Here is a 251,823-nt window from a genome sequence, read left to right as displayed (position 1 = left end):
ATTCGATGTGATCGAGAAAAATACTGCATATCAGTTTACGTCTGTACGAGTCCCTCATTGGGTCCCTGCATATCGTTTGTTCTTATTTACAATAACTTGTTTTTGTCGGATAGAAAATGCACAAAATTTCCAGTTAAGGCCAAGATTACGGTCCTGTAACTGTTCAGGTGAAAAACAGTAATGTATCTATAGCTTTTAAATCTATAGCTTTGTGGTGAGAAAAATGTATTAGAATAATTTGGTTAAAATTGTTTTTTTGCTTTGCTGTAATAGATAGTTTCCAAGGATTTAAAATGTGCGCACACAGGGGCAGAAGATGTGACTTAAGGCTGAGAACTTATGAGGTGATTCAATCCTGGAACCTATCAGCTGTTGATTGATGACTATCAAGCCTCTGCACGGGCCAACAGCCAATGTTTCTGGGCTTCATAGTGTAGCCAGCGCCAGTCCGTATATAAAGATGTAAAAACATCCAGACCAAGACAACTCTTGTGCGAGTCTTACATAAGAACTTAAAACACAAAACGAAAATATCTGGAGCTAAAGGTCCAGTTTGTAAGAAAGTTAGTTCTCAGTCTCATTCCCAACTCATCAAACACTGACGCTTTGGGATTGTGGGTCGGGTCGGCTGCCGGCCCGAAGAGTCAGTGTTTGTTGAGGAGTTGGGAATTCTTAATAATTGGACCTTCATGAGGAAACTCTTAATTTAACTGCATATGAAAACAACCATACAGGTCGACTATAACAGGAGCTAATTATGACTCATGATAACGTTCAGTACGCAGCCACGTAAGTCGACTAAGTTCTTTTAACCAGGGTCTGAGTTATAATCTGAGCTTTGTGGAGGTCTCTAAAATAAATTAACCGCAACCAATGTCAGGGCGGAAAAAGATCAACTGGATAATAGCGAATACAACAAATGTGTTCTGTGAGAGAAAGAGAAAGCGTGATGAGTGAACGCTTGTGATCGGATCTCACTTCTCAGCTCTATATGCAAATATAGGCCCACAACTTCATCATGAGAACAAATGGACACAATGTTTTTTACGCAAAGAAATAAATATATTCACGCGTAACATTTGCTGAATGAACAAGTAGGCACACATAGTTAAAAATGTGTAGACACAAAGTTTATAAAGTTTCTCCTGATACAACAAATTTCAAAATTGAGCGTTTTTCAAAGGGAGTCTGGTGACTTTCTCCACTCAGTAACAGACTTTTACAGCGATAGCGGGCCAGATTCACGTAACTCAAACCCTGCTTCTAACTAACTCGTGAAGTTGGGTCACTTAAATAATGTAACTTTCATGATGTAGCTAAAATTACAGAAGAAACAGTAACACAATGTTTCCTAAACCTAACCAAGTAGTTTTTTTTTACCTGTTTAAAGCCAAACAATCTGCAAGTGATCCGGTTCGTATGCCACTGATACGCTGCTATGGCAATGGTCACGTTGTTTCGGGAACATTGATAAATGTTGTTTCAGGAGTCGCCAGCAATCGACCTATACCATGCACACAATGTCTGAATTCATAAGCAGATGTTTGTTTAATAGAGACAAGAGGAGATCAGTTTGAAGAGCAGTTCTTTGTTTTGTCGCACAGTGCACAAACCCTAAAAATGTCAGCATCCAGGTCTTCTGTTCAGAGCACTGGACTGTAACAGGTGGAAGACTGAGCTGCACATAAACTGGCAAACAAGAAACGCTTGTTTCTAGGTCACAGTTGCGAGCCAGAATTTATTATATACATTTTTATCCGTTAACACGGTTGATAGAATTGGTCAAGATAAACAGCTGGAGGCTCTTATTCCCCTAAATTACATGAGGAGAGAGTGTTAGTCGAACCTCGAATGATATATAACTACGTAGAAAATGCAATGGAAATATGGAATTTATGTGTTTATTTCATACTTTTATTTAAGGAATTAAACAGTCTCGTCATCACAGATCTGATGCTTCACGCATGTCATGATTTACTTGCTGAATTTGTTTTGATTCCACTTTCTCATCACCTGCGAGAGCCAGCTTTGTTATTTAGATTTTTATTGTTTCTATGTTATGTTGATAGTCAGGTTACTGGTTTCAATCAACTGGTTTTAAACAATGAAAATATAGCATATATATAAAATAATATTTATACAAAGGCTATCACGACATTGTGGCAAACAGTTTTAAAACCCTTTTGCTGCACAAACATTCTCAAAGTTCTGATTTAAAAATATCAGCAGTCGAGGCTCCGTACATCTCTGCATTAAACATTATAATTTGGTTTCTTCAAGTTTCAGGTTAGCCTTCTAGTTGTAGTAGATTTGGTGTTCTGTAATTGGCGAGCGCAGATACCATCGGAGCGTTTGTGGCCAGGAAATGTTCATCTGGAGAGCCAGAGTGATATGAGGCAGGAGAAACCCGCCAGCAGACATGCACAGATTATACTCGTAAGGCTTGTACAGATAATTTCTTTTCGATATGAGAGCCATTTATTGAATAGCGTCCCTGTTATCTCAACAGCAGCCCCGCAGCATCTTTAATCTGATACGTGAAAATGTTCTTGGCAGCGGCTTCGGCTCGTCTAGACTGCCGGTGCCTCGCTCAGCGGACGGAGAGGGCGAGTAATACTTTTGGCTCGGGCTGCCCTCGGTTAGACTCCATATATCACAGAGTTTGTGAAAATGTCTGGGAGAAAATCGGCGGGAGGGAACAGATGCATTCAGCAGACCACCCCACGCCAGATCTGTTTTCGGCATTTCCGCCTTGAGTGGCGAGCTGTTTAGTGCCTCGGTGTGCACGCGAGGTTTCTGAGGCGACGGCGCGGGGGCAGCTGACGGGTGGACAGGTCAGCGTCTACAGAGCGGCGGCATTTCTCTAATTGGGCCTTGTTATAGAGAGGATGAGTCAGCGCGTGACGTAAATCCATCACAGCATCGGCACCGTCAACCTGAGACCGTTTGAGATTCACACAGTTGTTTCGATGGTGAAATTCCTCCTTCTTAATTCTTAATTTAGTGTAACGATTTGAATCAAGTGGTTGAAAATAAAAATAAATATATATATATATATATATATATATATAAAACCTTTCTGTCTCCTCATGTGCTTTACGATGGTCATATGTTTCTCTGACAGTGTGGTGTGTTCCTTCATAGTTGAGGAGACCTGTTAAATCCATCGCCTCAGTTAACGGACTGTTTCTCTAAGCCCTCCTTTAGCTTTGCCTAATATTGTAAATGTTTCTTGATATGAATCTTGTATCCCTTCCAACTGTTACGATAGCACTGAATTTCCAATTTTCTATTGAGCATTTTTTTGTATTTGTACTAATAGAAAAAAAAAAAAAAAAAACGTTTGAAAAAATTGTTCTGGTGATTGATATCAACAAGTCGTTCAGTTCAGACCAAAAAAGTTGATTACACAAGTTCCTTTTAGATCATTAATGGAGACTCGTGATCACGACTCGACCCAGTGTGTGATAAAAAAAAGTAAACTGAGAATAGATTTACAGTCTTTACACCACAAACTGTCTTTTCTTCTTTTGTTTGATTGAGTCTGAAAATCAACAGCAGAGAAAATAGTTTGTTGTTTTGGTTTTTTTTTCTTCCTCCCATGGGATGTGATGTGTTTATCAGTTTCTGTGACATGATTTTGGTTTTCTTGGATTAAAAGACTTATGCAAAATGCACTCGTCACTGTGTGTGTGTGTTTATTTTTTTTAAACTGGCAGTGACAAACGCAGGCGCTGGCTTAACAAGCAGAGGGAGAGCGAGGCGCAAAAGGAAATTAGATTTCGCTTGAATCAAACGGTCAAATCAAATGAAAGGAGGACACACACACAGACACACCGCATAGACAGCCTCTAATTAACAGAGTGGCATTTTCGTGTGCTTTCTGTTATGTTACACACATGAGATGAGGATGAAATAAGTGACTAACGGTTCAAAAGCCCTTTGATTTCCTTAGAAATGTGTGATGTTACATCTGATCTGTGTTAAATCGACTGCAGGAAAGAATTTGGCGTATCTCGGAACAAATTCGCTGCTCCTATTTTTCATCCTGTGCCTTTTGAAAAACACGACACCGCCGCTCCCCCGCTGTCAGACCAGGAGTTTCCTCTTCATGGTCAGTCTGTAAATGATCTGGTAACCGTCGTCCCAGCCGTAGAGCTGCCTCTCCTCGGGGTTGTATTTCAGACTGGCGTGGGATCCGTACCTCCTGGGAAAGTAGAGCAGCGGGGCCTCCTCGCTGATCACCATGTCGTTGACGTCAAAGATGCACTGGACCCGGGAGCGGCTGGCCAGGCGGGTGTTGTAAACCACGTAGACGGTCCCACAGACGATAAAAGCGGCCTCTGCGTTCTCCCGTGGGCAGCGCGTGTCCCAGATTTGCTCTATATCAAGCGTGGCAGGGTCCATCTTTGCGAGGTAGATGTTTGGCTCGCTGTCGCTGGTGGCGTACAGGAGCCAGAGGCCCTCGTCGTCGGCTGCCAGGTCCGCTACGGTTTCTGGGTTGAGGCCGTACACAGCAGCGTGGCTCTCCACGGGGAACATGGCGACATCCGTCACCGAGCCACTCAGCATGTCGTATTTGACCACCTGCACGTCCGTATCAGCCTCCTGCTGTATGTAGTACAAGTAGCCGTTATAAACCGCGCTGCCGGGACCGATCCAATCGGAGGGAAGCGCGAGTCGCCGGCTGCTGGTGACGCCAGGAGAGCGGGAGAAGTCCCTGACAGAGTCGAACTGGTAGACGACGTCTCCCGACGTCCCGTTAAAGATGTAAACCTTGGACGACCTCGGGTCTCTGGTCCACATGCCTTTGGGGCTCCCCACTCTCTTCAGGATCTTCACTGATCTGATGCCAGAGATGATTTCCACACAGTCTGCAGGGAGAGAGACCACAAAGGAAGGGGATCATGCTTTTGTGCTTAAAGAAATAAACCACGCTCAGGTTTACCTTTCACTGTTCTGTTGTGCTGCTGCTTTGGGATGGCTGCCAGATTTTCATAGTAATCAGCAATCAGCTGACTGAGCCTAAAGAGCAAGACCAATGTCTCAGGATGAGTCAAACACAGGAACAACAGGGTAGATGCTCCTGGTAATTACTTATAACTACTTACGTAAACCCACAAACTAATGCAGTTAGTCATGATGTGCTCCTTGGCCTCAGAAATAAGGTCAGAGTGCTGTTATTAGGTTGTGAGCTGGTTAGCTGGACATGCAGCCGGTGCAGAGAGACACACAGCGGTAAACACTCCTCTCATGCAGGCGAAGCTCTTGTGCTTTTCGCTTTTGGAAAGACTAATAAAACAGACATCCTCACGACCTCAGATCTGTATTAAAGCAAAACAAAAGGTCAATTCTTGTAGATATCTAGAGATTATATGCTGTGGTGCACATGAGGAGACACATTTCTTTCTTCAACCGGGTTACAGAAATACCTTCCCTGTGGGAGAAACGTACGGGAAAAAAACATACCAAGACGACAATAGTTGTGTCATACATGGCGACAATGCTGACATTTCCCATCGCTGACTTTCATAATCAGGACACTGAGGGGATGGAGGTGGAATTAAAGCGAGACAACCAGACTGGGAAGCCTGCGACCACAGAGCCAGACTGTGTTTCTACATTTGTAAAAGGCCGAAACCACTGGATATTTTCAGGGGAGACCTCACAACAATTTCCAGCTCAAGTCAAAACATGATCTCTCCCTCACCCTCGCCGAGTGGTTGTTGTGCCGAACTCTCACCAGATCACGATGACACTGCGGTATCTGCGGTTTGTCCACTGCCAAACATTTGTTCTGGCGATCGAGTTGCAGCTGAGTGATCGTTGAAACATCAATCCGCACCCCCCTGAATTACACGTCATTGCACCATATTTTACATTATCGCTCTCTACAATCACATATTTCACAGGTGTGTTAACATAATTACATCATCTGGATTCTGATCCTCAGCTGCATCAATTTGTTTCCATTAACATGTTTCGGCGAAGTGCTCTCCCTCAGATGAAATCTGTATTTGCAACCCAACGTTGAGAAATCAGGCCGCCTGCAGCAGCGAGTATCTGGCTCACCATGAAAAAGGTAAATTCAAAGCAGTCATGGGGAAATTGGACACAGCCTCATTATGAGAGGATGTATTAGTGCAGCACAGACAACATGAGGATGCTTTTTGTAAAAAGAAGTAAGATTAATAATACAGAGCTTTCATGCATGTACACGAACAAAGGACGTTCCCCCGGTGTGTCCGGGGGGCGAAATTAGCATTATGCTCCCAAATCTGGAAAAAAAGGTCCGTTACAATGCGGTAAAGTTCGTTTTAGGTCAGTTCACAGACGTTCACAATGGCTCACTGTGTGCACAGCTCAGTCCTGCGAACATGAGCTTGGAGAATAACGCTGCAGCTTCGGGGCAGCTTCCTGTCCCTCCTCTCTGCAGAGACACAGCTCCAGATGGAACAGGAGATTTGACAAACAGTAACAGAGAGAGCCCACTCACGCTGCATTGTGCTATCATCCAATATGTGTTTGAAATGAGAGAAAAATCCCCCTGATTATACGGAGCATGAGCAGCATTGTGATTCTGAGCTTTTAAGTTATTACAGCATAATTCTTGAATTAATGTGTTATCGATCGTCTTGTTAAGTCAGCGAGAATAATACAGAAATCAATATTTTCCCTCATTCGCTTTGTGTGAGGAGTCTTTTTTTTTTTTTTTTAATGTTCCCAGTGGGATTTAGTTCATGCAGATCTTTTGCTTAATGTGCACATTTGGTGGAATCTGCCAATATAAAGTCTGACGCGTCCCGTGGAATAAAAATGTGTTTTTTGTTTTACAACTTCTCAATGTGAAGCTTTTTTTTTTTTTTTAAATAAGTCCCTGTGTATCCAGAGTAAACCACTCAGTGCAGCAGTCACTTCTCTGCGTTGTTTATCGCGGCGCTCTATGGGGATCTGAAGATCATCATGACAAATGTCGTGCTCGGGCAGCACAAACAGACGAGCGGCGCTGCTGAAATAAATGAGTTGAACGAGGCCACATTTCTCCTGGAAAACATGACTGCCCACTGACTCAAAGCACTCCGTTAAATGACTTGTAACAGCGCCGTGTTTGTTTCCCATTTTCCAGTGGCATGGCTTTTCCAAGACAGCGAGTCTGCAAAAAGTGTGGGGTGGGTGTAATTCTTGGAGTGATGTGAATTTCTAAATTTAACCTCAAGCAGAACATACAACCTATATATCCTATACAGGCTCTGACGGGGCTGTCGTGAATGGAAATGACAGATCAAAGATCCTGCGGAGGACGTTTCCCTGCAGCTCACCAGACACTCTGGAGTGCAGCTCCTCCCAGTCTTCGTCCTCCTCCTCTTCCTCCCCTCTGCTCTCCTGCAGCCCCCAGGCTCCCTGCTCCACCACCTTGTCCGCCTTGTTCGCGCAGGCCCGAGGGGAAGTCTGGGTCTCCACATAGTCCATCTCTCGCTCGACCCGGTCCACCCGCAGCGCAGCTCCTTCGAGGTCCTTGAACAGCAGGCCGTGCTCGTTCTTTATTCCCTCCATGGCCTCGACGGTTAGCTTCTTGAAATCCAGCAGCTCTGTGTGGTAGCGGTGGGACTGATCGTGCCATAACTGCATTCGGTCCTATCAGCAGAGCAAAAAACAAGCGCTTAAGTTATTTTGCACAAGCCGCCAGCAACAAGACTCAGGGGTTAAAGGTCATGCTGGCCCCTCTGTGAGGCTGTGTAGCGTAGCTTGGACTTAAATGCAACGGTCAGCGTGCTAACATAATCACAATAACAATGCTAACATGCTAACATTTGGCAGGTTTTATTTTTCCATGTTACCATTATAGTTCTGGTGTGTTGGCATGCTTACTTCGACATTTTAGCCTAGCCTAGGATGATGGAAACGCCACTTCTCATAAATACCTAAACATATGTATCTAAAGTTTCAAAAGGTGTCATTTGTAGAATATGACTAGTAGATTAAAAAACATACAAGGCAGCGTACAATATCCAGTATTCGACAACTTCTTTCCTTGTTTTTCTTGGCTGTGGCTAGCTTACGGTTAGCTAATTAGCTCATGGCTCAGACAGTGGACCGTCACCACAAGCATGGCCCGACTCTACTGGATCTGGCATCCTGACATGAGAGTGGACAAGAACGATGGAGGTCATTCTGATGACAGGATACAGTGCGGTGGTGGTTTACAGTGGTTCTGACCAAGACTATGGCTTCAGGGACCAGAAGACCTGGCAGAGGGCAAGTGTGGGATGAGGACTGAGGGGGATGTGGACATCTGTGAGTGAAAAAAAAGTGAGTACAGCCAAAATATTTTCACATCTTACTCTCCAAACGTGAGGTGATTGTGAAAAGACAAAGCGAGACTGTTTTGATCTCTATTCTTAGCTCGGTAACGAACGGTGTACTGTTGTGTTTTTTCTGTTTAGCAAGAGAAATCGATGTTAAAATACATCCCTCTCTACATTTTGTGAGTTTATTATGTCGACTTATTTGACCAGGAAGCAAATGTGCTTCTTTTACATCTCCCAGCTGAAACTACGAGGGCTTTTTAGACTATCACCTCTTACGGTGCGGTCTCACTGGCCGGATGCTAGCTGGTTAGCGTGCTAACTTCAGAAATGTCAAACTTAAATATTCTGGCCATATCTTACTCAGTAGGTTTATGATCAACTGAGTTTGAAACTGTTCCGCCACAGCCATTCATTGCTTTTGGACACCAAGACACTAAACCAACATGAACAAAGCAGCATGTTGGCATTCGTATTGCTAGCATGTTAGCATAAAGCTGTTTGCAGCCTCAGAGAGCCGGCAGCACGGCTCTGGAGTCGTGTAGCCGGCCATAATGAATCTCAAACAGCCGTATGACCCTTTTCAATCAAAGCATTACAACCGTGACCAGATAGAATACAGCACAGTTTCCCGATGTAGTGATTGACACAGTCGGGGTGACAGGTAAATTATTCAGAGCCAGATGTAATAACCGACGCATCCTCCACCGTCTCATCCTGTCTCGGTTTTCATTTTCTCGGCGTGCGTCGCGGTGGGCCTGTGGTCAAATGGAAATGAAAGTCCAATGAAAAACTTGCTGATGAATTGCCGCGCGCACGTCAAGGCAGAAGTTGAGCCAGCATATTGGAATCGAGACCGGAGGGAAGCCACAGGGGGCGAGGACGGCAGGATTTAGCTGTAAATAGACAATTCATTTCATGTGGATTACAGTTATAAGACGGTCTCTTTTCTTTTTCTTTTTTTTCTTTTTTGGAGCGCAGCCACAAGGCTGATGAAAAAGGAAACGATCCAAGCCTTGGAGAAACGTGCTCCGAAAGAAAGCATTAAAAGAATTATTTAAATAGAGAGTTTGTTGGAATGACTCCCTTCAGGTAACCAGACTTGTAATCCTCCATTTTATACCACACACATTTACCTGCAGCCAACAAAAGTCCTCCCCTCACACAAACCTTCCTGTCTTACATGCTTCCTTCAGCACACAGTACTGAACTCTCAGTATTTCGCTGCTTCCCTCAGGCACTTTGCTGTAACGCAGCTTAATTCTACCTCTGCTGAACACGTCTTTTCTATTAGGCTGCTCTGATGTTCGATGCCATGGCAGCAAAGGGTTCAGCTTGTACTCATTATTGATGTGTCATTGTCTTAAAGGCTGAAGGAAACAGTAATGTTGCCGGGCAGAAGCCGCGCATCGCGTGCATCAACTGATATTTCCCCCCAGAGGCCCCTGTGTGGTTGATGAGCTGGGCAGACATCGCATTAATTGGATTGCGTTAGCTCAAATTCACATAAGAGGACGAGGAGGACTCGCAAATATCAACTGCTATTTATCATTTTCAGAAAAAACTCCAGAGAGGATTGTACTCAAACTTTATAGAGCATATTGATGAATGATCAGTCATTAAAAGGGGCATTTCTTCTTACCTCGATAGCCAACAACCTGTTCTCCAGATAATCCATCAGGCCCTGGTAGTAATACTGGGCTCCAGTGAAGGTCCAGGCAGTGGAAACAAGGAGGACCAACACCAGCTTCATTGTGAGCCGATCAACAGGACACCAGAGTTTCTGTGTCCGTCCGGGTTTTGTCGAGGACTCTTCAGGTTTCCCCTCCTTGGGCTGTTCCCCCTGCAGACCTGTCCTGAGAGATTCACACACCGTGCGACTACATGTGCCGAGAGGTGAGGAGGATAGAGAGAGCAGGAGGCCGCTCTGAGAGTTTCCAATTCTTTGACTGCCCTCACTTTGCTGGAATGTTTTCACAAACTCTCAGGGAGGAGCCTTGTGCCTCTTACCCCTCTCTGTCCTCCGAAAAGTGAGTGTGCTGCACTCACTGTGTGTGTGTGTTTGTTGCACATGTCGTACACAATGTCTCCGACAGGTCGGCCGGGATTATAGACACAACGCTGCTGAACGGATCCGATGAGCAGAGCTGGACTAACAGTATTAATACCACACTGTGAGAATACGCCATTACAAGTTAGAATCCGTCATTTAAAGTGTTACTTAAAGCAACGATTTGCAAGTTGTTTTGGAGGCATTTTTTTGTTGTACTTTGAAGAAAATCTCTTAAAATTGACTGACTGAAGTTTGATTTAAATTTTTATTTCGAACATGCACATTTGTCTTTTTCTTTGTTGTTTTGTTTTTATAAAGCAAACACACCAGCAAAAGAAAAAGTGCACAAGTCAATTCTGATTACATGTTTGAGCAGCAGTGGGAAGCAGTGTGTATTTATCTAATCCCAGTCAGCAATCAAGAAAACAAATGCTCTGACAAATGAAAGACAAAAAAACTGGACCGGCTACCTTTCCTGTCCGCCTGCATGCAGCCTGCTAGCTAACACCTCATTAGCACAAAGCACACAGCCACTGTGGCACCAACAGTTTTGCTAACATTAGCACAAAGCACACATACTGTATATCGAAGTGAGGCATGAGTGTTGTGCGGTGAAGTCTTTTTGGACCAAGGTACGTGTCGGCTGTTATTTATTTAGACAATAAAAGCAAAAAAGAGCTTGTGAAAGTTAGCAGACTAGCTCCTTTCACACACACACACACACACACACACACACCTCCCTGCTGGCCAGCTGGAGGTCAAGCCGGTGCACATCCATGCATTTCGGAGTAGCGGCTGCGGAGCGAGGCCTGAATGAGTTGCTGGAATTTTTCTGTTGGGAAGCTTTTAAAAAATGTAACTTTTGCTCTTGCTGGTTTCTGCAATCTTCTGCGAGCCCAGCTGAAAGTAAAAGATTTATCAGGAAAATGTTCCTGCGACGAGGAACTTTAAATTTGTTTTGACACCTTTGCACAAAAAGATGATGAGGGAAAAACAAAGTCAAGGTCGTTTTGTTTCTGTACTGCACCTCCAGACAACAAAGCAGCTGCTTTCTTCAGGCTGTGAGAGCCCTCGGCTCATCCTCAGCTCTGTGCTGTGAAAAAGTAATTGTTTATTAAAAAAAAATACATGCTTCACTTTGGCTTTTAAAACAAATGCACTTGCTGTCCAGTTAAAGGTGTTTGGACCTTTTTATCCACAGGGGTGCCAGAATCAACAGTTCCTTGTAGCGGCTTTAATCTAGTGTACATTATTAATAAAACATCAGGCCGTACTGAGGGATAGGCGCGAACATGTACAGCTGTACGACGATGATAAAATACTGCGCAACAATGATGAAGCTATTGGGGGCCAATGTGGAATAATTACAGTACAGTTTGCGTCCTGTCATTTGGAGAATATACTTTCAACTAAACAATGTTGTTTTGGATAATAAACAGTATAAAGTTTTACATCCTGATGATATTTGTGGCGTATTTGTTTGCAAATTTGTGTATTTTTATGTGTCTCTCTGGTGAAGGTGCTGTGGTGGCTGCAGGTGAGCCTCTCTGATTGGACCAGGCTATAATCAAGTTAATTAGGGGATTCCAGGAAGCTGATTGGTGCTGGCCTGACAGCTGCAGGTTTAAAGGCCGCCTTCCCCTCCGGCTCTGGCAGGCTTGTTCTCCGCTTCCACCATAATACAAGTACTTAGCTCTGATCTTTGATAATTGCGAGAGATTGTCACAGTTGCAGGTCAATGGGAAAACAAATGATTGGAACCACATTTAAAGAGCAGAAAAGAGAAAATCCAAAAGGTTTAAAAACCATATAAAGGGAATGAATAGAGGAGAAATCTTGACACATAATACAAAGACAAGGCAGCGCTGGAAAAGTGTAATACACACGTTAAATACACCAGACAGGGGAGGATAACGAGGTGACAGGTGAATCCTATCAGGGAGTGTGGCAGACAGTCAGGCACAGGAAACACCTAACATGACACACAGGGAGGAAAAACACATTAAACCCTCAGTCGCTGTGTCTCAATTCAGGTTCTGCATCCTTCGGAGGAGCATTTGAAGGCCAATTACATCACAATGCCGCTCCTTCAAATGCAGCCCACAAACAAGACCTTCTTTTCCCTGTTTTTGAAGGATGCACCGCTACTATCCTTCGCGGCCTCACGTATCACAAGATTCTTAGCACGCCCGTAAAAGAAGAAAGAAAGAGAGAAAATGGCGACATCGCGTGGCGTAGAGCGCCACTTTCACGGGCCTGGGTGGCGGAAATCCTGACGTAAGGGTAAAACATCTGGTGAAACAACCAGGAAATGCTCCAGAGGCTAGACCGTCCCATTTAACAACAGTTGACGTGGTTAATAAGGTTGCAAAGGCTGCGTCCTTCGAAGGATGCAGACCCTGAATCAAGACACGGCAACTAATGTGTCCTCCGTGCATGAGGAAGTGAAAGGAAGGAGCGAAAAGGACACATGAGGTAACAGACGCCAGTTTGCATTTTGATTAACTGCACTTTTATGAGTGGAAATGAAGCTGAATCCGTAGTCTGAAATGTTCGAGTTCCCAGTCGTCTAGAAAGCAGCGTATGACCTCCTTGTTGCCGGGGGTTACTCTCCGTGTCCTGTGTACGATGAAAGTCAAGATATCACATCTTATTTTCATACCAAGTTAAAGGTCACACGTGTAGTTTTATCTCCAGGCTTCTCTGAAAGGACAAACTTCTGGCAGATGCATCTTTGTTGTCCTCCGGCGTGTTTTTCTTTTTCCCTCCCAGAACTTTGTTTAGAAAGACGTAAACAAGTTGGTTTTGTTTATGTGCTTCATGTTCAGCGACGTAGTTGGCAGTGAGAGATTAGAGCCGTGCAGTCACTTGGAGAACTGCGTTCATACGGCCAAATATATCAAAGTGCTGCTTCTGAATAAAAAGAGGAGAGAAGAAGATCTTTGGAGGGAAAAAGTCCAGAAAAGCAGGAAGGAGTGAGACGGACGGAACCAGCAGAATTAGTATGAAGATGATAAATAAATCTTAAGAAAACTGGCGAGCTTGCACCAAAGTTTTTATCAAATTATTCAAAAAAACTAAAAAAAAACCATTTGGGCTTCATTAGACCAGAGTCGAGCGTCATGCCGTCTTCTCCACGGTTGATCTGCTCGATCGGGTCGGACTCGCGGCTCCACTCTCACATCGACAGCTGGAATTAGTCAATAGCACTTCATCGCTACTTGGAAGGAGTTTGCTGTGATTTGAGCGAATACTGTAGATTACCTTCTCTGCAGGGGCAGCAGAGCGCGAGGGTTTGATTTCACAGACGATCACACTGACTGACACCGTGTGACCTTTCACCCCCCGTGGGGTGATGTGGGGGGGCCGGACTGCAGCCCTGGTTCTTGGCAACAAAAGACTGTATGTTATCAATAAGTTGTATGATTCATTCAGTGTGATTAATATGTGTCAAATAAACTTTAAACTTTAGGGCCACACCTGTTTAACATGCAGAAAGAGACACAACATGAAGGATGTAGCTACATTTGGCATCTTTTTTTAGGTTGTTTTAAGTTTCTTTGTGTTCATTTTGAGTCGTTTTTGAGTAATTTTGAGTCTCTTTGTGGACATTTTCTATCTTTGTGCTCATTTTGAAGTTCTTTTAAGTCATTTGATGTTTCTCTTTTTGGTTGCTTTGCAGGTCTTTATCAACTCTGTTGACATTTTTAGTCTTTGTGGTCATTTTGAGTCTTTTTGTGAGTAATTTTACATCTCTTTTTGGACATTTTGTGTCTCTTTGGGGCCATTTTGTGTCTTTGTGCTCATTTTGCAGCTCCTTTTAGTTCTTTTAAATCTCTTTGTGGATGTTTTGTGTCTTTTTTTAGTCATTATACGTCTCTTGGTGGTAGTTTACTTCTCTTTGTGGTCCTGTTGGGGCTGTTTGTGGTTATTTTGCATCTCTTTTTAATCGTTTTATGTGGTTGTGGTTGTGTGCAGTCCTTTTTAAGTTGTTTTATGTCTCTTTGTGGTCGTTTTAGTGTCTTTGTGGTTATTTTACAACCCTTTGTTAGTTGTTTATCTTCTCCTTGTGGTTGTTTCATGTCAGGTTTTGGTCCTTGAGAGACTCTGGTCCTGGCTCCTCTGGCCCTCACATCTCATCGCCCTGTTCAATAATCCATCCATGATATGAAGGAGTTATGTAACTACCACCTGTGAACTCAGGTGAGAGGGGAGGTCAGGGGGTCCAATCAGCTCTGCCCGTGTTCCTCACCTGTCGCAGCAGATCGATCTGAGAACCTGGAGGTCTGTGGATACAAACCAGCGAGAGAAGTCCAGGTTCGAAGGCTGCCGAGTGTTTTTTGTATCATCATCTCTGATTAAGAGCCTGAGCCAGATACTCCAGCAGCCTAATGAGTGTGGTCCAATCATGCACTCTTTTTTTTTTTTTTTTGATTGTCTGCTGCTCACTATCATCTCAGCAAAGTCCTGGACTGAACCACAACCCCATCTCCCCACCACCACCACCACCACCATCTATTTTTATAGACCAGACCAGACTGTGAGTGTTGTCATGGTAACGCAGTGTCGTACAGGGGCAACCTGGAGTTTGATCTAATCTGGAACACATTGCCTGTCTGGAGCTGGCAGGCGAGGGCACTGACAGGCCAACGGCTGTAACATTGTGTGTGTGTGTGTGTGTGTGTGTGTGTGTGTGTGTGTGTGTGTGTATTGTTATGCTCCAAGGTTTTGCTCAATCACATTTTTTTTTTTTGACTGATGTGAGTAATTACAGTTTTTACCCCCCCCTTTTTTTTTCTCTCTCCTATTTTTCCAGATCGATTTGGAAGCATGCGTCTCATGCTGTCTCCCATTCACTGTGGATTTTTAATCTATTATTAATTACAGGCCTAATTGCACCATTGAGTAGTGTGATGTGATCAAAAAAGGGCAAGGCACCCTTCAGGATCCATTATGTTTGACTAAACATCGCTGTATTGCAGGCTCATAACCTTTTCAGCTCGGCGATGAAACGCTGCGACTGTTGCTGTGATATTTGTGCGAGGGCGGGTCTCATTGATTCAATTTATTCAGGGGGAAAGAAAGACAGAAACAGACTGTAGGGAGCTTTACTAACAAGCCACTGTGCACCGAGTCCTATGCAAAGTTATCCACAAGATGGCAGCATCTCTCTGTAGGTGAAAAATTCATAGAGCGCAGGAGAGGAAGAGGAGCTCAGACCTTCACTTGCAAGTAAGAATACAAATACAAACAGTGTTAGAATACTGTTCAAAACAAGAACATTGCATTGAAAAAAAAAAAAAGATCATGAACAAAATGAACTTAAAGTGTATAAAATAGAAGTACTGGTTGACTGGCAGTTTATTATATTGTACAAAACAGTTTTTTGATGAGGATTCATCGATGTGTACGCAGCTTTTTGCAGTTGTAGCTCATCGGGGTGGAGCTTGTTCTGACAACTACAGATGTAGTTTGGTTCAAATTTACTCCACCTGTTCCCAAATTATGGGTCAGGCTTCCCTAAAGGGTCACTGAATAAATCTGAGGGGTCATGAGATGATTAATCTGGAGGGATTTTGCTGTAACTTTTGAGACTTTTCTGTTATCAGTTTTGTGTGCGTGTGTGTGTTTGTGTGAAATATCATAATTTTGCCTCTTTACAGTTATTTAAATCAAACTGTTGAATAAGTTTAGAGGAGAAATGTCTCTTTGGTCAAACTACAAACAACTCATAAACAACTGCAACATAACAAGTTCCCCCCTGGAGTTATTTACATGTCATGTCAGTTATTTTGCATGTTTGTACGTCTCTAGTAACTGTGAAGCAAAAGTGAAGGAGTTAAAAGTACAGTATCTTCCTCTGAACTGTAGTTGAGTAAATGTTCTCTTCCTCCTCCTCTGACAGACGGTGTGTTTTGGCTTCGTTGTGGTTTGGATCAGAACGTCGTCCCCTGAGGTACAGTAGATAGTATCGCTTCTGTTTTGTTGAAACTGGCCTTAACGTCCTCATAGTTTGAGGTCAAACGGATCCCAGAGCTTCAATGTGTAAAAATGATAACAATAACAACAAAATCAATCAACTTCTCTCTTTAAATTCCTGTTTTTTTTTCTCTCCTCCCTATTGGACGTAATTAAAATGTGGTTTGTAGGAGTGATAATGCTGACACATATTTTACAAACTGGGCTGCCAGAAACTATTTTTTTTTTTAATATTTTTTTTTAAGTTGTAATTCAAGGAGTTTCCTCACACAGCTGGAATCACAGCTCTTATTGGTGATATTTAAACCAACTGCAGGCCGTCTTCATCAGATGAGGAACTGATACAGCAGGATTTAAAAAGATGTCAAGTCCTGCACAATCTTTGGATCAATAGGCCACAAAATATACATTGATAATAATAATATCAAACGTATTATTTCAAAGACACAAGGGCTCAATAAGACGTACTTTATATTGTGTTGAGCTTTTCTGGAAATCATAATGGACTTTTTGGAGTTTGTTTGTACATGTTTTACAGCTGACCCCCCCAAAATAGTTACGTTTGTGAACAATTCTAATAAAACCTGTAAAAGTCGTGTGGCATTGAAGAGATAAAACAATGTTTAGAATGTGTTTCTAGTTGCTTAAAGTGGATCTGGAGTTGTTACAGAGAAAATGTCTACTTGAGTAATAAAATAATATTATAATGTTCTCAAAGAAAACAACTGATTTTTCTTGAAAATAATCACTCACTTGTGGTTTAACACCACCCATCATTAAGATAAATGGTTTATTACTCACTATGATGTAGTTGCTCACAGTTGTAGAGACATTTAAGTGTTGCGAATACATATTTTTTATTATTACAGCTGTTTTTCACAATATTCTTGATCATTATCTGTTTGTACACCAGCCTCACTGTGCAGGTGCTTACATAAGAAGTTATAGATGTTGACAAATACAACAAGAAACACATAAAAATGTAAATTTATCTGCTTAGAAATTATATTAGAGCGTTTAAAACCACACTGAATAAATGTTTATACTGCTTAGAAATAGGAAAATGTTACCCGACATGCTCTACCTCAGGTGTGACACCTTTTTAACATTGACTATGATTCTGAATGTGTCTGCATCGGCTTGTATGTGTCAATGTTGTGTGTGTGTGTGTGTCTGACACAGTGCAGAGGATCTCATATAATCTCATGTGTTTGCCTTCACACCAGGCGTCAGGAGCCACCCATAAAAAACCTCCTTTCCTCTGCAACTAAACAAAAAAGCCAAACACCCGTAAAGGCGACGTTCTTTATTACCCCTTTCGTATTGATTGAGAGAAAACTGAGCAGCCCGGTGCCAGGTCGTATAAAAGCACAGACCGAATGGGTGAAGCAACGTAAATCCTTTAGTCCCTTGTAAATAGCTTTAATACACCCGAGGCGCCAAATCACTTGACCTGCGTTAGCCCTGCCGTTTGTGGGCTTTCTGGCTGACTGAGCAGTGTGGAGCCAGCCCTTCTCCTCCCATTCTCTGGCTGTCAGTCCAGGTAATAGTCAAGGCCTTATTAGTGACACACTGGCTCTGCCAGGCTTCAAACCCTCATGGCATCTCTCGTATTTAATCTACCACTGAGAGGCACCATTTTCCTCATGGCAAAATATTGGGTTCCGGTCATGTTTAGGCAAAAAGAAGTCTTGGTTAGGGTCAGGGAAACATCATGTTATGACTGAAAATATGTGATTGGAAATGTCCTGAAATATCCGTGTTCCTTCGCCACAACCACAGCTGGAAATGTCCCAACTGTCCCAAGTCTTTGTTGCCATTAACACAGCTGGAAATTGTATTGAATGGAAAGTTTCCCATCAAAAATATCAGATTTTCATCACCACAAACATGGCTGGAAACTGTCCTGACCTCCCATCAAAGAAATCTGTTCTTAGTTGCCACAGATGTGACTGGAAATGTCCTGACTTCCCATCAAAAATGTAAAGACTTCATCGCCATTAACACAGCTCGAAATTGTCTCAACTTCCCATCAAAAATATCAGATTTTCATCACCACAAGCATGACTGAAAATGTTCCAAATTCCTGTCAGAAATATTTAGTTTTGTCAAGGTAAACAAGGATCAAAATTGTCCTGACTTCTCATCAAAATAATCTGTTTTTTGTCATCACAGACATGTCTGGAAATGTCCCGACTTCCCATCAAAAAATCAGGTTCATCCTTAAAAAACACAGCTGGAAACTGTCCTGGCCTCACAGCAAAAATATCCAGTGTTTGTTGCCACAATCACCACTTGACATGTCCTGACTTTCCATCATCAGTATCCACAAACATTACAGGAAATTGTCCAAACTTTGTATCAAAAATATTCAGTTTTTGTCGCACTTGCAAATGTTGAAACGTAGTCTAAAACTCGAACACCTCCTGCTCTCACAGTCAGGTCATAAGCATGTAGACACGTCGTGTATGGTAAGTAACCTATGATGCATTCATAGGTGAGCGTTGGTTAGTTGTTTGGTTGGTTTGCAGAAACGTGAGGTGCCATCATTTCTATCCTGGCGACTGCGCCGGGGATCTCTGTGTTTGTGTTGTTGGCCCCATAATCTTGGAAAGTTAACAGCTTAGTGTGACTACAAACCAACTTTTGGGAACATCCGCAGAGCATCAGTGAGTCATATAACTACCGGGAATTGTGAAATGTTTTGAGGTGTTAGGTGTATCCAAGCCAGATTTCAGCGAGGTATGCATTATGTACACACATCAAGTACGCACAGTTCACAGGTGTGTCTTGTTTTAATTTGTCACGTACAGGGGCTTCTTCAGATACATTTTTTTTTTTTTCAACGTGATATCTAAAGTTGGCCGTGCCTCTGTAATGAAAAACTGTCTCTCATCCTGAATGCTCATTTCTCGCTGCCCTGACAGCCGACATGCACTTGCCCGGGCAGAAGAGTGCCTGAGGGGCTGTGGACAGCTGCTCAGAGGAGTGAAAACACTTGACAAAAGCAGCATTTATCCATGGTGGGCGCTGCATGGGAGCTTGACCGCTGGAAATAAAGACACAGTATGTGAGAGAATATCCAAGGAAATGCCGTCACAGCCAGTTGTCCCTGGACAGGAGCACACAGCTGTTAGCCATACAGCTCCTGGGTCGACACGCTGCTCTGTGCTGCCAAAAGGTTTCCAGCACTGAATTATATCGAGGAGTTTAAAGTACAGGTTTGTGTAAGTGTGTCTTAAAACAGTAATCATAAGCCAATCACTGGACATTTAAAGATTGCTTCTGACAGAAAAAAAAAAATGAGGGACGAAATCCACAGTCCTCATTCAAAAATGTATTTAAAGGTTTTATAGTTTGAGACATTGGCAGTCTGAGATACGGAAATCAACGAGTATCTTTCAAAGTTGCAGCCTTTTCATTACCATATTCTCTCAAAATCCATTTTCAGCAGAAAAAGGTGTATTAAAGGTTCTATGTGTAAGAAAAGCTGATTTTACAGGTTGTAGAACGGATCAGTCCACCATCCGGAAACATCAGTTTTTGGCAATTTGAGAATGAATCAACTTTTTTTTTTGTTTGGCTACCAGCAAGCCGCGGAACAAAGTTGTGAACACAACGCTAGCTGTGGTTACATGGACACTATTTCCTCAACCTGCCGGACATCATTCTAATTAGAGATTCCAGCTTGACCTGTTACATGGGCGCCAGATATAGTGATGGGATACGTTGTGTGTTTACAGGAATCAGTTCTAAGTCTCAAATTTCCGGAGAAAATTCATGTAATTCATTGCGTCTTTAATTCAGTTTTCAAGATGGACCCACGTCGTGTCCAGAGAACAATATCTGTTATCATTGTTCTGATCCCTTCGACCATCGAGGTGTTAATCTTTTGTATCGCCCGCGGACCTGTTTTGCTTTTGTTTCTGTCCCTCCTGGATCTGATGTTAGCCCCGACTTTACATGTCTTCAGGTTCAAATTTGAGTTTTATCCTGTGACAGCACTGTGCTTATGCTCTGGTCCGGTTGAGGCACATAAAAACATGTTGTGAGGGTTAGAAAAAAGATTGTGTTTTCCAAGCAATACCTGCTTCAGTCGCCACAAACATGTTCCAACTTCTCATCAAAATTATCATCCTTTGGTCACCACAAACACAGATGGAAATTGTCCTGAGGTTTCACACTTACAAACGTTGAAACGCAGCCCTCTTGCTTAACTCCACCGCCCCAGCCAGGTCATAAACATGTAATGTGAACAAGGTATGACATGTTTGTATGTTAAGTAGCCTGTGACAGGTACAACGTTAACTGCCAACATTTTATCCGGGCTGACTTGGCTGATTACAGCGAGAAGAAACTGTTTTAATGTGCAGATGTGCTGCACTGATAGACTTGGAAATGTGTAAGCCGATCCTTTAAAATATGAATGAGATACGAGTGGGTAAACTTGGACTGCAGGAGTCTATTTTCCATCAGGTGTCACCGAGCTCGGCAGCTGTCAAGGAGTGCTCGGAGAGATTTATTCAATGCAACACAGCCCCAGATAATCGCCTGCCATGTAAGAATCAGATTATATTGCCTGCACACTTTGCCAGCCACACCTCAAGCGCCACATGTGTGTGCGTCCCGGGCTCGTCTACATGACATGTTCCGGCATTGTTCTTGTTGCTGTTTCTGCCTCTGGAGCCGAGTGAGGAAACATAGCGGGAGGCGGGCTCGTGCATACCATTATCTGACAAAGCACTCATTACAGGAGTATCTCCCATATCCTCTATACCAGCCGAACATGTCACCTCACGCTCTCCGACTCATTCTGAACACCGCAGCGCTCAAAAACCCAACACCTCTTTGGCACGGGGCTCCACTCGAATCCATGACTCACTTGAGTGAAATGCGTTGAACATTACAGTTGCCAAATTGTGAGGCGAACAGAAATGTATGCACGCGGCCTCCTCGTCCTGTAAGCAGAGACCCACCTGCCTCGTCAAAACAAACCCGTCATGTTTCGCCGGCATACATCACGGGTGCATATATTATTTTATTTACTGTCAACACCAGAGCAATAAAAATGAGGTCATAGTCTGCAGAGAGAACATTAAATTACGGTTATAATTGCTTGAGTTCATTATGTCGGTGCTGCGCAACGTTCTCCAGCACTGATTAGTGCATAAACACACAGATCCCGCTAGTTATCCGACTGAAAATCACCACATTATCTGCACTCACATTTTGTTGAATGATCGGCGTGCATGTAAATGGCGCATACTTCTTTTATAAGGTAATTACATGTTTAGCGGCTCCATGTCTGGATTAGTGAAAGTATGAATGCATCCTACCCCAAGATTTATCCATAGCTGCTCTATAATTACCACGTGCCTCATATGGAAACCCCTCCGAAACATGGGCCGTGACATCCATTGCATCACGTTAAGGTTCAAAACCTGTGATCAGACTGATACGCAGCTACAATTATCCGCAGCACGGTGCTGCAAGATGGAAACAATTTAGAAGTTCCTGGACTCGAGGTTAAATCAAATCAAGCGTTGCAGGAAGAACCATTAGGTATTTTGTTTATCAGGCCGTCATCTTGAGGTATGTCCTGAGAGTACTTTATCCCCCAAAAACCGGTGTCACAATCGGAGCATCGCGGCAGACTGGAGCAGGGCTCGGGAGAGATGGGCCTGTCAGCAGCTGTTTCAGTCTGTTGCATGGTGTGGAAAAGCTCTGTCATGGCCTACCTAATGGTAATTGTTTGGAGCGGTGAGAGCCTTGTCTTGTCTGCATGCTGGTATCTGGGGGGTTTGGAGTGGAGGCGACAGCAGCAGCAGCAGCAGTAGTGGAGGGGAAGGTGGGGGGGCGGGTGGACGATGCTGAGGTTTTACTCATGTTTTCCAGATTTCCTCAGCTTATAAAACAAGTTCATACAGTGTTACAAGACCTTAGGTGAATGTCAGGAGAATAAATTCGACAGGTGGCCATATTTTTTTACATCGATACCGCACCGCTCGACAGGCAAGTTGAGTCCAGGGGTGGCAGGCGTCAAGCCAACGACCATGTCCGAGTCTGTGTTATAGTATTTTAACAAGCGTTAACCCCCAAGTGAATTCAGGACATCTCCAGCCTGGTTTGTGGTAACCAAACAACACCTAAACCAGATCAGAAGTACAGCGTTAAAGTAAAAAACTGAACGTAAACAAAGTTGCTTCATAAAGAAATATCACATTTCAACATATCTGTGGTTTGCAGAGATGTACCTTGCCTTTTCAGATCAGTGAAACACACCCCAACAACTTTCCTGCAGCCCCTAAGTCAGCCAGAAAGGTGAGGAAAGAGGAAAAAGTGGGAGACGGGGAGAAAGAGAGGGAAGAAAAGTGTCAGTAAGAGAGAGAGAGAGAGAGATGGCGTCTCAGACAGACTGTCTGGCTGCACCGGGATCTCCAGCACTCAGCGTCATATGATTCTGGGGTCAGAGGTTATCCCCACTGATGAATATCGGGGCCGAGTCTCGTCTCCCTTCACAAAAGAAAGGGAGTTGTTTTCACTCCCCTGGTCTGGAAAGTTTATTTCAGGAATCCATCCTGCCAGCACGAGACTGTAAACCTGTCTCGAGGCAGAAGAGTTACGTCCACAAATATTACACTTTTTTTTTCTTCTTCTTCTTCTTCTTCTTCTTCTTCTTCTTCTTCTTCTTCTTCTTCTTCTTCTTCTTCACAGTTTTATAGGCCTGCCAAAACATCTAGAGATGCTCTTTCTCATTCAGATGCATCTAAGGGTGTAATCACACAGCAGTGAAGGATAGGAGGTACATACAGTCGGTGTGTATATTTCCTAGTGAAACATACATCCCTGGGATTTTGACAGGATTTGGAAGATTATAGTTTGCAGGCTGCGAACTGTGTGAAAGAACACTGGTGTTTTGTGTTTATCCTCTTCATACCGAACAGCTCATCCCACAAGCCGTCTCATTATATCCCCGCGTATTAAGCTGGTAATACACCAGCTTTATAAGCAATGCCGTGGAGGAACCGTCCCTGCAAGGAGCAAAGTTATTGTTATTTCCTTAAAATAACTTTACAGGCTATTTCCCTCACAGTTACTCTACGTCTCTTCACCTTAGGAGATCTTCCTATATATATAAACTCTATAGTGAATAATCACAGGCCACTTCAAATAACACTGTCAGCGGGATTTCTACTAAAAGCTTCTGGGAGATTATAGCTGCCCAGGAGTGACAAGTGTGATATATGAGATCACACGTGAACAAATGGATGGCAGAAGCCCGGGCATTTTATGAGCCTACTGGATCAGTCTCTGCCAGGATATACACAGTCTTGACGGTCTTGATCTGAGTGATGAAACACCACAAAGGCTCTCCCTGCAGGGCGAGAATGGGCCGGTCTGACACTGACTGAGGGTCAAGCTGCAGAGGGAGGTGTGGGCACAAGTTCGTGGGGTTCGGCTGAAACCTTTTCTCTCCAACAAGGATGGATTACCCAGAAAGTTAAGGCGAACGGATGACGCTGCAGTGGATGTGAGTGTGCCAAGGTTTGAGGTTTACACTTCACCGACACTTCGACAACAAGAGGAGTGAACGCTGACCTTTGATGGTTGAAAAGTGTTATGAAAAGATGACATGATCGTCCTCGAAAAAGGTTGTTTTGTTCTCATGCTGCTTCCCGTTTAGTGCACGTTATTAAATATTTTTGCTTCTTTCATACACTTTTGAGTTCTTAAAGTTTTTTTTCCCTCTCCAAGTTTATATCAAATCACTCATTTAACCAATTACTTATGTAGACTTGTAGGCTTGCTCAAGGGTTTTTCACCAAAACATCACCATGGACACCATCCTAATATTAAACAAGGATGAAACCTCTTGAGATGAATCATCTCCACAAAAATGTCCTGACAGGGTCATTACATTTGACCACCTAGTAGGTGGTGCACACAGAAAAACAAGGACAGAAACACAGTACTGAAAACGTGATAAATAGCTAATTAAAGCAATAACAAAACTGTTATCATCACAAGTCAACATTGAAAGCAAAAGCAATATAGCAGCGGCGAAAGGCTGACTGTGACCAAGCCAAAAGCTGTACTTGAACACACCGCAAAGACAGTCATCATCAAAAAAAGGAAACCAGAAGACTCAGGATAAGCAGTAAAAGTACGAGTACCACTAATATAACTGATTTTAATTTTACATGTCTGATTAAAAGTTGCAAAAAGCACTGACAAAGCAAAAAAAGAGGAGAAACTGCACTCAGTGGGTGAAATCATGGAGACTACTGTGACAGCCTCAGGGTGCTTTCCCTTTCTTTTTCCATTTCTCTTTTCGTGCACTGATTCACTGCTGAAGCTGAACAGCCAAATAAAGTAATTTCTCTCACTGATGGACATCGCCACCAATTCAGCTTTCTCGGTAGGCTTAAAAAGCCACCGACAATGGCAGACTAGCTCCAACAGTACCACAAAAACCATGGCCACAGAAGCTAACTGATGGTCCAAAGGCTGATGTTCGATCTGGTGTCCTAAATTAATGAATTACCATTATTAAATTGTAACATATACCATCATTGAAATGTATATTGCCCCATGAGTCTTTCCTCTAGCACCTAAAGACAGACTATAAAGGGTGTAACACATGTAACAATGATGTATATGAAATGAACATTTCAAAATAAATCTGCATAAAAGAAGTGTAAACAGCACTATGGTGCGACTTAGTTGGATAGCACAATATAATCACCATGAGCTGAAACAGGTTGCAACCGTTGAGTTGACAAGTTTCAAGACAAACCTCGGCTGATGTTTCTCTAAAACAGCACCTACATGGATGTTGACAAAAAGGCTTTGAACCCACCATTTAGTGCCAAAAAGGGTTAGGGTTAGATACTGTGAACAGTATCAGATTCATACCCAGTGAGCTGAGACTTTTTAATATATAAGTAACTGTGTAATTTTCTTGTAGATGAGTACCACGTCAGAGCAGACTGAAGATCTTTTAATATAATGGAAATAAATAAATAAATAGTGGTCCTGTGGTTGATCCCTGGGGGACGCCTCTCTCTGTTTTAACTAGGTGGATTATTTGACGCTAAAAGAAGACACTGTTTTCTGAAATTGAAATTGAAAATGAACACGAAAAATTGATTTTTGATTTGACTGGATGAAGTGCTTTTTTTGGATGGAGAAATATAGCACCTGTAAACTTCCTTTTTAGTGGGTAGTCGTCGCTCTAAACCCAAGTTTTTCTGCCAGATATATGTGACTCCAATCATGAACCACCTGCCTCATCACTCAGGGGCCCCTCCTCCATCCCTGGACTCACTCTGATTACTACACGGCCTTATCTTATCCACAGCATCGACCTCAGACTCGTTCCACCCTCAGACATGAGCTCCCAGCCCTGGACCAGACCAGGTCTGCTGTTTTTATTCCCAGGAGACCCATGTCTGAGTCGCCTCACCTGCACCCCCTCCTCCTGCTCCGTCCTCTGCTATCACTGGGGGAAAAGATAATGAGGGATATTTGCCCTTATTAGTGTCAATACTGCTATTTAAGGTCCAATCATCTGTCCTAAGGAGAGGCATGTATTACAGTGGATGTCTGAGATTTTTCATAACAACTTAGCTTTGGGCTGTTGTTGCATAAGGAGGCCTGGGAACATGCTGCTGTTTCTGGACACTTGAGAATCTGTAAACAGTTTTAAAGGAATAGATCCATTTTTTTTTCTAGCTTGTTTTCTTGCTGACAGACCAAAAGATTGATATCACTCTTGTGTCCAGTTGATGAATAGGAATTAGATGGTTTACTGTCAAGTGAGGGTTAGCTTAACTTAGCATGGCACTTTGGTAAGAGGTGTACTCGACCTCCGATTGGTTGCCTTATTTGGATTTGTTGCTCTAACTGTGGGTTAACAGTTTGAGTCAAACACAGGGGCTGTGTTGTGTGAAGTTCTTGTTGTGTCAGGGTGTCGATATGGCAGTTTATAATCTGTAGTTTCCCTGGTAAACACACCAACCTTCTGCCCGGCCTGCAGCTCCTCCTCCCGGGGTCACTCATGCTCCTGAGCTAATTTCTGTCACATTTTTGGTTGTGATTAAACAGTAAAGTCACTGTGTCCGACTGTCCTCCTTCCCAATGATATACAAAATCTGACACAGCCGCAAAGCATTTTGGGAGCTGTTGTTCTAAAATTAAGAGCATGATAATCCCCCAGATAGAGGTTTGATGGCAGGAGGTGTTGGGGTGGGAGGTACAGTTTTATTCTAATCAATTCATTAATTTGTCTCGACTGTTTTTCAATTTTTGGCAAAGTATCAAACTTTGAATATCTCTCAATCCACGCCAAAATCATGGAGTTAGACGGAGCCAAGCTAGGCGTTTCCCAGTTTTCAGCCTTTCATCTCAGCTAAGCTAACTGTCGCCTGGCTGTAGACTCATATTAAACACGCAGACACGAAGGAGGTATCAATCTGCTCATCTGACTGATGTCAAAAAGGCAAGTACAACACATTCCCCGAAATGTCAAACTCTGCCTTTAACACACACGTAAACACCCAGACATAAGCTGCGTGGAGACGTCAGACAAAACTGGTTCCAAATGAGCACAATAGGTCTTGGGTCTGCTGTGTGTGCAATTGTCCCTAATTATGACAATGATTCAAGGGAGCTCCACATTCCAGTGCCTCTTATGGTTTTGCTGCTATGTATCTTGGAGCCTGTGGAGCTATTAACACGATACCAATCTCACCATTGGCTCCAGTTCGGGCCTCCCGTGGGCTCCTGAATGCAACCTGTCCAGCTCGAGGGGATCCAAACATCCAGCCCCCTCTTTCGCCTCTACACTCACACACTTTTCTCCTCAAGGAGGTGGGCATCAGGACAAACAATCAATGCCAATGACAGATCCATGTCAGACAGAGCGTAATTATGGGAACAGCGTTCTGAGAGATACTGTGTCATTAAAACCCACCGTCTCCACTCCAACTACACCAGACTCTTTCCTGCTGTCTGTCCATGCTGTGAGATGTGTATATGTGTATGTGTGTGTGTGTGTGTGTTTTATGGGGTTGCGTTGTGTTGTTGGTGCATGAATGTCAAGCTGGACAAGTGTTTCTAATGTGTCCCCGTATAACTTTTTGTGTAACTGTAGCAGAGGTTGCTGACTGAACCTCTGAAGGTGCAGAAATGTAGACATGACAGATACATGAGACAATGTTTGCAGGGCCCATGCATGACTGAGGGAAGCCTCAAATAGTGTTGACAGCCGCAATTTGAGAACTAAATTGCTGAAAATACTTACATAGCTGCTGTCTGATTTTTGAAACCATTCCCGCCCAGACGCCATTAGTGCAAGATTACACAGGAGAGGACGATATGACACATTCAGTCTTTAATGGGCTGCAGAAAAGTGGTCATGACACCCAGTTTGCACAGGTATATCAGGATAATGTTCTGCAGACGATGCAGAAAGACGTGATCTGCGTTTTTGTCTTCTTCTCTGCAATGATGAAGTTGCTCTGCCGAACAGTATGTTAAGTAGCCAAAAAATGAAGAAACAATGTAATTTAAAATCTGTCTCATTCAATTCAAAGCTTGACAAATCATGAGGTGGCAGCTGAGCAATGAAATACAGACACCAACACTTTCTCTACCTGAGTTATTACTCCTATTAGCATGAACGCTAGACTCTGTTCAGCCCAACAAAGCCGAAATACAGTCACTGCAAAACACTATATATTTGCAGTCGTAATGGGTCATTAACAAAAGGTCAATGCTGGCAACCTGGGAGCAGTTAGAACAAGCAAAACAACATGGCCGCAGTGTATGACTGGCAAACTCTCATCATACAGTCGCAGTTTGATTAGGTTAAGGCACAAAGCTGTTGGTTGGGTTGAGGAAAACATTGTGATCTGGGTTAAAACAGCTGCTTTTATCGTCGTAAATTTAGTTGTGACGTACGTTGGATAACAGTCCTGTGTGGGTTTATCCCAACAGTCTACCGTGAGCTCCTCCTAATGCAGACTCTTTTACCCTTTAAACTACTTCACAACAAATTAATCATTATAAACCACTTTCACAGTCGACCTATTCTGCCGTTTTCCTGATGGGGACACGCTAGAATTTGCAACCTGGAAACCCCAAAGTTGTTCTTAATAATGTCTGCGAAAAAAAAAATCAGTAAATGCTTTATGTAACATTAATATAACCATGAATTGTGCCCTTCATGAAAGGTTGCTTATTAGAAAGTGGTACCAGGATATAATATGAAAACCAGCTGGTAATGAGCTCCACTGCACTGCATTAATCTTTCATCTTCCTCTCCGCTTGGGGAACACAGGGGGACGGTATCACAGCAACAGGTTTGTTTAGGGCCGCCTCGGTATCAGCAGGACTCGGACTGCTCGCCTCTGTTTGGAGTAACTTAGGCTGCTGTGAAAAAATCCGTGGCATGCTAAAAACATAATATACAGGAGCCTGGCATCCCTAAGAGAGAGTCTGACTGTCTGTTCCTCTCTGCAGGTAGCCATGTTAGGAAGTGCTGACAAACAGAGAAGAAAGACAGAAAGCACGGGGTCCGGGCCGGTGGCTGGATACTCGCCAAAATGTCACATCTTCTTCATTTTTGGACTCCAACTATGGTCACCTTTCATAACCGTGCCTGATTATTAGTGTTTGGAGTAAACTTCAGCAGTTTTTATAAAAAAATAGACATGGTTTGGATTCACTTTCCTGCTTAAACCGAATTTTAAGTCGTCAGACGGAGTATAAGGTATTAACAATGCCACATTTAGTTTAGTCTCTCTTTGTCTTACGGACGCCTGCACACGGGGGGATTTGCTTTAAAGCCGTCACCCAATGAGTCAGTCACTAAGGTAGAGGAATCTCATAATTAAGGCCTCATTAAAGCTACACAGCCCAACTATGTTGGTTTACAGGGCAGACAGAAACCTCACAGATTCACAATGGGGCCATTCATGATACCTCACTTCTCTGAAGGAAAAGAGAAAAAGCAGTTGCTCTTAGCATTTGGGCAGATGTAATTGCAATCACTCAGCTTGTCTGATGCTGATAATGGGGCGATGGGAAATTCCTGTCAGAGTCGTGGCGCAGGGTGGTTTCGCAACCCCTTTGGCAGGCTCCGTGTTCCACTGCAGGGCAGCGAATGCGTTACGGCATGCTCACATAGCTGTCATTAAACACATTTTGGAGAAAAAAAACACAAGACAATCAAAACTCACAAGTGTGTGCCATTCTCTTGCTTCTTGAGAAATGAAAAGACAAATATTATGTAAACGTATATCGTCTGTCATCCCCGCGCCGTTAAACACGTTGAAAGACTTCAGCTCATGGAGAAAAAAAAAGAAAAGGAAAGTGAACGTGCTTCGGCAGTCACCTTATACATGCTATAAATCCAGGCCGAGCTATTTTTCAGCATCTTTATTTTCATTTGTCATGTCCCAAACGTTTCTCCTGACTGGTAGTTTATGTGAAAATGAAGCTGTGGGGAAATAAGAAACACACATTACCCAGTGCCTAAAAATGTTGTGCAGTAGTAATGTTTGTTTTCCAAATTTTGGGTATGTTTTTTTTCAGCGAGCGGCCCACTCCTGCCTGAAATGTGTGCTATGGTAGGTGGTTGAAATAGCACGTGGGTGCAACGTTCTTGTGGTCGGTCCTTGGGTACAGTATGTGACAGTTGGCATCTCAGCAATGCTTCCATGAGAAGCCTCTATTATAAAGCATTCATGCAATGATGCTAACAAGATTATTTTACTGGCTGGACGAGCATTTGTGCAATAAAGTCCGAGACCTTCTTATTAGAGCCTCGTGGGACCACCCAAGAAACGATATAGCGATATTTAAGATAAGTCTAATAATCTCCAAATAGAAGTAATGAAGTCCAATTTGCTGGACTGCTGTGTGTTGTGATGGACAACAGTTGTTCAGTTTTAATTAAACTGGAAACTTGAGAAATATGAAATCGGACGAAAGGTAATGGCCGTTAGATTTAGACATGCAGAGTGTCTCATTTCAAACAACAAGTCGTATTTTACAGGCAGGTAACTGCAGTCATGAGTTTACTGGGCCGTCTGCCAGTGTTTGCAAAGGTATTTGAAGTATTTTGGGGTGTTTTACAATTCGAATGATGCCACAGAGAAATGTTAAGATTTGATCAACTCCAGAGGATGTTTTCATGAAGACGATCTGGAATATTTAAAATTGATGAGATTTATGAGCATCTTACATAATAATGTGCAGAGAACAAGTAATAGAGTTTTTAAAAAGTTTAATTTCGAATTACAGCATAGTATGGGTAATAAAAAAATAACAAAAAGATATAATTTTATTCTTGCAACAATCCGTGCTTTAAAAAAACAGTCCACAAGTGTGAATCAACACGTGATTCCTGCAATTCCTCAAACATAAATATCAAATTTCAAATGCTTTCCCAAGTTTCTGGCTTATCACGTATGATAAATAACAAACATCTAAATGCCAAGAAAAGAATAAAATACAATAAAAACAAAACAGATGATAAATGATGCCACAAAGAAATAATCTTGAGCCTACCCTGAAGTAGTTCTCTTAACAGCTCTTTTACGGTCAAAATGTGTTCCTCGATTTATCTCCCACAGTTCAACAGGACTTAATACGTATTTACATTATTACAGAACTCATTTTCGTCATTGTGTATGTGGTGTTGACCCAAGCTGTGCAGACCTTTTGCAGACAATCGCTGTTGACCACTATCTGAACTGAAAGATGAGAAGCATCTCCAATCTAACAGGACGAGCGCCAGGCTTTAAAGCCAAATTGGTGTAGTGGACAAAAAGTGTAATTACAACTTCATTCCAGAGTCCTGGAGTGGTAAATACTCTAGAAGGTGCAGTACACCCTTGTTTTTCCGTTATAATGTGAATATGCCATGAGAATCTAGAAGCTATGCTAGCAGCTCTGTGGGGCTGCTGCTGCTGTGCGCGGTGTCGCAGTTTTAGCTAACTTCCTGTCCATTTTCGCAGTTACCAGTCGCCTCCTTCCTCTCTACACCAACCACATGACCACACAACAGTGATCACCACAAATAGCAGCTAACAGGAGAATCCTGCAGACAGGACTGTCTTTTTAAAAGGTTCTCTTTTCTGATTGGATAAATTTGGCAGGAATACCAGAAAAAGAAGGATTTTCAGGGGGAGGAGGCTCTTGGCTTAGAGACCAAACACTCTATAGCAGTGATAACTGTTTGGATATAGAGCTGTTTAACACTTATTGTAATAAATAAACATCGCTCGTAGCAGCCTTAAGCACAAAGGTTCTTTGAGCTGAACATGCAGATGTTATCATGTTATCGTAGTTTAGCATGTTAGCATTTTAATACCAGTTACAGTTTTTCCTACGGGGGATATGAATCTGTTCGCCAAAGAGCTGTTGCAATATTTCGCTCGGAAACTGCAAATGCCGACCTCATTGTGAGGCGTACACAGAGAGATTAAAAGTCCGTCGATCACCAAAGTCAGTAATATTCATTCTCTCGGGACCATGAATGTCTGTGCAAAATGTCATGATAATCATACAGTTGTTCGGATATTTCGGTCACAAAATGCAGTAATATTTATCTCACAGAACATGTAATTAAATACGTTGGACATCACTTTTCTAAGGTGTTTTTGAGGCTGTATTCTGTTTATTGAGCATGTCTCAATTGTCCAGTGTACTCAGTCTATGTACCATATAACATATATAAATGTGAGATTTAATCCATGATAAAAAACAAAACAAAAACAACTATAGTTCATTAGAGTGTACATAAAAGATCAGGTAGACAAAAATATAAACAAAGTCAGCATACAGAAACACACACGTGTACTTTCTCATGTTCGTCCCCCCCCAAACATCTCTCCAGAGAACATTACAGACATTGATATTTGGTTTAACCGAAAAGGTCTTCAACATCCACGATAAACATACTGAAACAGACATATTCACTGCTTTATTTTCAGGTTATTTTATTGGTGAAGCGACAAGCGTCCAAGTTCATCGGGGAGGTGGGGGGGAGTGGCAGCGCACTGTGAAAAACAAACTCGGTCCTTGAGTTCTTCACACTGTCCTTTCACCGTCTGACAAGCGGTCAAGTCAATGTCAGCCTCGCTTCCTTCCTTCAAACCCCCCCCCCCCCTTGTGGTTTGCTACCATGTGGTGGTGCTCATAAGCAGTCCATTGGAAAAAAAATTTAAAAAAATAAAAAGATGAAAGCGGCGGCAGTGGACAGCTTGGATGATGACCCTGCTCGTGTGTGAGGCTATACGCCGAGCAGCATGCCCATAAAATCTGAACCGTTCTGTATTGTAATGGAGGCTCCTGCTGCGTTATCCACGAATATGGAAGTGTACTGTCCGGCCTGCAGAAAGAGAGAGAAAAAATAAAACAGTGATGAAGAAAATATTAAACAGATACAGATTCTTTATGTTTGTTCCACTTGGTGTGCTGCTCACCTGTAGCTCCAGCAGCCCCTGCACGCTGACGGTGAATATCTTGCTGTTACTTTCTAATCCAACAATCATCTCCAGTGAGCTGCAGCCAGAACAATACATGGGATAAGTCATGCGGTTTACAACAATGCATGATTCAAGATCTTATATAAAGGACGCATATTGTTTTCAGGTTTGTAATTTTATTTTGAGCTACTCCTACGATGCTTTAGAGCTCAAAATACCATCATATATATACGTATGTATTTGGCTTTTTTATATGGCTTTTCTTCATAGAACCAGCTCAAGAGATGACAGGAAACAGAGTGAGGTGCAGCAAAGGGCCCCAGGTCGGGACTTGAACCCAGGGCTGCTGTAGTGAGGACAAAGCCGCTCGACCAACTGAGCTAAACGGCGTATGAAAGTATTCCCCTAAATGTTGCATCGAAGTGAGAAAAACACCCGTATCGTCCCTCTTAACTCTCAACAGAATAAGACAACAAGAATACTCATAATAATAAAAGTGACAAACTTTTTCTTTCACTGCTCGGTTCTTTCCAAGTCTGCAGAGATGGTTGTAACATCGCTGCGGGCTAACCACACAGCGAGAGCACTGGCTCCTGTTAAGTGGAAAATGCTACATTTTTATGGCAAATCAATCATGTTTGTCTTCACTCCAACTGCCATCACAATGAGCCTCATTTCACATTCTCTGCATTTTCATGTGTGGGAGGGCGAGACTGGCTGGGGCTTTGGCTCAGAAAAACACAAGAGCCAAGGACTCTTTTGGGTTAGGTAACCCATCATAATGATATTATTTATACGTTCCCCTCATTGTACCAAGCTCGAAGAGGGAGGCTGCGGAGCGCTACACAAGTCCAGGAGAGACTTGAGGGAGCAATCCGTTTCATTCTTTATGTAAATAGAAATTTTGAAATATTGGAAAGAGCCGTTCCCAACTGGATGTGTGATTTTTCGACCATGTGGAACGGCCGTATTACTCTATTATCTGTTCTCACACATCCCAAACAAGGGCATTTTTCACTGCCGCGCTGCAGAATATAACAGGCAGCCCGAAGTGTCAAAGGTGAGTCTATAAAGATTAGTCAGGCGACAGGGACGAGGGCTCTAAGTGAGAGGACATTTCCCTTTTAAAGACTGCTCTGCTTTTTATACAGGAAATGCCACACTGGTTCCACACAAAGTGTAACAGACAAAACCTTTAACAGCTCATAAATTCTGGTGAACGTCGAGGTAGCATTAAACACCAGTAAAATATCCCTGTTACACGGGGAAAGTAAACAAATTTATCAAAACGAAAATGTGGAGAATGCACGGTGCGGTTTTGCAGTCGGATTAATTACTTCCCACGATCAATTTTATTTACTTTTATTGGCGATAGGTGGTGTAACTGAACAGCATGTGTCAGGGCCATAACAAATGAAAACCACATGGATACAACTGAAGTAGAAACAGGAGTGTTAAGAAGAGTATGTTTGATTTGGATTCAGGGAAAGAGTTCTCCAGCACATTTGACAATGAGTGTGTTTACATGTGAACTTGTATTCTGGTTATTATCAGGTTTATTAAGTGTCCCGGTTATGTGTTTTGCTCGTAGGAACCTGAATAAATCCTGGAGTACAACTTGTAACCTTAACCAGGCTTCTGAATGAACTATAGTGGTGCAGAACATCAAGACAAAAATGTACTTTATCAGAATCGTGGATACTGTTGGATTCATATATACGTCGATATAAAAGGCTCATGTAAACGTACTCAGTGGTTAAGAATACCTACGTGTATCTGTGGCAGAGTGACTCAATGCAGATCAGCACCCGGACGTTATCCCTGGCCTTGAGCTGACTTTTGCTCCTCTTTACCTCATTGTGGTCTGTAAAGAAAGAAGAAGAATGTCCACAATCACATGAAGATACTTGTTCACGCTAGCTTAGCATTTGTAGGCTAACTAAATATGGCAGGCCTGCTTGCTAACTTACAGTTAGCAAACGGTTATTAACACCTAGCCTACAAGGATGTTAAGGACTGTATCTTGACACCCAAGCCCTTAGAATATGTACTTTAATACCCTATATAAGAGGGTAAATTAGCCTACCAATGTGGACATTAGCAGAGAACTGGTAGATCCCAGTGATTGGAGCTGTGAACCTCCCAGTAGACTGGTCCATTCCAGTCCCTCTGAGGAAGGCTCCTTTAGCTGGTGGCTGTGAGGAAAAAAAAAAAGAAGGAAAAAACGTAATTATTATGTTCACAATATGCATCAGCTCCCTCCTCTATGGAAGCTCAAAGCTACAGCTCAGCTGCAGAACGGTGTGCAGATGTTCAGTATGTTGCTCAAGGGAACGCAAGCTTAAAATACACCAACATTTAAAATAATGAAATACATAATTAATTTATGTTTCCTGGCGAGTTTTGCTTTGTAAAACTTTGTGCCCCCATCTGAAATGTAGTTCTGTTGATCAACTGTTAAGGGCACACTGAGCCAAAATGGAGGAAGCTATCTACATAGCTAGCTTAGCTGTGTGACATCATCCACTTTAACCTAAAGTTCTTCATGGAAAAAAAAGAATAACACTTATTTTTAGTCACCGTACAAAAACATCTTAGCGACTGATACAGCTTAACTTGTCCGCTATGTGACAATTAGGGGGATAAGTTTGCTAGCTGAAAGCACTTTTCACCTTAAGAACTTCTGTAGGCTACGAAAATGAAAGCGATGTGCAATCCTGCGAACAAAATGTCGAAAAAGTCAGTACCGAAAAAGTAGAGAGAACCTCTAAGATTTGTAACTGATTAGCGCAAGCTGGGCGAGCTAGCATGTTACCTGTTACCTCGCCAGCTACTCCTGAGAGTTGTCACCGTGTCACAAAGCTTATTCTATTAAATTCTTCATGAAGACAAAACTCTCTTGCTTTAAGGCCCCTAAAGACCTGGATTCTGCATAAACGTGTAAAACATCCAGGGTAACATGCCCATTCTAACATAGTGCTGTGTTAGCACGTTAAACAGCGAAGCTTAATCCTCTCTCCTGCAGCCTTGTCAGCCCATCCCAACAGGGCATAGTTCTTCCACTACAGCATGCCGTTTCAAACAGTGTCTATTTCTGTCCTCTCCACACTTTATTCCAAGTCAGAGACAGAGTGCCTTTTGTATGCCGCCCAGAGAGTGATGTGTAGAATTGAAAAAGTCGATATTTTTTGACCAGCGAGCCAGTCTGAGTCTCAGAGTGGCACTGCATGCTTTTCCCAGTGCCAGTTACCAGCGAGGGGATGATCCTCTCATAATTCCCCCACATGCAAACTAAGCAATGATTACCAAACACTCGCTCTTTCAAACACGGTTAAGACAGAGAAGCAAATGGGTCAGAATAGAGCGTGTAACCATGCAGAGGAGGATTAGCCAAAACTGGTCTTTTTCAGCCATGCACAGGGAGCGTAGCTGAACCAGTCCATAAACATTTACTCGGTTTCAAACAAACATACCGTCTGAAAGTTCTGGAGCTCCACCAGCGTCTTCTTGTCGACCACCACGGGTCCCTTGAGCTTGCAGTGGAAAGCCTCCTCTATTCGTCGGTAGGAGGTCATCCCCTCCAGGGTGAGGAGAGCCGTCGGTAGCTGGCTGGGGCTGGTTTGTCTGTCCAGTGCTGCTGATCTCCTCTCTGTAGCCTCTGACGGAAAAACACCTCCAGGTCAGAACAGTGCGGAACATTCAGACTAGTCCTCCATGGTGATATGACGAAACACCAGAAATGTGGTGGACATAAAAATTGCGCAAACGCTCATCTGGTTTTAGTCTGCAAGTTTTCTGAAACAACAACCTTGTAGCCCGAAGAGAAGCTGAAATGTATCTGGGGTGAAAAAATGAACACTGTCCCACCTTTAATCATCTCTTTGAACTCCTGGAGAAGAACTTCCTGGGTCACTTCAGCTCCTGGAGAGCCAGGAGGTCCCTGTGGGCCAGGAGGACCTGGAGGACCGGGTGGGCCCGGCTGGTGGGAGGAAAGAAGTACATAGTATTGTCATGCTTCAAATTGGATGAAAAAAGTAATTGTTTGGAAAACTGCGAGTCAATCTACTGGGTTTACCAAGGGTCGCTTGCGCTTGCGACACTTCCCAGGGAAGTTCCCGACAGGTCTTTTGACGAAGTCCATCCATGATCCCAGCGGATCCACTCTCTGGTTCTCAGAAATCTGCAGAGACACAGAAAAAGAACATTTTCCCACATTAGTTATTCGGCTAATTCGACTATAAATCAATAGAAAAAAAAGTGGACTTCAAGACATTCAAATCAATGATGTGGTGAGGTGATGGCGAGCTGTAAGACAACTCAATAAAGATCACATTTCATACACAGCGGGGTCCAAAGCTCTCTCGTTTACTAAAATAAATGAGGACAAAATGCACGTAAACATCCACGAAAAACCGGGTTCATAACACAGGACAGATGAAGACTTTTCCCCTGAAGCCACCACACGCTCAATAATAACAGCCTTTTAGAAAAGTGCTATTAGCCAGATTAATCATATATTTTATTCTTTAAATATTTCCCCCGCAAATTGGGCATAATGCAAAGGAAGCTAAATCCAATGAGTCATTATTTTTTCCTTTAAAACCTTCACTGGAAAATCTTGCCCTAAGATACAATTAAATGGTGCCAGACACCAAGGAAGGTCACACGGGGAAACCTCTCTTCTGTCTGTCTGTCTCTCGCTTTTACTCGCCATCCTCCTCCGAAAAAAAAAGGCTTCACCTTTAATGCTTATTTGTTCATGCTGTGTAATTCACTCAGGTGCCACGTCGGGTCTTATTTGCCCAATAAGCTCAGATGAATGTAAACAAACTCTCGTCGAGTGATTTTTTTTCTTCTTTTTTTTTTTTTCTTGCACATGAAAAATTTCCATGAGCAGTCTGGTGAAAAATGAGTCTGCCTGTGTATGTGTGATGTAGATTCTGTGGATTGCAGACCTCAATTACTGCCGTTCATAACAACATGTCAAAATGGCCGACACTTTCTCCCCCCCCACACCCAAAAGGCAAACCAGTGTTGTTTTTTTTTATTAATGCCACTTGTTTGAGGGAACGTAATGACGGAAAGTGTCATAAACAAGATAACAAATGTATATACAGTGTGTACGCCAGGGGTTGAGTTATGATTTAAGGTAGTTAGTTAGTTTCCTAACTGTGTGTATACACTCGATGGGCTTATCTGAAATAACTCCTTCGTAATAAATAACATGTATAGGAGACTGGGATCTGCTCGGGAGATAAGAAACCACACTTCCAAGAAGTTTCTCTGGAAGCAACATATTTATGATACAACTGACGTGTTTTTCATTCTCGTACGAAGGCCGAATGAATTCCAATTACAGAAAAAGCTTGAATCTTACACTCGAAAACCCCTCGCCAAATGTCACGCGCCTTCAGTCGAGATAGAAGAGGAGATAAAGACGAGCCGCGGAGGTGAGCTGCCTGAAATGGAATTTGTTTAGGTTTGGCAGCGAGACACGGATCACTTATCTGCAAAACCAACATGCCCCCTTTCTTCACTGTCAAAAGACCTGTCTCTGGTTTCAACGCAACAAAGTGAGTCCTTGTTTGTCTTTTAGATATAGAGGAATAAAAAATTGTTTTTCATACGTGGGATTTGCAACAGTCTTCCCCCTCTCTCCTCTCTCTCTCTCGCTCTCTGTGACTTTCTCTTCCCTGTGACAGCAGACAAAATAAACAACTTAACAGGCGCTGCGCCGGCTGCATGTTGAATCGCTCTGTGTTTTTGTTGTGATTCTGAGGTTTGGAGGGAGATAAAAGACGGGCTGATCTGGTCAAGACAGGAACACTTTTTCACTGCTCGATACTGTTTCCATAAGTCTTGAGAGCCTGTTGGGTAAACTGCTTTTTCCACTGCCGTGTACATTTTTCATTGACATCCTAATTATGTCAGAGTTATGGGAATAGTTTGAGCGTTTTGGGGAAATACTTTGGTGAACACAACACTGACACATCACCATCTTTTAAAGTGTGTTATTTGAAGAAATGGACAAAAATCCAAAGTAGCTCCGAACCTCTAGGGGGCAGCACAGCCGCTAACCTCAGCTCAGTATACTCTTGGTGTAGCTGTCTTTGGCTGTAGCAACTAGCTGTGTCAGTAAGTTAGCTGCAGTGCTAAGTGACCCAATTAGCTGACGAGAGTTTGCAGTGGGGTTCAGGACAGGTGACACAGTACAGAGACTGTGCCTCATGAGTGTTGGACAAGAAGACACACAATTCAGCAAAAGGAAATGGAGAGGCATGAAACGACCGAGGACCAAGAGAAAGTCGGTGTCAGCAGAGGATGAAAACAACGTGCATCTCACTCTTTAAATTGAGGATTTATTTCGACCAAACCAGAGGTGACTGACAAACCAAGACTGTTTTGTTGAGCTTTATATTGTTTTATTTTGAGTTCAGACAGTGCAGTGTTTTGTTTTGTATTTCTGTTAAGAAAAGAAAATCGGTGTAAAAATACTTAATTTCTTGACATTTTGTGATACAAAGTTACAAGACAGGATGGGCCAGGGCTAGCTAGTTAGCACTGACATCTCTGCAACACAGTGCATAGATTTTTTTTAGATCTGTTCTGTTGTTTCTTCTGTTGCTAATGTTATTTGAATTTTTGAAAGTTTTAAACTAAAATTCTTGCCATTTCTTACAAATTGCCCCTTTAAGGTAGGATATGGCACACTGAGTGGCAGTTTCTTTTCACACATCCTGCAGTTACAGAGCTACATTATTGTTCAGTCCATTATTCACTCCATTTTAGCTCTGTTTTTGGTCTCCACCACCTGAGGACGGAAATATCTGACTCTTTAGTTGCTAATTGGTGTTAAAAGCATCGTTTAAGATTATTTGCTTTCTTGCCAATAGATTGAATAGAACATTGATGCCACTTATTTCTGTCCATTTAATACGTAGCTACAGCTAGTTAACGCCGTTGGCTTGGCAAATTTGGCTAGCTTTTTCCAGTTTCTATGCAACACAAAGCTATTTGCCTGCAGCTGTTTGAGTGTAATTTCCACAGGAATTAATTGTAAAACTTTGAATCATCACCTCACCAGAAGACACACACCCACTTATGAGAGCCAGTGGACACTAAGTCAAGAAAAAGGTCACAGTTTCACATTTTCTTTCTGTGCTCATATCAGTGTCGTAGATCACTGTCTTAGTGTTCCAGAGATATGAAGCAGTGTGAGTTGGCCCACACATGTGACTTATAATTATACATCTTAGCCATTCCCTACATAATAATAAAAAAGACTGCATATCATTGCCAGGAAATCAGTCGTACTTTTTATCCTCTTTAACACACGTCATTGTAATTAAGCCATTAAAACCTGCCCTCGAGGATTTTCTGTGCTCAAGGAAGAAAGGCTGTGACCAAGGTAATTATTACCTTCATTTCTGAACTGAAAAAAATGACAGCAGATCATTGTATAAATAATTTAATGATCAGTTTACCTAATGCTCAAATCTTTCCATCGAACAGAGTTTTTTTTTTTATTTTATTTTGGGCATCTGCATGGACAGAACATCAGGTAACACTGGAGTGACAGACCTTGCCAATAAAAAAAAATCTGATTCATTGTGTGCAGGTGAGTCTGCGTCTCGACCCTGAACATCAAAGACTGCACACATGCAGACGTGAAAACCATATTGCTTGATGACACAGAAAAACCTGTCAGGGGCGTTCAGCCTCTCGCTCGCTGCTGCTATTGACTGCGGCGTAAAGTAAACTATGGATTCCTTGGCGCGGCTCTGTATCAGCACGTACAACTTGTGAACAAAGTGGGGAGGGAGCGGATCCAGGTATCAGTCTGAGAGCTGATGAAGAACACCCGGGCTCTGGCTTTGATCAGTGCTGATGTGTGAGTGGCCTCGTCTGTCAGCAGGTGTGAGCGCACGCCTTAACCAGCACGGAGAGAATGTGTCAGGTATTCTGTCTGAAGGTAAGAAACTTTAAATCTTCTAGACAATGTTTATCCTCACTGATGGGGCTTTAAATCATGACACTCTCAGGCGGGGGTCTATAAAAAAGGGATGCATTGTGTCCACGTATTCAAGTCCAAGGAAGCACAAGTGGAAACGCAACGATGTTTAGCGTGCTTAAAGTAGAAAAAGTAGTAAAGTAGTAAAAGTGTACATTGTTGTGAGATTGTTTACTGTTGTAGGTGTAAACGATTAGGTCAAGACAGTACAAATTAGTTGTTGTTAACTTCAGCTTATCTTAGTTAAGCATAAGGACTCGAAACAGGTGGGAAACAGCTAGCTCGGCTTTGTCAAACGGTTCCTCAGTCCTCTAAACTGTTGCCAGGCAACCAGCAAAGACTCCAGGAAGTTGCTGCATGCTGCCAAGAAATATTCCCCCTTAACGCTGTGATAGTAACACTTTAGATTCTGTGCAAGTTAAAGGTCCGGTGTGTAGGATTTACTGGTCTCTAGCACAACCAACTAAATACCCCTCGTCTCAGCCTCCTCTACGATGGCAGCCAAAAACGAGAGAGGCCCTCTCTAGAGTCAGAGATTGGTTTGTCCATTCTGGGCTACTGTAGAGACATAGTGGTGCAACATGGTGGATTTCGCAATGGGAGAAGACCTGTGTAGATAAAAAAAAAAGTTGGTTTGTCAGCAGGATTGCACAAAAACTACTGGATGGATTCCTATGAAACTTGAATGGAAGATGAGTCTCAGCCCAGAATGGACCTCATTAAGTTTCGGAGCAGATCCTGGATTTTTTTCCCTCTTTACCTTGACATTGTTTTTTGCAAGTATATCTCAATGATCTTAGTGATCAGCATAATTAGGTGGCTGGTATCTTTGAATGAGTCAATGTGATGCAAATCTAGTGGATTTGAATATGCTTTATTTGAGATCAGATTAGGCTTGATTTGAATTCAAAGGGATTGTTGGGACTCGGCGGAGGTTTACACTCTACTGAGTGATAATACTAGTTATGAACATTATATTACATTTCTGCTCCAAAATCCTACAAACTGAGCCCTAAGGCAAACCAGACATAAAACATTAATCAGCTAGCTTTAAAGGTGCTGCCATTAGACAGAGCCAGACAAACTATATCCCCATTTTCAGGCTTAGAGCTAAGCTAAGCTAACAGGCTGCTAGCCGTAGCCTTAAATTAAACAGACAGATATGAGAGTGGTGTCAGTATTCTCATTAAACTCTCTGTAACAAAGCCAGTAAGAATGTTTTTCCAAAATGTCCCAAAAACTTCTTTATATGCTGTGAGATAGGTTTCCAAGCTGGGGGTCTGGCCCGGCTAAAGGGTCACAAGATAAATTTGAGGGGTCATGAGATGATTAATGGGGTAGAGAAAAGAAAAAACAAAGCTCTGCAGCAGAAATGTGTTTTAATGCTCTGGACCTCTCTCTTATATTGCTTTGTTATGAAATAGTTTTACCTCTTTTGGCCTTGAATGGTTATTAAAATCAAACCCTGGACCTGCTAACGACTCATGGACATCTGAAACACGCCAAGGCACCCGATTACTTTTTTTTATTGGGGGTCACGAGCCAAAGGTTGTGAACACTGCTTAACAATGTACTGTAATTTAGATACTTATTACATGTATTTTATGTAAAATGCTAATCTGAAAACCAAGTGTACCTGCCAGTAAGGTGAAAAGAACTGCCTTTGACATGTAGAGGAGTTAAAGTACACAGTCGCATGAAGTAATGTACAAATGCCTCAAACCTGGACTTAAAAACAGCATTTGAGTAAATATACTTAGTTACGCTCCATCATGGATCGTGCCTAGTACCCATGGCACACAATGAAAGTGTTTCTATTATGAGTTCTGAGCTTTTGGATCAATAAGTGAATCAGTTGTAATCATTGTTGATCCTTCACAGAAGCTTCGGGAGATTTTATTACCTAAAAAAGAAAGTTGGGTTTGGGTCTGGATGAATAATGCTTCTATGTGCTCTGCTCTAAGTGTGTTTGTCATGTAGTTTTGGGAAAATTAGGTTGAATTTATTTGAAGCAATAAAACGGGAAAATATTTCCCCGGGGCAGCGTGCCACCAAAAACACAAACACAACTGTTAAAACATGTCTCTGGGGCCGCAACCAGATCCTGAAACTCTACTCCATCGGCAGGCAGCTCCTGAATTCTTCCACCAGTTGAACTTATCTTGTTTTCTTTTGTTGCGCTATCTGCTCCTCTACCTGTTCGCACACACGAGACGACATGAAACTTTTAGCTGCTGAAAAAAAAAAAAAAAAAATGTTGCACAGGCAGGTTTAAGGTTCGACAGGATGATGGAGAGCTTTCTATAATCCCTTGTTTTCACATCTCCGTACTGCTCCCTGTGCAGTCATCCATGCATGGGTGGACGGGCCCGACGCTGGGCCGATCCCTCCCCGGGAGGCAGGGATCCCCGGGCTGTGTGGGACGAAGGGGATCCTGGTAACCTGCGTGCGTCCTAGTCGTCATGCATCCACCCCCGTGTTCCTCGCCGCTGCACTTCACAGACACAGATTGCCTTGAGGATTTATCGCCGACGAGCTAAATACAGTTAGGCATGCAATGTTGACTTTGTTCTCTGCTGACTGTGTTATTACTCAATTGGCAACCACACCGTGTGCAAAACACAATTACTCTATCACACCATGAGGATGCTGCTATTAGTTCAACAACACCGTTTGGAAGTGTAAATGAAACACGGTTATTATATAATGATACAGTCGAACATGCTTCTTATAATGTGGCCTGATTTTTAACGCCGCTGTTGTCCCAACAAAGGTGTGTATGCACTTATTATGTGTGAGAGAAAGTGAATAAATTTATGTTTATGCTTGAGAAATCATCTCGACTTCCTCTAGCTGCATGAAAGGCAGTTCGAGTCGAAAGAAAACCCTGAGCGATGTGTCACATCTGTTTTGTGGAGGAATTATAGCTTTGAAATTGGAGTGAGTGCTCATTTTCCCTGTGGTAGGTAAAACGAGCTGTTGAAAAGCAGCAGTGATCCCGATCCATCTCAGGTAAACAGGTTCGCCCCGTGGTGTGACTGCAGGCACCTCATTTCAGGTAAGGAGTCATTAGATCCTCCTCCTTTTTATACGACTAATTTGTGGCTCTCCGATGTGTTACATAACTGCACAGTGAAATGGGTTCATTTTGCAGTTGTTTGTCCCAGCCCTGAAAACTGCAAACTCTGGTACATCGTGCACATTTTGATAAATGACGGATGCCAAAAAGATGAAGTTATTTTGAAATTAACGGTTTGACATTTTGGGAAAAAATGCTCATTCGCTTCCTTTGCCAAGAGTTGGAGGAGAACTCCACAACATGACTCTGGTGTCTGTGCTGCAACTATGATGATGCTAGCAGCAGACAGTTAGCTTAGCTTAGCATAAAAAAAAGGAAGGAAACAGCTGGCCAGACTGTGTCTAAAGGTAACAAATCCACCTACCAGCACCTCTAAAGCTCACGTAAACTAAAGATGCATCATTCTTTTCTACAAAATAGAAAATACATATGTGAAGCTTGTTAGCATAGCTTAGCATAAAGACAAGCAACAGGGTGGAAAGAGCTACCCTGGCTCTATCCCAAATAAAAGAAGCGTTATATAAAGTTAACTTATGCACCAGAAAGACGGCTTAAGCAAACAATAACTGTTGACAAACAAAAAAATGCTTTATAAAGCATTTACTAAGCAGGTGTGATGTTTTATAAACATCACATGCAACTTCATAATCTTCATGACTGCATATTATAAAGCGCATCACATGTGCAGATCAGAAAACTGTTTCAAAAACAAAATGAAATGTGTTATTTTGACTCGTCAGCACTCGTCAGCTGTTTCACAGACCAATAAACTGTTGAGTGCAGCAATAATTCTGATATCGTGGTTTCGGGAACATGACCAGCACGTGATGAGAATCAGTCAAGATTAAGGGATTTTCTATAAATCTGGCATCAATCTGAAGCTATTGTAAGTGAAACAAATCCAAATAAAACAGCTCCCTCCGTGTGTGTGCGGTGAAAACTCATCGCTGAGCCGTTTATTTTACGCTCAGATTTAAAGATGTAATGACAAGACTGTTTATGATTTGTCTCTTTCTCGCTTTCTTTTAGATGAAACGTTCTTGGATGTCCGGCGTGTTGGAGGCAGAGTTACACAGACGATGGCTCATTCACACCTCCAGCAGCGTATGAAAGGTGTGAGCTCTCACAGGGGAGCGCTGCTTCCTGTGGGACTCGATCTCGTCTCTTACACATAGGTCGATCCAAACGGTCCCACACACTGCCGCATTAATCATCACTGGGGATGAGAGAGAGGAAACAAAAAACCCTCGCCTCGGGCTAAACCCAGCCATTACTCAACACGCCAGGCGTGATGTTTGACTTGACTCCCTCAATTACAGCCATCACAGATCCCTCGCTGCTCTCATCGTGACAGATTCCTCTCATCTTCAGAGTGGAGGGCAATAAGACTTTACACACATGCACCCTCGACGCTTTCCCTCTAAAAAAAAAAAAAAAAAAGCGTGATGATTCAAACAGATCGCAGTCGTTTGAAATGCACTCGGTCTCATTAAAAAAATTCCACTCGCAGCACAACTCCACACCTCACTATTGTGATCACTTTCAAAATGGAAAATCTCCCGAGGAATGCAGTGTACAACTGCACGCTGCCAACAGCCCACACACGGGATTGGTCAGATAGAAAAAGCGAATGCCATCACAAGAACTGTTTCCACTGTTTCCACTGGGCACAAGGGAAAAACATGTAAATGTGGAGTGTAAATGTTTGGCTTGTTAGAGAACACAGATTTCTTGCCAAGGCGTCTCCAATGGACATGTTGTTTTTCTCTTGGACCTAACAGATGCGTAATAGGATAAACTTACAAACTACCAAGAAAAAAAGAAAAATGAAACCACTTTTCAGCGTGTGTGGCATTTTCTTCTTCTTCTTCTTCCTCTCTTGAGCAGAAAACCTGGATTGGGTGGCACCAAACAAATGCGACCTTGAGTACAACCACTTCCACGGATGTCAAGCTTAAAGCTCAGGTTCTCGTCAGAGGTGACAATGTTTGGCAAAGACGCTATCTGGCATAACACTGCGTCTTAAGAGTGATTATGTCATTACCCTCTGATTGTGGGAGATGAGATGAAAAGAATGTTAGAGAGGGAGGCACAGGGGGCTAATCCTCACCGAGGTGTTCTCTTTCAGGACCCTTTCTATGGGGCTTTGTGAGGGGCTTACACGGCATGCTGCCCCAGTTTTCGGGGCCGCACCGCCCCTATCGGATGTCCCAGACACAGCGGAGTCAGACTAGGCCTGTGAATGACAGAATCAATGGGCTGGGAACAACATCGCCATAGGTCTTTAAATATCTGCCCACCTAACTTTCCCAGGAGTTACATCATGGCAGCGGGCCTGTGAGGGACCTCGGGGAGAAACAGTGTTTGTGAAGACACCCGGCTCCCTGTGGGCCCCCGGCGGAGGAGTGAAAACCCAGCGGGGTGCAATCTGCAGCGGACCTGAGGGTTGACACAAGGTCATCCTTCATAGCCTCTGCTTTTACAGGGCAAACCAAGTCAAATAAACACAACCGCCAGGCCGCAACCACCTACAATGTGTTCTTAAAGATACAAAGGAGACCTCACTGCTTGGTGGCGGTGGAAAAGGCGGTGAAGGTTGGGATTCCAGAGGCCGGGTTGCTGGTTTTGAGCTGGAGGCTGGTATATAGGGCAGTGAGAGTTATATGAGAATGCCAACATAATGGGTGGGCTGAAAGCAAAACAAATAGCCTGTTGGAAAACCCTCGCAAATATGCAACACCAGCAATAAACCAATAAATAACAGAGTCAAGGGCCAACCGTTGCTCCTGAAGATGGAATTGCACCACTGTAATGCAGTTTTCATGGAGGAGCTTTCAGTCACAGATGACTGTTTTTTTGTTTTTCTGCTTTCTGCACAAAATTCTCTCAAGCTGAATTATTTTTAAGACCTTGTGTTCATCACTTAACATCCTGCTGCAGGGATGAACCTGACATATTAAACTCCTCTGCTTGGGATGGGCAGTAAAAACACTTTACAGTAAGTTGATCCTGCGTTCATTATCGGGATAGTCGTGAACATCCTCCCATGAATCACTGGTGTACGGTCCTGATTTATTTATAGTTGCCTAAGGCTGCTCAATTAGATGTGTGTAAATATGATGGATTCCAGACCAAAATTCAACAGAGAGATGGAGTTACCACAATCTTAATGATTTATGGTTACAAACTCAAGATTCTTTGACTGTGATTTCTTTCTGTGAGGCCATAAAAATGTGTTTCCTCACTAAATATAAGCTAAAAGTGACTTTTAGTGCAATTTTAGTTCATATTTTAAAGTTTTTTTGTTCTTTTTTTACAAATACTTTAACAGGATAATGCTGTGAAACGTGACACGACCGCTTCACACTATCCTCACGCCTGTTCTCTCTGCATGCCGATTCGTTCTCATAGGCTGGAAAATTGGTGGCAGACACCCGCAGCGTGCACTAATTGATGCATTGATCAGCCTTTAGATGTCCGCATTCCTCGCATACCTCCGAAGTCATCCATTTAGGGTTTCACACATTTCGGTCTGTCTCCCTGTCTGAGGCTTGACCTGGAGGGGCACACCTGTCCTGTCTTAGCTTTTACCTTCACTCGTCCCGTATATATTGTCTTACACATCTGCAGGTTGACCTCAAACTTTAAACTGCACGATTGTTTTTCTACATGCAATATCGTCACAAATATAACAAACTTCAGGAGAGATTTTGTCACTACCTTGATGCTTCCACCGACCTCTTCGCTGTTGGAGAGCGTGGTGTTGAAGGTCTCTGTGTGTTGTGGTGGGATGGCCTCCTTTGGCCTCTTTCTCTCCTTCTTGGCTTCCACCCCGTCCAGGAGGACACACTGAGTCCAAAACACTGCAGCCACCACCGCCAGAGGCCCGGCCCCACACCACATCTTCACACTATTTGACAATCAGAACCCAAGAGTCCCTGAGGGAAAAAAAACAAACAACAAAAAAAAAACAAAAAAACGCCTAGGACAGAAAGCTTGAGGATGCCCACGAGGCTCACAAAAACACAAAAGTCCCAACGGGGGGCAGAAGGAGACCAGAGGAATGCAGCTTCAGGGACTCCCCGTCCAAGAAGAGACTGTCAGACTGACTGCTGCCGCCGTTGCTCCCCTTCTTGATGAGCTCTCAGCCAGCACAACGTTGCAGGGGCACTGTTAACTCTAGCCAGAGAAGCCAGGAGGCTTACTCAACTATGAAATGTGTCAAGCAGAATGGTCCAAGGGAATGACAGATCGGCGCAGATCTGACAGCAAATAAACCCATTAGTGAGATTTTTCACGCTTTCTGCTCTGTTGGGGGGTGAGGTGTGGAGGAGGAGGAGGAGGAGGAGGAGGAGGAGGAGGAGGGGGTGTACAGGGGGCAAAAGAAGAGGCAGAGAGGAGGGGCGTCAGAAGATGAGGGTGGGCTGCCGGGGAGGGGGGCTGAGAGATGGAGGGCAATATTCTCCTTTTCCCCCCTCAGCTCTCTCCTGCTGCTTCTCACACTGAGCAGTGGATCCAGTCTCCAGCAGGGATGTCGCTGGTGTGAGAGCGCTGCAGGATCCAAAGTCTGGATCAAAAGAAGCAGTTCAGTGTTCAAAACCAGGAGATGGATGAGGTCCGGCTTCTGATCCTTCTTGTCTCCTTACAGCATAAGTTTCTTCCTCAGCACTTATTCACGAAATGTAAAACTCTGCAGTTGGCAGTGTCAGCCCAGGTGCTTCCCCCGCAAGTCCGAGGCCACGTGCGAGTCTCACGTCAGAGAGCGTTGATTTGTCTGGCGGCAGCTTCCCTCTTCTGTCGGCTCTCCGTTGTCCCTCTGGTCTCAGTTGCTCCTTTTGCTCTGACTGAGCTTACAGGAGGGCTCACAGTGGAGTTTTATCATCACCCTTTTTTCTCCCTCCCGCTTTCTCTTCACTCCCCCCTCCTCCCTGTCTGTCTGTGTGTGTCTCTCTCTCTCTCTCTCTCTCACTGTTTCTCCTCTCCCCTTGCCTCTATTGGCAACCCAACCAGCTTATTTCAGCTCTGTTTTATCTCATAGATGAAATGCTCGGGCTGAAGAGGTTCTTTGGCAGACGACTTGCGTTGTTTGTGTGCGCGATGTGTGCAACTGTCTGAGAGTGTCTGTCATTTTGGCTCGGGATTAGCCTCCACTACCCAAAGCCTCGTGTTTAGATCCAAAGAAGTATAAAAATGTGCTTTTATTATTTTTTTTTAAAAGGCATTATCTTGTGTAATCTGTTGCTTGAAAACCAGCCAAAGAATCCTGTCTGCGTCGCACACTGCAGCACAAGTCCTGTTTGTTTTATCAAGTGTTGATGTTCAGCAAAATGTCCAACTTATCCTGAAGCTCTATTAGAAACAGATTTAAAAGTAATGCATATATTTCAAGTAGTGTAAATTGCAGGTTTCAGAAGGCTAAATAACACACAGCTGTTGTCCAGAATGACTTCAGTCCTCTCATGCTCTTATTAGGATAAATAACATGTTAGCTCTTGAGTGCCCACAAGATTTTTTTTTTTTTCAACTTCACAAACTTTTCTGCTCCACTTGGTGTTATTAGATTTTAACACATTGCCACCCAGAGGCAGCAGCCTGCAGTGCAAAACAGCTGACAGTTCCCTCTCCAACATGGCTCCGTGCTGCTGCCGTCCCAGTTCCTGTATCTGCTGACAGCAGCCGGCAGCGTCAAGTTCTGCTGAGGGAACCAGAACCAAAAAGGGGAAGTCGGGCCATCGCCTGCAAAATAAAAGAGAGAAAGTCAAACTCACTGTGTTGAATGAAAACATGAAAAACATTGAAGGTCATTCTACAATGTGTCTTATCTCATGGATGCTTCTATAGCTTATGTGTGTTTTGTAACATTAGCTAACTTTTAGCTTATCCTATTCGCCTAATTCACCATTATCCATTACTAAGGCTGCTATTTGCCATTTCACTATGTATCCATTTTGTGTCGCTGCCCTATTTAAACCAGGTAACTGTTAATTCATTACTTTAACCTGTGTCACCTGTAAATCCATTATTTTTAGCAAGGTTAACAGCTTCAACTAGCCTCCATTCACAACTTGTTTTGAACCATTTATCAGCTACTTTTAGCTGTTTCACCCATTTACTATCTATCTGTTACTTTAACAATCTGTTGACCATTTATCCAGTACTTATTAGCTATATTTTGAACATTTAATCATTACTTTCAGTCGTTTTTAGACCATTTAAACATTGCTTTTAGAGCTAACTGTCACAACTACTCTAACTACTTTTTTACAACATTTTAACCATTTATCCCGTTTATCTTCTTTTAGCTAACTTTCTAGACCACTTATCCTACTTTAACCCAGGCTAACTGTTCCACCTACATTTATGTCTTTTCCCAGTCTTAAATCGTCACATCCCTGATCTAGTGCATTTAATTCTGATAAATTGTGAACACAGAGCTGGATTAACTGGACTGATTGTCTTGGGTAGACTAAAACACATTTTGATTTCTATTTAACAAACCAAATTGCTTTCAGTGGCACTTGATTATTATTTATAAACACTGAGCGTATCTCCTTATATTTTGGTATTTTATGCAATTGATTCGTCATGTACTTTCAAGATAAGTATATCTTACATTGAATGTGTTTGTGATTTATTTTATTTCTATTTTAAACAGTAATTAAAGTCGGCAGCTCTTTGCTCCCCTCACTGTGACAGAAATTTGAATAAGGTTTATTTCTTGCTTCGGTTATGCCCCTTGTGATGACATACATATCTTCTTTACCACCTTATTATTATTATTATTATTATTATTATTATTTACAGCCGGCTGCAGAGGTGTCAGCATCTCAGAGGCTGAGCATGGATCTAAAGATCCAGTTTAATTAATGCATACTTAAATAATCGCCCAATAAAACAACATGTCAACCTATAGAAACACAACACTGGTTATATCTTGTAGGATCCTCCATAAAAAAACAAACTATTCTCTTCAAGTTCAACTTTTGTTATTGTTCCGTCTATCTCAGCTCATGCAACATTCCGTGTTTACCTTTAAAATTAAGGCTGATATTGGAACACTTGCTGCTGCTTTTTTAAAATTCATACGCTTCCGTTTGACATCAAAGGAAGTTTTAGAATTGCTGCACCACACGGTTTAAAGTAGATCTGGGAGACGTTTCCTGCGAGTAGTTGGACAAGTCACATCCTTCAAGTTAGCGGATAATTTCAACCATCGATCCAAAGAAGACGACTGTCGATCTAGAACCGTGATACCGGTAAGTTACTGCTTCTCACTCTGTCAGAGCTCCTGTTATCCTGTCATTTACAACCAGAGTTGGAAAGAAGAGAGAAATTACCAACATTAAGATCTTTTAGTCAGTTACTGAAGCCACCGACTGTTTCTAGTATATTTTTCTGCATTCAAAGCTCAAAAAGAGGATCAAGTGTTAATATAAAGTTCACCAAATCGCTGCTTAGATTTAACAACTTGATGCTGAACATTAACAGTCACAGTTTTGATAAGAGCTCAACAAGACAGTCAGGTAAACACTGAATTGTGGAACATGACATAGATACACGATCGTCGATGTAACCATCCAATTTAGTGTTTTTTTCATGCTATGTGTGTGACCGGATGGAAAATATAGCAGATCTGAAAACGCTGTCATGATCCTTTAAAGGATACAAGCATTTAATTTCTGCCTTGTCTTGTTTTCACCCGTTTTGTTTCAGCTTTGTGAGAAGAAAAATGGGTCAGGGAAGCTCCTCTCCTGACACGAGCGTAGACAAACACTCATACTGGTCACATCTCCCCAAGAAATATAAATTTGTGGACATTCTGGGAGAAGGCAGCTATGGAAAGGTCCTGAGATGCCAGTTGAAGGAATCTAAATGTTTGGTGGCTGTAAAGATCCCCAAACAGTTCCAAAATGACCAGGAGGTTAGTCAGTTTGTTACAGTTTGATGTTTCTTTTCACAGCTGTAAAAAAGATTGTATCGTCCGCGGTGTAGTCAGTGCCTAGAACTCGCAGTCAGTTATACATATTGTGTAATCATAAGTGCAAAAAAGTGCAATTCCCTTTTTGTCAGTGCTGTTGATAAGTTGATAAGTTACAAGATACAGCTATTGACAAATGTTTAACACTACTATCTGTTGTGAAGTTGAAGTGTCACAGGCATCATTATTTCCCACCATCTTTCTCTAAACAACCAATCTTATAACAAACTTGTCGTGTGTCCTCAGGCCTCCATGCTGAAAAAGTTGATGAAGCACAAGTTCGACCAACACAATATCGTCAAGTTTCACGATTCATTCAACACCGTGTTTGGAAAGGCGATGGTGTTTGAGACTCTGGATATGAACTTACTTCAGTACATTTCAAGTTTCAGGCGTCTCCCTATGAAGCTGAGTGAAGTCAGAACCATAGTCAGACAGGTACGTATACAGTGACCTCAGCCATATAGAAAGCAAAACAATGATCGGTTTAAATAGTGGCAGTTCTCTGAATTGTATTACTTGCCTTGTACTTGCAGGTAGCCACAGCATTGAATGCACTGAAGAGCATCGGGATAATCCACGGTGATTTAAAACTAAACAACATAATGCTGGTGGATCACGTTCGAAAACCCCTAGAACTCAAGGTGATAGACTTCGGACTGGCCATGAAAACATCAAAAGTGAAGCAGGGCAAGCAAGTGCAGATTCTCTCCTATAGGTAAGGTCTCGAGCTACAGTGGTACTGGAGTGAGGTAGTAGTTTACCATCTTTTCCTATGAATAAAAGCAGCTGTGTGCTTCATATTAATTTGTTTCTTGCATGTGTTGACTTGCATTCTTTTTCCACTTTCAGGGCCCCAGAAGTTATTTTGGGCCTACCACTGTCTGAGGCCATTGACATGTGGGCACTGGGCAATATGATGTTCAGTCTAGTCACTGGAGGGATGTTTCACGCCCCAAACTGTGAATATGATGCTGTAAGTCATGTACTATAGTGACTATCTAAGCTTGCTGCCGCCCCTGCTACTAAGAGATTGAGTTGGCTATGTCCTCTACCTTCAAATCCAGCCTCAGTTCTTGACGTGAGGGGTTTAGCTGGCAGCTTTCTTGTCTTTTTTCGCTTGCACTTTTTGTTTTAATTTGTTCTTCGTTTATAGCCTACAAACACGGAATCATTTAAACCTAACTAAGTAACCGGAAGTCATCAAATAAATGTGGTTAAATGTACATGATAGCAGAAAAAGGAAATTCTCATTTATAATACCTCAAAATTGTACTTAAGTATAGTGCTTCATTAAATTGTACTTAGTCACATCACTGGTTATTCTAAATCTGGACATTTAGACTTCATTTTTAATGCAAATGTATACCCCTTTTAAATATTGTTCATCAGTCTCCACGATTACCAATAATCAGTAATCAGCCCCGAAAACACACATCAGTTGATCCTGTTACCATCAGTTTTATTGCCACCCCAAGGAATTCAGAATTAACAGAAAACTAAATTAGGACAGATAAAATAGGGATGGAAATAAATTATGCACCCATTGTGTTAGGGTTAGGGTAGTCCTTTGTTCAAACTGATTAAAAACTGTATTTTATCTCCAGATCAACGTCATTGTTAAATCTATTGGTCAGCCGGCGGACCATCTTCTTGAAAATGGGATATACACAGCGCAGTATTTCACCAAAACTGTCAGCAACACCTGGAGGATCAAGGTACCCCCCAAAAAAACCCTCTGTTACTTTTTCAAAAGTTATTTCATCTTAGCTAGGCATTCCTCTAATTATGATAACGTGTTAACATTTCATGACATTTAACAGTTATTCAGTTAGATTTATTAAGAATACATGCATGATGTAATATCGACCTTTCTTTTAGACCCAGGAGGAGTATTTTGGACCAAAACAAAAGTACCACCATGTGAATATCAGGACTCTGGATGATTGGAAATCAGTAAGTACTAAGTAACATATATTCTGACTTGAGTGTATTTTCATGTAACACAATGATGACTTGACTAGTCATGGATTTGACCATTGTTTCCATAACTAGATGGGGAACAATACTGACTCTGTAGAGCGAGACCAATGTTTTGAGCTACTGGAAGCCATGCTGAAACCGGATCCGAATGAGAGGATCACTCCTAGTGAAGTCCTCAAACATCCATTCATTACCAGTAGCTTCAACAGCAATGATGCTTCAGGATCTGCACAAAAGAAGCCATCCATCTGTCCTCAGCGGGAAGAAAAGGAAAAAGTAGTCCCAACTGATACATTCCACAGAACTTGTGCTTCAGGATATGTTCAAAAGAGGCAATCCGTCCATCTTCCGTTACCTCAGTGGAGCACACCATCAGACACTGACTCTTGGTAAGATGACTTCCTCTGGTCCTAAAGCTTCTCCCTCAGGTTCTAGGGAGTCATTTCTTTGAAAATGTCAAAACAAAAACTGATATATTAACCTCATTCTTTGTGTGTGTGTGTTTAGTATGATATTTAATTTTGGGACCAACTCGCCCAAACCCTTGCCTCAACCATCACCTTCTATATGTGAGTCCTTGAACTGTGAGCCTCCTGACACTGCTGTGATGGCAGATGCCATCAACAACATTCAACCAGACCACCAAAGTCCACCTCCTACAGTCCACCCGTCAGATGTGATAACGGTTCATCCTGCAGCAGGCCTGGGCAGCCAGGATCACCACAGGTTACTTTGCAAAATCAAGGTTGGACCTGCGTCACCTGAGAACACAACGGAACTGGAAGATGAGGAGAATTCAGTTAGGTAAGATGTCTTCTTCTGGTCCTAAAACTTCTCCCTCAGGTTCAAGGGAGTCATATCTTTTAAGATGTCAAGACAAAAATTGGTATGTTGACCCCATTATTTGTGTGTGTGTACGGTTTCTAGAAGGATTTTTTATATCGGGAACATCTCACCCAGAAGTCAACCATCACCTTCTATATGTGAGTCCTTCAACTGTGAGCCTCTTGACACTGCTGTGATGGCAGATGCCAACAGCAACATTCAACCAGACCACCAAAGTCCACCTCCTACAGTCCACCCGTCAGATGTGATAACGGTTCATCCTGCAGCAGGCCTGGGCAGCCAGGATCACCACAGGTTACTTTGCAAAATCAAGGTTGGACCTGCGTCACCTGAGAACACAACGGAACTGGAAGATGAGGAGAATTCAGTTAGGTAAGATGTCTTCTTCTGGTCCTAAATCTTCTCCCTCAGGTTCAAAGGAGTCATATCTTTTAAGATGTCAAGACAAAAATTGGTATGTTGACCCCATTATTTGTGTGTGTGTACGGTTTCTAGAAGGATTTTTTATATCGGGAACATCTCACCCAGAAGTCAACCATCACCTTCTATATGTGAGTCCTTCAACTGTGAGCCTCTTGACACTGCTGTGATGGCAGATGCCAACAGCAACATTCAACCAGACCACCAAAGTCCACCTCCTACAGTCCACCCGTCAGATGTGATAACGGTTCATCCTGCAGCAGGCCTGGGCAGCCAGGATCACCACAGGTTACTTTGCAAAATCAAGGTTGGACCTGCGTCACCTGAGAACACAACGGAACTGGAAGATGAGGAGAATTCAGTTAGGTAAGATGTCTTCTTCTGGTCCTAAATCTTCTCCCTCAGGTTCAAGGGAGTCATATCTTTTAAGATGTCAAGACAAAAATTGGTATGTTGACCCCATTATTTGTGTGTGTGTACGGTTTCTAGAAGGATTTTTTATATCGGGAACATCTCACCAAGAAGTCAACCATCACCTTCTATATGTGAGTCCTTCAACTGTGAGCCTCTTGACACTGCTGTGATGGCAGATGCGAACAGCAACATTCAACCAAACCAACAAAGTCCAGATCCTACAGTCCAACCATCAAGTGTGATAATGGTTCATCCTGCAGCAGGCCTGGGCAGCCAGGATCACCACAGGTTACTTTGCAAAATCAAGGTTGGACCTGCGTCACCTGAGAACACAACGGAACTGGAAGATGAGGAGGGTCCAGTTAGGTAAGATGTCTTCTTCTGATCCTAAAACTTCTCCCTCAGGTTCAAGGGAGTCATATTTTTTAAGATGTCATGGAAATACAGGTACATTAACTTGACTGTGTGTTTGTGTTTAGTTTGGAGACTCAGAAGGACAAGATGGCAAGAACTCAACCCTCAACTTCTACAAAGGAGTTCTTTAACTCTGAGCTTCCTGCCACTGCCCTGAACACTGCCAACATCCAGCCAGACTGCCAAGGGTCACTTCGCAAGATCAAGGTTTTACCTGCGGCACCTGAGAACACATCGGAATTGGAAGATGAGGAGGGTCCAGTTAGGTAAGATGACATGAAACTGATTTTCTTAGACACAGTAGGAAATGGTTCAGTTTGTCAAGGTTGGGAGCAGATTTGAGAGTCTGTTTATCGCTGTGTGAAGTTTACACTATGTGGTTGTGTGTTTAGTTTGCAGGCTGGGCTTGACCCGATATCAGAGTCCACAGTGAAAGTTAAAGAGAGTGATGAGATGGAGACCAAGGAGAAGAAGAAGAAGAGGAAGAAGAACCGAGTCCAACGCGTCTTTGCTTGGATGAGGAAGACCTTCTCCTGTCTCTCGTGCAATAGGAACGTGATGGGGTGAAGCTCTGGGGAGGGTTTTTTGAGCATCTGGAGATGTGGACACCACATCTCCAGATGTGTGACCACAAGAGGAGCAGCAGCATACTGGGAGAAAGGCAGAGAGGCTGGTGTGTTTACCCGCAAAACTACAGCTCTAATACAGTTTGAGTCAATCATAGAAAACACAACCAACGTCCATGTGGAGTTTGCATGTTCTCCACGTGACTCAGTGGGTTTCCTCCGGGTGCTCCGGTTTCTTCCCACATTCCAAAGACATGCCGCTCGGGTAAATTTGGACACTCTAAATTGTAAAATGAAAGTCCAAAAAAAATATATATATTGGTTGTGTTCTCTACTGCATATCACCACTGACTGTATCAATGGCCATATTATGGGTGCACCCACGGTGGCTCGGTGGTTAGCACTGTGGCCTCTCAGCAGAAGGTCCTGTCTTTGAATCAGGGCCCTCTTCCTGTCTGTGTAGAGTTCACATTCGTGACTCAGTGGGTTTCCTCCGGGTGCTCCGGTTTCTTCCCACATTCCAAAGACATGCAGCTCTGATAATTCTGTTTCTCGGTGTATTTGAGCTGTAGTTTTGTGGGTTAACACACCATCCTCTTCAGCCTCTCTCCCAGTATTAGACAGCTGATAACAGGCACGTGGCCATGGGTCCTATTGATATCCCTTTCTCTTGTTGTCCAGCAGTCTGTGATCCTGGTAGACTGCTGGACAACAAGAGAAAAGGGAGATGTGCCTGTTCTCAGCTGTCTTCCTGTGTCTGCTGTCCCCGATCTGTGGACAGCCGGCCGGTCTGCCCTTACAAGCCCGGAGACACTCCTGCAGTGAAGAGCGTCTCTGGGCTTCAGGATCTCCAGATGTGTGACCCCAAGAGGTGCAGCAGCATACCAGGAGAAAGGCCAATGGCCAAATCATGTGTGCACGGTGGCTCCGTGGTTAGCACTGTGGCCTCGCAGCAGAAGGTCCTGGCTTTGAATCCGGTCACTCTTCCTGTCTGTGTGGAGTTTGCATGTTCTCTCCGTGACTCAGTGGGTTTCCTCCGGGCACTCCGGTTTCTTCCCACATTCCAAAAACATGCCGCTTGGGTAAATTGGAAAAAATGAGATGTAATCAGGAAATAAAAAAAATTAATTGAAAACTGTCTCATGAGATGTATTAAGCAATATGTTAATTTAAATACCCACAAATCAATTTAAATATGTTAACTGTTTATAATTGCAAAGTAAGGATACCACTTTTTTATTCCATAACAGCTTCAAAATATAATATTGATGGTTCAGTGTCTTGTAATAAGGTGAATGGTGTCTCAGCGCCCCATCACTTGTTTCCTCACTATGTAACTTCAGTGAGAGGGCAGGATCACAGTATTTCATAAAAGTTTACATACAACATAACACATAACACTGTTCTGACGTAATGAGTTTTGTTTGTTGTTAGTCCTTACATCACATCCTTCAAATTGTAACAGACCTGGAATTTGTATTTATGACAGTGGTGTTGCACTCAGAAACTGTGGCAGGCAAAAAATCACACAAAATGCCAATTATTACACAATGTTGCTGTAAAGATAATAAGAAATAAGAAATAAAAAAATATGGGCACTGTAAGTGTAACTTCACACATTATTGCAGATAAAGCATCTTCTAACTAGCTTAGCAGGAATGTGATAAGTGTCTTGAGCATAACACTGCCAGAGCCAGCGTCTTGTTATCGGGCGGTCGCTGGTTAGATTCCCCTGGCTGGCATTTCAAAGTGTCCTTGGGCAACAGACTGAACCCCAGACTGCTCCTGATGTGCTGGTTGGCACTTCGCATGGCAGCGTATGAATGTATGTATGAATTACTGTAAGTCACTTTGGACAAAAGCATCGGCTAAATGCCCCAAATATATTTTAGATATACAAATGCCCAAATGTATGTTAGATATACAAATTCCCACAGACACCTGCAATGATGCTATAATGACATTTCACCCAACACAATTACCTGCACTGATTAAATGTAAGTTAGAAAGGAGTGAAATGTAACTTACTTCACTGTGGACATCATGATAACAGGTTTATTTTGAAAACAAATAAATTGAAAAAAAAATGTAATCTATCATTGTCATTATTATTTATTTATTTGTTTATTTATTTATTTTGTAACTATGTATCTGTACTTCACACTTCGGTTGAGAATCACGTCCTTACAAATTCAATACGAGTTTTACTTTGAAAGTGCAAACCGGAACTTGTAGCGGTGCATCTTTGCTAGCTTAACAGAGGAGGCTAACTCAGCCAGCGACCGGTCCAACTGACAGCTTGAGTGAATTAACGCGAACTGGCAATCATCGGCGAGTGCTTCTCAGCCGGGCTGTGTTTCCTCGGTGGTGTTGTGGACTGAGCCCGGCCCACACTCACGGAGAAAGGGGGAGTGTTGTTGGAGAGCCACGTGTACAGGAACTGGAGTGTGACAGCTCTCCTGGCTGGATCCACCGCAGGTCCGCTTCGATAGGAAGTCAAGCTAGCCAGCTGGTAGCGTTACTCTCACCGCAGCAGCAGCAGCAGCAGCAGCTAGCCAGCTCTCACTCACCCGAACTTCCCCACACAAGGTTGGTCGTTCTCTCTGCGAGCTCTTGTCCTCCTTCACAGCTAACATTGTCGGCTATTCTCTCTCACCAGACAACGCTCAACCCGCTGTGTTGTGTTTATTAGCCTGCTCGTGTTAGCCGCTTAGCTAGCACAGTCAACGGCAGGTTCCGTTAATACGAGTGACGTGACGAGGCTAAATTCACGAGCTAACCGTTTTGTTTTAGGTGAAGACGCAGAGTCAGTTTTTTTTTCTCATTAGCAACTAAACATCCGCTGCTAAATTACTATAACGTTGATAATTTGCGCTTAAATAACACAAGTAATGCGACATAACGATGATTGACAGCTAAGTCATCGTTATAACCTTGTGGGGCATTCAGGTTACATTAACGCCAGCTACAAAACGTTAGATGAGTTCACGTCTGTAATAACCAAACTTTGGTTTATTTATTAATATTAAATGGCAAATGAATCAACACTAAAAGATGTAAAGCGAGTTTTTACGTAAACTATTTTGCGTTTGGCTGTATGTTTGTATTTCTTGGATGTGGAAGACTTTCTTTGACTCTAGCTGTTTCGATCCAACATATTTCCTCATCCTCTTGAGTCCTTTACTGAAGTATGCAATCGATGAGATGGACAGGAATGGGATTTTCCAGTGGGCGTGTTGCAATCGTGGAAAATCCCGTTCGCCGTGAACGTAGCATTACAGCTCAGACAGGAGTGCAAAAACCTGCAATTGACAGTGTTGATGCTCCACATAACTTGAATTTTCAGCTTACATAGCTAATCCTCTACTTTTCTATTCACTGTTCTTCAGGTAATCATGGCTGCTGGGGGAAAACTGTGGTGCGCCAACCTCCTGTCCGTGTCTCTGCTCATCTGCATCCTCCTCCAAACCTTGGATGTGCTTGCACGGCCAGCCAACATGTCAGCCGTTAAAGAAAAGCAAGCGCCCGTCAAGGACGAGAACGAGATTCTCCCCCCGGACCACCTGAACGGGGTGAAGATGGAGATGGACGGCCACCTCAACAAGGACTTCCATCAGGAGGTGTTCCTGGGCAAAGAGATGGAGGAGTTCGACGAGGACTCGGAGCCGAGGAGGAACAGAAAGAAGCTGATTGACATTTTCACCAAGTACGTTGTGACCTTCATTCTTTTTATTATCAGTTCGGAGTTCCAGCATTCCTGAGCTGCATACTTGAGCTGCCGGTCCGGTTCTTCAGAGGTCACCGGCATGACGTCGGGATGCAGACGCAGGACTTTGAATGCCAAACACTGAAACGCTAGACTAGATGCTGTGGTGATATCTATAGTCATCACTGTCACGAGAAGTTAAAGTAGTGCTGGCGTTAGATATGCTTTGTGTGTGTGTGTGTCCCAACATCACGGTATTGCAAAACACACAGAATGAGAAAGTGAGCTGAGTGTTTTGTAACTTCAGTATTATTTACTTTAGAAGGCAGCATCCAGATATAGATAACAATATCAGTTAGAGAACAAATGTGAGGCAATACTTAACAGAACCTGTTATTTTTATTTCATTTTATTCTTAATTCAAAAGATGGAAAGAATGCTGGTTTTGTACCACCTCCAGTCGTGGTGCTTAGAGGAATCACTCTCCCTCTTTGTCTTCTTTGCCTCCTGTCAGCAGGGTTCGTTATCTTCTGCAGTGTTTCCACAGTTATTCCAGTTGTTGTTACCTCAGGCTACTGACTCGGGGAAACAATGCCTCTTGCTATTTCCATTGCACAATTGCAGACGCGCCTCTTTTGTAATTCAACCTCAATTTGTCTGGAAAAAGTCCAGCCTTGTGGCAAACTGATTAGCATAGTGAAATCCAGGCTTACAGGGAACCAATCCAGATGTGGATGGTGTTATTTTTTAACAGCTGTTACACTTTGTATTTACTTCAGAACGATGATAAGTAGAAGCAAAACAAGTTGGTTATGGCCAGTTCAAGTGAAAGTACTCGACCCACAATGTGAAAATGTTCAAGCAGCAGTTAGTTGGTTGAGATGAATCTCATTTTAAATTCTCTCTAATAGGTCTGCAACTAATTACTGTTTTCCTTCTGGATGTTTTCTTGACCAATCCATTTAATCCATATTTCAGTCACAATTAAACCAAACTTAAAATGATCCCGTCACATCATCATATTTTATCGGACCAGCAGCCCTTAGGATTACTGTGTCGCCTCACCAATCGTCCACATTAAAGGGTGTTCACAGGTCTTGACGAGTACTTCTGCATACGAGGTGAAAGTAATATAAAGCCTTTTGTTGCTCAGAGGAAGCTGCATGTAATCTGATAGATTGCCTCCGATGATGTCACTCAGCGGTTAAGTTACATCTTTGGTAATGGAGGCAGCAGGTTTTAAAAAGAAGTACACGTGGAATAACGGAGACGGCTCTGCTGTCCAACAGTGTTGTGCAAAGGTAGACAAGTGGACTGCTTTTCAAAACCTGACCTACTTTTTACACGAATGCAGTCGTGATATATCCCAGTCTGTTTGGTTACTAGTAACTACAGCGTTCAGATAATTGGAGTGGAATAAAACTTACAATATCCTCTGAAATGTGGAATCATAGATGGAAATACTTGAAGTAAAGAGAGACACATTTAAGTGCAGTATTTGAAAATGTAGTAATGTGTATAGCATATATGTGCCATTGTTAAAGCAGAGAGTAATAAGAAAGGGCCACTGTGTATTGTTAAACTTATCCTCCTCCCTGATCTGACAAATATCCTCTCTATTCTTCCCTTATTTTACCTTAAATGGAAATGAATGTTCAGTGTTAAAGCTATTAGGTCTTGGCAGGTTTAAACAAATGCACCGGACTGGACACTAGCCAGACAGATGATAAATCACATGGGTTGTTACAGCTGATAATATACAGTATATGAGCAGTTTAATGTAGCAGTGACAGCGCTAATGTTCAGTAACTCAAACTAAATTGGCAGCTAATTTCGTCTTTAAATTCTCTCCTGACAGAGTCGATTTCAACAAGGACAGGAGCGTGAGCGCCAAAGAGATGCAGCGCTGGATCATGGAGAAGACGGAGGAGCACTTTCAGGAGGCCATGATGGAGAACAAAAACAGTTTCCGCGCTGTGGATCCAGACGGCGACGGTGAGAGAGAGAGAAAAATTACAGTTCAAAGCACACCAGCCGGTCTGTTCTCAAATCCGGTTGGACTTGTGGCCTCTGCGAGCAACACTGTGTCCTAAACTAATAAATGTTTACTGTGTTGTCAAATTATAAACCCATGTGTCGTCCACAGGCCATGTGACGTGGGACGAATACAGAGTCAAATTTCTGGCCAGCAAAGGGTTCAATGAGAAAGAGATTGCTGAGAAAATAAAGAATAATGAGGACCTGAAGCTGGATGAGGAGAGTAAGTATGGAGCTATATGGGATTATATCATGATCTTATCAACAGTGTTATGTGCTGCAGATTGGATCAACAAGATAATTGATTTGGATTTTCTTCTCTTCACGTTACAGCTCAGGAGGTTTTGGAAAGCCTGAAGGACCGCTGGTTTCAGGCCGACAACACCCCGGCCGACCAGCTGCTGAACGAGCAGGAGTTCCTGTCCTTCCTTCACCCCGAGCACAGCAGAGGGATGCTCAAGTACATGGTCAAGGAGATTGTGCGCGACTTAGGTACATCTTTACTCACCCAACACATGAATCCTAGCCGCCTTGTATAGTTAAAACCCATCCTGAAAGAACAAGACCGACAAATGTGTTGGCAAACATCAGCTTATTTACACATCCAGTAGATGGAAAGCAACGTTAGCATTAAGAGTCATGTTCTTGGCTGTGTGATGAAGGTAATTCAAATATTTACTCTGCTGTTACCTTTTTATTGGATCTCAAAAAGCCCCGAGAGAAATATCAGTCTGCTCAGCTGCTGAACTCTCCACTATGTTTATCGTCTCTTTGTCACCTTGGCTGTGATGTTTGTTGCCCGGCAATATGTGTACAGTCAGTTTTTTTTTATTTTTATAGCTGTCTGTTGCTATTGGACGTGTTGATAAGACTGTGAGAGTGAACAAACACTGCACAGTTGCAGGCTGTAAAATCAAAATACATAAAGTCAGTTATTCCTTCCAATGTCAGTACAACACTTTTGATTTTAGCTGCCTTAATGTACATACATCAAGATATTTAAGATGGCAGTGAATGTTTTGCATTTTTACTCTGTGTTTACATGCAGATTGTTTTATTATTAACCTCTTGATGTTGTGTCTTCTTGGTGTCAGTGAATGTAAATGATGCAGATTCTGGCTCAGCAGGTGTTAAACAGGTTCCATGGTTAAATAAATGTTCCTATTTCCTCTTTGCTTCCTGTTGGCATTTTGCCTCAAGGAGTAATAAAGTATGCCTAAGGGCCGCAACTAACACATTTTAATTCGTTAATAAAGTAACTTCTTTAAGATATTGTAATGATGGATTTATATAAAGAACATTGTGACATGATAAAAAGTTCCTGTAGTTCAATGGGACATCTTTTAAATCACTTGTTCACAGATTTAAACCCAAATCTTCACATTTTAGAGGCTGAAGTCAGCAAATTCATTACACAGTTATTATAATTCACGATAGATTTCATTTTTGATCAATTGATTCATTATTATTGGAACTTAGTGACAAGAAGAATCTGATCTCCTTCTGCAAATATCTGCCATTACATTTGCACATTTGATTTTAAAATGCTACATGTTTAACTCGTACACTTGGCCTCTGTGTTAAGGCCCATAATTAACATATATTTAACAGTTACAGGATAAAAGTCTGATGCTGACTGTGCTTTTCCTTGTAGATCAGGATGGTGACAAGAAGCTGACACTGTCAGAGTTCATCTCTCTACCTGTGGGCACCGTGGAGAACCAGCAGGCTCAGGACATCGATGACGACTGGGTCAGAGAGAGGAAGAAGGAGTTCGAGGAAGTCATAGATGCAGATCGTAATGGCATCGTCACCATGGAGGAACTGGAGGTGAGAGTTTGTGTTCGATCAGTCCCTTCTTTGATATCAGACAGTTATTTTTTGTGTTACGTTTTCCAGCATTCTGAATTCTTTTGTATCCAGTCTGCTAAAATGTCGCCATCTTTCCTTTCCTGATGTCTCTCCTGTGCGACACTCAGGAGTACATGGACCCGATGAACGAGCACAACGCTTTGAACGAGGCCAGGCAGATGATCGCCGTCGCGGATGAAAACCAGAATCATAACTTGGAGCTGGACGAGATTCTTAAGTACAGCGAATACTTCACGGGCAGCAAGCTCATGGATTACGCCAGAAATGTTCACGAGGAGTTCTGAAGAACGAAAGCACCCTCGCCCCTCACCTCTGCTCCACGGACAAGCTTAAAGAGGAAGGAGCAACGTCACGATGATCTTGTGTGCAATTGTGTGTTTTAAAAAGCCTCACTGGCCTCTCACTGCTGCCTAAAAACCAATACATCCCTCCCTCAGCCCTGGACTGTCTGCCAGCCGTCAAAGTTGACATGGTCCGCCTTCTGTGTGCCATTAGACTTTTAAATGTTGGGCTTTTGTGGCACTGCAGCAACTTCAAATTGATGTCGGTAATATTGTGAAATGTGTGTATATGAGGAATTTTTCACCCTCCCCGAGTAGATTTTTTGTTTCCCGGTGCAGCGGTGAGAGCGTCTGCGCAGCAAGGCGAGCTGTTTGTTCTGCAGGATCCGTTGTTTTTTTGGTTTTTTTTAAGCCAGTGAGTCTGTATACAGTGTAAATATTCATTGTCACGTACCGATGCCTCTGTAGGAGAGAAGAACCTGCGAAAAAATAAATATAATGCTGCTGAGATGAACAGAGATTTCACTATAGAAAGAGATTTATTGGTGACGCACAAAAAAAAAAACCTTAATTCTCCTAAATTCTAACGGGGATTTTTAGAAAAAGGTGATTAGTGGTGAACAATTCCACTAGTTTCTATGATAGATAGTTATCCGTCCTTCTGCTTATAAAACAGGGTATTGATTAAAAACATAGAGGTAGAACTTTTAAAAACTGCTTCGATACAGTACAGTAATCCTACTTTAGCACAAACGTTCACTAATAATTTATTGTCAGAGAAAAGGAAATTGTAAGCAAAGACTTTAATATGTGAGAACAACGTGGCTTCTTCACGGCGGCCATTTTGAGTTATTGAAGGAAAACGCACGGATGTCACTGATTTCTACGTCGTGGGTTTCACCTGTGCGTGTCAGGACGAACTGTCTCCTGTGTGAAGGACTGTTGTTTTGATCTCGACTCTAAAAACTAATTCATCCTCTTGTTGTGGAAACAGATGAATTTTATTTATTGGATCGGCTGCATCATTGAACATCACAGGAAATGATTCTTTACTGTCTTGGCGACTGGCTCACTCTTCGTCATGTTTTCCTGTTAAAACTTTGAATGACCTTCCTTACTTTACTTCACTTACCTGTACCTTGTTTTTACTTGCATGGACAAACAGTTGAACTACATTCATCCATTTTTGTTGAGATTTTCGATGACCTGTGGCGTATTTGGATCCTGCTGCAGGCGTCTCTGTCCTCAGATGTGTTCCGATTGTAAGATAAGATTTATGATAACAGAATGTGACACAGCTTTATAAAATGTAATGCAAATATACTGGTAAACAATAAATATTTCTTATCAATTACAAAGTTCTTCAGCGGTGAGCTGTTTTTGAGTTGCTTTTATGAGCCATACAAACAATCTAAAACTCAAAGATAGTTATATTTTCTATCATACAGACCTAGAAACTCCTAAGTGCATTTTTGTTTGTTTGCTGTCATGCTAGCAAGCAGCTGTCATTTGTGCTTTTAGCTAAGTGGTAACTTTAGTACGTTAACATGTTTAGCACACATTTGGAGAACCTGTATTCACCATCAAAGTTTAGTGTCAGCATGCTAACATTTGATAATTAGCACCAAAACTATAAACCAAACCAAAATGTTGTGCAAAATGTAACAGTTGAACTAACAAGAGCTGCAACGTTGCAACGTCACCTTGAACTCTGAAAGTGAACAAATAATTGCTAAGTCAGTCAGTTGTTAAGAAAAATAATGGGGCTGGAGGCAGCATGAGAACCAACGATCATCATGTGAAACCAAAGAGTCCCGAATTCTGTTTTGTGAAGATTTTATTGCGTATATACGGGTTAAGGTTCATCGTGTGTCCTATGTAACGTAGCACTTCACAACACAGCAGGATCGTAGGAACAACCATCATTTCACCAAACCAATGATTTAGTTTTAGAAGCGGTTACATACAGAACATCAATTAATATTCTTATAAATCATCGTTGTCGGATTTGATCATTCACAATTGGAAAAAAAAAACAAAAAAAAAACGCATTTACTGTGAATTTTTAACAGTTGCAATCTAAATGGCTTTGACTCTTACATGATGGCGTGAAAACCCCCCGATCGGATTGAATGTGCACGCTTTTACTTCACAAACATCACTTCACAAGACAAGAGCTTTTACATTTTTTTTTCCCCTCCCTCTGATATCGTTAACGCGTTTGTTGTACAAATTAAACAGAACAGTAATAATCCTTCCTGCGAGCGACGCCGGGAAATCGGCGGAAATCTGCAAGTTTACAAACTCATCCTGAATGCTACTTCATGTCAGACACATGCAACCTTAAGATTAACTCCTAAACCTGTAAAAAAAAAACTAAAAAAACACATGAGAACCCCCTCTAAACACCGAGCCTACGTCTACACGGAGTCATACTGCATCTCAACAGATAAATATAATCAAGTCAAAGGCCAGTTCTAAAACAGAATGGAGAACACAGTGACACATCATTGTACAGTACATAGCTTACTCACCTCCATCTTTTTTTTTTTTCATAATACAGATAAAACACACATACACACAGTACATTCATTAATGAAACATACAACACATAAATCTAACTTATCGCGACCTGCCGACGTATTAAAGTTAAAATAAAAGACCTAAATAAGTAAGGCGGTTGTGGATACGTTGATGCGACTTTTAAAACAATTAGTTGACGATTCTGGCGATAATAATCAACAAAGAGCAGCAAGTTCCAGTTTACGTCTCAACGCACATTTCTCACATGAATTTTTTTTTTTAAAAAAGGCTTAACATTTAAAAACAAGAATCAACTTAACATTTCCATCTGCGAGTTTTCAGGGCTGCGATTCTCACGCGTTCTGTCTGACGTGGTTGTAATCGCCCTTAAATCTCAGGAGTCGAGAGCAAACATGACGAGAAAACGCGTCACCGTTCGGATACAAATTGCACAGTTCAGTCATCGTTAACATGCTGTTGCAACATAAAGAAAAACTCCAAAGCTGGAATAGATTAAAAAAAAAAAAAAAAAAAGGTGACCATGATTAAAACATAAATACTTCCTGTGATTATTTGATCCGGACTGGACGGTAAAAAGGAAAGTTTTAAAGTCGGGTTGAAAACGATCACAGTCAGCCGTGATGAGCTTTGTGCTCCTCTCTGGTCGCGGTCTCCATTTTGGTCTTCTTGCTTCAGTTCTCTACAGGTAGGGGTACTGGTTGAGTTTTCGCTGGTAAGGAGCACTGGAGTGGTGGAAAGGCTGCCCTCCCAGCTGCTGCTGCTGCGGCTGCTGCTGCTGCTGCTGCTGCTGCTGTTGGTGGTGTTGGTTGCCGTACTGTCCTGGAGCAGACACTCCGAGGGCCAGGCTGCTGCTCTTCTGCAGCAGAGCCAGGGAGGAGTAAGCCCCGGTCGCCCTGCCATGGCGGGACGAGCCACCTTGCATCTGGTCCACAGCTTGGGACACGGAGGCCAGGGCGGCGGAGGCCGGGTAGGCGTACAGGTTTGGGGTGGAGCTGAAGAGGGTGTTGAAGGATGAGTGGGAGGAGACAGGAGGGGGGTATGTGGGCTGACGCCTCAGGGAACTGCTGCTTCCTGTTTGGTCGTGGGTTGATGACATCACAGCCTGCTGTACCTGGAAACGACGGAGAATATTGACGTTTACAAACCGAGAGTCTGTCTCAGTAACCACACCCGCTGGATTGGTGTGAAGTCAGCAACAATCGAAAGCTGTTACCTGACTCAGGTTCAGAGGCTGAGATCTGCTGGAGGCGGCTCGTGGGTGGCGATCAGCGTTGGAGTCTCCCGGCCGACCGGACTGCTGAGCCGACCCCTTCTTGGTCTTTCCAGAGACACTTGTAGCTTGATCTACCAGTGAGAGGCAGACAGAATACGCTGAGCAGTGAGTACAACTGATCCACTAAGGTCACATGATAGAACCACATCTAGTTTATTATAGTAAAGTTAATATACTGAAGACTAGAGGATTAGGTCAATGTCTTAGAGCACCTGGAGCTGCCGGAGCTTTGTGGGTTGTGCTCTCCCCCGGCTGGCTCTTCACTGAGGGCATGATGATGGCCAGAGACTTGGCGGGCGGCTGGGAGTTGGTTTTGGGGCTCAGCGGGCTGCTGGTAGAAGAGTCGGAGTCGTGGGAGTCGTGCACCGTCACACAGCTGATCACGTTCGTCCTCTGACTCGTACCAGAGCTGCAGGACAGAATAAGAGAGGAGTAAAGGACTATTTCAGATGATTTTTATTCAATTTCAGAGCTCACAGTCAGGAAATGAGCTCACCAGGCAGCAGGGAACTTCCTGTCGTCCTCGTCCTCTGAGTCGCTGTGGATGGTGATGATGCTGACGGCAGGACTGGGAGTGTCAGAGATGATGATGGGCTGAGACTGGTCACCCGCAAAAGCAGAAGTGTTGTGGACCACAGTGGTGGTCGAATGGACTGAAGACACGGGCCTGGAGGGGACAAAGTTCACTGTCACTACCGGATCAGATTCTGAATCTGTTGGGTCGTTCCAGTTCAACCTTTTCTCACTGCATTTCATGAAGTACTGTAAATTAGTCTTTCAATTGTTTTACAGGCGATTCTTTTTTAATGTCAGAAACCAAGTGACATATTTTGGGGGTTGGAGAATTTTTTTTTTTTTTTTTTTACACATCTGATAATTTTTGTTTTTGTATGTGGAAACAGTGAAAACATTTTTTTTCTGGAAATTTTTCACGCTTGAAATCAAGTGGGGGGGGTTTCAGTGGGAAAACATTTTTTTTGACAAATTGAAGAATTTTTGTCGTGTAAAACTGAGTTTGAGAAAGTCTGGCTTGAGAAAAACCATAAACGGAGTTAACAAAAAAAAAAAAAAAAAAAAACATTTTTCAGGAAAAAAATATATATGTAACAAAATAATTAAACACATATGAGTGTGAAAATAAGTGAAAACATTTTTTGTCTACAGAATATTTTTTCTTTTACAAATCTGAGCAAATAGAAAACGTTTATTTTCTCTAGAGAAAAAATCTGAGCATTATTTGTTGTCTTTCAACTGTTAAACTGAAACCCCCCCATTTTTCAGGAGATCTTTTATTTTTCAGGACACAAAAAGAGGAAGAAAACCTGGAGAATTTTGAACACATCTGAGGATTTTTTTCTTCATATTTTAAGTTGAATGAAAAAAATATATGTATTTATGGAGGATTTTTTTCTCCCCTTCGTGCCTTAAACTGAAACTTCATGTTTGAGATGACACATGGAAAAAAAAAAAATCTCTGTCTGACTGTCTACCTGGCTCTGCTCTCGGCGTGTCGACCCTTTGGCCTCTTGCCCTGTTGGGCTCTTGAGTGAGCGGCCCCTGAGTTGTGGCTTTGGGACGCGGCGTGACGGCCGGCTCCAGAGTCCTGCTGGCCGACGCCATCGTACTGGCTTCCATGCCGACCCCTGAGAAAAGAAGAAAAATATTAACTCACACATTATAAACACTCCTGTATGCATCTTTTTGTATGAGAGTGACCTGAAGCTGTCTTTAAACGCACCATGAAGACACAGAGTCCCGTCAGACTAAACTCACCTCCAGCCTGAAGCCTGCTGATTGTCGGGGACGGGGGCTCCCATGGGTGAGTCGGGCACCACGGCCTGCCCGGGGTTGTGGATGGCCATGCCGGGCATCTGCTGCCATGTGGAAGGGATGAGGATCTGCTGTGTGCCTGCTGGCCAGCCCTGCTGTACACACACACACACACACACACATATAAACACATGTTTGAACACCACATTCCAAGTCAAACAACCTTCTGGAGTAAGACTTCAACAGTGTCGACCAGTGTGGAATCAAAGCCGGAGCTGTTTTCTGAGAGAATCAGTCTGAGATAAAAGACATGATGAGCACAGTTTGCTGACTAACACCAATGTTCCCATCGCTTTCCAACACCAAGACATCCAGCAGATGTCTCTCACACACACACACACACACACAGACACACACACTGACAGCTAAACAGAACATAAGAGATGTGGCAGCAGGACCACAATCTGTATCCTGCCTCCAGACTTAATCCTGCGCAGAGAGAGCTGCACTTGTTAGAATGTGATTTCAGAAGCAGTGAACAGCAAACCAAGCTTAAAGGAAAGGAAGAAAAAAAACATTCCTGTCAGGTTCTGATGCCAAGCAATGCATGTCATAGAGAGCCAGCACCGTGAAAACATAGAGCGGGTCCAGAAACCAGACAGCCCACCTGAAAGTGATGAAAATGTGTTAGTGTGAGATAAGAAGAGGAAGAAATAAAGAAGCCATTCCTGTTTTCACCGTGATCATGAACGCTGAAACACTGGTGAGACAGCATCAACGCCGGCATGGAGCTTCAAATGTGTCAACGTCCAGACAATTTTTTGAACTGTCTGGAAATTTCTCTAAACTTTTGTGATGAATTAAAAGGATTTGGACTGATGTGTTGTTTTTGCGGTCTTCTACTCGATGAAGGCACAGGTATCAATATTCAAACATGTGTTTAAAGTCGTCCATTTCTGACTAACTGCGGGAGTGAAATGAGGATTTTCTATGTGCATCCAGTTCAACTGAACCAGGAGTGTGTGTGGTTTTATAAATATGCGTGTATGTTTCTTATTCTGTACGTACACAAAGTTGTTGCTGTGATTCTACAACAGTTTTATGGATTAAGCCCCTGAAGCTTCAAGCAAAAGCACAAACCAGAACAACGAGCTGCACATGCGTCCCACGCTCCGCTTACACGTCAGCTGATGGGGAAGGAAGAAGAGATTTCTTGTGATGATGGTGTTTGTTGTTTTTACCATCATGGAGGAATTGTGATCCAGCAGGCCGCCGAGGCTTTCACCCCTGCAGCCAACCGGCAGCCGGACCGAGTCTAAACGCGGCATTCCCGCCACTGAGGCGTACAGGCTGCTTACCAGCAGGGGGTCGAGGGAGGCCTGGGAGGAGGTGTGAGGGGGGGAGGAGGGTGACAGGAGTGGAGGTGTGAAATCATCCAAACAGACTGACGGCAGAAAGATACGCTTCATATTCTACAGAATCATGTAAGGAAGAGAAAATCTGTGCTTTGGATGAAGAATTTTCAGTCAGTGACACCAGAACATGAATATTGTTTTATGACGACAGCACAGAACATGTAGACAAACCACATGTACAAAGATGTTGACATCAGACCCGGTTTTAAGGGTCACAAGTCAAAAAAAGGTTGAAACAACTGGTTAAGGAACATAAAATGGAAACACACACGTCAGGTACACGTACCTCAAAACTGTACTTGTGTAAATTTACTCACAAACATTCAACTGACCCTTTTGATGAGTGGATTAAAAACTGGAATAAATGAAACAATAAAAGTCTTGATCTTCAGGGTCCTACCTGTGCCAGCATGCCAGGCTGGATGTGCAGCGACTGGGAGGACTGGTTCTGAGGAACTAAAGGTACCGAGTTGTCCATCCTCACTGGATAACCAGACGGCTTATTGGATGTTTGAAGACCTATCAGGACAAGCACAGATAAACACAAAATAAATACATTTAGAACGGCACAAAGGTAAAAATCAATGAAATGTTTATTTTTCTTGTCGCTGGCTGGTCAAATTATTTTAATCAGTTTCTTCTTATAAAAACAATATGACACTAACATCTTGCATTCTCACCCTGGATGGTCGGGGGGCAAACGATGAGCGTCTGCTGGAAGGGCTCAGTCTGGGTGCAGAGCTGGGTGGGTCTGGTCTGCAGGGGGACGCCCTGCTGGGTCAGACCGGGGATGTTTATGGTGGCCTGTTGGTAGAGACCGGGTTGGTAGTTCAGCAGAGGGACGTTGCTGCTGAGGGACAGGGACTGGCCTCCTGTAGAGGCCATCTGTAGGAAAACACAGTGCTGTAATTATGACTTCAGTGCAATTATATATTGGTTTTAATTCACTTTTTAATTGTTGCACGTAACAGTTCTATCAATTGGGCAAGTGAGTGATTACGGTGCTCCATTTTCCTAGTTTTTTAATGTGTGTAACTGCATCCATGTCCCTCCAGGGGAGAAAAGAAGAGTAAAGAAATATTTTTACTTTTTTTTCACTAAGCTTGACACAGTAAAAAAAAAAATGTATTCATGTGGTTTTTTTCCATGTGTCTAGAGCAACTGAAAATATTTCACAACTCTTGTTTGCTTTCCTGGAGGAACATGAATGCTGTTCATCTTATGTAGGACATCTTCTCCTGAAAGAAATCATGAAAAATAAAGTCTGTTCAGAGGGAAATTAAGACTATTTGTGTTCTCCCTCTGCTTTTCATGTGTGAAATAGTGCGAAAGAAATGTTTTCATGAGAAAGTGTGTCAAGACAAGTATATTTTTTTCAGGAGAACATCATTTTTCATGTGTCGAGCTGAATAATATAAAAAAAAACAAAAAAACAGGAGAAACATTTTTTTGTGCGTATGAAACCCAGCTGAAAAAAAATCAGGGGACATGAGGCAATTTTTTAAAGTGTAATACTCAATTTGACCACAAGAGGCCGAAATGCAGCGTTACTCGTGTACTGAATAAGGTAAACAGCATCTACGTTCCTCCAGGGGAGCAAAGACGAGTAAAGAAATATTTTCTTGTGAATTAATTTTTTTTTACTGAGCTTGACACATGAAAAAACACTCTTTTTTCACTGGGTTTCACAGAAAATAAAAAATGTTCTAGGAAAAAATGTTTCGACACATTTTTGATTTTGTGCCAAACATATTTTTTATACTGGGTTTCATAGTAACATGAACATAATAACAAAAACTGTTCCTGTAAAAATGTATTTTCCCATTTTGCTTGACACACACATCTCACAGTTTTCAAAAAATTTCTATTTTTAGAACTTAGAAAAATTGAGCACCAAAAAAAAAAAGTGCCCCTTAGGTCTACCGTATGAAACAGATTTTGAAAGAAATCATTCCTTGGCTTTCCAAATAGACACTGTAAATGGAAATCTTCAGGAAATCATTTTCTTTAGCACAAGAAGAAACCTATGAATCACATTCTGCACAAAATGAGGACATGCAGGGCTGATGAATGAGGCTCCAGACCCATCACTGTTACAAGTGAACGATATAACCTGGAACAAGGATTGGGAAGGATATTGCTAAGAAGAGAAAAGAAAATGACCCTGTGGCAGGTCACAGATAATGTTCTCACCTGATTGTGCTGGTTGAGCTGGCTACTGAAGGTGACAGTGAGGTTGGTGGCTGCACTTGGTGTGTTGTTGCTGGCAAACATGTTCTTGCCGTTCTCGAAGGCGCTGCATCTGCGTTTGCATATATCCATGTTTTGGAAACAGGACTTCACACTGTAAAACATGAAACACGGTCAGCAACACAGGCGCAAGCTTCAGCAACACAGTCAGACTCTTCATCACGACTGAACGAAAACACAGATCAATACCTCGACTGATCATCTACAGCTGAATGTGTTGTCTTACTGTGAGCTGTGAGGGAAGTGCAGCAGGTGTGTCATGGTAACGAATGGATGGTTCAGCGTCTTCATGGGCGTGATCCGTTTGTCTGCGTCGAGCGTCAGCATCTTCTTCAGCAGGTCGATGAACTCCCGTCTGTCGGCCTTCTCTGCCAGGATGTCAGTCCCCTCCAGGTTAGTCATGTTCACCTGCAGAGAGACAGGAAGTTTGTCACAGTTCCTGGTGCACCTGATGTCATCACTTTCATTCAGTTAAAGTGCTGCGCATACAGCTGGAGGGGGGATTTAAAATAACAAGCTCTAGCTTCAATATCACTCCGAACTGCAGGAGGTGACCTAGAATGAATCCGCTCCTTCCTCACCTGCATCATATCATCCAGACAGTTGAAGATGTACTTTCTTGCCTCCTTCGACTTGATGCCCATCTCGGCCTCGTGCTCCGCAGGTGTCTGCAGAAAAAAGAGCCGCAGCGAGACTTCAGTACATGTGCCGTAAATACACCTGTGATACAATCTCTCAGACATTTTTGAGTGTCACTCACTTTGAGTCTCCACAGGGGGTAGCTCGAGTCAGGGCCTCTGTTGAAAAAGCGGCTGGTTTTGGTTCCTGCGCTCAGCAGGTACTCGGCTGGAAGGCCCTGTGTCTGCGAGATGTAACGAATCTGAGAGATGCAAACAAAAAAGGGGGAAAGAATGTCAAGTAACAAGCAGGAGACAAATGTCAAAACTACACGACCTACATTTCTGATGAATAGCAGTTTATGAAGCCGATACCACCTGAGGGCCGGGTGTGTCTGTCTCTGTATGTCATCTTGCTGGTTCACACAAGAGATTCACATGAAAAACTGAAGTGGGATCAGGTCACTGTTTTAGTTAAACTGTCACATGTCCTGAAACATTATTTGTACTTAATGCAAAAGACACACTTCCCTCTCATGTCTGACACTCTGACAGCGCTGCTAAGTGAACTGCCAAATACAGTCATCTTTTTCACACTTAATACACATTCAGTTACGGCGCTTCTAAGAGAGGCAGTAACAGACAGGATGGTGTGGGGACGCTTCTACAAACTGACGCTTTTTACGAGGAAAGAAACCGCTTAAACTTACATACAAGAAGGCACGAATGATTAAAACATTTTCTGAGCTGCAGAATTTTCTTTAGGGAGTCAGGGAAAATTGCAGTTAAAAGATTTAGAGAAGATACATGCATGAGAGTGCTGCAGCTGACCTGATCGTACTCTGAGGCACCGGGATAAAGAGGCCATCCCAGGAACAGCTCAGCGATGACGCACCCCAAAGACCACATGTCGATGGCTTCACAGAAAGGAAGGCCCAGAATGATCTCCGGAGCTCTGCGAGCACATCCAAATGGACGAATGACTAGATGACAGCAAGTAATTTACGTAACCAAAATTTGAATTTCAGGCTTAAATACCCACCTGTAGTATCGTGACTGCAAGTAGGTGGAGCAAACCGCTTTGGACACGTGGCTGGCCGAGCCGAAGTCGATGACCTTCACTCTGTACGGCTGCCGCAGAGGGTCCACTAACATGATGTTCTCGGGCTTCAGGTCGGCGTGGATCAGACCCAGGCTCTTCAGCTTCATCAGAGCCGTGGCGACCTGCTGCAGGATGGGCCGGATGCACTTGAGCAGCAGAGGGCTGAACTTGCTGTGCTTCAGGAAGTCGTAAAGGTTCTGCTCCAGCATCTCAAACACAAGGCACGTGTGGTTCTTGTGCTGGAAACACTCGTACGAGCGGACGAAGTTGAACTCGTCGGCGTTCTCCGTGCTCAGTCTGCTCAGGATGCTCACCTACAGGGACGACAGAGAGGGATAAGTGGGTTCATTAATGGATGAGGGATGAAGAAAACACCAAGACACCTTTTGTACTTTTAGACCTGGGTTTCACTACTTTTAATTGTCGTCTTTTAGCAGAATAGGCACACATCCTAAAAGTGAGAAAATAAATAAATATCTGTATACAAATGGACAGGAAGGAAGGAAAGTGCCAGAGCTGCTTCCCAGAGCTGGGGAAAAAAAACATGTTGACATGGGGCTGCACAAAGCATCAGAATATTAGAAGAAATGTATTTTCTTTTAAATCCTATTCCATCCGTGTAAGAATTCATGCTTTTTTGGTCACATTTTACACAACATACTCGCCTCAATTTGACCTTGCCGAGCATAAGAAGGATGATTCTTCAAGATTTTGATCGCCACTATCTCGTTTGTGCCTCGCTTCCAGCATTTAGCCACCTGGCCGAAGGTGCCACGTCCCAGGAACTCCAGCACCTCGTAGCTGTTGGACATGGAGCACAGGATCTCGTGCTGGACCAGCTGGTAGTCGCCCTCGCTGTGGGAGTTGCTGCTCTTCGTGGTAGAAGTGGAATGTGCTATGGACTGAGCGGTGGTGGTCCCCCCTCCACCACCGGTGCGGTTTGAGACCACGGGGGCTGAGAGCTCCTCCAGGATCTGGACGCTGTCGCTGCTGTCCACCTCCTCGCTCTTCCTCTTCAGGCTGTACTGCTTGTGGTAGAGGTCACACGGCTGGGAGGACGACTCGGCATCCTTGACGCGGCGGCTGGAGGACGACGACGAGGAAGAGGAGGAGGGAGGTCCGCGGAGGCTGCCTGTGCTGTCTGCTGCCCGCACCACCGTCTGCTCCCGGGAACCGGCCGCCGGCGGGTGCGCCTGGTGGGAGTTGTACACCGGGTTGAAGTTTGAGCCAGAAGTGGAGGGTGCAGCTCCCTGGGTGGGGCTCTGCTGGTAGTAACCATTATCTCCCAGCTGGTTGGACACATCCCAGGCAGGGTTCTCCACTTTGAGCCTCTTGGAACGGGAGTAGGCACTGGAGGACACAGAGGGGGAGGAGAACACCTGGAGCTGGGACGCCATGTCTGTGGACAGGATGATGACAAAGAGTTAAGAGCCTGTTATTACTGATGCAGACAAGTTGTGACAATTTCATATGTCTAGATTCATTATACATAAAGTGACATATTTCCAACCTTTTTTATTTCTTATTTGGATGATTACAGCTCATGAAAATCAACACTGCAGTATCTCAAACTACTAGAGTATTACACAAGACCAATCAAATAAAAAGATTTATAATGCAAAAAATATGGACCTTCTGAAAAGCATATTAATTTATGCATTCAACGCTTGGTCGGCGCTCCTTTTGCAGAATTAATGCATCAGTGCGGTGTGTCCTGGAGGAAATCAGCCGATCCGAACCCCATAGATTCTCTGTGGTCGGCTGGCCAGTCAAGCACAGTAACAGCACGGTCAGCAAACCCGTTACTAGTAGTTCTGGCACAGCGGGCAGCTGCTGAGTCCAGCTGGAGAAAAGAAATCAGCGTCTCCAGACTGTGTGGAGACGCTGGTTTTACTTTTCCAGCAAGAAAATTATTAGTAATATTCTAAATATTTCGATTTTCATGAGTTATACACCATAATCATCCAAATTACAACAAAAAATGACTTGAATACATTTGTATTACAAGAAACAAATGAACTTTTCCATGATATTCTAATTCTTTTAGATGCTCATGTAGCTAATTTTTGAGTTTCCAGATCTACATAGTGCTCCTTTAATATTAACCCACTCAAACACTGCAGCACTGTTTACATCTGTTTAAAGTGCAGCTGGATGAGCAACCAGCAGTTTTTCAAGTTTTAGTTACTTTACACTTTCTACTTCATCACCAGAGAGAAATACTGTACTTTTACTACCACTACATTGATTTCCCAGGTGTGATTGGGCTACTTTCTTTGTTTTTCCTTTTCTTCTCTTACATAGTTTTTTTTTCATTTTTGGAAAATTTACATAAAACGGTCATGCAAAAATGCCAATAATTAGGTTCCCTCTTTAAGAAAAAAAAAAAAAAATACTGAATGTGTGGTCCCTCCAGCTCTACCTGTTACCCCCCTGCAGGGTCACACAGTGGGGTCAGGGCTGTGGTTTGTGCGCCCCCCCCCCCACCTTCAGGTGTCTATGCACGCCACTGCTAATAAAGCTAACTGCTGCCTGACAGTCTCACCTCTTCATGACATACATTACCTGTAACTGATGCCCGAACACACCGTCGCTGATCTGACATTTAAGGCCTCTTCATCATCATCATCATCATCATCATCATCATCATCATCATCTTCTCGCCGGGCTGTGTGTGGTGCTGCAGCGGATCAGCTGAGCTGCTAGCTGCCTGCTGCTGCTGCTGGAGCTCTCTCACTCTACCGGGATGGATGACGGCTAAGCTAACAGCTAGCTAGCCAGCTGCAACCATCCGAGTCACATCTGACTCGAATCCGCAGTCACATCGCGTGTCAAGCGAGCAGAACGTGCATAATGTCAGCGGAGGGTGTCAGACAGCCTCATAATGAGCGCTGCCGCCCGGACACAGCTCCATCATCACGGACCGTCCGCTCGCCGTACTTCCTCCCTGACCGCCGACGTCACGGAGAGACGTGACGGACGTCAACGGCTCTGACAGACAGCCGAAGATCGTCTATGTTTTCAGTTTTTTTTTTTTCTTCTTCTTCTTAAAGACTTTACCACCGTTTAAATCTGTAATTAATGAATCTTAATCTGTTAAAGAGCAGTTGGATGAGTGACCAGCAGTGGTGGAATGTAATCAAGTACATTTACTAGAAGAAGAAGTACTAGACCCATTACTGCGTTACTGTTTTCCTCTACAGAGATAAACACTGTACTGTTTCACTGGTTTCATTGATGTTGAATGGCTCCTAATTATTTATTGTTTATAACTGTGTGTAGTGACAAAATGAACAAATGCATAACAGTGTGGAAATCTTCAATTATTACACCTTATAATACTTCCTTTTTAACTTTGAACTCACATAATCATGGTTGGTCAAAAAGTAATTGCCTTACTTGTATAACTAACATGATGTACTTTTACTGTCAAAATCCTCAACAGAGAACAAGAGTAATTATTTTTTCCCAACTTTGATGTGGAATAAAAAACGTATTTTCCATAAGTAGACCGAGATTCATACACTACTGAACAAAGTACTTCCTAGACTACTTGCATGCATAATATGAAGTTCTTTTACTGTGTACTTTTAGAGTAATCCTGTGTCAAAATCCTCAACAGAGAACAAGACTAATTATTTTTGCTGAACTTTGATGTGGAATAAAAAACTTATTTTACATAAGTAGTCCAGGATTCATACACTACTGAACTTAGTACTTCCTAGACTACTTGCATGAATAATATGAAGTAACTTTTACTGTGTACTTTTTGAGTAATCCTGTGTCTAAATCCTTAACAGAGAACAAGTCTTTTCGCCCAAATTTGATGCAGAAATGTACTTGTAACAGAGTATTTCCTCCAACACGCTGACTGTGGTTGACTAGGAGCAGAAAGGACAGTTGAGATAGACGTGCCACTCCTCGCTGACAGTGACATCAGGAAGACGGGGCAGAAAAAGTTGTGGTTCTGTTGTGGTTTTAATCCTGCTCATCCCTGATTTTTAAAGAACCTGTTGAGTCTTTTGGTGGAGTCCAGTGTCTCCGCTTGGTGAGACAAGCAGAGTTGCTAGACATTTAAAAGTCCACTTGATTATCTTTACAGCCGTTCATCTGAATTTAAAAGTCAATATTTAAAACTATGTTTATTCTCTCCTGGTTTCCTCTGTCTTCCAACCTCACAGAAACTTTTATGTCTGATGATAAAAGACAGGAAGTCACTGGTCTCACATTTGGACACAAGAGGGCGCTGTTGTATCAGCTCCATGTTGTGATGTAGGTTAACAGGTTGGTCAGGCTGCACAGAGGTGTGTAAACACAGACAATGTTTATTTTCATCCATCTTTCAACAGTTTTCCTGTTCATTCTGATATATTAGCATTTTTTTTTGCCTCTACAGCATGTTTACAGTAACGGAAGCACTGCATTTCATAGTAGTGGTGCTGCAAAGTACATTTAAAACACAAACATCACGGCGACTACACCAGCATAGTCGATACAACAACAAAACATAACAAAAATGCATTTCATAACAAGATAAACAAGAGCAATAACACTGCGAGTTCAAGATGGTGGATTGTTGATAGTGATGATATGACACATAGCTGAGTTCAAGTTTAAGTATGAGATATAATGAGAGTAACATGCATGCAAAACACAGAAACATGTATTTATGTAGAGTACTGATGAAAGTCCTTCAACAAAATTTTGACCAGAATAATGAAACACATCACAGGAAGTAAACAAAACAAGTGCTTGGCATTTTATTAAAAGTCTCATCTATAACGCTGTACAAAAGCAAAAATGCTGCATTTTTATTTTAACAAAATGTATTTAAGAGGATGTGACCCGCAGATCCTCCATTTTTAACAGCACAAGACTCATGCAGCTGTTCTACACACTGAGTGATAACGAACACGACAGCATCACAAAATCAGGATTTCTTCACTTTGATCCCCTTAAAAAAAACACTTTTAAAAAACAGGCATGTCATGAATAAATGATCAGCTTTCTCCAAGTTGGTCAAATTTCAGCCCCCTCACACACTGTGACTATATGGAAAGTGGTTGCTGCACTTTTCAAGTAAACGTCTCTGTTCCTCTGCAGGCGGTGGAACGGTGGAACTACCTGAAGGAGTGTCGGAAGTGCACACTCCTTCGCTTCAGCTTCTCCGGGTTGTGGGACGCCATGTGGGAGAACTCTCTGAAGATGTCGAGGTACGTGGCGTCTCCTGGTGAGGAAGAAGAAAAACAAAACAAAACACAGAATGTAAAATGATGGAAAATGATTCGACTGAGAGATCTGATTCGTCACAGAAAAGAAAGAAAAAAAAGTCTGACTTGGTTTTTCTGAGCAGTCAAAACATCTTTTATATGAAACCTTTGAGCAGAGGAGCTGTGGGTAAGAAAAAGGCGGAGGCACCGTGAAGCTTCGCTCTTTCAACTCTCCGGATTCTGGGCCTTTACTTTTCTCGTGGCCATGGTAACCGCTGAATCCACCGACACGACAAAAGCAGTTGAAGTCTTTTGTGTCCCATGAGAGCTCCCAGGCCCGGCTAATTAAAAAGGGGAATGAACATTCCTGGCTTTCCCTGTTTTTTTGTTTTTTTTTCTTCTTTTTTTGCTTGTGTGAGTGTGAGAACGAGACGGAGGCTGAGAGATCACTGAGAGCAAGACGCACAGCAAATATTCTGGCTTCCTGGTAACAACTTATTTCACATAGATATTGTCCTCCTACTATATTTACCCAAGTTTTTATGGACCTTTTGTCACAAATTCTTATATATTATTAATTTTTTTAATTTTATTTTTAGAATTTTGTACCTTTGTTTGGATAAAACAAGCTTCCAACACTGTTTCTAACACACTATATTACATATAATATAGTTGTAAGCAGATAAAAGGGCATTTATGAATGAACCATAACTGTGTAACCTATATATATATATATATATATATATATATATATATATATATATATATATATATATATATATATATATATATATATATATATATATATATATGTGTGTGTGTGTGTATGTGTGTGTGTGTGTGTGTGTGTGTTTTACATTTCCTGTTAGTATATTTACTCGTTTACTCAGTATTTTCATGTACTTCTACTTCACATTTCATGAGGGAAATACTATACTTTTTATTTTCTATTATTAATGTTATTTTCATGACAAATCATTTTGTCTGAAAGTAGTGAAAAATGTTTTAATTTTCCACATGGGAGGTGACAGCATCAAATGTCTTATCTTTATCTTGTCTACATTCCAAAACCACCAAAATATTCTGACTACTATCAGGTATGACAAAGAAAAACATACAATCTTCACATATTAGTGTCAGGAATAAGCAAATGTCTGCCGCTTTATTTGTTTGTTTGTTTGCCAGTTAATTTTCTGACGATCAGCGATTACCCTCACACATGTGAACGAATTATTTTGTAGATTTAACCTACAAAATATTTAATCAACTTATAAAGTATAACTGATCCGAACAGATTTTGATACTTCAGGTATTTTTTTTTTATTTCTGGGAAACACTTCGTAATAATCATCATTAATAAATGTGAAGTTTATAGTAAATTATGAAATGCTTTATAAACCATTTATTAATCAGTTGGTTATTATAAAGTGTTTTTGTACTGCAGCTGTTTCCACTTAAGTGAAATATTTGAGTTCTTTTAAACCGACTCCATCAGCTGATGACGGCCACGAGATGGCGCTGAAACATCTCGGAGAAATCTAACAAGTTGAGTCCGTCGCTAAGAAAAAACCTCCAAGACTCCAACGTCTTTGTGAGTTTTACGTAAATCATATCTCTGTGTATAAACAGTTAATACATGTTTGAAAGACACTGGATCTGTTTGTGTGTAATCATATATATATATATATATATATATATATATATACTGTACTGCTCATATAGGCCAAGTGGGGGGTTGGATAATTCTGAGTCTTCTGCTTCAGTGGAAAAATATTCATATATTCATTTAAACTTGAATATTAAACTCTCCCCATATATATTCAAGCATGTTATTCATATTCTAGTTTACATGGTGAATATTTTATATGTCATGCTGTGAAAATCAGAGACATTCCATCCATATATTAGTGGCGCCGGCAGCGCGTGAAGTTAGAAGTTTGTTAGTGCTGTTAGAGGCTGTCAGAGAAAGTCAGAGAAGACATTGAAATGAAAGGAAAGAAGCGAAGGGAGAGGTTAGCGTTCAGTCACATCTGTCATTTATTGTCAGTACCATAGAAGAAGACACTGGGAGGAGTTATTGAACAAAAGAAACAAACAAAGGTAGCAGTGGTAATATGCAGGTACTGTATATTCAGAGACAGTTTTTTATACAGATAACAGTCAGAGACAGAAAAAATATACAAGAGAGTTAAAAATTGCATGTTAGAAGCAGGCAGTTAAAGTGTTAATATTTAGTTTATATACACAACAGTCAACATGTTAGACCCACTGACTGACACACTGCAGACACGTCGCACTGTACAACACATAATCCTTCATTGGCTTGATGCAGATCGTTGTTAGTAATGACGCCGTTCGTCTAGTAACATCTGCTTCCGGTTGACTTGTGTAAAAAGTCGGCGTGTAGCTTCAACGGCTATCACGCAAAAGTACTGCACAACATAAGAAAAGGCTGGATGTAGTGGTTTTCAAAGTGCTTTGAATCGATCACAGACAAGAGGGAAGGGGGAAAAAAACATGAGCTTCTCTCTCTGTCGCTGCTACGTCTAAAAACTCACTTTGGAGGGGACGAGATCTTTTGACGACCCCCAGCTTCACTGATGGGTGTGGCCTGTTGCACCTTTAACCACACCCAACAGTGATGTCACAGGGTAGTGGAGTAAACACCTGTACATCCCTGCGGCCAGTGAAGGTCAACAAAAAACAACATTTTCAAAGACTGCTGAGTTACTCTTTTGGTCCACACGTGTTCACGGGTATTTCTGGAAACAAGGTTTTAAAACAGAAACGATCTGCGATATTGTCCCACATGTGAAAACACACATCACATGACCATTGTGTACTCTGTGGCCGTTTTTTTTAAAACACTGACAGCAGCCGTTTTTGTCTGTTTGCATCTTTCTGTATAGAAAATACATTATCAAGTCACCAATGTACAAACTTGATACATACCCTCGAGTTTATATTTGCAGACGATGCTACAAACACTGATGAGGCCAAATTTGGAAACAAATGAGGGTCATCTCTTTTATAAAACTCAGATTCAGATGTAAACACAAATAACTGAGTTCATGAATATCTTCACCCTGGATGGAGTTTTCCAAAAGGTCAGTTTTCTTGCTGTTTATTTGTGTAAAATGGCTAAAATGCAAAGAAGAAGCCTCATTTTGAGAAATACCCATGTGAAGTGTGGACAGAGCCTCAGTCCTGAAATCAGGGTCGAGTTGAGAAATTAGCAGGTTGAGCATCTCAGACAGTAACAGCCCTGATTATATTCATACAGTCTAATATAATTTAAAACATCCTTTTGGATTTGTGGCCTACCACAAGAAAGGAAGTGGTAAAAAAAAAACAACTACCATCTGTGGTCTTTGGTTCGACTAAACCGCAACAGTCTACAGCGTCTGTCAAAGACGAGAAACATCTTCGGGGAAATACTTTTCGTCTGGAGGCAGATTTAGCCTCAGATAAAACATGAGCCTCATACGAGATTATAACCAACAGTGCTGAGCACGTTCTGGATTTACTGTGAGTCATCCAGGGGGTCAAACTAAAAGCACTGATCAGGCTTTAAAAATCACAGTAGAGCTGAAATTAGATCATTAAATTAAAGTTTTGGCAGCGGCCGCGCTGCCGTTTTCATTGTCATCAAGCTTTTATTTTGCACTAATGTCGTCCAGCTGATGGAAGACAGCGAGAGAGAAGGAGGGGGGGGGTGTTCAGTCTGTTTTGTATTTCTTCCCATGCACGGTTTGTCATGATTTGGCAGTTTATAATATGGATATTAACATTATTCAACAATAGTAAATGCCAAATATTCACATACACGGGGCACAGAAGTCAACAAAACCAACAAGGAATCAGAAAGACCTGGGCAACATCCACCCATGCACTATAAACAAAGAACAGATCTAATAGAGGTGTAGCCGTGAGACATTAGATTACTATAAACAGACGTATAAATACTGTATATACAGTAATACATGTTAGTTAGTGAGATTTATCAAAAAAATGTCCATCTTCCACTGCAGAGTGATTAAATATGATGAAACTGTGGCGATTTCTTTCCTCAGAATGAGAATATAATACTGGCGCTGTGTTTGTTTGTTTGTGTGTGTGTGTGTGTGAGTGCTCGGCAAAATAATATCTAACAAAATATATCCAGCTTAAAAAAATACCATCTGCATTGTTGTTCAAAGTAATACAAAAAATACTGATTATCTGTACGGAGAGAATCATTGCACTGTTGCTCTGGAAGTTTCCTTGTGAATAAAAACAAACAAAAGAAACTTATTCAAATTAAAACGACGGTACGACGACGCGAGAGCATAAAAAGAAAAACCTGTTACTGTTGGTTAAGAAAAAAGTGCATAATTTTCGCTTTTGATTCAACTTAAAAGCTTTTCTTCATCAATCGCTCGATCGATACGGAGAAATGATTCCGCTGGGATCATTTCTGCTCAGTCACAGTTATCGCAGCCTCACAGTGAACCTCCATCACGACTCGTCACGCTAAACCAGCTTTCTGACACGTGTGTTTTGACATCAGATGCTCGGGCTGATTCGTTTGGCTGCACCACCACAACAACACGATACTGCATCGTTCTCAGACTCATCTGTGCTACTATAAAACTTTGTTTTGAAGTGAGAGGAGCTGCTGGTTCCAGAAGTGCTTTCTCCGGTTCTTCATCCCCATTTCAAAATGTTATTTAAATTATATCATCACCAATGTTATCGCAGTACTCTCCTGGTAAATGAAACAGCCCTTTAGATATATGGTATGACCTCCAGTTTTACTCATTTATATTTAGTTTCTGAATGGCTCTAAACACTGTGATACTCATTACAGTATGAATACCCGACCAAAAAATCATCAGGACAATCATGTCTTAGTTCAGCTCGGGCTCATTCACAAAGTTAAGGTCAGGACTTCTAGGACTCTGATACAAATGATCGACCACCTAGGGGTCAAAACACAGAGCGGGAGTGAATTCAGAATCCTCTGTTGTTGCAACTGGGAGCAAAAATCGACACCAGAGTTGCTGATTTCACCTAAAAATTACCCAGAAATTAAAAGTGAACTTGTTCAAAGCTGCATCTGTAAAATCTGTTTTCTCGACAGTAAAATCTTTGGCTCCTTCTTGCTGTCAAACACTGCGGATTGGATGTTTCATTCAGAACTGAACCTCGGGATCTGTTTTTAATTTACCTTCTTTCAGCGCAGCTTTTAATCTTTGGCACTGATGATTTAACCAGGAGAGTTTCTTGAAGATCCAGCCTGTACGAGAGCTCCTGCTATGAGCGATGCAAAATGATGGGACTTTGACTTCTGGAACCTTGAGCGCCTCACACTTAGCGTAACAACTCAGTCATGTGATCAAATTAAACATATAACTGTTGTGTTGAATGAGTTGTGGCAGGTCTTTGGTTCAGAGCACCCTGTTCCCTCTATTACCTCCAAAAAAACCACACTGCTGATGACTATCTGCGGTCGACTCTATTGATCGCCTGACGACAGTACTGCTGGATAATCTTTTTTTTTTTAAAAAAAAGTGGCTAACCATTCCCTGGCAGTGATTTCCTCGACTCTGCTGTGATCGGACCGGCGAGCACCTGGACGAGGCTCATCTAATTTTTATTTTTTTTTCTTTTGGCAACCGGTCCGTGAAAAAGTCCCCGTCGGTTTAAATCTGACATCGTTAGAGGAGGTTAATACTGTGTGATGTGATCCTGAGCGGGGAGCTGGCTGCTGTGGTCTACAAGTCAGGAGGCGGTGCTGTGGGGGGGAAGAGGAGCGCTCGAATCATTCTGATAATATCTGATGTAGAGAAGAAGTTAATCTGGTGGTGAAAAGCCCCTCTGAGAGGAAACAAGCTGAGGATCACCGACACGTCTCTCTCTCTCGTTCTCTCAGTCAGTCATGTGTCTACTGTCACCCCCTGCACTGTCTGAACCTGACTGGACTTGAGTCTAGCACTCGGCTATGTTGAGACAGATGAACTCCTGAATGCATCTCTTATACTGCTGCTCAGTGGGGCTGCTGGCCGGGTATTGACCTGGTTGTCCAAACGGTCCCTCCGACTCCCGCATCTCCTCGTTCATCCTCGCCAGACGCAGCCTAAAGGGAACAAGAGACACAGGATGTTAGGAATGCATAAAAGCTGCAGAGGAAAGTCTTCATGGAGGATGTTTTTAATGAATAAACATACAGCGTGACTATATCTGCGTTGGCTTGCTGCACGGCTATACTCAGAGGGTCCTGGCCGTCCTCGTCCTCGTCGTTCTGTGTAGCTCCTCGTTTTAGGAATAAGCAGACCTGCCTGAAAGTACCACAGAAGAAGAGTTTAATCACAGTACATCCAATCAAATGTCCAAAACACAGACATAAAACTAATAAAACAATTACCAAGATTTAAATAAGTGCTTGCAGACAAACAAACTTATTTAAAAATGATTAAAAAACTCTATGGAATATTTGAGTCTTTAGTATTTGAATATTAGAAACTGCTGCAGTAAAACAGTTGGAGCTTCTTTGGGAGCTGTTGTACAAAAATATGGTTGAGTTTGCTGAATTTCATATGATTTTTGGAGAGAATTGTTCAAATCTGCTTACGAAGAAATTAAATTGATGCTCTTTTGATTTTAGGATCTTATAATTAAAAACTGATGAAGAATAGCTTCTACTGGTGTAGTGGCTCATGGGAATCCAAATAAATAATCAAATACATAAAAATAAAAGTAGGTCTATGGTTTTCGACAGCGGGAAAAGAGAAAATAATACAACTTTTATGGCCATTGAAGTGTAGATTTCTGAGTTTATGAGGTGCAATTGAACGCACCATAAAGTCCCTGTTGGCCTACATGTGCTTTGCTGCACAAAGCGATGTGAATTTCAGAGTTTATGAGAGTAAGAGGAAGAATTTCACACTGCAACACTTCTGGTTGTGCGGATTTGGATCAGCTAGTAAAATAGAACTAATTTAAGAAGAGTCACAAGTTGTATTTATGTAATAATTCAAATGAAATGTGCGCTACAGCTACGACACGTTTCATCACATCAGCGTGGCGCCGTGTGAGACATGAAGATGGAATCATTTCACATGAAGACAAATCCCCCCAAAAATCTGTGTACGAGTGGAGAAACTATGAGAGACAAATGGGACAAATGCATCCTGGAGTACAAAAAACAAAAAACAAAAACCCCTCTCTCTCTCTGCCTCATGACTCACCCTGTGTGTCCCAGATATGTGGCGTGATGCAGCGGGCCCCTCCCTCTCGTGTCTCTTTGGTTGACGTCAGCAGCGTTCTGGAGCAGGAACTCGCAGGCGATTAATGAACCCTGAAATAAATGAACGAACACCAGATTATAATTCAACACCGGCAATAAAAATAATGCTCTCAGATTTTGGGAGCAAAAAAAGGGTATTTTTAAAATGTAGATTATCTCCACACACACACACACACACACACACACACACACACACACACACACACACACACAGTTGCCGATGTAATTCATTTTCACTGCAGTTCCAGCTGATCATCAACTCACAGTGTGTCATTCGGGGTCACTCTCTGTAATATTCCTCTGTTTTGTTTATCATATTCAGAATCATTTGGTTATTAAGATCTCTGTATGATTCCTCTCAGTTGACCGACTCACCCCGATCACAGCCTGTATGAGCGGCGTCTTTCCTTCGTCCTCATCGTTGACCGAGTTGACGTCGGCCCCGTGGGCCAGCGCCTCGGCCATGACGGGCAGGTTTCTGGCTTTTGAGGCTTTGTAGAGCAGCGCTCCGGGATGCAGGTCCCTTATATCCTCCGGGTCTGACGTCTCCGGCTCGGCCTCCAGCTCGGCTTCACCGCTCGAGTCCTCCGACACTTCACACTCTGAGGACAAGAGGCACCATTTATATAAAAGACTGTGGCTGTACATCCTGTACATAACATCTAAAAAAGGGACCATCTGTCACACATTCCTCCACTGGACTCACCCTCTGTGACGCTGTCCACCACCGAACCAAACACCAGGATGTCTGTGCTGCCATCTGTGCTGCCTCCCAACCCGCTGTCGCTGCTCAGGCCTGCCGGACCAGGAGATGCCAGAACATGGACACGTTAGTTACGGCCGTCTCTTTCTGCCGGCTCAGCTTTGTTTAGCAGGAACAGAGTCACGCCAACAAACAAGAGTCTTGTACAAAAACACAAGACTCTGACATCTGATCAACAATCTGTGAAAGGCTCGCCGTTGCCTGTGAACACTGAATAAATTGACAGTTCTTGGGAAACAGATGGTCAGAATAGAGAGTGGCTTACTTCGAGGCCCAGATCCAGTGTCGAAGTAGGAGAAGAGTGAGTCCAACTCGTCAGGACAGAACAGGGATTCTCGTCTGAACTTAGCAGCTGCTGTGAGACAAACATGAGGGAAAATAACCAGTGAGAACAAAACGTATTCAGTTTACCTTAAAATAATCTCTAGCAGGAAAAGTCCTTTCTCCTAAACATCTGGATGAAGAGATATGGTCTGACAAAGTTATCAGCCAGAGAAGAATTAGCCTCCATGAGCCAGACATCAAGATATCGAGTACAACTGAAGTACCTGCGGAGAGGGTGGAGGGGGAGGTGCTTCCGGGCTCTTGTCGGTATCTTCTCCGTGTTTTAGGTACTGTGGTGGCACTGTTGTGTCTCCGGCACTTCTTCACGCTCCACCGCCGCTCCGACTTCCTCTCGCCGTTGATGAGAATCTCCGTGGAGCCGAGCTTCTTCAGGAATTTCTTCTCTACGTATTTCGCTTTAATCCAGGCCTCCTTCTCCTGCCTGTAAAGGAGATCATAAAGACTCCATAAAATAATGGATACGATAATGTTTTTATTGGCTTGAGTTCTATTTGTTTTTAAATTCCTACCTTGAACTGGACGGTAACGGTTTCTTCAGACCTTGTTCTTGGTACGAGCCTTCGTAGATGTGGTTGATGACACTGTTACCAAGCTCACACATCAACTGCCAAGACAAGAGACATTCATAATCTCCAGAGTGAGACCAGACGATTTTGACATTTAAACAGGAAGTTAAGGCAACAGGCCCATTAGCTTGGCTTAGCTTAGCTTAGCATAAAGACTGGAAACAGGTAAAAACTGCCAGCCTGGCTAGCTTGGGATCTACAGGCTTTATGTTTGCTGTTTGTGTTAAAGTTTTGTTTTAATTTATGTTTTAAAACATTTCCTCATCTACATCAACTGTTCAGAAGAACGCTGCAACTCTGTTTTTACTGTGAAGCTCCAGAAATATTTTGTGGACTACATAATGACTGAATAGTTCCTTTAATCAGGACAGAACGTCCTTGCAGTCTGTAAGCTAAGCTAAGCTAAGCTAAGCTAAGCTAAGCTAAGCTAAGCTAAGCTAACTGTCTCCTGGCTGTAGCTTTATTCTCGTCATATTCTCCAGGAGACCAAATTGTACCTTTAGTAACTCCGGTTCCCATGAGTCCAGCGTGAGCGAGCGAACCTTCGAACAGTGAACTCCCAGACTCCTGCAACAAAAACAACAGATTCTAAGTATTAAAAAATACGCTGTTTATTTTCTTAAGTCGAACAGTTCAGAGGTGAAAGTGAAGGAATTCCACTTTGTTATGACTATGAGGCAACAGATGGCGGCCAACACGAGGACACCAGAGCAGTTCATGTTCTTTTAATAGATGCCGTTGCGCGGTGACCTCGTCTGAATAGCTGCAACCGATCTAAAAAATCAGGAGTGTTATCCAGAAGAGGAACGAGAGGAGCCGCTCCTAATGTCATGCAAAATAGCCAAGTTCCACGGATGAAGCTGTCTGGTATCCAGGCAACAGTGATACTGTGTTTCTCCCCTCCGTCGCCCTGCATTGTATCAACAAGAGGCCACGACTGATCTCACTGCCCCCCAAAAGAGAGCATGAATATTCAGCGGGTACAGACACACACACAGAGGATGAGGTTTGTCATTACGTAAGCTGTGATAATTGCAACTTAAAAATAACACTCACATCTCCTCAGGGAATATTTTTCCCCCCCAGCGGGACGGAGCGCGAATACTAACATCAGTGATGCAACAGTGTGATGTAACACAACGAGTGGTGCATTGATCTGAATAATGAGAGGATGTGTTGATCTGGAGCATTACATCACATTCACAGACACCGTATTCGCTCTATTCTGTGGCTTCTTTCACTGTTGGTCTCTCGGCTACTGCGGGTCGTCTTCATCTTCTCACTTCCCTCCCTCAATGAAACTCTCAATCAAATCCAATAAGCGGCGTACTGAGCTTTAATCGCCTCAGCGGCGTGTGTGGCAGACCGTGCTCGCTGCCTTTTTTTTACCAGCACATGGTAAGGTCAAAGTGACAGACAGCTGGCACCGCTTCCTGTTTCCAGCGCCAGTACCCACGAGGCACATGGCAGCGGTGGAGGAGCTAAACAGAGTTAATCCTCCTCCACTCAGAATGTGCTCACGGTTATTGCTACTGTGATGTTTAAGCCGCACTGCTGCTGGAGTTTGTTGCTAGAAGATCTTAAATCTGATTTTAACACGTGATCTTACGACACAACTCATTGTCCGGTAGATGAAGGTTCTCAGTCATCAAGGTCACGGTAAATCTAAGTGCTGTATCGTTGACAACTGGACGTGATTCAGATTCTAGAAGACGCCTCACCTCGCGGCCAAGTGGAGGAAAGCTGCAGGCGTTTAAACCATGTGTGGGAGTGTCCTCACAGAGTCGTTAGGGACACGTGTTGTGGTCGAAATAAGATTATATGGACTCAAGTAGAATTATTAGACAAAAATGAGCTGATGAGATGATTTTTTGGGGGGTTGTGCTGTATGTAAAATGTTTATCTCCAGCAGTCAGATCAATTTGTGGGATGTTCTTTGTTAAATTCCAGCACTAACATGTCTGATTCCTCTTGGTTTTCTTTTTAGATGAATCCACAACGACACAAAATGTCTCTCTACCTGTGGATGCCGGAGCACTCGATGCACAGCAGGATGCCCAGGTTGATGGAGGCCCAGCGAGGGTCGGCCTGGCCGCAGTCGCAGCACTGCTCGTTGCCCGGCAGACACTGGATCCTCTGCAGGATGGTCTCCCCTCGGATGCTGCGCTCCCGCGGCTCGCTGGCCGAGTCGATGCTGCTGGTGGACGGAGAAGCCGTTCGGTCCAGACGCTAAATACGAACGACATGCAACAAAGCCACTCATTAAGTTTCTATGTTTTGTACCGCACTGCTTATGTCCGTTTTCTAATAAAATAAGGTTGGTAGGCTCTGATCCTTTGTCTCACCTCGATGTAGTAGGTGTCTGGACTCTCTCTGTAGGCCGAGGCGATGCTCGCTTGAACCGCCTGAATCCAGGCTTGTCTCAGCTTCTCAGACTCAGCCTGAAGCATACAGCTCCTGTAAGACAATCAGAGTAGTGTCAACACTTATAATCTTTCTCTTGTGTAGATCTGCATAATCGCACAAACACGTAAAAATAACACTGAATGTAAACAGGAATGTTTTCTTCTTCTTTATTCGGTGACAAACACACTAAAAGTGAAGGCATGACCGAATATGTCATCATTCGCCCTTTTGAGAACGTGAATATCTGAGCCAAAACACACGGCGATCCTTCCTAGTTAAGTCTTACTTGGAGGGGGAGACGACCTCGAAGCAGAACCTCCTCTCGATGTCCTCACACGGTTTAACGGAGCACAGCCGGAGGTCCTCCACCACCACCGTCAGAGAATCCTGCGAACACACACAAACAACGTCTCAATTCTCTGTTTATCCACAAACACACGCATAAAAAAACAGCTGTTCCTGGTTGATAAACACATTTTTCCTCTGCCTGCTGGAGGCTTTCTACCCATTAGATATTCACACACACTGATGTCAAGCAGAGAATTGAAAACGACCTGGAAACCACCACCGTCAGCTCCCAGATTGAGCACAGCGGTGAGGGATGATGGACCTCAGAAAGAAATATTCATCACCCCCACCTTTAAAGTGCACTTAACCTTAGAGCCCGGTTTACCCAGGGGGGCTCTGATAGCTCGGAGATATATGGACTTGCCTTGAGCTTCTTCTGATAGACCAGCTGACTGTTCTGTATGGAGAACCACCGCCTGGAGAGACAGAGAGAGAGAAATAAATACATTTATTAGACTATAGATGGATATCCTTCTGATGTTAAAGGGTCACTGAGCAAAAGGTGAACCGCTGTGGGTAGTGGAAGTGATCAAAGACGGGTAAAAGCACTGAGTCAAATGGGTTTATAGCTGCTGGCAACACAACATCGTGACCATGTGAGATGAATTTATGATGACGACCTCGTCCTTTTCAAGAGGAAGTATGACGCTGCCATGGTGTCAGTGAGCTAGCTGTGTGCTACAACTACAGCTCTGTGTTTTCAGCCTAAACACAGTTACAGTTTGGAAAATTGTCATTTCCAAAGTAAGCCGAATTAGCTGTTGGCAGTTCCTGTTTGCAGCAGAGTCATGAATGTAAAGACAACTGTCACTTGCTTTGTTTGACGCTGAAGAAAACTTAAAAATGTGATGATTCTTTGGCAAGTTCTGTTCCAAGAGGGAGTGTCTGTTTTTCTATGATTTTCTAAGCAGATTTATGGATGTGATAGTTGCATAAATCAGAAATCAACACATCCTAGGAAAGTGTACGCCACCCTGAATAAGAAAATATGTGAATCATGTCTGAGTTCAGATATCAAAGTTCTGATGCACAAACTGACCACTGAAACTACTTCCTGTTGTTTTTAGAAAGCAAAAAGCAAACTAGAATGGCAGTCCAGTAGAGTGCATACCTCTGCCAAGGCACAGCCTTCTCATTTAATTCAATCAAAACAAGTCTGATTTTTTTTTTCGTTCATTTATCTGGACCCCCACAAGAATTTAACAGGGTCTATTCTGGACTGAGACCCATCCTCCATCCAAGTTTCGTGAAAATCCTTTGAACAGTTTTTGTGTAATCCAGGTAACAAACCAACAAACGGACACAAGCGAAAACATAAACTCAGTGTAAACAAACAGCATATAAACCAACCACTGCTAGAGTTGCACTGCAGGATTTCTTTTACACAAATAGGATTTCTTTTACACGTATTTTGTCAAGCAACATACAGTGTTTTACCATCAATATACTAATGATATGATATATTACATTAAATAGAGATTTGTGCTGTCTTAGATACCTGTTCCAGGTCTTAAAGGCGTTGCTGGCCCTCTTGAACAAGTAGCCCTCCATCACCACGCCGTTGGGAGCGTCCACGTTGTACTCCACCTTAGAGTCGTCATATGAAAAGTCCTGTAGGAGAAGCAGAGAGACAGATTAACCCTGGCTGTAATACAGAAGGTTAACAGACTGTCTGCAGGATGTCGCTCTAACCTTATAATCGCCAAACAGGAAACAAAACACTCGTCCTTTTCACTGTAGAGGTTGCATGTGTGCTGTTCCTGGACTACCAGCAGCATTGGCTGTGCGCTGCGCTGTACATGCAGCCGAATCATCACACACTGTGCGATCATGTAGAAACGCTCACGTGTTCGTCCATGTATGTATGTATGGATGTATGTATAGGAGGACTTGCATGCCATCTTCCTGTGTGGCACGCTGAGGCATTTCATAACTCAACAGATGTGAGAATGACGCAGATTATTACATAAACAGTCGTATGATTCATGTGAAATTAGCCTCTGACCTTTTTATGACATTATTATACTTAAATGCTTGCCAGCAGGCAGTGGTGCGCAGGTATTCAGGGCGCAGGGTCGAGTGAATTGACTCTGAGTTGCACAAAAACAGGTCAGTGCAAATCAGAGGTTTGATGTTTCACGTTGAGACTCAGCCTGTTCTGGGACTGCTAACGAGCTGCATGTTAGCAGTAATGTAATATGCGGTCGGTACAGAAAATTAACTTATCCAAAATGTAATTTCAACTTTGCGTGCATGCAGCCTTCAGAGAAGTCCAGACCCAGCCTGCCCTCCAGATTCAATTAAGAGCTGCAGGCTTCAAATGCAGAGAGATGTATCAGAGAGTAGGGGGGGAAAAAAAGTATCCAAGAAGATATGAAAGAGTCTGCCGGAGTGACCTGAATAAAAACTGATCCTCATTCACTCTGCTGTTTCATAACAGGGTGTGTGTAACATGCGGCAGCTCCGAGCACGACCATTAACTTCTTACTGCACGTTTGAATAATAGAACGACTTTCTGCTCGACGCATTTTATCGTGTACACACATGAAAAAAACAAAAAAAAAACAACAGAAAGACGTCAGAGACACAAAATAATTTAGTCATGGACCTTTTTGAACATCAATAATTAATAACAATGACAAATCTCAGAAATATTACAACGAAATGTATCTTTTACTAACAAAGCAAAAGCAACAGACTGTATAAAATAAGCAGATGCAGCCTCTGAGTCTGAAAAGTAAAGCCAATGTAAAAGTGCATTCTTCTTTCCAATGGCCAGCAGAGAAGCAACTCCACTGGTTGCAAAAATATGTGATTGTATGTAAGCTTATGAGAAAATTACCCTAGTTTTCATCTTATTTATAACCTCAGCAATCTGTTTTTCCTTACGAGTTTGTGGTGTCAGACGCTAATTTAAAGTCTTCTTCAACACTGCATGATTTTTATTTAGCAAATTATGTTTCCATTCAGAGTAAAATAGATGCAAAATCAGGGTAAAGGCATCAGCTTTACCTTAAAGAAGATTTGCACTAAATATACCTCTAAGTCCCAGTTTGTCGCATCAATAATTCATAGAAAACATCCCAAAAATGGGACAAACAACAAACTGCAGGACAGCAGTAAAAAGGTAAAGGCAAAGTAAGCAAGTACGTTTCTTTCAGCCAGAAGATTCTCCTCTCCAAAAAAAGGAGAAAGTAAACTGCAAATATCTTCATGATCAATTAACAATGAAAATGACATCAGAATCAAATGTCAAAACATCCCAAGATCTTTACGAGAGAGACTGTGCTGAGTGAAAGCAACTGTAGAGACTCACAGAGAGAAGATGAAGAGAGTCAGTGAGAGCTCTAACAGTGTTATTCTAAAAATAACAAAACATTGTCACTATTGCTTCGGTAAAAAGGGACAGAGCTTTCTAAAGTCTGACAAAAACAATCACAGAATCAAGAGTCAAGTCCAAGTTGATCACTACAGGATACTAAAATAACAAACAGCCACTGAAATGCAGAATCAACCCACCAGACTGTGGTCCCAGCGGCAAAAGATCTTCATTTTCAAGCGTTTGGTGTGCTCCAGCAACATCGGAAAAAACGGCGATAATATCACAAGTGGGGCTCCTGAAGCCTCTCAGAGTGAAAGCATCCCTCTCGCTCTCTCAGGGCTCTGCCTCACTCAGCCGAGGCTAACACATTGTGCCGCGGCAGCTCGCTGTGCGTAATTCCGACACTGACATGTGTGCCCTCCACTACAGCCACCTGCCTGCTGCCCTGTGAGCCTCACCGGATTAAAACTAATTACCATACAGCTGCCAGTGTATCCGTGGCTGTGGGAGAGTAGTGACACTACACTACGCAGTACTGTAGCTGCTCTTGACCCAAAGACAAGCAGGCTGCTTTGACATTTCTGTGTCTGGGTCTGTTTCTAGTTTTACAAACTCCCTGCACACACACCTCCCCTGCTGAGGGAGGTGGGAGTCTCCTGTTGACCCAGAGGGAATCAATCTGGCAGGCTGCCCGGACCACCAGACAAACATTACCGAGCGCTGATTTGCCGTCCCGCACACTTGACAGCGGCTCTGCTCACAGCTGCACAGAAACACACACCGAAATCTGCAAGAAGTGGATGCAGCCTTACCTTCCAGACGAAGATTCATTTTCGAGTACGACATCAGAAAACAAGCGGGGCGACGCCGAACAAGATGTGCACTGGGTGGTACTCTGCAATCTCTCAACAAAGACCATCTATTTTTAATGATGCAACGTCACACAGACAGAAACTGAACATCGGTGAATTATTGAACGAGCAGGGACACAGAGACTTCTAAATGTTTGGAGCAAATACGGGAACCGTTGAGGAGCAGCAGGGGAAAAAACACGAGTGTGAATTTCGCCACCGCTGCGACCAGGTGTGCACATGGATCAGATGGACACGACCTTGGTCATGTGTAGTGAATCTGTTCATAAAGTTAAGAGCCTTTTACTCTCAATACCACACCCCCCTTTTAGCCAGTTGACCCCTCGCAAGTCCCGCCCGTTTTAAATCTGTGCTCCAATAACAGGTGAGCTGGGGAGTCGAATGAACCTCTGCCAACTTTCCTTGTCCGACGTCAAAAGCGAAGTAGGCCAGGCAGTAACTGAACTTCAACATCATCACCAAAGACCCCTACGTTTGTTCAAATCATACTGATTTGATGATCTTCAAGACACAAAATTCAGGATTTAAGATACGGTTAGCCAGCATTTGGAACAGCTTGGTGCCATCGTACATTGTGACTGATGCCAGAGATGTTACCACAGCAGCACATGCAGATAGATTGGTGATGTCTGGACACAAAAATCTAATCTGACCACTTGTGCTGACAGTCTGTCTCCAAGACTGAATGAGAAACCGATCTGATTTGCCTGCTGTCTCAGCGTAGGCTCGGCCAGCTGTCCCTCGGCTCATGACTGCAGCAACTCCAGCCATGAATGGGATCGGGAAAATCTGGTGGAAAGTTGGACAGGCTGACGGAGCTGACGGAGCTGACGGAGCTGACGGAGCTGACGGAGCGGCCTACAGAGCTGCTGCTCACACCGACTTCAACAGTGGATGATGCAGACAACATGTCTTCATGCTTCATCCACCGTCTGCTACTGTGCGTAGGTCCGCCTACGGGCCATTCTGCCAAGTCTCAAACCAAATGGTGAGTCCATTTGGTGGCACTGATTGTTGGTCCTTCTGTGTGTCACTGTGACTTAAGTCGACAAGCTTTCATCTGTTACAAACTGGCTTTATGCCTACATCACATCCTGCCGTACGTACCTGCTTAACACCTGCTCTCACTAATCCTCAACAGACCTGATCGACTTCACTACAGACTGACGAAAGCCTGACATCTCAGACACGTTTTCAAATACCACCCGGCCATGAAATACAGAGGAGACGATAAAAATGTCACTGTGTCTCCTGCGATAGATTCATGTGCCACAGTGAGGTGACTCACAGGATCAGACAGACTCAAGTTAAGGCTTTAATTAAAAAACGAGACTGCACAACAGTTGTCGGGAGCAAAGGTTAACGCAGATCAGCGGCTCTGAGTTCCTGACAGCTCCACTGAGAGAAAACTTTCCTCTGAACACGCTGAAATAAAACTTGTCGGGAACACGACTTTCTCTGACTCCTCTAATGAGCTGAAGTGCTGGAACACAAAAGGGGTATTGAGGATTAGGGGGGTACAGAAAATATCCCTGAAGACAAGGAAATAATGTGCGATGTGACGTCTGAGTCTTCTGATGATCTCATCTAATGGAGGCCAGGGGCTGAAACGTCATGTGTTAATGAATACATGTGTTATAGATATATTTGTCTACTGTACATCGCACCTCTGATCAGTTTTAAACAGAGTGGACAAACAACTGTTGGGGCAGATTTTGCTTGGACAATAAAAATCAAATTGTAGACATTTCTACACTGATGACACTCAGCTATACATACATAAACGTCTGAGGTGATTCTGTTGGGCCCCCCATCGTTCCACCAGGCTTATTGGTGCCCAGCTTGGCAGACTTTCAAATAACACCTAATCGGCTGCAAGGAATCTCAGAGCATTTGTTGTAAACCTCAAAAAGTACTGTTCATCTTCTGTCCTCCAGCTAAAGACGATCTCAAAAAATAGGTCATTCTAACATTTGCAAATTTGCAGGAAGCTGCGCCGGCTTTTATCTATTCTCGGCTCGTTATCAGCGACGGCTCCCTTCAAACGGGCTGCACAGCTGTCCGACTGTGCTGGAATCTTTCCACCGGCTCCCTGTCAGATTTAGAATCGATTAAAACATTTGATTGCCCACTTTGAGGGCCTTAAATAGCTTCGTCCTTACATGCATTTTGGACTTATTGACCTGCTGATTACGCCCAGGTCACAGTTAGTGATGGAGGAGGGGTCGGGCTTTTGCTATTAAAGCCTCAAAACTATAAAAACCTCCCAAGTCTCTTTTAAATCTCTCATTAAAACCTTTTTATAGTACAAGCTTTTTGAAATGTTTAATATATGCTTATATTCACAATGTAATGCTTTGTTGCTTGATGTATGCATCATTAAAAGCAGCACACAAACAAGAACATCTAATCGTTTTCTCACCACAACATCCACGTGGAGTAAAAATAAACCCGCTGACGCACTGTGGCGGCGTGCAGCGGCGCTCTGGAGACGTAAACGCGGAAATATAGAACGGCAGGTGGAGCCGGCTGCCTCGGACAGGACTTCTCCATTAAACGTGTGGTTAAAAATGGATGCCTCTGGCATTTAGATGCTTCACTCTCTGTTCACTGTGTGCCCAGCCAGCTGTAGTGACGGTTCAGTCGGAGCACTTTAACTCTCTTTCTGCTCTCTTGTGCTTGTACCGACCGACTGAGGGCTGCTGCCCTCCTTTGTCCTGTGTAAGTTTACACAAGGGTTATTGGACATGCTGGATGTGATGAGGAAGAAAAGGAAACAAGGGGGGGAAAAAATCTCTTGAACAAAGTGGGCCGCACTGTTCTGAAAGCAGCAGAGAACAAAGACGAGCCAAATACAAAACACAATGATTTTATACAGATCTGTGCACGAATAACTCTAAAGCTTCTGTTGTTTCACGCAGGAAAATCACCTGCAATGGTCAACAATCACACTGTTATCTGTGTATTTACAAAAACTGGAATTATCCCTTTGCGAGAGGCCACTCCAACTAAGCTCAGCGTCTCTAATTGTTCAATATAAATGATTCAGGATTCACTTCAGCTTGCCCTCGAGGCTTCGGGAGTCTGGACCCAGCTCGGAGAAAACTTCAAAGGGGTTTGTTCAGCCCACAGTGTTTGCAAGGAGCATGACCAAAAGATGTGTTTCAAGTTCAGCTCTGGAAAAACAAATGGAGGAGGACTCACCTGCAAGAGGGTCTGAGAGGAGATGGCAGCATCCGGATCATAGAGGCAAGAGAGAGAAGAGGAGAGCAGAGCGTTAGAACAGGCAGACAGGTCGAGGTGGAGATAATACAATAATCACACCTCTGATTATCCTCCTTACATCGCCCACCGACTGTCACGCCACAATATTTGAATGTGGCTTCAACTTCGTGACCTCAGTTCATGAACCACTACAGTCCATGTCCGCTGGTGTGGCGAATGGTGCGTGAAGCTTAAGTGTCTTAACAGCTCCGACATGAAAAAAAACAGATCAATAACTGGCTCCACATGTGATCCGGCCCTTCCCCGTGGCTCTATCCACAACACAGACCAACAGCGCCTGGAGGGAGCGCACGACTGACCGGAGCGGCCTGACAGATGGTCGCTGATCCCGGGATACAGGGGAGCCAGACGCTGGCCCGCTGAAAAGACGGCTTCCTGAATTATTAAATGGCAGGACGGTGGACAAGGAGTGCACCCCGCATTTGTGGATCCCAGTTATTTGAACACCAGGGAACAATGTATTCATATTTGAGCTGAAACGATAAGTTGATTGATCGATTTTAAACCCTCGGGGACTAAGGTTTTGGTCGTTCCTGTTTCGTAAAATTGAGGATTTTTAGCGTTCATCCATCCATGTGCTGTCAAATTGAATATCCCTGAGTTTCAGATTGTTTGTCGGACAAAAGAGGACAATTCAAGATGTTGGATCTTGGACTCGGGGAAACCGTGATGTGCATTTTCTGAAGTGATTTCATCGACCAAGCCACTAATCAAGAAAGTACTCAGGAGATTTACTAACAAAACCTACGTTTATTCAATCATTTCATCCATAATGCAGAGAGAAAAGACACCCGGCTGCCACTCAGCCTTCGTTTTCCTGAGAGATTTTGTGCCTGATGACAGATAAAAAACAAAATTCAACCAATTCCAACGCAAATTAGTGTAATTATCCGCAAGTCGTTAAACTGTGCAGTCAACATTTACTTCACAGCAGATACTTTTAGTAAAAATCTGCACTATCGCTCGCTTAACGAATGACTCAAATCTGCAGCCATGTGCTCTGTGAGGCTGCAGGACTCCCTGTAAACATGTTTTCCGCCCAGAGGCAATGTGTTTTGTGACTGAGGCGCGTGACAGTGGTCGTTTTTTTTGGAACATGAAAACAACACATTTACAAAATCTGGTCAACAAACTCCATTCGCTCATATGTAGGTCAAGTGCAAGATTAACCCTCACATGGTCCTTCCACTGTCTACAAACTATATCACATAACTGCCTTTATGGTAGAAAAGTTGTCTCATATGGTCTCACAAGTCTCACTTCCCATGCACATAGATGTCAGATCAAATACACAAGTTACAGAGAAACATGTGCACCCGAATCTCACTGAAGCGTGCACTGCCATGTCCTGCAAAACCAACACTGATCTGGATGAAATACTAAGTTTTTGATGAGACTGTAGTCAGGCACAGTGATGCTATGGGCTAAATGCTAATGTCAGCATGCTAATATGCTCACAATAGTTACTATATTTCCCTCCAATATTTAGACAAAGAGTCAGAGTATCCAAGATATTTCTCTCTGTACCAAAGTGGTGGACGGACATCCAACGGCCTCGCGGCACAAAAAGCATCCGATCAGCACTTTACCAGTCTGAGTCCACACTGATCTTCCTTCTTACACATCAGCACATTCTGCAGTTAGTGTACCGACTGTCTACAGCAGACAACAGTGGGATTAATGGCTCTTAAAAAAAACATTACTTCCACCTGATTTAATGCTTAAATCAATGCCTGGACTTTGTTAGAGGGGATTAATCAAACACCTCCCAGCTGCCCAGGTCTAATCCCACCCCCAGTCACAACAGATGCACTGGGCCGAGTGGCAGACTGGGATCCTGGAGGTGAGATGTGAGCACGTTCACACCCGGGCTGACTGACAAGAGGGAGATTCTTGATGAGTCCCTTTCTATCACGGGGAAATATCAACGAAAGACAGGCATGAAGGGGCTCTCAGATTCAGGGTTTTTTCAGGTGTGTGTGTGAAGGTAAACAGGAGAAGACGGTCTGCACACTGACAGAAACGTCTAAGAGGCTCCTCAGAAGCAGAAGCTGAGATTGATCCAGTGACGCCAACATTATGAACTTTTTTGCAACCTTTTCGTTCAGTTTTCTGCATCCAGTGTTCAGAACAAAATCAATACTTGCTTCAAGCCTGAAAGTATGATTAAAACCATTCAGGGCGATTTGGCCTCAAAAGTATCCCTCTATAACATTTGATCCTGTAATTCCTGATGAAATATAACAATAAGTCTGTATGATTTTATTTAAATTGATGCAACATGGATGAATTAACCAATTATTTGACTTTTTTGCTATTAAATCGACACACACAGTCAGAATGTTTGTACATCTGATGCTGCATTCTGCTCTGATTGTTACTGTATTTGCATCGTTCTCGATCAGATGAATATCAGGGCACTGCAGTAAAACAGCTCGATGCTCGGTCAAATGTTCCCAAGATAATCAATATTTACACTTTTTATTTGGTCAATCTGAGAAAAACAAATATCAGAACTCACCCTCTGCTGAATAGTTGCATGTTTGTGCTCCATCTCCCTCTTCTCCATGGCTGAATCAATCACCAGCTGATCCAGCTGAAAGCCAGAAAACAAAAGATGTTCTGATAAAAAATGATGCATCCCGTGTAACGTAACATGCAGTATATAGTAAAGTAAAGACTGTCTGAGTGATTCACAGAGGCTGAGTGTGACATGTTCCACTCGCAAACACAAAGCTAAGCCTCCAATGACACGATGGGTCAGTGTTTCATAACAACACATCGATTCCTGCAGCAGTCAGCCGGCTGTGACAAACTATTTAAACCACAGTAACAGATGTGGGTGAAATAATGGTTTGAACTGCAATCAAGCTTTTTTTATTGGGTGCAGCGAGGAAGCTTGTTAGGTACAACACACCCAAAGTCAAATCGAAAATACAACAGAAAGCAGAATTTCACATGACACGTTACGCAGCTGCCTCTTGTCGATAGTTCAAATGAGGATAAACCTGATCCCAGTGCAGACAGAGCGCCTGAGGGGGAAATGACGCATGTGACTGATGACTGATGGAGCAACACGCCGAGCGGCGACGGAGACGCTTCGCTCACCTCAGCCGCCAGCTTCTTCATGTACGGGTCGATCTCATCCAGCAGGTTGTAGCCCTGCTGGAACAGCGAGTACTGGGCGTGCATGAAGGACAGCATCTGGATGGGACAGGAGCATTTGTCTTTTAAACGTGCAGATGTTTGTATGTGGAATATATATTACAAAGATGACACAGAGGACGGTGCGTGTGTTTGTGTGTCTGCAGGCACTCACAGCGTCGAGAATCTCAAATTTCTTCTTGGCCTGGAGGACGTTGATCTGCAGAGAAAAAAGACAGACACATTTATCACACAAAGCATTCACTTTTACCATTTATAATTATACGCATGAACAACACAGGAGCAGGAAGACATGAACATTAGAGTGTCGAGAGCAGGGCCAGTGTCAGAGTTTGACACTCGTGATGCATTCAGGTGCATGTTGTAAAATCCATGAGCGTCAACACTGACATCCTGGTGCATTGAAGAGCACTCAGGACTCTTTACTCACATGGCCACAGAGGTTGTTTAAACTTTTGATAATCAGACTGATAATATATTGACAGTGTCCCATTAATTTCTACACAGAAAGATTTTAAAATATTCCTGAAACCTGATCTCATCAAACTGCTGTCAGCAAATTTTATCAACAATCTTCTGGACCCCTGACCAAATGCAGCAATATATATATAGTTTATATAACTTTTTTTTAAAGCCCTAAATTTGGAAATAATGTAAGTCTGTAGTTTTAAGCGTTTTGCCCTTTGAATCGGCTGTTTTTCCACATAAAGACTTGACTGTCAGTATTTGATATGCATAAAATAACTGTCAAAAAAGAGTTTTCCCCCAACACAGGTGTTAAGTGTTGTTTTTCAGTGATATTGTTATTGAATTAGAACTTGTCAAGCCATCTGATGTGGACCTGTTAACTTTAACCCATAGTTACAGTGTAGTCACCGCCAGGCTTATTTTGAGGCTTAAGGAAAAATAAATAATTCAGTGTGTCCAGACTTGAAAAGATTATTGCCAGAAGCACTCGGATATTCTGCTTATAATCTTCAAAAAGAGCCACAAACCCCCCCAAAACACAAAGTCTGTTCTCCAAATGGTTCAACAACAGCACTGAATTGACTGGTGGTTGATTGGGGGAGACTTGGTGAGGCCTTTTTAAGATTATTTCACATAAATGTCCAGGAATAAGAAGAGGATATCACCTACAGGCAGTCGAGATAACTCCCTCTTGTGGACGATATTTATCTGTTTCTGACATAATAAACCAGTCACAGAAACTTAACACGCTGCCATACGAGAACACATTCCCTGCAGCGTTTCCTGGATCGGAGCCTTTACATTGTACATCGCAGCCCATGCAAAACCTTAATGACATTTATGTGCTACATTTAAGAGGTCATTTATACATACAGCGCATCTCCCTCCAGCTCTTGACCTCCTCTGCCTTTCAACACTTTCAATTAAGACTCAAAGAGGGTAAGACGTCTGAGAGCAGTGAAACAAGGCACCCGGCAGACGGGGAGGGGGGGGGGGATGGAATAAAGAGGGCACGGCCATCACAGCGGTCACACTGAATCAGTCTCTTTGTGCCTGCCGAGGGTAGGAGGGCACGACTTGTGGGCAAAATAAACGCATGCTGCTTCACAAACAGAGAGGAGAACGTGTCACAAGGGAAGGAGGGCGGACAAGGACACCGCTGCAGGGTAACAGCGCTGCGTCACCGTCGTCATACAGAAGAGATGAGTCTATTAGAACATCATCTAAATATTTTTACATTATCATTCATCCCTCCTCCTCCATCAGTTAGTCACGACTCTAACCTGCAGCACGTAGTCCAGAGCGAGGTGTCTGAAGCACTTGCGCGTGATGCTGAGCGTGCCGGCGGCCTCCTCCACCTCGTGAGGCTTGTTCCTCGGCGCCTGGGCGTTCTTCACCTGCGCTATTTCCATGTCCTCGCGCACCCGGTCGAAGTTCTTCTTGGTGTCCTTGAACTTGCGAACATCCCTGATGGACACACACACACACATGAGATCAGTAAAACAGCTTCACGACTGGATCATAACCAATCAGAATCACAAACTTTGGATATGTAGACTGAACGCGGGGGTCAGCGTGAGGTCGCCGTTCACGATATGTCTGTGACGGCGTATTTGGGCTGCAGAAGCTTGCACTCTGTTTAATATTTAAAATTGCCAAAAAGGTTTTTTGGGGGGGCAACAAGGGCACATCTAGGCTTTAAGGTTCTGGACTTTCTTCTACCTGTGTTGAATAATTTAAAGTTCTGCAGGGAAAACCTGACTGAAGCATCATGAGCGAGAGGTTTACTCACTCCTTCACGAAGTTGTGCAACTGCTGCTTCACAGAGCGCTGAGCCTGATCGAACAGGATCTGAAACAGAAGGAGAGAAGATACAGCATTACTTGATTGCGTTTTTAAAACACATAAAGACTTCATAAGTCTGGAGGTGAAGAGAATTACCAGCTGTGATTATCATGTTAGCAGACCTGAGGAGAAATGGTTTATATGGATGAACAAATCAGAACTCGAGCTGAGACGATCGATCATTTAATCAGTGAGATAATAAATGTTTTAATGCTTCTAGCTTATTGAGGTCAAAGGAAACATTTAACAGAATCAATCAAGAAATGCATTTCAGACTCACCAATACTACAAATATTTCATATAAAATCAAATAAAAGCACATTACACTTTGTGTTTACACATAAAAGATTAACATAAAATGTCTTGTCAGGTATTCTCATCATGTTTCAGATGTAAATTGATTATTTCCTTCTTTAAATCAATCAGATTGCCTCTTTTAAATTAAGGCATGATGGGAAACAAAAGGGTCTGACAGCAGAACCCACTGGTTCTCGTTAACTGTTCGGTCAAATTAATGACTTTTAGCGGGACAGATAAAGATGTAGCTTGCTTTGTTTATCTGCTTATCAGCCTTTAAACCAGCACGGCAGAAGATAATGCAAACTGTCTGCACAACCTCGAGCATTTAAGCTTTTCTCATTCAAAGACTTTTGGAGGGAAAAGAACAGCCACCCACAACATATTTCTAACCAACAGAGGGCGATAAAACACAGCTTTTTCAAAATCACAAATGCAAATCAGCCCTTGATGCCTGCTGGGCTGAAAAGGTGGAGGAGAGTCACTCCGGCTCTAACTACACCTGCTCTCACACAATAACATGCTGCCTTTGGTCAGGTGTTTTACAGTCAGGACCCTTCCTCCTCCTCCTCCTCCTCCTCCTCCATCAGCCTCTCAGTACATCCTCTGTGATTCCTCCTGCCATGCTGCTGCTGCTGCTGCTGCTGCTGCTGCTGCTGCTGCTAAATAGGTCACTCGGGCAGAGAGGGAGGGAGGGAGGAAGTACGAGGGAGGAGAGGAGGTTTTCGGTACAATGTGACACTGCAGAGTCCGCATCCAGCGCGGGATGCAAACCCACTCTGCGATCATGTGGCATCGCCGCAACTGAGCAGCTGGATCGGTTAAAAAGGAGTCTGACTCCTCATCCGGTCTGAATAATTGTAACAACAACTGTGTGTGTGGATTACAAGATTTGAGTTTGCACGGCGTTATAAAAGTAAGGCTTACGGGTGTTTCTGTCATCGAGCGGCGCTGCAATTCCTCAGTGTCACTCACAAAGGGTCAAAAGTACAATGAAAACAATATCAGTCAACCGATGATTATAATAATCTTGATCATTTTCTGACAGTTCTGTCCTCTGCGTGCTCAGGGAATCTATGTAAAGTGTGTGGTCTCACACAGGAGTGCTGTTCATGAAGTAAAGGTTTGTTTAAGACTGTCAGAGTGTCTGAGAGCTGCACAGGCTCATCCTGATTTTCTAGACGTTGCTGTCAAAAGTAACGCTGTGTCGAAAGCTTGCTTTCAAATGGCCCCGTGGCGGTAACGGCAACTCGTCCACCTCCGCTGTTGGTGGTGTGCAGACGGAGCCAGTAACGTGTTAAAAAATACATTTAAGTGACACATTTGGATTTGACGGGACGTAAAAATAAAAATGTGGCGGAGATGGAAGCGGTCAGTTTCATGGTTTTCCCGGCACCACCTCTTGAGAGAGACGTGTTTGTTCTGATGGTGGGTTGAGGCTTCGTTTTAACTGCTCTATAAACTCACTGGGTCCAAATGAGTGTGAGAGCGAAAACAACGAAGCCGCCCTCCCGCCCTGTTCATCAGAAACCCACTGTGAGCCAGCGACACACACGAACAGGTGAGCCAAACCCTCTCCAGACAAGATAATGAAGTGTTTATTAATGGCTTCCTGTCGTGTTCAAAGGCCGCTCTGTGACTGCACATCGCCCGGAGGTTTGATCGAGCACGTGTGGTCTGGTTTTTTTTTGTTTTTTCTTCCTGGCTGCAGTTTAACGAGCTCCTCCAAAAGCACGAGTGAGAAGTGGAGTGTTGTGCTATCGAGAGCTCCTTCAAACACACAAACAGAGGCGGCAGGTCAGCGGTGTGCTGCGGCCATAAAACACCCGGGTGTAAGATGACGTCGGGGCGGCTTGTGGACGAGGACTGAGGCGGCTCAATGTAAACCGCGATCTTTAAACGCAGTCGAGTCAACAAGCGCAGGTCGATGTTTGCGTGTGTGTGGCAACAGAGCTGCTGTCAGACTTCCTGGCTCTGGGGGAAGTGCTGCCGGGAACATTCCTGAGCTGCTTTGTGGCAAGTTGACACCCTACTTTTCTTTGTGCGAGGTGCCACCGGTCGCCTCAGAGAGACGAGAACCAGCCCGACAGAAAGAGATGAGGACGGGATCGACAACCTGCCGCAGAGAGGGTTCAAAATATGTACGACAGTAATATCTGAGATATCTCAGCAAATGTAAGATGCACTGCATCATGTTCAGACATTCATGGTCCCCAGAGGTTTAATCCCTAATTTAGATGAACCCCCAGACTCGCCATCAACAGTTGCAGCATCAACAAGTCAAAATCTTTCCCTGCTGTTACTGGATTTGACTGGATACATCCAGAACCGATGCAATAAGGTGTATCTTGACCGAACAGAAACCTTACAGAGAACGGGCTCCAGGCACACAATGATGAGACACAAGTTCTTGTGGTTGTTTTTACGTTAGCACTTGGCGTTGGGCAACAACTGACGGCAGTAAAATGCCTTCAAAACTCAGAACTGCACCAGCAAAGGCAGGAAAGAAGTAATATTCTAAAACTTCCCATGTTTTAGGGAGGGAAAATCATAAAACATGTTTGTTCAGTGGATTTAGCATTGAAAGCTAACTCGTTACGATCACAGTGAAATAGCGGTTAGCTTGTTCTAAGCTCCTGTTAAGTGAAATGGAGCGCTAACATGCTAATGAAGAGACGAAGGGAAAGTGAGGAAAAATGTATGAATCAAACCTCAACAATATATATATATATATATATATATATATATATATATATATATATATATATATATATATATATATATATATTTATTTTTTTTTTTATCAATGAAACACGCCTTTCTATCTCTGCTAGCTACTCGCTATGACCCACAAGCTAACGATCAAGGCCAGTTAAATCTGATTGGATAAATATTCTGATGTTTTATAACAGAAGGGAAGTGTGGGATTATGTATTTTATGAAAATAAGACAGGACTAGGACTTGAAATAAAGGTCTTACTTCACTGTGTCGGAGGATCTAAGCTAACTTAAATGCTAAACATTAGCATGCTACTGTGCTAACTGTGTCTAGTCATGCTAACATCCTGAGGTGACTAAGCTCAAAGCTTTTGACTTTATGAATGAGATCCGTCTTTGTTTGGATTTGAAATCTTCTCAGGAATTAATGACAATCATAACATTTAATTCTCGTATTTGACAGACAGATCAACACACACAAAAGAGTTTGAATGCCGAACAAAGAAAACACTGTCAAACATGTTTTCAGTAGGTAAGCGAGGAGTATCTGGCACATCTTCCCGGACCTGATATCAGAGCCGAGGAATGAGACGCACACCGTCGCATCACAATGGACCTCTGTACTGTCTGAGAGTCGGCTCATTCGCTCTCATTCCACCAGCGTGTCGGGACACGGACGGATCTAATGAGGTCAGTCGAGCAATTATCTTCCGACCGAGGTGCCGATACAAACACAAAAGCAAACACGCAGCTGAGACAGAAAAAAGTCAAAGTGTGACGGGATAAACTGTTGGTTTAAGACCCGATCCGCTTCATGATCTCAATGTTTCTGCTTGTGTAATGTTCAGGTTTTCTTGACACTGCCTGCCCCTGCATGCAAGTTAATAGGAAATATACATTATGATGTAGACCAGTAAGACACCACCTTTTAATATAACTTTAAGAATAAGAACCAGAATAAAAATTACCTAATGTAACCACCTTAGTTGGAAAAGAAACATCTTACCCGACCCGATCAGATGGAATTTTCGGGTTTAATCGGGCGGTGAAAAGATTTCAAATATGTTTAACAGCAAAATATCAGTGCCTAATGTTGAGGAAGGTGCTGTCTCGCAGGCAACTGGACTTACTGGAATAAATATATCCTTTCTACACATTTGATCTAAGTGGGGTAAAACTTTGGTGCCGAAAACAAGTTTCCTGGATGGACAGAAGCAGAAACCAAAACTGGTTCTGATACAATACTTCTGGACACAATGTGGGTCCACTCTGAAAACTGTATGAACAGGCAGGACCTCTTCTTCTTCTTCTTCTTCTTCTTCTTCTTCTTCTTCAGCAAAAACACACAGATTGGATCTTTTTTATTGAGTGACACTGTGGTCCGCGTACTTGGCAGCCAACGGATTTTCATTTTGAAATGAGACTTCCTTACAACTTCTGCGTCACAACCAAAAAGCTTCATCAAACAATATCAGAAAACAAGTCTTTTTTTTCTTTTCCAAAATAAAAAGACTGTTTCCTGATTTTGGTTTTTGTCATTTCAAAACGAAAATCCATTGGCTGCCAAGTACACGGACCCAATTAATCATAATATTCAGAGGACGGGTGCTGCCGTCCATGTGAAGTATTTTAAGAAACACGAGAACAACAAAGTCTTACGGGGCCACAAATAAGAGTGTTAATTAAGCATCAGTCTCTCCATCGGGGCCCTTCTCTCCCTTTGAAGACACATTTTTCAGGCGTCTTCACCGTCTGAACAAAAGGATGCAGTTACAGTCTGCAGGGAACGATCAGGACCGCAGCAGCAGACAGAAACGGCTTCCTGCTGCACGTCTTGCTTTTGTTTTCCAGATTCCAAATATAAACCGAGAGAGACACCAGCGCTGGCGTCCCACGTGGGAATTCACTCCTTCAGCCTGTGTGTGTGTGCACACTTCATCTTACTCCATCCAAACGAGTTCAATCAGGAAAATCAAAACCGTCTGAATGTAAATATACGCGACTACAACCTATAACTCCTCCGTTTTTTTAAAGACTTGGCAGCTGGAGATGTTCGCCTCCGTCTCTCCTCCTCATCTCTAATGGATGCTCAGAGAGTCAAACGTAAGTCAATAATTTATGGAGTGTTCATATGGAGTTTCACGCTTGAATTAAAAAGAGACAGAAACGCTGGCCTGATTTCTGTTGATGCTTTTTCTTGCCGCCCGTCGGCAAACAAAACAACTCTTGTGAACTCTCAGGAAGGGAGCCGCTCCACTCGGCCCGCGTTCAGACTTTCATGCAAACAGAGGCTGTTTGTTCTGTTGTGCCGTACGAGACGGGCAGGAGAGCCAAGACACGAAGGAAATGGAGGGCAGCGAGGGCCCGAGACTCTTTTATACTCTGCTCGTCTGGGTTTCCCGTACGCGTATACGCTCAAACGTACGAGCCACCCGTGTTTATTTTAAGGGCATCCGAGCGTGGCCGCAACAAGGGCGGCTGGCACTCAGCGGCTCCCCCTTCGTACGATGCCTTTTTTTTTCCTCCCCGTATTCTCGAGCTTGCAGGCTGCGGTGGCGGCTGCATGCACGCCGAGGGACGTCCGTCACAAGGAGCAGATAGAAACCATCATCATCTCTTATTCATCGGAGCACCGCTGGAGTTCTTTTCTGCTACGCCAGGCGCCACACACACTTAAATGCACGCAGTGTCTTTCCTGATTAAAATCTGAATGTGTAAGAAAGATGTCGACTCCCCCTCGCTGTGTTTAGGTCACATCGTTGCAAATGTTATCATTCGGTGTAATCTTTTTACTCTGGGGAATCCCCTCTTATCGCTTCAGTCTCGCACACCCCCATCACCATCACCACCACCACCACCACCACCGCCGCCTTGTTCTGCTTTTACATCAAAGTACAAGGAAAACCTTTGAGAGCCAATCATATTAATGTCCAGTCAGACTCTTGGCTCTAATGGACTGGAGGGGGAGGGAGGGAAGAAGAGGAGGGAAACAGGAGGCTGAAAACCCAGCTGAGCTTACAGTGGAGGAGGCCAGCTGGTCGCGGGCCAGACCGCGCTCTCTTATGGTCTCTAAAGTGTGACACATTGAACCCGACGAGCAGGGAATCTGTCAGTCGGACAGAAACACTTCCAGACTGACTGGGAATGGAAAGAAGCAGCACTGGAAACACACAGAAACGTGCGATCCGAAAACCTGCCGGAGGTTTAACATGAAATAATTTGAACAAAGGAGCAGCAACACAAAAGGAACGCCTCGCTGTTTAACGCTCTTCAATAAAACATCACAATCTACAGCCTCCATCATGGAGACGGCTTTTTGTAACTGTCGACAGGGTTAAACTGAATGCAGAATGATGATAACTGTCACTGTATTGCCAGTTTTTCAGGTAGACTTTGCTAAAATAAATGCAGTGTACAGGTTTTCATCACCGGTGTCACGTTGCACCACGCTGGGATTTTTGTAAAACCATAATTGCCGTCATACGTGCTTCACTGTGGCTGACACGTACTTATAGAACTTAAGTTACATCCAGTAACCAACATAAACATTTTTTCATCCCATCACATTATTAAAGACACCAAGTGAAAAAATACCTTGTTTTTGATGGAAATGTCCCCACATCAACTGGAAAAGTCTGAGTGAAGTACGCACTAACAATTTCTCAACGAGGGCCAGTGACCTAACAAGCAGGACGCTCACGAACGGATTGTCAGCAAGTTCAAACTTGGAACCTGTAAGTTTTTGCCTTTATTTCTTCTATTGCAGCTCGCTGGAATAATGTTTGGAGTATTTAGTATTATGAGACAGTCAAGAGAAACTGTGTGAATTTGGTTTGCACTGTAATATAGTTTTAAAGAGAGACTGAAGCAAAAGATATTTTTAATAAAAAGCAACATAACATTGTGTCTGACCTCCACATGGTACTGCACATGTGCAGCTCTCAACAGAGATGGGAAAGAAGCGAGATGGCTCACTCTGTTGCTATTTCCATCACCAGCTCCATAAAAACAAGCGTCTAACTCAGAATGTTATTAAGATGAAATCTGATGAAATACACACTTCAGCTGTTCATGACGTCAAACATGAAACACCAGAATAAAACAGAAAGGCAAACTCGTCCACTAGCAAAGGGAAAGGAGTCACTCGCGTTTAAAAAACCTGCAAATATCTGCTAATTCTGGCATAAACGGTAAATCATTGAGAGTGAAATGAATGACGCAGAATAGGGCTTTCACCAAACTCAATCAGTTTGTCGTCATTTCTCCCAGCATGCTCTGCAACCATTAACCTCTGACACTGCGCAGGTCACCGGGCCTCTACAAACACTCGAACTTATTGTCCTGTAATCTTCACTCCCGCTCGTCTGTCAAACCTTTTTTCTCTTCTGGCATTGCAGTGCATATATAATGTACGTCTACATGCAATTGACAGTCACGCACATGTATGTACACACGCCCGGCCATATGTAGCGCGTAGAGTGACATGTCAAGGTTACGTCGGGTTACTACAGTCCACTAGCTGGAGCTGATCCACGCCTGGCTGCTCCATTAACCCTCCATTTGTAAAACTGACCTCTCTCTCTCTGCAGCAGTCGACAGGGGAGGGGTGGAGGGAGTGGCTGATTTGCGATGACACATCTTTGAAAGGAATGTGATCCCCACACACACACACTCTCTCCCAGACTTTACAGCATCGTCCAGCACGCAATGAGCTGAAGCGAACGGGCTTCAAAGGGGGCTCAGAGGGGGCAGGGTGTCAGGAGCCTCGAAGGCAAGGAAGGAGGGCAAACGAGCCAGCAGTAAAGCAGAAGCTGTGGTTAAAGTCGGGGCGGGGGGAGATGTAGATCCATGAAAATACAGTCAGAAAGCTGGCAAATCTATATTACATCAGTGTTACTGTTATTCAGGGTTGTGACTCTCAGGAATGTTATCAGGGGAGCCTTCTCGCTGAAATACCTGCGGATTACTGGCTGGAAAAACAGAGAAATTCCTCAAATGGCCTTCAAAGTTCCCGTGTCTGTTCATACCTCACAACAGTGCATTAAAAACACTGTGATTAGAAAGCAACACGATGGTTTTGTCTTTCTTGTGGTCACCATCTTCTCACCCTCATGCCGATGGAGCATTTCTTTACCTTCAATTCCATAATCTAGTGTTGTCAGAGGGAAAATTCTGCAGCTCCTGCAAGTTCACCGGCATCAGACGCTCACCTGCTGTATGTACGGCTCTATATTTCATATCCACTGGTGAAGTTTTCATGAATAAACTTCAAAACATTAAGAGCCGGTGAGATTATTGCCGTGGTTGGACGGTTCACCGGCTAACACCGTGAGGGGAGAATAGCTTTTCTTTGTGCATTAGAAATGACGGCGGAGATAAATAATGTATCACCGTCCACGTGGTGTATATTTCCTCATCAGGGGGGTTTACACACCAGCTCTGTCCAGGAACATCAAAACAGACTTTTATAGAGAAGCTGTGTGAAGACGTGTGCCTCCCTAACAATTCAGGTTTAAAATGATGTAGAGGACAATCAAATGTGCAACTATTCGTGGAGGGGGACTGGTCACAGTTTGACATCGAGCCCCGTAGGAACGTCATTGTGACTTTTACGTCACAAAAAATAAGAAGGACAAAAACAGGGTTCTTATTCGGACACGTGAAACTTTCATCAGCCTCAGAGTTAAGTGACGCAGGTCTGGAGGAGCGTTGGAAAGACGGCGTCAGAGTCTTTCTTGTCCTCTGTGGTTTGAGATGTGATCACCGCTCTGACTGACAGTCACACAGACAGATTTAATGATGTGTGAGAGAAGAAATCCACATGGAATCAGAGCTCAGTTCTGACCCTCAGTGTTGTTCTGGAGGGAATATTGGACCCTCGTGAGGATTTAAAATGTCAATGTCAGCTGCTCCGTCTCAATCGAGCTGTATGTGGAGGCGTGCAGGCCGGCTTACCATGTGGTAGTTGATGATTTCCTGGAGGCTTTCACTGCACTTTTCCAGGCACTCCTGCAAAGAAAAAGAAAAAAGTATATCATAAAACAAATTCTTTAATGAGAAATATTCCAGGAACTGCTGCTGTGTTTGGATTTGACGGTTGAAATAGAAAAGAGGAGCAATAAAAACTGTCCGAAAACTGAAACCGAAATTTATTTGAATTCTAAATTGAGGAAAATGAAAAGATCCGCAAAATGCTAAAATTAAGTCGAAGCTGGTTAATGTCACCGATGGTGCACTGAGGACTTTTTTTTTCCCCTTGAACCCTGTACGGGGAAAAAAGGAAGGGCTGATTCACTTCTTTCTTTCTTTTTTTTCTTCTCTTTACAATGGAAACTACAAATATGAACACGACTTTAATAAGAAACTCACAATTAGTCATACAGTCGAAGCCAAGGCGGCTTTTAATAGCACTTAATGTCAACAGCGCTGAGACGCTGGTGCCGCTGCGAGCCGAGCCAGAAGTGAGTTTCCAGATCCTCACTTACTAATCTGTTAGTAATCAGGTTTACTCACACACTCACACACACACACACACACACACACACACACAGAGAGCTGTAAGGCCAAAAACACACAAAGAGGCGGAAAGTCCCGATCCCAGGCGACATAAACTATAAAAACTCCTATCCAAAAAACATAAATACATTAAAACCGCAATAAAGGCTCAAACAGAGGCCGTGTTTTCTTGATCAGAACCTCACCGAGATCATCTCGTCCTTCTTGCACTGCTGAGACAGATCCCGGATGCCGTTGACGAAGAGCTTGTTGGCGCTGACGTACGCCTTCCCCGCTTCGATCATCCCGCTGCATAGCTTCACCAGCTGCGGAGAGAAAAAGAGACAGATTTTGGAGGGGATGAATGAAAAAAAGCATCACATTCACCACATATACATCATTTTAATGTTAAACAGGCTGTAAGTGCTGTAAAAGGACGCAGAGGACTCGTCTTCTGTTTAGTTTTTATGTTTACATTTTATAGTTGGAAACAAACTACAAGCTTTTATTTTCCTTTTTATGTTTCTGAGTTCAATTAGAGGTGATATATGACCTCGATCTGAGCTTTTCTTAGGCCCAAACCGTCTAAATAAAAGGGAACTGTCTTTGAAATAGCGTGTAAAACTTTATGCAAAGAGAAAATATTGACAGAAAACATATTTAAATAGTTAAACACATAGAAACAAACAGATATATCATGAAAATATTGATCTGCAGGAGGGAATTCGGAATCACACCTGGCTAAAATTAAATCTGTGTTGCAATGCACGCTGGGTAATTATCAGGAATATCACAGTAAGTTGCTGTGAATGTGAATTTAACCCTCCTGTTGTCTTCACATTCTGTACACGCCCCTCAAAACTGACCCACCCTCACTGGACATCTAAAATAAAGCAATTTCATTTTATTTTAAACGCCAAATCTATTTTCTCCTTCATCAGAATCTGTGTGAATATCAGAGTTTTCCCTTTTTTACGGTGCAGACAGACATTCTGCATTCATTCTGTGGACGCCACTTTGTTTTTATTTCAACACAGCTGTCGTACATGTTTTCTGCAGGTTTGTCTCCTCCGTGCTTTTCCAGCTGTCTCCATATTTATCATCTCCAGGATGGGAAACAGCATATCTTGCGGCGACCTGGAGTCATCTTTTTGAAACTTTGTGCTGCCATCCTGTCGTGGTTGTCACATAGTGATGACGACCACGTTTTCTTCAGATACTTCATCGATCTTCCAAATCAAATCCACCTCTGCTGGAGATCTGAAATAAATCAGCTCTGCGGTCTGTTCAGCGGTGAAACGTGACCTGCAGCACGCTCACACTCTGAATGTAGAAGTGTTAGCAAACAACACTTTGATGGTTGCGAGTGAAATTGTTTGAACTTTGATCTCTGAAAGTCGTGTATGGGGTCGAGGAAAGGTGATGGTACACCTGCATGATAAAGTTGTAGTTCTGCCTGAGATCGATCAGCACTGTGTGTGTTTGTGTATCTTTGCATGTTTTTTGTAGTCCGTTACTGACTGAAGACTTCTTTAATCTTTGTACCCAAGTGATGCACAGCTTCCGTAGAAATATGAATAAAGGCAATGTATTCCACATTAAAACGCTGTATTTTTCATATTATTTGCGTGATTGACGATAAATCACTGTGGTTTTCATCTATAATACTGTTAAGTAACTACAGTATATCACCGTGAATCAGTGCAAGTGTCAGCCAATAATTTTACTGTAAAATCACAGAAAACATGTTGCGGTGCAGCTGAGATCGTCTCGTCTCTTTGTGTGTGAACCGGAGGCTCCACGTGACGATCACAGAGAGGATTCTGCAGCTTTCATGGCTTCAACGCCGGACGCTGAGATCAAAAAACCTGCAGAATCTCTCCAGGCTTTCATCACTTCACCACTCGTGGACCACAGTCAGGGTCACACAGCTGGCCGTTTGTTGTCTAGTGATCATTCTGCGGTAACATACAGTAGTGTTGCTCGCTCACATGGGGTCCACGTGTCGTCAGCACGCCGACCAGAAACAGACGGAGCCCTAATGTAATCCAGCACCAGAGAATCACTGAATCCACCGCGATGTACATGTCAGCAGAACGTACCATGTTTGCGGTGAAGCCTGTTTAGCTTCTTCTCTCGTGACAGGAAAATTAAGCTCTTATTATTCTTCGGTCTGTGTTCTACTGCCAGGTTTTTTTGGGGGGGTTTTCAGCACTTCACTTCCACTTCCTCCCAGCTGCTAACCAGACATTAGACTGAGGACCTTCACTCCCCCCCCCACCCCCACCCCCATTATGCTTAAAGGAGTAGTTCAACATTTTCAGACAATGCATTTACATCCTGAAATTAGAAGAGCAGGGGAATCAAGGTGTGACTGTCTTGTCTTTTCGTCTGTTGATTAAAATAAAAGCCACTGCAATAGAGGAGAGTCGTGGCAATCGGATCATCTCAAGTTGCACCGATCATGAAGGAAAAACTTGTGTCTCATACACAAGATGTATTTGCAGGGTATGAAAGTCAGTATTTGCCTCATATTGTCTTGAACTTTAATGTCTTTAAATTCAAATCTGTCTAGTTTTGATGACCAATCTGTTGTCTGACTTGTGATGTCCAACCTTTAAACTTTCACCTTATACTTGCAATGGTCATGCATCCAGTTCAGAGCCTGATTGTGAGCAGCATTGCTAAAAATTATCCTGAAAAAAAAGCCGTAAATAATCAGAGAAACAAATGATGTTCACAAAAATGTTTATTTAGTTTGCATCGGGCTCGTCTTCCTCTGCTGCTGTCCTTCCCAGCTGCCCTCCAGCACACCAGGGGAGGAATTATCTTTACCCAACAGAGCGCTCGCAATCAGGATGAGAAAAAAAATCAACTGAAACATGGATCACTGAATAGTTCCTTTATTGGATTTCCCTCTTTTTTGAGATCTAATGTTGAACTGTAACTGGATTAAATTAGAATCACTCAAGCACAGGGAAACAAAAAAAAGTATTAATCAATCCCAGAACTGCAGATGTTTCCAATTCAAATGTGAGTAAGTGAGCGAGGTAAGAACGAGTCCAAGAGTTTCACTTCTACTCTCTCCGCTTCAGACAACACACGACCACGAAGGGAGCTGGAAGACGAACGGTTTGATTGTGGAATAAGAAACATTCCAGCAGCAATTCCCAGCACTGCTGGCAGGAAAAAGAAGAAGAATTTACTAATCCTGGCTCGCACATATACAGTACATACCGTGATTCGATGTCAGAAGGAGCAGATGGACCGGTGACACGAGCATTACGGGGGAAAAGAGCATCTGGCAGCCTCGTTACAAGGAAACTGGATGCTTTGAAAGCCGCTGTGATGCAGTCTAATGTTTTCAGTGAGTCGCGGCGCTGGCAGCGATGCCACGTCACGTTTTCAGTCATCCTCACGTGAACTGTTCAACAGGGCTGACTGACATTAGCCGAGGCTAGCGATGTTTAGGGATTATGCACTGCAGGGTATTTATAATGCCGTAAGTGTGCAGCTGTATAAAGGGCAAAGCTGTGTTTGATGTCAGCTGCAACGCAAAAGACTCTTAAAGACACATGCTGTGTCTCAGTTCGGGCTCTGCAATCCATCGGAGGAACATTTGAAGGCCAATCACAACAATGCGGCCCACAAATGCTTCTTTTCCCTCTTTTTGGAGGATGCACCGCTACTATCTGTCGTGGCCTCACATATCCCAAAGTCCTTTGTGCACCCAAAGAAGAGGAAAGAGAGAGAGAAAATGGCGACATCACGTGGTTAGATCGTCACTTTCGCGGGCCTGCGCGGCAGAAATCGTGACGTGAGGGTAAAACATCTGGTGACGCAACCAGGAAATGCTCCAAAGGTTAGACCGTCCCATTTAACAACGGCTGACGCGGTTAACATGGTCTTTCCGAAGGACTCGCCTTCGAAGACCTCAGAGGCCGGGTCCTTCAGAGGATGCACAACCTGAATTGAGACAAAGCCACAGTCTGTTTAACCTGCTGCAATCTGGCAAGAGATACAGAAGTACTCGCTGCCACTCCACTGGACTACAGAGCAGCTTCTATATCAGGCTGTGAGACACTTTCCAGCATGTTGGCCACACCTCAGTCAGTGATGTCACCGCAGGCATTTCTGTCTTCAGGTAGACACAGTAGGAGCAGAGCTGTGGCTGACGGGCTTGGATGGTTTCCTGGACTGATCTCAACCGACTTGTAAAGCAAGAAAACCGACATGAACCAACATTGTCAGCTGGCACCACTGAAGATATTAAGATGCCTTTAATTTAACATTTCTGTCTGATGTTTGGCGTATAATCAACTAAGAACCAAAGATGCTCCTCAATACGTGCTCTGATTTGAGGCCGTTTCATTCCAAACTGACCTCCACTTTATCGATTTTCACTTCTTCATGCCCTGCAGCCTCGAAGAGATGTTATAAACACCAGCTATGATATCAGTGAAGTGAGAAGAGGAGTGTAATATTCATTTCCTGCCTCTGAAAACAGGACCAGATGGACCGACAGATAAAGTGCATGTGCAGAGGAAGCATCAAGTGTCTTACCTTGTCTAGCTTTGCCTCGATCTCCACGACCTCCGTCTCCACCTCATCGATATTCGCCCTGAAAAACAAAAAAGTGAGGGGAAGCTGTGAGTGTGCACATGTTGTGATAAGTAATTTTAAAAAAATTCCATCAAGGTCGTTCATCAGGTTTGGAAAAAACAGCCGTTGTACAATCTGCTTGTGGTTTCCCACGCTCTCAGAAAAAAAAGAAAAAAAAAAAGAGCGAGGACTCCCCCGTAAATCTGCGAGTGACAGATGGAGTTTTGCCGAAGCCAAACTGAGACGTGTCTGAGCGGCGGCGGGCGAGACTCTGGTCGCGAGACGGCGTCCTGGGAGCGGTCCGGCTCTGTCAAAACAAAGTGACGGACGACCTCTCTGGACAGGCGAGGGGAACATGACGGCCTGGCTCGACACATAAACCCCCCCAGATCCACCTCCCCACTGTCAACACCACCACCACCACTAACGCCACACCCAGCTGCACCGCTGCGAGGTGTGATTTACACCCGGAGGCTCACAGCTGCATGATGTAACCTCTGACTGCACCACCACCACCCTCAGCTTCTCACATATCCAAATAAAAAGTGAGCATATCATAAAGACATTCACCACCTCGATATGTTCGTATCTATCTGCTGCTCCTCCTGACGTTATCTGACCTTGTGGTTCCACTGGAGTGTGAATACGATCTTCATATATGATCACAGCTGTGCATCCCTCAGCCAGGCTTCCCGGTAACTGACACATGAGCGTTACGGCCTCGAGGGATAAAATGTCAGTCAGTGAACCGCTCTGATCCAAGACAACATTCACGGTCCCCAGAGGATCCACACTGCCGACTTCGATGATCCAGTTTCTCATGTTTGCCTCCTTCCTTTCATCGCAGTGTTTATTGACAAAAGCACTGCTGGAGTCAAGTGCTTATTGACTGCTCGGCTGTCTGGCTGACTATCAGATCCCATATTCAGCATTTTAAGATTATCAGATTATCTGATAGAATAAATGTCACAGACACAGACACATACTGCCAATGAAGTCATGATCGACATTACAATTCTCGAAACCGTGACAGACGTCCTGCTACCAACAATCAGTATCAGACTCTTCTTCATACTGGCTGCTGTTGTCTTTCTTTTCTCTGACACACACTTCAGACCAGTTTTCTGTCTGATATCGAGGAGAAAGTGTAACGAATCCCAGCTGCACACACGCGGCAGCGTCTGTGGCATATATCAGCCAAGGCTGGCGGGATATAAAACTTGTATCTCTATCTCATCTCTTCCCTCTCTGGCCTTGGGTGGATTAGCCTGCCTGGCCGGGCTGCAGAGAGCTCAGGGGACGAAAGATGGCACGTGCTCCCATCCTCCTCCTCCTCCTCCTCCTCCTCCTCTCCACCACCACGGCTTTTTACTCTCACCATCTCCTTTTATAAGGATCTGGAGGGAGTACTGGGCTGGAGGAGGGGGCGGGGGGGGGAGATCCTCCGGAGAGGAAATATCTGTCAAAAGCTTGGACTCATGCAGAATGGAAAACACACATTACCTAAATAATCAATTCCATATTATCCCACATGTGGTCGTGTGTTATTGTAACCTCAGCTGATCTCCAGCTGAACGGCCTTCAGCCAGCCACACCCAGGGATAATCTCGCTGTGAGCAAAGCTGTTTTCTTTGCTGCTGATGTCATTTTTCAAAACTGCCCCGTGATATCGCAGAGCTTAGCGGGCTCTCGCTTTCCAGGAGGCTCGATCCTCCTCGCGCCTTCCAGCAGCCGCCAGACTGAGCTTAAAATGTTATTTTGGTATTTTCCTTTTTTTTTTTAATATCAACGGTTAATACACGAGCTTTAGACTGTTAGAAGCATTGAGTGTTATCTGCAATTCTACTGAACAATCTATGTTTATTTGAAATCAAATGGACCGATAACTTTAATGTCACTTTCCCTTTATTCTACTTAAAAACAAACTTGTTTTTAAAAAGAGTATCATATAGAGTTCATCAATAATTTAATACATGTTCAACACAGCACAACCTGTTCTGCCAGTGGGTGAGGCGTTTTTTTCAAACTCAAGGGGAGGATCCCCAAAAAAAAAAAAAAAAAAAAAAAAATCCTGGATCCATCCACTTTAGCTGGATCAGCACCAAAAGTCCATGGGGGCTGTTCTGGGCTGAGACTCATCCTCCATCCACGTTTCAGGGAAATCTGTTCACTAGTATTTGTGTAATCCTGCTGACAAACCAACCAACCAACCAGCAAACGGACACGGGTGAAGAAGATAACCTCGTTGGTCGGGGTAAAATGCTGTGGGAACCTTTGTTTTTTTTTATTAAAAACAGCAAACGACTACAATAATCCTTTTCATTTTAAGTCTCAGAACTCAACTTTTTAGTTGAGTGGTTCCCAACCTGGAGACCTCCCGCTTAGCCACAGGACACATGTGAGGGGTCAACAGATGGTTAACAAGATGGTGAAGAAGAGCATAAAACATGATAACGATCAAAACTCTTCTTAATCGTTTCTGGCCTTTTCTCCGCTCAAATAACGTAAGACAAGATGAAACATTGTGGTTAAACTGCTCACAGTAACAGACAACCTGCTACGAGGGGTCACCGTTAGTTTAAAATACACAGCGGTCTCAGCGCGGGGGGGGGAACGCCACCCCGACTTCCAGCTGTGCTTCCGCTGCTCCAGTGAGGCTCCACACAGTGACAGCCCAGCCAGCTGCTCCAGATGTTTCGGCCTCTGTCTTGAGGGACAGCTGCTGCCGCTGGAAACCCCTGAAGGCTGTAACCCCCCCCCATCCTCCACCACACATGCCTCCCATAATGGTTGCACACGGCGCCCCGGGCCTGTAGTCACGGCAACCATCTCCTAAGTGGGCCGCAGAGGTGCCTGATGAGTTGACCCTCATTCACACCACAGAGGAGGGGGGGGGAGAAGCTAAGTACATAATAACACCACTCACAACAGCCACCGCGACAGGAGATGACCATTAAAACCTCGTCGGGAGTCTATTAAACTCACATCCAGTCACCGGTTGACTCAGCGAGACTTGTTGAGGCGGACTGAAGTCACACGCCCTCTGTTAGCGTAGCAGGGTTAGTCTGGGATCATTTACGTGGTAAAAAACATAATAAACACCCAGATTGTGCTGAGCGAGCTGCAGCGCCGGTGGTTTTCTGGCCGGTGTCGTGCTGACGAGGCGTCCAGCAGAGCGGCGGAGGAGGAGGTGCTGCTGCTTGCTGGCACAAAGTGGCAGAACACCTCTGGTTTCTCTTTAATTCAGGAGCCAACCGCAAAGTCTGAACAGTTTCACACGGTGCCATGTTGAAGAGTTTGGAAACGTTGCAGAGTTCGGTTTCATTTTCGTCCCTGCTGGCACTTTTCTGTGATGTTTAACTGTGACTTGTCTCATGTTTTTGCTTCTCATTTCCTCCCTTTGTCCTTCTCCTGCCTTTCTTTTCTTCTTCACCTCTGTTTCATTTGATAACTAGTCCTCCATATTTAAGCCTGTGTTTTCCAGTTAGTCTGTCAGTTCGTCAATGTCTGTGTCATGCCTCTCCTCTTCCTCATCCTCTTCCTGTCTGCATCCCTGCGTCATCCGGCTCCTCATCTTCCCAGCTCTTCACTGGTTTGTGCCCCTGCCTGCTTCCTCTGGTTTGTTTAACTCCTTTTGTCTCTTGCACTTTTGGATTTTGGATTGTGTGAGTTTGGACTTAAAGCTTGCTTTTTTGTTTTCTACCTGCCTGCCTCCTTATGTCTTGCGTTTGTGTCCCTTTTTTGTTTGTACCTGAACACTAATTTGTTCTGAAAATGTTCTGAAACTTTTACTAAGAACTGTGAGCCGACACATGAAAACAGGTGACTAACAAGTACTGGCGCCTTCTATAGTGGGTGTGATATTGACATAGCTGTATTGACACGCGGTCGAAGTTGTTGATTTGATGCCATATTGATGATTGTAACTTGGTCAGTCACACGTTTGTGTGTTTTATGCTGAATATATTCATGTTGTACACTCTGCAGTGGCCTCATCCTCACCCCTCATCTATGACCTGACATCACATACGTTGAAACCTGTTTAATAAAACGCCACTTCATCTGAGCCCTCATGTCCTGACTGCTTTTCAACATGCAGTAACTCCCTAATAAATTAATCCAGTCCGATGTTTTACTCGGCTTACTTACAGGTGAAGACATGCATTCAAAACAAGCCAGTCTGCACAATGAGCACTATGACTTCTTATTTATTCGGTAAAAGGAGGCATTGCAAAATGTCTTTAATGTGTCAAAAGTGAGAACGGCCCCTGTGAGTTTTTTACTGCAATGATGCATGAATGTGTTTATAACAAGTTACTGTTTTCTTTAACTATTTCAGACGCTGATGAGGAGTTTTATAGGTAACAGTGCATCATATTTTCTGTTTTGTGTGTAATATCTTAAAGTACAGTAAAGTAACTGTAGATTAACCTGTAACTAAAGCCGTCAAATAAATAAGTGGAGTAAAAAGCGCATTTATTTTTCAGTAAAAAATATAAAGTAGCATGAAATAGAAATATTCAAGTGGGGCAGCTTTTATGACAGATATTGTTATTGTGATAGGAATCATCGTATCAGGAGGAATGTTTAATTTTTACTGAAAAGTAAAGTAAATGGTGATGATGTGATTACTTCAAATTTGTGCCTGACTGCAGTACTTAAAGAGTCAATAACGGTTCGGCTGCTGCGTGTGAACCGGATGGCTGCTGGAGATGCAGCTGGGCCCCGACGCCCGGAGGAGTTGTGTTTTGGGAGGGTGAATCCGCCTGGTGGTCTGGCTGGGGAAGGAGCAGGTGGGATGCTGAGGAGAGAGCCAACACAGGGCTCCAGGTAGTGACCCCTAAAACACAGTCGTCACCTCTCCACCCCCCCCCCCAAAAACCAAACCGCCAGCTGAGGCACACCGACTGAACCTACAAACCCGCTGGGGAGAGCGAATCAGCCGAGTGAGTGATGCAGGCGCGAGCTCGTCTCTACCGCCAGCGTACAAACGAGAACAGCTGTAGCGCAGACAGCACGCAAGCTTCAAGTGATCCTCAGCAATCATCAGACCGTTTGACATCTTTAATCTCTTTCATCTCTCCTTTGAATCATAATTTAAAAAACCCCAACCACACAAGGTTTCATCAAGTGTGGAGGAGGATGGAGACGGGGGTGGGGAGGGGCGACAGGGAGCCGGAGACGGGGCGGACCGGTCTGTCTGAGGCCCCCATTGTGACAAAGCCACTTCCTGTCTGGAGAAATTGGCAGCGTTTTTGTTAGAATATTGATCGCTTCAGTGTCCTAATTGAGGCCGTATTGCGGGGTTGAATGGCTGATCGGAGGGGGGTGGGCTCCCGGAGAGTATTCCCTTCAGCTACACTGAGCAGAAGCTGAGGTTATTCTTAGCTGTGTGGCTCCTAATGCCTCCTGCCCCCCCCTCCCCTCCCCTCCTGCACCTCCTCCACCTCCTCGTCCTCCCAGGCCGCAACATGAACTATGCAGGGTCAAAGAGGCACCCCTGGCTATGCAATGCCAGGCACTTCAAAACAACCCTACCCCAGTTCATTTTCAAGGCACTGGCCACTGAGAGATATCTAAGCTCCTCACACACTTCTGGCTCCAGACCCTCCAGAGCTGTGCAGTGATGTGGGCTTATCTAAAACTCTGCAGAACAAAACAACAGCAACAAAAAAAGAACATAAACATAAAGACATGATTAAATACTGTGTTTGGCTGCAATATTTAGCGTATCCGGCCAACTAGCTTACTTCCAACATTTTATATAATTTTATGTCCAAGGTCATAACGCACAACTTTGTTAGTTTGTGCGATTTAAAGAAAAGTGTTCAAAGATTAGCACTTCCAGTGTTTGCATGTACCCTCTTTCTGGACACCAGTCTTGGATGCTAAGTAAGAGTTTAAGCTAATATTAGCAGCTCTGTCCTGCTCTTTACTGAATTTGTAGGAGCCAGTGTTATCCAAAAATTATTACATTTTCCCCAAAAACTGTTTGGTCTTCATCCTCAAAACCTTTGCTCTTACGATAAATTGACAATTTAGTCGACTGCTGGAAAATATGACCATGTAAGCTAAGCTAAGATAAGATAAGCAGGCAAACAAGTGCAACAGTCTGTTTTCACACTTTCCAAATCGTGCATAAGTCTTAATAGCCACTCCACAACAAAACAAGAACATTATTATTATTATTATTATTATTATTATTATTATTATTATTATTATTATTATTATTATTTCAAATGGATCATTAGCCTGTTAGCTTTAGCCTCAGTCTTTTAGCGTTGACATCATGTTTGTAGCCATCATGTGCAGACAGTGTTCATGATGTCTTTTAAGGGATTCTCGTTTTAATACAAATCAGCAGGAAACGCTAAAATGTCAGCTGCATACTGCAATTTTCAAGTAACTCATGGTGCTAATTTTAGCTTAATTTGATAGCTAGTTGTAGCTGCTCCACTCTGCTAGCGACAGTCATCATCTCAGCTGCCAAAATCAGGGGTTGCTAACATATCATATCTGCATATCTGCATGCAATCCAAGACCACTTCTTTCAAGAACTACTATGAATTTCAGGTGGTGAATCTGCCACTGTTGATGTAAAGAACAAAAAGAATGACACACAATAACTAAGGCAGCCAGTCGATAACAGCTAATTTTTCCATCCTTTCGATCATTTGACCTCCAGAGAAATTCCTGCTCTCCTCCCGTTGGCTTCACATTGACATCATCGTCCAAGTAATTTAAGAATCACAGTGCCTCTGTAATCTTTTGTAACCGAATCCTAATGCATTTAAGGTGCGGAGGGAGTTCAGATGTCTCCAGTAATACCCTCCCCGACATGTGCTCAAAGCCCTGACTATTGTTTCATAAGCCGGGGCTTTCGTTTCCACTTGAAAGCTTAGATGTGCTCCTCATACTTAAACAGGCCTGCGTTCTGTTCTGAGAGCGCTCAGCCGCTCTGTAAACACGCTTCACATTTCTGCACTATGTCGAAGAGAGCTGCTGCCGCCGCCGTCACCGCCGCTGCATTAACCCTGAAACCTTCTTCGACGACACACATCTGCACTAATGGCTTCCCAGAAGTGACGTGTCTGCTGCAGCAATAATTACTCATTTATGCTCCGATGGCAACATGCATTAACCCATCGGCGGATGCATGGATTTATCTGCGTGGTATCCATCACAGGGTTACCCGTGTATGCTTCAGGACAGGTGCTCACATCAGTAATGTCAGTATGTATATATTAAGGCCTGGTTGCTCTTCTACAAGTGGATGTAAATGCTCACCATCCCCCTCCTATAACTGCCTGCTATGCTAAATGTGTGTGTGTTTGTAGCCAAACAGCTGAGTGGCAGCCATTCATTGACCCCCCCCCCCTCATTTCTACAGCGACATTCATCTAGACGACCCTCCCCGGCCCACCCACCCATTCACTGGACTCAATACAAGGAGACCACCAACAATCCCACCAAACTGTTTCCTGTGTCTGATCTCTCTTAAGACCCCGTCTGCATTCAGGGAGTTCAGGGGAGGACGTCCGGGTCGCACTGCGCTGCATCAAACTGATCTGCTGTAATCTGATCTGCAGGATCCTAAATATTTGATTACAATGTCCCTGAAGGATAAAATCATCGGGAGGCAAACATTTATTGGTTCTGGCTTCTCATTTATAAAGCAGAAAAATGTCGAACTCCAGAAACAAAAAGGCTTTTTAACTACATTCTGATGGGTTTTTTTTTTTTTTATGTGTTATTGCAAAAACTGCTAAATTGAAAAAGCTAATAATCAATTGCAGCAGAAGATACTTTTGCACGACAAAACATTTTAAGCCAATATTTCTCCATGATGCAAATCAACCTTGAGTTATTGTTGTTACCGCGGCTGTGCATCAAATTTTGAAACATTTATTGCACAGACCAGTTGCCTCTCGTACTGAAAAATGTCTTGTTATTCCAGAACCAAAAGTTCAAGGAGTTCTTCTCATCAATATTAGTGAGGTGATGAATATACAGCGCGCTTGTTGTGCCAAAATCTAATAGTGCCGGCGATCGGCATGCAGACATGTCTCGAGGAGTCAAAGTGACTCAGTCTATAAAACTTCTTACTGACAGTCGGTATTTTAGAGTTGCAACAATTTGTTCATCGATCAATAGATAGAAAATAAACGACAACTGCACAATTTGTTTAAGTTTTCAAGCAAGCATTTGGGAATTCTGTGTTTTAAATGTGGAAATTTGCAACATTTCTCAATCTTCAGTTAAAGGAAAGTAATTACTGAAGGGTTTGAGGCATTTACAGGTAGAAACAGGTTGAAAGGTAGAGTTAAAATAAATGTTTTTCACATTCCTGTAATGTTTTAAAGACCAAAAAACATTCATCAGTAAACAGCTGCAGCCACACAATGTTTGTTGTCAAGCATTTCCTAATGAGAAAGAAGCAGGCAAGCTCGATTTAATCATCAGTAATAATGAGTACAGATGAAAATAATGATGTTTGGTAATTATCGTCTCTATCGGTTGTTTGATCTATAAAATGTCAGATAAGATTTATTTATCAAATATAATCACTTTACTGTCACATGAGACAAAGAAAAGCAGCAATCATCACAATCAGGAAGCAGGAACAAGAACAAGGGACTGATGTATGTTGACCCATAACTTTGATTATTAATAATTTATCAAAAAAGATGCTATTGGCTTTTATGGCGATGGACCATTGAATTATTAATGATATGTCTTTTTGTTTTGTCTGATCAACATGAGTTCACTATCAGAAAAGAGGAAGAAATATTCCTTTGAGAAGCCTGAACCACTGACTTTTCACGCTTTTTGCATTTATTTATAGATAAAAAGTTCAGTCGCTCAAACTGATTCATCAAATAATTGAACTGTTGTGGGTTTTTTTCCTGCACAGCGGAGGACAGATCTGCTGCTTCTGTCATCAGAAGTTATAAAGATGTTTTATCCGAGGACGTCATAAATTAAACTGCAGAAAAAGAGCCCACAATCAAATCTGAGGAGATAAGAAAGCAGAATTCTTTCACCACTTTCAACCAGACAAAAATAAAAGTCTGCTTTACTTCACTTGTTCTGGAGCGCGCGGCCCGACGTCTAAAATCTGACGGGATAAAAGCCAAACCTCACATCGCCCCGAGGGCTCTTAGTGAGGCAGTGACTACAATCGACAGTGACATGCTGTAACTGCCACCTGACCGAGCGAGTCCTCATGGAAAAGAGACCCAAAAAAGAAAACTGGCTCTATTTTAGAAGAACGGCATATGTGAACCCTCCCCTCCAAACAATGATAGCCCTCGTAAATCACTGACGAGGACGATCCCCGGCACCCAGCAGAAGTACATCTGAAGGAGACACAGACACGGCTGGATCTGCTGTCGACCACAGGAGGCTAAAATAGAATAATGCAGCTATTAAACCAATTCTGCACAGTTTTGTTTATGCCTGTGGTGAGGAGCCTCTGAAATGCAAATTAGATTAGACAAGGACTCTCGAAATAGATTCAATATGTGTGCATGCTTCGTATTTTCAGCAACAATCTTTCAGGGTTTTGGTCAAATCTTGTATTTCGCTGGTTCAGATTAGAGCTTCCCATGTTTTATAACATGCGATCTGTGTGATCGTCTTCTTTGTCAGGAGGCTGAACATTAAAGCTCCGAACTAAGACGCACACAACATGAGATTAGACAGTAAGTCAGGTCTCTTTGGGAATAATTAAAGATTTTGCTCAACGGAAGGTTAACCTCACGAGATCAGATCAAGCAACCCCGACCAAAGGCCTTTTCAGACAAGTCTTGCCACTCAGCAGCCATCTTGGCAACACCGCCAGGCGCTTATTTCAAGCTCGCAAGACTACGACTTGATGCAAGTAAGTGGGGAGCGAGAAATCTTTTTTGGTTTTCCTGATGCTGTTTGGTACAAAGAACCACGTGGGAAGTTGCTCTCAGAATCTGTTTTTGATTGGACCAGTCATCTGTATATCATCGCCTATCACAAGCCAACATCATCCAATCAGATTGACAGTAGGACAGCGTTGGGAGATCCGGTTGTTGAATCAAACTCTTATTGAAGCCGGTTGAGAACGACTACAGCAGCTGACCTAATATCTTGAGGAGCCGCCATCGTTGTTCTGAAAGGCTGATGTGCCGATCATCCATCATCCTGTTCGCATCATCTCAGTGAGTGAAAGTAGGTGTGACATCACATCCATCAAACCAGGTGAGCCAGGTGTACCCTAACATCATCTGTATCAGTATCAGGATCACATTTCACCCAACGACAGGCTGAAATGTGTCCGTCCACCAAAAAGCTGAAAGCACAAGTCTGAATCTTTCTGCATGTGGAGCCCAGCTGAGCCTCCATCGGACCATCTCTCGTCCACGGAGTCGTCTGGACTGGAGGGAACGGGAAGGGTGAAATATAAAAAAGGTGACTGAAAGACTGAGGGGGGAAACAGGAAAATCAGGAACTTGAGTCGGTCTGACAATACAAATTCATCTCTCTCCTGACTGCACACGGCTGCTCCAAGATCAACACTCCTGATGTTTTTCAAACTGGAGGAGATATCTAGTCTGGCGGCGGGTTGAGCGCTCCACCTTAGATGACCAGTCTGCCTGCTGTGGGTGAACTTTTGCCTGTCTGCACACCTCCTCCTCCTCTTCCTCCTCCTCCTCCTCGACACAACACTGCCAACTCTCCCTCCTACACACTCTTGTGTCGGCTGCGGTGTTTCTCTGCACGCCGCAGACCGCAGCACATAAATCCTGCGGGAATCAGCACTGAGACCAGCTCCAAAAAAAAGAAAAGACGAAGACACATTTGGTGTTTGTTTTATCCAACAAAGCCACAAACAGAAGCTGGATATGAAACACATACTCCAAGTGTTTAAACTGAAAGGTTTTACTAATGAGTTTTTAAATGCAAAGAGTTATACCGAGAGGATCGACTGATTAATGTAAGTGTCAAATGTTTTTATATAAATGACCGATCCCGTGCCAAAAATGACAAACGCTTAAAGCCTCCTCCATAATTTTCTGCTTTGACTTGATATTCTGGATCTTCAACAGACACTTTCAAACTGCCCAGAGAAACCGAGAGCAATTAAAAACCAAGCAAAGTAAAGAATTAAAAGGAGAGATGATAAATCTCATCGCTGGTTTTTACTGACAGATTTTATGTAGCTGCGGTCAAAGAAGACTCTCAATCATATCGGAAGAGAAACCGCGCGGCTTGACATCAACCATGTTTAATAAAATTTGAAATATTGGCAAACTAATATAAACTCTGGTTAAAGTAACATTTTTAGTATTTATTGGAAGGAAATGTAAAAAAAAAAAAATATAGTAAAATACAAGCCTGGGAATCAGTTACATCAGTTTTATTGATTTCTAATTATTTTAATGTCACGTGACAGTTTTAAAAATAGGCACTCGTGCAATTTAGTGTTGGAGTTTGATAAAGTTGAGTGTCTCTTACTTCCCATTGCACCTTAAAGCTGGTTGCTAGCCACCAGCCGTGATAATTGTGGAGTGAAAATCTTATATCTCGACAGTAGTATCGACCCAAAAACTGGCTCCTACACTTCCCACGATGCAACTTGATCATTAGACTCCCATTCAAGGCAAAATGTGCAAGTTCCCATACTTTCCCGTACCAAATTGTGCTACAGGCGTCCAAATCCTCAGTGGACATTATGCAGCTGTTTTCACAACGAGTAAACTGATCTTCATGCCTAAAATTGGTGGAATTCTCCTTTAAGAAACGCCTGAAAGAACACACAGTTTGATATTCTGGTAGATCAACACGTGTTTCAGACTGTTGCCCATTAAAGTAGATGGAGAGAAACTTTCAAATATGATCAGATGTTGCCTCTGCTGTGATATTTTCCCTGCTGTATCAGGCTGTTGGTGTCTTGTTGGACCTTGAACAACATGTGTGCATATTTTCGGAGCCTCCCTTGGCGGGAGACATTAGTTCTGGCGCTGTCCAACGACCAACGGTTCACAGGCAGTAAAGGCGGCCAGGCAGGCAGGCAGGCAGTCCCTGAGCTGGGGATAACATTCCCACTTAATCTGAGCAGATGAATCCCATCTTCTAAATGTGCACATGAGGAGAACAGGGAGACATTCTTCAGCAGAAACATTCGTATGAAACAGGACGTCTGCCGCCAAGCTTATTCCTGCAAAAACTCCCGCCAGGGCTGTTCGCTGACAGGTCCAAGGAAAAAACTCTCAGCTTTAGGTTTTCATTTAAACACGAAGCTTCATGTCAAAATAAAAAGTAGCAAATGCAGACTGAGGATGAATTATTTGACAAAATCCTTTCTTACTCAGAGTTAGAGGAGTAGATTAATACAACTCTCATGGCTGTCCATTTAATATCAGGCTGCAGCCAGCAGCTCATTAGCTTAGCTTAGCACTGAAACTTCAAACAGAGGGAAAAAGCAAAAGCATTTTTATTAGATTAAACATGGGTGATCGTGTAAATCAATGAGATTTACGTAGGCAGATTTGGTGACCTTTAAACAGAGCTAGGCTAGCGGTTTCCCTCTGTTTCAAGACATAATGTTAAGCTAAGCTAACCAGCTATTGGCTGGGGCTTCTTACTTAACATACGGGTGTGGTCATCAATCCCCCGTCTAACTTTTGTTAAGAATGCCAAAAAAAATTACCAAAAAGCTGAACTACTTAAATCATTAAATGACACAATGAATAAGAGTCTAACAGCCATGCTAGCAGCTCCATGAGTCCTTAAATAGCTAAAATTGGGTGTCAAGCAAAAAGCTAAAATCCATGTATTATTCCCTGAGAAATTAGCGAAAAATGTTGAAAAACGCCCAATTTCGCAATCAAGTCCTGGATTTGTCTCTTAATCCAAGTCCTCACCAAAAGTTTATGTTGTCTGTTACGGGTTGGAAAGCATCCTGCATCCAAGTTTCGAGGAAATCTCTTCAGTCATTTTTGTGTAATCTTGCCGACAATCCAACCAACAAACAAACAGACACGGGTCAGGAAGTCGCCAAATTTGTCACAACTGATCTTAAAGGGAAGATTAATAACCCTTCCATTGTTGTTGAGACGTTACCCTCAAAAACAAAGAAGTCAACCCTACGGTGGCGCTAGAGAGAAAATCAAGGGATCGTCAAAGTCAGCAGGATTCATCTCCCGAGCACGGCCAACGTTTGTTCAACATTTCACGACAATCCCTCCAATATTTGTCGTGGTTATTTCAGTCTTGACCAACTGACGACCGCTGACGTGGCTCGGAAATATTCAAATGATGCAATCGCTCACAATCCACCGCTCCTTACTCCTCGCCAAACGTTTATGTACTAGCAGCTCCTTCACACCTCACTCACTCATTCATGCACACATTCAGTAAACACTGCCCGCCAACTCTTGACCCCGCGGCGACCCGGTGTGAGGGACTGGCCTCTGGGGAGCGAAGCAGCTGTCGCCCCCCCCCCCTTCCAGTCTGATCACACTCAGGCAGCAAGGAGGTACGCACAAGACAAGAAGTGTGTTAGCCTGCCAAAACGAAAAGAAAATAACTATCTCTCCCCCTCGTTTGCTTTATCACCAGAGAGAGAAAGAAATAGAGAGACAGGCTGCAGCTGAACAACAGCTGAAGCCGCCTTTTCGCGCTCTTTTTGAAACCCCTGCCTGTTCAAAATTCAAACAGATCCACCGAGACGGATCCATCCACATGACTCGGACTTGAGGAAACAAACATCCTTAACGAGAGATAAATATATCACTTGATGATAAAAGGGCCCTTTCATGTACGAAAACAAGCTGTGCAGCTTCTCTTCTTCTTGAAGTCATCCGCTGAGATTTTCTTTAATGTCTTCAATAACAGAAATGACATTGTTTCCGTTTATAACTCGTCTGGCTCGTGGGGTTTTTTTTTTGCGCAGCAGACGAACGGCAAAACATCTGGATTATCTAATTTTAGCTCCTACGCGGACAGATTGATTGGTGGGTACGCGACCCAAAGTAAAGCCAGAGTCATTAGATGGATTTTTGTTAAAGCAGCATTACTTCTGCTTGCGTCAAGAGAAGAGATGAGACAAAAAAATAAGGCAGATGTCTGAAAAACTCCACAATTAGAATCCCGAATGCGACGAAATGTGGCAGAAAAGTTTCTCTCCTGCTGCATCGGAGTTTGGATCTGCGAGGGTTTTTCTTTCCTGTGTCAGCCTTTCCACTAATATTTCAAAGCTTTAACTACAGGTCAGCTGTGGAACAGACGTCTCCTGCACAATATCGCCTTTCATTCTGTAGTCAGACAGCTGGATGGGTTTCAATACCGAAGACAAGTCGTATGAGAGACTCAAAGTGTCTCAAAGCAACTGCACATCTTATTTATTCCCCCCAACACACACACACAACTGGATCTCCCTCCTGTTAGATTCAGAAGAAACATCGTCTCAGGACATCTGTGTAGACGGGCTGTTAATCTGTTTGTCCTAACCTGGATGTCACTCAAGTTTGGAAGACTAAACACTGAGAGTCGTATGACCAAGATCCGAGACAATACACCTCTAGACATGTTCCTGCCCACAGGGGTCGGATTCCTGTTGGGATGGAGGGTTCAGGACAGAGAGTTCAGGCTGTATAAAACTGCAAATGGAGGTTTTTTCAGAGGGACAATTCAAATATTAATGTCCTTTTCAATCGCTACTGGTCTGCTGTTGTCCCGGTAGCTAAACAGCTAGCTCACAAACATTACATTGCTATTGATTTAAGCCTGACAGTCCCACATTTTGATGTATTTCAGCGTTGTGTTCCCCCATTTTGATGGCATACGACGCCCAAACTTTAACTTTGACTTTAACTACACTTATCTACAACAGCGCCAGAGCATGTGTTGCTGATTTTAGCCCATAAAGCACCGCTATTGGCCAGATAATGAGGCAGTGCTCTGTTTTATTTGATGACTTGATAAATACTGAAAAGTTGCGAACGAATTGCGACCGTGCTTTTCTATCAGCATTGCGATTAAACAAAGTATTTCATAATGATTCAAATCAATGCCATCCCTCCAAGGATGGAGAGGTTTGATTTTGAAAATGGTGTTGAAATGATTAATACAATAGTTTATTGACACTTTTTTAATGTTAGTCACTATAAAATTGCCAGTTTTTCTTTGGCTGCAGCTTCTCAAATGTAAGTATTTGCTGAATTTCTCTGGGCAGGAGAACATTCTCTTGTTTTGGACTGAAGACAACTCAAGATGTCACCTTTGGTTTAGTGAAATTGTGACATTCTGACAAAAATCATCACATCAAATCATTAACGACCACATTTTCCAGCCCTATTCAAAGAAAAAAAACTCTACCGGGAGTTCAAACTTCATTTGGAGACGTTCAGTTATTCCCTAAGGAGGATTTTCCAACCGTCATCACGGACACTAACCAATATCGAACTCTTAACAACATCTGGCGTCTGGCAGCACACTTACTATAAACGCTCTCTATTAAAACCGTGAACTCACTTCGGTCCTGAATGACAGATCGAGTTTGTTCCTTTCGCAGTTTTCCGCGCACCATTCATGTCACTAAAAGCCTCTGGAGCTTTGTGGTCGGAGCTCTATTAGCTTGTATTACATCCTCCGACTGTGCTGAACACTACAACCACACGGCACAGGAGATTATAGGGATCAGCTAGCAAACGACTGACGATGCTCGGTCCAGACAAAGAGCTCAATCTACTGTGAATAATGCAACAGTAAACTGAGAGGGAGGTTTCTATAAATGCAACCACCGTATTTACAGTCGTCACAATGTGTTTGGAAGCAGCTGCGTGTTGAACTTCCTGCCGAATGCAACTGGTTCTTGGAAGCTTAACTGGAAAGCAGCTGTTTAAAAAAGGACACACAATGACCAGGAACGTGGCCAGAAGAGGTCCTGTGTGACCCGAGGTGTTCTGGGTCAGTGGTGAAGTCATACTGGAAGTCCCATAAAACAACAAAGTCCCACTTTGAAATCAACAACAGGACGGAACGACGATCCTGCTTTCACTCTCGAGTCTGTGAACAAAAAAAAAAAAAAAAAAAAACCCACACTGCTGGTGTGATGCAACAGTCTGTAACGAGACTCGACCAAACACCACATTCAAATTACTGCTTTTTTAAAAACATACCACAGTGTCTGTCTGCTCGTCTTGAGCAATAAGCGGGTCACAGTGAAATGTAAATAACTAAAAGAAATGGTTTATCATTTAAACAACTGAAGCAATCTGTTCAATTACTCATAAACCAAAGGACTGACTGGATGAAGTAGTAAGATAAGGAATAAGGATGCAACAATCCATCTATCTGGATCAGAACATCAATTTATTTTCAAATGCCGATGGTGCGTTCAGTGTCACGTTGTCCTTCCAAGTGCACGGTGTCTTCGCCCGCAACATTCAAAGGCAGCCAACAAAAAGACGATGAGGACATTTAATCCCCTGTCAGGAATAAATCATTACTGCGGAAATATTTTGGATTTTGGAGAAAAAATAAGAGTCCACTAACTTGTTGCCCTTGCTGCAGCAAAATGAGCTCCTCTCTTTCAACGTCAGACTGTCTGCAAGCTGCTGGGCTGATTCATGTTAAAATCTAATAATGGTTCTCGTTGTTAAGCCTCGTTTTATGTGCGTTAGTGGAGTCAGTTTAGAATAACCTTCCACGCTGAAGGTCTTTATTATCGGCTGCAAATTAGGCCTTTTAGCGAACCAGCCTGGTCGGTGTAGTCGCACATGCATAATACAATGCAAGCGCCATCCAACCCTCCATTAGCTTCGGCGGTGATGGTGTTGGTGAGAGGGGAGGTCTCACAATTAGGCCACCGCAGCCCAGGGGGGAAATGGCACTTCAGACAGGGAGCCAACAAAGCCGGTCGTATAGAGGAAATGTGACACAGATTAACACATTACAGCGTTTCTCTGCTAAAAGGAAAAAGTTCACCCAAATATTGGAAAGTCACACATTATCCTCAAAAACAACTGCTCTCTAGCAGCAGTCTCTTCTCAAACCAGTTTGTGATCTTGGAGCCTCCTGAGACGCCGGATGAGCTGAGCATTTTCACTTTTTACGTGAACTTTTCCTTTAAGAAACTGAATGAGTGTGGGGTCTTGCGAGCGCTTCCTGTGCATCATAACAAGGGAGGGAAACCGGACTAGAGTGGACAGTCTCAAGTCGTGTGTGTTTATTATCACATGGGATGCACCGAGGAGGAGGAGAGGATGTGCTGGACGTCACAACAGTATTGTAGGGAGCAGGGTGGCGGGGGGGGGGGGCGGCGCTGTTGATCGTTGGAGGGGTAAACGGGAGAGGAAAAAGTCAGGATGTGAGAGGTCTCGGCTGGCGGGCGCAGGTTTACGTTAGCTCGGGGTGGTCTGGAGATTACGGCAACACACAAAAATGTCAATGAAGATATTCGGGATGAGGGAGACGTAAGAGGGAACACACACACACACACACACACGCAGAGGATCCAGAGGAGGTCCGGGCTGTGAGAACCGGCCTGGACAATGTTCCATTGAAGGGAGGAAGACAATAAAGCCTACAGACGCGCTGCTCCTCGCTGCCTTTTTCTAGGCTGCCTCAGAATAGAGCGCCAATCCTACAGTGCAACACGCTGACATTTGGGTGAAATAGCTGAATTCCCTCAGTGAAAATCCCCACGCCGTTGTGATGTGTCCGGCGGTGGTGGTGGTGGCGGCGGCGGTGGGGCTGAGCTGGGAGTCTTCCCGGCATTTTTGTGGGCTAAACATGCAGCTTGGCTTGCACTAGAAAGGCATACCAGACGTGTGAAGCATTCAGCTTCTTTCCTGTCTGAAAGCCTGAGAGATGGTGCTCGCAGGAACAACAACTCAGACGACGGACAGCCTCCACATGAATTATACTGAACTCCCTCTTGTTCCCCCGAACACAAAACATGAAAACTTCAACTGGAAGTTTTTTGCTGTTTTTTTTTTTTTTACATTCCTCAATTTCCATATGCATGTGAGGATTGTTCATACATCATGTGAGCGTCGCGGTGTTGAAGAGGAGAGGTGATGAGTCCCGTCACTTCCTTCAGGTGTTTCCTCCGGCCAGCAGTCAGCAGCACGCCCCTGACATCACCCCTTGGCTCTCCTCCATGACCTGTGACCCTGTTCCATCAGTCCATGAACCTGGATGTTGATCTGACTCCTGAGTCAGCCGGCAGAGAGCCAACCGGACCCTGACGCTATCAGCAAAAGGAAGTACAACGAAGGGACACGGCCAGAGAGGATGCTGGGAATTCAAGAGATCCAAAAGCCAGGAGTTTGTATTGCTCAACCTGAGAGCTCAGCTCTTTAAATGCGGCTAGAAGCAAAACAAACTATAATCATCTGTTAATTTTCCTTTTGTGAAACCCGCAAAACAGTGTGAGAGTAAAAACCAAATAATGGCAGAAGAATTAACACTGACAGCCGACGTGCAGAGAACAATAGCAGAGTGAAGCGGAGCATGGGATAAGCTGCCCCGTCCTCGGTTAACAACGCTGAAACACGGCACTGAAGAATGACTCTCTGGAGATTTACAGCTACGGCGGCTCTGCCAGAATCAGAGCGAGGAAAAGAAAAACAGCAGAATTACACAGTTTTGTGAGAGAAGTCGAGTCACAGCTCATTGGTCTGCTCAACCAAACCGCACTCTCCAAGGAGCGCCGCAACAAACATCAACAGCGGCCAGAGAACAATGAGAAATGAGTTAAGTGGAATGCAAGAAATCTGGACGATCTGTGTGTTTATAAAAACGCAGACGAGGACCAAAGAAATTTCAGCCCGAATGTGGCTGCAGCCGACAGTTGTTGCTGTCCTACTCAATTAAAGGTGCAATACGTAAAAGACTGGTAACCTGTTGAATTCTTACTCCAAACACACAGGAGGCAGTAAATCACCAGAGGAATGCTAACGGCTGCCAACAGTGGCTCCCAGTAGTTAGTTAGCTCAGCTAGCAGTGCAGCTAGCGGACATGTTAGCTGACTCTGTCTGGACAAGCGAGTGGCTAACGGGCTAGCATGCTAAATCCAACAACATATCTCTCCAACACAGCACGCAGATGTCTTTGACAGAACTTCAAGACTTTTTCAATGTTTTAAACAGATTCAAGATGACAGATCAGTCATCATTAATTTAACATTTCCAGTGAAATGAGGTCCATCAGCTCCTGTCAGCCACAACAACAACCAACAACCACAGATTGCTGATAGGTTCGTTCAGCCGACCAAAAAATAAAGTTTAAAAAATCGCAACGGACATTCGAGTCGACCAATAACAACATATCCATCCCTAGCCTGCAAATATCAGAGGAAGTTGTGCCCAAGATGATGTTGTCAGATCATCCAAAGATCCAAATATATTCAGTTTATGACGATATAACAGAGAAGTGCAGAAAATGATCTCATTGGAGAAGGTGGTGCCAGCAAAATGTTGCATTTATCCTTGAAAATTGACTTTTAGAGTACAAGAACAATCAAAGTTAGAGTCCGACTGATCTGAAGGTTGGTCGGTATTATCGGTCGCTATTGGCCTCTCACAGATATATCAGTATTGGAGTAAATGGTGTCCAATATGCACCTTTATGGAAACTTTTTTCATGGTAATAATGCAGAAAAAGATCCCAAAGATCAAGTCTTAGTCAACCTGCTGCTGTTTTTTAACCTCTGAACATCAGAAAAAAGGTAGAAAAACAACAACAATGAGCAGAATTCATTAATTTTGCCTTTTATCTTACATCCTGGGACTTATTCACACTGTTATTCATAAGATGAGAGCTTATTTTGTCCAACCAACCATCCAAAACTTAAAAAGATTGATTATGGATGATTTTTTTATCGTAATCAGTTAACAGTTTGGTCCATAAAACATCAGACAACAGCAGAAAATAAGTTCACACCATCGATGTCTTTCTTGAAACCCCCAAAATATTTCTGGAGTAAAGAAAAGCAGCAAATTCTCACATTTGAGAAACTACAACCACCAAAAAAAAAATCACCTTTTTTTTCAGGTCATTCGAGGTCGTTTCAGCACTAAGAATAATTCTTTATCCACTAACTGAAAAAACAGTAAACAACATGTTTCTCCACTTACACAGCATTGTTTTAAAATTGATGGATTAAAGAAATGTCAGAGCAAATAATCAGCCCCTGTTCTCGTGAGCGCTGCTGGGCCGTCGTTTAAGTTTTATTAACGCCATTAAAGCTGTTTAAGGGATTTGCGCTGTGATTCGGTGGGCTGGGCGTCATAACGGGAGAGTCAGCATCCTCCTCACACCCATCGTCTCCCCGGGGATTTGCCCTTTCACTCCGAACCCCTGCTTTCAATATTTTTTGCGCGGACTGACGCATTTCCTGGCCCGTCCCTAGACCCGGTTCTGGCCCAGCCACACAACCAGGAGTCTGCCCCCGCACACACACACACACACACACACACAGAGGAAAAGGCGAGGGGAGGACGGAAAAGGGAGAAGAGAATGGGAGAGTATGAGGCTGCGAGTGAGAGGGATGGAACAAATCAAAAACAGATGCTTGTACACGTGTGATTCAGCATTTCGAAAACGGAGCGAGGCGCCCGAGGAGCCTAATGATTTCTTCTCTTTATCTCCTCTTTCACGCTTCTTATCGGACGTACGGTCATTTCAAATTCCCCCCGGGTGACCACAAATACGCCGCTTCTATCTAATAACTCTGTCCCCTTTCCTGACCCGTGGAGTGATAAACATGTAGGACTGGCAGATGTTGACACACCTGGAAACTACCCAGCCACTTCCCCCTCCCCGCCTCCGCCTCCGGCGCGATCACGGCGTTTCCAAGCAGCCTGGTCATCAGGGGAGACGTTTCATTGACATGACATTAAACAGTGAAATCTGTTAGTCATAACTCTTTCTGTTTATCCCGTCAAACGCAGGTTCAACTACGCGTAAAAGCTTTTTTTTTTTTTTCAAGAATGCAGTGGTAAAACCAAACGCAGGTCATTGCGTCTGCTGACGGATGACGCACAGCCACGACTAAAAAGAGCCGAGCCCAGTCAGCGTCTGACCGAGCGGGGCAGTTCCCTCCTCACATGAAGCCTTTTGACTGGAGGGCGAGCTTTTTTAAAAACACAGCTGAGCCTGATGGGCCACGAGACAGGAGGGATGCAGCTGTTATACGAGGAGGAAATTGGGTATTTCTTCCAATTAGTCGTTTTATCTTTGACTGTGAAAGAGGTCTGTGAAAAACCCGTCAGGGCTGAACGCGAGGCGACCACTAATGAGAAAACCTGATACACGTTTATCTGATTTCTAGAAGCTCTGTGTCGTGTTTCTAGGTCACGCACTCTCGAGCGAGGACGCACTCTAAAACAAAGCACGCTCTCCAAGCTCTTTGGAAATACAACTCATTCGCTCTCTGGCACTGAGTTACAGGAGAGTTCACTAAAATATAAAGTTGTGTTCAGGCAAATGTTCACCGTGTGCCAGGTGCATAAAATTTGACCATTAGACTTTTAGTGCTAGTGGTCCTTGAAGATCTAGAAGAGTTAGTTGAACTCATGCCGGCACGTCTTTGTATCTAACCGAGTCTTTCCACTGACTTTGTATGCAGTCGTGTCTTCTTGATGGACTCTTACACTCGGCCGTCTGTCACCGTCTGTCACCGTCTGTCACCAGAAAGTGTCCTTCCCTATTTGTGCTTTACGTACTAAGGCCTCAAGAGCCCTTCTGCTGCCGGCAGACACTTGGAAACCCCTCCCCTCCCCACGACACACTTTGCAAATATACAAAAAACAACTTTGTCTGACACCTCCGCTGCTACGGCTCTGTTCTAGGGGGAAAACACTGCAGTCGGCCCGTGACGGCAGCTCTTCAGCCGACTGAGCGCGCTGAATGCATCTCCAGCAGAGAACCGTTGGTGAGAAAAATCACTCCGATCAGCTGATCAGCTGAGCAAATCGGTGCACAGCAAGAGAAACGGAGAAAGAAAGAGGAAAGCCCCTCGACTTCTATCTTTTCACCAGTTTTATCAGATGTATTGTTGGTTAGAAAAGGCTGTATTAGCAAGTGTGGTGTGAATAAAGCGGCTCAATCATAACTTCATGTCCTCGTCCGGTGTTTCCCACACATATGTTTTAATAGGGCGGGTATATTAACAGCTGTCGAAGTGCTTTTATTGTTTTCTTTGATGGTGGTTTTCTGTGTCTGACCCTAAATTTCATTTTGCGTTCCATCTCAGCACACAGCAAGTTAGCTTAGCCTAGCGTAAAGACTCAAAGATGGATTTCGTTACATTTCCTCCAGTCTCCATCCTTTTGTGCTAAGCTAAGCTAACCACCTGCAGCCTGATACTTAACAGACAGGAGGTAAGAGCAGATCGAACTCTCCACCAGAGAGCGAATGAGTCTGAATAGATGTGAGGGCAACAAATAATCACCGATCAGAGCCGAGAGGAGAAGAACTCTGCTGCTGTCCTCTCGTGTTATTAAAGCCCTTTTTTCCTGCAGTGCATCCGACAGCTCTGCTTTACAGTACGGATAATCCAGCAGGAACATTAGTCTGACTATTTATATTAACTCAGAATCATAGTCCATTTCACAAGGCATAACTGGGCCGTCCTCCACAGAGTCACGTTGCAGCTGAAGGCTTAACTCCCTCCGTGCAGGGTCAGGAAGGGTTGAAGGTGCACAGATGATACTAATACAGATACGAAGGGATTCCTGCACATTTTCATTAGCAATGCTCCGCTGCACAAACTTCCTTCACATCTCTCGTGTTTCTAGTCGGGGCAGAACACATGATCGAGCCTCGTCTCGGGGCAAATTGGAGCCCTTCTCCTGCGTATCAGCGGGAGAAGTGGCTTTTCTCTCCCAAGCTGTTGGGAGACATTTGATATTTACAGGCTTTCGGAATTGGGATCAGATGTTCGTTCTCCGTTTGCCATAATCCAATCTGCTCGGGAAAACAAATGCCGGTTTTGTTCACCCAAACTGTGAAGTGAGACCAAAGGTTTTTTGGATTATCAGCGTCAGAAATCTGCTCCGTATGTTCCAGCCTGTGTGATTCTGCGCTCGCTTGGCCCCGGCTCTTGTTTTTCTGACTCCCCTGCCTGCATTAGTCATCGCTGGTCTCCTTCGCCATGGGTTGTGATAGGAATACTAATGCCAATTTACTACAACTCATCCATCATTGAAGGATCTGGATGTTGCCATAGTGCTGATTCAATGTCTGCGGCGCGGCAAGGCGCAACCTGTGGCAACACCGGATGGCTGCTTTGAAAGAGTAAAAGAAGAGGAACTGAGCGGAGCCGCAGCCGCGAGCTTTCGTCTCACTTTATAAACTGTTCACACTCGGCCGGCCGATCGGGGTCTTTGTCATCTCTCAGGATGTCCGTCAGGAGCAGATTAGCACAGTGTTCAGCATGCAGCACCCTGCTTTTCAAAAGCTCTTTGTGCACACAGTGTGTGAAACGTCTTGCAATTCATTAAAATGAAATGAGAGAGGCAGCCGGGGCTCATGTGGAGAGCTAACCCCCCCCGACGTCAACACAAAGGGGCTCAGAGATGACATCACTGCTGCGTCCTGCAGCATTCAGCAGGGATTAACCTCCATTTACACAAATCATCAATTAACTTCCTGGGACATATAAACAGACACAGTATAATACCTGCAGCAGCACTGTCTGAAATTATTCACATGTATTGTGACCTCACAGGTGACAACCAAAGAAACATCATTTTGAAATGAACAACATGTCGTTTCTGACAGTCCACCAGCAGAAAGTGTCCTCGGAGTCGTGCGTCACTGGTTGGCGGCACCAGTCTGTCCCTGAACAGACTGATTGTCTCCGTCCAAAATCACAACTCGATTCACAGTAACAATTTAATTTCCCTCCGTCTGATTTAATGGGAGAGTCCCGAGTCTGAGTCTCGAAAATTTCCAACAATTCTCAGAGAAAATAATTCGAACTCAAGAGACGTCCTCGAGCATCGTGATTTCGTGCCATAGAAAATATTTTATTTCCCGAGCCCTCAGTTGCATATTTGAGTGAGAATGCTTCGCTCTGAACATGTGAGCAGTGTCGAGTCACACTGCTGCTTTTAATAGTCGGCGTGTCAGGTATGAGTCACACAGACTTTGAGCCATCCGTGGGAAGAACACACGAGAGTCCGTTCTTGATTAAAAACTACATTTTTGCTGTCTGTTTCCTCCGATTGCTGTGTCTCTTCTGTGCCCGACTGAAATCACGACTCATAAGGAAACACTCAGATACTATTGACTGAATAGCAACATGCAAGTGATTTACAATGCATGCAATTATTGTCAACGATTAAAATCAAAACGCTCTGTCAAAATGTTGAAGTCAAAAGAGGAGGACAGTGCTGCACATATCCGTGATGCCTTTTTTATTTGAGGTTTATCTACTGTGATGCTGTCATGGTACTGGATTTTCCAACTGCGATACAATACTGTAAGAAAATATTGAGTATTGAAACCATTTACAGCTTTCAGTATCGATATGTGACAAAGTTTGGATTCTTTTGACACGTATATTTGTTGAACGTTGCTCTTTGAAATTGAAATTTGTGTTGACTTAGACAACTGTGGCAGCATCTTTCAAAAACCACGGACGATCACAGCTTTCACAATGGGAGGATTTATCGCAGCACTGTTGCATCGGACCGCACTGGTTGTATCTGGGTGGATGTTCCTCCAACATGTAACGTCTATACCTCTGTGCAGCGACCCGGCTGCCCTACTCGCTCTGGATCCTGGTGCGCTCCGAGGCCCTTCATCTGGTCTCATTTAAAAAGAAAAAGAGAGAGAGAAGCCTTTTCCAGCTAATGGTGCTGAGCCTTCTCAGTGGGAGGGCAACAACGCTGTGATTAAGAAATCATATTGCCGCACGTATTATTAGATCTGTTTGCAGTCCGTCACGTCGGGATGACACCAATTGAACGCTAAGCCTCCAGGTGTGACACCTTTTTACCGCCCAGGGGATTTTGAGCAGGCGAATGTGGGCCAATCCCTGATTAAGACACGCGGGCTCATCAACCTACACACTGCTGCTTTAATCCCCGTCACTTTCATTACCTGGAGTTGTTAGCGGCTGGCGCTCGGGGCTTGCTAACGGGCCGGCGGAAATACCAGCAGACATCGTGCCACTGAGCTTTTCTCGGTCATTAAATCACCAACATGGATGAAAATTAAAATAGTAGAATAAACTCACATGGGCTGGAGGGTGGGAGGGGAGGGGTTTGGCGGTGGAGCATGATTTTAATGTGTCTAACGCGAAAAAAAATCACAAGCAGAGGTCATTAAATTGATGCCAAACAGGGCGCGGGCTTTACGAGTTACATTTTTTTGTGGTTCAGGCCTGAAATATGCAGCAGAAAACATCTATAAATGATATCAGCTGCAGTTGCTGCCGCCTGACTGGATGCAAAAGAGATGGAGACCAGCTTGATATCAACAAAGTGTTTTTCTCAGTCACAATAACGGTGCGTTCCCCCCCCCCCCACCTTCCCCACCATAACTGGCGTGAAGTCACTGTCTTGGGGTGGAGCGCTCTTGGCTGAACAGAAGGGCCACTGACACAGATTCAAGATGGAAGGAGGTCAGTCGGAAATAGAGCAGAAGCAACAAGAGCGCGCAGTCGGTAGAAATCCCTTCCAGCTCCGTGCAGCTGGAGATGCAGATCCTCCAGAAGAAAAAAAAAACATGAGGAGAAAACATCCTCCGACCTCCATTAAGAGACGAACCCAGATGAACCGGGTGAGTTCAACGTGACTCCGTGCGTTAAAAGATGTTCTTCGCCACATTAAAAGTCGATCTTTTTAGTTCTTTACGCACGAGCGGGAACAGACCCCAACATGAAGTCCTGGGCCTGCTTGGCAACAAGCTCCTCGCAGCAAATGTGTATTAAATATGAAGTCAGCTAATGTAAACCCACTATAAATTCCTTCCCCACAGAGAAGGAAACAGACGGAGTGGAGTACATCTTGAAATATTAAAAAAAAAAAAAAAAAAATCCAGAGGCTAAATGGGCCTGGTACTTTCCAGCCCACTCAAAAATGCACAATATGCAAAAAAAAAAACAAACAAAAAAAACGAAGCTGGAATCCTAATTTGGAGCGAGTCTGGCTGTAAACACTGTGTAGATACTCTGAGGAAACATGAACAGAACAACAGCGGCGTGTGAAGAGCTCAGCGTTGTTCATCATTTACTGACTTTCGCTGGAACTGAAGGTCAGTTTAGAGCCTTTTCCAGTTTATCTGCTAATGTTTCCGGCTTCCAAGATGTGAGGATTCGCTGCATTTATTTGACTTAAGTGACGATAAACAGAATATTTTTTTTTTATCTTTTAAGGAGGAAGGTCGGACGAAATGAGACATCCAAACATTCTCAATAATTTGAGGGGCCAATGCCAAAAACAATATCAGGAAGTAAAACTATTAGAGATATCAACACATTTTCTTGCAGTGATCCCTCAGTTGTCTTCATAAAACACTTTGACAAAGATATATAACAGAAGCAGAAGTTTTTACACTTTACACATAATAATTTAATAGTTATAAAGGATCCAAAGCGTGTTTTCTGGCATCGTAATTACAGAAAAAAGGTTTCATATCTTCACATATCATGAAGCTCGTACCAATAAATCTGTGACAGACCAACTGATTTATCCGTCTGGCTCTAGTGAAGCCCATCTTTCACTGTTTTCTCACACTTTATAGTGAGTCTTATGTCTTTGTTACATCTTAGGGGTCAAGTTCAAATAGTAGTCAACAAAAATAAAAGATTCCAGAGTTAATCAGAAAATACCAGCGCTCAGCGATTCAACGATTTACAACAAAAGACAGAAAATCAGGTTGTTATGAAAGTTTGGTTCCCTGAATCTGTTCCGAGTGAACCCTCTTCTCAAACAAATCAATATAGGATCTCTGGAAAAACTAAAGAAAACAAACCCAACAATCTCTGACGCTGTCGGGGTGACCTTTGCACCGAGCACACAGATAGATCTCCGGGAGAGGAATCATTGATCCTGCTTCTCCTCCCGCTGACCTCAGATCGATTATTGGACTAATTGTTCAATCACATAAAAGTGGATCATAACTCCATGTTCTTTGTGATTTTGCCTACATTTACCATATTCTACATCAGAAACACCGCTGCTTGTATTCTCCCTCCACTTTTTCACTTCACAAACAACCCCCTAACTTAATTTCTTATCATTTCCTCAAACTTCCACCGAACAGCTGTAGTTAATTCATTACACAGATTCTCTGCATTCCTCCGTATCAGCCCCCCCCCCCCCCCGGTCCCCCGGTCATCTGACTGTGTGTCACAAGTCCGTCCGTCCAGTCGTTCTCTCACAGTCGCTGCAGACTCTCTGGCAGCGAGCGCCACAGGTCACTGGCCTCGGAGTCCCCCGGCCCGTCGGGGGGCTCGCTGCACCGCTCAGTGACAAACACATCAGCATGAAGGCCGCCTCGCCTCGCCTCGCCCCCAGCTGTTCACATGGGAAGGGAGTAGAGGGCTCATCGTGGCTCTCTGCCTCCAGGCCATTCAGACGCAGAGGAAAAAAAAAAGAGTCTGTCTTTCAGCGGAAGCAAGAAGCTCTCTGGTCACAATAGTCACATTCTGCTGATGGACTGTTGGGACTCGGGGAACGGTCCAAGTGAGGACGCTGAGAATTCCCCCCGAAACTGTCCTCAGAGGATCTGCATAAATACAAGAGACCGTCACAGCCGAGGAGTCGCTCCTATGTGGAAACTCTGACATTTAAACAATGCATGAGTCCTAACTTTGAGATGTTTCCAAATGTTTCTGGCCTCGTAGATGTTCACAAAACCTTTTGGGCACGAAGAGCTGCTTGAAGTCAGTAATATGCTGCAGGTGCAGAAGAAAAAACACAACTATTACATATTTTAAAAGTATATATTGATGGCAGGCTGATACCCAACGATGAAACATGCAGCTTGAAGTGTTGATGAACTTTGCAGACACCAGCCGTGTTTTGAGCGTGGAATAATGACGTGAAGCATCGTGTCGTCAGAGGATGTAGACTATGTGGCTACGTCAGGCGTGGATGTGGAAGTAAACAGAGGGGAAAACAAACCAGGAGGACAAACTGCAGAGAGGCTCTTCAGGAAATACTTGTGTTGCGTGTCAGCAACGAAGAAATGCAACAAATTATGATGCAGACAGTGGAAACAGCTGGTCGGTCACGTGAGATGGATGTTCGCTGCGTCAGAGTTTATTCAGCAAATCTCTAATTCGCAAAAAGACAAAAACCACCTCAAGCAAGCACACAGATGTTTTTGCGAATTGGAGAAGACGTTTTTTACCGTGTTTCATGTAAAACACAGCTCCTGTTACCAAACTGCTTTAAAACAAAAGGGGTAAAAGTTCAAGTCTTAACATGCCCACTTCTGATGAACGACAACAGAACAGTCTGGTCCCCAACACGTCCCTCGTCATTCTCCTCCAACAGCAAGTGTGACCTCGAGTTAACTCGTCAGTGGGAGAGAAAAAAAAAAAACTGCTCAAATGTTTTCCTGCAAACGTTGTGCAGGAGCAAACACAAACACACGGGTTCCTGCGGCCGCGTAATCATCACACGCCACTTTCTCAGAGCAGATGTTGGAGAGCGTCGCTGGCTGCAAGTCTCACATCTGTGCGAGTCGGCGTCTCCGTGGAGACCAAAACACAGAACGCACACAGTTTGTTCGAGGGATGTTTTTTTTTGTTTTTTTTTTTTCTCGAGGGCTCTGAGCCGGACCGGTGATTCATCGTGTTGTTGGGAAAGCGCTTAAACAGCACATTTTCGAGGGCAGAAGAAGAACCCGACCGTCCGCCGTGTCCCGTCTACGGTTCAAGCTGCAGCGAACAGATAAGAGGAGGCCTGAAACACGTGAGCGATAAAGCGCCCGCGTCTGATTTCCCGCGTGATCAAACACGTGTAGAAAAGCGGAGCATCGATGCCAATCCTAACAGCGAGAAGTCTTGATTTTCCAGCGTTCTGGCCTTGTTGCTTCCTTCCCGTCATCCACCTCCAGGGCTGTTACGTAACCCCGCCGCCGCGCCGCTTTTAGCCCCACAAAGGAGCCGTTTGAACACTCTCTGAAAAACACTGTTACAGGCTTCAGTGGCCGCAGGAACATGCGTTTACCTCGCCTCTTTCAAGCGTCTCTTCCAGTCATTTAAGCATCCCGGGCGGCGGATAAAAGAGTCTTAACATAAACCGGAGGAGAGCTCACAATAACGGAAAGTGGAGCACGTAAGAGAGGGTGAGAAAAAAAAAAAAAAGATCTGTACAGTGTGTGGAGGAGGAGGAGGAGGAGGAATATTTTCATTCCACATCCACAAGAGATAACTTCCAACTATTTGAGAAAAAAAAAATTTAAAAAGAAACAAGAGAGGCGCCTCAGAGCTCCAAATAAAAGAGGCGGGTGAGTGTTTAGCATGCAGCCTGTCTCGCTGCTTAGCATATGAAACGAGGACGGAGACGGTTCGTGCAAATAACCTTCAGTCAGCGCTTCCTGAGATGTGACTCCCTCCGTCCCAGATGGCAGTCATTAAAAGGTGCCGCTGCCAAGTGTGGAAGTCTTTGATTTTGGGAGCAGAGATTTTTATCTCCGGGAGCCAACACAAGTGCACTGTTGGAAAGTCACCGAGTGGATTCATTCTCTTTTTTGTTTTTTGTTTTTTTCAGGGAAGTTTACTTGAGGATTTTCCTCTTTTTTTTTTTGCTACGTTATACTTCAACACCACAGTACTTTTAACCTCGCTGCACCGAACTGACAGCTGCAGATACTTTTCAGATGAAGATTTTTACATAAATACACATGATTTTATTAAAACACAGAGCTCTGTTTCAGATGTCGGAGTTGTTAGAAGGTTTTTTCCAAAGCAAAGATGAGAGAAAAATCCAAAATATGAATTTAAATTTTGGCTTCCTTCCTTCATTAATCATCTCATGACCCCCTCAAATTTATCTTGTGGCCCTTCGGAGGGTCTGGAACCAGATGTTGGGAACCTCTGGAATTAACCTAACTGAGGATAAAGTAGCTCAAACTCACTCAACATGATAAAGATATTTTCTCTGCATCCTTACACCACATGCACACTTTCCTTTAGCTATTTAGTTAGATATTGTGTCAGTTCATCAAAGAATAAAAACTGCCAAGAGCACAAAATGTGACAAAACGACGACACAAACCAAACTTCAGCAGAAAAACATTAAGAAATAGGAAAATAATAGAGTCTACAGTTTACAGAGATCCTCATTTTTCTGCCTCTTTCATTCAAAGTCTTGAATAAAACATTAAATGCTGAACTTTTACTTGTGCTGGACAAACTTTACAGAGTTGTTTTTATACTTTTAGCTGCATAAAGAATCCTGCACAACTCAGCAAGTGTAAAACACCTCCTCCTCCTCCTCCTCCTCCTCCTCCTCCTCCTCCTCCTCCTCACAGCCGGAGGAGCCTCTGGACTCTCCGGGAGCAGAGAGACCAGGTTCAGATGTGGGTGTAGAAAAATTCCTGCCTTTATTTATGTAACCTCTGGTGAACGGTGGTCAGGAGCTTTGGCACAGGCTGTGTGGGGAAACCTTCAGTTTCCTCCGATCCAACGATCAGTTTCACTGTTTGAACCAGAACTGACACACGAATCGATGAACCATCAGTCAGCTGACAGAAAACGGATCAGCAGCTGTTTTCAGGCAAAAAAAAGCCACAAATCATTTAGTTTAAGCTTCTCAATACTGTGTTTCTTTGTCTTAACTCATCTTAATGTTCAAAGGTGAAGAAGTCAACTTTGCATTTAGCAAATTCTGACGGACGTTTTCACTATTTTCTCACATTTAATCGACTGAAAATGATTAAATGAGAAAGAAACAAACAGATGATAACGAGTAATCTTAAAATTCAAGGCTGAGCTTTATCATTAATGGACTTTCAGATGAATCATCTTCAACAAATAATTAACATTTGCTTGACTGAACCTTCAATCAGTGTGGTGCTTAAAGTCTGATGTCAACAAAGTTAACTAGTTTTCTTGAGCCTGAACAAAATATCGCAGGTTTGATCTCAGATTTCTCAGTACTGACGTATGTTTTGGCCGATATGCACCAATAAGAGACTGTTTTTAATGAGCTAATAATGCAGAAAATTGATGATTGGAGTGATTTATAGTAATTTAATCCCCAGTTAAGTTGACTGTTTCAGTGTAGTGATGTCACTTTAGACAATAAAGGTTTTTATCCGTTACAGGTCTTTGTCATAAGTGTCCGATCCGAGGGATCATAATCGAAAATGTGAGTTGTTATATCGGATATTTTTACTCCCTAATATCAGTGCAGCCCACAAAAATCAAGCGGCACAACAGAAAACTTCACAATAAAACTCCACTTCCTGTACAGCACCACATGGGAGGACATGGATCCCTGCAATCATCCATATGAGTCAAACCACACAGGAATTATTCCATCATATTTTTAAAAAATGTGATGAAATAAACTTCACAAATGGCACTTAAACGATTAATCTGACAGATACCGGATGTCTAGGGCTGATGTTGACACCGATATTAGGGGTGAAAACATTCAGATATCAACTCGTAACAGCTGATATTCTTAGATACAAAGAATTTATATGAATGAACATTTTTTGAAAGTTTCCCTTGGACCACATGTGGTAATCAAAGGCTTCACTGGGAAATTAATAATCATAAAGAGTCTGTAAAGACAAAAAACAATGTCACATATCAGCACATATCAGACAACACACGCCCAATATCATAGTCCAGTATTGACCCGTATTATCAGTTGACCGGTATATCATTCTGGATCACTTTCATGACTAATCGATTGATCATTCGGTCAATTTTTCAGATGAAACAAGACGCTTGAAGGCATCAGCTTGTTCTTTAAGATCCTGGAGGGGGATTCCTCACGTCTCCTGACATTTTACAGCCGAGATGGTGAACCGATTGATTAATCCAGTCGATGCAGTGTAGTGAGGAGTTAAATCATGACTGGTGTCTCAGTGTGATCAGCTCCTAATCAATAGATACTGATGTGATCAGATCTGTATCAGCTGCTGAGAGGAAACATAACGTGAGGACCAACCAAGATAAGACTTTGATCTGAGCACGTGACAGCTCATCATCAGGCCAACTGTAAGATCCAGACACACACTGATCTGATCAGGGTATCGATCCCAGCAGAGATTTTGGTTGTTTTGTTGTTTGTTTGTTTTTCAAAGTGCAACGTGTCGCGGTTCGGGTCCAACACGCTGCATCACAACACAGCAGGACACGTTCGCATAATGTGTCCCCCCCCACCACCACCACCACCACCACCACCACCACCGCCTCTTCAGGCTTTGAACGCAACTCAAATCTGATGTGAGACGTGACGCGTTCACCAGCAGGACATGAGTTCCATGTTCTTCTTACCTGAAGCGGGGCGAATCTTTGATACATTCTTCAAAATCCACCGTCATCTTGGGCCGGAGTCAAGTTTTAGTTTTTTTCTGATTAAAACACGGATTTCATGTCCCGGGTTTAAAAAAAAAAAAAAAAAAAGGAGAGAAAGAAAGAAAAAGAGAAGCGAGATGGAAGTATCCGACTCAGAGATCCTCGTCCCTCCGGCTCCGGCTCCTCCTGCAGCAGCAGCGGCTCGCTCCCTCACTCAGCTCCGCTCTGACGCTCCGGAGCCGCCGCACTCTGTACTGGAGCCCCCGTGCTGCCTTCAGGTGCCTCCCGCCATGCTCGGAATTTTAAGCTGCCACGTCTGACATGTAGCTTGTGACGCACCATATTGAATTTCTTCGCATAAGAGGGGCTGCAACTCACAATTGTATACATTATCATCATATTTTTAGGATTGATCACCTCTTGTTTGGTCTTATGACATTTTTTTTATGAAAGAAAAAAGTTGATGCAATTTTTTAGAGCCCAAAGTGACGTCGTTAAAGCTGCTATTTGTAAGAAAAGTTGATTTTTGAGTCAGTATTTGTTGGGAGTGAGACTCAAAAATCAACTTTTCTTACAAATAGCACCTTTAAATAGCTCGTTTTGTTTAAATCATTAATTTAATATCCCAAATAGCTACAAATCTTCACATTTAAGAAAAGACAAAACCAGCAAATGTTTGACATTCTTGCTTGATAAATGACTGAAACTATTCATCAGTCATCAAAAAATATTTTATTTAACATAGTAATCAATAAAATGGTCAATGGTGAAAAGAGGAGAATAAAAACATTTTCTAAAGAAGTACTTTACTCAAATGCAGTTAGGTACCGGTACGACTGCAATTCAGAAGGAAGTCGTATTAGTTTTTACTTTACTACATTTATTTGACTATGAAGATTAAGATTTTTACATCCACAACATAACTTGAATGTTCACAACATGCCGCATTTGATCAATGGATCTGCAAAGGTTTAATTTAATTTTACAGCCAGTGGTGATAATCACATACTTCAGCCAACATGAAGTAGAATAATCACGATGTAAAAATACTCTGTTACAAGCAAAAGCAATGCACTAAATATTTTAGTTGTGTCAAAGTACAAACGTCAGTTCGGTCCAATTTGAATCCATGTTTTACTTGAAATGGAAAATTTGGAGATTAACTGTTTTCAAGCTGTCAAAATCACAGTCATCTTAGATTTCTATGAACTTGTAGAAGACTTGTTGTATTTTGTAAGAAGCTATTCATCTTTACAGGACGTCTGTACAGCCGGCACACTTCATCCGAGCTCGAATACAACGAATACATCAAGTATTTGAATGTTAAACCATTATCTAAACTGCAGATGTCAAATAAATGTATCTCAGGATTGTAAATGTACACCTACTTGATTTATTTCCACTGTAGCGGTCACAGCAAACTCCACGTGTAAATTTTTTGGCACACGACTAACATTTCCGACGGCGCTTGAATGCAACACACGCTCAGCCCTCTGCATGAGAACGCGTAGAGCGCTGACGTCACGCTGCAACTCATTTGAATGAATACAACCTGATTCTCCGGTACAGTAACGTCACACAGGTTTGTTGGCCCACATGGACAAACAGACATTTATCACTGATTTCTGTTGAAACAGCAACAAATAAAACATTTATGTGAAAAATAAAATGTGCTGATGATCACAATCACTCCTCAGAGACTAAAGAGACATTTTTTCTTAATTGTGCCTGATGATTAACAGCTTTACATTCATCAGATCAGTGTAAAGAAGGTCTTTTATGAGCTCAATGAATAAGCAAACGCCCCCAGTAGCGTCAGTCGCTGCTCTCAGGTCAGTGATGCTCCCTGCAGCCTCTCATCTGTTTCACACCTCTGGTACAGTTTGTTCTCCGTGTCAGATCAGCATGTTTGTACCGCTGTGAAATCTATTCAGTGTACAAGCGTGACTCTGTGAGACTAATTGCTCGATACTGAGCCGCTCTCCGTGCACCTTCAACACATTTCCCGGGTCGCCGTATCTGCCTTTGCTTTCCCATGCAGCTGTTTAAACGAGGGTATCTTAAGTGAATCCATTTTCTCCCGGCAAGGCTATTATTAATTCACAGGAAATGGGGGAAAGCTTGGAAGGAAAGAGCGCCTGCTTGGGGATTTCACTGCAGGTTTTTCATAGAGAGCCATTGTTCCCTCTCCTGTCCCGGCTTTTAAAAAAAAAAAAGACTGTGGCTCGGGCCATGAATGGAGATGATCTCATCCATTCTCTTGGCTTGAATATCACCATCAGCGACTGAATCTCAGAGGAAAGTTTCAGACCGTGTCCGATCTGATGCAGTCATGGCGATGTCGGTCAGGTGGTCCTCCTCTTTGGATCCAGACTTCATTGGATGGATTGCCATGAAGTGATGTACAAATATTCATGTCTCCCAGGTGAATCCAGATGTTTCCAGCTGTCTGAGGTGATCCCAGTATTCTTCCTCCTCCAGCACAAACATGAGGTTGACATTTGTAGCTCTGAGTGAAACATCTGCTAGTTCATAGGCTGCCATGAAATTTGGACCAGACATTCGTGCTCCTCTCTGAATGAATTGCGCTCACTCTGCTGAGCCGGTGCTATTCATCTGTTGCCGTGAGGAGTCTGCATGTTCTCCGGGAACTCTGACCAAAAACACGCACAAAGTTAGTTATTCTAAACTGTGCATAGGTGTGAATGTGAGCGTGGAAGGTTGCTCGTCCGCTATTTGTCAGCCCTGTAATGAACTGGTGACTTATCCAGGGCGTACCCCGCCATTCAATCCCACACAGCCCTCCCCCGACCCTGAAAAGGATAAGCTGTCACCGACAATGGATGGATAGCAAGTGGTTTTCTCAGTGGATAAGAACTTGTTGCTCTTCTCTTAAGTAAAGCCACAGCGAGTTTGATTTCCCAGCTGGCTCTCCTACTGTTGATCTGATTGGTTTGGAGGAATCACCTCACCACACAAGTACCTGCTCCTTTTCCAAAAGCTGTATTAATTAGCTGTACTAATTAGCACCAGCTATCGGTTGTTAGCATACTGACTGAACACCATCGTGCCAGGATTGTCAGTGTGAACATGCTAAGATTAGCATTTAGCTCAAAGCGCTGCTGTGTGGTTGTGCAGCCTCACAGAGCTGCTAGCGTGGATGTAGACCAGGGTTTGTATTTTTCAGCCACATTTAAATATTTGAAATAATAAATAAACTATCACCGCGACCTGGAGGTGATCAAACGACGCTTAACCCGGGTGCTCCAACAGTACGGCAGCTCTGTTTTATCTTCCTCTCGCGAAAAATGTCCTTCACTGCTGTGGGGGCTAAAATAACAGTTCCTCAGTCTTTTGATGCCCACCATCATCCCACCGTCCCCCCTCCTCGCTCCCTCTTCGCCTCGTCCCCAGCTCCTTTTACTAATCTGAGATCAAAGCAGCCACTGCTTCTTTATGAAACTGTCGAGTCAGCAGTCGGCTGATCTGAAAGTGCACACTGCTGGAGAAAGTTAGGAGCCGACTTGACTTCATCGCAGCATGATCACATGTACAGACATCTATCTCGTCCTTTAGCATGAAATGTAGATATACTCCTCTAATGCCATCATCAATGATCAGTTCAGTTTTTTTTTTTTTTGATCCAGTACTTTGTGGACTAACTGCAGGCTCAGGTGTGTTAATAATTGCAGGTTTGTGCTAATAAGCAAATGTTGACTAAGATGGTGAACATGGCAGATATTACATGTGCTAAACATCGGCAATCACTGCGCCGAAAGGAATCGTCCCTGCATTACAACAACACTAACCTCCACACAGAGCCTGGCTAGCTGTGTGCCCCCTGTGTCCAGTCTTTATGCTAAGCTAAGCTAGCCTGCTGCTGGCTCTTGCTTCATACTCAGCAGATGGATATTACACTGGTCTCTCTCTACTCGTTTAAATGTCAGCGAGAAAGCAAATTCATGTCTTCCCCAAGATGTCAAACACTTCCTTTGAGATTTGCGAGTGCCTCTGGGGCAGGTTGTGGGTCACACGCCGGACAGAATTGGGTCCTTGTCGGCAAGATGATTTACAGTGAATAGCTATGATATCACTTAATGGACTGCCTGTGATCCATCTCCCGCTGGTGTTGTTTCCAATGTGGCATCTGACAGCAGCGGCGATGAGGCTTTTCTGCCTTTGTGCAGGGGAAAAAAGAACGGACTGGAAGAGGGAGCTGTCGACTCCCATTTTTTTGCTCCCATCAGAGGCCCTGGCACGGCAGACACAAGCACCACTGCAGCGTGGAATCACTGGGAGAGATGTGTGGGTCTCTGGGAGGGTGACCTACTTTTTTTCTGCTCCCCTCTTTGGTCTGCTGGAGAGAGCTGCGAGTTGCGCTGCTGAGCACGCGGCTCGTAACGTTATCCCTCCTGACTGCAGGTGCAGGGCTCCTACAAGTCACCGCCAAATGAAGCATGTGTGCAGGATGCTGCGAGAATGTTCTCTATTATGCATGCATGTGTCTTCTCAGCACCGACGCACTCCAAAAATGTGTTCTGGAGTCGATGTTAAATTCATTTAGTCTCACCCGTAGGACTGCTGCGCTCACTCTGGTGGTAATGTGTATGTGGGGGAGATGTATAGAGACAAACTGGCATTATCGTTGTAAATGTTGGATTTCATTTTACAGGCAGTTATGTGCCATGAGCCAGCCCTGGCAAAGAAATATTTTGGCTCTTAGGTCCCCAAAACTCTATACATTTTCATCTGTACAGTTTGGTTAATGCTGGGACTAGACAAAACAGATATAATGCATTAATTAGAGGAGTCAAATTCTAATAATTGGAGTAGAAGTAAGTTCCCAACCTCGGACCACCACAAAGAGTCACGAGAGAAATCTGAGTGGTTGTTAAAGTAAAATAGAACAAAATAAAATTCTGCTACACCAAACAGTTTACATTTTTGGACTTTGCTCTAATCCTCTCCTGTTTGAACACCTCTAAAACATTAAAATAAAACAAAGTCCCACTCAGAACCTTTGGGAACCACCAAACTAAAGGACGCCGCATGTTGTGAGAATAATTCTCCTCTTAAATAAATCATATTCTCGTTCTGTGTACTGGGTCACGACCAGAAGCCCTTGACACATGACCTCACTGAGTTTAAAACTCCCCATTAATGAAAGCTGTTTATAGTCGTGCTGTGCAGTCACTGCTGACTTATTTAGCAGCCCTGGAAACGCACATTAGCCTGTGAAGCTAATGTCTCAACCAGAGAGCCTCTCTGCCTCAGCAGGTCTGAGCGACACGACCTGCAGCATCAGCACTGTGTTGCTGCCGCTGCAGAGAAATAACTTACCTACAACTAACCAGAGAAAGATGTCTTTCTTTCTGAGCGATGAGATCATAAACACTCCAGTATGATCTGATATGAGCTGGAGCCAGTAGGCAGTCAGGTTAGTTTGACATATTGACGAGAAACAAGAGGAAGCAGGTGGTCAGTTTTTTTTTAATTTCGGGTTATTTTGGTCATCATTTGTAATTCTATATTTTAGTGGGCTATACATCAAAAAATCCCAACAGAAGCAATTGTTAGCTACGCTAATCGTGTCCCGTCTCTACTGACGTTCATTGCATGACAGAAGTTGTCATTTTCAAGTCAGAATTCCTGACTTCCAATCGAAATGAGTTACGCTGTGTCCACTCAAGGAAACGTGGATGCCTGCAGCAAAATGTGTGTTTGTATGGTGCGTCACAAAGAACTGCAGCCGCTTAATTAACATTAGGGAACTTAAAATCAGATGGGAGGAGTCGGATCGTTTCTCATGCTCGCAAAGACTTTTATCGTGCATCGATTAAACAAATCGAAATGAAAACAAAAACTATAAAATTGTTGTTACAGCATGTTTCGCATCACAAACATGACATGAAGTCAAAAGTGATGAAAAGGTCATTTTTCGTGTGCTGCTGTACTGATGTCATGTATGTTTATATCAGTGATGTCAGGCTTTTGCAGATCTTGCCAAGTTTCTGACTTGGATTTCCAACTTGGATGACAGATGTAGCTTCATGACAGACAGCATAGCTTCATATTTAGTGTACAGCTGTGAAAGTGGTATTAAAGACTAAGTATATCATTCCTAAAGTGTCAAACTATTCCTTGTAAGTCTTATTTTAAACAGTCTTTTCATCGGGTGAGGAAAACACATACAGGTCCTTCAGGCATGGAAGAAGAAATGCCCCACAAGTTCAGTATTTATGAATGAAACCTGGTTTCAGTCACTCATTAGCGCATCACTTAGCCTGTCAATCTTCAAGAACGCTCCTTACTACTAAACAGACTTTCTCTGGAGCTGCGAGTCATTAGAAGTTTTGACCTTGGCTCCATTGTGTGTTAATCGTGTTAGCGTAAGCCTAATTGCTTAAGGAGTCACAGACCTCACAGCCTAAAGCTCCTTCGGCGCTGGCCCGGCTCCTGATCCACTGGAAGGCTCATCAAACGGCGGCAGTATGTTCTTCCCGTCAACTGATTCCTACGAGAGAGAACGTGACAGGATCCCATAAAGAGTTGATAGGGTGAGTACCGGGTCAGAGTCTGAGCCGCTGGAAGAGACACAAAGAAAAGTACTTTTCAGGAAGCCTGTTCCACCACGTCAGCTTAAATAGTATCAAATATTCAGATGCCAAAAAGCACTCCAGATCCTTCCTCCCAAGTGTGGAGGATGGCAGAGTTCAATGAATGAAACAAAGGGTCATGTGGGGTCGCAGGGTCGACGGGGAAAAAGTAAAGTTTATCTCGTCGCAGTAGTAAAGCAGCTGAGCTCTTCAGAAAAATAAATTATTCGGCTGAAGCTGTATCAACAAAAGAGACTCCTTCCCAGCTCGTCAAACACCGACGCTTCGGGATCGTTGGCCGGGTCGACTGCCAGTCCAAAGAAACTGACGAGTTGGGAATGAGACTCAAAAATAATTTTTCTTTTGAAGAAACTGTCTGAGATTTTGGCGTATTTATCGTCATGTCTCGATTTGGACATGACTACTGATGCCAGTCTCATGTCTGTTCATTAGATTTGAAACTGAAGCCAGGAAACAATTAGCTTAGCTTAGCATAAAGACTGGAAGTAGGAGGAAACAGAACCGACCAGCACCTGGTACTTTTTTTGTACGTTTTGAGCACTGCTGTAATGGCGTTTTTTTAGATCACACTACCTTGCTCAGCATGGACCCGCCCTACTCTGCTTCTGATTGGTTACATCCAGCCTGTTAAGTTATGCTCAGGTGCAACTCTCACCAAAGATTGAACAGAAGCATTAGTTAACCTCTTTAATGAAGAAAAACACCTTCTGTCCTCCAATAAGCAATTTAGAGTCTCCTAATTTAAATGCAACAGGCTGAAAAATTCCTTTATACATCAGTGTATCCTGTTGATAAACCAAAAACTGGTGTGCTGCTAACTAATATCTACAATCTGAGAATATAATGTGATATATTTTATCACCACGATTGTCTGATGTGCTTTGAAAGTCTTTAAATACGTGTACATGTGTAACTATTTCTGTGCGAACCCTAATTAAAATGTAGAACTGCTAATAATTAAAAAGACAGTTGGGATTATTAACAATGCATGTAGCCGCTCCCCAGTGACTGATTGTGTAAGTCTAGATAAACCAACAATAAGGTGCTGCTAGTGCTTCTCTAGCGTACGCCGGGTTTTTAAACACCTCGCAGTGTCTCCGTTTGGACATTTTGTTCATCTCAACAGTTCTGCTCAGCAAACATGTCGGGCCAATGAAGGTGAACGTTTGTTTTTTTTCTGCGCTCATTGTTTTGGGGGGAAAGTAGGGCAAGATGAGCTGCAGGCTTGTTAAGTGCCCGCCCACCGAATCACACACACACACACACACACACACACACACACACACACACACACACAGATGAATCAACATGGTTACATATGAGCTCTAATAATTTTACAGTAATGTCACAGGGATCACATCAAGCAGATGTGAGGTCGCAGCCGAGCACGCTATTTTAACGATGTCCTGACCTCATGTTAGTCTTTTTTTTCCCTCTCATCTCTCAGAAACTGATTTAAACTGAGCGTCTGCTCCAACGCGCCATGCCTCTTGACATCAAAGGATGTGCTTAATATCATGAGGACCAGAAGCAACAGATCAGAGCGTGTCTGACTGAGGCAGCCTCCTCTCGGGGAACGGCTGGACCGGATACTCTGGAGCCGCTGAGGCTGGTGTTGCTAGGCGATGGGGCTCAGGGATGCTGAGGGAGGCGGGGATGAGGGGATCCTGCAGACAAGCCAATCTCACACACCCTGTTTGCCTTGCATACTTGTTTTTGGAGGAGGGTCTGCCTCCTGCATCTCCCTACATCATCGTACCTGAACTAAATTAACTGTGATCCATGCTGATGTTACAGGATACTTTGGATTAAGACAAAAGACACATGATCGTCTACAATCTAATTTTTAGTCATGCTAGCGGCTGGATGGCAGTGTCGGTCTGACAGTTCACCACTTTGGTCCAGACTTGAATACCTCCCCAACTTTTTGATGAACTGCCATGAAATCTAGTACAGATATTCATAATCCCCAGAAGATGAATCCTACTGACTTTGGCGTCTCTCTGACTTTTCCTTATACATCACCATGAGGTTGACGTCTTTGTTTTTTTATGAAATATCTCTACAACTAAGGGATGGAATTTAACTCAGATATTCAGGGTACCCAGAGGATGAACCACTCAAACTTTGCTCCTGAATTACCCCCAATCTTTATAGTGCCACTATGAGGTTGATGTTTGTAGCTTTAAGTAAAACATCTCTACTGGGGTTGACTGGATTGCCATGAAGTTTTGTACAGATATTCATGATCCCCAGAGGATGACTTTTAAGAACTTTGGCAATTTCTAAACTTTCTTGTCGCGTCATCGTCAGAACAAACTTCACTGGTTTTATTGTTTGAGCCTGACATTTGCAATAATTGTGTGAGTGAACAGTCTTTACTATTGGATGGCAAAGAAATTTGGTACCGACATTCATGGTCCTCCAGGATGAACTGCTGTAATTAGCTGTAATTTTCACCTTTAGCTCAAAGCATCACTGCCCCTCAGTATACAGCTGTAGACTCTTTCTCAGAAATGATGAAACACATGGCAGACTGGAGGTGGATTACTTTGAGAAAACTCATCTTGCGCAACAGCTTATTGAGTTTACGTCAAAATGTGAAAAATTGAATCTACTTTTAAAGGCCAATTGAACAATAAGTGGCTGAGGAGGTGCAGCAGGTCATCCATTACTCATAGTCATTGGCCGTGGTGAGCCACAATGTTCCTTCATTTACATGAAGATACACACACACACACAGTCACACACACAGTCACACACACACACACACATACATACAGGCTCAATCACACCTACAACATTCCTGAGCTGTGAATTACTCACTACAGCTCTAAATGTGTTAATATGACACTGACAATCCAAAATACCTGCGTAACTCACTCCAGTTAGAGAAGCGTTTACTAAAAATAAGAGTGAACTCTTGACCACTTGAAAGATTTGTGTCTGCAGTGGAAGCTTATGGTCTAAATAATATAGAAAGTGTTAGAAAGTCATACAGAGAGACAGACTAAGATGTGTTTTCATGGGAATTATTGAAATTAAGTAAAGTATAGAACAATGTCGACCATAAAACATTCAACAACAGTTTTTACAAAGGACAAAGAACAACATCAGTGTAAAAACAAACAATAAAACAGCAGCAGACAGACTGTTCCCTTACATGCGTTCATGGCTGGAGAGCAACACGATGCTGCCACCATGTGGTCGTTTCTGACACATGCACCTTCATTTCCGGAGGGCCAGATGAGAACATGTGTCTACCTCTCTGCCAGGAGATGGCACTGTTGTTTGTAAAAAGGTTTCAGAGGACACTTAGGTGTACAGATATAGGTTCTTATTTCCTGTCACAACAAGACCTGAGACTGATGAGACTCAGCTGCTACAGTGGAGCCGACATCATTAACAAGGAGAGAAAGAAAAACACTCTCAACGAGTTTATGCTCATTAACTGCTGGATGGATGAAACACGCAGACGCAGCTTCACTGTCAGATCCTTGTCACGTATTCACTAATGATCACTTACATCAGTTATGTATAAAGTCCCTGTGATGTTTTCCAGTCAAACATGCTCTGTCACTTTGCTCAGTGAATTATATAAATGTTGATGAATTGCAGATAAACTGGACTTTGGTCCAGATAGTCTGCCTGAAGTGAAGTTCAGTGTCAACAGCCAAAGAGGTTTAATGAGGACTTATAAAGCATTTGTTTATAACATTGATGAAATAATAAATTATAATTTTTCCTAAAGTGTCGAGATTGTGCTTAAATTGTGGATGTGGACAAGAAATTACCAATATTGTTAAGGTATTTACCACAAGGAAGTGTCCAGACGTCCAATTTTAAATTGAGGATATGTGTCAGAGAAGTTGTTTTTGCACGTCCTGCAGCTGTAAGGCCGAATGTTTACAGGGAACCAAATACTTCAAGTACAAAGACGATCACTGACCATCACAACCTTTTAATGCATGTTGTGGAAGCTGTCTGCTGTGACATTTATTAGACAGTAACTATACGTCTACTTCTTGTCGTCAGGAACTTAAGTTGCACGTTTTCTTCTTTTTCTTGTCTTCAACCCTGTGAATGACACATAAATGTATAATGTCAAATATCAGAGAATGACTCTTAAAGCTTCAGGGACATGATGTGACAGCTGGTAACTTACTGACTGAAGCACTGCTGGTGTCACTGTGATGAGGATGTGCAGCTGCTTCACCTGATGCGACTGCGGGCTTCGATGCCCTTAACAGGTACTTAGGTACATGCTGAGAAAGTAGAGCAAAGATTGTGTCAGTGATCGGTGGCTTGATAACCTTCAGTCAGTACTGTAAGTACTGTATGTGCCTCAACGCCTACTCCGGTCAACAGCATTAGTCACTGTGAGCCATTTAAAGCCGCAACTCTACCACCTGCAAAGAAGTACTTAGAGCCCAGAGGAGGCTTGGTACAACATTCGGCAAAGATAAACAGGAAAGCAAAGGCTTGAGCCACAGAGCAGGTCGTCCAGTTTGAATCCCCAGCTCCCCCAGCTGCATGTCAACGTGTCCTTGAGCAAGATACCGAACCCCAAACTGCTCCTGATGAGGTCTGAATAAAACAAATCTTCAGCAGCAGCAGCAGAAACCCACTAAGACAAAACCCAAAAGGGGGCCAAGATGCTTGTTTCAGACTGTAACCACTAACACGAGCAGCTGCCCCAGTATTTTTGCATCAGCGCCAACAGTGCACATTCAAGAAAAGCAAAGCAGGAAATGTGGTTCAATGCCACAGCAACACCCTGACAGTGATAAGTTGGTGTGGCACATAACCTGTGGAACAAATGAAACCAGTCTCTGATAATTTTCTCTCGCTCCACTTACTTTTTTGCATTTTTCACGTTATCTAAATGAATAATGTTCATGGGGAAAGTTAACGTTAAGCATACATTAAATCTTTACGCCTCACGTTTTCCGTATTTAGCTTTTTGATAAGACACACAGAGTTCACATACTTTCTCATATTTCAAACTGTTCAGTGTAAAATTAGGAATTGCGATTACTGCTTTGGCTTTATCTCAGTGTACACATGGCATATTTGATCTATTTTAGGGGATTATAATGAAGAAACCTGAGTAAAGTTACTGGTTGCTGCTATTTGTAAAAGTGCACAGAGTCTGTTTTTTGTTTTTTTGTGATACAGTGATATCTGTTCATCTCTGGTAGCCCAGGGGACAGTTCAGTAGCTCTTGCATCTGTTTCTGAAGATCTCAAGTCCTCAAAGAATGAAACCATTTTGCTGAATAACATATTGTACTCATCTGTCTGTGTGTGACGTTGAACGTACCCAGGAGGTCGGGGGCCGAGGATCAGGATCGCCGCTGGCTCGGCTCTGGATCCTCTGGCTGTGGCGTCGTTCAGTGGAGCGGCCGGGGCGACTCATGGTGGAGGGTCGGAGGCGACTGCTGGTAGATGCAGTTTCATCCACCTCAGCGAGGAGGTCTGTTAGTTCTCCATCACTGATCTCCTCCTCCAGCACGAAGCTGTCTTCACAGGGACGATTTGACATAATGAAAACCACATTTTCTAACAGTAATCTATCAAAATCTCATTATTTACATCCAAAAATGTGTTTTAATGTTTAATCGTCATTGAGCTATTAGAGCCTCATTTAGTGTGAGAATGTAGTTAACTACGCAGCTTTACCTGTTTGTTGAGGTATGATCGCACACTCAGGACAAACCCAGTCACCTTCAGGGCCTGTGTTTAATGGTGGTGTCAAGCAGTCCATGTGATGCCTGGAACATAAAACACAACCCCAGTTCTGTGATTGAATCCCTTTTAAGACCCAATTAAGACCACGTGAAGTTATAGTCATGACAAATTACGCTGAAACAACACCACCAGATAAAAACCTGAGAGTGTATTGTCGTGCCGTACCCTGAATCACACCGTGTACACACTAGCAGCCGGTGCCTTCGGTCGCTGCGCCCACATTCCTCACAGATAACAGCACTGCTGCCCTCCTCCTCCTCCTCTTCATCGTCATCCTTTTTCGGCGTCTTCACTCTGATCTGCAGCACCACAAACAGTTTAGCCTCAAACAGGGACGTGTTTCCACATAATGTCACAGCAGATTAAGATGCATCACGCTTCCTTCAGCACACTGCAAATAGTCACCGTTTTTTGAATGTCCCCTCCGGGACACCATCTCTGATGGATGAAGGCAAAACTGATCCGATCCACTGGGCAGGTGTTGGCTGTCTGAAATGAGTGTTGTGCAATTTGATTCACATTTACTTCATATACAATAACAGGCCCTGTAATGTACTACAAGGTTATATTCTTCAGATTACTTATGTTAAACTTCTTAAGACAAACTAAAGCCACATAAACAGGTAATTCTTAGCAGGAAGGTTGTTTTGGCCTTCTGTATGCACGTGAATGGTGTTTCAGGTAACTGAAAACAGAGCTTTTGGAAAACCCCTGTCAGAGTGAAGATATGCAGAAGTGCCATTTTCAGTGTTTATGTGCAGACATGAAAACTGTGGGTTTTTTGGCTTGTCTCCTTTGTTTCGCAGGCTTCTGATTGGCCAACATGGCCGGCCGGTAGCGGTTATATCACCACCTGTTGCCTTGGCATGTGCTCGACAGCCTGCGTTGATGCCAAATATATATATATATTTTTTAAACCAGCGGAGAAAAAAAAAACGCGCATTTTACAAATACCCATGAATGTGTAGACTAGGCCTTAAACCAACAAAATATTCTATTTCTAATTATATAAATCAACCGCAGCGATCTTCACATTTGGGTTGCTGCTGCAATTTTATTGATATAGCTCATAATCACAGTCACATTGCCGCAGTGGGCTTTATAATTTGTACAGTGAACATTCTCTGTCCTTAGACCCTAAACCCATGTAAGGAAAATCTTCCTGATAGAAAAAAAACTCTTAATAGCATTTTTGCTGGATGAAAAAAAAACCTTGAGAATAATTTAGTTAACTGGTTTATCATTCAGCTCTTATCACTTATGCATTTTAAAATACATATGATAAAGTTCACATGCCACTATGTTTTCCTTAAAACTGCGAGCCATTAAAGTGGCGTTTTACAACATAAACTAACTAGATAATGATGCATGTCAACATATACACTAATTTTTGTGTTTATTGTAATTACTTTTCATTCATTGCATTGTTGTTTATTCTTTATTTTGAATTATTTTAATATACCCATTTTAATAAATCCATTTTTGTCATTAATATCATGTTTTTCTTATCAATCACTTATAAAACACTTTGAGATGCATTTTGTCTTGTTTGAAAGGTGAAAAATGAAAGGGGTCAATAAAGTTTGATTGATCTTGCAAACATCTGACTACCAAAGTGGGATTTTCAGACCTTTTTAACAGCAATTTAAATAAGTATGTGGCTTTAACTATCTCTTGCTAACTGGATTGACATATATTGAGTGGCAGGTGAGGTGTGTGTTTACCTGGGACCACTGAAGAATACATTCAAGACAAAAGACGTGCTGACAGTTCTCCACAGAGGCCACTGCTTGTTTCTCAAAGGGACTCAGGCAGATGTAGCATTTATCTAAATCTGACATTAAATCTGCCACAGTGGGCTTATCCATATTTTAATATTCCTGTTTGTTCGGATCCGATTATTTAAAAAACCTGACCTAAAGCTAACATACGTAACTCAGTGTTGATATGTCGGAGCTTCCTGTGAGCTGTAAACTTACGCGCTGATATTGACGACAGTTAGCCTAGCTAGCTAGCTTAGCGTTAGCTAGTCGGTAACTACTTAAGCTAACTGTCATGAAGCCGAGAAAACGGTCTTGAATTACTCAATACAGTCAAACGGTACTAAGCTGAATACGTATCAGCACAACCTTAAAGTTATCGAGTGTAAAAGCGTGTATCACATTAAACACTTATAATCCCCACGTTAGCTAAAACTTGTAAATAGCTAACTAACTATGCTAGCTACTACTTTCGTGTTCCGCGCTATACGGAAAACTTCCGGTCGGATCCTGTCAGAACAAAAGCATCAATTCAAAACATCAAATTACACTATTAAAAATAAATCAGAGATATTGTGATGTTGAACATATATTCACCCAAACCTCAACCCGAACTTAATTTGCGTGGTGTAAAGTGAGTCATATTCAAATCAACAAAACTTTACTTTATTTGAATTTATGCACAACTACAATATCATCTGACATGATGAAGTCTTGCTTCACTCCCTAATTGTGAGGTCCTGTCTTGGGTTAGGGTCCAGTAACAAGATACGAATTGTATAGTCTTTAGTGAATAGTTTCAGCCCATACATGGTGCACATCCCAAAATATTTCAATTACCACAGCAAACCTGGTGTCATGAATTATTCCACCTTATACCGTTCATAATGCACAGAGAATATAAAGGCTGAGGAGGCAACAGGGGCCCAGCAGCTGATCTCAAAGAGTTTAATGTGGCTTTGAACAGTGTAGACAGGAGTCTGCCTTCACACAGAGAGGAGCTCATGTCGCTATATTATCCTTTCAACAAGGGTTAAGACAGCCAGGAGATAAAGATCTTATGTGCACAAGTTAAAACCCCGTCTGCACAAGATATGGCTCCAAAAAAACAAAACAAAAATAAAAAACCTTGCATGAAAATGTGCTAAAAACCAGACACTCCTTAAACTTTTCATTTAGCTCTGCATACCCATGAAAACTGGGTAATCATGCAAAAGTCACAAGAGTCACAAGACGCATGTTTGACCTGCTCGAGCAAACATACAGAAAATTAAATCCACTCCTCATAAAGATTATGTAACCTGCTGGAGATGTAGAGAAGATGAGTGTTAGCTGGTGGCCATTTGGCCCAAATACATTACAATTCTCTAAAAAAAAAAAAAATCCCTTTAAATTTACTGTTCATATTAAACTTGAGCACCTCTTTTTCAGGACAGACACATTTATGACATTGACTTCCTTGTTTGCACACTTCTTAGAGAAACATTTTGTAATTTGGTTTCTGTTTTTGTGTGACTGTTTCTTCTGAAGTAAAAATAAATACATAAAAATGAATACGTTCATCATAGATTTTATTATACTGCAGTGGCTGGGTGATAAACCTAGACATTATGCATCGTCTCATGCACGGTTTCCTGACACCCCCCCACCCCATCTCTACACCTACAGTACACTGAAACAGGAAATTAAGAGTCTTGAACAAAGAGCAGCGTATATATACACACTCACTGTAGTCTGAGAGGAGCTGCACCACGAGGAGCCTCAACACAACACAGCTTTCATCTGATGCGCTCTCAGCATGCGGTGTAGTTTTTACATGTGGAGATCAGACAGAAGAGTCTCTAATTAACTTGGTGAGTGTGCTTTTTTCTTTACAAAATGGATTCATTAATTTTAACATTAGACAAATATAAATACAATGTGTTTGAAAGGTTGTAATTCCCCTAAAATGCGGTGAGAACCTCTTGATATTATACAACTGATTTAATGCTCAGGATTTAAATCTTTTAGCTCAAGTAAACAGGAAGTAAATTAAATAAACAGAAATGTTTAATGTCTCACGAAAGCTACCAGAAGTTTAACTTTCTTTGTTACTGTTGCAGTTTAGTGGTTTGGTGTTTTTCCGCCTTTTGTGTTTCACTTCACCCTCTTTCAGAATAATGTAGTCAGCTCCTAGAACAAAAACAATCTGTTAAAAAAAAAGCGAAATAAAAACAGTTTTTAAAGTCAGTACAACGTTAGTTTCCAGCGCTGTGTGAAACTGGAGGTGGAAAAACTCTGAGTGGAAACATGTTTTTGTTGCTACAGAGGAACCTGAAGCCTGCCATGCAGCAGCGCTTATGAGAATCAGCCTACGCCGCGGGACTTTCACTCAACTACACCGACAACACTTCAATCTGCAATGATGAACACGATAAACTGCACCATCCCTTCTGAAGAGTATCAGTTCTACCTTTTCCCGGCAGTCTACATCTTTGCTTTAGTTGTGGGTCTGCCATTAAACCTGGCTGCCCTCTTCGCCTTCACATTCAGGGCCACCACACGCACGGCCTTCAGTGTCTACATCAGCAACCTGGCTCTGGCGGACATTGTCATCCTCTGCACTTTACCCTTTAAGATCCACTACCACCTCCACGCAAACAACTGGATATTTGGGGACGTTGCCTGCCGTGTCACTGGGATCCTCTTCTTCTCCAACATCTACATGAGCATCTGTTTCATGACTTGTATCTGTGTGGACCGCTACATGGCCACCGTACACCCGCACACCTATCTGAGGATGCGCAGCCCCTGGTGCTCCTTCATCGTATGTGCGCTGCTCTGGGTTGCAGTTGGAGTGGCTATACTGGTCTTCATCCTCATGGGACCTCTGGAGACAAACGAAGACAAACCAGGAAGCCACAGATGCTTTGAGAACTTCGCCAAGAACGAGTGGAGCTCGCGCTTGGCGGCTTACAGCTTCATCTGCCTGACCTTCGGCTCCCTGCTGCCCTCCCTGATCATCCTGGTGTGTTACCCTGTGGCTGCACGGCGAATTTCCAAGATACAGACAAAAATGGCCAGAAAAGCTGTGAGGGTCATCTGCACCATCCTGGCGATAACGCTGCTCTGCTTCCTGCCCAACCATGTCGTCTATCTGCTCCACCTCCTTTGCCGCATGGACATCATCCAGAGCTGCTCCGCTGCCAACGCCATCTACCACGCCAGGCGGGTCACGATGGCACTCGTCATCCTCAACACATGCCTGGACCCGGTGCTTTACTACATTACCACCAGCCACTTTAACTGGAAGAGCTTGAGGATGACATGGCTGTGGGGAAGGATCAGGAGGACCAGGGGGATTTATACCATCACAGTGACATGAGTGAACAGCACGTCTACTTGTAAATACAGCTCTGTGTGTACGCTTCACTGTTTTTGTTAAGCCAGTACTGCAAAAATTAAACTTTTCTACAAATGTGTTTATTCAAATGGAATTTGTACATGAAAATAAAGGGAGAAATCAGAATTTGAACAACTTGTTTTTGTTGTGCAGTTCAGTCTATAAATGAACAGCAATGTCACCAAAGTACATTTAGAAAAAGGGGCAGTTAAAGGATCGATATCCCAGCAGTTCATGAAGCAAAAATGTTGACGTTGACAGGTAATTATTTGGAATTATTTGCAGTGGGCAGCGGTTATCAGCCTCCACAGATCCAGGTTGAAAAAATGAGTCCTGTTTTTCAAGTGTTCATTTTGGGGACAAAAGACATTTCAGCAAAGTCCAGACGGAAGCCCCTTTTTCAGCAGATTTGAAAGGAAGCTCCCCAGGTCCTCGTCCTGACAAAGAAAACCAAAACAAAATTTTTAAAAAGAGGCACTGATAGAAACTACAAAGCATCATATTTTCTCTTGAACACAGGTTAACACAAACACAAAAGTGGCATCAGCACAAAGAAGAACTGGAGAGGACTGAGGCAGTATCTATTAGTTACTGAATATCACGTCTCAGTTCCCCAATTGTCTAAACAATGAGGCAGCTGTTACTTTCGGCCCCGTTGCTTTTGCATTTCTGAGGGAATAACTGATTCACTTGAACAATTTTCACCCCACTGAAGAAAAAAAAATATCTGATGATTCAAATATCATTGAAAAATGCCATTGTGGTGAGGTTTTTCTTTGAATCATCAGTTTTTTATCACTATTACTCATTTTCATCAACCTGTGACCCCTCGAACCCAGGCTGGTAACCACAGATATTTACCATGTCACAGCTGTTAACATCTGATCATGTTCAATTTGTCCGAAGATTGTAAAGGTTTCTCAATCCAAAGGCAACTTCTTCTGACTGCATGTTTTGTTTTAGTAACATTTCACAACATCAAATCCCTTAAAATGTTCATTCTATAATGACATAAAATACACAAGAAATCGTGAATGTTTCTACAAAAAAAATACAGCAAACAATCAATTTACACTTGTGACATTAATGTTTTCGTATTTTACATATACATGGTTTTTTCTGTATTTTTGTTCTATAATCCGTACAGTATTTTGCATTGTGTTTCACCGTGAATATGACTTGTATATTACAAATAAACCTTTGATTCCTTGACAATCATCTCACAGAATCTGCGTCTTCCTTCAACAGCTATTAAACATATAAAGACAAACAGGTTTTTGTTTTTTTTTTCTAGAATTTCGGATAGAAAAGTCATTAAACAATAAATGATTACATGTTCTGTCTTTTGTTGTCTCTCCCCTTTGTGCACAGAGCACATGTAGCCACATTAACCACTCTCTTTCCATTACGCAGTGACCAAGTTCAACAGTCAGGTTTCCCCACCTTCTACTTTCACCCGTATTTTCTCTTTCAAAGGCCCCACTATCACACTGTCCACCCACAAAAGATATTTTCACTTCATATGGCTGAGCAAACATCTCCCCAGGGCTTTGTGGGCATGTAAAAAGTTTCTCTAAAATCCCTCGAGTGGTGCGGTCTGACTGGATTTCACCAAACAGTGAGATGAGGGCACTCAGTAGAGTGCAGGGCATGTCTGGGGGCATGAGGGTGGAGAACACAGAGTGCAGGGCAGGCTGTGTATACATGAGAGTGGTAGAATGAAGGGGGAGTTATGCCAAAAACCTGATGGCCACGTGCGTTTACTGAAACACAAGATTCCAAACTGAAGCAGTTGTTAATCACTTGCAATCCCGACCAGATGGTTAAGAAGTGTCGGCAGTCAACAGGTTATCAAACAGAGCAGTCTATAAAAAAAGCCATGAGAGGTCCTCGAGCATACAGTCATATACGTGCAGGGTTAATTCTAGTGGTGTGCAAGATTAGCTGCAGACAGATACCTACAAACATGACCAAACGCACCATTGTCTGGGTGAGATACCGATGTGCTCGCGTGCTGTGGTGAGAAGTATCTGGGACAGCTTGGGCAGGACTTCCACAAGTAAATGATACATAAAACAGCTTCTTACCAAATACTTTATCATCGTGCATCTATACACCATTATTGTGGCCGAGATGCAGCCCTCTTTCGGTGACACTTGATCTATTCAATAGTGCAGTTTCGACAAATGAAATCAAGATGTTGTCAACTTCACTGTTTTTTTTTTCCAAACAGTACATTAATACGTTCTCTACCTGTTGGGGACTTGAAGTAAATATTGTGCTCTTCGTGGAGGTTCGACCACAGCCCACAGAGGGTTTTCCACATTACAGCTACATGCGCGATACTGCAAAATACATGCAGGATGTGCCGTGTTTTCATGTATTGTAAAAGAATGTAAACCGAACCCAGTAGGGAGCCGACAGAATTGCGTTTCTTCTTCCAGCCATGCAAGTAGCTTGCCATTGCATTCTGTGACATATTTTTGCATATAATATTTGTGACTATAATACCTAAATTCTTTCCTAAACAAATATCATTCATATTGTCCCAAGAAAAAGAAGTACAATTTGCCTACAGAGGGGCGGATTATACAGCTACTTTGCTTGACTATCTCAAAAAGCACCTTGAGGGCAAATAAACTCTTACTCACATAAACCTGAAAACAGAAGTTGGTGCAATTTGCAGATGAAGCAGAAGATTGTCAGCTTCATGGAAATTAGACCAAACACTGCGCTTATGGACATTTTTAAAACTGAAGATAAACTTCTTGACCTCGGAAGAACCTCACAGCTCCCTTTTCATATAATTGTTAAATGGCCTGTGGAAACTGTGGAGAGCTGTTAAGTATCTTGGTGGTTTTCTATGATCATATCTATAATTATCTAACAACTTTCTGGGCTCAGACCTCACCCACAGCACCAAAGTCGCTCTTGACAGAGTTTACAGTCATCTGGAAAAACACAAATATAAAAACAGACAAGGGGTCCGTTCTCATGCTTCTGCACCTCAGTACTGCATTTAACACATTTTACAGACGAAGGACGGAGTGGGACTGTCTGACAAAGTGTTGTATCAGTTTGAGTCACACCTGCACGACAGGAGTTTGACTCCAAAACAGTCACAACATTATATGGAGTTTCACAGGGGTCAATTCAAGGCCCGCTTTAGTTTGCATTTTATATTTTACACTTGGGAGACAAAATACAAAAACTTGATGTTTATTAAAATATTGTGTTGATAAACAACGATTGAACATGGCTGATCTCAGGCTTCTTACCAAGCTTAATCAACACCAGCAGATGAGTAGAAGAGAAGGGCAAAAGCGAAGTGACGCTTATCTTAAGTTCATAACTTTGCCTACGTTACATGGTGTTGCTTTAAGTTTCGACCTTCATGCACACACACTGCTGACTTTCTTCGTCAGCAGTATGTTTTATAAAATCACCTAAAAAAACCCCACATCTTCTCGACTTTTTTTCCCAACCGATTCAGCTTCCAGCTGCTCTTGGAGGAGGTTTATTGTTACTTATTGTAGCCAAGTGAAACGTGGTACCAAACATCACAGTGTCCACTAGTGACTTGAGGGCGCCTTTCTCTTGGACGGATAAAAAGATCAACGTAAAAAAAAAAAAAAAAGCTAAATTGTGCCACCAAATTGAATACTTCTTCTTCTATCAAAACAAAAGTGAGGAACCTTAGTGTCGACCTTAGCTGCTACAAACAAATAAACCGCTTTAAAATTTGCCTTGTATCACCTAAGAAATATATCAAAAATAAGAAGTTGCAAGAACTGGAGAGACCATACACTCTTTCATAAACTGTAAAATTGTTACGGTGCACTCTCTGGCCTTCCACAGAAAACTGTGTGACTGTTCAGTTATCTTAAAGAGTTGTTATTGTGTTTGTGTCTTGCTGCTAAAAAGAATTCCCTCCTGTGCAACAATAAAAGACCCGATTTGAAGTCAGAAACGGTGGAACGTGCGAGGCATTTTAAACAACCTGTTAGACGCCCGTTACGATTGAATCAGTGGAGCAGAGACACTGAAAATGTTTTTTGTTTTTTGTACCTGATAACTCCAGGAAAGCAGTAAGACCTTGGTGTTGGCGTCTTCAGCAGAGGAGGAGACTTTGATGACGATAGATTCCACCATGACTGTGCCATCGGGGAGGTGTTGGATGGTGTAACCTTTTAAAACGCTGAATCAAAGAAATGCAAAAGCAAGCGGTTACAAATTATGTAATCTCGGACGTCACAAAATGCACAGGAAATTAGTTTCAGTGCACAGAGGTGCTGAAGAAATGTGATACATGAGTTTCATCCAAAGATAAGGGAGAAAAAAAATGTAATTTTAATTCTCAAACAGAAATGACACAATGAAACAGTACACTGTATAGTATGTTACAAATAAACAAAACAGTGATGTGGTTTTAAAGGAAGAAGGATGAGTAGGTGGGTGATGCAGGTGAATTGTGAAATAATGCAGATTCCTAAGTAGATAAAGGAGATCCAGTAACTCTCGTCTCACCTCTTGAGGTGTGTGTAGATTCTGTGAAGTGTGTCGTTGTCGCTGTGAGGGTCCTGGAGCTGCACGCGGCAGGTGAAGCGTAACTGATGTTCGTTGAGGCCCAGCTCCTTCAGGGCCTGCTCCGACGACACCAGCTTCAGACTCTGTGCTCAGGAAAAAAGACAAAAAGGGGGCAAATCAACGACTGTCCATCTGTTGATAACTGAGCAAATCCATCTTTTGTGTGTGAACTTACGTTTTCTTTCATGATCAGAGTTCCATGCATGGCGCGAGGCTTTTTAGGATCAGGAAGAGGACCTTAAACACAACAAGGTATATAAATAAACATGAAAATAATTTAAAACACAAGTGAAGACATCAAACAAACAGTCTTATTCTAACTCCACAAAGCCTTATGGTCCAGATAGGGTTGCCAGATTTGTGTAAATGAGTCTCTAGTTAATGCAATTTAAAGCCCAAGTCAAGTCACTCCAACTCCTAGCAGATAAAGTATTAAAATATTATCTAATAATGATATTATTGGCAGTATAATAATGACTACTATATATAATTATATATATCTAGTATAATTATTGATTTTCAGTGAAATAAATGTGATCAAACAAAAATACCATTTAAACATTATTATTTTATGAATTTCATCTTCTAAAATTAACACAGATAAATCATTGAACTGATCAGGTCTCAAGGCTCATTAGTCTTCAACTAGCTGCGGCCCAAGTCATTCATTTTCTGTCAAGTCAGATTCTAGTCATCAAAAAAGTGACTTTAAGACAATTTAAGTCCGAATCACAATGACTCAGGTCCACATCTCTGTCTGGACGTGGTGGCAGCAATTTGTATGATACAATAGAAATGTAAAATATTCCAGGAGCAAAAATATTTTGCTGGATTCAACTAACATCAATCAACAGACATTACATCAAAACATTAAGCATACAGTGTTGGCTAACTTGTCATCATTGCTCAGACACGCCAACTTGGTTTCTTGGTAAAACTGCCCCCCCAAAATTCCCCCAAAATACAAATCAAGACGACAGGTTAATTTTTGAGAAAAACTAAAGCATAGCTGCGCAGTAATCTGACCAAACACTATGAACACTAGCTAAAACAACATCTCCAGTCCTCCAGCTTTTCTCGAGTCAATAAGGAGCTGCGCTCGTCGGGGTCATTATGTTATGGACATGATATATACAGTAAAGTACAATGCATGACATTTGTCATTGTGACAACTAATTCGGGTCGTGACATTTAGGTGGCACGGGGGAAGATTCCTGAAGCACGGTACAGAACAAACTTCAATCAAAAATCAGATGTCAAAATGTCACAACCAACAATATACTGGAAGTGAAAGTGTGTAGGCACCCCATACTTTACCAACAAGACATTTGGGCCCCTTCATTACGCCTTAGGGTGTGAACTAAACAGCAAATTCCCAAAGTTTCAAAACCGTCAGCAAAAAACCTACCTCCGAGCGCCATCTCCCTCTTGAGCAGGTTGAGTGAGATGTCCACCGGCACACTGGGGTTGGTTGTTACCGTCGCTGTCTCTCCGTTGGCTGGCATGTAGCAGTCGATGCCTGCCGTTAAAAAACAGAAACGTTCACTAGACTGCGAAGACCTTCTCCTCCTGTTGTTAACATACATTCACAGAACACTTACTCTTAATAAGTCTAACATTTCGGGATGAACAGTATGGATTTTTTCAGCCTATACAATACTGATATACTGATAATTAACTGACTCTCATGGTCAATACTGATAAAATAACTGATAACATGTGATAATTTATCTGTTCAATATATATCTTGCATCCCAACTTACATTAGTAGTGTGTGTTATACCATGTGTCTGTGCTGCTGATGTACTTACTGAACTCCTGTTCGATTTTGCCCTTGAGGAACTCCATTTTCACAGCCTCTCCGTGTACCAGCAGCATGTTTCGAGGCTCTGCCATCCGAATGAGCTGCATGATGCCCTTGGCATCTGCATGAGCACTGAAGGACATGTACTCCACCTGTAGCTTCACATCCAACTGTAAGAATCACAGAAATATGAGTCGATCGTTACACCAGCGTTGTTTTTGGGGGGGTTGATTTGTAAAGGCATAGATTGATAATTGAATAAATAAGTAATCGTATTGCTGCTGAGTCAGACGAAATGATGAATACCACTGTAAAATCTGGCAAGAATTAGCCATTCGAGAGCTGGCATGGGCCTGTCTAAACCTCTCTAATGGACATGTTATCACTTGTTTCTTTATCACAGTTTTAGAGACATGTGGATTACGTAACACTGCCTAGAAAATAAATAGTGCCATCTGGACAGTATATCAGTTATTGAACTTAAGGTGACAGTGAAGACGGTCTTACTGTTGCTCTCCCTTCCATCTCCAGTTTCCTCTGCCCGTTTAGAATCTTGTGACCGATTGTTCCTTGTACACAATACCCAGGCATGATCACCTGGAAAAGGCAGAACTAGCTGTTTAACAAGTATAGTCACTTTAAAAAAAAACAAACAAAACATCTTCCATTTCCTTCCATCTTCCACACTCACCATGTTCTTCTCGTTACCAGCCCACTTCTTGAAGATCTGCAAAGACTGACCAGCGTGCAGCATACCTGGTGTGGCAAACACCACCTGAACAAAAGTACATTGTTGTGGATCACTTACATTTTTTATGACACTTTTTATACACTTATGATGAAAAACTTAACTCACCATAGGACCAGGGTTGTCAGCGTAGGAGCGATCAAAGGGCTTGATGTGCTTGAATTCAAACATGTTTCTCTGTACAAAGGTTTTTCGAATCTTCTGGTTGGTCCATGTTATGAAAAGCTTGTAATAATGGTTTGCTTTCTCCGTCAGTCCCGTGGAGAAGTAGATGGGGGCCTTTAGGTTCATTCTCTCCCTGGGTGTGGAGAAGAGGTAATTAGTGCGTCTGTCCAGTGAGGCGCCACTTAATATGACAAAGTTCACACACCACCATTATTCTTTCAAAACGAAAATACAGCTATTTTAAGGAGCTAATTGTTGCCTTTTTGTATTATAATAATGTGCAATTACACCACATTATCATAATTATTATTATGTCACACTATTATATTTAACTGAAATGCAAAAAGTTATGAACCAGAAAAAACTGGCCTTTATTTAACATCACTTAGCTCAGGACTGATGATTATCTCCATGCATCACTGTCTTGGCCCTTTTATTTCTATTCTTTTACAGAGACCTGACCTTGTTCCCATGAATACAGATTCTTTTCAAAACAAACACTCTCCTCTGTGTTCTGGCCTCTTGTTCGCACACAAAAGGCATTTAAGCTCACTAGAACAGAGATTTTCTTCTGTGTATCATGAGGACATGTAGAATGGACTATTTTGGGAAATGATGACGGTCACCACCTCGTGTTTGCACATCTCGTTGTTTCTCATGTTTTATAAGGACCAATGTAAGTTTTTTGTAAGCAATGCTAGGACTTAATTTAAGTTTACAACATCTTCACTTTGGATAATTTCTTAAAATGTTCATTGGTGGTATCAATGTATTGTCAGCATACACTTTATCGCCACCTAGAGGCCCAACAAATCAAATTAAATAAGTCTTTTCTATAACGCAAAATCCCAGTCACATCGCCTCAGTGGGTTTTACAATGTGACGAGCCAGCGACATTCTGTCCTTAACACTTTGACTCGATTGAGGAAAAATTTCCCTGTACTCATGTATACAGAGAAAGTAAAAGAAGTAAAACAAAGATCCTGTGGAAAGATATCTGTTTAGAAAACATCTTTTACATGTAGACAAGGCCTCAATTACATTCACAAACCCACACTAAGAACAAAAAAGGCTTATATGCATTTTCTTCCAAAGGGTTTGTATGAAAAACTGAATAACAACTGTACCAAAATGTTTCCAGCAGGATGCAGAGCTCTTGTGCTCTTCCGAGGGCGAAAACAGGAATGAGAACCTAAAAAGGTGAAAGGAAATCATTCATCTTTAAAAAGGATACATTTCCTCTCCATGGCACTAAATTAAAAAGGGGAGAAGACAAAAACTTCCATCACAAAACATATTCGACTAACTTTAACTCTTACCTTTCCTCCTCTTTCTATGCTTTCATGCACTTTCTTCAGAAAGTCCCTCTCTCTGCATCTCTTTGAGTCACGGATGGTGGTGGCATATGTAGATTCTGAGATGAGGATGTCTGGGCGGCACTTATCGATCCATGCAGCACTGCAAATAACCAACACAAAGATAAGGATAAAGAGAGTGTTGTGCATGTGCATAAAAGTCAACACGATATGAATAAATACAGTAAAAGCCACTCACCCTAAATGTCTGTCAGGTGTCATGTTGTAGTCTCCCTGTATATGAAAAATACATTATTCTGAGATCTTGGCTATTGAAGTCAAACTCTGAGTCTGATACAGTGCAGACTTGTTATACTCACAGTGTAGACTACAGACTCTGATCCCACTTTGATGTGCACCATGGCAGCTCCCAGGACATGGCCTGCATAGTACGCCTTGATCTCCAGCTCATCATCCACCTGCAGGCAGCACAACAGAAACAGCTTGATTTGCCATCAAAAGAGACGAGCAGCTGCTGCAGAAATGATTAATATCTTGGCACATCAAAATTGATTTCAGCGTTGCACCTGGACAGTTTGGTGGAGGTTCAAAGGGACCACTTTCTTCATGCAGTCCTTGATCATCTGCGAGGTGAAGAAGTTGGTTTCTCCCTTTTTGTCAACGGTGATCTTCCGGAAGTCTTCCAGCAAAATGGGACAGATAGCCTTGGTGGGATGGGTCATGTAGATGGGGCCATCATAGCCCACCATCTCACTCATGAAGGGCAGAGCGCCACAGTGGTCCAAGTGGAAATGGCTGAAAGAGAAATAGCCGAGATAAAACGCAGGATTGTTGTATCTATTCTATATAGATATATATAAGTGAGAGGGAGATGACACTGTGTAAATACTAATAAACAAACCTGATGATCACACAGTCCAAAAACTCTGTCAGGCGACCATTTTGGGTTATGTAAGAAAAGTCTGGGAAACGTCTCTGCAAAGACAGTACATGATTTATACTGTAGATGATAAAAAACATATCAAACACACGATATGAGGTTTTCAAAAACAGGTTTTGAGTGCAACATAGTTTGATTGAAAATAAACCCCCATCTTCTAACAAAACTGCTGCAGGCACTTAGCTAAAGCCACTGGTGATGTAGTTAAAGGTGCAATTTGTAGGAACTGACCAGCTGGTGAATTTATACTCCAAACAAATAGGGACACAGCATAACACCAGAGAAACTGCTAACTGCTGCTGTTAGCTACTTAGTTCAGTTAGCTGTGCAGCTAGTAGCCCAGACTAGGAGGTCAGATCACCATGGAAGTGTTGGTCTTGTTTTTACTGCTAGCAAACAAGCTGTGGCAGGGGCTTACTGGTGACTGTGCCTACTTCAGTATATATCTGTGCAACACAACAAAAAGATGTATTTAACAAAACATCAAAACTGTCACTGTGATGTCATATTCTGATATTTTTAATGTTTTAAGCTGAATTTCTTAACTATTGCACCTTGAAAGACCATATAGGAGAGATTACACCTTGAAATGCAAGGACTGACTGACTTGATCATTGATTACTCTGTGTGACGTCCCTGAAATGTGGCAAAACATCACATTTTACTGTAACATGAAGCAGCAAATCTAGCAAACTAGAGAACATTTTTTATTTTTTTCGCAACTTAAAAACTTAACTTGAGTGATTGAATGGTGATAAAACAGTTGCTACTGTTTTCTATAGATTGACTAATTGATAGGTCCAGGCAATATGTTGATATTGTGTTGTTATCGTGACACATAGGACCACATTGTCTTATGCAACATCTACACACAGCTGGTGGTGGGATGCACCTTTAAAATTGTTTTGTGGACAGCCAATAAATACCCAGCCAAAACCATTTTTGCTCACTAAGTCTTATCTTAGCTCACACTCAGGTGTGCATAAAAATGATGGCTTCTGTTATCTGTTATTTTATCGGTATCAGCCACATCAGTCAGGTAATTATTGGTTATCGTATCGGCTGACATGAATCCATATCGTGCAACTCATCAACTTGTTGTTTTTTTCTGTTTAATGATAGATAAACTACTTTACTCACATCATCGTTATATCCCATGTGCATCCCACAGTCCAGCATTATGTTTTTGCCTCCGATAGAGACAAGGATGCAGCTGCGGCCGACATCCTGTCCAGCACCTTGGAGAGGGAAAAGTTGAGAGAAGGCTTAAAAAAAAACAGACAGTAAATGCATCTTAAGTTAGCTTCACCAGCTAACAACAGCTACTAACAGTAAAGGGTGATAGTTACAAACACATTCAGACCACCATGACAGATAATACACAAACTGTTGCTGTTAAAATAGAGTCAGACATATAGCGAGTAGTTAACGTAAAGTTACAGACGCATATATTTGTTGACGGAACTAGCATAACTGCTGCTAGCTAGCCGCTGTAACGGTACTCACCCAGTGGTGTTACTTTTATTTCAGGCATGTTTTCTCATCGGAACATCCGAGTTTTGAAGATAGCTGAAAACCAAGACGTCAGACGAGAAGGTCTGACTGCTCCCGGTGAATAACAGCTTGTTTACAGAGTAATGTCTATTGTTTAACTTGTGTACATGTGGGTCATAACAAGCAAACTACCGGCGGGTTTTCACTGTCAACACACCCGCCGGTAAACGTTAGAACTTCCTGTCCGCGTCTTCAAAATAAAACCACGTTGCAAGATTTTGGGGAAGTTGGGTGTTAAGAGATCATGGGAGAGTTTGTGTGAAGTTGTGCTTTTATATACACAGAGTAAGTATTTTACAGGTTGACTCAAGTGTTTTCAACATCAATATTTATTACCTTATTTAGTAGGTACTAGGACATCACACAGGGGTTTCTTTTCTTTTCTGTTTTTTTTTTTCATTTGAATGTTATTAAGAAAATCCAGCATGTTTTTTCTACCAGTTGCATTCATTCAGACATGGCATGCCACTTTGCTGTTGATTTGACAAGTCAGAATTGGTAAAGGAAAAAGAGAAAAAGAGTGTTTTTCAACTCATTACATTGAAATTTGAACTGCACATATATTCACAATTTCTTTCACTAATCTAATTGCATCCCTTGTAATGTCGAGAAGGCGTTGAAACATAATTTAGACCTTAATTTGAGGACATCATGAAGCAGAAATATAATGTTTTAAACTTTATTTTTGGAGTTTGGCAGAAAATTTTAGGGGGGAGGTTTCATTGAAGGGATTCTGGGGACTAAGGCCAAGTATTATTTCAAAAATAAATCTGCTTTGACTAATCAAAATAGTGGTTGCCCTGATTCAGTCAAACTAGCTACTGAACTCAGTATTCTTGACAAAACACTCATCTTCTTTTATTTTGAAGGCAACGTCACCAACTTCCTGTATGTACCGGTTCGAGTCTGCGCAGTAGAGGCGGATTAGACCAGGAAAGACCTGTCGATCTTTTGACACGAAGAGAGATGCTGGATTTTCTTTTCACGTCTAAGTTTTCTCGCAGGTAATGCGTCCTGTCTTTCATTCTTTACCTCCATACTTAAATCTGTCACCTCCTCCACTTTGCTGTTAGCCGTTAGCTACGTTTGTTCATTCATAATTGCCTTTTCTCGACAGCGCTACCTCATAGAAACAACCATGGCTGCCCCCGTGGCTTCAGAAGAGCAGAAATTCAGTTTACAGGAGGTGCTCGACACCTTCAAGTTGTGTTTGTCGGAGAATAAAGAAGTCTACCTTGAACACTACGTGGCAGGGTGGCGTGGCCTCGTAAAGTAAGTGATGTAAAGTCCAAATCTTGTGTGTGGCCTCTTCTGTGTGAACTTCCAGCAGGGTTGTAAATGTAAACACTACACCCAGATTCAACAGTGTTCAGAGTATAAGTTTAGTGCTAACAGATTGTTTTGTTTCCATATTTTCTAGGTTCCTGAACTGCTTGGGGAGTGTCTTTGGCTTCATTTCCAAGGATGCTGTCAACAAGATCAAGATCCTGGTCACCCACATGGAGGGTGAGAATGGGTCCCAGTATGTCACAGTCCAGTCAATGGTCAAATATGAACTGGACAACGAACTAGTGGACCTGACCAAGAGAGGCAACCACCCAGAGTCAGGCTGCCGTACTCTGCTGAGGCTCCACCGTGCTCTGAGGTGGCTGGAGCTCTTTCTGGAGCGCCTCCGTACCAGCAACGAGGACGGCAAGACCTCTGTCATGTGCTCAGAGTCTTACAACGAGTCTCTTGCCCAGTACCACCCCTGGATGGTCCGCAAGGCAGCAGGCATGGCTTTCTGCGTGCTCCCGGGGCGTCCAGCTTTCTTTGAAGTGATGAACGTAGGCCCTCCGGAGCAGGTCGTGGCCATGCTGGGGGAGGCACTGCCACTAATCTCTGATGTGTACCAGATCACAGAGGAACTTTATGCCCACCATAACATGCTCGACCTACCGTAGAGAGCGACAAGTGTTATTATTTGCTACTTTGTACACTGTATGAGTAAATATCTACGTGTTGTGCATTCACTGTGTTGTGTCAGCATCAAAACACTGAACTTAAACTTAAGTTACATTAACAGTGTTATATATGAGATTATATTGATGCATGATCATCTTAACTCTTTGTAGTGCATCTCCGAATGACCTTTTAAGTTCCGTTTTTGGTTTGTAGATTTACAAATTTATTTGTTGTTGATTTAAATCAGTGATGGGAATTACAGTACAGTGGGGCCCAGAAGTCTTTGCTTACTGCTGACAGCTGTTTGTTTTCAAACTACCAAATATTTGATGGTTTCGTGGTCACAAATGTCAGAAACTTGGTAATTTCTTAGTCTTACGTCAATGTAAATGGAATTGTTTGGGGGGTTGTGACTGTTGTGATCATTTACAACTTAGTCAATACTGAAAATATACTGATACTAATCATAATTTTATGTATGAAAGATATACAGCAGTTCCCAAAACACTTGGGATTAAAGAATTTCAACAATAAGATACAGAATCGTTTGTTGTTCAATGATCAGACCAAATACTTCATGTATTTGCTCAAGGCATGTTTTCTTTTTTGCTAACTTATGAAACAGAAAGCCTTTAGAAGTGGACTCAGGGTTGTTAACCCCACTGTATATGATCATTTAATTTATAAATGATGACGTATGCTGTGTAAGTCTTTATTCCAAGTGATTTGTGTATTGTTTTACAGGAATGTACTGTATGTACTATATATATCTTTTTATATATATATATATATTGCCATTAATTTAACTGAATTTATAAGCAGTGTAGCTTAATAAAACAAATGGGTGATGATTGTACATTTGTGTTTTCTTAGAGTTGACACCTGATTATTGATCTAAACATTTTGTCAAATGGCATTTAACCTGAGTTGATGAAGGGAACTTCTGATCCTGGTACCATTTTCAATTTTATGACCCACTGTTAGAGCTCAGTTTTGGCCAAATAATTGATATATCAATTCACCCATATTACTCTGCATAATAAGTACCTTTGGTGCTTTTTTACTTAAAAGTTATATATGAAATTAAATGAGTGTAAGTATTCAGTGACAATACTATATTTTTAGTATAAGTATAAGAGCTGAGTATTTCTTCCTGGGGTCTTTAAAATATCCCAAACAAAACAAATGTGTCATTTTCTACTGCAGACTTTGGTATAAAGTTATGTTTATGAGTGAATTCTCACAAATATATGTCTTAATATGAGACATGAAGCATAAGGTGTGAAGTATCAAGGTGATATAACAGTGTTAAATGTGCACTAGGTCATTCTGCTGGAGAAATATGAATCAGAAGAGAACAATCATTTTTTTAAGCTTAAATTAAATAAACAAACTGACTGAAATAACAACACAATTTTATACTGTTTAATTTGTTTATATTTGGCGGACCCTGCCACCCTTCTACTTTCTGATAGTGTCCTGGACTTAATTTACCTCTGAGAGCAGTTTGTTTATTCAGTCAAGGGGAAAAGTAAATATCTTAGATTTTATTTGCCTCATTAATGAAAATATTACAATTCTGGGTTTACGTTTCCTCTCTTAAATGAAATAGTGCCCCTTTAAATGTGTTTCTGGATCTGTTACAGAGGCCAGAACATCCCAGAACTAGTGTTAAATCTGATGAATCGAGCTGTAGTTGCGGACTCCACCCACCAGGGGTCGCCCCGCCCTCCATCCGCATGTCGTCATCAAGGCAACTGGACTGTCATGGCAACCACGGTGACGCTTTAAAGAGGCACTTCCTGCTGGAGCTGGTTGAAAACTTGCACAACGGCTCAAAAGTAATGTGAACAAACGGCTTTTTTTTAACGTTTTAAAGTGACATTTATCTTCCGTTGAACGAATCTCTTCTTCCATGTCGTGAAACAGCTTCTAGGAGGAGCAGTTTACACTCACATCACTTCTTCTTTCACTCTTTTTTTGTTTTTGTTTTTTTAAATTTGGGAAGATCAGACGCCAAGAAGCAACCGGGAGTCTTAACAGCTGCTCATCGATGCATTTAACAAGGCCGAAGTCCTCCAAGGGTCGAAGCAGACCCGCCCTGAACTCTGCAGGCGACGCAGGCGGCATCCAGAGGACACCCGTGTCTCCGGAGTCTCCTGTGCACCGCCGCAGGCCGGAAGGAGCCCTGCGCTCCCAGTCCCAGCCCATAATGTGGCAGACCGGCCAGCTGAGCCAGGATGAGGTCCTGCAGATGCTGCATCACACCCCTGCTGCTCCTCCACAGTCCCTGAACAAGTACAAGGTTCTTCCCTCCATAGAGAGGAGGCAGTCCGAGGTGAGGAGCCTGGACCATCAGATGTCTCAGCTCAGCCTGTCTCACGGGGCCATCCTGCAGCAGGGCTACAGGCACGACGAGCCAGATCTCCCCAGCAGCTCTGAGGAGGTGGACAGCAGACCCAAGACCCCTGGTCCAGCACCAGTGATGACCAAAGGTGCCACTGGGAGTTTGCTCCTTGCTATCCGGGCTCCATGTGGTGGGAGGTTCCAGCAGCACTTTGACCCCACAGACACTCTGCTGACAGTGAGGGCCAGTGCAGAGGTCAAGTTTGGAGCCAGGTATGGAGACGCTTGCATTGAGACCATGGATGTGCCACGCAGGACCTTCACAGACATGGATGTGACTTTGGCCCAGTGTGGCGTCGTGAACAGATCGGTGCTGTGCATCTCTCACAGTGACAGTGTGGTGGAGCACCAGTGAGCACACGTTTGTTTTCAGGTGAAGTCTGGCTTCAGGATGGGATATAAAGTCTCCCTGCATCCACAAATGTCTTAATGAGATTCTACACTCTGATGTTTTGCTTCACTGGGTAGAAAGATGATTATAAGGGGGTCACAATAAATCAAAAAGTGCAATATTCAAATTATAAGAAGTTATAATTTTTCTGTTAGAGGTAAAATGAGTCACAAACCAGCATGATAACAAGTGAATGTGGTGCTCTAGAGATGCCTGACTACAACACTTGTTCTTAAGATGTAGGTAAACATGGAGGTTTGGTGCAGATGGAAAGTCAGCTGAAGTTTCCTGCACAGCAAAACAGCGCTGCAACAGTCTCCTAAACGGCTGAAGTAGATGTCGACTTGCTTTAAAAGTCTCCAGAGACCCTGAGATGCCAAATGGATCTGAAAAAGACGTTGTTTACACCATTTTATAAAGCTGCTAAGCTAAAAGCATTTGTGCTCAGCCAGTCTGAAGGGCGTGCACAACCTCAAATGTGTATCGAGGATACTAATACCATCCATTTAAATCAAACAGATCTCGGGGGCTTTCAGAGATTATCGTTGTTGTTTTTTTTTTTGTAAAACAAGTCTCCATCTGCCTCAGTTGTTTAGGAGAATGCTGCACTGCTGTTTTGATGTGGAACTTAAGAAATGTTTTTGTGGACTAAGAAACTGAATTTCCATTTTTGGGTGAAGTTATCCTTCAAATCTAAAGCTCAAGTTTGTGCACATAAGACCTTAAAAAGTCATAAACACTTCAAACATCTCCAGGACATACACAGAGAATGTAGAGGAACTTTTGTATATATTAGATTTTTCAATAAAGGAGGAATTACAGAGCCCCTGAAGTTTTTGTGTGTTGTGCACACAATCAAAAGAATCTCTCAGGACTGTAAATCCTCAATAAGGAGCAGATATATCATATTTTTAAGAGTTTATTACTAATTAAACTGGTTGGAGAGTCATAATAGTCTCAAATAATTGTATTATTGATCTTTAGGTGTATTAACCTTTTTTGGGCAAGTTTTCAAGCGATAACTTGTTTTGTTGTACAACTCCACGGGTTCATTCAAATGTTTCCTTTCCTTTCTGGCTTCATGTAACCTCATTTAGTTTCTAAGCTTAGACTACACAACATTTTATTTAAAACAGCAGGTAATTAGCAAGTTAAGAGCTTTCATCGGCTGTTGCGTGAAGAAAAATCTGGTCGGGTTGCAGTCGTTAAAGAGTTTACTATCAGAGCATCATCAGATGCTGCTGACGAAAAACTGTTTCTAGTTCGTTTGTTGCCATTTTCAACATGTTCCTTTTTTTGGTTGATTTTTCTTGGATGCCATATTGAGTCTTTTTCAGAATGCTGACGTATATCACCAGGTTGTCAATAAAAAAGGTGAATTCATCACGCTGTACTTTTATGACTGCTTTCAAAACATGTTAACACAAGTACAGGCTTCTTTTTCCTCTTATTTTTTTTAATCATGTCTCAGGAAGTGAAGCTTAGGTGTATATCATAAAACCAAACTGGCCATCATCTTTGTTATTGGAAACACCTGTGCTTTTCCTTTCCATGTCTGAACACTTGCTGTGAAAAAGGCCCATTTAAAACACTTCACTCTGCTCTGGTTAAGTACTCCTTTTATATTTTCTCCAGCTGAATGCAGCCGGAAAATTACTGCTGGATGGTTGAGAGCCAAGTGTTCGTGATGAAAGCTCCAAGTGTGAATCTTACAACAGAAATCTAAAAAAACTGAAGTGCAGACGATTAAAAGCTTAAATGCACCCTGTCTTTCATACATATTGTATGTTCACTCAAATATATCATAATTGTGTTTAATAAATAGCTCTGAGGAACTAATGCATTCTTTTATATCACCTGATATAAAAATGGTCTAACATGAAAAGACGACCAAGAAGCTGTCGCACACAAAAAACAAACATTTCAACGGACATGCAACAGTATATTTTTTTTTTTTTATCCACACAAACACTGGGTAACACCTCCAGATTCACAGTCTGATAGAACAATCAAATTAAGTTATGAGGAAACTAATTGGCAGCTTCCACTCGGCTGAAACAGGCATTTATTCCTTAAAATGCTTCAAGTCACTCAAGGATATTATATCGGCACTCAAACTTGATCACGCCATGCAAACGTCTATAGATGAGACCTGATATCCCACCAAACCTACAATCCACTTCAGATAATCAAAAAAAATTAAATAACACACAACACCGCACACAATGTATAATTATCACCACCCATCTTAAATGCTGTTTTAACAGTCAGTGGTTGCTTTATAGTCTGCGAGACTGCTTTAAGGCTTAAGGTGACTTCAGTGACTAGTCAAATTAAATCTAAGTGTAAACTTTGGCACAAATCGCTGCCTTGAAATAACCTTGCATAGTTAACATCAGCATGCATCTCTCTTCTGTAAACAATAAAATGCAAACAATGAATGCTTGAAAGAACTCAAGTCACATTTGAGGTAACGTCTAACTGATTCGGTATCGATGTTGAGCATGTCGCAAAGCGTTCAGCTCTGCAGGAACTCAATTTCGTCAAGATTGCTCAGGTCGAGTTTCTTGATTCTCCTGTCTGTAAGACAAAGATAAAAAGTCATGTTAGGATCTTTAGATTTTCTATTTCACTTGAATAAAGTCATAGAAAATGAACCTACTGAAGTGCATCTCGATTTGGTTGATTATATCCATGCTGTGCTTGCTGTCGACCATGTTGACAGCAAATCCTCTTTTGCCAAAACGTCCTGTGCGGCCGATCCGGTGAAGGTATGTCTCATTGTCGGCATTCCCGTCCATGTCCATCGGGAGGTCAAAGTTGACCACCAGTGACACCTGTTCTACATCAATACCTGTAAACACCAGAACCACAAGTGGGTTAAGATGTTACTTTTTCACTCACCACCCAAAAAGTTGTTTCAATGTTTAAATCGGACTCAATCTTAAACCATTAAAATCTATGGTAGGGTGCTCTACACTTTAAGTCACATTTTTTATTCTAAGAAAAACCTATTGCTCAAATTTTGTTTTGTTGTGGACAAGCAACACTCACTCGAAGTATCGTGCCACCATAAATCAGGCTTTAATCTCTCACCTCTAGAGCACACATTCGTGGTCACGAGCACCTTCTCCTTGCCATTCCTGTAGCGTTCGATGACTGCCGCTCTCTGCTCCACCGTCATTTCCCCACTCAGCAAAGCCACCTGGTGGCCCTCTTTAATCAGGTTTGTGGTCAGCCAAGAAGCCATCTTGCGAGTCTAAAGAGGAAGTCTGACCTGAACTGAATTGCTCATTTACATAATTTTCCTGGAATGTAAAAATTCTTTATAAGATTTTTTTAAACAGCCTAAAAGGACATGACAACATTCTTTTGGTTTGACTTATAGGATGTGGTATTCTGGTAGTACTTCTCAACAAAATTCAAGACAAATTAACCACCACATTGAGCTTTAATCGAAAAACACTACTCAAATTTTAATCCAGTTGACCAAGAGCTACACAATTATTCTAGAAATATCTGATGTTGTAAAATCAAGCATCACCACTTCAGAACAAAGGAGAAAGTATCCACAACAAAGACTTGGCTTAGTGACCAAACAGGACTAAAAGGTACACTCTCTTCAAAAGGTTCACATATGGTCAGGGGCACTGACAGGACAATTAATCTATGATACTTATTTTTGATTGTGGTGGAAACTGAAGCACCTGGCAAGAAACCAGAGTAAACATGGAGAGCTCTCCAAACAGAAAGGTCCTGCCTTTGACCATCTTGCTGTGTGGCATCTGACAGATTACCAATAGGTGACTCACATGGCAGAAGATCATGGCCTGTGCGATGGTAAGGCAGCCATACAGGTCACAGAGTGCTGTGAACTTGTCCTCCTTCTCCTTACAGAGCACATAGAACTGCTTGATGGTGTCAAGCGTCTCCTCTTCGCGCTTCAGTCTGATGATGTTGGGATCAGGGACCACCTGCTCTGCAAACCTCCACACCGAGTCCTCGAAGGTCGCAGAGAACAGGAGCATCTGACAGTCCTTTGTGAGCATTCTGCGTTGGTGCAGAGAAAAGGAAGAGAAAGAAGTTGACTGACATGACAAAGAAAAATCCTTTTATTGTCATCATCATCACTGGGAGGTTTCTCTGACAGGAACTGAGGAAGAAAATACCCATCTGGAGTGATGTCTAGGAAGAGCCATTTTGTTATCCGCATATAAAAAGCGATTCCTGTCTGTCTCCTAAACCAGATACACATTTGCGTAACACCACTCACCAGCTCAGATCCTATCCGTGCCTGTTGGTTCACCAATTAACCTGTATACTCTGATTAAACACATCCATCAGTAAACTATTAAACAGGACTTGAATGATTTCTTCAACAGAACCCACCTATGGATACGTATGCTCTGGTCCCGATGACCTTGTGTGGCGATCATCACATCAGCCTCATCCAGCACAAACATACTAATCTTCTTGGGGTCGATGTGCCTGTACTTGGTGCACCAGTCGAGGACTGTGCCTGGTGTTCCAATGACAATCTGCTCCTGCAGCTTGGTGCCTCGTTCCACTAAACAGAACGAACATGAAATTCAGACAGAAATTCATGCAGTGACATAATCAACACCTGCTTCGTTATTACTTTAAATATCACTTTGCTATTAATTACATCAGATGTAATTACAATCTTACTTCTGTTGCCCCGAATTTGCCATTAATTCCATCAGATATAATTACAATCTTACTTCTGTTGCCCCGAATGGCGTAGGCCATTTTCACATCAGGACAAAATTTCCCCATTTGCTCGATGACTTGACCGATCTGCAGAGCGAGCTCATACGTTGGCACGATGCAAAGGCACTGAGAAGGCAAACAGTTTTTAATGGGGGAGTATATTTCAGCTTCTACAACTGCATGTGGACACCGGCTGGCCCGGCAGGTTACATGTCGTGCTTACCTGAGTCCACTTATTGGCTGTGTTTACATGGCTGAGCATGGCCAGAGAAAAAGCAGCAGTCTTACCGGTTCCAGACTGTGACTGGGCGATCAGATTCTGAGGTCTGGAGCCAGAGAAACACACACACACACACACACACACACACACACACACACACACACACACACACACACACACACAAACATAAAGTAAAACTACTGCAATGAGTTTTGGCATTAAATCAAAAATCAACACTTAAAAGTCCATTTTAGAGCTGAAATAATTGTCTTTCAGCAGAAGTTTGATCAGAAAATAAAACAGTTTTTCAAGTAAAACTGCTACCACTTTTTTTTTAAAAAGTGTTCCAACTACTCAGTTCACTGAATATTTTTTCTTTTTGGACTGTTGGTTGGGTCCTTTGCCCATTTATTTGATTCCAAATTAGATTTTGTATTTGTGCTTATTTTCTCATTATTGCCATCTCCAGACAAGTAAAATCATGAATATAATAACTATCATTATATTTACTACTACTAGTTACAGTCGTTTTACAAAGAATACCAAAATATTTTATGGTTCCAACGTCTCATGTGATTTACTGCTTGTCAGTTTTATCCTCCAGTTTTGGAATATTGATTAAACAAAGCAGGCAATTCGAAGAAATCTGAGGAAGTCAGATTTTGAAATTATTTTCTGACTTCTAATAGAATTTAACAGCTTACATGATTAATTTCATACTTCACATCATAATTTTACAACTGAATAATCCTTAAATAATTAGGTGCTGTTAATTCATATAATTCATGTTAAAAAAGAAAAAAGTTTCCGTCAAAATAGTGGCCCAACTAATTATTATTTTCATAATGCACTATTAAGGGGAATTTCCTTCTGATTAACTGAATAATCATTTAGTTTACAAATGTAGAAACACACAACCCTGTGGAAATAAATTCATTCTGTATCTCCTTGTCCTCTGTAGGATCAGAAATTAATCAGCCAGACTTTGTGCTCTGATGTATATTTTTTGTGTCTCATTACCTTGTAAAATGGAAATGTATGTTTATAGTCCTGTACAGTGGAACTGTGGTAATAACTGCATTGAGGAACGTGCCCATGCTTGATTCTCGGCTAATCAGCAGCTGATTATGGAAAAAAACACCTGTTGGCAATCAAGCACAGAGCGAATCTGATGAAGCAGCACGTGAAACACGTAGTTTGCTCCTTGTTGTTTATATTGTCAATTGTATCGTGCTGTGCAATTGAATATTGATGTTTTTGTCTCACTGTGGTTTTTCCTGAACCAGCTGCACCCAGGGGAGAAGCAACACTGTAACTTCAGTTTTTTTTTGAAGAAAAACACTTTCAATTTCAATGCATTTGATTGGAATTTGATTATTTTATTTTGCATTATTTAATTTGTGCAAAATTAAACTTGCCAGACATAGCAAGACGAAACGATGGAAACAGATGGAGAAGGGGATGCGAATTTGGAGAAAAGGCGCGTTAGTGTCTCGAATCTGAAGACACCCTGCAGCCCTCGTTCTGGATTATTTTGTTTTCTCAATTTCTTGCTCAGCTTGGAGCACAACCCAAATTATGGTATCTGAAGTCTTGGGAATGAGTCTCAACAATCAGCTATGTATTGTGGTGCGTTTATGACCAGCTCGGACAAATTCCACTAATCCTACCTTTAGGTTTAATAGTCTCTGATTTTTATAAATATGATTCCAGTCCAGTTAGCTTTGAACAGAAAGGTCTGGTGGAAATGTCTTTCAGAGGGTTTTTTTCCCCTCTGTGTACATTTTAGAGCCTGCACTTTATCACTTTTACTTGAGTAAAGAAGTTAAATTAGTACTTCCACTTTTACCAGAGCCACGTTAACATACAAGTATCTGTAATTCTGCTTGAGTAATGAATGTGTAAACTTTTGCAACCTTGGTTTATGAACCATATTGCCCACTCCTTGTCTGAGGTGATACTGACAAGTTGGTATGAATACTGCAAAATGCAAAAAAACATGAAATTTTAATGACATAAAAGCAGAAAAAGACCAACAAATCCATACCTTTGAGGAGCCCGAACTAGCAAATTGCTTGGTGTTTTTCTTTGATACATGATTTAGCTTTCAAATAGTAGATTAATTGATGATTTGACTTAACTTGTGTCATCTCTACTCTAAAAGAATAAACTTGCACTCACGGCTGTGCCAACATCATTGGCAAGGCATTCTCCTGGATTCTGGATGGTCTGTTGAAACCCATGTTGTACACACCCTTCAGCAGCTCAGGTTTCCTATTGATCATCATGTCAAAATAACAAGAATAGAGTGCATGAGGAGGATGAAGAAAAAAAACAAAAAAACACAGACATGTGCTCATCTGTCTGAGAAATCCCTGTCCAGACTCACAGCCTGAGCTCCTCGAAGGTCTTCACAGAATACAGGGGAGAGCTGGGGTCCCGCTGCAGGACCTCCACCTGGTTTCTGTTCCGCACCAGAGAGCGGCGAATGATTTTATTAAGCAGCGACTGCTCTGCGAGGTCCACCTTGTCGCCATCTTTTCTCCAGACTTCATTTTCACTGGTGTCCGGCGCTTGGTTCCCTGCATTTGAGGGACAAACCACACGCTCGTCAAAACTACACCATGACAGCTGAGCGGCAAAATCAGGAGAGCAGATGTGTTAATTAAACGAAAAGAAAAAAAAATACATGAGATTACCATTAACGTCTGACAGTTGGCTGCGCAGACCTCGAACTTTTTTGCTGTCGAACTAGTTAGAGAGAAACAAAGTTCATCAAATCATCAGCTGAAATAAACTGCGTGTGTGAAGTTAGCAAAGCCATATTGGAGGCACTGACGAGCAGGGCAGCTAGGTAGCATCGTCAGCTAACCTGCTAACGAACGATGAGTAAGATAGTTTGATGTAACTGTCGGGGCCGGTTGGTCCTTTTTATTAAAAAAAACAAAAAAACAACCCACCTGTGAAGATGAACTCGCTTCTTGGACATCCACGGCAACTGCCCACGAGTCCTTCGACATATTTACACATTAACTGGACTCTTTTTTTTGTTAGCGAGCCGAACAGCACTTTCATAAAAAAAAAGTTTGATGTCAGCGTGAACGATGTGCGTGAGAGCGCGAGGTGACGACGTGCCGTTGTCCTGACCTGGAACCAACGGCTACCCGCCGGACCACACCACCGATGCTGCTTTCACGAGCATCGGAATACAGCGCAACTTAAACACCGGTCTACCAAACAAAGTGGGATTGGAACCTACAAAAGGACTTTAACACTGCTACAACATAATCACAGCATGAGTTAGTGTAATATAAGCGTATCTTGCGTGACAAAACTGAAGGAAAAGTTCGAGGACATCCAGATTTACAGCGGATTAAACCGTTTTATAACTATTACATAGCTGCTATAATGTGTATGTCTTGTCTTTGTATGATGTGAGCTGTAATATCTTTTTTCTGCTCTTGTTATGTCTGTTTGGTGGTTTACACAACGATATATCAACCACCTAATGACAAGCAATCCTTTATTTTCGCGGTTTACGAGGAACACGTGAAAGCACCGACTATTCCCACCCTGTTTGTAGCAGTGAACCTGCTGACACACCCATCACACAGGACAGCTGCATGTTGACGAGGTATTTTACCAAGTATAACATTGTTTTTTTCTGAATTTGCTTTAGTATTACATACATCTTACTATATTTATATCATCTGATGGGTTTGTTTATCTAGTTTCCTCACAATAACTACTGTTTTAGCCTTGATGTGGCTCCATTTGCATGAGTTAAAAGTATTTTCAAGTTCATATTTGAGTTGATTTGTTGGTCTTTTTTTTCAAGTGTACCGGAAATTACTATGAATATATAGTGTATCATTAGCTTTATTTCACAGTGGAGCTGCAACTAATAATTATTCTTATTATCTATTATTACACTTATCGAAATGTTAATGTTTATGTTAGATGGTGGCCTAAGGCTGTTGATTAAACATTTAATTGTTTTGTCCATAATATATCAAAAGTAATAATGAAAAATGTCAACCAGAGCCTAAGGTGACATGTTCACATTGCGTGATTTGTTGACAAATGCTCCAAAACCTAAATATGTTTAATTTACTAAAATTAATTCATTACATTTTAAGATTTGAGGGTCTGAAATGGGGTTTCTGTATTGAGTCAATGACAATCCTTTTCAGCTCTTACACCCAGAGGATACATTTAGTGCCTGGCAATTGGAACAGAAATGTTTAATACTTCCAATTAGATGACTAATTGAGGTGTCAATCAAGTAAATAAAACACTGAATATTCTCTAGTTCCAGCTGTGCAAGGATTATAGTCTTATATTATTAATAACTGACTTTATTAGGGTTTTGGACTGTATGTTGTACAAAGCAAGCGACGTGATGATGATCATATATATTAATAAAGAAAATATATGATATATTTTAAAGAAAACAAATCTGCACATGAAAAATCTTTGGTCTCAGCCCTCCTTCGAGCCCTCCTAATTAAAGCCACTCAAGTGGAAATTAATATGTATTTGATTGTTGTGAGAGGGAAAGCGAGTGTGTTTGTGTGTGTGTGTGTGTGTGTGTGTGTCGTGCCGGTGTGTGACCATGTCTGAGAGGTTGGGAAACAGATAGCGAGGGGGAAGAAGGGAGAGAGAGAGGAGGGGGGTGCACAGAGTTTTATTGGCTGCGCGTTGATTCAATTTGTAGGCGGATGTCGAGTTTCAGCCAACCCCTCCACACACACATACACACACACACACACACACACACACACACACACACACACACACACACACACACACACACACACACACACACACACCATGTTCATTTTCGTGACAACCAAAATGACTTGACTATTAAGCAACACACATTAATTGTCATGGTAACCTTGCAAGAAAACAGATGGATCAAACCGAGTGATCACAAAGATGGAGACGGCCAAACACCCACGTTGGATTTAAAACATTAAGAGCTGGCCAGTCACACCCGAGGGAGGGGATGGGGGAGAGATTATAAGGTGGTGTGGTGTGGGGCATGCAGTATGCAGTGCTCCCTCACCTCCCCATCTGTTCATTCAAGCCTTTTCTATTTCTTTTCTTTTCTTTTCTTTTTTTTTTGCTGCTCTTGGTGTCACAGTACATGTCATTAACTCTGATCCCTTGATATTAAAAAAGGATACCTGGATGACTCCTCTTGTCATCGGTGTCAGGGAGGGTTGGACTGAGTGGGTGGTGCTGATGCCCTGATGCCGCATCTGATGCAAAGGGGGGATGTTTATTGGAAAGACTGGACCCTCTGTCTCAGCCTCTCTCTCCCTCTATCTCAAAACCCTCCAACTCCAGCATCCACAGGGAGGAGGAGGAGGAGGAGGAGGAGGAGGAAGAGGGGGAGGAGAATATATGAAACAGTTTTTGCAACCACATGTTGCTGAGCCTGATTGAACTGCTGCTGCTGCTGCTGCTGCTGCTGCCGTTCCAACCCACCTTTCTCTTTCTTTGCATTTGTACGTTTACCTAATGATGTGGCCGCTTCATCTGTAGCTCCTGCCACCTGTGGCAGCACTCGTATTCCCTCTACGCCACGGAGAGAGAACAATAAAAGGGGGAACTGAGAGAGGTCGGAGAGGAGGAGGAGGAGGAGGAGGATATCTTTCATGATAAGTGGACTTCTGACAGAGAGCGATCCCTGCTGCACACCCAGCTTACACAAATGAGAGGTAAGATAATCCGGCTGATACTGTGATCGCATCAGGTGCTTTTTTAATGCTGCAGCGTGTCTTTTCAGATGATGCATAAATTAACCATCCCTGTCACTTGTTCTGACAGGATGAAAAAGGTCGAGCAGTGATGCATCTTGATTTGACTGTAAACAGAAATCTAGACGCTGCGTCCCAACAGGTGGTTAGGGGAGCATCTGCTCCCTCGTTTGACACTAATGAGTGCAGAGGAGTGTGGCGGCGCCGGGAGAAAATGTTGAGTGTTGATGGTTTTGGTGGTCTTTTTTAAAAAACCCTGGAGGGAAGTGGGGTGACTCATGTGACTGAGCCAAATCAGAGAGAGAAGCATCATGGGACTCCCACTTTTGACACTAATTACTGTACGCTAAAAGGCTGTGAAGAAGGGGGACCACACTGGAAAAACAACTGAATGCAATTGAAATGTAGTTTTTTTTCCCTTTTACCTTTTGCACCAGGTAGATCTTTGTAGTCTTGCATACATTTGTAATTATGTGTTGATGTTCGGAGTCTGTTTCTCATCACTTCTGTTGGGAGCGTTGGGAGTTTAGACTCCAGCTGTGCTTGAATTTTTCTTTTATGAAGTCCTTCGTCTTTGTAGAGAGATAAGAGGCTGTTTTCCCATCTGCTTCTCGAGCTGGCTGGACACATGATGGCACTGTTGAGACAGACAAACTAAATAGTCTGTAATTACATCTGTATGACCTTTTCCTTGCCGTAGATAACCATATGTGTCGACAGTGACTATTACAACGGCTGATTGAATTTGTTATTGATTCTTAAGCACTTCTTATGTAGCCAGGGGTGTTGGGAAGTTGTCTTCGGCCAATCGAACCTGTTTTGAATTTCTCTAAGTGGCAGAATGATTTTGTGGTTTGTCTGATTGAAAGAGATTGCCTGGTGCTTTAATTGAAATCAGTCAGGGTATCAAAAATAAAGACATGCTTGAGTAATGTCACTGGTCAGTCAGCAAGCAAGCCAGCAAGCAAGCCAGCAAGCAGAGCTGTCTCTATGGAAATTGCTTTCGTCATAACGCTTCCTATCAAGCCTGTGCTGCTGGCTCTGGTCGTGCAGCAGACACAGACCCTTGACGGTGCATAACCAAGATTGCTGGTGGAGGAGACGACATTAAGAATGAAACACAGCCCCGAAGCACCAGATAATCTCATTGTATAATTTACACAATTAACGACGCTGCATTCCTCGCTGAGCATTTATCTTAATATATCTTAATTTTTATGTTTTTCACCTCACATGGCACTGGAGACTGCTCACCTGCTCCTGCACATTGTTGGTTTACAGCTGTGTTTCTGTAGCTGTGACCTTTATCTCGAATGCCTGTATCACCCACTATGCTCCTTTGTTTGTCTTTTTTACATCATTTTGCTGAAGATTATTGAGGTCCCAATAAACCTTATGCACTGAGCTGACATCTAAATGGCTGCTTTCATTCCGTTTAAGAGAACTGAATGGGATCACACTGTGTGTTATATATCACTGCTGGGTAACAAAAGTGGTCTAAAAGCAGGGAAAAGATAAAGACTATTGGCTGCTACTGAGTGGGTAAATTGTATAAATTGAATGAAACATCATTGATGAATAATTTCAGAAACAATGTACTGTAACTGGGATACATTTTGAAGCATATTTCACACAGTTTTAAAAATGTAAAAATGTCTGTTTTAATTTAATTTTGGCATTTTTCCAGGTAACAATTAATTTGATTTTTTATTTTCATTCCTTAATATCACTTTTCATGACAGCTAAATGGCTAAATCTTGCTGAAGCAAGCAGGCTCAACAACTGCTATCTGATTTAGCAATTTAGCATCTGCTAGCTAAAACAACAATCATGCTAAATTGATTGTAATTATCAATTTGGAGTAACCTTGAGCCTAAAATCACCTTTTAATAATTTAATGTTAGTTTAACAAGGTTATTATAGGTCTACCTAGCTGGCTAGCCAATTAGCTAGGTGAGGCTGTTTTTGTTTGGTTAATTGCTAACATTAGCTAGTAAATTCAAGTTGCCTCTGCCGTGTTTTGTTTCTAAATAAAAAGATCTTACGAAGAGAAAGACAGGTACAGACAAAGTAAGAGACTAATCAAAGCTCAAAAGCCAAATTATTTTACAAATTGTTTCAATTATAGCTGATATTTTATACAATTCATATGTTTGTCCTATTCATATGTATTTAATATCAACCGCTACTGGTGACAGCTTTTGTTTCTGACAAGTACAATTATATGATGAGTCTCTTTTTATCCTTTTTTTCCTTTTGACATGTGGCAACTAACCAGAATCCTAAAACCAGCACCATGCCTGGACTCATTAACAAGGAGAACCGGTGCGCTCTGCCCCTCAGCGTCTCTGACATCACTTCCTGTGTCAGGGGTTACACTCTGGCCATGACAGCCTCTATGACCTATGAAAATATTGAGGATCATGCCATTGAGGGTGAGTAAGTACACTACAGGAGATGAATCTGTTTGCTTCGGTCGATGTGAACGCCAACTCGACTAATTTAAACCCACCTTATGCTCTGAAACACTATTATTGACTGAGTATGCTTGTTTACTGCCCTTAATTCTGTTTATTCCTCCTCCTGCCTGCCTGCCAGGGATCTTCATCTATCCGCTGGAGGAAAACTCCATCGTCGCGGGGTTTGAGTCCATGATATCCAGTCAGATCATAACACTGCAAATCAAAGACAAGGCAAAGATTGAAGACTGTTATCTGGATTGCTACAGCACGTCTAACGGGGCCCTCCAGAGTGGCAGCGGTAAGGTTAAAGCTGCTCAAATCAATTTTTTCTTATTTAATCAATGAATTAAATTACCATATGAAATGTGAAAGACTTGTAGTGATGTGGCCGCAGAGAGTTATAACCTTCAAGTCTGTGCGTCAACGTCCTCTTAGACAACAATGAACTTAAAAAAGAAGGGAGGAGGTTTAAAGTTACCGAATCTCGCTTTTGATGCCAGATTGTGGTGCCAGCTGTATTGAAGTCAATGAAAGGTGCATGGAGAAACACACTAAAACCCAACATATCTACATGTATGAAATTTTTATGAAGAAATGCCTCCAGAAAGTGAAAGAACACACATAAGAGCAGGCTAAAGACTGATTTTTTGTGTGCTTTTTGGTTCCTTGTCAATTAAAGACATAATTACGGGTTAGGTTTACGGTACAGTAGGCAAATTCAAGCGAAGTGACACAGTACAATAGTTGAAGAGGTATAATAATAACATCATAGTATTGTACTTCCCTCAGAGACGTAGAAACGCCTCCTGTATAATTAACTCTGAGGACAATCCTGTGAAAGACAGCACCATCGATGTGAGCCAAAGGTCTTTCTTAAGACACAGCTGTGTTTTGTGCTAAGCTCCCAATCACAGCAGCAGGAGTGACATTTACTTTAGATCAGATCAAGGAGGGAATCAAAGAAGAAATTCATCAGGACTTACCAAGATTAAACGGTGGTTGTTGTTGTTGTCCTTTACTAATCCAGTCTGGTGTTGCAGGACACATAGTGCTGGACGAGGACCTGGAGAGGACGGTGTTGGTGGTTAACCTCGGGGTTATCCCTCCTATGGAGACGGTCCATGTTCTGGTCAGCACCTCCTCTGAGCTCTCCACCCTTCCCAGCGGAGGCATCCGGGTCTCTTCTCCACCGGTGTGTACGCCTCGGGTACAGAGGACCATCAACGAGGAGCAGGGACTCTCCCCGAACTTCTCCAGGACGTGAGAAAATACATAAATTCATGATATGAAAGCCCCTCTTGTTTATTTTACATTAATATTTCATGGCTCCATTTTGATGTTGTTACGCTCTGCTGCATTTAGGCGGGACAGACACACGGGTGCCTCGAGTCCTCATGATCAAACTCCCAGCTCCCCTCAGCTGTGGCTGGCTTCACTGCTACAGGAGGAGGTTATCAACTCCATGGACTACGAGTTTAACTTCCAGCTGGAGATTCGGGCTCCCTATCTCCTCGCAGGTCAGAGAATTCACGCTTGGTAGATGTTTTTCTCTTCGGGGGGCAAATCCACCTTTCAAGTGTGGTGGAGTTTGCACCGGCGAGCAATTGAGAAATGAAACTGTTTTTTTTTTTTCTGTCAGGGTGTGTAACGACATAACAGGCCTGGTATCACTTCAGACATCCTGTTATCATGAAGTGCCTTTCAGTGCTCTCTGAAAGTTGTGATTGTGACACATCCTTGAGTGAACAAGTGCAGGAAACAGAAAAAAAAACACACTCTTTTCTTGTGTGTGTTTATACTTACATGTGTGTGTTTTACTCTGGGAATGTTGTCTCATCTGCTTCAAACGAGAAGACTTGAAGACACTCTAATATTCATTGATCTGATATGACAGGAGGTGTTAGCTGAGCTCAACTTAAAAGACGGGAAACAGGCAGAAACAGTGAATCTGCCTCCGTCCAGAAGTGCCACCACCTCTAAACTTACACATTTTATATCTGATGTGTTTTTATCTGCACAAAATTCAAAGGGTACAAAACAACAAGCCGTGGTTTTAATAAGGTTATGGGCTGGACCCAGGGCACGCAAAAAGGGCAAGCCTGAATCTCAAGGCACACCTGTATTCACATCAGTGCAAAATGGCATCTTAATCTTCATCTACTAATGTCAGATAAGATTCAAGAATCCATTGAAAGGTCACAGAATTTAAAATGAAGTGAGGATCCATTTTTCCCTCCCAGGTTATCCTCCTTCACGCCGGCAGTGAATCACGACCTTTAATGTGTCACGCTCAGATAATTCCCACCGCCTGGCACCTGAATCGTGTGAACAGTGAAATACCGGGGTTCCCTGCCTGGATTTCTTTTTGGGTTTTATAATTTGCCTCAGCACACCGTGTGGGAAACACTCTGCTGGACCACTTCTTTGGTTGAGAGCAGAGATTTAGGTCCTGTCAGGAAATCATCTGAAACAGTCCATCCAGCCCTTCATATTTGTTAATGAGCTTCAGAGGTGTTGGCAGGTGGATTTTCTCACCTTTAGACGGAGCCAGGCTAGCTGTTTCCACTTGTTTGCAGCGTTAAAGCTAAGCTAAGCTACGTAGCTTCATATTTATCTCCCGGATAAGAGAGTCGCCGTGATGTTCTCATCAAATGTGATCATGTGATTTGCACATCGTGAAAGATTCTCGCATTATATCCTGAAATCTTTTGGAAATTCGTGCTCTTGTAATCGTGAGTCATCCCAGTGAGAAATGTCGCTCTGTTCTCCTTGTTATTACTGGAAATGGAGCCGCTGGTTATTTGATCTGCTGTGGTCGTCCTGCTCTGTGTAGGTGTGGAGAGCCCGTCTCACGCCATCCGAGCCGACGCGGACCCTCTGGCCCGCTCTGCCACCAGTGTCGTCATCACTCTGGCCGACAAGTACACTTATGACTGTCCTGTTGAAATCCTCATCTACCCCAGCGGTAGGTCAACAGCCTTTCCTCCCTTCTCTAGTGCAATCTTTGAAATGAGTTCATTTCAGCTCTGTCAGGCTTCTTTACAGCATTTTTTTTTTTTTTCGCGTTAAGCTTGTAATGAGATCGGATTCGAGGTGATTCACTGCCTCACTTTGTGTGCGCACTCAAGGTCCTACTCCTGTTGTTAATGCATGACATGCCAGCAGAGTCAAACTCCATTGTGTGGGAGTGCAGTGTCAGTTCTGTCTTTTTTTCCCCCTCCCCCTGCTCTCATCTCTCCCCCCTCTCCCTGCTGTCTTGACCTATAGTATGTGTGGGCCAGTTGTCTCCCAGAGGCAGGAATGAGCCATGGCCTCGCTGATCCAATAGGCTTCTTATGAAGGCTTTGTTCACAAACAGACCGGCTGCCTGCACTCGGCAATTTAATTCAGCTCAGGCCGGTGCTGCAGGTTCAATCACAACATGGATGCTCAGCTGGAGAGGAGAAGAGATGGAGGGAAACTGGAAGGCATTACAGATTATATATCATCAGCTTTGTTGATTAATGACCAGAAACACAGGCTGTGTGTCATTTAATTACTACAGGTTCCAAGGACGGCTCGCCTAATTACATTTTAGACATTTAAAGACATTTTTCAATAGCTGTTTTTATACTGGGCAGCAAGCCATCAATTTTCTGTCTTTTTTGCAGCTAGGTCTGCAGATTTAGACAGCAGGCAGTATATTGGGGGTCTGTTTTGGTCCGCCAATTTGCCGCCTTCTGGGAGTGTACATTTTTTTCCACCTCCATTGCTCTGTAAATCCGAGCCGTCGATGTGCCTGCAATTGCGTTAGATGGGCGGAGGTGGTGATGACGTGCGCTGCTGTGCGACCCACAGCCGGGAGTTTTAAACCCAGGAAACAGCTGAGCACAGCAGTCAGTCCATCACTTCATCTGCGGACGTCAAGATGAGCAACTGGACAGCCGCTGAGATCCAGGATATGCAGCGTCTCCTCGGTCTCTGTAGCTGTCTTCATTGTCCGCTTGTTGTTGTAGCAGCAAGCTACAAACGGTCGCTACTTTCAAATTAAAAGCCCCCCGCTAAGAACCCAGTTCTAAACTCCAATGGAGTGCAATGTAATGCTCTTATTTTGAAGACAAATTCGACCTGCTTCACTGTTCACGCCCAACTTTGTGCTTCACGTCACGTTTACGCCTACCCCAGTGGCGGCCAAGCGGTGGCTTTTTGGGAAAGAAGGAATATCACACCTCCCATTTACATAGACAAGGCGGCACATTGCAGCCTTTACTTTCCTGCAAATGTGCCACCTTTTCTATCTAAAAGGGGCTAACATCTCAAAGAAGACAGTTTCAGACCAGTTTCATTGTCTCCATGGCAAAAATAAGAGAGATGTCAATGAAAACCAGTAGTTTTATCAGCAAGTGCATGAATTTATTTGCATTTATAACACACTTTGATGGTATTTTTCCTGCAGTAGAGCGAGTACAATAGAATCAATAATTAATCAGTACACAGTATACAGGAGCTGGACCTGGAAAATCATCAGAAAACTGGATGGGTGAATGGATTAAGCAATTAAAAAGCAATTAATCAATCCAAGCCAGGTTTTTGCTAAAAAAAATCACATATAAAAACATTTTTTTATGCCTAAAGTCTATTGTAAACAAAATATAAACCCTTTTTAAACTGAAGCCTTTTTTATAAGCTTGAAACGGTGCTTTTCAGAACCCAGCAGTATGGAGAAACAACAGTCCAAATCCCCAGGATTCACTCAACCCTCTGAGCTAATTTTGTTGTCTTGAGGCCCAGCTGTGGTGCAGCATCTTTATTTGCAATCATCTCTTGATTCCTTCATCAATATGGGGATAATTCAGCACCACAGATTTCCACTCTCCCTCCACCATGAGCTGCTAGTGCCGCAGCACTTGGTGTCACTTTGGGCCATTGTCCATCTGCTATTTAATCTGCCCTTAATATTTATAGCCATGTCTATGTCCTGACCGACTGTGTCACTGCAGAGCCTCATCTGCCGCATGTGCTCATCGAGAACGGAGACATGACGCTGGAGGAGTACGATGAGTATCTTCACGGCCGGAGCGATTTCATCAAGGCCACCAAGAAGGACTCCAGCAACGAGAGGAAAGTGAGTATGACAGCGACATCAGCACCGTGAACCTGAACTGATGGCAACACAATCATGCCGATATCATTACGGGGAGCATGGTAGAGACTATAGTACATTTATATAAAAAGGCATGCAACACATGCTTTTTATATACAAGGCCTCAGAGGTTATGTCTCATTATTCTGTGATATCTAACAATATAATGCGGGAGTTCATGACCTGTGTTCACCCTCTGTAGGTGCATAAATAAGCAACTAGTCTACAGAACCAGCTGATTTAAGAAAAGGAGTTTTAAATTATGCCTTAAGTATCATTTTACCTATATATTCTTTCTATTTCAGTCAAATTGTACCCACAATTGCAAATACTGCACTTGCTATATTGTATATGAAATCATCAGCTATTTATAAGCCATAATTCAAGAATTTAACATATGTTTCTCACTTTTGCAAGCGGTCAGTTTTATTTATATTGTGTCAAATCAGAACAGAACTAAGCTCATGACCATACTCTTTACCCTTCTTTCTTTATTAAGACATATATTGAACATTTTATATTGAAATAATAAAATGAATATGTTTACAAGTCAGTACATTTAGACATGTGATCTACAGATAGTTTGACCTCAGAAAAATTACATGAAATCTATTTATCATAAGCTCACGTTGCCGTTAGCCGACTGCTGCTTAGCTTCCTCAACTGCTTAGCATTAGCGTTAGCAGGAGTTTAACTCACCATGTTTTTGTTCTACATCAGGGTTAGACTTAGCTACTTAAATAACTTTTGTGGAATAACAAACTACCAATATATGTGTGTCAGGAAAAAAATCAAATCCTTTCAATTTCAGTTAACGGCTGGACAAATATCAGTAAATCCGCTAATCCTTTTTCACCAGCTAACTAGCCAACAAGTTATGGCAAATTTAACGTGTTGTCTTCACGGAGATTATACATATTGAACAGCTTAGTTTCAGTACAGTTGCTGTGTTTTTGCCTTGTAGAGTGTAAGTTAATATTTAGCTTATTCCCATTCAACATTATACTTTTTAATCTGCTTTGTTTGTTCACCTTTGGAGGTCCTGTGTGTGTCCTTTCACGTCTCCTCCATGATGAGGCTGTTAAGTGACCAGCAGACCGAAACAGGAGAAGAGAGACAGAGAGCCATAAAAATGTGTTTCTATGGAAACACTCCAGAGGCTTACCTCATTCAGCCTGGAGTTTCCGGCACATCTACAATAATTGATGAGCTCTATCTATTGACCTGATCGCTTGTCTCTTTGTGCCTTCTTTAAAGTGTTAAATTAAAGTCCACTTATCTCTGAATCCTCCATTACTGATGCTTTTGATTTTTTTTTGTTTTGTTATTTTTTAAAATTCTCCTGCCTTTTCCAGGTAGATATCATTCACAGGCGGCTCCATAAGGACATCCTCCACAATCCTGTGGTCATGTTGAACTTCTGCCCTGACCTCAAGTCCATCAGCTCTGACCTGAGGAAGGTTCACGGCGAGTTTATCTTCCTCATTGACCGCAGCGGCAGCATGAGTGGCGTTAACATCAACCGTGTGAAGGTATTTCGATCTCAGTTCGACGTGCGGCGTTACATTGTTTGAATATACATTCAGACAGATGCTTATTTACATATAAATTGAAATATGTCCCACATCACCGCCAGTTTGAAGATAAATTCTCTAAAAGATGTTTGCAGATTACAGGAAATTTGTTCAAGCCTATAACAGTCGACATCAGACATGCACGTTTCTTAAGAGATCAAATTAAAAGCCAGTGTATCAGACACATCGTAAACATGATGTGTCATCAGCGGCTACGAGCCGTCCTGATTCCGCAGTCTTTGGAGATTATAGATGGGGTTAGCCAACTGTGTGAAGGGCATGTACACAAGGATATTGATCAGACAAATCATTCATTATTCAGCGAATGTCTCCCAGTCGCTGGGTTTTAGACAGCAGCAGTCTTTGAGGCCTTATCAGACTCCATGTGTCGTTATTTCAACACCTACAGTGACAGGATTGTCTTATTTAAGTTTTATTTGGCAGCTTGTGCACTGATGCTGCTTAACGATGTGATGCTGACTGGTGTTGACTTGTGACTTGCAGGGTGAGTCTGGGCTGAACTGTTCATCACTGATATTTTAAGAAATCCTGCAGAATACCATGTAAAAAATATCTCTTTAAACAGTATTACATTGAACAGACTTATCTGGCCAATGTGGTCTCTGTGCACTTCACACGAATGAAGGTTGAGTGCTTTTCATCCAGTTCACCTGCCCTTGTGCTGCAGAAGAGGCAGTGATGGATGAAACGACACTGCGTGACGCCGCTCTCTCCTCTCCTTGACAAAGTCTGCCATGCAGCGATGACAGCTGTGCAGAGCGCTATGCTGCCATTCAGCCAGACATTCAGCAGATGTAGCTGTATTACACTTGAAACCATCGAACAGTTCAACAGGACACTAAGCACCTAATGAGCAGAAGAGTTTTTTGCCTTTTTTTTTTGTATTCTTCACAGTCTTTGCTTTGTTCTATTTTCTGGACATGAATTTAATCTGCTCTCCGTCTCTCTCTCTCTCCCTCAGGACGCCATGGTGGTGATTCTCAAGAGTCTGGTGCCCGGCTGCCTTTTTAACATCATAGGCTTTGGCTCTACATTCAAATCGCTGTTCACAAGCAGCCAGAACTATGACGAGGTAAAGAAGCTCTGCAATATGTCACTGCATGATAAATTACCTCATATGATGCAGACATGATGTTCATGTTCAGCATGTACGTAGAGAATTTGTGTTAACTATACAGTATAATACTGAATAATAATGATAACATATAGTACCATTCAAAATTTAAGGTCAACAGGTAGTAAAAACTATATAGTAATTTCCCTTAAACATTAAGACTTTAGATATTTCTTTCACGTCGAGTCGATGCAAATGAATTAAAAAACGTAATCTGCTTAAATTGAGTACATGCACTTTTTCAATTGTTATAAATAAAAGTAATACAGATGGATAATGTTTACATATAATACTTTAAAAATTGCGATAACATTATTTTTTTTATTTATTCTCATCAACTCAACATGATTAAATAATATACTTTTTGTAGAACTATTGTGATTGAATAACACAGAAGTTTTATATGTAATTGAAACACTTCAACAATCAAAGTTTTAGTTGAAATAGTGTTTATGAGAACACAGCAAATGATCAAACGATCACTATGAGAGGGTTTTTACATAAAAAAACACACTGAGTTTTGAGGATCACCAGTTACGTACAGGCTCAGAAGGGGAAGAGTAAATCAGAAGTGTAGCTGGGAACCAGACACTGCTCAATGAGGCTGCAGATCATTTCTAAATTCGACAGGCAACCAGTGAAGAGAAGCAAGAACGGGAGTTTCTTTCTTTTTTTTTCATGAATTAGCTAAAATGCTTCTCACTTTGAACAAGCTGGAGGCTTTCTGACTGAGACCAGAGTGAAGGCCAGAGTAGCACTGAGCATGAATGAGCCTTTCACGTTCCACTCAAGTGAATTTATATGAATGATTTCAGTTCAGTTTTTGAAAAAGTATGTCACGGCAGCAGATTCTCATTCGATGTCAGGCTGCCAAGATGTGACTAAATATCAGGGGTGATGCTGACGGGGGTCGACGACAGGATTTCTAAGTTTGAATTATTTAGTTGTGGAAGTTTTCAGACTGCAGCGATCTCCAGGTTGTCTGAATCATCGGCTCCATGGGGGACGTAAAGCTGAGCATCGGCCTTAATGTTACCCATAAACCATTTTGATCTCTTCTCCTCCTTATTTCCGCAACCCAGGATGCCCTGGCTCTGGCTTGTGAGTATATTAGAAAGATCAGAGCTGACATGGGAGGCACCAACATCCTGGATCCGCTCAACTGGATCCTGAGGCAGCCGATGTTCAGCGGACACCCCCGGCTGCTCTTCTTGCTCACCGACGGGGCCGTCAGCAACACGGGCAAAGTTATCGAGCTGGTCCGCAGCCATGCGCGTCACATCAGGCGAGTATCACTTCCATGCTCTGAGCTTCACTCTGAATGTTAGAATGAGGCAAAGAAATCAATACTGAGTGACATTTTAGGGATGTTGTCTAAGTGGTGCCTTTGTTGTCTAAGCTGTCGTGGCCCTCTGAACGCATTACAGAATTACTTGGTTTCTAAACTGTGATTGCAGACATTGTGTTTGGTTGCTGCTTGTTTTTTTTTTCTTCTTTTTTTTAAGAAAGCACATTAGAAACCATTGTGGTATTACCAGCTCTGGCAGAGAAGCTACCGCATGTCGTGTCGAAGCTAGGCAAACATAAAATAACACCCAGGGATTTAAGACTAACATGGAAACACCTGGCGATGGAGCTGTAATCCCCTCGAAATGAAATCTCGGAATATGTGAATTGCATTGTGTCAGGGTCGACCGTGAGATCCCGACAAAGAGGGCTCGTGAAGCCGTGTTTTTTAGATCCAAAGAATAAAAATGTTTAAAAGCTGCATCTAGAGGAAGGAAATAATAATTCTCCCCCTGAAGGCTGCGAACACCAACTGAGAGCGAGCGTCGGTGGCACCCGCAGCACGCGGGGAAATCACTTCAATTTGCAGCGTGCATCTACGTCTCACACTGTGAATCCCTCTCCTGAGTCACTCTGGGAAAAATAATTGACTTTTGTTGTCCCCCCCTTTTAATGGATGACTGCCCCCAGATGATTGCGTTAGGTGCACGGAGCTCGGCCAGCTCATCGGCACTTCCGGCGTCATTATCGCACTTTATGTTTACAAATCAGCAGCCACTCAGAGGCCAGATCAAACATCGCTGTTCCGTTAAAATCCACGTCAGCTGTTTCCACTGTACGGGAGAGGGTGACATTTCTGTTTTAATGTGCAGTCTGTGATCTCATTGAGAATGCAGAGGGACGTAGCTAGTGTGATGAAATTAGCCAGCTCGTCCCTCAGTGAAACATCAGGAAAAGAGAAACAGAATAGAAAGAAACATGGTAAAAACAAAGCAGGAGAACTGTAGAAGCAGCAGGACGCCTCATACCATTTTCTAATTTTTGAATTCAAATCTGTGTTTGACAAATTTGATTGTTTACAGTTAATCTATCGCTTTTGATCTCTGTGAAGACGCCTGTTGTCATGCACACACGAAGGTCGATCTGTCCGTTGAGCTACAGTGTTTAATGTGTTCCTGCAGATGTTTCACGTTCGGCATTGGACAGACTGCTTGCAGGAGGCTGGTGCAGGGTCTGGCGACAGTTTCCAGAGGAACAGCGGAGTTCCTGACCGATGGCGAGAGGCTGCAGCCCAAGGTACTCATTTCCAGCTTTATGTTTCACTCCGAATGACAGCCAGCCATTCTTCAGACCGCTCGAGAGCCATTATTCTGTGCTTTCTAAGCACCAAGTGTCTGCCAATTAGGAAATCATATCTCAGAGATGCTTTCAGCTGATGTACTAGTCGTCCAGAAGCTATGATTTATATCTTAAAGCCTATTTTATTTGGCTTTTTCTTTCCCACACAGATGATAAAGTCCCTGAAGAAAACCATGTCTCCGGTACTCAGTGACATTTCTATCGAATGGCTGTTTCCTGAGACTAAAGAAGTCCTGCTGTCTCCTGTGGGCAACACCTTCCTGTTTCCAGGGGATAGTCTGATTGGCTACAGCGTGGTTTGCGACACCACCCGCTACCACGCCAACCCCAAATCTGTAAGTGCCAGACGGAGACAAACAACCACATGCAAGAACTTTAAAATCCACCATGAGTTTGTTTCTGTGATCGTTAAATCATTTGTTTCATTAAATCTAATTATCTGAAAGGTGTTCCTAGGGAGATACAAGGAAAAGGCCAGGGCTAATTATGGAGAAGCTTTTTAATCAAGCCTTGTGAACGGGTCTTTGTGGGAGCACTTGTTTTGGATGTGTCACCGACTCAATCACCTCAACAGGATAAAAGGAGGCGATACAGCATGATGCGCTCCGTTGAGTCCGCCAGCTCTGTGTTTTACCACTCCCAAGAAGAGGACCTGGTGAGGACAGGTGTGGACCCACTGTCTGGACTGCTGTATGACTCCTACCAGGACTCCACGACAGACAGCAGCCCCGCCACCACAGAGCAAGACGCCATGGGTACGAAACTATGTGCATGTACATTTGTGTGCTCTGATAAGATAAACCTTGATGGTCGATGAACTACTGATGGCATTCTGATGAAACTACCTGTTAAGCTGTTGATGTATGTAATCGCAGTGGATGTAGATATTAACGCTAGATCAGAAAAATGGAAAAAGAAAAAAAAAAGCCCCGTAAACCTTAAAATCTGTAAAAGTACAGCACGTCAAGTAAATGTACTTAATTAAGTTCCATCACTCAGTGTTTATGTCTCTCTAAAAAAAAATGGCAGGACAGAAATGGCAAAGTACATTTGAGGGTGTCACCGTTACATAGTTCATTCACAGAGAGCGCTGACAAGTCGATTTCTTTAACTGCAAAATCTCTCTACTTACTTCCTGTCTCATGAAATGCATTATTAGTGAGGCTACTGAAGATATATCTATAATAGATCTGCTCTTTGGTTTAAGTGGAGGCGCTACAGATGGCAGCGTTTTATCACTTTGTGATAGATGCAGATACTCAAGGATCAAAGTCAATGCATCACACGGATTGTCACAAACTTTTAGTGCAGATATTCATGTCTCCCTCAGGATTTACCTGTAATAAATGTGGTGATCACTAAAGTTTCATCTATCATCAGGTCAAGAGTTTATCTTAACGAGTGTTTGGTAATGATCAGCTAACGTGCTAAACTAAGATGGTGAGCATGTAAAACATCCTCATGTTAGTATCAGTAGGTGAGCATGTTGCTCGTCACAGTACTGTACAGACTCACAGAGCTGCTAACGTGGCTGTCGACTCCATCTTTGGCAGTGAATTTCATTGCACATGTGTCATTTTGTGTAATGTTTAGTGTAAAGATGAAGAAACGCTGTGGTTTTAACTACTATTTCATAACAAAACATCAGGGTTTGATTCGAAGACATCTCCGAGACGGCGAGCGTACAGCACCAACCAGATAACAGACTACAACCCGGCGAAGAAAGTGTACACTCCCAGTGATCCCAGCTCTGTGGCGGCAAAGAATCCACTGAGGAGAGCCAAAGTCCAGGAGCTGATCGGCCAGATGAGCCCCGAGCACGAGACGCAGTGGAGGAACGACTACCAGGTGTGGTCCCACGCTGTGACGACAAGTAACAGTGATTGTTTTCAAAAAATAACCTGCTGGGGGTCAGTTTGGAGAAAATGGGGTCAGCGGTTATTTCTGATTCAGTTTGTGATGTAGTTGTAACTCACAGAACTCCAAACTGAGCTTTACTTTAATAATAACAATAATACACATTTTAAATCAGTATGCAGACTATGTTGACAAATTAAACAGCTATGATCCACGTCTGGACTGGGGTATAATAAAGATCGGACTAATATGCTCTCTTCAGTAATTAAGAGGTAAAATGTATGAGTGGTAATTACTTTTCAATATTCCTCAGAGGGCATCTTAGTAACACTAGAATGAGTTCATCAAGCTCTGAAGAAAATGACTTCGTCTCTCCACTGTGTTCACACCATGACTGAGCTAGATCTAATGACGAAACAGCAACATACTGACTTCCTATTTATTTGTTTGTTATTGCCACATGAATGAAATTGATATAAATTAAGGTGTTAATTTAACCTGTGCAAGTGGGGTGAGATCTCAGAATAGAATAAAAACAATCCCCTCTGTTATACACGTTGAAAACATATCGCAGAAGTTAAATTTAATTTAGCAGTGAGAGCTGAAAGGATTATATGAGCAGAAGATGAGTTTTATTAATTTTATAGTCGTTTGATTGCCTAGGTTGTCCTTTTTTAGGCAAAATGTCAGTGAAACTTTAGATCATAGTCAGAGAATTACAGTAATATTTTGTAAATATGGGGTTAAACGCTAATCTACCCTCCTACAGTGTCTTTATGTTTGTGGTAGCACACTCACAAGTCATTACCTCGGATGGCGACGATATGATTGGACATGGAGGTTGTTGTATGTTCTTTATTCCTTCTCCCGGGATTTTAATCATGGTTTTGTGAACATGCACATATTTTAGTGTCATAGCTACAGAAGGTCACCCTTAGCTGGGTCTGATATTTTGTTGCTCGGCAACCATTATAACATACACGACACTGATAATGAAAAGTGTTCCATATTTATCCATTTTTACTGCCATGTTACGGCGTTATAACATTACCACGTGATAACTGCATCTTTACGGAGTAATTTCAATTTAAATTATTTCCAAGTTCCTCCTAAACACTCTTTCTGTACAATTTCCCATCATTTTATAAACCAAGCCAGGGTTAAAAGTGAGACAATCATCACATTCATCAGGAATATAAATAATTCTTAGTTGCAGCCCTGTTGCATAAGTAACGTCAAACAACAGATGTATTTTCCTCTTTTAGAGTAGAGTAGAGTTTTTGCCACCAGTCGAAATTATGCTCCAAACAAAGCAGCATATCACCAGAAAAACAGCTTACCATTCCTAATTGAAGCTACTGTTAGCTCAGTCAGCGTGCAGCTCTAGGGGGTGAACTAGGGACATGTTGGTTAACAACTGTAGGACTGGAGCTTTGGACTGGTAAGAGTAGGGGCTAGCCAGTTAGCATGCTAACCTCAGTTGATATCTCTGCAACACAATACATAGACATCATGATGTCAAAACTGTTACTACTTCGAATTTTATTGATAATTCAAGTACATTTTTGTCTGCTTTTTACTAAAATTTTACGTAGTGCACCTTTAAAAGCACCGTGAAATGAAAGCCTTGAGCGAACAAAACTGCAGTGCCCAGAAATACAATTTGCAGATGAAAACCTGATTGCATCAGGGTGTTTAAAACCAAAAACAACTTTTTGTTTCCAGCCACAGCTGGCAAGCCTGTGTGCCACATCTTCCAGAGGGCGCTCTGCCAGCTGTCACCGTCCGCTCCCTCAGCAGGAGCCGATTCTGCCGCAGGAAGCCGACCCGGAGCTTCATTTCCACCCTCAGCCGGAGGACAATCCTCAGCTCGGCAGCAGCGGCACGCCGCCAGCATCTCGCAACGCCGCTGGGGACGGTGGATCCAAATCATCCACTGACAGCCCATCTGTAGGCAGCGTCGGAGATACAGGTGAGACCACAAACACAAGCAATCTGTTCCACGGAAATGTGCAGGATTTATTGATTTACTGAATATGTCTGGCTGATGTTGGACTGAATCTGTGTTTTTGTTTGCAAGTTTTGTTATGTGGAGATTGTTTTAAAGTATATTTTTTATGGGCAGCTATTCACGGGACTGTTTCTTGCAACCAGAGACCTACTGGACTCTGTTCAAATGAAAGTAATGAGATGTTACTTATTGAGCTGTTGGGAACCTTTGGACAGGGTCAGGCATGCTGTCTGCCTCAGTCTTTATGCTAAGCTAAGCTAACTGTGTCCTGACTCCATCTTTAAATCGATCTTGTTGTCAGCTCCAAGGTTTGCAAGGTGACCAGCAGAGACTTAATTACGTCTCAGTCTTAATATACTCCAACACATAACTCTCTTGTATCTTTATTTTTTGAAAAAATAAACAAAGAAGATTCATCCAGTTATTTTGTAATCTTTAGAGGTGATGGTTTGACAAAGCCGGCTATCTGCTCACAACTGTTGCCAGCATATTAGCTAAAATAAACCAAGATAATTGGCTGCTGGCTTCATCATCTGGTATCAAGTTTCTTATCAAACTCAGCGCAGTAAAACAGATATAAGCATATTTACTAAGTCAGATTACTGTGACAGAGCATTCAATCCTAATCCCAAATTACGCCCCAAAACCAACTGTGTTCAGTGTTTGTTTGTGTTCATCCTAATAATTTTTGTCTGTATTTATTCTGTTTTAAGGGTCTTGAGATTGAAAATGAGGGCATGTCCTCAATGACTCTAATAATTTTGAATGAATAACTAAATGAAATAGTCAAACAAAAGCTTCCATGGAATCAATTATAGAGCAACAGAACTAAAAGCCCTTGAATTCAAGCCAAGACTGCGTTGGTTTTATTCAGTCTCATGTGGGAAAATGGATTTTAATGGCAAACATCCTAAATCTGAAATGAGCAAGACGGACTCTTTAGTCTTGGCAGATCAAGCAAAGAGTCTCTTGAGGAAGACAGGAAATGTATTAATTTTTTTCTTAATATAGGAACAAAACCGAAAATTAATCAGGAGATGAATAAGGAAATAAATGAAGTAGTGCTTTAGAAAACAGTAGGAATCGTGATGAATTCATTTAACACATATTCAGTCACAAGTGAGCAGCAGCAGCAGGTGACGAGCTTTAGATGGATGTTGACTAAACAAACCTCCCTCCTGTGATATTACAGACGGATACGGACACCAGTTGTGTCAAGCAGAAACCCCGCAGGAGACCCAGAGTCCAGATCTGGATACAGCCAACCAGCACAGAGGTGACTGCAAGGCCGTGGTGTCCGGGCTGCTGTGTGGGAAACCAGCAAAGTGGGAGGTCGTATTTGATATCCAGCCCTTCCTGAACGGCCGGGAACGCGAGGAAAAGGTCCACGAGGAGCTGTGGAACGAGACCTTCCACCACCTGGCCGGACGCTCCATCATACACGACTTCGAGCACATGGCGGATAAGGAGTGCGAGATCGAGCACGGTGAGCTTCAGAGGCATTTAAGGGACAAGTTCACCCAAAAGTGATCTACTAAACTAGTTTAAACTAAACTAAACCATGCTGATGGAAAGTTAGGCGAAGTTTCATAGACCACAGGAGTGAATTTAAAGCAGTAGTTGGTTTAAGTTTGGGAAATATGTTTATTTGAGTTAAATCGATATGCTCTCATATCTGTCCATTTGAAGCTATATAGCTATATGCCGTTAGCTCAGCATAGACAAACTTGCTGTTTCCACGTCAGATAATCTTATCCTCTTGCTTTAGCTTCACATTTAAAGCAGGAACACACTGGCCCAAACATTGGACATCTGAAACGCTTGAGGACAAATCTGTTCGGTGTGTTCAGCTGTGTTAGAAGCTTTTGGAACCACGCAGACGGCAGATTCAACTCGCAAAGTCTGAGAGTGTTTGCGGTCTGAGGATTGGACGCCATCAGATACTCTGATTGGCGGTGTGCTAGCGAATTAGCACGGTGTGTCGGAAGGGGCGGAAGTGACGATGGTCTGCACTCCGTTCCATCATTTCCTGTTTTCATGTTTTGGATTACTGGCCCAAGACTAGCACCACCCGATGTTAAACAGACTTATTGCATCTCGCGCAAGCGCATAACGTACATGCTACTGTGTAGTTGGCAGTAGTCGAGGCGGTGTGTTTCAGTGCAACTTCTCTGCCAAACGGGTCAGACGAGAGGCAACGGAGTGGTCGGACAAAGGCAGCTGGTCGTTGGTTTGAGTCTGGGCGGTGTGTGTGTGACGGTGTGTGTGTGTGTGGTGGGGTGTGTGGGCCTTTAAAGGACAGATGTGAGATTTACCATCTATATCTTGACAAGAAAGCAAAAAAGCACGTTCCCAAAAATGTAAAATTATTCCTTTTATGCATTCCATGTATCTGTAATCAGTGATTTACATATGAATTCAGTATGTTCAGATTAAATGTATTCAATATTGTGTCACACAGTGTAATGTTATATAATATGACGTCATCCTATTATACGTTATGTAATCATTTGTGTTTGTTATCATTCACAGGCTCTGGGAGGAAGTATCAGCTCTACGCTATTCACACCAGCAAGGCCTGCAATATACTGAGCAAATACACAGCGTTTATCCCCATCGACCTGGACACTAATGAGTATTTGCAGACATGTATTGAATACATAAACCCCAGTAAGTCTTCACGGATTTAATGTGGAGAAGTCCTTACAGCACAGATTGTTCCGTCTGTGTCCACAAAGGGGAAACAAATTCTCTCCTTCTGCTTTTAGATTTCCATCTCGTCATGTAAATTATTCTCTCATGAAAGACATCACATTATAATCGCCTTATAATGATATTTTGGTTAAATATGCTTATCGGCTTTCGTGCCAAAAGTGAGATAATAAGGTTAATGTTGCTCTCATCCCTTGTTCATTAAATCAGAAGCTTCGAGTCACCTCTAAAACTTTATAATTAGCATGTTTAGAGCTGAAACAATCAATCAAGTCATCTACTTGTGAAATTTTAACACTCGCTGCTTTTGCTTGAACTACTACAAAACTGATGATGGTGATTATTCACAGTTCTTTTTGACATTTTATAGACCGAACTATTCATTAAGTAAATGAGAAAATAATCAACGGATGGAATAACAATTAAAATATCATTAATTGCAGCCCCAAAAATGTCAAGTTGTGAGTATTTTTTGTCAAAGCTGGGTTGTTTCTTGGCAGGGAACAATGACTTCCTGAAGTTCTGCAAGTAACCTCTGCAAGAAAATACACATAGAACAAAGTTTGTTTGTAATAACTTGTGTAGAAAACCACTTCTTGCCTTATTTTTCCCCCGATAAAACATTTAATGTTTGATGCTGAACTCTTTCAGGCTTTTCAAACCCCAAACTGGCAACAAAGTACATAAAAGGAGCACAACAGAAATGTGTTTTGCGATTTCATATATCACTGTAATGCTAATGCTGCCAGCTGTCTGTCAGGAAGTGACTGTGTTTACATGTGCAACGTGACAGTAATTGGCCAATTCAGCTGGTGGCCTGTGGGCCAAATGCAGCTCTACAACAGCCTCATGGTGCATTTAGTTCATATCTGTTGCTATGCATACAAACACGTTGATTTGATCTGGATGTTTTTTCAGCTTGCCAGCGGAGACAGCTCCCCGCAAAGACAGAAAATAGGCACATTTCCCGAAATATAAATAACTTTTCCTTTACATTTCAACGCCGCAAACACTGACCTGTGTCCACATATTGAGACCAAACTGTGATTTTGGTTCAGGAAAGTAAAGATAGATGTATAAACGCTTTCAAATTGTGTCTCTGTACATAAAAAAAACAACTAATTTTGTTTCCAGGTGAAGGTCTGAAGAGGAGCTCTCACTCCAGCTCTCGCTCGGGGAGCAGGAAGAACAGAGGGTACTCCATCGGACTTGGCCGCTCTCAGTCTGGCGGCATGTCCGAGGAAGCTGAAGAGGTCCTTCTGCCCAACAGTAGGCTGCATTTCGTATAAATCGGACCCCTTTCAATCCAAACACGCTGAACAGCAAAAGGATGTTTTATTTATAGATTGCTTACGAATGAGTACAGCAGAAAGAAATAAGAAAAAAAAGTATTCATATTTTATTCATTGAAGGTCGTGAGTGTACAGTAAAAGGAATATCTTTCTTCAGGGGGTGGATTTGATATGAGATTTCCCAAAGTTTATGTTTATTTATTCAAATACGACCTCATTGGAACTGGAGAGATTGCAGTCTTGCATCTCCGGCACCAGGCGCTGGAAGATATTGAGCCCTTCAGACAGCTGAGTGGTGCTTTACATTAAAAATACTTCAACTTCAGGAAAAAGGGCACAACACTTCAAATTGGTTTTGAGTGGTGGCATGGCAACAGCAGGAGCCGAGACTAGCACTGTAGCTTGAACATCTGCTCGGCAATGCCAGTTAAAATAGAGAGGTGCACAGTGGGCGCGGATGCAGATGAATTGCATCAGTGTTGCCTGGTAATTGTCTCTTGTTTAAAGACGACAACATCTTGTGCGAGGTTTTGTGAAAATCAATCTCTCTGACTCTGTCTCAGATGCGGAGGATGGCGTCTCTCCATGCAGCACCCCCTCCTCCTCCGGCTGGGAGAGATGTAGCTTCACAGAGGGTAAGAGCATCACATCAACCGGTCAGTACTTGTCATGTCCATTTATCTCCTCAAAACACCTTCAATATTCAGAAAGCGCCCTTGTTTATATTCTGGGCAACACTGCTGTGTTGTTCCAAATGTGAAACATGAGATTATTGACATTTTAGTCCCTGTTTTTGTAAGTGGCGACAGAAGACGGTACAGTTTTGTGGCGTGTATTGACACGCGCTGTCTGGACCTCTTTCAAAAACACAATGAGCACCCACTGAAGACACAAACACACACACAACGAGAAGCGTTTCACCTGCAGAGGACGGTCCTCCACTGTCCCTGTCACATCTCAGTGGGTGTGTTTCACTTCTTTATTCCGTGAGACTCATGTTGAGCTGAATAGAAAAGTCACAGAAAATGCCACTGCTTCTTTTTTTCTCTCCCTCCTTCCCTCGTCTAACTCTGCCTTTCTGTCCCCAAGTCTCCCAAAGGAGTCCGTCTGTGACCTCTGACCAATCACAGAAATCAGTGGAGAGCCTGTTTTCTGCCAGGTGGGTGTTTGGAGACTGGCTGCGCATTGGGACTTCAACGTTATAATTATTTATAACGTTGTTGTATTACAAGGAAGAGAATCTACCGGATGTTTTCATCTTCATCCATTTCTGTTAGACTTTTAACTCATGTTGTCTTGAAGTCAATAAAACAGAGTCTATAGTCACGCCAGCAGCGCCGTGAGGCTGTACTCACGGCTGGTTGAAAAGCTGGCCTTCAAAGGAAGGGGCCAGACGCCATTATATAAGAGAATAATGGCACACGTTCGCAAACAGTCTCTCCTGCAGGCATTCATAGCGTTGCACTCAGAGATCGACACAAGTGACAGAAATAGTTGCGTAAGGGAAGAAAAGAGAACGCTGGAATGACGCTGTTCAAACCATGGCTCCTTTCTCACCTCCACAGCCGACAAATTGCTGCGTGGAGACTGCGATCGTATGATTGGCAGGTTCAGAATGTCTTAGAAATTGTATAAAGCAGTGCAGGTGCCACACAGTTTGTGGGTGTCCGTCCGACAGTCATCTCTAATGATGTACACTGGCCTCTTTAATCACAGCAGAGCTTTAGCGGATGTTTAGCAGGTACAATGTGTACCACGTTCACCATCTTAGTTAAGCATAATCAGCCGAGGCTGATGGGGATGTCATGACTTTTGTAGGTATTAAAATTGCAACCTGGTGACAGTGCTAGCCAGCAAAGCAGTCGTTAGAATAAATGCCAGCATTGTACCTTTCTGCAAACCACGGCTATGTTCAAATTGAACATTTATTAATGTTGCAACTTGACTTTTCGTCCGCTTCTCAATTTTATGTTGTGACAATGCTGTCCTGATAATGTAGCCACATTTAGGCAGACACAAAAAAAACTACTTAGTTAGTGTCTAGGTTTACAAAAACAGGACATGAATGCAGACACAGCAAAAAGCGAGCTTTAATGGAAGCTGAAAACTGTTGTCCAATAATCCACAATTCAAAATGTGATTAAGAAAAAAAGGCTAACAGCAAAACAGGAGTCACTCACAACCAAAACTAAACTAAGTACAAAACAAAAAACAAAGAACAAACCCGTAAAGCTCAAGAACTCTACTGTCTAAAATACGCATGAGACACAGGTGTACACAGAAAAAGAGTGAAGTGGAAAGTGAAAAATTACAATATAAACTACTAAAAAATCAGGAAAAGTTTAGGAAAACATCATGTTTTGGCTTAACATATCTGCTTTTGTCACCACAGATAGGGGTGGAAATTGTTCCTGTTGTGCTTGTGCATTTTGAAACGACCACCATCCCTTCCTCCTGCTGATATGGAAGTCAGATGAAAAACATGTAATATGGCCGTGATAGGACACGTTTTGTGCAAATTTAAACAAGTCAGCGGTTTGCAGAAATGTTAACTGACAACATTTCATCCTGGCGACTGGGCTGGCACCGGAGGAAACTAAAAGGATCACAAAAGTTCCTACACGTCATTCTGCGGGAGATGTGAATGTCTGCGGCAAATTTCAATGGCAATCCATCTTTGAGACATTTAACACAAAACCTCACTGTGGTGCTGGAGGAAAAAGTCCGAGGATCATTGAAGTCATTAGGATTTATCCTCTGAATACCATGCATGTGAATAAAAGAGGTTACGGTAATACATCGAACAGTTGGTGAGAAATCGAGTCTGAAACAAGGTGACTCAACTTACTGAGGCCGAAAATTGGCTCATTACTCTCAATTTACTGCATTCACATGATATGTAAATCTACAGATGTACCGGATAACCAAAGGAAACGATTGCTTTCCCTGTCATGATGGAAAAGGGTAGATTAAATCTAATAGTGATGTGTGTTTCACTCACACTGAGATTTAAATGTGCTTCTCCCTCTCCTGTTTAAGGTTGGCCCTCAGCAGGACACGTCTCCTGACTCGAGCTGCCAAAGGATTTATGTGTCGATCTCACAGCAAGTCTGGTGATTCAATTGGAGAGAGCGACAACGAGAACAAAGACTATATTCCTCTGGTGGGTAGCCGTGAATGCTCTGTCAGCCTGGATGTGTTTTGATGGAAGCTAATTTGAACAGAAGGGAGATTTGCCGAAATCCGTTGAGTCGGTAAGAGAACAGAAATGAATGAAAGTTCATCCCCCAATTCACCCCATCCTTCTGAAAGAAGGACACAAAGGGTGACATCTAAAAATACAGAGACAAGAAAAAAAGGAGGTCAGTTTTGGATATCAGCAATTTAATCAGTTATAAACAGTACATACTCTTGCTTAAAGAGAGAGACTTCACGCTGCTGTTGCAACCTGTAAACCCAGAGTGTCAGATTTCAACAACATGGGAAAGAGATTTAACAATCAACTGTTAAAAGAAAACGAAAAAAAGTAAAGTTCTGTTTCATTTGGTCGCTATAACCTCCAAGAGAGAGTCAGACAGTGAGGAGGGAAGTCTCTAAATGTGACTGAACTTAAAATCACTAAAAATCTAGATCGATATTCATCAGCATTTGTGGTTATCAAAGTGACACGACTTCTGTCTTCTGTTTTAGGGCTGAAATAACTGTACATACACTAAACTTCAAGAAACTTTTTTCTGAGTTATGGCTTTTTTTTTCAGGCCAGCAAAAGTAATTGCTTGTGACAGAAATATCCTGTGTAATTTAACCTCTGCTAGGGGCCAAACACACGGTTCGGACTGAACTGTGATATTGCTTCCCCCGAAACTGCAATGACCTTGAAGGACACTCTAATTATTCTGTGCCTGCCGCATTTTTCATGTTTTATTCATTACTTTTCAATTTCAGTAAAAGGATGATGTCCATCAAAAAATAATCAGAATAGCTACCCTCGAAGTGATTTAACTTCCTAACAACTACCAAACAGGTATGTTATTGCAAAGCACCCCACGTCCATGCTGCTGATTGGAGGAGGACGTAATGAGCTGTAGAAGACACTTGTTATAAAATGCAGTGTAGTGCAGAAGAAAACAGCATGCACTCAGATCACTTGTCCACTCACCTCTTGTTTTATTGCTTGTCAAGTATTTAAAAAAACATGTATAGCATGAGACTAAATACACCCACCTGTGGGGCCTGACACTGAAAACAAGTTTGTCACTAAAATGATCTACTGAATAATAAAACAGAGACTTTCATAATTATTTAATTTTATTATTCATATTTTTTTTCCTTGAAAATCAGACTTTTTCTTCATGTCTGTCTTGATTCAGTCTTTTATACTGTTAGGGATTTTTCACTTTTGAAAACACAGGGCTCCAGTTTACACGTGGCTTATTTTCATGACCGGCTCTCACGTTGTGTAGATAGCAAATGTTCTTGCGCACACCTGTGCACCTCTGGGCAGGTTGTTTTAAAAATGAGGTGTGGTCCGGCGCATTGATGGTCCATTACTATCAATCTAAAGTCAGTGGTGCAGTGTTTTTCCTGCGATTTAAAGGGATTCAGATAGTAAGATATAAATACGTTGGTGGCTTCATAAAGCACATACACTCTACTTTAATGTTTACATTAATGTACAAAGTAATGTCACTTCAGCAAATATTGTGGCACAGTTGAGCAGCAAAAGTAAAAGCTGTTGAAACTCACCAAAGGAAACAGAAATAAACTTTTATATTGTCAAATAAATATTTTTAAACAGCTCTGATGGAGCTCAGGATTCATCAGGACGATGGCTGCTTTATTCTAAATGGTTTTACTGTAAGAACCTGAACTGTTTGTTCATGAATCAGGGGATTTGAATAATCACTTAAGTTGATCTCTGTGTTAATGTCACTGTTTTAGCCCCATACCCCTCCTCTGCAAGTACCTCTACCCAGCTTATTTAAGTTTGTAAAAACGTTTTAAAAAATAACACCAACTGTACTTTAACAAAAACTTTTGACTTCTGCGCAGGTGTTGTTGCAGTTGGCGAGTGGTGCATTTCCCCTAGACACAGCTCTGTGTGAAGCCATTAATGTGCCCATGGACAAGCTAAAGTGGACGTCCCCCTTCAACAGCCACCGCAGCAGCCTGGGCCACCTGTCTCACTCCAGCAGCCGCCGTGCTGAGGGCGCCGATGACGGACACAGATCCCAATACGAGCCGGAAACATATCATCAACCTGCAGAGCACAGTGGAGGCCCTTCTTATCTGAGTGCCGGGATGGTGGATGCTGGTCCTTCCTCATTAGTCAGTCCGTCCACCCATGCTGATCTGCAGCTCTCCCCCCACTCCCAGGCGGACAGTGGACGGGGTTCTGGTTCAGGGGGCTTGGAAACTGCATCGCCCAGCCCCCTAAAGAGGATGCTGGATCCAGAGAGCATGGTGTGGGCCACTGCTGTAGCCCTCGCCTGGCTGGAGCACAGCTCCGCCAGTTACTTCATTGAATGGGAAATGGTAGCCGCCAAAGCCAGCATGTGGTTGAGTGCGCAGGACATCCCAGAAGGCCGTGACTTAGCCTCCATCAAGGCTGCTGCCAACCAGCTCTTCATCATCCTCAGACACTGGGATGAAAACCTGCAACTGAACATGCTCTGTTACAACCCGAACAGTGTCTGAAGCCTGCTGGTCCAAGACTGAACACACAGACCGCTGCAACGATTCAAATCCATATGATACTATGCTAACCGAGGCTGTGCTCTTCTCTGTTCAGCAGTATGTGCTCTGGAGTCTGATATTGCTGTTGCAGTTGTGAACAATGTGTATTTTCTTCTGTCCGTGTGCTGTTCCCTCAAACATATCAGGCTCCTCAGAGGCACTTTGTGCAAGCTCTTACCTCGCTGGTGCCATATACCGTAGCCAGATTAAAGCGGGACCTATTCTGAGTTATGCCACAGATTTTAGTTTATGGGGAAGAAAGTCAGTGTTAAATTAGTAGCATGCTGGATTACTGTCATCAACATCTGAGAAAAGCTCTTATTGCCATCATATTGATGTTACGGGAAGAATGCTGCAAAACATCAAGAGAATACTGTTCCTTTGTTCCACAGACTGTTTTTACATCTCTACAGCATTTCCTGAAATGTTTGTATCGTGGAAAAATGTTACATGAAGACACGTGCGTACGTGGAAGCTGTCTTTTCTAATGCCTGCTACCATTATAGTGTTTGCCATTTTTGCTTTTTGATAACAGCAGAGACAGAAAAATATGCAAAACGCTAAAGAAAATAGAAAATATCTGTCGACATTTGATTAAAAAATACGTGGCTTCGGTGGGAATCTATAAATGTGTATCCCACTAGCATGTTATATTATTTAATTGAAACATACAGTTTATATGTTTTCACTTATCTGAGTATACCTGTCTGAGAGTTATTGATCATGCATTACATTCAGAGGGAGTAGCAGACCTGGAATCTGTTGCACCATCTGTGCCGTTTGCAAGCTCAATGTCAGCCTAATTGTAAGCTAAGTATGTCGGGGTTGCACCATGGAAACTATTTCTTACAGAGTTGAAGAAGAAGAAGAACAATCTTTGTATCAACATGTCCCCCCAACAAATTTAGTATTTTTAAGACACGTAAACACTTTTTGAATTCAATCATGGCATATTTAATGACGTGCTTTATGTTGTAGAACAAAACCATAAGTCTTTTAAGCTTTTGTTAACCTTGTTTCAGGAATTTAACCAAAAACTCATTACCTTCGAAACGAGAGAACTGGAAGTACAACAACTAATTTCTAGGTTTCAGGACTTGGCACTCTTCAGTGGCTTCCTGTTTGCACAATTTGCGGATTGAAGGGAATTTAAAGCTGTTATTGTTAAAATCCCTGTTCGAAACATCTGCTCCCTTCACATGGTTGTTGGTTGGCTAACACAAGCTAGCAAACGTTACCTTGCAAATGTTAACGCTGCTAATGCTAGCTAGCATGTGTACATTGGCAACAATAGCTAATGGTAACACTGTTAACATTAGTAAGATTAACGTTAATGTTGCTAATGCTAGCTAGCTAACTGAAGCTGGTGAACGTTTAGGTAGTTTTTCTTTTACGACTGCAGCAAAGTCGGGAACACAGTTGCGAGCACCACATGACACCATCGGTGTTATATGATTGGCTCACAGATGTTGTTAGAAGCTGGAACCAACTGTGAAAAAAAACAAATAAACAATATATTTTTTAAAATGATTAATTCACAACCGTAATAATGTTTTTAAAGAGAAAAGACACTTTTATTCTGCACCTTTCTCGAATCCCGATAGATGAAATATTTTATAAAAATTATGCTCAATATAACCGGAGATGAATTAAATGAATGAGTTTAAACACAATCTTTGGAATGGATCTAGTCACAGCTGGTGCAACTCATTCCTAAAGACTTATGGGCAGCGATCAACAGTCCTAATCAAAGAAGAGAGAGCCCTGCTCGTTCAGTCATGCTCATTGTTCATTTACCGCAAGTGCCTAACCAAAGTTTAAAGTCAGCGGAAAATGTAGATCTGTTCACTGCAGTTTAATCAGTGTGGGTAATGATTGTTACGTTTTTTGTTTTTTTTTCAAATATATAGTATGTTCCCCAATCTTTTATTTTTTCTTGATTCTGTATTTGGCCTTTGTAGACATCCTAACAGTTCAGTATTTATCTTCCTCATTCTCCCATCACAGTTGTTGCTTTACTCAGGTATTAATTAATTTTTTCACTCAGGCTGAGTTGCATGAATCCTTCTGCATGAACACGTGTTTATGTTTATGATGTTAAATGGCTGAATTGCCACATCGGAGCCAGTAGCACACTACTTTGCTCTCTGAAATGAGAAAAACAGTAGATGTCATATAGTGCTGTAATTGCAGTCGTAGGTGCAGCTGTAATTGTTGTATATTTATGTACTGGGTCAGCTGTATAGTGCAGTATCTTTCAACTTGCTGTGTGTGCCTTTACAATGGTTGTTGACTGTTTGAGGCTGTTGAAGAGTCTGTAGTGTCTTTATAACTGTTGATGCTATGATCTGCTCTGCAGGTGCATGTAATAAAATAACTACAACCAAAGGTTTAGGTTCTTTAGCGATTATTGCTCCACTCCTACCGACAAGTTGTACCTCAAGGATCGATGCTTGGACCTTCTTCATTGGTGCGATTATCAACTCATGTTATCAACTTATTTTTTTCTTTCATTGTTGCTACGCTGATGATAACCAGCTTTACGGATGCTTCCACCTTCAGCTCAATCTCTCCAAAGGTCTGGTCCCACCAGCTTTTCAGACTTCACCATTTTGATGGAAAGTCGATGGAACTTCTGCGATCAAGTGCAACTGTTTGCACCAAATCCTAAATTGTAATTTGAACCGTTGATTGATAGCAAGCTGTCTCGACAGTGCTAAGTTAAGATCTCATTAGCTCGAGCTGTTTGCCTCCCTTCAACAACTCGGTATTTAATCACTATTTATTTAATTCATTTGTCACAGCCCTTCAAACAAAAAGCCATAGGGGGCAATTCAGCCAACAAAGTCTCCACTCTCATGTAGTCACTCTGAGGTGTCGCTTTGCATTATTTAACAACAGAAAGATCAAGTCTTATCGGAGTGAATATGCCCCTTATCTCCCTGGTAGTCTGATGTCTTGACTACTCAGAATGTCTCTCTTAGCAGGGCTGCTGTTGTTTTCTGTCTTACTTTGATCGGCCTTCAGTTACTTTAAATAAATAACCACTAACAGGCTCGTGGGAACAAAAACACTGAAACACAGAAGGATGAAACTCTGCCTCAGCTGTTCAAAGTCATTTGTTCTTTGGTTTGCAGAAAAGTACAACACCATAGAAAAGTCTATAAAATTAAGGGCTCGGATTCAGAATGTGAAACAACAATATTTCTCTCGGCATCAATTTTTAAAACCTCTCTTGTGATTGTATGATCTTCCTGATAGGCTGAGACAATACCGATGGTTATTAATTAAACGTTTATCCACTCGAAAACACCATCACACAGGGAAACCTTCCGATACAGAATCACAGGACTCGCCTGTCTGCCTAAAACCTTAAACCTCTAATCATATTAGAGGACACAAAGATATCCTGAGAAAAAGAACTTTCTCTGATAACTTCCCTGGCTCTGCTCAGAAAAATGACCTCAGTTTCAACCATGTTCATGTTGCTTTCTGGTCATGATACATCAATGTTGTCATTCTTTTTATTTATGCAGATAATATGATGTTCTTTAACTACAAGCATACAAAGTAAAACCTCCTCAAATTATCAAAATTGTCCCTGATTGTCCGTCCCAGTCGACCATAAATGTCAGCAGTTTCTGCAAACGACAGACACGTCCATAGGTATGAGTCATGGAAGATATGTACCATATTGACATTTGTACAAAACATTTCACATCACATTCAGATTACATGTTTATTATCTGACTGTCATAACGGGGTCGAAGGGGACGGCTGTGGAGCTGCAGGCGACACAACAAGGCTGCCATGCCAGTGACTGCAGGTCGAGTTTGCAGTGGATATTTTTAAGGAGGCCTTGGGACAATTTCTCGCCAAAAAACATATTTCTTACAGGAAATCAGGCCAACCATGATTTTTTTCCTCATCACAACCAAGTGGTTTCTGTGCTGTCCACACATGGCTTTGCAGAAACCTATTTTGCCAACATTTATTCTGGCGATGGAGCCGCTGCCGTCCACTTGCTCGCGTTTCATCATCTGAGCCATAAATCCTTGGCACCGTCGAGGAGTGTGAGTGCTGTGTCTCTTTTCCTTGATCCACAGCATCTGCCAAACGGCTACACGTAAAAATGAACAACCAATTATGAAGAAGCACTTTTTGCTTCACACGTACAGAACATAATATATCCAATCATGTCATCCACTTGAAGCACACCCTCTTCTTCAGTAGGACTCATAGTTACACATGCTGTACAACTCCACCTGGCTCAGTAGCCGGTGTGATGTCAGGGTGACTTCGACTGCGCCGGGTGTATTTTTTCACAGACTGATACAGAACGTGCCTCATTTACAACCACAGCTGCCATAATAGGGCCCTCTGAAATCACAGAGGGCACTAGTAATTAAGTTGACAAGACGCCATTAAATATGATCCAGCTTTTTGCAAAGTAAAAACATGCACAGCACGAGGTACGGTGATTTGTAAAGGGTGAGTGAAGGAGGAACAGAGGAAAGAGAGAGACAGAGAGCGGGCGGCGGTCTGAGAAAGATGATAGCTCATTACTGCGGCGCTGTTAACAATGCTTCACCCCTGCTCTGCTCCGCGGATCAAACAAGACGCTAACAGTACCTGACAGAGTGCTTAGAAGAGCACACAGCAAATATAGCACATCTATTAATTTTCCCAAATCAAAAAAACAACGACGGAAAATTACCCTATAAGAACATAAGGAGGAGAAAACATAAGAAGCATATACTGTTGCTAAGCTACTGACTCTGTGATAAAGCATTCGATGGCAGGTTATTCAAAGTATGATATCTGATTAACTTATATTTCCACTACCTGAAGCAAAAACAAGGTATCTTTAATTTAGATTTCTGTTGAAAAATGTTAAACTTCAACAGCTGCCATCAGGTTTTTTGTTGCTCTCTCACCTCTCAGCTACTTAAACTCCTCTTGGCTCGCAGAAAAAAAAACAACAAAAAAACGGAGGCTGTTGTCTAATTTGATCCGGGCCACTATATCACAGCAGCTTTAATGTGCACATGAATAGCGCACAGAGCAAACGTAAGTAATTACACTCTCTGTCTCCAAAATCTAGTCTGGAGGAAGGTCGTGGGGTACGATGAATGAATCACGCCTCAAGTTTTGGGGTGTAGGATGATTAGCAGTTCCCATGGAAACCATCAGTGTTTCTTCCAACGTCTGAAGTGCTGCAGGCGAAAAAGTTCTCCACGATGTTCTATATTTTGCTTTGGTTCAAAGTGTCCCCGAATATGCTCAAAGTATTACTGTGATTACTGGCTGTGGGGGGATCATCAGTCGGTGGACTCGTCATTTCAGCGCATCCTGCATGTTTCCACTCCACTGGAGCTCGTACTTCACTCCCATATAGGAGGGAAATGCTCCTCCACCACTCTACGCACATTTGACAGCTATGCTGCAAGCCCAGTAATACATACATTTAGTCCACCTCCACCTGCTGCAACACCTACGTGCCATTTGCCTTTTAAAGCCGCTCTGTGGCACTTCTGTAACTTAACATTAGCCACTGTCACTTCCATTTGCACTGTCTAACATATATCTATCTAACATATATCTATCTATCTATCTATCTATCTATCTAGTGTTGCTCTGTGTTAGCACTGAGGCGAGGTGCTTGAGGACGTGCATAAAGTCACGTCCTTCAGACTGTTGCAGAAAATCATACCAGACCCAACAAACTGTCCACAGGCTTGTGTAGGCAGCTGACAGAGACGTGCAGAGACTCGTTATACAAGTCGCTTAACAATCCATTCACATGAGGCCGATAAAAAAGGTGATTTCTGCATGTGAACTTCCACAAATTGTCACAGAGAGCCCCTTAAAAGTTAGACTCTCCCCAAAATGCAACCCAGGCTTTTGTTGTGAATGTACACGAGTCAAACCTTTGTGTAAAAGCATAATTACAACAAGTCAAACTAATGATGTTCTCAGTGCTGGTGTTCATGTGTAGAGACCCTGGTACATTCACAAAAAAAGCCTAGGTTGCATTTTGGCGCGAGTTTCACTTTAATGCATTAGCAGCATCATGTATAACAACACTGAAGTGGTCCATTGTGTGGTATTCGTGAATTTTGACTAAATAAAAGATTAATCCAACATCAACTACAAAAAGGAAGTATTCGTACCTCCCCAGAGTTCATTTATTCATTAACCATGTGTCCTTCTTCGCTGTGCTGAGCACACATGGATCAGAACTGTGCTCCTTTTATTGAGAGACACTCAAATGTTTCTTTTGAACCGAGTGCTGCCGCTGCAGCGCCCGGAGCCTAATTGAATCGAAAAAATCAATCCACCACATTGTCATCTAAAACCAATTCTCAGATGAAGAAGAGAACAACTGAAACGATTCGAGGGTGCCACTCTCTAATAAGGCCGCCTTTCACAGAGCTTTATTAGTGTGCCGTAAAAAAACAGTAGTTTTATGAGCTTTGAGTGCAGCGGAAAATGAAATACAATATGAAGAATTAGTCAGGATAAAGACGTTTAATCCGTACCAGCTGCCTCTGGTGCCTTTCCTATCGCCGTTAATTAGATTACAGTGCTGAATCGGAGCAAATTATACATTTATATTGGTGCATTTTAAACCAAAGTGAAACCGACAAAGTAAAGATTCCTCACATTCACAATTACATTAGCATTATTTTTACGATTTAGCAGCCCGTCTCCGCTTTTCGTTGGAGCAGATTTACGCGGTATTCCCATGTGCTCTTCAGATCGATGTCTTGTCTGAGGTGTTATTAGCCTCTTTAGTCTCATCTTTGTGAGCGCATATCTGATGCTCAGGTTGCCTTGAGCGTCACGACAGATTGCTTGTTTGAATTGTAAGGATATTTTTTAAAATCAAGGCCAAGTGGTGCATTTGCAGTAGAATGTGATTCCTGATCACAGGAGAGTAAATCCTGCATGGTAAACATCTCAGGGCCGTCATTAAACCTCGTGTGTACCTCCTATTGAGCAGATCTTATGCAGTCCTCGTGCGGCATTGAAATTCAAAAACTCTTAAGTGGGGAATAATAGAGGGAATGTCTTTGATGGTTCACTCACTGTCAATACAGTGACAGCTCCGGCTGATGAAAGCACCGCTGGACTAGATTCAAGGGTTTCCATGGTGTTGGACCAGAGCTGCTGCTTTCATGTTCGGCACACAATGAGAAAGAGTTTGTTAAAGCCTGGACAAGCGGTTGGACAAGTGAGAGGTTTTTGCTATCGTTGCTTTATTTCTTGGACACTTTAAGAAAAAGTTGAAGTGCACAGCGAATGTTGCGGTGACAAAGAGTTGAAAGATGAGAGGAAAAAACACCTTCGTAAAAACCTCGGAGGTGTTCCGACAAAAAGAAAGAAAATGTTAAAAGGAGACGAGAGTCACCACGAAATAATGTTCAAGCTTAGAAGTGTTTCACAGTTGCGGAGTTGGTTGTGTGAGAAATAAAGAGAGTGCGCCGACAATAAAACGCCGCATTTGACCACACTGTAAGACGGTCTTAGGTCTTCATATTTGTTTGGTTTGATGATTTTGAGCTTTCTTCAAGGTTGTCATTATGAATTAGGTGTTGACATGAATGCTGTTTACAAGCCCTGCTGGAAAAAGGCACCGTGTGTTGCCTTTTGGTGCTGGTCTATGACTGTTTTTTCCAGCAGGGAGACGGAATCTGGAGCTTCCGATAACACCGATATGACACGAGTTCGGCACTGGGTGCAGTTAAGGCCTGAAGCTTTGAGCGACTGCTAATCAGCCAGCAAACATGCTCACGGTTACATTGTTACTGTGCTGCACTGAGAAGTGTGGAAGAGCTCGCTGCGGGGAAAAGCCCGATTGCCTGTGGCCATAGCTGGGCTCAACAATAGGCCTCAATGAACAGGCCTTAGTGTGGATTATAATGCTGGTTTGGTATTGTATGTTTTTGCTGTGTGCTGATTTGGGATACTGTCTTGTTTGACGGGTACGGTGTTGCAAAAGAAGGTATTTAAAGTCTAAATCTATAAATGACAAAGTCAGTCTTCAGCAGGTGTGTGTACAAAGTTAAATATCTCAGTTTAGCATGTTAGCATGCTGACTTTGGCTTATCAGCACGAAGTACAGCTGAGGCAGATGAGAGTTACAACAGCAAATCATGTTAGAAGAGCGTTACGAGACCCATGGTGGACTTTAAGTTTGATCACACAAGCTGTCACTTTTGTTTTAGTTAATGCTTCATTACAAAACACAAAAGTTTCAGTTTCTTGCCACACTTGCTGTGATGGATGCAGGTTTGCTTTGGAATTTGGTAAACATGCATCATCATTTTGTCAAAGGATTGCTGGATGAAAGATCGCGCTGGAAGGAAAAAAAAAAAAAGGCACATAAACCAAAGAAAAGGAGCAGCATGGATGTACTTCATGGTGTCCACGATGAGGCTTCAAATGCCATCAGTTCAGTTCCTCCAACAGGAACGAGTGTGGAGATACTCTCTCTGCTTGATTACACTGTATATTTGACATTTAGCTCAGGTTCCTTCAGAGGCTGACCGGAATCAACTCACTCCTGGAGAACAGAGGTCTGCAGGCAAGCCGCTGAATACTAATGTAATGGTAATGTTAAGTAATACATCTGGGGTGCTGTGGCATAATATGGGCTGATAAAAATGGGACTTTTTTTTTTGTGTGTGTGAATAATAACGAATCATTTGGAAGTATAAAGGACGTTCTTGTGTGCTCACACCGCTTTAATACGACCTCTTCTGGAGCCCGATATGCAACCCTGCCGACTTTAAATTGAATCGTGCCGGGGCATTTTTCATGCCTCGAGTCTGGCTCCATCGTTTGCTTTTCACTTGTCACACTCAAAATGAGATCGATTGTCTAAAAAAAAAAAAAAAAAGCAAAAGAAAAAAAGGTTTAATTCTTTGATCACTGACTTAAAATGAGAAATGAAACAAAACATGTTGCCATAACATAAACTTCCTGGCTGCTATAGAAAATTTGTCATTTTATTAACAAATACATTTAATAAATCTTTAGGTTTAAGCTATGTCATATATGTTCATGTATGTGCATGTTCACACACTATATGTGTTGTATGTGCACTCTTTTGTCATTTCATATAGAAATACATCATGTATACTAGCTGGATGGTGGAGGAAATTAGCCTGATTGATTTTTCTTCAGGGAAATTCTTCACTATTGAACAGTCTCGCAAAACGAACATGAAGAATCTTGAATCAATTTATTCATGTTTCTGCCACTGAAACAAAACAAAACTGAGCATTTCATGCAGGGCCTAGAATTGCACTGTTTCGATAGATGTTTGAAAAAAAACAGCTGGTTGGTTTTGGGGAACATGTTGCTTCACGTTTTTGTGGCTATTCACGCTCCCCGATTCCTGAATGCTGATTTTCCTCACAGGCAGACATCTCCCTCTCCTGGCAGAAAACCTCCGTCTTCTACAACAAGCTCTCTTTGCGTCTTTATTTTACACAATCACTGTGACATTTTTAAGCAATTCGGTTTTTCCACATTGCACTTGTCTTTATTGAAGTCTCAGATGCAAACAGACAATGAGCTGATTCAAAGGTTCGACAGATTCAGCAGGTTCAAAGTGCAACAATCGGCAGCTGTGATGGTGCGGAGGTGACTCTTCAACATGTTTTCGCCGCTCCGTGTGTCCTCTAGCTGAGTGTTCATAGAGCAGCTGCTGCAGATTTCTTTCCATCAGGCACTCAGAGGAAAAATGAAAAACAAAACAAATAACAGGACAAGGTCAGCGTGCTCCCTCTCTGCAGGACAACCCGACGAAAGCTTGTACAATCATCCCTTCTTGCACCTCACCTGACCTCGCCCTTCAAACTCCTACACAGGCTTTTTTTTTTTTTTTTAAAGTATTAACCTTGAACTTTCCTCTGAACTGCACCTCAAACACAACCTTAAACTCACTGAAGCTAAATCCAAACTTAAGACAACAAAGGAACTTCAGGGAGCCTGAAACACGCGGACAAAGACTGAGAACAAGATGGACTCCATTTCCAAAAAGGCATATTGGGTAAAGTTTAAAATCCATCTTATGAAATTTCTTAAGCTTACGAGCTTCCCCACAAAGTCTTGTGACTGAAAACCTTCTTAGAAATTATCATAAAAGAGTGAAGGCCAAGACCATATTAGTATAAGAAGCTGCACAACCTACTAGGAAGACTGGAGAGAATGTTTCATTTACATCTATCATAGTTCCTGCTCAGAGACGACCACAACTGCAGGAGCAGAGAAATACTTCTCTTCTCTTTGTCTGAGGTTCACACTGTCATTTTCTGATATCACATTTTCAGTTTTCATCTATTGTTGTCATAATTATGGTGCATTTGTTGTTTGCCACATGCTTATATATAGTTTTCATGACTGAATGACATTTGTGACAATCTGTACTTAACCAGTAATGAATTCAAGTAGCAGCGACACTGAACAAACCACCAAGTCGACAGCAAGATAAAAGTTGTACATTAATCTCTGTCTTCATACTGAATGATGCCAAGTGTAATCCATTTCTATCGTTTACAACATTAAGGCTTTGTAAAATAATCGATGTAGAGTATTCTTAATATATACCAACACTTACTGACACTTAAATGGTGGATGAGCTTTCAGAAAGTCTTAACCGTGCGGGCTCTTACATCCTGCTCTGAGCGTGTCAGTACATAATAAATATTCTTGGTAAATGCTCTTAAGTTTGAAGATTGATCGCTGTTGGATGTAGGACTGATCTTTGTCAGCGTCTGAGTTGGGAGGAATCTAATTTTCTCTGTCAAGATGGAAGAAGGGATTTCATTTTGTCTGTTTATACAGGTTCCAAATTTGATTTGACAGCATCGTGATTCAGCACAGAAACCTGCTATTTATCTATAAGAGGGACTGAAAGCAAAAAAAAGTTGTGGGTTTCCCCGCTTGAGTTTGTCGGGTGATTAGCAGCATTTAACACTGTTGTGACAGCAATGATAAGTGCAGATTATGAAGCCGACTTTCACTCAAAACTATCAGTCATGTTGTTGTTGTTACACAAATCCAGCTCTGTTGAGCTACTTGACTTGAGTGTTGCCATTTTCTGCCACCTTCTATGGCGGAACTATTTTTGTTAGCGATAAATCTCCAAGTAATATTTTTGATTGATACTTTATCCTATGTGTCGATCGCACCGTCCCACATCCAAAGTTGGCATCCTCAAATGTGTTCAACAACAAGTTCAAAACACAAAACAGTAACAAAACAAAACAAAAAAAAGAGACAAGCAGCGAATCCTTAAATCTGAGAATCTGGCACCAGAACATATCTGTGTTTTCTTTCACTGTCTTTTGTATGAAGAAATAAATGGGAATTTGGATTTAACTGCACAATGATTCAGCACATATATCTGCTATTCATCTATAAGAGTGAGCAAAAACAAAAAGTACTGATGATACCCTTTTCAAGTCTGACCAGGCAGGTTCTGACTGACATATCTCCAGTGTTACTGTGACTGATCTGTATTTCCACACTAGCTGTTGTAAAGAGGCACCACCCTGTCTATAGTGGCCCTGCAGATGGGGCATTTCTTTGGCTCTGGCAGGGCGTCGTAGCACGAGCTACAGGCACACACGTGACCACACTCCAGAAACACACAGGAGCGCTCCCGGCTCAGGCACACAGTACAGCTGGTGGGCGACACGCTGCCCTCCTCCAGGTTGAGTTCACGCATACGTTTCTTCTGCTGCTCCTTGAACTCCTCCAGCATGCTCCTCTCCCTCTTGCTCTGTCTGTGGTGAGCGTATCGCTTCCACAGGATGAAGATGAGTGTGGAGCAGGCGGCGACACCGAAGACGACGGTCAGAATCCGCCACAGTCTGACGCTGTTGCCCTGCTTCCTGAGAAGAGCGTCGTAGTCCAGCCGGGTGAGGAAGTATTGGAAGCCCTGTTTGGGAGGCTGGATCTTGATCAGGTTGTTGTCCAGGACCAGCTCTCCCACGCCCGTGACGCTGTCCCCCAGCCGCAGCATCTCCTCGGTCTCGTGGATGCCCTTGGGTCGTTCACCGCTGATGAAGTGGCCGATGACGTTGGACAGGGACTGGACTGTGGGGTGGAAGTTCTCATAGGTGGTCTCCAGGTCCAACTCGGTGGCGTCTAGTGGACGTATGACTCGCACCGCGACAGAGATGTTGTCATCATGTGACCCGAGGGAGAACGGAACTGTGTTGGTGCGCTGGTGGATGACTTTCTCAGTGTTGTTCCTGTTTATAAATGTCAGAAATATTAATGAGATGTTTAGGGCTGAAAATAATGTTTTCACTTCATCTTGATGAAAAACTAATCAGGTGGATTAATGTGGCTGTTATCTAGTGAGTATAATTATATATATTAGAACGGCTTGATTGGATTCAAATGGATGTTGGGCTTTGGTGGAGATATACAATCTACTGAGAGACATTCTGGTTTTCTCTTTCTATTAGTAGCTTGGTCAATAAAATGCCCATCGTAGCTTTCATGATTTCAAGATAAAATCTAATGTTAAATTCAGTCTGCAATGGTGGAAAATGGATAAAACCTGAAAAATCCTCATATTTATGGAGAAGACAGAATCATTGTGTTGCATTTTTGTTTTAAAAAGAATCTTAAATTGGTATAAAATAATGGGTGATCAGTTTTCTGTTGATCTTTTCAGCCCTTGATCTGTTAGAGAAGGTCCATCGCTTTTAAGCTCACCTGAAATCACATATAGTCGTCTCTAATTTAAAACTAAAAAAGTTTTTCAATGTATTGCTTTTTATTTTAAAACAAAAGACAAACAGCTCTGTAAATAAATGTAAATAATCCTGCTTTCCTCAGCAGCTGGAGGGGCGTGTCGGTGTCTGACTTAGAAAGAATCACACCAGCATCTAACCAAACAGCAGTGACATTTGCGAGGAAGTTTACATTGTGTTTTATGTGCAACAGCTCAGCTGCTAATTAGTTATATTGCCGACAGACTGGCAAATCCTCCTGCAGTGCACTTATCAGCCGAGAATGTTTGTTTGGATGCTTGTTAAAGAATATCAGAGGCAGAACAAGACCTGTACACGTCAGATAGTTGGATAAGAGGCAGAAAGAAGGCTTAAGTGTGTTTTGCTCAAAGTTGGTGGCTCTTCTGTTGTTTAGCAAATCACAGGATGTGATTTAGAGAGCAGATTCTGTGTTTATGCTGCTGTGGACATTGGATCAATTTCAGTCGGATAAGCTTGAGCTTCCACATGTCTTCTTAGAGCATACTCTATTAAGAATATGATATTTTCCACCCTGTCAGTGACTTACCAGAGATGAGTGGTGCGATTCCACACCATCTTTTCTTCCTTCAGGGTCAGTCTTTCAATCACACCTTTGCAGTTATCCACAAATTGGCTGTTCAGAGTTTCCTTCACAGATCTTACCACACCTGTGCAGAGCGATAAAAGAGACGCTGTGTAAGAATATTCTTAAAATTATGCATGTTTGAACAAGTTAATTAAATACATTTATATATGCATCACACACCTTCTATGACTGCATATGGGACGCATCTTCCGGGAGTTTCAGACAGTATGTTTTTCAACTCGTGGTCAATTGAGACTTTCTTGGCTTCCTGTGAAAACACGTATTTCAGATTAACAAATGGAACATAACAGGTAATAACTTCACACGCCACTGACATTCACATGACAGCGAGTCTGTGCTGAAATGAGTCTGACCTTTAATCTGGCAACTGTCGTTGCTCTGCTCCGGTAAATGGAGTAGAAGAGCGCCGTCAGAGCCGAGCTGGTGGCCAAAACCACGAGCTGTGCTGTTGAGGCTTTCCCACTGGAGTCCATCCTGTGACGTGCAGCATCCAGAGCTGCTGTGACAATTACGAGCACAAATTAAGAGGCTGTATTTCCCTTGAAACTGTATGTTTGTTGTGGTGTATACGGTTAGGATGCTTTGCTTGAATATCATTTCCCGCAAATTTCTACTTCCACTCAAGAGCTGAATTATTTCCATCAGTTTAATCTGATTAAACCAATGAAATTTGAATCATAATATCCTACACAGAGACAACAGACACACAGAGACACACAGTACAACGATTTAGAACAGAGAGGAGACGCAAATATATTATATATTTATATATATATATATATATATATATATATATATATATATATATATATATATATATATATATATATATATATATATATATATATATATAGATTTAATGATCAACGATCCCAACAGCATTGAGGCAATTTGAAAACATCGGTTCATATTGCCACCATCGTTAAAATATGCCTTTAGTTTGAAAGTCTCATGGCACCTCCAGTTTCCATCCTTTTTATTAAAAAGAATAGACTGTTTTCCACTTAAAGGTATAATTTAATATATTTTTGTCGTTAACATAAATGTTACCGATTGTGTTAAATGGGCAGAAGATATCATCTCATATCGATCGCAGAGCCCTGTATCGAATCACAATCTTATCATGACAGACTTTGTCATAACTGCAAATAACGCATCGTTGTCCAAAGAATCAATATAATATCGTATCGTGATGAAATCTTTGATTTACACCCCCAGTGTTTATACACATGGATAAACAATAAAAGGAAAAGGAAAAGTGTCAAACCACTGTAGGGGACCAAAAATATCCACAAAAAACACAAAATGTCACAAAATAACCAATCAAATGAACTAAAATAATATCCCTGATCAATTTGGATTAGTGCATATTAATAAACTAAACACTGATCATAATTATATTAAGCCAAGGACTGAATATGTGTGACATCTGAGATGCAACTCTACATGACTAGTACTTTCACTTTTGATTCTTGAGGTTTATTTTCCTGACATTTCTCTTCTTTTCAACCTTAGCAAACAATAACAATGGTGCTTTTTCATTGTGACATTCACACGCTCACTTTAATAAATGGTTCGGTAATTTCTTGCACCACTGAACAAAACATTTGTGACAACACAAAGTGATTTTAAGCAGATTATAAATGAGCCCAGAGGCGCTGAGCTGCCTGTTGTTTCCAGCTGAATGACGGCAAAAAGACTAATTAGACTGAATCCCACGACACAGCAGTTAGTCTGAGGCCTGTGTGATAAAAACAACCTCCATTTTGTTGAATATGGCTTCTTTAAATATCAGCCATGACCTTCTTCTTTATCTATATTGACGAGGTTTCATTGCCTCTTTGAGTCCAGCAGCTAAGTGACACAATTAAACGCCAAGTTAGCACAAGATAACGTCTAACGCCATTTATATCACAACTTTGACTAACGTATTATCCTCTCTTCCATCATGCTTTGTGTGTATCCTTGTCTTTAAAGCCTTAAGTCGCCAGTAAGTTTCGTTAATTAGCGAGCAAACTAGCTCGTAGTGTCACCCCACTTCCTCATTGAGCTCACTAGCTAGCTGTAGTAGCCGTTTGCTAGCTAGCTAGCAAAGCTCAGGGTACGTTCACAGGATTTAACCGCCAGTTTTAAAGATACCGAAGCTGTGATGTTACTAAGCATCGCATTCAGCATAAACGTGTAAGAGTTTGGAGACAAACCTGTGTTTATGTTGGTCCCCTTGTCAACAGAGCCTTTAACAACAGCGCCAGGTCTCCACAGTGCAAAATAAATGTCGGGGAAGTGCAATACTCCTCCCCGCCGGCAGGTGTCGCTGTAGAATCATTAATGGCAAAGAGACACCCTTTCAAAAGAAAAGCACAAGTGTAAATCATACTGATGATGATGATGATGATGATAATGATGATGATGATGACAATTTGAATAATGGCATGGCTAGGAATATAAATCAGTAATAGTAATTATAATATAAATAATAATAATGACTTTTAAAAACGTTGTTTACAAAATGCTTTGATAGAGCAAAAGCAGGACGATGATATAACAGGACAAATGATTAACAGTCAATGCTGAACCAAAAGTTAAAACAAGATGGTAAAAAATGAATAAAATAAAAATGTTCCATGTTGACCTGATTAGTTAGATGGCTTACTTGTGGCATCATAAACATGAAGTGACACTATTATCATTACATCGTCATAGAAAGGTACAGATTATGGCAGATTATGTTTTCTTCTAGAGACATATCATTACCTTTCTGTTCCTTTCTTATTTTAAGGTTTAAAATTGAAAATCATTGTAAGACGTCTTGATGTAAGATGTTGCTGGCACTAGAGCTCTGGGGGGGCATTGCTCTGCAGAATCTGATTCTGTGTCAGGACATTTAACATGTTCAACAATAGAGGAGAGGATAATCGCCACCAGTCGTTTGCGGACACCCAGAACTGCACAATACCACATCCACTCGTACCGAGACAAGATGAGCAAAGAGGAAGTGGGTGGGAATGTCAGACTACCTGGTGAGCAGAACAGGCATTTTATAACTCTTCTGTTGTCTTTGGCCCTAAACTGTGTTTAACAGAGGAGAAAAACCCTTAATGTTTTTTTTTTTCAGCTTGGAATTTTATGACTTTTCCTAAAGTGTCCCCAACATTAGAAAAAGGGAAATATTGCCTTTATTCATGTTTCCATGAAGCTGTACATGACTTGGGTACAAAGATTGTCTTTGTGTGTGTTGTTTTTTTGTTTTTTTGTAGACTGTAACTGACTTTGACTGCACGAAGACACACACACCGCTGTACCGGCTGTAGAGCAGATTTTTGTCAGATCTTCAGCAAGGCGCATTTGATTTGGAAGATTTGGGAGAGAACATGGTCGTCATCACTGTGTGACAACCAGGGCAGGATGGCAGCACATTCACCTGTTCATCACACCAGCTATTGAAAAAAAAATCATCCTGTAGATGACAAATTTGGAGGTCTTTAAAAAATATTGGGACAGCTGGAAAAACCTGGGATGCAGCGACTGGAAGGGCAATTCTTTCGTGCCACAATGCCACTGACTGTCCTTCACACTTTCTGAAGAATGACATGGTTTGCTAACCGTGAGTGCTGCTAGGCATACGACAGACAAACTAGCTGCCAAAAGACAGGTCTGGGATCAGTGGGTAAAGCGGCTGCTTGTTCTCCTGTAGCGGTCGTGGTCGCCTTGTTGGTTTATGTTGTTCACATATGACTATTACTGGAAATGCCTTCAGTAATTTGCATTTCTGCACATTTGTGATACTTTCTTGGGCTAAACAAGTACAAAAGTTCCTCGTAGCAGGCCTTCTTTCCGATTTTAATATCGAAAAAATGCAATGCACAATAGAAATGGACAAACTTGCTTACAACTGCAAAAAGTAAAAATAAAATTGCCAATGGCTGTGAGACGAGCGAGGGGAATGTCACCTTTTCGGACTGTGTGGAAATCAGTGTTGTGTGAAAGACAAACATGCAGGAACAGTATGAACAGTGGGTGATTACACAGCTGCGCACACAGTTTATGAAGGAACATTTACACAAACGATGCAAAAACTTTGGTGGTTCAGCGTCCTCTGTCCTTTCGAAGGTGCAACGGATCTCATAATGTTCTGATAATTAAACACCACCAAGCAGCGGGTGATATTTGGCAGTAATGACTTGCACTTATTAGTCTAACCTTTGTTCAGTCAGGTAGTCTCAGTGAGATTAAGCCCTTGTTTGCATGAAAGACTTGATTACAGGAAATAACACAACAAATGATAAGGCGGACAACAAATCACAGCCAGTCACAAGGAATGTGATCATCAACTGTGAAGCTCAAGTCCTTTATTTCACTCTGAGAGCTTTGATCATCAACGTTTTGATGACAGAGCAAAATGTATTCACAAGGCAAAAACACCCCAAAACATCCGTACAGGGCATTATTAAATATAGGAGCGGAGAGAGATTCAGGGAGCCACAACAATAGCTACAACCTTCCCACACACAGCAGCCCATACAAGCTCTCCTTCACCGTCCAATATTAGCACCAAAGCTGACACATTTCACAAAGCTTCACAGCAGGAAGAGCTACGATCATCATTATCTATTTATGGTGAGCTGTATAATGAAAAGGAGCTCCTGGGGCCCTCTGGTAAGAGAGTAACTGTGCGTTTAACACCGGCTGAATTGACATTGCCAAAGACGAGCACGGGGGTATAACTAATTCTCTTTAACTGCGCCGCTACTGAACAGCTCACCTCGATTTGCAAGTTGTTCATCAGCCGGGACTGATGGTTCAAAATCAGTCTGCAGACTCCAACCGTGTGCAGTTTTTCCAAAATAAACGTCTCTCTGGGCCGATGATGAAACCACATCCCCGTTTTTTTGTGGTGTACGCTTGTGTTTTCTCTCTGAACGCGACTCTTTTCATGCACTGACGGTTACAGAAAGATCTCGGAAGAAAAAAGGTATCAAATCTCCAGAGGATGGTTCTGCTTCACCTGGGAGGTTTAATTGGCGGTGTGATTCCACCGCCACAGTTTCGGATGATGTTGGCGCACTCGCTTTATCATTTCCTGTTTGTACAAAGCATTTACTGACAACGGTTTTATGATAGTTTGCACATATTACAAACTGTATGTTTTATACTATGCAGCTAAATAGCAGCCCAGTCACCAGGATGAAATGTTAGCAGTACTTCAAATCACTGATACGTATTTGTACGTACTGTATTGATGTGTCACATCACATTTCACGTTTATGACCTGACTGTGAGATCCAGAGGTGGAGGAGACGGTGGTGGGGTTTACAGACAAGAGGGCTGCCAAGCCAGTGACAGCAGTTCAAGACCGTGTTTCAACATTTCAGCAAGTAGGAAGACAATCTGTAAGACCTGAGGACAATTTTCCAGCTGTGTTCGTGGCACCGATGCAGGTATTTCGAGCCAAAACGTGATATTTTCCTTTGCATTTGTTGAAGGTAGAGATGTAAAACCAGAAGCTGATGGTGGTTTTGTTGCCGCTCAGCTGTACATGTGTTATTAGTGACATGATGGGTCCCATATTTGCTTCTTTGATCACAAATTATTGTTACTGGATCATCCAATTATTCTATTTAAGTTAATAGATCGCTGCCATTCATCAAGTAGATCAGAGCAATACTCAGTCATTTTAAATAATTAAATGTCGTTATTCTGTCTATGCAGTAAATGAATGTCTCTGGAGATTTAAAATGGATAATTTCACTCATTTCAATCTCACATTTTATTCGCCCCCCTGCACCATTTGCTCATCCCTCCCGTGTCCCTGCTGAGGACATAAAAGTCGAGGCTTTAGAGAAATTAATATAGATTCCAAGTGACCCATAAAAAATGTGAGGGGGGCCGCCCGCAGGCCACCTGGAGGGTAGGAGGGCCGTCTTGCCCTCATCCGACCCCGGTTCATCTCAGGCTGCATACAAATGTACTTCACCAGCTTCAACTACGACTTTGAGTCTATTTATTATTCCCAGCAGTGCACACACATGCGCACAGTTACATTTAAAAAAAAAAAATCCCTTGGAATAGATTGGATGTTGTCAGACAACATAAGGCAGAGTGTGAGTCAGTAGATTTATTACAGTGAGTCAGTCGAAGGCCTGTTTTTCGTATTGACGGATCTCGGCTCACGTCTGACAGGAGCCATAATTCACTGAAATTACTGAATTGTAACCTTTTTTTTATATATATATTGCTTTTCTGCGCATTCTCATTGCATTGTACAGCGTATTTCCTCAGAGTTCTCAACAAGCAAACGTTCGTTCTGAATGAAGATGTTGTTTTACTTGCGGTGTAATCACTGACTGAACTGACGTTCGGTGCGTCCTGCAGACTTTTTGCGATCAGGTTAGGGGCACAAAAATCGATCCGGTTACGGAGAAACTGCAATCTACTTCAGCTATGTTTCTTTTTAAAAGTGGATGTATGTCCCAAACCATTTCGGATTCTTTGCTCCAGGTTTTCTGCAGCTTGTCAAAAAACACCCCGGCGACATCCATTAAAACTGCGGCAGTGCATCGTGCTCTGAGCGGACAACTCGAAAATGAACCGTGGAGCAAACAACCTGCAGCTAGTTTCAGTCTGTGTCGGTGCACACCGTCCAAATCCATTTTATGAACAAGCCTCCATATGATATAACCTCATCCTCCCAGAACAGAAGGGATTCGCTAATAAGAGTATATGCTCTAATTACTAGTCAGTATGTGCTAAAATGTTCTGGAGACATTTGTGAGGGGTCACGCAAACATAACATAATGAAAAATGATATAAGAGCCAGCTTTTGCATGAATTTAATTTTTGGTGAATAACCGGGTATGACTGATATCCCCGTAATCAGTATCATTCTCTCTCTTGTGTTGCAGGTAAAGGTGTTACGCTTCAGAAGCTTTGAGGGACAGAATACGATGCGCCTTTTATCGTTTGTGAGCTGGCTTCGGAGCTAAAACCTTCAGTACAGTGAGAATATGTTATTTTAACCAGAGGCTCTGCTTTTGAAGTGTTTGTGCAAATGTCTAGACTTGATATTGATGTTTGAGTCCATTAAAGGCCCCTGAGTGATGTAAAAAAAAAAAAAATATATATATATCTTTAATAATATTTGACAAGTCTGAATGACATAAAAGTTAAAACTGTGCAAAAACTTTGAGATCAACTTCCTTTATTCAGCAGCTCAGTGTTAAAATTGGACATTTAAAATATTCAACAATGAGTTCTTTGGCAGCATAATAACAGAATGTTTTGCTTTAATTGTTCTTTATTACTGTGGGAAATTAAAAAGGCTCTCAGGTTTTGTTATTCTGGCACCTGAGCTGCAAATTTGTCATGCTCATCACATGAAATGTGGGTGAGTGTCGCGTGTTCGGCTTCTCAGTGAGTACTTGCATTGGACCCTGCATTGAGAGGAGTGTGTCTGAAAGGTGTCGAGTTAATCTGAACCAGTCACCGCAAATTTCCTTTCAACACTTCAGCATCAAGAGGGCACATATGATGTTCTTCTCGCCTCCCGCACTCCTCCCAGAAAGCTGTTGCCTCCGTCTGCTGTCGCTATTTCTGTACGTCTGAGGTCCACGTGAATGTGTGTCAGGCCGGCACTCAATCGGAAGCCATTATGTGACGGCCACAAAAGAAAAGTGGGAGGTTAACGTGTGCAGAGCGGAGCGCTGGATGTGCAAAGGTAGACTCTGTCGCTAAACCTCGGTGACTAATGCTCAACAGAGGCCCTGAGGACATTTCTGTTCTTTTGCCAGGGTCGAAAAAAAGGTTGCACCTTTTTCCCGTCAGAAGCGGGATGCATATTCTCGTAGGCTAATCATTCACGTGTCAGCTTGATTATGTCAGAATGATTCAGCCAGAGGAGTTTGTGTGTGTGGCAGCTATTCCGGTTTTTATTTTGAAGCATATTTCAGAGGAGAGAGGTAAATGTTGCTGCAGCAGCCGGAGCAGAGTGAGCTGAACGTAGCCTCGTACCTCAACCGAGACCAGTCATGGCCAAGACCAGAATGTAAATAGACCAAGACCAAGGCTGGGTGAGACCGAGTTAAGGGAACATGCAAACCAAAGGTGATCTCCAGATTGATCTAAAATACCCACAGTCCCATAAAAAGCACTCAGAGAACACAAATGAAGATTCCTCTTTATTCCTCTCTTTTATTACCAAGTATGTATACAGCATGTGTGTATAAGTGTACCATAAAAGTACATTTATACATGGAGAGTAATGTTATGTTTGGGTATTTTAATGACTGGGAGTGAAAGATGCTTCGCTGAAGCGAGGACACGAAACGTTAGCAATCTTCAGCGCTATTAACGGGAGGTGAAAGACATTTTCGGATCAATATGAGAGGATGGCGCGCCGCCAGAGTCTCGTTGACTTATGAGAGACGCTGCTTTGTTGGACAAAGATGGGTTACATGAAACCAACTGAAGTTAAAAAATGAGACCTTCACCGAGCTCTGAGCGCCACAACAAGCTGAAGCTACCGCCTACTGTACGCATGATACTTAACACACACTAATTAGCTCTTATTTGAAGCCAACCGAGGCTAATTGGCCCTTATTTTTTTCCTTTGACCTTACATGCAAACTAACAAATCGCTCCCCGTAGCAGCGCTCTCCCTGCGGTACAGTACAGGAGCAGATGAGAGAGGTTTGACCTGCAGATCTCCAGTTACTGTATCGCTCTCCTGATTAAAGAAGGGAACGAGCCTCCTGTATCTAATGTTCGGCACTCTCCCTGTTCATTAAACTATGATTCACTCCGACCGCATTATGTATTCAGCCGGGCCTCGTGGGGATCTGTGGAGTGGGAATGAGATTGAGTTGATTTCCATCCCTTGAGACGAATCTTTCCTTTTTTATTGTAAACACAGAAATGACTCCCGCTCTAGTGTTTATGGCGCTCCCTTATCATTTTGGTGGGACTTGTATCTCCTTTTTTTTTGTGATTGGGTGTAGGCGTGTTATCTGTCGCAGCAGTCTGATGTATGAAGAGCCCGGCAGCCCGTTCTGTCATCATTCCCCTGACTCCCTCCCTCGTTCTTTACTGTGGGCTGCCTCGCTGCCGCCCTCACGTACAGCCATAAATCAACCATCTAAGAGCCGGGACCTTTCTCTTGCGAGGCCCCCCTCTCATTGATTACACCGCGCTCAGTAAGTGTAGCGTGATGAAGAGAGAGTCCAATTCAATTAGGGCTGCCGTGCTAGACAGAAATATGTAGCATGCGCTGCCCTGGATGAAAGAGGACGTCTTCAGGAGCGACAAAAAAGAAACCGAGGGTAAGAAAAGGGAATTTGGGAGGTGAGGAGAGGGTGTCGCACGGATAAAAGTAATTGGATTGCGGTGATAACTGCCTGCACTCTGGGGTTTGCTTGTGCGAGTTGATAAAGGATGTGTTGGTTCGACTGGAGAGATGAAGGTAGACTTAGAGGAAATGAGGATGGCTCAGGAGCCGAGCCGGAGATCAACTTGTGACCATTTTTGAAATGGGCAGGTGGATTGCAACGGAATACCGGATGTTCAGAGGATGAAGAGCAAGACCTTAAAAAATAGGGAGATTTCAAACCAGTGCTGGAGTTTGGGGTCCTCCTGCAAAATATTTCACCCCCTCTAGTGAGAATCTCTCTTGTAAAATTCCTTCAGTTTTCATTTGTTCATTCATTTTACGCCCCTCCCCCTTCGGTGCACGCCACTGCTCGATGTTTGTCAGCCTCTCGATAGTGACTGACGTTGCTGCAACCCCCGTGATAAACAGAAAAAGTGATGCCCCGGATCTTTTAAAACTTAAAAACAAGAAATTCTCCCTCCAGAATGTCTGAAATAGTGTTTCTTCCTCTGCTCCAGGTCTGTGTCGGTCTCGCTCACCGAGGAGGAGCAGTGCAGTAGGCTACACGCCACACTGTTCCTGGAACAGGTTGTGATAATTAAAAGGGGGGCAAAAGGTGTGAAAATGTGCCATAAATTGGGAGAAAACAGGAGAGTGGTGACCCCCAGGAAGAAACTAGGAGAGGACGATTAAAAACAGGAGGGTTGGCAGGTGTATCGTCAACCTTTGAACCTGCTTAACAAGGATGAGTGGGCCCACAGTTATCTGTATCCATAAAAATAATAAAACTGTAAAATCTGTATCTTTATACACACTCAGAGTGGGGTTTAAAGACAGTGGGAGGTTGTAATCTTAAAGGAACAGTGTGTAATATGTAGCGGAAATTGTTGAGTTTTCATTACCTTAGAATGAGCTGACATAGGAAGCGGGTCCACTGATTTTGTCATGTTTGCGGCGCCATGTTTCTACAGTCGCCCAGTTGGGACCTGAGCAATGTGAGCGCAGGCCAGCGAATGACCGGGTGCAGAGCAACTGGGCCGAGTGTGAATGGGCCCTGAGATATTCAGCCGTGTCTCACATCAGGGTCTGCATGCTTCACCATCCTTTAGTGAGTCCTTCAGAGAGACCTTGTTAACTGTTGTTAAATGGGACGGTCTAGCCACCAGATGTTTTACCCTTACGACACGATTTTTGCCGCCCAGGCCCAAGAAAGTGACGACCTATGCCACGCGATGTCGCTATTTTCTCTCGTTCTTTCTCAGGTGCGCTAAGAATCTTGGGATACGTGAGGCCACGATGGATAGTAGCAGTGAATCCTCCAAAAAGAGGGAAAAGAAGGCCGCATTAGGAGGAGCCTGCGAATTGGGACAGCCTTCGTGCAACGTTGTGACTTAATTGGCCTTCAAATGTGGCCTCCAAAGGATGCAGACCCAGAATTGAGACACGGCAATTGGAATGACGAGTCCATACTTAGGTTAAAATAAAATAGGTTTCTTGTCCGTGAGGGCCACCGTAGCGTCTGGAGCTTCTCCGACGTCTCTTCGAAAAAGGGAGGGGGGAAGGGTAGTGTAATCTAGAACCACACGGCTAAATGCCCCCCTATACTCAATATATTACAAACTGTACCTTTGAAATGAAATTGGCATGCATTTATCATCAATCAGAAAAATATTTACAGACCGGCCTCAGAATTGAGCTTCAGATCGATGGTTATGATCACAAAAACTAATCTGCACAGAACACCGGTCTCAGCCCTCCTGCTGAGCATCCGACAGCGCCGCAGCCTCACGGAGACATTAGCATGTAGACTGTAGACGCTGCTTCACCACGAGCTCGTCTGTTACGAAACAAGATTGAGTGTTTTAAATTGACATTAGTTCCAGTGGAAAACGGGCTAATGAACACGAGCCAGAAATACTTCACAGCGTGGAGACTGTGTAATCTTGCAGCGTGCCAGGAGGAGCTGCTGCTCTCCCAAACGAGATTGAACACGTTTACTGTAAAAGCTGATGATATAAGACGATGTTAATTTGTTTTTTTATTAAGATGCACCACAGTCTGAGTTATTCTAGCGCTCAGCCCTCACTGTACAAAGGACCCTTAGTAAAAAAAAAAGAAGCACAGAAACGTTACATAGCTTTTAATCATGGTGACAGCATTTCTTACGAATAAGGTTGCCGGTCAGGAAGTAAAGAGAGTAAACAAAGCGAGTCGAGACGACAACCTCCTTATCCAGAACGGTAACCAGAGTGGCAGAGAAGTCAATACTGAACACTCGCACTTGTTTCTGCAAAGGCCAAATCATGATGAATTTCTTTAATTTAGCATTCTGCGTTCATCTTCTGCCGTTAAGAGATCAGCTGCTTCACATCACACAGGTGATTTATGGGACTACAGCTGTTTATATAAGGCCCTCTTCAATCTCACTGTCTCTGGAGGATCAAGAAGATACTGTACCGGGCTGATCCTGGATCAGATCGCAGCCCCGCTCTTTATTCACTAAACATCCAACTAGACTGAGAGCAAAAGTCTCTTAATCATCTCTACAGGGTTGCGTCTCCTTTTATGGCGACTGCCCAGACTATTCCCCAAACATTAAATCAGTTTCCAGCACCTCCAAACAGTCTCCGGCTTATGTGTGAGGTGTACAAATAAGCTCTCCCTCAGCCAACGACAATAACACGGATTTGAAAAAGAAAAGAAGAGCAGAAAAGGGAATTCAAAATAGTTCCGCGCCTCACCTCTTTGAAAAACTGTAATAAATCACAGTCACGTATGAAAGAGCGCCTTCGAAGCAATGTATTTTTCTCCCATTCATGGTTGTCTTTAATTCGCAGCCACACAGCCGAGGTAGCAAAAGGAGACATTTATTTCCCAGTGTTGCCACAGTAACGAGCCTCACAGCAGAAGACTTCATCAGCCTTCATCCACACGCGGCCCGTTTTAGTCGGCGCTGCCCGGCAAAGCTCAGACAGACAGATGATGCTTATTTTTTATTCATTGCCGCAGAATAACTGCCCTCTTTATACAGTGTCGGCCGGCCGGACAGATGTTCGGACACACAGCATTGATACGGGACAGATGTTTACTCATGTTCTCCGACTCTTTGTTCGCTGTGTTGAATTTCTACACATTCTGGTAGAAATTATTTATACCGTTATTTGCAACAGCAGATATGTTATTAGGGGAAAGATTACACCGTTATACCAATGTTTGGAATGATTATGTTTAGACATCTGCAGCACTTGTGATGTTCAGACAAAGATGGTCCTGGCTTAATTTGAGAGGAGATTGAGTTGCTGTGTCTCAGTTCCTCCAGAAGGTCCGGCTCTGCACCCGACTCCTCATCTTCAGTTCATGTAGAGACCTCCAGCGGCAGACAAGTACTTTCATGTTGTTCACCATCTTCGTTTGTTGTGATAGCAAGCTAACATTAGCCACATTAGCACTGAAGACAAAGAACTATGTTGAGTTTTGAAAGCACTGGATACATTTGACTTGATTAAAGCTGCTAAAAGAAAAGTCAGGGGATCACCACAGTCTTCAGAGGCTTCATCCTCTCGGGACCATGAATTTCTGTGTTTTTGTTGAGATACTTTCAGTCTGGACTCAGCTGTGATGCATGAGAGACACTTAACCTTCTGCCAACCATCCACCTGACCACCGACATACAGACTGCCTGCAAAAAAGGGCGGCAGTATACATCTTATATTCTCTAAATTCCCAAACCTTTCCTTGTGAAAATAATGAAGGCAGCTATTATGTAAACTTCAAAATGATTAGAATAATTTGACTGAGACAGGGTCCAGAGTTCATACATTATTTCTCTTCACTGCCTCATTTGAGGACTGTGTAGTCTCTATCATCATCATCAGTTACAAATATACTGGGACTGCTTATTTTTAGATGCATAATTTATGCCTCACCCTCTGAATCTTTACATGCGAGCGCCTGCAAACTATTTTTAATTTAGGAAACTTGCTCTGCCTTTGAGTTGCTCTTGAATTTTTCATTCACCTGCATATTAAAGTTTGTGTTAATGATGGAAATGTGGTTTTTTTTTGGTTTCTCAAGTAGGTTGTTGGTGTAAAGAAACCTTTAACAGCAACAGAGGATAAAATAGACTTAGATGTAGTTGTTGTTGTTCAGTGTTTGTTCGTGTGGTTAATAGACCGATGTGAGATTGAAAAGTGAGAGCAGGTTTGTGATTTTGTGTTTTGGGATCCGAACTGCTTCTATCCTCAGGCTGACAGTGCAGCGAGATCACTCTGTTGTTGCACTCGTTAGAACATCTCACTAAACACGGTGGATTAATTGCGTCCTATGTGCTTGAGTGACTTTTACACAAGAATTAACAAAGTCATAGAAGTCCCCGGGGAGAGAGAATGACTCGGCGATGCACCCCTCTTCCTCAGGTTTTACAAGAGAAACTATATAGCTACAGTGATACCTCGGTGTGAAGCTGGAAGGATAAATAACGCCTTGGTACGGAGCCATTTGGAAGCAAAACAACGAAGCGGCGGGGGGGGTTGAGGGAGCTCGAGCGCCGGGCTCAGGCTCCTGCACCGATCAGCGCTGCATGATGCAGACAACACAGGAGAAGGAGGAGGAGGAGGAGGAGAGGAAGGAGGAGCGAGCAGGGGAACAGACTGGCTGAGGCTCGCAGCTCTCAGTCTCTCCTCTGAGCTTCCAGAAGCAGCTTCTCTCTGCTTTGCCTCTCTCTCTCTCTCTCTCTCTCGCTCTGTCTCTCTCTCTCACACTCCGGCTTTCCGACTCTCCTGCCTGAGCTGATAAAGAGCGACCGCGGCGGCTGAGGAGCTTCACTCGCTCCAACTCCTCCTGCACCATGCTGCCCTGGAGAAGGAATAAGTTTGTTCTGGTGGAGGATGAGGCCAAGAGCAAACCCAAGAGTCTGGGGACCGGGCTGACCTACCACTCCATCCTCTCCTCCCTGCTGCGCTCCTGTCCTGACTTGCTGCCCGACTGCCCCTTCGACTGGGTGGGCAGCATCTTCCATACCAAACGGCAGAAGGTGGAGCTGAATAAAGAGGAGCCTGTTTACAACGTGCGCTACCTGGGGAGCGTGGTCACCATCACGGCGAAGGGAGACGGCTGCACCCAGGAGGCGGTGGCCAAGATCTGGGCGAGGAGCAACTACGGGGAGCAGAGTGTCAAGATGAGGTTAACGGTGGGGCCGCAGGGAATCCGAATGAGCGCCGACAAATCTGGGAAGAAGAAACCCATCCATCTGTACTCTCTGAACAGAATCACCTACTGCAACGCTGACCCGTGCCGGCCCAAGATCCTGGCTTGGATCTACAGGCACCAGGTCAAGAACATGGCCGTGGTGCTCCGGTGTCACGCCGTCCTGGTCAGCAAGTCGGAGAAGGCTCAGGCCATCGCCCACAGCCTCTACCAGAACGCCACGTCCTCCTTCAGCGAGTTCAAGCGTCTGAAGCGTCAGAGTGATTTCCGGCACTGCCAGCAGCAGCTGCTGGGCGAGGAGGCGGTGCCCCTGATGCCACTGAGGAGGCTGCTGAACGGCCAGTGCCACTACAAACCGCCCGCCGAAAACCCCGGGAGTGCCACCCGCCTCTGCTCCATCACGGAGGAAGAAGAGGAAGAAGAGGAAGAGGAGGAGGGGGTGGAGGAGGAGGCGGCAGAACAACCGGAGGGGGATGTAGAGAAGCAGCAGCAGGAGAAGCAGAAGGTTTTGACAACAAACACAGACCCGACTCAGTTATTATCAGAGCTGGACATTGGGGATATCGCCACGCTGGAGCAGTGCCAAATCAACTTTGTCAGCGACAGCAACAACAACACGTTTACATTTATAACCTCTCTGGTGTGACAGTAACGAAAGGCAACTCTGCAGAATCACATTCCTCTCCTTCACCGGCACCCCTTCTCAGGCTCCCTCCTGCCCCGTCCGTGTGATGATGTGAAGTGTTTACCAGAAACTTCTCCTCGCCAGAAAAAAAAAGGCAAAAAGACAATTTTTTTTTTCTGTGGGAGTGATTTTCTATTCTGGCCAGATGGCTCAGAGGCTGGTTTGACTGTAGCAGTTTGGTAAAAAAAAAAAAGCTGCGTGTTTACAAAGAGGGCCGGTGATGCTCTGACTAACGAAAGCACAATGACGAACGAGGACAGCGCTCTGAGAAAAACACGAGGGCGCTGACGCTGAGATCACTGACATGCGGGTCACATATTGATCGCAGGCACCGAGCAGGATGTGTTTATTAGTCTCCTAGCTCTTGTAATTTTTTTTTTCGTGAGTGAAAATTAAACGCCGTGTTCGCCAGCAGGGACATTTTTCTTTCTTTCCCGGAAATCGACTTGTAATATTTTTTCAGGGAGGCTCTTTGTAAATTTGTGTAATTTTTCTAATACGACAATCCTCACTGAAAATTGTTCACTGACCTTTTCCGAGAGCTTACAATCACGAGAAGGAGTTTGTTACGGTTTTACTTAACGATCACAGCCGACTAATGAATAAAGGCTGTAATTTAGGAAGAAAGCCATTCAGTCGACATGTTTATTGCCGTCAT

The 251,823-nt window shown here is 42.7% G+C and overlaps 15 protein-coding genes and 3 long non-coding RNA genes across 49 annotated transcripts in view; 9 read left to right on the top strand and 9 right to left on the bottom strand.

Annotated features, from left to right (window-relative positions):
- Nucleotides 1–1,529: 1,529 nt before the first annotated feature.
- On the bottom strand, nt 1,530–11,731 carry olfml3a (olfactomedin-like 3a). Of its 4 annotated transcripts, none has more exons than XM_037104959.1 (3): nt 9,949–11,731; nt 7,320–7,635; nt 1,530–4,874 (listed from the first exon to the last, which is right to left on the bottom strand). In XM_037104959.1, the coding sequence occupies exons 1-3, from the start codon at nt 10,057–10,059 to the stop codon at nt 4,090–4,092; spliced, it is 1,212 nt and encodes a 403-aa protein (XP_036960854.1). In that variant the 5' UTR covers nt 10,060–11,731; the 3' UTR covers nt 1,530–4,089. The 4 variants fall into 4 exon arrangements, with proteins under 4 accessions (XP_036960854.1, XP_036960856.1, XP_036960855.1 ...); XM_037104961.1 differs by lacking the exon at nt 9,949–11,731 and adding an exon at nt 9,477–9,609; XM_037104960.1 differs by lacking the exon at nt 9,949–11,731 and adding an exon at nt 7,993–8,281.
- Nucleotides 8,218–10,082, top strand: LOC119023208. Its single transcript, XR_005076203.1, has 3 exons — nt 8,218–8,310; nt 9,135–9,136; nt 9,957–10,082. It is a non-coding gene; the product is annotated as an uncharacterized LOC119023208 (long non-coding RNA).
- A 20,273-nt stretch (nt 11,732–32,004) lies between the features above and the next one.
- On the bottom strand, nt 32,005–51,091 carry c1qtnf12 (C1q and TNF related 12). Of its 9 annotated transcripts, XM_037103669.1 has the most exons (10): nt 50,730–50,923; nt 47,648–49,663; nt 36,913–37,017; nt 36,705–36,816; nt 36,311–36,495; nt 34,924–35,032; nt 34,608–34,701; nt 33,343–33,430; nt 32,835–32,913; nt 32,005–32,740 (listed from the first exon to the last, which is right to left on the bottom strand). In XM_037103669.1, exons 2-9 carry the CDS (start codon nt 47,828–47,830, stop codon nt 32,881–32,883), a joined length of 909 nt encoding a protein of 302 aa, XP_036959564.1. In that variant the 5' UTR covers nt 47,831–49,663; nt 50,730–50,923; the 3' UTR covers nt 32,005–32,740; nt 32,835–32,880. The 9 variants fall into 9 exon arrangements, with proteins under 9 accessions (XP_036959564.1, XP_036959558.1, XP_036959563.1 ...); XM_037103663.1 differs by lacking the exons at nt 33,343–33,430; nt 50,730–50,923 and adding an exon at nt 50,958–51,091; XM_037103668.1 differs by lacking the exon at nt 33,343–33,430 and having other exon boundaries at nt 47,666–49,663; nt 50,730–50,921.
- Nucleotides 51,051–57,686, top strand: LOC119022603 (homeodomain-interacting protein kinase 1-like). Of its 5 annotated transcripts, none has more exons than XM_037103654.1 (14): nt 51,051–51,183; nt 51,641–51,848; nt 52,152–52,343; nt 52,442–52,623; nt 52,758–52,881; nt 53,513–53,623; nt 53,787–53,861; nt 53,961–54,277; nt 54,396–54,692; nt 54,816–55,106; nt 55,230–55,520; nt 55,644–55,934; nt 56,048–56,248; nt 56,375–57,683. In XM_037103654.1, the coding sequence occupies exons 2-14, from the start codon at nt 51,657–51,659 to the stop codon at nt 56,547–56,549; spliced, it is 2,739 nt and encodes a 912-aa protein (XP_036959549.1). In that variant the 5' UTR covers nt 51,051–51,183; nt 51,641–51,656; the 3' UTR covers nt 56,550–57,683. The 5 variants fall into 5 exon arrangements, with proteins under 5 accessions (XP_036959549.1, XP_036959553.1, XP_036959554.1 ...); XM_037103655.1 differs by lacking the exon at nt 51,051–51,183 and adding an exon at nt 51,211–51,450 and having other exon boundaries at nt 56,375–57,686; XM_037103658.1 differs by lacking the exon at nt 55,644–55,934.
- Nucleotides 57,687–58,788: 1,102 nt separating this feature from the next.
- Nucleotides 58,789–65,805, top strand: sdf4 (stromal cell derived factor 4). Its single transcript, XM_037103660.1, has 7 exons — nt 58,789–59,137; nt 59,938–60,254; nt 62,113–62,249; nt 62,401–62,514; nt 62,625–62,783; nt 63,946–64,121; nt 64,271–65,805. Exons 2-7 carry the CDS (start codon nt 59,944–59,946, stop codon nt 64,445–64,447), a joined length of 1,074 nt encoding a protein of 357 aa, XP_036959555.1. The 5' UTR covers nt 58,789–59,137; nt 59,938–59,943; the 3' UTR covers nt 64,448–65,805.
- Nucleotides 65,806–66,263: 458 nt separating this feature from the next.
- On the bottom strand, nt 66,264–78,635 carry hipk1a (homeodomain interacting protein kinase 1a). 7 transcript variants are annotated; one of them, XM_037105413.1, is made up of 17 exons: nt 77,981–78,635; nt 76,081–76,814; nt 75,356–75,729; nt 75,145–75,268; nt 74,457–74,576; nt 74,278–74,364; nt 73,923–74,104; nt 73,640–73,790; nt 72,112–72,331; nt 71,847–71,965; nt 71,273–71,410; nt 70,035–70,183; nt 69,752–69,904; nt 68,758–68,928; nt 68,474–68,670; nt 68,202–68,332; nt 66,264–68,099 (listed from the first exon to the last, which is right to left on the bottom strand). In XM_037105413.1, the coding sequence occupies exons 1-17, from the start codon at nt 78,018–78,020 to the stop codon at nt 67,668–67,670; spliced, it is 3,522 nt and encodes a 1,173-aa protein (XP_036961308.1). In that variant the 5' UTR covers nt 78,021–78,635; the 3' UTR covers nt 66,264–67,667. The 7 variants fall into 7 exon arrangements, with proteins under 7 accessions (XP_036961308.1, XP_036961307.1, XP_036961309.1 ...); XM_037105412.1 differs by having other exon boundaries at nt 70,035–70,186; nt 77,981–78,634; XM_037105414.1 differs by having other exon boundaries at nt 70,035–70,186; nt 72,127–72,331; nt 77,981–78,632.
- A 1,084-nt stretch (nt 78,636–79,719) lies between these two features.
- Nucleotides 79,720–158,506, bottom strand: acap3a (ArfGAP with coiled-coil, ankyrin repeat and PH domains 3a). Of its 6 annotated transcripts, none has more exons than XM_037104743.1 (25): nt 158,315–158,506; nt 119,372–119,429; nt 115,015–115,134; nt 114,269–114,322; nt 105,246–105,304; nt 104,737–104,920; nt 103,140–103,184; nt 102,929–103,024; nt 102,342–102,416; nt 99,740–99,751; nt 93,840–93,952; nt 92,706–92,757; nt 92,280–92,380; nt 91,933–92,044; nt 91,608–91,816; nt 90,085–90,154; nt 89,531–89,625; nt 89,225–89,442; nt 88,942–89,031; nt 88,620–88,718; nt 88,289–88,515; nt 87,855–87,964; nt 86,835–86,945; nt 86,682–86,743; nt 79,720–80,642 (listed from the first exon to the last, which is right to left on the bottom strand). In XM_037104743.1, exons 3-25 carry the CDS (start codon nt 115,111–115,113, stop codon nt 80,536–80,538), a joined length of 2,400 nt encoding a protein of 799 aa, XP_036960638.1. In that variant the 5' UTR covers nt 115,114–115,134; nt 119,372–119,429; nt 158,315–158,506; the 3' UTR covers nt 79,720–80,535. The 6 variants fall into 6 exon arrangements, with proteins under 6 accessions (XP_036960638.1, XP_036960633.1, XP_036960635.1 ...); XM_037104738.1 differs by lacking the exon at nt 158,315–158,506 and adding an exon at nt 151,875–152,158; XM_037104740.1 differs by lacking the exon at nt 158,315–158,506 and adding an exon at nt 151,875–152,158 and having other exon boundaries at nt 88,620–88,709.
- LOC119023088 lies at nt 89,628–91,709 on the top strand. The gene is made up of 4 exons (XR_005076158.1): nt 89,628–89,752; nt 90,070–90,179; nt 90,265–90,593; nt 91,575–91,709. It is a non-coding gene; the product is annotated as an uncharacterized LOC119023088 (long non-coding RNA).
- A 3,022-nt stretch (nt 158,507–161,528) lies between the features above and the next one.
- Nucleotides 161,529–166,533, bottom strand: LOC119023121 (PHD and RING finger domain-containing protein 1-like). Of its 3 annotated transcripts, none has more exons than XM_037104798.1 (7): nt 165,987–166,533; nt 164,668–164,751; nt 164,428–164,561; nt 164,194–164,285; nt 163,835–164,034; nt 162,682–162,777; nt 161,529–162,589 (listed from the first exon to the last, which is right to left on the bottom strand). In XM_037104798.1, exons 1-7 carry the CDS (start codon nt 166,128–166,130, stop codon nt 162,584–162,586), a joined length of 756 nt encoding a protein of 251 aa, XP_036960693.1. In that variant the 5' UTR covers nt 166,131–166,533; the 3' UTR covers nt 161,529–162,583. The 3 variants fall into 3 exon arrangements, with proteins under 3 accessions (XP_036960693.1, XP_036960692.1, XP_036960694.1); XM_037104797.1 differs by having other exon boundaries at nt 162,678–162,777; nt 165,987–166,531; XM_037104799.1 differs by lacking the exon at nt 164,668–164,751 and having other exon boundaries at nt 162,678–162,777.
- Nucleotides 166,534–167,302: 769 nt separating this feature from the next.
- LOC119023120 (lysophosphatidic acid receptor 6) lies at nt 167,303–169,752 on the top strand. The gene is made up of 2 exons (XM_037104796.1): nt 167,303–167,875; nt 168,330–169,752. Exon 2 carries the CDS (start codon nt 168,424–168,426, stop codon nt 169,384–169,386), a length of 963 nt encoding a protein of 320 aa, XP_036960691.1. The 5' UTR covers nt 167,303–167,875; nt 168,330–168,423; the 3' UTR covers nt 169,387–169,752.
- Nucleotides 169,463–180,704, bottom strand: ints11 (integrator complex subunit 11). Its single transcript, XM_037104795.1, has 17 exons — nt 180,471–180,704; nt 180,105–180,202; nt 178,926–178,999; nt 178,591–178,819; nt 178,384–178,482; nt 178,263–178,297; nt 178,028–178,166; nt 177,836–177,900; nt 176,652–176,841; nt 176,487–176,570; nt 176,303–176,392; nt 175,803–175,965; nt 175,400–175,510; nt 174,167–174,228; nt 173,932–174,074; nt 173,473–173,602; nt 169,463–169,841 (listed from the first exon to the last, which is right to left on the bottom strand). Exons 1-17 carry the CDS (start codon nt 180,496–180,498, stop codon nt 169,776–169,778), a joined length of 1,806 nt encoding a protein of 601 aa, XP_036960690.1. The 5' UTR covers nt 180,499–180,704; the 3' UTR covers nt 169,463–169,775.
- Nucleotides 180,705–181,394: 690 nt separating this feature from the next.
- LOC119022971 (ceramide-1-phosphate transfer protein) lies at nt 181,395–183,318 on the top strand. The gene is made up of 3 exons (XM_037104506.1): nt 181,395–181,522; nt 181,636–181,790; nt 181,939–183,318. The coding sequence occupies exons 2-3, from the start codon at nt 181,657–181,659 to the stop codon at nt 182,459–182,461; spliced, it is 657 nt and encodes a 218-aa protein (XP_036960401.1). The 5' UTR covers nt 181,395–181,522; nt 181,636–181,656; the 3' UTR covers nt 182,462–183,318.
- Nucleotides 183,319–184,213: 895 nt separating this feature from the next.
- On the top strand, nt 184,214–186,642 carry ubxn10 (UBX domain protein 10). Its single transcript, XM_037104202.1, has one exon. The coding sequence runs from the start codon at nt 184,516–184,518 to the stop codon at nt 185,221–185,223; it is 708 nt and encodes a 235-aa protein (XP_036960097.1). The 5' UTR covers nt 184,214–184,515; the 3' UTR covers nt 185,224–186,642.
- A 546-nt stretch (nt 186,643–187,188) lies between these two features.
- zgc:193690 (ATP-dependent RNA helicase DDX19A) lies at nt 187,189–193,375 on the bottom strand. The gene is made up of 11 exons (XM_037104201.1): nt 193,171–193,375; nt 192,910–192,961; nt 192,600–192,792; nt 192,392–192,484; nt 190,214–190,316; nt 190,002–190,116; nt 189,649–189,826; nt 189,072–189,309; nt 188,356–188,518; nt 187,922–188,113; nt 187,189–187,839 (listed from the first exon to the last, which is right to left on the bottom strand). The coding sequence occupies exons 1-11, from the start codon at nt 193,228–193,230 to the stop codon at nt 187,778–187,780; spliced, it is 1,449 nt and encodes a 482-aa protein (XP_036960096.1). The 5' UTR covers nt 193,231–193,375; the 3' UTR covers nt 187,189–187,777.
- Nucleotides 193,376–193,523: 148 nt separating this feature from the next.
- vwa5b1 (von Willebrand factor A domain containing 5B1) lies at nt 193,524–225,202 on the top strand. Of its 3 annotated transcripts, none has more exons than XM_037104198.1 (23): nt 193,524–193,844; nt 195,764–195,939; nt 198,257–198,413; nt 198,577–198,738; nt 199,481–199,700; nt 199,803–199,957; nt 201,274–201,405; nt 203,420–203,544; nt 204,918–205,094; nt 206,119–206,229; nt 207,354–207,556; nt 208,740–208,854; nt 209,067–209,252; nt 209,492–209,672; nt 210,566–210,765; nt 212,500–212,746; nt 213,978–214,271; nt 215,318–215,455; nt 216,632–216,766; nt 217,353–217,445; nt 217,879–217,948; nt 219,829–219,952; nt 221,842–225,202. In XM_037104198.1, exons 3-23 carry the CDS (start codon nt 198,275–198,277, stop codon nt 222,484–222,486), a joined length of 3,852 nt encoding a protein of 1,283 aa, XP_036960093.1. In that variant the 5' UTR covers nt 193,524–193,844; nt 195,764–195,939; nt 198,257–198,274; the 3' UTR covers nt 222,487–225,202. The 3 variants fall into 3 exon arrangements, with proteins under 3 accessions (XP_036960093.1, XP_036960094.1, XP_036960095.1); XM_037104199.1 differs by having other exon boundaries at nt 217,353–217,424; nt 221,842–225,201; XM_037104200.1 differs by lacking the exons at nt 193,524–193,844; nt 195,764–195,939; nt 198,257–198,413; nt 198,577–198,738 and adding an exon at nt 199,236–199,295 and having other exon boundaries at nt 221,842–225,201.
- On the bottom strand, nt 202,811–204,889 carry LOC119022842. The gene is made up of 2 exons (XR_005076082.1): nt 204,594–204,889; nt 202,811–203,581 (listed from the first exon to the last, which is right to left on the bottom strand). It is a non-coding gene; the product is annotated as an uncharacterized LOC119022842 (long non-coding RNA).
- A 6,558-nt stretch (nt 225,203–231,760) lies between the features above and the next one.
- On the bottom strand, nt 231,761–238,250 carry mul1b (mitochondrial E3 ubiquitin protein ligase 1b). 2 transcript variants are annotated; one of them, XM_037104998.1, is made up of 5 exons: nt 238,116–238,250; nt 236,268–236,413; nt 236,074–236,161; nt 235,855–235,975; nt 231,761–234,797 (listed from the first exon to the last, which is right to left on the bottom strand). In XM_037104998.1, the coding sequence occupies exons 2-5, from the start codon at nt 236,385–236,387 to the stop codon at nt 234,068–234,070; spliced, it is 1,059 nt and encodes a 352-aa protein (XP_036960893.1). In that variant the 5' UTR covers nt 236,388–236,413; nt 238,116–238,250; the 3' UTR covers nt 231,761–234,067. The 2 variants fall into 2 exon arrangements, with proteins under 2 accessions (XP_036960893.1, XP_036960892.1); XM_037104997.1 differs by having other exon boundaries at nt 236,268–236,410.
- Nucleotides 238,251–249,970: 11,720 nt separating this feature from the next.
- Nucleotides 249,971–251,823, top strand: part of fam43b (family with sequence similarity 43 member B) — a 2,377-nt gene continuing 524 nt past the window's right edge. Inside the window, exon 1 of the mRNA XM_037104711.1 lies at nt 249,971–251,823. This exon is cut by the window's right edge and continues 524 nt beyond it. Coding sequence (XP_036960606.1) covers nt 250,122–251,126 — 1,005 coding nt within the window. The 5' untranslated portion in view covers nt 249,971–250,121 and the 3' untranslated portion in view covers nt 251,127–251,823.

Source organism: Acanthopagrus latus, chromosome 7 (genome assembly GCF_904848185.1).
Source record: "Acanthopagrus latus isolate v.2019 chromosome 7, fAcaLat1.1, whole genome shotgun sequence".
NCBI lineage: Eukaryota > Metazoa > Chordata > Actinopteri > Spariformes > Sparidae > Acanthopagrus > Acanthopagrus latus.
This window is presented reverse-complemented; position numbering and strand designations above follow the sequence as displayed.

Coding starts and splice junctions, on each gene's coding strand:
- mul1b (XM_037104998.1), bottom strand. CDS start 236,387: ATGGACTCCAGTGGGAAAGCCTCAACAGCACAGCTCGTGGTTTTGGCC. Junction 236,162..236,267: donor CGACAGTTGCCAGATTAAAG/GTCAGACTCATT, acceptor GTGTTTTCACAG/GAAGCCAAGAAAGTCTCAAT. Junction 234,798..235,854: donor AATCGCACCACTCATCTCTG/GTAAGTCACTGA, acceptor ATTTATAAACAG/GAACAACACTGAGAAAGTCA.
- ints11 (XM_037104795.1), bottom strand. CDS start 180,498: ATGCCTGAAATAAAAGTAACACCACTGG. Junction 178,167..178,262: donor ACACCTGACAGACATTTAGG/GTGAGTGGCTTT, acceptor GGTTATTTGCAG/TGCTGCATGGATCGATAAGT. Junction 175,966..176,302: donor AGATGGAAGGGAGAGCAACA/GTAAGACCGTCT, acceptor TGATTCTTACAG/TTGGATGTGAAGCTACAGGT.
- LOC119022971 (XM_037104506.1), top strand. CDS start 181,657: ATGGCTGCCCCCGTGGCTTCAGAAGAGCAGAAATTCAGTTTACAGGAG. Junction 181,791..181,938: donor GGGTGGCGTGGCCTCGTAAA/GTAAGTGATGTA, acceptor CATATTTTCTAG/GTTCCTGAACTGCTTGGGGA.
- LOC119022603 (XM_037103655.1), top strand. CDS start 51,657: ATGGGTCAGGGAAGCTCCTCTCCTGACACGAGCGTAGACAAACACTCA. Junction 52,882..53,512: donor CAAACTGTGAATATGATGCT/GTAAGTCATGTA, acceptor TTTTATCTCCAG/ATCAACGTCATTGTTAAATC. Junction 56,249..56,374: donor GATGAGGAGGGTCCAGTTAG/GTAAGATGACAT, acceptor TTGTGTGTTTAG/TTTGCAGGCTGGGCTTGACC.
- hipk1a (XM_037105412.1), bottom strand. CDS start 78,020: ATGTCAGATCAGCGACGGTGTGTTCGGGCATCAGTTACAG. Junction 76,815..77,980: donor TGTTCGGGCATCAGTTACAG/GTAATGTATGTC, acceptor TCCTGTCCACAG/ACATGGCGTCCCAGCTCCAG. Junction 69,905..70,034: donor CAGCAGGCTTCAGGCTGGAG/GTGAGTTTAGTC, acceptor TTCTTTTCTCAG/GGGTCGGCATGGAAGCCAGT.
- sdf4 (XM_037103660.1), top strand. CDS start 59,944: ATGGCTGCTGGGGGAAAACTGTGGTGCGCCAACCTCCTGTCCGTGTCT. Junction 62,250..62,400: donor TGTGGATCCAGACGGCGACG/GTGAGAGAGAGA, acceptor TGTCGTCCACAG/GCCATGTGACGTGGGACGAA. Junction 64,122..64,270: donor TCACCATGGAGGAACTGGAG/GTGAGAGTTTGT, acceptor TGCGACACTCAG/GAGTACATGGACCCGATGAA.
- ubxn10 (XM_037104202.1), top strand. CDS start 184,516: ATGCATTTAACAAGGCCGAAGTCCTCCAAGGGTCGAAGCAGACCCGCC.
- vwa5b1 (XM_037104198.1), top strand. CDS start 198,275: ATGCCTGGACTCATTAACAAGGAGAACCGGTGCGCTCTGCCCCTCAGC. Junction 210,766..212,499: donor AGTGGAGGAACGACTACCAG/GTGTGGTCCCAC, acceptor TTTTGTTTCCAG/CCACAGCTGGCAAGCCTGTG. Junction 215,456..216,631: donor TATTGAATACATAAACCCCA/GTAAGTCTTCAC, acceptor TTTTGTTTCCAG/GTGAAGGTCTGAAGAGGAGC.
- zgc:193690 (XM_037104201.1), bottom strand. CDS start 193,230: ATGTCGAAGGACTCGTGGGCAGTTGCCGTGGATGTCCAAGAAGCGAGT. Junction 192,793..192,909: donor CCAACTGTCAGACGTTAATG/GTAATCTCATGT, acceptor CCTCAAATGCAG/GGAACCAAGCGCCGGACACC. Junction 192,485..192,599: donor ACCTTCGAGGAGCTCAGGCT/GTGAGTCTGGAC, acceptor GATGATCAATAG/GAAACCTGAGCTGCTGAAGG.
- acap3a (XM_037104738.1), bottom strand. CDS start 151,921: ATGACGGTGGATTTTGAAGAATGTATCAAAGATTCGCCCCGCTTCAG. Junction 90,155..91,607: donor GAGTGCTCCGGCATCCACAG/GTAGAGAGACAT, acceptor TTTTTGTTGCAG/GAGTCTGGGAGTTCACTGTT. Junction 80,643..86,681: donor GGGACCGTTTGGACAACCAG/GTCAATACCCGG, acceptor CTTCCTCACCAG/GAGACGCCACGTACCTCGAC.
- olfml3a (XM_037104959.1), bottom strand. CDS start 10,059: ATGAAGCTGGTGTTGGTCCTCCTTGTTTCCACTGCCTGGACCTTCACT. Junction 7,636..9,948: donor ACAGGTTGTTGGCTATCGAG/GTAAGAAGAAAT, acceptor CTCTGCTGATAG/GACCGAATGCAGTTATGGCA. Junction 4,875..7,319: donor GCTGCACTCCAGAGTGTCTG/GTGAGCTGCAGG, acceptor CTCTCCCTGCAG/ACTGTGTGGAAATCATCTCT.
- c1qtnf12 (XM_037103663.1), bottom strand. CDS start 47,830: ATGTGGTGTGGGGCCGGGCCTCTGGCGGTGGTGGCTGCAGTGTTTTGG. Junction 36,496..36,704: donor GTTCAAAGAGATGATTAAAG/GTGGGACAGTGT, acceptor TTTTTCCGTCAG/AGGCTACAGAGAGGAGATCA. Junction 32,914..34,607: donor TCACTCTGCCACAGATACAC/GTAGGTATTCTT, acceptor TTCTGGCTGCAG/CTCACTGGAGATGATTGTTG.
- LOC119023120 (XM_037104796.1), top strand. CDS start 168,424: ATGATGAACACGATAAACTGCACCATCCCTTCTGAAGAGTATCAGTTC.
- LOC119023121 (XM_037104797.1), bottom strand. CDS start 166,130: ATGGATAAGCCCACTGTGGCAGATTTAATGTCAGATTTAGATAAATGC. Junction 164,562..164,667: donor GAGGGGACATTCAAAAAACG/GTGACTATTTGC, acceptor GTGGTGCTGCAG/ATCAGAGTGAAGACGCCGAA. Junction 162,590..162,677: donor CACCAGCAGTGCTTCAGTCA/GTAAGTTACCAG, acceptor TGTCATTCACAG/GGTTGAAGACAAGAAAAAGA.